At 37.9% G+C, this 254897-nt stretch overlaps 1 protein-coding gene and 3 pseudogenes across 6 annotated transcripts; 3 read left to right on the top strand and 1 right to left on the bottom strand.

The window, feature by feature from the left end:
- Positions 1-36384: 36384 nt before the first annotated feature.
- On the top strand, positions 36385-37854 carry LOC150022015 (non-POU domain-containing octamer-binding protein pseudogene; annotated as a pseudogene).
- Positions 37855-59820: 21966 nt separating this feature from the next.
- EPC2 (enhancer of polycomb 2) lies at positions 59821-252003 on the bottom strand. Of its 6 annotated transcripts, none has more exons than XM_090279606.1 (15): positions 251901-252003; positions 223180-223316; positions 133382-133541; positions 98682-98827; positions 90038-90244; positions 81873-82021; positions 80942-81074; positions 78568-78759; positions 75225-75314; positions 73860-74005; positions 73411-73754; positions 65547-65683; positions 63663-63822; positions 62023-62356; positions 59821-61083 (listed from the first exon to the last, which is right to left on the bottom strand). In XM_090279606.1, exons 3-15 carry the CDS (start codon positions 133479-133481, stop codon positions 61011-61013), a joined length of 2211 nt encoding a protein of 736 aa, XP_090135732.1. In that variant the 5' UTR covers positions 133482-133541; positions 223180-223316; positions 251901-252003; the 3' UTR covers positions 59821-61010. The 6 variants fall into 6 exon arrangements, with proteins under 6 accessions (XP_090135732.1, XP_090135733.1, XP_090135731.1 ...); XM_090279607.1 differs by having other exon boundaries at positions 251905-252003; XM_090279605.1 differs by having other exon boundaries at positions 251909-252003.
- Positions 109404-109989, top strand: LOC150022014 (large ribosomal subunit protein eL20 pseudogene; annotated as a pseudogene).
- On the top strand, positions 117069-117221 carry LOC150022013 (small nuclear ribonucleoprotein G pseudogene; annotated as a pseudogene).
- Positions 252004-254897: the final 2894 nt, after the last annotated feature.

The following is a 254897-nucleotide window of genomic DNA, read 5'->3' as shown; positions in this document are numbered from 1 at the left end:
TTATGCATGATTTATTAGTTCATTCAACAATGTGGATTTTTAGTCCCACAAATGAATCCCCAGGATCCACATGAAATGAATCATTTGCTTCAGGGAATGATCTGGTCCCACTGCCCTGACCTGTGCTCATGGTTAAATTAACAGGTGTGGCGTGCTCTTCCACGACAGCACCTGCTCCACTCCTCTCCTTCTTGACCTCATAAAATCTCTCCAAGCAGAAACTTACAGTCATCGAAGGGCAGTAATGAACTGAGGAATGTCCCCACTAGCACAGGGTAAGGGCATCAAGCACTTCAGCCAGTGACACCTATGTGGCCCCTATGGCTTCATTGTGGAGAGGAAAGAGAAAATGGAGAATTATCTGGATCATTCATGCAACAATGAACAGTCTCACTTTGACTTGCTTGAGCCTGCTAGAAATCAAGGCCAGAGCACGTGAATTACCCACTACTCCAATTTTCTCTCCTTGGTGATCAGAATCATTTTCTGAGCACTCTGCTTCTCTCTCTTCAGCCCACTCCTGGAGAGAGTTTCTGTCACAGTCTCAACTGCTGGTAAAAAGTGTAAATTGATGCAATTATCTGGATTGTTCAAGGAAAAAAAGCCTCAGAAATTCTTCTGCCTGAGTGATCTAGGTAATTGCTTCCATTTTCACATCAGCTCCTGTCTTCAGCAGTCGCTGGGATAGCCATTGAACTCCAGTACTGGGTCCGCAGGTCCCGTGTGGATTTAATCATTTCTGATTGCTTGGGCCCAGTTCCATTTCTGCAAGTACAAAAAATAACTGACTCTAGTGAAGATTAAAACCCAAGCGAACAGATGAAATGTTTTTAAAGATGTGGAAAAATCCCTTTAAAACTTGCAAAAATAATCTATTGCCATGAGATAGAAAATCTGGATGTTCTTTAAAATGTATCTCCTAAATTCAATATGCCCAAATAACCCAGCCCAGTGGGGAAAAGGCAAAGACCATCATTCCCCTGTAACATGATATTACCTGATCTGACAGAGAGCCTTTCCTAGGAGAGCTGACCCAGGCACTGACATTCACTTTACTGGATTAGACCTTTAGTAGTAATGCAGAAAAATATTCAGGCTCTAGATGAATAAGATGGAGAACCACTGAGTCTAAGGAGGGAGAGGAGAGGAGAAGGAAAAGAAACTCTTAGTCCTGGGGGTGTGGAGGGAGCATGGGAATGCGCACTGGCACCCGCAGGGTAGCGTGTGTACCTGGCACCAGGTCTGGGTGGGAGCTGAAGTGCAGAAGGTGACAGGCACAGAGGCCCCTCCCCTTCTCAGGGTTGACTCAGCACAATCCCAGTGTGACCTGGATGTCAGTGCTTCCCTCATCTTCCAGCAACTGCGTCTAAATCCATTCAGGCCCCACTGGGAGACAGAATTCAACACAATAATAATACGTAATCTACTCCAGGATAATACTAAGAAGTGATGTAAAGTTAACCAAAAATGTACCAGGAATCACAGTGGACTACTTAAAAATCATGTCTTAGAATAGACTTCCTGTCTTCAAAGTCCCACATCCATCATGCAGCCACAGAAGGTCCCTTTCCCTCCCAACACCCCACGTCCTCCCCTCCAGGTCCTGACTTCCCCTGCACTCTTTGTCCCTGATGTAGACCCAATCCGTGGTGTCCCAGCCCTGTCCCAGGGTCACAGCCCTGGACTCACCACTGTGCTCAGCAAAACACAGGAGGCTCCTCTAGTAATGCAGCTTCATCCTCCTCAGACACTATGAGAAAGTAGGATAAGTAGAAATATATTTTCTATTACCCACATGGAGAAATATAGCTGCATCCTCAGCAAATCAATTTCTTGTAAATATGTTAAATAAATAAAGACACTGAGACTCCCAAGGTTGATGTGTTTTTCTATAGAGATTTTCCTTTACTTTTCAAAGCAGCAAATGAGATGAGGTTTTCTTCAACAGAGGTCAAAGAAAAGTACCCAAAGACTAGAAACCTTTTTTTTTTTCAACAATTGTGTTAGTTATTAATTTCTGTGTAACAAATTACCCAACACTGAGTGGCTTACAACATCGGTTATTTTACCGTGGGTCAGGAATCCAGGCAGCCCAGCCCCTCTCTCTCTCATGCAGCCAGTGCTGCTGCTGTGCCAGGGCTCACCTGGGGAAGGATCCCCTTTCAAGCTCACGCATGTAGCTGTTGTCAAGATTCCATTTCTCATTGGTTGTTGGTGAGAGGCTAATCTCAGTTCCTTGTCACATGGGCCTCACAAGGGCCATAGGCATTATTAGAACAAGAGAGAGACAGAAAATGGTACAGAAATCCTAGCCTTTTACAGCTTCATCTCATCCAATCAGTTTTGCCATGCTCCGTTGATTAGAAGCAAGTCATTAAGTCTAGCACACATTCAAAAGGATGGGATTGCATTTGGGTATAAACGTCTGGAGGCAAGGATCACCGGGGGCCATCTTAGAAGGCTGTTGGTCACAACAACTAGCAAATGAATAATTGCCATTTACTAGTCACTTTTACACTGAAATAGGGCAGAGAGTAGAGTCAAGGAGTACAACTTTGGACACTGTCCTTCTCTCAGAGAGCTTCTGTCTCACTGGGAGACAAGATATACAGAGATTATAAGAGAAATAATAGCCAAGCTAAGAAAAAAATAAAAGCTAAGACAGCAACCATCAAAGGAAAAAAGTGACATATTAAACTTCACAAAAATCTACTATACATCAAAAATCATACACAATAATAAAATAAAAGAATCAGCTAAGGAAGGTTTTTGTATCATATATGGCAGAGTAGATATCTTTAATAAAGAATTCTTACAAATCAACATGACAGCTGTAAATTCACAGTAGAAAAACTAGCCAAGAACATAAAAACTCAAACACAAAAGAATTACAAATTATTCTTAAATAAATGAAAAACTCTTCAGCCTCATTCATAACCAAAGAGACACCTATTAAATTGGCAAAGATTACAAAAAGTAATATCTCCCAGTATTGTAACGTATACTAGGAAGACAGGCATCTCTTATCCTACTGATAATAGTGTAAATTTGTATAATTTTCCTGGAAGGGCAGCATAAATCAAATCCTGAAAATGGTACAGGTACAGACATCCTGCTGAAAGTGGCAGAGGTACTAGGCACACAAGTACATCTATCTTCTGGGGGGAAAAAAAGTGCAAAGTTGTATGGAGACATCTGGGAACTAAAATGTCAAACCATTGAGAGCCTGGGACAACAGGTCACAGTGTCTAGGTGACATTCAACTGACACTGGGAAGTCCCTGGAAGTTTTTAAGTAAGGGAGTAATGAATTGGAAGAAGAGTTCTCAGCCCAGTTAGAAACACCAATGAATGAGCTATTGGGTCGACCAAAAGGTTTGTTAGTTTGTTTTTGTTTTGTTTTTTTTTCCCATAAGAAGCCTCTAGTAGAGTTTAGTTGTCTTTAACTTCATTTGAAACAATTTTGTTAGATTGTATTGTGACAGCTGTCATATTAGCACACATTAAAAAAAAACATCAAAATTGGTGAATTTTTTGTAGTCATTGTAATACTGAAGATGGAAGAAAATATGTAAATTTTCTGGCATATTATGCTTTATCATTTCAAGAAAGGTAAAAATGCAACTGAAACGCAAAAAGGAAGATTTGTGCAGTGTATGGAGAAGGTGCTGTGATTCATCAAAGGTGTAAAAAATTGGTCTGGGAAGTTTCATGCTCGAGATTTCTCGCTAGATAATACTCCACAGTCGGGTAGACCAGTTGAAGTAAATAGTGATCAAATCAAGACATTAAGAATAATCAATGTTATACCACACAGAAGATGCTGACGTACTCAAAATATCCAAATCAATGAAGTTATTGGTGAAAATGAAAAATGTGTCCATTTCCTTTTGCGAGGACAGAGTAATTAAATTGCAAAAAATTAACTGGATAAGACTCTCTTAACTAACCCAGAAAAGAGATGAATTTGTTGTAGTACTTAAGGAGCCCAGCCCTGTTGGTACTAGTGAAGATTGCAGTCTCTGGTAGTATGAGCAGGGCCACAGCTTGAACTGATTTGGTAAATGATTCTGCAGCCCTGTTTGAAGGACTTCTTACTCCCATGACACATATATGAGCAACATTCAGCCTTTAGTTCTAATCAATGAAAACTAACTGTTTATGTTTCTTTGTCTGCTTTTACTGGCAATCACCTGGCTATCTCAGCAAAACATTAGCACCATCCTTAAAACTTAAACTCTAGGGTCCACTTTACTTTATTTAGTCCATACTATAAGCACTCAGGGATGTATGTGTGTGTGTGTGTGTGTGTGTGGTATAATATATAAATATATTACATATACATACATATACACACATATACATATATTATATATCATATATATGATCTATATATGATAGATCTTCTAGTGCTTCAAAAAATTTATTTATTTCACAGGTGGAGATATATATATATATATATATATATATATATATATATATATATATATATGATGTTGAACAAACCACTCCAAAATGCAGTGGCCATTTACTATTTCTTGCCAGCCTATGGGTCTCTGGGTAGTCCTGCTGAACTAGGCCAGGCTCATTGGCCCCAGCTAGGCTCTCTCGTATTTCAGGGGATCAGCTGATTGTCAGCTGGTTCTAAGATGGTCTTCACTCTTCTCCATGGGACTCTTGAGTCCCTCCAGGCGGCTAGCCCAGGCCTGTTCTTATCACAATGTAAAGGTGTGAAAATGAGCAAGCCCAACTGTTCAAGAGATTAAGTGAAAACGTGCATGTCCTTTTCAAGCCTCCACTTGCCAGTCCTTGACTAACATTGGTCAAATCAAGCCACTTGGCTGAGACAGGAGACAAAGTGAGAGTGGACTGTAATGTTATGCAGCAAAAGCTGCAAAGGACTGAACTGTCTTCCCCTCAAATTCATGTGTTGAAGTTTTAACCCCCACTGTGGCTGGTGTCTGGTCTGGAGTTGGGGTCTTTAGAAGTAATTAAGGTTAAATGAGGTGATAAATGTGGGGCTCTAATCGAACAACTTGTGCATTATAAGAAGAGGAAGAGATCCCTGTCTCTTTCTCCAGCACATGAGGACACAGTCAGAAGGCAGGAATATGCAGGCAAGGAGAGAGCTCTCATCAGAATCTGACCTTATTGGCACCTTGATCATGGACTTCCCAGCCTCTGGAACTCTGAGAAATACATTTCTGTTGTTTAAGCCTCCCAGTCTGTGGCACTTTGTTGTGGAAGCCCAAGCTAAGGCAGGTGTTGACACATGGAGGCCAGTTACTACTGCAAGAAAGGAGGGTGGGAGAAGCAGGAAAGCTAGAAGGAAGGGAAGGAGGAAGGGAGAGGAGTTTATCTATTTTTTAAAATGCATATAGTAGAAAAAGTGAATAAACTCCATTCTCCCTCATCTGAAAGTGAATTTGTGCTTTGTGACTACCTGCAGTTGCTGTTGGTGAGTGGAAGGCAGTCAGAGGTGAAGAGGATTGGGACCAGGGAGACAGAAGGAGACTAGGACCTGCTCGCTTTATTCCAAAAACAAATAGAAATGGTTTGGGAATTTCTCCATGCTCGGGATGAAACCAATTGTTGTGTGAAAGGTTCTGGCTCTGCCTGGAGGACTTTCAGCATAGCTTACTCCCTATCTTCAAATTTCAGGCAAGCTTTAGGAATAGACTAAAAAAAAAAAAAAAAAAATGCAGACTTGTGATTCATTTCCTTCCTCTTACCACCTTTTAGATGACCAGACATGTTTTCAATAGATACTAACATCTGTCACCAGCAGTCAGAACATTAGATTTCAAGTAGGATGTATAATACTTATTTTATTGCTCACCCACATCACTAAGTCCAGTGAAGTCTTTGTCTTAAATATCTTTCCTCTGTATCCTTTTTAAAAAATGTCTTTAACATCATTCTGGACCAAGCCTTGTGACATCACACTTAAGTTACTGCAGTAGCTTCTTAACTGCTCGCTCTGCCCCTATGTAGTGATTTTATGTTTTCCTTCCAACAGGCCCTGTAAAACTTAATTCTATTTTTATCATTCCATAGACAATAGCCAGTGTGGTAAGGCAACAAACAGAAATGGGAGGCGTAGCTGTAGAAAAAAAGTAGAAACAAAATCATCCATAATTGCAGAAACGGTGATTACCATCCCTTAATTCACAAGCTTTAGCTAAATAGCTAATAGACTTCAATAAAGTGACCAGATGAAAAGTGAATACATGAAATCACCTGTTTTTCTGTCCAGCAGAAGCATTCAGCCTCATCAGGGAGATGAAATGCCATGAACAAGAGCTCGGGATTTCATGTAGAGGTGGAGAGAAATTGACCCTTCCTGTAAGCAGACAGTAAGAAGGGTAAGGGCCCAGGTTCTGGAGTTGGACTGCATGGATTTTAATCCCAATTCCACTTTTTCATTCTTGAGTGACTGGGCGAGCTACCTAACCTCTCTGTGCCTCAGTTCCTCATCTGTAAAATGGGGATGACAATAGTACTCCCTTAAAGGTATAGGTGGATTAATGAGATTATACACGGGAAGTGTTAGAGCAGTGCCTGGCATGGAATAAGCACTATAGAGGGTTTGCTATTATTATTTATATATTTTATTATTATTAACTCTCAGTTACCCTTTGTCACTTGCCCTAAAAATTTGCCTTAAACTTTGAGTCTCACAAATTCTTCCATGGAAACAATTCCATTATCGCCTAATCTATATTCTTTGATTAATATAGGGGTTTAGTGCAAGTCCAAGACCCAAACACTGTGCTAGCTTTTCCATTGTTATTGATCCCTCCTTAGTTAAGGACATTTTCTCCAAAAGCAACCAAAATCTGCAGAGATACAGCTCAACATTAGGCAAAGACAACATTTTTACCATCTTAAATTCTAAAAATGGTTAGTTCTTAGTTCCTTTGAACTTGTCTCCAGCACCTTCATTTGGAAGATCTTTGCTTTAATTTTTTTCCAAAGATTTTATTTATTTATTTTTAGAGAGACGGGAAGGGATGGAGAAAGAAAGGGAGAGAAACATCCATTGGTTGCCTCTCAAACACCCCAAATGGAGGGGCCTGGCCCACAACCCAGGCATGTGCCCTTACTGGGAATCTAAAAGGATGGCTTTTTCGTTCGCAGGATGGTGCTCAATTCACTGAGCCACACCCGCCAGGGATGCTTTGCTTTTGCATTACTAAAATTTCTACTGCAGGTAATTCTAAGAATAACAACAACAACAACAAAGCCTCTAAAAAAACAGCTTATAAATAACAAGAGCTATTTATTTTTATCCTCTTAATTATCAAGGTTTCAAAAATATTTGGACTCAGGTCTCAGCTTGGGCATGCCAGGTACGAATGCCCAGTATACCTTCATATTCCAAAGGTTTAAGGTAATGTAATGGATGTAGTTGGATAGTTTTGCCATTGGAATCTAAAGATGATAAGGGACTGAAAGTATCTGTTACCTGGAAGCAGCAAAGCGGGCAGCAGGGACTCCAGGCTAAAGAGGAGAAAGATAGATTACCTAGGGTTATGTTACACTTTTTATTTATTTCCCTTTTGTTACCCCAAGCTTTCAAGAAGTTGTTAGGAAAAATCTTCTAGCCTGTTCTCAGCTGTGCCAAATGGAATTAAGGGAAGAGTTTTTTGTTGTATGTTCTCATACTTGGGCTGAATCCCCAAAAGTGAAGCCGGGGTTCCTGAGGCCAGACTGGAGGCGAGAGGAGCAATTAGTGAGAGGTCCCCAGGAGAGGAGTGAATCTCAGAGCAGGAGTGAAAGCCTTCAGGTCCATCCAGCACTGTCACTTGGTGATTCCTCCTCCATCACCAGCCTTGGAGAATCTGAGCTAGATTTTATTAGACTAGCCATCCAGCTCCTTTCAGTATAAACACAAATAGGATTAATACAAATGGGGATGTTATTTCATATGTCACTGCCACAGGGAGTTAGAAGAAAGTGTTACAAACACTCAAAGGCAAGAGAAGCCATTTCCAGCTATCAAAAGGTCATGCAAGACTTCCTAGGAGAGATGACATTTGAGAAAGAAAAAAAAAAAGACAGCTTAAACCCATAAGGATTTATAATCTTTGTAAGAAGGTAATTCAGGAGGTGACAAAAGACCCAGCATTCAAAGCAAACGCGTTTTCTGTTTCTAGTCTGCCATTCTCACTGCATGGCTTCTGGCCTCAAGATTGCCTCATTGTCCAAGACAACTGCTAGCACACCAGCCATCAGGACCATATTCTAGGCCACAAGAAAGGTAAAGGATCACAGTCCTGACTAAAGAGTTCTCTTTATGTAACTTTAAGATGCAGACGGTGCTTCCACTAGCAATGCATTGACCAGAACTCATTCACCAACTGCACCTAGCTGCTATAGTCTTTGAGCTGGGTATGTTGCTACCCAAAATAACATGAGGGCTCTGTGCCTGAGGAAGAAGGGGAACACAGATATTAACTCTCAACCAATGGTCCCTGGCACAGGAGTTTTGAAAGTTTTTAAACAAAGTAATGATATCAATTAAAACGCCCCACAGAAAACTACCTGATCAGGGGTATAAAATGGACTGGACCTGAGTTCCACTTCCAAGATGGTAGCATGAGGAGCTCTGCAATCCATCTACCAGTAAGACAAGTAAAGCTAGTGAACACTATTTTAAAAACAAACATTTGAAGTCCCTGGAAAATCTCCTAAGGGCATACAACAAATGAAGGAATATTTATGGAAGAAAACCTATAGGATAACAACAGCGAGCATCTGTGGCATTTGACTTATGACCCACTCCCTCCCTCTCCCTACCCCATCTCTGCTTGTTGGAAGCTCTACTCCAATCAGGTCTGATCAAGAAAACAGGGCTCCCTCTCCCCTCACCTTTCAATCAGTTGTTACTATATCTCACTAAGAGAGGCAGACCACCAGCATTTCTCATCCCCTCCATCTCCAAGTTAAAGAGGCTAAATTTCTGATGAGCTCTCTTCTTCTATCCAGCCTAATCCACAGGGTAGAGGTTATATCCCAGACATGACAAACCAGGAACATTGAGGCCTCAATTACCCTCATTTAAGCTTGTCTACTTGTAAAGTAGAAGCAAGCCAAGAAGATCAGAGGCTACTATACCAATCCATGCTCAGAGCAGTGGCTCAGGGGTTTTTCCCAAGGGAAGAGGCAGCCCATAAAAAAAGAAAGCTCCAAAGCGCTCTCTCTCTCTCTCTCTCTCTCTCTCTCTCTCTCTCTCTCTCTCTCTCTCTCTCTCTGTTTTAAAAGGAACTGGCTCTATTTGAAACAGAGTGTGTAATACTTCAAGCCTAAGATGTTCTAGAAAAAAAGAGGCCCTTTTAATTAAGAGTAATAAGCTAAACCACAGGTTAGCTAGTTCATCAGGGAGGACTAAAGAAAGGGACTGTTGAAACGAGCCCTTCTGGAGTCAGATCAAACCTCAAAGACTGGCTAAAAGACTAGCCCTGGCCAGATTTTGGGAAGATGGGGAGCACAGAAATCTGTCTCCCAACCAGGACAACAATTGCACTGGCAGAGGTTGTCTGATACCGTTATTTTGGAACTCTCGAGTCTATTGAAGGTCTGTGACTTTCAGGAGAAGACTTGATGGTAAATTACATTTAATTTCACTCAACTTCATCTCTTAGCACAGTAGCAGCTATTTATCACCCTAAAGGCAGGCTCTTGCATACAGCTCTCAGGGGCTAGGGTGGACAAACAGGATCCTGTTCTTCAAATATCAGGAATCTGTGTTCTGAACACTGATAGCTGCTTCTGATCACAGAGGTGCAGAAAAAGAGGACATGACCACTGTTGCATCTCCCCCCATTGTTGCAAGCAGCCTACCTCCAGCTGACATGACTTCCAGGTGATTTAAAGGACCACTGCTTTTCTTCCCCCTTCATTTTTCTCTTTTTCCCTTTTTTTTTTTTTTTTTTTTTTGAGCCAGACATTGAAGACTAGAACATTTTAAAACAAAGTCATATTCAGGGAATGTTAGAAAGTCATGGCACATGCCCAGAGAAAAGCATAGGCTCAGAAACTGAAAAGACCTTAAGTTTACACCTCAGTCTGATCTTTAACACAGAAATGGCCTACAACAATCACAAAAACAAAAACAAAACTTAGAAAACTCTGGGGAAGGGAAAGAATCTGATCTCCAGACTTACTACCGTATATATTATTGGATTCAAATGTCCGTTTTTCATTAACAACAACAAAAATCACAGTACATACAAAGAAATAAAGTATGGTCCATTCAAAGGGAAAATATAAACCAATAGAAACTGTCCCTTACAAGAATCTGATGGCATATCTACTTTAAAAAATCCTTTAAAACAATTACCATAGCCCAGTGGAGGTTACAGCTCACCTGAGAAATACAAACAAACTCTTTTCATAAATATTGCTGCAAATATCAGGTGCATATGCGTTTGTACGTGACTAATGTTCTGCCATAACGTTCAAGCTAGTTATGACCTTGAACCTATGCACCTGAAACATGTAACAATATTTAAGAAAACAGTTTGTTTGTATCCCTCAGATCAGCCACAACCTCCTCAGAGTTAAAGATGCTCAAAGAACCAAAGGAAAATGTGAAGAAAGTTAAGAAAACAATGTATGAGCAAAATAAAAATATCCGTTAAAAGATATAAAACCTAGCCCTGGCCAGTGTGACTCAGATGGTTGAAGCATCATCCCACACACCAAACGGTCACAGGTTCAATTTCCAGTCCAGACACATTCCTAAGTCACTGGTTTGGTCACTGGTCGGGGCATATTCAAGAGGCAACCAATTGATGTTTCTCTCTAACATCGATGTTTCTCTCTCTCTCTCTCCCTCCCTCCCTTCCCCTCTCTCTAAAAACAAGCATGTCCTGAGATGAAGATAACAAATAAATTAAATGAAATAAAATAGATACAAAACCTGAAAAAGAAACCAAAAGAGATTCTGTCGTTGAAAAGTATAATAATTGAAGTAAAAAATTAACCAGAGGAATTCAAAGATAGATTAGAGCAAGCAGAAAAAAGACTAAGAAAACTTGAAGATAAGAAAATAGAAATTATTGAGAAACAGAAAGAAAAATAATTGAAGAAAATGAACAGAGCCTAAGGGACATGTGGGGCACCTTCAAGCTGACCAACATACATTGTGGAAATTCCAGAATGAGAAGAGCATGTACAGGGTAAAGAGAATATCTGAAGAAATAATGGCTGAAAACTCCCAAATCTAATAAAAGGCATGAATATAAACAACCACGGAGCTCAATGAACTCCAAGTAGTAGGAAGTGAAAAGGAATCACTGAGACACATTATAATCAAACTGTCAAAGATAAAGACAGAGTTTTGAGAGCAGCAAGAGAGAAGTGATTTGTCACATACAAGGGATCCTCAATAAGACTACCAATAGATATCTTAATAGAAACTTTGGAGGCCAGAAGGCAGTCGGTGGATTTATTCTAGGAAGAAAAAAAAAACAAAACTCAACAAAAGTCCTATATCTAGCAAAGCTGTCCTTCAAAAACTGAGACAGAAATCAGCTATTTCCAGGTAAACAAAAGCTGGTGAAGTTCATTGCCAATAGATCTGCCCTGCTAGAAGTTTTAAAGGCAGTCCTGTAGGTTCCAGTAAAAGGACACTAAATGGGAACTTGAAGCTATATAAAATAAATAAAGATGTCAGTAAAAGTAAATACATGGGCAATTATAAAAGTTAGCATTATGGTAACAGTGGTGTATAACTCCACATTTTGTTTTCCACGTGATTTAAGAGACTAATACATTCTATTTTATTTTTAAATTATATTTTATTGATTAAGCTCTTGCAGTTGTACCAATTTTCCCCCTTTTCTTTCTCCACCCAGTACCTCCATTCCCTCCAGCAACCCCCCCACCCTTAGTTCAATCCATGAGTCACTTATAGTTCTTTGGCTACTCTATTTCCTATACTGCTCTTAACATCCCTCTGTCTTTCTGTACTACCAATTTGTACTTCTTAATCCCTGCACCTTTTACCCCATTTCCCCCTTTCTCCTCCCAAGTGATAATGCTCTAAATGATCTCCATATCTATGATTCTGTTTCTATTCTGCTTGTTTTCTTAGTTTGTTTTTTAGACTCAATTGTTGATAGTTGTGAATTTATTGCCATTTTAATGTTCATAGTTTTGATCTTCTTTTTCTTAAATAAGTCCCTTTAATATTCATATAATAATGGCTTGGTGATGATGAACTCCTTTAGCTTTACCTTGTCTGGGAAGTATCCTACTTTATCTGTCCTTCCATTCTAAATTTTAGCTTTGCTGTATAGAGTAACCTAAGTTGTAGGTCTTTGTTTTTCATCACTTTGAATACTTCTTGCCAGTCCTTTCCAGTCTGCAAAATTTCTTTTGAGAAATCAGCTGACAGTCTTACGGGAAATTCTTTGTATGTAACTATCTGCTTTTTTCTTGCTGCTTTTGAGATTCTTGCATTATCCTTAACCTTTGGCATTTTAATTATGATGTGCCTTGGTGAAGATTTCTTCCATCCATCTTGTTTGGGACTATCTGTGCTTCCTGAACTTATATATCTATTTCCTTCTGCAAATTAGGAAAGTTTTCTTTCATTATTTTTTCAAATAAGTTTTCCATTTCTTCTTCTTCCTCTTCTCCTTTGACACCCCTATGATTCGAATGTTTGTACATTTGAAGTTGTCCCAGAGGTTCCTTAGCCTGTCCTTGTTTTGGAGGGGTTCTGTTTTCTTCTTGCTGTTTTGATTGAATATTGTTGTTTTTTTTTCCTTATGTTCCCAGTCATTGATTTGGTTCTCTGCTTCATCCACTCCACTGTTGATTCCTTGTAGATTTTCTTATTTCATTTAGTGTAACCTTCATTTCTGCCTGTTTTTTTTTTTTTTAAGCTTTTGAAGTACCCAATGATTTCCTTGAGCATCCTAATAACCAGTTTCTGAATTCTGCATCTTTTAGGTTGCTTATCTCCCTTTTGTTTAATTCTTTCTCTAGAGTTGTATTCTGTTCTTTCATATGGGCTATCTTTCTTTATATTCTCATGGTGGCAGCCTCTCTGTGTTTATTTCTATGTATTAGGTAGAGCTGCTTTGACTCCCTGTCTTAATAGCATGGCCTAGTGTAGAAAAGTGGTCATAAATTGGATAGGGCAGAGCCTTAGGTAATTGCAAGGGTGGGGCAATCCACATGAACCAGGTTGATGGAGTCTCAGATATAATGTCCCACTTTGTGGTTCTGTGTGGGGAGGACTCAGGAAAGGGTCAATGGATGCTGCCTGGCCTTTGGAGATTTGTCCAGGAGGAAGCTGTCCCGCAACACTCACCCTGATGCCAGACACTTCAGTTTCTACCCATATGCCACTAGTGCCATTCAAGCTGCTTCCCCGGTGCTGGAGCCCAGAGAGAGTGAGTCTGCCTAAGTCCTGAGTTCATTGCAAGCCCTTTAAGAAGAGATACTTAAGAATCCTGTAGTTTCTTTCACCACCCTCATTCCCCACTGGTTTTTGCAGCCAGAAATTATGGGGACTTATCTTTCTGGCACTGGAACCTTGGGCTGCGTTGTATGGGATTCCTTGCTCCCAAGTTACCTTTCTTGATTTTTATCCACTACATGTGGGGGTGCGACCTACCGTTCTGCATCTCCACATCTCTGTGCCTTTGCCTCTCCTACCCACCTATATGAATATGACTTCTTTAATTCCTTGGTTGTCAGACTTCCATACAGCTTGATTTTCTGATGATTCTGGGTGACAGTTGTTTTGTAGTTCAGTTGTAATTTTTGCTGTGGTTGTGCGAGAAGTCAAGCCATGTTTACCTACACTTCCATGTTTGAGACTAATATATTTTAAATAACAATTATTAGTCTAAAATTTAGTATTATAACTTTGGTTTGTAACTCCAAATTTTGTTTTCCACATAAATTGTGAGACTAATACACCTTTTAAAAATTATTAGTTTAAGTTTTGAACACACAATATATAGAGATTGTAACTTTTAACATCTACTACTGAGGAGATGAGGACAGAGCTATTAAAGGAGCAGAGATTTTTGTATGTTATTGAAGTTAAGCTGGTAAAAATTCAAATTACAGTGTTATAATTTTAGGACGCTAAACATTATCCCAATGGTAACCACAAAGAAAATAGCTAAAGAATATACACAAAGAAAAAAAAAAGAATACATACAAAAGGAAATTTTTAAAGATTTAAATATTTTACTATAAAATAACTAGACATGAAAGAAGACATTAATACAGGAAATGAAGAACAAAAAGTTACAAAGCATATAGAAAACAAATAGCAAAATGATAGCTCTAAGTTCCTCTTTATCAGTACTTACTTTAAATGTAATTTAAATCTCTGTCAAAAAACAGAGATTAAAGAATGGATTTTAAAAATATTATTCAACTATATGCTGTCTACAAGAAACTTACTTTGGGTCCAAGAGTATACTACATTGAAAGTGAAATGATGGAAAAGTATATTCCATGCAAACGATAACCAAAAGAGAGCAGGGACAGCTATACAAATATTGGAAAATTATACTTAAAAAAATTTTTTTTATTGATTAGAGAGAGAGAGGGGAAGGGAGAGAGAGAGAGGGAGAGTGTAACACTGATGTGAGAAACATCGGTCAGTTGCCTCAACTTGATGGGGGACTAAATCCACAACCCAGGCATGTGCTATGACTGGGAATCAAACCCATGACCTTTTGGTTTGGAGGATGATTCCCAAACAACTGAGCTACACTGGCCAAGCAGAAAAGATATACTTTAAGCCAGAGGAGGTTACAAGAGACAAAGAAGAATATTATACAGGGTGGGGCAAAAATAGGTTTATAGTTGTGAGTATGGAAAATAATACAATAATCAATAAATATTAATACAAGAATAAACTTTGTGCTTTGCATATTGACAACTCTAAACTTACGTTTGCCCTACCCTGTATAGAATTAAAAGTTTCAATATGACAGGAAGATATAAAAATTATAAACATTTATATACATAATAACAGACCAGCAAAATATATGAAACAAAAATGGACAGACTTAAAGAAAGAAAGAAATAGCTCTCTAATAATAATTTGAGACTTTAATACCCCACTCTCAGGAATGGATAGAACAACCAGACATAAGGTAAGTATAGAAATAGAGGACTTAACACCATAAGCCAACTAAATCTAAGAGACATACATAGAACACTAACCAACAACAGCAGACACATTCTTCTCTGGTGCTCATGGAACATCTTCTAGGATAGACCACATGTTAGGACATAAATTAAGTCTCAACAGATTTTAAAAGATAGCTATCATACATAGCACCTTCTCTAACTTTAAAGGGATAATATTAGGAATCAGTAATGCAAGAAAACTGGAAAATTCATGAACTTAGAGAAGCTGAAAAACCAGTGAATCAAGAAATAAATCAGTTCCGGCCAAGATGGAGGCCTAGACAGACATGTTGCATCTCCCTCCACAACTAAGAAGCAATACAACTACCTCAAAACTAGAGATAGCTAGAAGTTCCAGAAAACCGAGCTGCATGGAAGTCCAACAAAGATATAAAGAAGAAATACTCATCCAGACAGGTAGGAGGGGTGGAGCTGGGGCGGAGAGGATGTGGTGTGGTGGTGGCAGCAGCAGGCTACTGGAAAGCTCAATCACACATTTTAAAAAGTTGAGACATCTGGGGAGCACTCACAGCACCAGACCAGACCACGCAGTTCAAGGTCCCAGTGCCGGGGAAAATAAAGCCTCATTGCTTCTGACTGTGCAAACCAGTGGGGGTTGGAGCAGAGGAAGAGACTGCCGGTCTCTCAGCAGAGTCCACTTGTTTAAAGGGCCCCCACAGTCCTAGAATGTCTGCAGACCCACCCACTCTGGGAATGACAGCCAGGGCAACAACTAGAGAGGCACCAGTTCCATACAAAGAGGAAGAAGTGTCTGGAAAAGGGGAGAGTGCTGAGCAAGCAACATTGTTCCCTCTCAGATCCCTCCCCCCCATACAGCACCACAACATGGTGAAACAGGTTGCCCTCTACCGATAAGAAAACCTAAGGCTCCACCCCTTACAATGTAACAGGAATGGCAGCTCTACCTGAGACACAGAGACAAACAAATACAGAAGCCTGTCAAGATGAGGAGACAGAGAAGTATGGCCCAAAAGAGGGAATGGATCAAAGTTCCAGTGGGAGAACTAAGCGATGAGGAGATAGCCAACCTAACAAATGAGGAGATAGCTAACCTAACAAACAGAGTTCAAAACACTGGTGACAAAGATGCTCTCAGGCTTGACAGATATGCATTAGTAGGACAAACGCATAAGGGAAGAAGTGAAGGCTATGCTAAATGAAACAAAGGAAAATCCACACAAAACCAATGGTGTAATGAAGAAAACCGGGGTTCAAATCAATGATTTGGAACATAAGGAGGAAAAAAGAAGTCAAGCAGTACAGAATGAGGGAACAAGAATTGAAAAAAATGAGGAGAGGCTTAGGAACCTCTGGGGCAACTTTAAACATACCAACATCCAAATCATAGGGGTGCCAGAAGAAGAGAAAGAGCAAGAAATTTAAAACTTAAGTGAAAAAATCATGAAGGAAAACTTTCCATATTTGGCAAAGGAAATAGACATACAAGTCCAGGAAGCACAGAGAGTCCCAAACAAGCTAGACCCAAAAAGAACCACACCAAGACACATCATAATTAAAATGCCAAAGATTCAAGATAAAGGGAGAATCTTAAAAGCAGCAAGAGAAAAGCAGAGAATTACCTACAAAGGGGTACCTATAAGACTGTCAGCTGATTTCTCAAAAGAAACTTTGCAGACAAGAAGGGACTGGCAAGAAGTATTCAAGGTGATGAAAAGCAAGGACTTACAACCAAGATTACTCTATCCAGCAAAGCTATCATTTAGAATGGAAGGGCAGGTCAAATGCTTCCCAGACAAGGTAAAGCTAAAGGAGTTTATCATCACCAAGACATTATTATATGAAATGCCAAAGGGACTTACTTAAGAACAAGAAGATCAAAATTATGAACATTAAAATGATAACAAACTCACAACTATCAACAACTGAATCTAAAAAAATAACAAAATCCAACTAAGCAAACCAGAATAGGAACAGAATAATAGGTATGTGGATCATTTGGAGGATTATCAGCTGGGAGGGGGAAGGGAGAGAAATGGGGAAATGGTGTAGGGATTAAGAAGCATAATTGGTAAATACAAAATAGATAGGGGGAAGTTAAGAATAATATAGGAAAGGGTGAAGCCAAAGAATGTATATGCACAACCCATGGACATGAACTAAAGGGGGTGGGATTGCTGGAGGGAATAGGGAGCAAATGGGGGGTTAGAGGGGAGCAAAGAGGAAAAAATTGGAACTACTGTAACACCATAATCAATAAAATATACTTTAAAAAAAAGAAAGAAATCACAGGGAAATTTAGGAAATACTTTGACATGAATGCAATGAAGAAACAACATACCAAAACTTATGGGATGCAGCCAAAGCAGTGGTTACAGGGAAATTTATATCTGTAAATGCATATATTTAAAGAGAATAAACATCTTAAATCAACAACCTAACCTTCAACCTTAAAACACCTTAAGAAAAAAGAAGAGAAATTAAACTCAAAGATAGCAGAAAGAAGAAAATAATAAAGATTAGAGCAGATGGAAACAAAATAAAGAATAGAAAAACAATAGAGAGAATCAATGAAACCAATAGTTGGCTCTTCACAAAGATCAACGAAATTCACAGTCTTTAATTATACTGACCAAGAAAAATAAAGAGGAGGTTCAAATTACTAAAATCAGAAATGAAATAGGGGACATTATTATTGACCTTACAGAAGTAAAAAGAAAATAAGGGAATACTATGAATAACTGGATGCCTACAAATTAGATAAATAAAATAAAATACTTCCTATGCAAACATACTAAACTGACCCAAGAAAAAATTTGAAAAAAAATCTGTGGTGTATCCACACAATAAAATATTATTCTGCAATTATAAGAACTGAATGATTTTATGTTTTTAATTATAAGAAATGAATTTAGTGATAAATGTACATGATGTTAAGTAAAACAAGTCAGTCACAAAGGACCACATGTTGTATGATTTCATTTATATAAAACGCCCAAAATAGTCAAACCTATAGAGACAGAAAGTAGATGAGTAGTTGCCTAGGGCTGGGGAGGGAATGAGAAATTTGGGAGGTGAAGGCTAAGGGGTATGCGATTTCTTTTTGGGATAATAAAAATTCTCTGAAATTGGTTGTCATGATGGTTACACAACTTTGTGAATACATTAAAAGCCATTAAACTGTATATTTTTAACAGATAAGATGTATGGTATGTGAATTATATTTCAAGAGAGCTGTTTCTTTAAAACATTATGGGATGGGTAGAATCTGAAGGTGGGGGAGCTATTGAAATGGTCCAGATAAGAGACTGAACACCTGAACTGCAGAGAAGAATGAAGATGGAAATCTAGAGGAGGGAACAGATGCTGGTCCTGGGGTACTAGAAGGTGAACTACTGCATACTAGTGATGACAGAATTAAAAAATCCATCTCTGGCAGCATTTTAAAAGTCAAAAAGCTACAAGACACTTGGAGGCTGCTTCCAAAAAAAAAGAGTCTTGTTGGGAATATAAGAAAATGTCAAGGAGCCACACACACACAAACCATACATTTAAAATAATTCAGTACATGGCAAGTGGAAAGATACTGGGAAAAAGTGGGGACGATGTGCCTTATGAAGAAAGGACATGATGGCCCTGGTGAAGAAAACATCAAAGAGCACCAGCTGGGGCACACGTTCATTAATTCATTCACCAAATATTGATTGAGCATCGCCATGATCCATGCCTTGAGGCTATAGCATTGCTTAAGCCTCCGCCCTCATGATGCATCATATAGTGATGAGTGCTATGGAGAAAATGAAGCTGGTTAAGAAAACAAATTCAAGTGATGGTATAAATGAAACAGATGACCCTGAGGAGGTGGCACTTGAAGAGTTGAGACTTGAATGATGCAGTGACAATGGAAAGGGAGAACACCTCGTCACAGAGGCTGTTTGAGGCCTGAAGGACTTGGAGATTTTGAGGGAAAGTAAGTAAGCTAGGTGCAGAGCAAGAGCAGGCCAAGAGCCGCAGCAAAGGGAGTCGTAGGGGTCAGTGGGGGCTACGTCCCTTCCTAGGGTCACAGGCCGTGGTAACAAGTATTCAGTGGGAGTGCTGAGTTTATTTTATATGTAATGGGAAGCCACAGAAGGTTTAAACACACGAGTGACATGATCTGATTTGTATTATAAAAAGATGTGTGGAAATGAGGGGTATTAGTTATGTGTGGAAGCAGGGTGTATGAGTTGAATTGTGTCCTCCCCAAAAGATGTATAGAAGTCCTAACCCCCTGTACTAATGTGTGTGACTTTTATTTAAAAAAGGACCTTTGAGGTTATGATGAGGTCCCTGCTGTCCTTAGAAAAAGAAATTTGTACATGTTACATGGAGAGAATGCTGTGGGAATGTACAGGGGCAGCGGAGGGAAGACGGCCATGGGCTCGTGGAAGCAGGGACTGGTATTACGCTGCCCGTCCACAATCCATGGCTGGGGCCTTCAGAAGCTGGAACTGGCAGAGAAGGATCCTCCCCTAGAGCCTTCAGAAGGAGCATGACTGACGCCCTGATTTCGGACTTGTAGACGCCAGTGCTGTGAGAGCGTGCATTTGTGTTTCAGCAGCCTGGCAAATGAATACGCAGGGAAACCAGTCGGGTGGTCATTGCAGAGGCCTGACAGAGGGAAACAGGCCCTTGGACAGGGATGGGTGAGAGAGGATCTGATCCCTGATATGCACATATTTTAGAAGCAGAGCTGACAGGAACTGGCCGCAAAGAGAGGAACTGGTTGGCCAGAGGAGCACTTTTCAAGGATTCCAAGACCAGTAAGTGTTTAGAATTCCTCAATGGTTCTGGAAGCTGGGGATAAACTCAAGTTAGGGGCTGCCGAGGGCGCAAGTGCTTTGCCTCTGTTTCTGTGAAGCAACTTTAAGAAATTGGTCAGACTACATTTAGACCAAAGTGATGAACTAGTCTTGCATTTATCACTGAGTCTTGAAGACAACTCAGGAGTCACACTGGAAAGCAGTTGGCCAGGGAGTAAGAGGGTGTTTGAGGGGCCTCCCGGGGTGCAGGGGTGACAGACAGTGAGGGTCGCCTGCAGGAGTACCACAGTTTACTCACCTGAAGGCCACCCTGGCCACAATGGGGGTGTTTAATTTGAAGAAGCTCCAAGCAGATGTTACTTCTCTGTAGCAGCCAAATGTAATCAAAGCCAACACCCATGCACCAAGATTGCTGGGAGGCCTGAGATATTAATAGATTTTGTGCACATGCTCAGTGACAGTGGTGGTGGTGTAAGTGTGGAGGGGTTTCTGGGAAGGAGGACCAGGCAGAGCCTTTCAATTGTTGGAAAGTTTCTACATACCAACATTTTACAACCCATTTTACAAACATGATCTCATTTATTCCACCACAGGATACTGATGGGGAGAGATCTGTACAAGGACTGAGACCTCAACAAGAGGGGTAAACTACCACCCACAAGGAATGCAGTATTGCCCCCATTTAACTGATGAGTAAACTGAGGCTCAGAGAAGTTTAGAAATGTGTCCAAGGCTGCACAGTAGCAGCGCTGGACTTCAAACTCAGGGCTATTTGACAGAAAGCCTTGGCTGTTTCCATTTTATTGTGCAATGTGATCTTTCTTGTTACTCAAAGTGCAGCCCATGGACCTGCAGTATCAGCATCACCTGGGAGCTTGTCCATACTGCAGACTCTAAGGTCCCACTCAGACCTACTGAGCCAGAACCTGCATTTTAACATGATCCCCAGGGGAGTCAATTGCATGTTAGAGTATGAGAAGCTTTTAAAAGACCTTTGACAAGTGTCCACTCAAGAGTCCAATTGCCTTGCTTTACCAACGAGGAAACTGAGGGTCAGAGAGGATGAGCAAGTTGCCCAATGTTCCTGACTCGACGCTTCTAACAACAGTGAGGACCATCCCTGAGGAACCTGGTCAACATGCTTCTGTGGCCAGAAAAGGCAGTCACAGGCTGGAGCTGTCAACCAAGCACGACACTGAAACTAAAGGGAAGACACTGTCCCATCTCACACAGGACAGTACGAGGGCAGCTGCAGCATCCCACTTCCTCACCTAGACCTGGCCTAGGCTCCCTGGTAAGAGTTATACTGACTCCTCCCCATCCCAACTGTGGGCCCCTCAAGGGCAGGGATATTCTTACATCTTTCTTTGCATCTTAAATACCTGCATATATGCTGTGCACACAGTAGGTGCTCAAGCCACATTTGCTGATGTCACTGATGTGCCCAAGGAATGAGGCTCCTACAAGACGTGGTGAACTGTACATAAAGCCTGCAGAGTTGCCTGGGGGCAAGTCCCCCAGGCTTCACTCTCTCCTTCACCTTCCTTCAGTATTTATTTACAAAGTATTAAACTGCTTCAGCAACTCTTGGACTTTTCCAAATTCTTTAACAGGAATGCTAGCAAGTGTGCCAGTACTTTACTCCCTTAGTACTTTACTCTCTTGCATTAATCCCATTTTCTTTTCAATACCATTATTACTGCTGAAACTGCCAAGGCACTTTGGCTCTGTGCTCTAATGGACATTGGGCAGCTGAGCCCTAGGGGATCAGCAAAAATCCTTTCTGGACACAGCTGGACATCAGTGGCCAGCCTCATTCATCCCCTAACCTCGGGCTCTGCTTCCGCCTGTGGCTGGCACCTATCCACTATCTCCTTGCAAACTCTGCCCACCTCCAGACCACAGACAGCATGACCAGCAGACAGTGAACTACCCAGGAGGAGTTCCCACCTCAGTGGCATCTCTGTGGAGTGAAGGCCAGACCATGATGACCAAGGAGATGATGAAGCCAAGAAGACCAAAAGGCCTGTAGAGACACAGGCCCAGCCACCCTCTCCTCTGCTTGAGTCAAGAATGTCCCCAGTTTCTACCTCTGGCTGCAGGCATGTGATGGCCAGCCCATCATGCACCTGCAGGAAGGGAGCCACGATGATGGGCCTTTGCTCTCCACCTGTGTGTCCAGCCCCATTTCTTGTTGCTACTTTTATTGGCTGTCTCTAGAGTGCTCTAGATTCTGACTCCAGATAACTCCACTCATTTTTGACCCAACACAGGAAACTTGACTGAGCTGCAGGAGGGTCAGCAAGGCTCTTTTCATTTTATTCTTAAGACAGATGCACAGAGATGGTCCATGATCTCTAGGGATTTGAGACCTAAAATAGATGAATGAAGGCCAGCTGGATAAAAACCATTAGACCTAGGTTGAGTGGCTAATGCGGTCTGACACCACAGACAGGTCAGCGAGTCTGCGGGGGGACAATGTGAACCAGTCCCCGGGCCATTGACAAGTGAGGCCATGTGAGCCCCACATACAACCTGACATGGGTGAAGGAAAGCTATGAGCTCCTCTTGACCATAAATTTGGCATGCCACCCCACCCCCCAGTCCAGGCAAACTTCACAGCATGGGTGGGAATATCAGCAATGGCTCACTTGCTAGGAGACAGAACTGGCTGAGGAGGAGTGGGTGGAAAGGAGCACTTTAGGACATGGGCCTGTCATGATGAGGCTCAGAGGGATGTGGGAAAGGGAAACAAATGAACCAGGAGGGGTTAGCCAAGTAAGAAATGATGGGCTGGGGCACTGGGCCAGGACAAAGTGCATTAAGATGAGAGTATTGAATAGAATGCATAAGTCATGAGCAAGACACAGCCAAAACAGAGGACAGAGAAGCATAATGGTTAAAAGATACAAAATGAATTAAAGACACCGCCTGAGTGACCATCTTGGCTTTAAAATCTTAGCTGTGTCACCTTGGTTATGTTAATTCACTTCTCTGAGCCTCACTTCCCTCATCTGTAAATTAGGAATGATGCTGACATCTGTCCCACATACTTTCAATGCCTGGTCACATTCTGCACCTGCCTCTGCTTTCAGCCACAACTGATGTGGAAGGCTCTCTGGGGGCTCACTCTCCTGCTAACAGCTTTGCAGCTGAGGCGCTCCTCAGCCTGTAGGCCTAAATCTCTGTGCCTCAGGCCCTCCTCTGAAGAAGCAGGATCTCTGCTATAGAAGTTCAGGGAAGTCAATATCCCCATCAGCACCCTCAGCCAAAGGCAGATGATAGCCAGTGAGCAGTGCCTAGCTGGAGGACCATTAGACTTCCCCACTTGGGACAGAAGATCTGGGTGGGGAGTGTTCTGTGTGCTCCTTGGTGATCCTGGGGAATCAAGCCTCTCTTGCCTCTAGCAGCAATCTCCATAACATTATACGGGTGACTTTCCCTCCTTCTCTCCCTCACCTTCCCTGCCTTCTCCCTCCTACTTCCTGTGATGACTTTCCCATAAACAAGCTCCAACAGCATCATTGTCTCAGGCTCTGCATTTTGGGAAGTCCAAACTGAGACAAATACCTTCCTCATAAGGTGCCATAAGACAATAGGAGAGAATCCATGTAAAGCTCTTGGAAGAGAAAACAAAAGAGCCCAAGTAGTGAGAATGAAAAAAGCAGCTCCTGACTCCTGTGACCTGGTCTGACCCTCAGGGCTGGCCTCAGTGTTGCCAGAAGCTCTTCCGATGGTCACAGCTAGGGCATGTTGTTCTCCTGATGAACAGAAATTATCTCACAGGACACCCACATCAGGACGTGAAGGATCCCACGGGACGCCCACATCAGGCTGTGAAGGATCCCATGGGACACTCACGTGGGGATGTAAAGGATCTCACAGAACACTAATGTCAAACACTGCCACTATGCTACTATTATAAAGTGAGACAAAAACAAGGTCACTGTGCAACCCACAAAATACCAAACACTTTCTCTGTACCTCCCTCTCTCTTCCTCCCTACCCAAAATGAATGACGTACTGCTTTAGAATTATAGCTTTCTCTTCACTCTGCTCTGCCCTCTCTAGGTAAGATTTATTGACTTCCTTGTACTTGCAGTCACAGAATTGCCCCACTTCCTGACAGCACCCAATTCAGAGCAAAGCCTTGACACTCCCCCAAATAACCCAAAGTCCGCATCCTATCCCAGGTTCTTTCTCACCCTCTTCCTATGACACCCCTGCCAGCAGAGATGTGCCTGAAGCATAGGAAGGAAAGAAAGGCCAAGACAGGTCCTCCCTCATCCCAGACTGGCTAACTAGCAAGCATATCTCGGCACCTTTTGTGTGGAGTGCTAAGCACCTCAGGGTTGGTGCTGAGTGCAGACAGACCAATCCAAAGACGCAGTCCCCACCCTGGAGGATTTTGTGACATCATGGAGAAGAGAACAAACACTTGCAGGAAATAGCTAAGGCCTGTGCTGGTATTTAAGAGACAGTTTCCCACCCCTACAGGCCTGTTGCTCTCATGTGTCTTTACCAGGCCCGGGAAGCCACAGAGCCTTTGTAACTACAGCAGACTTTAATGAAATGTTTATTTACTTTATCTTGTTTTTTAAAAAGGCACTAAAGTCTACTAATAAAAATTTTTAAGAATCTCTTTTGGGAATCTCTCCTGAACATTTTGTAGGATGTAAAATTCCTCTGGTGATGAAGTGTAAGTAAGTAAGTCATATTAGTTCATACCCTTGAGATGCTGCAGTAAGAGTGGCCCTTCACCTCCATGGTCTGCCTCTCAAAGAGCCATATTCCCAGTCTAATCATGAGAACAGCATCAAACAAGCCCAAAGAGAGTGACATTTTACAAAATACTTGATCAATATTCCTCAAAACTGTCCAGGTCAACACAAATAAGGAAAGTCCAAGAAACTGTCCCAGCCAAGGAGAGTCTAAAGAAATCTGATGACTAAGTGTCATGCAGTATCCTAGCTTGGATCTTGAAACAGAAAAACGACATTAGGTAAAAATTAGGGAAATCTGAGTAAAGTAAGGGCTTTAGTTAATAATAATGTATCAAATACTGGTTCATGAATTGTGACGAATACACCATAGTAGTGTGTTACCAACAGGGGACATACGAACACTGCACTATTTTTGCAACTTTTCTGTAAATCTAAAACTATTATAAAATTAAGTTATTACAACAATACTAACAAAGCGATAAACCTTGAGTATTACATGTTCCATGTACTATTTCCCTAGAGGTGCATACTATTTGGGTTAGTCCTTCCTACCATATAAAAATATTGGAGTGTGCAGGTGTTGTGTGCGTGCGTATGTTTGAAGGGGCGATTCTTACACTTGGATTACTTGGATTTTTTTTAAAAAGTCAGCCTAGCCATTGTAATGGTTTCACAACTGTGTACATGTCAAAATGTACCAAGTTGTACACTTTGAACATGTTCAGTTTACTGTTGTCCATTATACCTTAGTAAAGCTTAAAAAAATTAGTCCAAGATACATTTTGATGCCAAAACAAGTAAACTAAATTACTTATAACCTCAGAATGTTTTTTGAAGGAAAAATCAAATAAATGAACAAACAAACAAACCTTAGTATCTCATGGACCTTTCCCATGAAAACCAAATTAGCCATCTAAGAGTGTGAGCCTCAAACTCCAAATTAGAAGTTTCAGTAAATCCCCATAATCTTAATGTTCAACCATTGGAAGAATGGTCAAGAGTGAGAAAAATTTGAATTCTCTGTGTCACTGAGAACCTGAGATTGGTGATAAAGAAGTGCCGGAGGGAGGGAATCATGTCTCTGTTTCCCAAAGCACTGGCTTCGCCTCCACAGCCTAGCCAGCCTCTGACTTTGCCTGAAAGTTCTAAAGGGGTGCTCTTCCATTGGGAGTTCCTGGGGCTGGGTGGTGGGTGGCCTTCCCCTGACCTTGTCCGGAGGCTTCCGGACCCTCCCTGTCTACTGGCTTTATTTAAAATCTCTCGTCTTTGAGCTGTTGTCATTCAGCTCTGTCACCTCTTCCTTCCTTGACTGTCACCATCTACAACCCTCCTGCACATTTACCGAGGGCCTGGACATTCAGTTCAGCATTGTAATAATAATGAAAATGAGAATACAAATGATACAGTTAATGGGCACTAACCACGTTGCTGAGCAGTACACAAATGACCATATATGGAACATATGTGTTATTGTTACTAAACAGCAGTTGGGGTCCTGCTACCTGCTGGCACCCTCCATGCAAAATTCCAGAGGTAAAGATTTGGTGATAAAGGAGTCTTTATTCAAAAGCAGTCATTTAAGCCTGTAAGTCACAGCTTTACTCACTTAAGCCTATCAATGAAGGCTAAAGTCTAACACTTGGGTTCTCCTATCATTCCTCCTGTTAGTTTTTAGTTATTTTATTTCTACAGGGTTAGTTTACAAACTAAAACAACGTATGATACAAAAGCTATACAATTTTGGCAGAATGGCAGGCTTCTTCCTCAGAGGTCCTCTTCTCTAAAATACCAAAAAAGGAATAACTCTGCTGCCCTCTGCCAGGCCACCCCACCCCTAGGCTGCACTCAGAGTTCATTCCTATACAAAATACCATCCTTCGGGAAAAGCAGGAAGCTGCATCATCATTATCCAGGCATCCTTGAGAAAGAGAGGGAGCCTGAGAGCTAGAGCCAGAGCCAGAGCCAGGTCTGGAGCCAGAAAAGCTCGTGAGCCAAAGAGTTAGACCTCTTTTTATTCCCATTGGCTCTGGAGGCATTCAGCTTCTCAGCCAATCCCGTCCCAGACTGCTTTCCATTGCCTTGTCAAACTCCTCCTACCACCCCTCCTACTTCCCCCCAGTGAGCTTACTCAGATCTCTCAGTATCATTATCCTTACAAAACCCATTATGTGGGCACCATCATTGTCTTTGTTTCAGAGATGGTGAAATGGAAGCTTAGCACCATTATGCTGGCGGTTTTTGTGTTCTATCGGTGATTTCTACATCATGTTAATCTGTTCCACTCGAATACTTTCATTCTGCTCCACTTCAGCAGTCCCCTCCTTGACCTTATCCTGGAACGTGTCATCGCTTCTGATCGCTCCAATTCTCATTTATTTGTGTGTGCAATAAATATCTGCTGAACACCTACAAAGTTCCAGGCTAGGGTAGGAGATGGCAAGGGCCACAAAGGACAGAGGGTCTGGGGATTCTCCTCTCCACCTGTGACAATAGCCTGTCATCCAGCCACCTTTGCTGCTCCTCCATTCCCACTAAGCCCTCTCCTCATCCTCACCCTCCAACCCCAAAGACTCAGTTTCTCCAAGTGTAACCCCTGATCTATGTGGACTCACCTGGGGTAGAGGTAAAAAGGTGATACATGGGCCTTGCCCCAGAAACTTGAGCTAGAAATTCAAGGCCAACTAGTCCTAGGTGTGGCTAAAACTTCTCATCTCTTTTTAATAGTTTAATAAAGTTCCATAAACTAATATATTTACATTAAAAATTCAAATGATATCAAGTAAATAAAATAAGATAAAAGTCAGCCTTTATTCCCATTGAAATCATGCTCAGCGTAAACTGTGTGGGCTTCCCTTTTGTCTTTTTTCTATTTTTTGCATGTGCAAACACACAGAGTCTTCTTTACACAAATAATCATTTGAAATGAACTAAGCACAAGAAAGCTATCTCACCAAGTTGTTCTTTTATTTCTCTCTGCCTTTTACAGAATTTTCAAGGATCCGCTATCTTTTCCCTCCCTTAATTATTTGAAAATTATACATTTTATTTCTTTTTATCTCATATTTTATTTATCTTATATTTCTGTTTATGTTATATTTTGACAGGCATATGTAAGCATATTTTTTCCTGTTGACGTTGAGAATTAACCAACATCCGTAACATCTATACTCAAACAAGGTAGTACTGTTATCAAAACTTTTTCCCATACCCCCTTTCAAAAACGTTTATTATGGAGAATTTCTAATATAGACAAGAGTAGGCCAAATGGTAGAATGAATTCCTCTGTACGCCTCATCAGCTTAAACATGAGGAGTATGTACAGCTAATGGTCAATCTTATTTCACCTATTTACCCCCTACTTACTCCTCCCATATTATGTTGCCGTATATCTCACATACCATATTATCTCATCGGTAAACTTTTCAATATCTATCTCAAAAAGTATAAGGACTCCTTTTTTATATATAACTGTAATATCAATATGACACCTAAAGTAGATATCAAATATCTCATAGATATCCAGAATTCCAATTGTCTCATAAATGTCATTATTTTCCTTTCTACAGCTTGTTTGAGTTGGAATCCAAATAAAGTCTATAGTTTAAACATTGCAGTCGATCGATGTGTTTACCATCTCCTCGAAAAGATTTTTTTTAGCATTTAAAATTTTATTTATTTATTTATTTTTAGAGAAAGGAGAAGGGAGGGGGAAAGAGAGGGAGAGAAACAGCGATGTGAGAGAGAAACATCAATTGGTTGCCTCTTGCACACACCCGACCAGGGACCAAACCCACAACCCAGGCATGTGCCCTGACTGGAACTGGTGACCTTTCACTTTGTGGGACAATGCCCAACCCACTGAGCCATACCAGTCAGGGCTACAATCTCTTTTAATCTATAAATTGCCCTCCATTGTTTTCTTACAATTAATGTGTTGGAAAAAACAGATTTTCCTATAGTTTTCCAATTCTGGATTTTGCTGATGACATTCTGTGGGTGTTGTTTAACAAGTTCTTCCTTTTTCTGTATGGGTAATTAAATCTATAGGCTTGATCATATTCAGGCTAGATATTTTTGGTAAGAATGCTTGTTAGGTGGTAGTATATGCTTCCCTCAGGAGGTACATAATTGCGTGGTTGTTTGTCTTTTTGTCATGTTAATAGCTAACAATGCTCTCAGATCCAAAATTATGATATTCAAGGTCCACTATTCTTTATTTACTTATTAGCCGAAATACTTCTATAAAAGTAAACTTCTTGTCTTTGCTTTACCTGGTGCTACAGTGAGTAGAGAGAAGCAAGATAAAAGCATAGTTCTTTCCTTTTATTTACACTTTTCAAAATAATGACTTGGTTTCCCAGCATCTTCCAATGGTGACCAATTAGATTTACTTTTGTTTTCATTGCTGATAATTTACGTATATTAAAATGCACAGGTTTAATCACACAAGTTGATGGGTTTTGACAAATGCACATCTCATGTATCTATCACTCAAACAAGAAATAGAACATTTCCATCCCAAAGAAAGTTTCTCATGCCTCTTTCTAGGCAATCCCAACCCCCCACCCAGACATTACCACTGATTTGTTTTCTGTCACCATAGATTAGATTTGTTTGGTTCAGATTTCATATAAATGGAATCAAACAGAATAAACTCTTCAGTGCCGGGCTTCTTTTTCCACAACATAATGATTTTGAAATTGATCTAAATTGTATCAATAGTTCATTCTTTTTTAAGGCTGAGTAGCACACCACAATTTGTTAATCCTTTCACCAGTTGGTAGACATTTGGGCTGTTTCCAGTGTTTGCCCATAAATGAAGCAACTGTAAACATAAGTCTTTCTGGAGACATATGTTTTCATTCCTTCTGGGTTTGAATTGGAGTTGTGTTGTAAGTATATGCTTAACTTTAGGAAAAACTACCAAACAGATGTACAAAGTGACTGTACCATTTTACATGCCTACCCACGATGTCCCAATTGCTCCACATCCTCACCAACACTTGGTATTATCATCTATAATCTCTGCTATTGCAATGGTACAATCTCTCACTGCAATTTTAATCTGCCCTTCCCTACTGATTTAATGATGTTGAATATTTTCATGCATTTATTGGTTGATCTTGTATCTCCTTTTGTGAAGTGTCTGTCAAGTCTTTTGATCATTTGTTATTGGGTTGTTTATCTTTTTATCACTGATTTGTAGAAAATTTTCCTATATTCTGGGTCTCCCCTATTGGGTATATGTATTATGAATATTTTCTCCTAATCAATGGCTTGCCATTTCATTTGCTTAGATTTTGTTTTTAATTGTATTTCTCACCTCATTTCTACACTCCAGGATCTTTCGTCAATTGCTAACTCAAGCTCAAAATAGAATACACTGTTTATTAAGCACTTCACCCCGCTGGGCTCTCCATATCTACGGACTTCCCCTACTACCCACCACAGTTCTGGGAGGCAAAGAACATCCATGACATTGAATCACTGGGGAAACTGAAGTTGAACAGCCTTCCAATATCCCCAAGCCAGGAAGTAAGTGCCAGGGAGGCATTAAAGCTATGATATCCAGTGCTGGCTGCACATTTGAGGTAATGGGTGGAGGTGATACAAATGCCCCAGGCCCAGACTCGGGGATTTTGATGTATTGGTCTAGGGTTTTTAAAATGCTTCCCAAGTGATTCTACTTTTCAGAATCTCTGACTCAAAATGTGCTCTGTATTTCCTGCTGCTGCTGAAGATTGCCCTGCCCACCAGTGCAGAAAGAGTTAAATGACAGGCTCATGGGGGAGCCATCTCTCTGCTTCATTTACAGGCTGTGCAAAGAGAATGCATGTCTGGCTGAGGCAGTTTTTGCTGTGCAGACTGCAGATGATTTGGGTTTTAATTTAAGGAGCTCTTCAAAATCTGCTCTCTCCTCCACCCCCTTCTTCCCAGGAGGCAGCATATTCAGACATCAGTGCACAAAACCAGGTCCAATCTGGAAGTCTGCAGCAGTCTGGGGAACCATCCAAGGTGTCCTTGCAGACAGGCAGTCACAACTCGGAAATGATGATTGCATAGGGGTTTCAATGTGGCATGCAAATCGACAATGTTCAACTGGCTGTCATTTAATGTGGCTTCCCCCCTCTCCAAGGAAAGCTGGTATCTAGTGGGGGAGGGGCCCTCATTTTCTTCTCAGAATTCCACTGATGTGCTGTGGCTTTCAGAGCTGAGCTGGGATTCCTGAAAAGCCAACACCTTTACCAACTGGGAAAGGAGACAGAGACAGGGAGTAATAGGTTTCTCTAAAATAAGACCCTTCTTGATTTTTCTCCCTGATATACTTAGAGCTCATAGCAACCTGCCCAGAAAATCCTTATTTATTCTGGAACTAGAGCCCGGTGTCACTCAGTCAAGGGTAAGAGAGAGGAGAAATTTAAGGTAATTCTTCCGTGGAATTTTGGAAATTACCATCATAACCTGGTTGTCAAAAACACACAGTGTGCAAAGCAATATTTGCTATCTGCTCCTGGCCAATAAGCTTTCACAGCGAGAACATCTCAGACTTGCTAAGGGAAACAAAATGACTCACACCAGGACAGACTCTTTCCCCAGAAAGCTCGGGTGCCATGCTTTACAAAACAAGGATGCCTGAGTTTCAGGAGTGGAGACTAGGGTTACAGCCTCCTCAGGTGGTGACTGATGCCCGAAGCATGACATCTAGAGCAGCTGTCTTCAAAGTGTGGTCCCATGGCCCACGGCATTGGCATTCACAGGTCCCCTCTCAGACCTACTGAGTCAGAAACTCTGGGGATAGGGCCCAGTGAGCTGCATTTAACAAGCCCTCCAGTGATTCTGATGCACCTTGAAGTCTGAGAACCATTCACTAGCCTAGGCTCTTGAGAATCATTCTTGGAAAACTTGAGCCCTCCTGCATTACAGGCAGGAGGCAGGTGTGTGTGTGTTGGGGGTGGGGGAGGGGCGGTTCCTGCTTCAGGCTGCTTTGTTAACTTTCTCCATAGTAGAATGCAGAGTGGGATTGGATGAGTGGGGGTGAGAACAGCCAGAAGCGTAAGTGGAGCAGCGCGGAGGAGGCAGAGAAGCAGCTTTTCCACCGTCACAGGCAGCTGGGGCCATTTTGCTGCAGATGTTCCCTGCGGAAGGAGGATGACTTCCAGTGCAATAACAAAGCAGCTATGTGAGTGGGATCCTGCCCTCTATTTGAGGGGCACAAGATCTGCAAACATATTCAGGATGGGGTGGAATTAGGGACACAGGACAGTGGGTGGGTGGACCTTGGAAACAGCAGTCTCTTCAACCCATAGAAACAAGGGCCCCCTGTAGCCCACTCAGGGCATTCTGGACACACCCTAATTGGTTGCTGTCTATAACCTGCACACCTGTCTGTGGAAACAGGAGCCTAACCAAATAGGAGTGTCAAGCTCAGGACAAAGAAGAGACAAGAAGAAGGATGCCAGGGTTGGGAGGGGGAGAAAGTTAGTGAAAGAAAAGATGAGCCCCAGAACAGAGTGCTTGAAGGGTACCTGGGATTTATTTTAATTAGGTGTTGTATGATATGCAGGCATGAACATGACTGTCGTGAAGAATGAATTGTTTAATATTACATGTATACTCACAGTTTCCTAGGGGTGGGAGACAGGCTGTGCCAGGCAGGGAGGCCACACCCAGAAGCCCTGGAGCACAGGAGGCTGAGAGAGTGAGGAGAAAATGTGGACAAGAGCCTTTATGATGGTTTCCATGAGAAGGAACAGAAGAGGCAGGCTTGGAACTGGCTAGTTTGAATCATTTTGGCAGGCTCTGGGGCACAGGGTTGTCCCTAGTTGGCTAATTGTTGCGAGCACATGTTTCACAATATAGTCTTTCCTATAAGTCAGCTGGGCAACTGCTCAGCTAGCTGCCTACAGAACAACCCAGCACCAAGGAATAGGCAAGAGTCACACAAAATAACTGCTATTCACTCAGCTTTTATTAAATGCAGGTTCACTCAAGGTGGAACATCAACATACATTAATATCCCACTCACACTAATAATCTCAAAGGAGTATAACACACACACACAGCAATCAATGGGGGATAACAAACCTGAGTCCCAGGGTATCAGCCAACAGGTCAGGGAGACAGCGTGGTAGGCAAGAGAGAGCCATCAGTGTCATGCAAGGAAGAGCCGCTCTCACAGGTCAGTGAGGGTACAATCTTGATACAGCGGAACAGAGCCTCTCACGGCTAATGCCAAGGGAGATCATCGTGGTGTGGAGCAGCACTCTGGTGTGTGGATCTCAGCTGTCTCAGGAGTGGTCTCAAGCCTCAGTTATACCCTTAGAGGTGGTGTACTGTAACCCTCTGGGTCTCTTGATAAGTGTCTTGGCACCCCTGATAGTGAGTGGGGAATTTCCCCAGGAGCCTGTCTATGAGTGGTCCCACTCTTCAGACATGGCTGTTCTCATCACATGTGTGCAGATATCTTAGGTGTGCCTCCTTGCCAGGTGTGTCTAGCATGACTTAGGTAGTTTCTTTCTTGAACCAAAGTGTCATGGCTGACTGGTAGCAATCTTGGTTAACATTTGTGACACCATCTTGTTTTATATACTTTATCCTATCTTGCCATTTTATTGGTCCTGCTCTCCACGCTGGTTCCTGGCCCTGGGATCACTATGGCAGGGAGATAGTGACCCCGAGTGTGAGAGCCCTATAGAGGAGACAGTGGGAAGTGGGTTCTGCATTGGTCATCTTGTATATGAAAGGCACACTTGCAGCAAGATGTTTGTTATCTCTAGGAACTGGGAAGGGCAGTCCCTCCAGGGTTAGAGCATCATAATATGGAAAATAAAAACATTGCTAATACACAGGGATAACAAAGTAAGATCCAGAAAGTTGACATACTTAATCAAACCTACCATTTTGTTCCTAATCATTTATGCCTGCATTGTCTGGGCCAGTAGTCCCTAGGTACATGTGGCTATTGAGCACTTGAAATGGGGCCAGTGTGACTGAGGAACTGAATTTTATTTGTATTTAGTTTTTATTAATTAAATATTAAAAACTGAAGCAGTGTAAAATAGTCTTCCATTAAGTGAATTTAGTAGGAGTATAAAACATCTAATTACATTAATATTGATTTCATGTTGAAATTAAAATGTTTAAGATATATTGAGTTAAATAAAATATACTATTAAAATTAATCCAGCCTGTGTCTTTTACATTTCTAAATGTGGATACTAGGACATTTTAATGTACAGATATGGCTTGCATTATGTTTTTATTGGACGTTGTTAGCCTATACACTTGTCAGTGATTGGTAGCAAAATCCTAAAACAACAATAAAATAGTGGTTGGTTTACCCTGAGAGATGGGTGCTAACAAAGCAAAAACAGTGCATGCCTTCCTTCTTGCCAGGGTTTGCATATGCTCTTTAAGATCTAGGAGAAAGTGGTAGGGTAGGCAGGATGTAGGCATGGTTAAAAAAAAATTCATGCTCAAGCAGTTTCTTGAGAGAGAGAGAAAGAAAGAGAGAGAGAGAGAGAGAGAGGGAGGGAGGGAGGGAGAGAGAGAGAGAGAGAGAGAGAGAGAGAGAGAGAGAGAGAGAGAGAGAGAGAGAAATCTATCTTAGTTCTCGCAGCCCAGCAATGGCTGTATGGCCTAGAAGCAATCCGCACTTCTTGACTGCCACAGTCCATGAGGGCTGCCAAAGCCTGCCTGAGACCCCCAGATCCCTTTCCTTGCCCCAGACTAACCACTGCCTGGAGAGACAAGAAACAGCAAAGAATGGCAAGTGAAGGGACCAGGTTGAGGATTTCAAATGGCTTAGTGCCCATCGTGCTGAGTGCCCACTACCAAGCAGCCCTCTACCCTGGGTGTTCTTATTTGGCTGCCAACCCTGGGAAGTGTGCATGACTCACAGACATCCTCAAGGTTAGACTTTGGGGCTTTTTGGTTATAAATAAGTACAAGAGGTTTCTCAGCACTGGATCCAAGAGCCCTGGCGCTGTGTCAGCAGCAAGGAAACATCTCAACTAATTGGGAGGGGGTCGGGGGTGTGTGTGGAAGAAGTTGGGGGAGTAAGGGGCAAAGGCTTCCTGAGTCAAGGACAAAAGCAAAGCTTCTCCCAGGCTCACTGATAGGAACCCTGCTGGTCTGAGCAGGGCCAGAGTGAGGGCCATGCATGAAAAGGTGACCTGGCAGAGTTCCAGAGGACAAAGTACCAGAGCCAGAAGCCCTCTGCACCCACACACTTTTGACAGGAGGTGAGGAGCACTGGCCTCCATACAAATGTCCTCTGAAATTTTGGGTCACATCTTCTAGTGAGTTGGGGGTGGGATTCCTTAATGGAGGCCTCTCTAAGATGGAAAAGAGAACTCCAAGTGTCCAGAAAAGGACTGTCTTGAAAAAGGGGCCAACTTTCTCTTTCCCATTGGCAGAAGTAATCCAATCCAATCCAACAAGCTATATGTGCCAGGTGCTGGTGTACAGTATGGACAGCTTAGAGGTAGTTGAGGTCACTGTGTAATTAATTAAAGTAGAAGTGTTGTGACAGGGAAGCAAAGAGAAAGTAGCCTCTTCTGAGAAGGCTGTCAGAGAAGGCCTCCTCTAAAAATATATACACAAAAATACGTGACAAAGGAATCAAAATGGTATACTGCAGAAGTCAAACTCAAAAGAAAGCAGCAATGGACAAAATGGAGGGTGAGACTGTATGACATACAGAGAACAAAGAGAAAAATGGCAGACATTAGATCTTCCTTTTTAGTGATTATTTTAAATGTGAGTGGATTAAGCTCTCCCATCAAAAGGCAGATATTGGGGAAACTGATTAATAACAATCCAACTATATGCTATCTATAAAAGACTCATTTTAGATCCAAATACACAAATCGGTTGAAAGTGAAAGGAAAAAATACTTGTCAGCAAATGCTCGCCAAAAGAATGCTGGCTTGCCTATAACAGAAATATGAGAAAAATGTTAGGTAATATCAGGAAAAATAGACTTTACATCAAAAACTGTTACAAGAAACAAAGAAGGATTTATACTAAGAGGGTCAACTCATTAAAAAGTACACTATTATAAACATAAACATACCAAACAAGAGAGCTCCCAAATATATAAAGCAAATATTGACAGAATTGATGGAGGAAATAGACAGTTTAATGATAATAGTTGGAGATTTCAATGCCCCACTTTCAATAATAGATAGAACACCTAGATAGAGATTAAAAGGGGAATAGAGGACTTTAACACACTATAAATCAACTAGACTAACAGACATGTATAGACCACTCTTCCCTCAAAAGCAGAAATACACATTTTTCCCCAAATGCACATGGAACAGTCACCAGGATCGACCATATGTTAAGCCACAAAACAAATTCGGATAAATTTTAAAACACTGAAATTATAGAAAATGTCTTTGCTGACTAAACTTCAAGAAAACTAGAAATCAATAACAGAAAGGAAACTGGAAAATCAACAAATATGTAGAAATTAAACAACATACTTTTGAATAATCAATGGGTCAAAGAAATCACAAAGTGATCTAGAAAATATTTTGAGATTAATGAATACAAAAATATGATACATCAGAACTTATGGTGTAGCAAAAGCAGTACTCAGAGGGAAATTTATAACAGTAAATGCCTATGTTAAGAAAGAATAAAGATCTCGACTCTGAGAAGAGAACAGTCGGTAGAGGGGTTCAAAAATTCAGAGCAATAACACCTTTAACTTGGAGAAGCAAAACCATGCTCCAAGGAAGCATCATCAGCATCACCACCAGCAGCACCACCAGCCGCAACAGCCACAGCAGCCCCAGCAGCCCCAAAGGCAGCAGCCGCCGCCGCCACCAATCCCTGCAAACGGGCAGCAAGCCAGCAGCCCAAATGAAGGCTTGACTATTGACCTGAAGAATTTTAGAAAACCAGGAGAGAAGACCTTCACCCAGCATAGCCGGCTTTTTGTGGGCAACCTGCTTCCTGACATCATGGAGGAGGAAATGAGGAAACTATTTGAGAAATATGGGAAGGCGGGCGAAGTCTTCATTCATAAGGATAAGGGCTTTGGCTTTATCCGCTTGGAAACAAGAACCCTAGCGGAGATTGCTAAAGGGGAGCTGGACAACATGCCATCCCGCGGAAAGCAGCTGCATGTGCGCCTTGCCTGCCATACTGCATCCCTTACCGTTAGAAACCTTCCTCAGTATGTGTCCAACGAACTGCTGGAGGGAGCCTTTTCTGTGTTCGGCCAGGTGGAGAGGGCCGTAGTCATAGTGGATGATCGAGGAAGGCCCTCAGGAAAAGGGGATGTTGAATTCTCAGGGAAGCCAGCTGCTCGGAAAGCTCTGGACAGATGCAGTGAAGGCTCCTTCCTGCTAACTACTTTTCCTCGGCCTGTGACTGTGGAGCCTATGGACCAGTTAGATGATGAAGAGGGACTTCCAGAGAAGCCGGTTATAAAAAACCAGCAGTTTCACAAGGGGCGGGAGCAGCCACCGGGATTTGCACAGCCTGGCTCCTTTGGTATGAGTATGCCATGCGCTGGAAGGCACTCATTGAGATGGAGAAACAGCAGCAGGACCAAGTGGACCGCAACATCAAGAAAGCTCGCGAGAAGCTGGAGATGGAGATGGAGGCTGCTCGCCATGAGCACCAGGTCATGCTCATGAGGCAGGATTTGATGAGGCGTCAGGAAGAACTTCGGAGGATGGAAGAGCTGCACAACCAAGAAGTGCAAAAACGAAAGCAGCTGGAGCTCAGGCAGGAGGAGGAGCGCAGGCGCCATGAGGAAGAGATGCAGCGACAGCAGGAAGAAATGATGTGGCGACAGCAGGAAAGATTCAAGGGAACCTTCCCTGATGCGAGAGAGCAGGAGATATGGATGGGCCAGATGGCTATGGGAGGTGCTATGGGCATAAACAACAGAGGTGCCATGCCCCCTGCTTCTGTGCCTGCTGGCACCCCAGCTCCTCCAGGACCTGCCACTATGATGCCAGATGGAACCTTGGGATTGACCCCACCAACTACCGAACACTTCAGCCAGGCTGCTGCAATGGAAGGAATAGGGGCAATTGGTGGAACCCCGCCTGCATGCAACCGTGCAGCTCCTGGAGCTGAATTTGCTCCCAACAAACGTCGCCGATACTAATAAAATTGCATTGTCTAGTTTTCCAAAACCCTTAAAAGAAGGACCCTTTTTGGACTAGCCAGAATTCTATCCTGGAAGAGTGTTAGGGATTCTTCCCAATAGTTAGGTCTTCCCTGCCTGTACTACTCTAGGGAGTATGCTGGAGCCAGAGGGCAAGGGAGGGGCGATATTTAACTAAGGAGTTTTGTGTGAAATATCGTTTAATCATACCTGTGTGGTGCATTCCTGAAGTTTCATGTGATTATTGAGGGCCTGGGAGGGAGGGAACAATGACAAAGTGGATCCAGTTAGAGCCCCCATTAATCTTGATCATTCCATTCGTTGTTTATCCTGTTCTATTTGCTTTCTCATTCTTAAATCCCCCAACCCCAAAAACACTGCCACAAGTACCACAAAAACCACAAACATCCCCCCGATGACCTTAGGCTCATCACTCCATTCACTCCCAGGTGGGAATTCAGGCAAAAGTCTGAAGAGGCCACAGATAACATACATACGGTTCTGTTATATCCCATATATTATCCCTTCATGTCCTAAGGAAGACATTTTCTCTTAGAGATTTTCATTTTAGTATATCTTTTAAGATCTTCTGTTAACTTGCCTCCATCTTCTTCTTGGGTAAGGGCAACCCAGGAATGGCTCTTCTGTGTCTGATGTTGCTGTTCACAGCTTGATAGGCCTAGTACAGTCTTGGGAAGAGGGTTGCTGTACAATGAATGTCAGACAGTAGCTCTTAGCCTTGCCTATCCTAGGTAGTAACGCTGTGCTTTTTTTTTTTAATTGGTGTACCATGTTTGATTCGTCCTTGATACCTCTGGAGTTTTCCTGGAAAAATGGAGCAGCATCAAGTTATTAAAATACATTTTAAGCCTTTAAAAAAGAAAAGAAAGAAAGAATAAAGATCTTAAATCAGTAACCTAACTTTACATCTTAAGGAAATACAGAAAGAAGATCAAACTAAACCCAAAGCTAGCAAGGGTAGGGAATAAAGATGTAAATAGAGATAAATGAAATGCAGGCTAGAAAAATGATAGAATCATTGAAACCAAAAGTTGATTCTTTAAAAATATCAACAAAATTGAAAAATTTTTAGCTAGGCTGACAAAGAATAAAAGAAAGAAGACACACACAAAAAAAACTAGTAAATTATAAGAGTCTTAAAATTCAACATAAAAAGGCAAACAACTCACTGTAAAAAAATGAATAAAGGACTTGAATAGACATTTCAGATATACAAATTGCCAAAAAACACATGAAAGCATACTCAATTTCATTAGTCATTAGGGAAATGCAAATCAAAACGAGATATCACTTCACAAATACTAGAATGGCTATAATTAAAAAAAGAAAAATAATAAGTGTCAGCAGGAATTTAGAGAAATTGGAAAGCTTGTCTATTGCTGGTATGAATGTGTAATGTTTCAGCTGCTGTGAAAAATAGTTTTGTGCTTCTTTGAAAAGTGAAATACAGAGTTATCATGTGGCCCAGCAGTTTTACTCTTAGTTACATACTCAAAAACATTGAAAATAGGTAATTAATTAATACACGTACACACATATTCACAGCAGCATTATTCATAGTAACCTGAAGTGGGAAAAACCCAAAACAAACACCCCAATGAGTGAACAGATAAAGAAATTGTGGTATATACATACAATGCAATATTATGCAGCCATAAAAAAATAATAAAGTACTAGTATATATACCACAATATAAATAAACCTTAAAAATATTATAGTAAGTGAAATAAGCCAAACACAAAAGGTCATATATATAGAATACCTGGAATAGTTAAACCCATAGAGACAGAGAACAGACTGATGGTTGCAAGAGGTTGGAGGGAGAAGGAAATTGTAACTGTTTAATGGCTATGGGATTTCCTTTCAGGGTGTTGAAATATTTTTGAACTAGATAGAGGTGGTAGTTGCACAACACTGAATTGTATAGTAAATATCACTGAACTGTTCACATTAAAATAGGTGATTTTATGTTATGTGAATGTTATCTCAAAAAAAGTCTGCCTGTAAAATTCAAACATTAAAAAAGAAAAGGTTCTGCCTTAATATGAGATGGCATTTAGACCAAAAATCACCAAACAAGACAAAGGAGAGTATTCTGAATTAGATGATTTAAACTTGACATTGAAAAATAAAATAGTGCTGTGGCTCAGTGGATTGAGCGTCGGCCTGCGAACCAAGTGTCACTGGTTAGATTCCCAGTCAGGGCACATGACTAGATTGCACATCAGGTCTCCAGTTGGGGGCGCGAGTGAGAGGCAACCACAGAGTGATGTTTCTCTCCCTCTCTTTCTCCTTTCCCCTCTCTCTAAAAATAAATAAATAAACAAACAAATAAATGAAAATAAATAAATAATTTTTAAAAAAATAAAAATAAAATAGAAAAAAAAAGGCAGAATAACTGAAAAAAGAAGAGCAATGATGGGAGACTATCTTTCTGATGTTTAAAATACTATAGCCCTAGGTGGTATGGCTCAGTGGGTTGGGTGTCACTCTGCAAACTGAAGGGTCGCTGGATCGGTCTCTGGTCAGGGCAGACACCTGGGTTGCAGGTCAGGCCTCCGGATGGGGGAGTGCAAGAGGCAACCAATCGATGTTTCTCTCGCACATTGATGTTTCTCGCACATCTCCTTCTCTTTCGCCCTCCCTTCCCCTCTCTCTAAAAATTAATTATTAAAAAAAAACAAAATACTATAAAACCCAAGAATTAGGACATAAGTAGATAACACCAATAGAACAGGAAAAAAGAAACAGAAATAGACCCAAATATATATAAGAATTTGAAATATGATAAATGCAAGATATCAATGAAGAAAAAATGGACTTACTATATTAACAAAAGTTTAAAACAACTTTGGATAAAGATAAACTTGAACTTATATCTCATAATTTGCAGGATAAACTGCAAATGGATCAATGTTTAAATATAAAAAATGAAATGATACAAGTCTTAGAAGATAACAAGGGGATAAACTCTTTATAACTTGGACTGAGAAAAGCCTTTGTAACCATGACTCAATAACCAAAGACACTAAAAATCGATGTATTTGCCTACACAAAAATTTTCAAAAACTTGTGTGATAAAAACATATTAAGCAGTCATAAGACATATAGTTGCAACTCTTATCACAGAGAAAGTGCTAATTTTTCTCTTTTATAACGTGTTTCTAGAAATTAAGGATCAATAATACAGCTTAAAAAATTGGTGAAGGAACATAAAAGTGGCCTGTATGTTTATGAAAAGATAGATGCTCAATCTTTTTCATTATGATTCTAAATTAAACCTACACTAAAATAACATTTTCACCTCTCAGACTTACAACAATGCCAAAGTTTACAAACACACTATTGGTGAGGCTGGATGGGTATTGACCCCCAAATATTACTAGTGAGAGTGCAAAATCCCACACCCTCCAGAGCTCTGTTAAAACCTACTGCAATTGCAAATAGCCTGTAACTCATATTCCCATTGGGGAATTGATTCACAGATGAAGTGACACATGTGTCACCTGTTCATAAAGCTTGTGCTGGCAAACCATGGGCTACTGGCCAAATCTGGCCTGCTACTGGTTTCTTATATAGCCTGTAAGCTCAGAATAAGTTTTACATTTTTAAGTGGTTGAAAACATCCAAATAAAAATAATTTTTTATGACACACAGAAATTATATAAAATTTATATTTCAGCATCCATACAGTTTTAAATTTCATCAATACAAGTTTTTGTGGAAATTTTTCTCTTGTGTTAAATGAGTATTGACATTTATATCTTAATTTTTCTGTTGGATCAAAAATCCTAAAATATGTATTTGCTATCTGGCCCTTTACAGAAAAAGTTTGTCATTGCTTACGTTACAGCAGTATTTACAGAAACAAGACTGGAAATAACTCAAATGTTTGGCAAAATGAACATAATAATCAATGGTATATTTTTCAAATAGAATTCTATGCAGCTATAAAATAATTCTCATTGCAATGATAAAAAAAGATTTTTCAGATATCCTTTTAAATAAAAAAGGTACAAAATAAAGTACATAGTTTTCTCCATTTTGTGTAAGAAAGAAGAAAATAAGAGTATGAGCAGAGGACGTGAACACTTTTCCCAAGAAGACATGCAATTGGCCAACAGATATATGAAAAGATGCCTAACTTCGCTAGCTATTAGGGGAATGCAAATGAAAACCACAATAAGGTACAACCTCACACCAGTCAGAATGGCCATCATCAACAAATCAACAAACAACAAGTGCTGGCGAGGATGTGGAGAAAAAAGAGCCCTCATTCACTGCTGGTGGGAATGTAAACAGGTACAGCCACTATGGAAAGCAGTACGGACAGTTCTCAAAAAATTAAGCATAAGGTACCATATGACTCAGCAATCCTTTTTATGGGTGTCTTCCTGAAAGAATTGAAAATATTTATTTGTAAAGACATATGTACCCCTATGTTCATTGCAGCATTATTCATGGTGGCCAAGACATGGAAACAATCCAAGTTTCTTTCAACAGATGATTGGCCAAAAAGAAGATGTGGTACATACATACAATGGAATACTACTACTCAGCCATAAGAGAAGATGAAATACTGCCATTCACAACAATATGATGGACTTTGAGAATATCATTCTAAGCAAAATAAGTCAGACAGAAAAGAACAAGAATCATATGGTTTCACTTATATGTGAGATATAAAGCAGAAAACAACAAATGAGCAAACAAAAATATTATTGACACAGACAACAATGCAACATAGAGATGATGCATTATAATATTGTACACTTGAAGCATATAATATTAAAAACCAATGACACCAATAAATTTAATATAATAAAAAAGAATGAGTGCGTTGTGGGTTTTTTGCATATATTTGCATTTAGAAACACTATAAGGACAAACCAGAAACTAATAAATATGGAAATATGACTATCTGTAGAGGTGGACAGGGACAGCCATGGGAGACCTCTTATGCAATGCTTTAATTGCTCAATGCCTGCACCTAAAAACACTACTTGGTATATGATAGGTCTCCAATGAATATTTATTGAGTGAATGAATGAATGAATGAATATGACATATTCTGTCTGGGATTAAAGTGTAGAGCTTGGACCAATGGGTAGAAATTAGATGAGACTGTAGTTCAGCATCAGGAAAATCTGATAAAGCAGTTAAAGCAGGAATAGACTGCATTAGGAGGTGGGAGATCCCGAAGGATCAGTTGTTAGTACATTGATTTCTAAACCTGAGTATATAGAAGTTGTTTTTGGCAGGGGGTGAGGCAGGTTTAAAAGCAGATTCTTAGTACTCACTTTATTTTATTTTTAAATTTTAATTTTTTATTGTTTATACTATTATAGTTGTTCCTGCTTTTCCTTTCCCCACCTCCACCCAATTCCATTCTCTCCAGCAATCAACCCCCTTAGTTCAGGTCCATGGGTCATGCCTATATATTCTTTGGCTTCACATTTTCTGTACTATTCTTAACATTCCCCTGTCTATTTTGTACCTACCAATTTATGCTTCTTAAATCCTGAACCTTTTCCCCCATTTTCCCCCTTTCCCCTCCCAGCTCATAACCCTCCCAAGTGATCTCCATATCTATGATTCTGTTTCTGTTCTGGTTGTTTGCTTAGTTTGTTTTTTTAGATTCAGTTTTTGATAATTGCAAATTTGTTGCCATTTTAATGTTCATAGTTTTGATTTTTTTTTCTCAAATAAGTCCCTTTAACATTTCATGTAATAACAGCTTGGTAGTGATGAACTCCTTTAGCTTTACCTTGTCTGGGAAGCACTTTTTCTGCCCTTCCATTCTAAATGATAGCTTTGCTGGATAGAGTAATCTTGGTTGTATGTCCTTGCTTTTCATCACTTTGAATACTTCTTGCCAGTCCCTTCTTGCCTGCAAAGTGTTTTTTGAGAAATCAGCTGACAGTCTTATGGGAACTCCTTTGTAGGTAGTACTTCTTTTATCTTGCTTCTTTTAAGATTCTCTTTATCTTTAACCTTTGGCATTTTAATTATGATGTGTCTTGGTGTGGTCCTCTTTGGTTCTAGCTTGTTTGGGACTTTCTGTGCTTCCTGGACTTGTGTATCTATTATATTTCCTTCATCAAACTGTTGAAGTTTTCTTTCAATATTCTTTCAAATAAATTTTGATTTCTTGCTCTTCCTCTTCTCCTCTGGCACCCTTATGATTCAGATGTTGGAATGTTTGGAGATGTCCTAGGGGCTTCTTATTCTATCCTCATTTTTTTGTATTCTTTTTTCTTCTTGCTGTTCTGACTGAATGTCTTTTTCTTCCTTATGTTCCAAATCACTGATATGATTCTGTTTCATCCCCTCCACTGTTGGTTCCCTGTAGATTTTTCTTTATTTCACTTAATGTAACCTTCACTTTTGCCTGTGTCTTTTTTTGCTATCGTCATCCTTAATGAATTCTTTGAGCATCCTGATAACCAGTTTTTGAACTCAGCATCTGATAGGTTGGTTATCTCCATTTTGTTTCTTTTTCTGGAGTTTTGTTCTGTTCTTTCATTTGGACCATATTTCTTTGCCTCCTCAATTTGGCAGCCTCCTTGTATTTGTTTCTGTGTATTAGGTAGAGCTGCTTTGACTCCCTAGAATGACCTAGCATAACCTAGAAGAGCAGACTTATAAATTGTGTGGGGTGGAGCCTTACGTGATCGCCAAGGTGAGGCAACTTATTTCACCACTTTGTGGCTCTGTGTGGGGGAGGGCTCAGAGAGGAGGCAATGAGGCTGCTTGGCTTCTGGAGGTTTGCCCAGGAGGAAGCTGTTTCCAGCACTTTCCTTGTTTCCAGTCACTTTACTTTCTCCCTGTACCCTACTTGTGCCTTTCCAGCTGTTGCCCTAGTGCTAATTCCAGAGCGGGTGGGTCTGCATAAGTCCTAAGTTCATGTGGGCTCTCAAAGAGGAGTCTCTTAATAATCTGGCAATCTCTTCCACTGCCCCAAACCCCACTGGTCTTTAAAGCTTGAAGTTGTGGGAATTTATGTTCCTGGCACTGGAATAATGGGCTTCTGGGTGGCCTGGTTTGGGGCTGGGATCCTAGCTCCCAAGGTATCCCTCCCGATTTTCATCCACTGCATATGAATGTGGGGCTGCTCATTTTGCTGTCTGTCTGTGCCACTCCTATGGCTCTCTACCTTTCCATAGTGCTCCACCTCTCTCCATGTCTCTGCCCCTCCTACCTGTCTGGATGAATGCGGCTTCTTTGCATCCTTGGTTGTTGGACTACCTACCATACAGCTTGATTTTCTGACAGTTCTGGGTAATATTTGTTTTGTAGTCTGGTGCTAATTTTTTCTGTAGTTGTGTGAAGAGGCAAAGCATGTTTACCTACACCACCATGTTGACTTTCATTTCCTTCATTACTGTTTTTTACACTTGGGTCCGCTCTTCCTCTCTCTCTCTCTTTTTTTTTTTTATTTTATGAATCTGGTTAGTTTCATCAATCTTGTTATCTTTTCCAAGAACCAGCTCCTGATTTCATTGACCTTTTTTTTTTTTTTTTTTGGTCTCTCTTTCATTGATTTCCACTCTGATCTTATTTCCTTCATTCTACTTGCCCCAGGTTTTGTTTGTTGTTTTTCTGGTCCTTTTAGGTGTAATGTTTGTTTGTTTATTTGAGATTTTTCTTGTTTGTTGAGGTATGCCTATAGTGCTATGAACTTTCCTCTCAGGACTGCTTTTGCAGTGTCCCATAGGTTTTGTATTTTTGTGTGTTCATTTTCATTTGTTTCCAGGTATTTTTTGATCTCCTCCTTGATCTCATTGGTTCTCATTGGTTACCTATTCATTATTTCAAAACATGCTATTTAACCTCCAAGTATTTGAATGTTTTTGAGCCTTTTTATTGCAGTTGATTTCTAATTTCATGGCATTGTGATCTGAGAAAAGATTTGATATGATTTCAATTTTCTTGAATTTTAAGACTTGTTTTGTGACCTTACTTGTGGTCTGTCTTTAAGAATGATGCATCTGCTTCTTTGGGTTGAAATATTCTGTATAATATCAGTTAAATCCATTTGATCTAGTGTGTCATTTAATGTCACTCTATCCTTGTTGATTTTTTTGTCTGGAAGATCTGTCCATTGTTGACAGTAGTGTGCTAAAATCTCCTGTTATGACAGTATTGTTGTGGATATCTTCCTTAACCTTGCAGAGGTCATCACTGATTTGAGAGATACAAGCAAACTCTTATCTTAATATTGTTACATATACTGGGTGCATAGGTTCAAGGTCATGACTAGTTGCATGTTAGCACATGACTAACAAAAATTGAAAGAAATTCTAATAAAAAAAAAAATAAAGATGTATTAGGTGCTATGCATCCAAAGCGAGTCACATAGCAAACTATTTTTGCAAGTGTTGTGAGAAGTATTTATGCCTTGAGCATAGCAGTATTGTTTGCAATGACTGTTACAAATATTTTCCAAAGCCAGCTATTGAAGATTCTGATTAATTGATGTTAGAGGCTTTTTTTTTTTGCTTGTATATTTTTAGCAATATTCATGTTTCCATTATTTGAAAAGAAAAAAATTTCTTTGTTTTATATTTTTTGTTTAATAGTTTCTAGATTGTAACTGAAAATAAAGTAAAAATCGTGTATTTTATTATATAAATATAATAAATGTAAATTTGCAGTGTCTTTACTATTTTTTCACATTTCAGCACATGCTAGTAATGAATTTATCTCTTGGATACATGTGACCTATGCTGTAATTTTTTTGATTGTGACCTCCACAGGATTAAAGTCCACCATGATTTTTAAAAATATCTTTAGCTACTCCTGTATTGGGTGCAGATATGTTTACAAGGGTTATATCCTCTTGTTGGATTGATCCTTTTAGTATTATGTAGTATTATGGTCTTTGTTTGAAGTCTATTTTGTCAGATTTAAGTATTGCTACACCACCTTTTTTTTGTTTCCACTTGCATGGAATATTTTTCTCCATCCCTTGACTCTCAGCCTGTGGAAATCTTTCGTTATGAGGTGGGTCTCTTGTAGACAGTATATATATATGGGCCATGCTTTTTTATCCTCTTGGCTACTCTGTCTCTTTTGATTGGAGCATTTAATCCATTTACATTTACGGTTTTTATTGTACCTATGTTTTTCTATTATTTCCTCTTCTTAAAGGAGATCTTTTAACATTTCTTGATTTCTTGCAGTGTTAGTTTGGTGGTAATGAACTCCTTTAACTTTTCTTTGTCTGGGAAGCTCTTTAGTTGGCCTTCAATTTTTTTAAAAAAAGATTTTACTTATTTATTTTTAGAAAGAGGGGAAGGGAGGGAGAAAGAGAGGGAGAGAAACCTCAATGAGCGAGAGAAACGTCCATCAGTTGTCTCTCGCGTGCCCCCAACTGGGGACCTGGCCTGCAACCCAGGCAGGTGCCCTGACCAGGAATTGAACCAGCAACCTTTTGGTTCACAGAGCAGCACTAAATTTACTGAGCTGCACCAGCCACAGCTATTTGGTCTTCAACTTTAAATGATAGCCTTGCTGGGTAGAACAATCTAGGCTGCATGTTCTTAGCTTTCATCATTCTGAAAATTTCCTGCCAATCTATTTTGGCTTGTAGTATTTCTGTTGAGAAGTCAGCTGAAATTCTAATGGGGGATCCCTTGTATGTAATTGACTGTGTCTCTCTTGCTGCCTTTAAAATTCTCTGTCTTTAAACTTTGCCATTTTAATTATGACGTGTCTTGCTGTGGATCTCTTTGGGTTCATCTTGATTGGGACTCTCTGAACTTCCTGAACTTGTGTGACTTTTTCCTTCACCAGGTTAGGCAAGCTTCCCACCATTATCTCTTCCGATAGGTTCTCTGTCACTCTCTCACATTCATCTTCTTTTGGCACGTCTATGATGTGGATGTTGATAGGCTTGATGTTGTCCCAAAGGTCCCTTAGACTTTCCTCATTTCTCTCGAGTCTCTTTTTTTTTTTTTCCTCATTAGATGGCTACTGTTATCTTGTCCTCTAATTTGCTGATTTGATCTTCTGCTTCATCTAACCTACTGTTGTTTCCTTCAAGAGATTTCTTCATTTCAGATATTGTAATCTTCATTTTTTCCTGGTTCTTATTTATGGTTTCTATATCCTTTTTAATGCTTACTAATTCTTTAAGTTCTCACTGAGATCATCCATTCTTCCCCTACGGTCTTTGAGCATCCTAATAACCATTACACAGGGGAACAATTTTTAACATAATTCCCATTGAATTCAATTTTTCAGCTGTTTTAAAATTACATAGGCATGCTGATTTCAAAACTGCAATTAGTTTTCTACTATCACGTTGTTTTTTTCTATACAGCTTATCTTAATGCGACCACTCTAGAGTGGATCAAGCCTGGATTGAGGGAAGCACTTGTGCTCTCCTATTGGCTGAAAGCAAACCTCCCTCAAGTGGGGAGGGGGAGGGGATAACTTTGGAGACCAGCGACAGGTTCATACTTGTCTAGGCTATTCAGTTACACATGAAACAGTGTGGTGAGAGGTTGTGTGTCACTCTATACAGTGAATCGTATTCTGAAGTGTAGTCTGAATTCTTGTCTGTATACAAAGAGTTAGCAGAATTTATTTTTTTATTTACATACGTACTTATTTCCTTTCCTTCAGGTCATGTCTGCCTCTGCTATTTCTCATCGTAAGTGCCTAAACAACCCTGATTTGTTTTGTTATATCTGTGGCAGTTTCACCATTCCCAGTCAAAGGACAACATCAGTGCATTTGTCAGGCAAGCCTATTTTGTATATTTTAAAGTAAAACTTGGTAATCAAGATAAGTCTTGGGCCCCTCACAAGGTGTGCAAGCAGTGTGTCAAGAGTTTACAGGTGTGGACGAAGGGAACATGTGAAATTGCCATTTGGTATACCTATGGTTTGGTGAGAGCCCAGAGATCATTCTCATAACTGTTACTTTTGTAAGGTGAAAATGTCAGGATATAACAAGAAAAATGTAAAATACAGTATCCTAGTCCACCATCAGCTATACACCTGGTGCCTCATTCAGCTGAAATCCCAGTGCCAGTTTTCATTGAACTACCCTCTTTTGAGAAACAGGAGTATGGTGAAGAACTACGTGAAAGCAACAATGAAGATTTTGAAATTGAAGATGACTCAGTTTGTAAGGGATTTGATCAGTGTGAGTTGAATGATTTGGCATGAGATTTGGGACTATCCAAAAAGGCTTCAGAACTCCTAGCATCAAGACTGCATGAGAAAAACTTGCTTGAAAAAGGATCGAAGGTATCCTACTTTTGATCAAGAGAAAGTGCATTTCTGCAGTGCTTTCGAAGTGATGGTGGTTGTGTGTATTGCCATGACATACATGGTTTAATGGAGGAATTGGGAATTCCAATCTAGAACGCAACTGAATGGCAACTGTTCATCAATAGCTCGAAGCAGAGCTTGAACTGTGTCCTCCTCCACAATGGCAATTTATTTGGTGCAGTCCCAATTGGACATTCAGTCTGCTTTCGTGAAGAATATAAAGACGTAAAGAGTCACAGATCTGTTGCAATATCACAAGCACAATTAGATCATCTGTGTTGACTTTTAAATGGTCTACTTCCTTCTCAGTCAGCAACACCGATACACCAAGTATCCCTGTTTTCTGTGTATGTGGGACAGCAGAACTTGTGAGAAGCATTGGGTGGAGTCGAATTGGCCTCCAAGATCTGACCTTAAACCTGGTGATTTAAACATTCTACATGAGCCACTTGTTGACAGAAAGAACATTATATTCCCACCTCTGCACATAAAACTGGACCTCATGAAGCAATTTGTTAAAGCTTTGCCAACTGAAGGAGACTGTTTCAAGTATCTCATTTTGGCATTTCCTAGCCTGTTGTTTGAAAAGATAAAATACCTTAATATGTATGTTTGGTAGCAGAACTTTACTACTTGTACACAATTTAGCCTTTATGTGAATAAAATAACTCTAAACAGTATATTCAGTGAATTTTTTCTTTATTTTCCTTTGTATGTACATTTTGTATGATTTTGGGAACAAAGGGAGGGTATCCTGTACCTTAAAAAGTTGAGGTGGTAAAGAAAAACTGGGGTCATTTTTGGATTCAGATGCCAAAAGTTAGTCAAAAACGAGTCTCAGATCCAACTCAATGAAAATTGTGTTCCCCAATGTTAAATTCTGCATCTGGTTTTTGTGTTGCTTCCATTTCATCTATATCTTTTAACTCTTCCTGTGGGGATTTCTGTTTTTTAGCTTGCATTTTTTTTTTTTTTTGTCACCCCATTTGATCTCTGTCAGGTAGGTGTGCTATGTCTCTGGAACCTGCTTTGATTGTTTTATGATAAAGATGTCTTGGTGGGGTCAGTTGCACAATCCTTGAGAATACCTGAACTCTGTGGTCCAGGAATGTTTCTTGTGGGTTCTGTGTTCCCCTTGTTGTAGCTGTGTCTTAAATGCTGGTGGCTCTTTAGTGGGTAGTTGTCCCTTCAGGCTAGGTGACTGTAAGAGTAAACCTTGATCTCCGAGTGTGAGATTCTGTGTAGTTGCTGCCCTGTGATGTGGCACTGCTCCCAGCAGGGTCTGGAGCCTGCAGGAATTCCCCTTTGGGTGTACTGATTGTGTGTGTGGCTACTTGGTTTGAGGTTTGGTGTGGGCTGAAGCTCACCATTGGGTTTTGTTCGTCCTGGGTCCAGTTGGATGAGCTGTCAGATGTGTGTGTAATCGGCCCTAGGCTATCTCTCTGTAGCTACTGTGCTGTTCACTGCTTGTGTCTGTGTCTACTGTTGCTGCGTGTGCATATGAGGGGCCAATCTGTGTAGAAGAGTCAGCTTCTTTCTGGTTGGAGCTGGTGGCAGCCGCATGTAAGAGCTGAGGCTGAGGTCTGCCTCCACCTTTCAGCCCCTTTGCCCCTGCCTGAGGTCTTCCTCCTAGGGATCATTTTAGAAATTAGTCTCTGAGAGGCCAGAAGTATATGGGTTTTTTTTTTTTCTTTTGTTGTTGTTTGTTTTTTTTTAAGGTTCTCAAGAAATCCTGATGTAATCAGCCTCCCGCCTTTCATTTACTTATTTATTCAGGAACTATTTACTGAGCTCTATTTACATTCCAGGCTGCGGTAGAAGGTAATGAGGACAAAGCCAGGAATAAGACAGGTATTGTTCTAGCTCTTAATGAAACTGGAAGTCAAGGAGGAGAAATGGGCAACAAGGGAGTAAATGAACAGATACACAGATAATTTCAGGTAGAAATATATGCTATGATGAAAGAAAAACATCCCATCTGGCATATGCAGGAGTTGGAACCTAGATACTGGTCAGCTGATCTGTCCCCATCCTCCCCACAGGTAAATGTGCATGCTTTATTTCCCACAGGGCCGAGACTTAAATTTTATATCCCTGACAGTGCCCAAGGGTGTCTTAAACAAAGCAAGTGGTCAACAGTTGCATAAAATGATAAATTCAGATACTCTGAAAAATTAGTAAATAAAAGTCAAAAGAAGACATTTTTTTCAAATTTCCATGTGATCTATCTCTGTAGAATTTTAAAGCATTATTAGCAGGAGCTCACTACTCCAGTAATTTACCACTTTTCAGTGAAACTCTTAGTTTGCAAGATATATCTAATTTATATGTTTGCAAATAAGTATCTTTAATCCAATGAAATTAGGCTGAATTAGTGTATATGCAAAATTTCTGCAAACTTGGCTTGCAATAAACATTTTTGTTTAATTTAATGAATTTCTACTTACATATAATAATCTTAAATACTACCCTAAATGCAAATGGACATTAAAAATATAAATTTCAAGGCATGCAGTCTTTAATGATCCCTAAACCCATGCAATATGTATAACAAACTCTCTAAATGTTAATTAGTAACATGGCCATAGATACTTTCAAACTTAGAACTTAAAACTAAGAGCTAAAAACCACTTAACACAAGCATTTGTTGGACCAAAGTCATGAATGTTAAGAAATCACACAGGAATTGGCAGCCTTTTTGGGTTAATCCCAGGTCAGGCACCATCTAGCTCTTTGTGTCTGGACAAGCTGCTTCATTTCTCTGGGTCCTAGTTCCTTCCTATGTGAAATGAGAGAGTTAGAGGAGATCATCAGTAGGGCCCCTTTTTAGTTATAAAAAGTCTATGCAACCTATTCCCAAGACAGAACAGGAAAAAGCAAGGCCTTTGAGAAAAGAGTCGTTACTCATTCACAAACACGGACACAAATTTCACCAGCAGTGATGGAGGTTGGGGAGAACAGCACTTTATAAAGCATCCAAGACAGAGTGGTTTACAGATGAATAAATCAATCCCATGTCAAACCGCATGGGGAAGAGAACTGGTGTGAAACATCAACAAGTGGGTAAAAATGTTATTTGTATTTTTGGGCAAACATCTGCTGTGGCTTTAGTGTGAGCAAGCATCCTCTCTCCAAAACAGCTTAAGTGGAAAGCTTTGCTAAAACACTACATTCCTGATAAGGGTGTTGAAATCTTATTTTTTTGACAGAAATATACCCAGAAAGCATAATGCATAAGGAAATATTGATTAGTCACAAACCTGAGATATAAATCTTACAGCAATCATTAATGAAGAAATTTTTCTAGCTCACATCACAATGACAGAACCAGGAGCTAGACAATCTGCTCCCAGATTTTCTTGTACTTGAGCACAACTGCTAATTCTGTATAAATGTAAGCAGAAAAATAGCTTTTACGGATCTTAAAACAAAGCCTATTTTCTGCCACTATCTGCCTACAACCATCTGCTAGACTATGGCTTAAATAAGATTATAGCGACCTCCTAAAGAAAGTTCCACAAGGAAAACAAGTTTCTGAAGCTATAGGTCAATCGTTTTAAGCATGAATTATTTTAGATTTTAGGTTTAAGTCTGTTTGGTTAATAAGTCCAAGAGAAATAAAAATATGTTTAGTGATCACCATGTTTTGGTTTAAATTAACAATAGATAATAAAGAGAAAAATATAAAAAGGAAATCCCTTGACTCTGTTTGATAGCACTAATTGTCATTTGTTTGCTTATTTATTCAACCAGTATTTCAGCAATTACCATGTGCCAGGGCCTGTGCTGAGCGCAGGAGATATAACAGAAAACAATTCCCTGCCACCACGAGGCTCATGAAGTGCCTAGTAAACAATTAACATTATTCCCTTCGTATCACTGACAGGTAAGGGGCGGGAACAGAGGACAACAGAAGAGGAAGGCCAGAGAACAAACCCCTCTCTGGAGAAGGGACCCTCAAGGCCTGAAAGATGAGGTGCTAATAGAGAGCAGTGTTCTAGGTAGGAGAGATGTCCACGTACAAAGGCACTGAGGCAGGAAATCATGTGTTACAGTCAGGACCCAGATCCCCCAGTGGGGCTCCAGTGTGGTGAGGCGAGGAAGTAACAGGCCATGAGTTTGGAGAGGAAGGCAGAGCAAGACAGAAGGTCTTACAGTCATGGTAGGAACTGGGATTTTAAGTGTAATGGGGAAGCGATGGGAGACGTTTTAGGAGACAATTGAGATAGCCCAACTTTTAAGGGCTATTTGCTACCCTGTGAATTGATTGGAAATGGGCAGGAATGGCAGTGGGGAGAAGCATTGTGTGGCTGGTTCAGTGTGAGAGATGGCCGTGGTCTGGACAAGATGGTGGTAGTCTGTACAAGGGGAAAAACTGATGGACCCAGCATGTATTTTAGAGCTCATGTCACACAATCTGTTCATGGATTGTGACAGGGTGGAGGCAGCGGTGAGGAAAGGGAAGGATCAAGATGACTCTTGGGTGCATGCGGTGCCGTATCTGAGACTGAGGCAAGGGGTGGTGGGATGAAGAGGTGGTGGTAACAGACTTGGAAGTGCAGAGGCAAGACTGTTTGCACGTGGTTAAGTATGACCATGCCTGTGAGGCTTTCAAGAGTTGGTGTCAACAAAGCACTGGATGTGGGAGAATGAAATTCAGAGCAGATTTGAGACAGAATATAAATTTTGAAAGCACAGGATGAAGGCAGTATTTCAAATCTATGGCAGGGAAGAGTACCGAGAGGCAAAGACGCCTCGGAAAGAGAAGCCGCCAACGTGCTGTGTAAATGTTAGGCAAGTAAAATTTTCCTAAAACAGCTTAAGGACATAACTTTGTTCTTGTGGTCAAACGCCACAGTAATAAATATACAACTGGAAAGGCTGTACTGATAGCCGTGGTCTAGAGAACCTCAAAGCCTCTAAAACTGGAGATGAATGAACATTTGAAAATAGGGTGATGAGGCCACCGGGGGAACAGTTTTGTCTCTGAGCATGCTGATGTTCTGTGGGTGATTTGGGAACTAAGATTGCTTGAAATGGGAAGGTGTGAGGTATATTTACAAATTGCTGTAGAGAATTTAAATAGCCAAAATTTTAATCCACGGGGAACTGCAAGACAATTTTTTTTAAAGCACATGATCTCAAAATCTTAGATGATGAGGGAAAAACATTAGGAATTCATCCTAATAAGCACCATTTCTAGTGGCCATGGAGCCTGCTCAGTGAGAGGCATTTTCTGTATTCCTTTGGAGCTAAAAAGACTCGGGGAAATAATTCAGCCCTCCTTATTTTACAGCTAAGGAAATAAATTCTGAACTTTTCAGTACAGTTACCTGTCTACTGTCACAACCAGTAAACAGAAAGATTAGACTAGTCATTCGCAAGCTTAGCTGCATTCAACAAACACCATCTGGTGAGCTTACAAAAACACAATCAACCAACCATAGAAGCAAACAAAGAACTCGTTCGTTGGCAGCCGTCCGTCTCGAGAGACGATGGTGTAGCTTCTTAAGAGTCTATCTGCACCGCCGAGAATGGTTGTGCAGTCCGACTCGGGAGTGACATGGTATCTGTCTCCTCCCGTGTTGAATCGACATCTTGTGATGATGCTGAAGTGTCCTCTCCAGTGAAGCTGAAGCTACAGAGCCTGGGCAGGGTGATATGGAGGGTCTGCTGTTGCCCATGCAGCAGACGCCCCCTCTCTTCGCAGCTGAAGGATCCAAGGGAAAGACGGAGTCAATACAGCTTGGCTTCAGGTGCGCCGCAGGAGTTGCCGGTGTTGACTACAACGTCAAACCGCCTTAGGGACTCCGGCTCCGGATTTTCTGTCGGGGTTTACTCCCTTAGCCTTTCCCCTGAAAAGGTATGCCGCAAGGCAGCGGAGGTTTTTTGGAATCAGAGTTTTCCTTGAACTAATACAAACAAAACAAAATACTGGTACCCTGACTCACTTTTGGAGATTCAATCAGCCTGGGATGAGACCCACACATCCGTACTTTTACAGGCTCTCCTCGATGTTTCTGAGGGCTAGAAGTACTGGATAGGACCTCAGTTTGAGACTTCAGAGCCCCCTCATCACTCCACTTTTCACCTCATTGCTAAACCCTCATTCCTTGTGTTTCCCTGCCAACCAAAACCACTCAATTCTGTCTACTTGCGCTCCATCTCTGCATAATTCTTCCAAAATGAGAAAACTCCCTGGACTGCCAGCTCCTCCTCAATTGCTGCCCTGTCTCTTCTTTGGTGCCCCCACCTGCCCCCCTTTCCCTAGGCCACACAGATGCTGATGTTCTGCTGTTCACATTTTTTTCAGTTTTTCTCTAGCTGATCTTACCCCCTCATTTCCACAAGGCTTTAGTGCTGATGATGTGCAAGCTTATCTCCAGACTGGACCTCACCTCTTGCATAATGTCTAGGACTGTGGAAGTTATGATTCACAAGTAGCACAATGTTTGTACTACAGAGTATCTTAAATCATTTATCAGGGAAGACCAGTGAGTGGTAGTGGAATGGAGTTAATCCAATTATTGAGACATGGCAGACACACCCTGGAGTGGCCCTATAATTCCTGTCTTAGTATCTACACTTTGGGTCCCTTGGAGCCTGGGTAAGACCTGTGACTTGTTTCTAATAGAACAGGGCAAAAGTGAAAGGATTTTACAGATGTCATTAAGATCCCTAATCAGTTAGTCAACTGGACTGAGTTAATGAGAGCAGATCAGGCTGTGTGGGCCTGACCTAATCGGATGGCCCCTTTAAGAGGCCCAGGCCTTCCCTGAACAGACTTCACACAGCATAAACTCTCTTCCATTGCTAGTTTTGAAGCAGCAAATTGCTATGAATTCTACAGCCACAAGCAAGAGAATTCTGTCTACAACCCTCAGGTTTAGAAGTAACTGCTTCCTTCTTGAGCCTCCAGATGAAAACACAGAGCTGCTGCCACCTTTATTTCAGTCTTGTGCTAGACTCCAAACTCACCTTATGTGTTGTTTGTAACAATTTATTACTCAGCAGCAGATAACTAATGTTTTATGGGAAAAGCTGAAATCCCGCATCCTGGCTTTCCCTAACACGGGTGCACTTACACTGATCAAAATCTCCTCACGGCAGCAAACAGAGCACATGAGACAGGCATTAGCAAGAGAAGGAGCTGTGTGTGCCCATGGCCTTCAGTGGCCCTGGGGCTGAGCAGAGGAAGAACAGTGTTTGTCTATACACTAATGACAGGTTTTCAACACTGGCAAATGGAAAATGTCACTGCTTTAGACTGCGCCATCGATCAAATCAAGTTTGCATATAGAAGGTGAAATAATTTTCTTTTTGTGATTGGAGTTGGTCTATTGTTCTAGCAGTGAAAATTAACTGCAGAATCCTAGGCTTTCCTAGCGTAACAGGTGTTTATTCTCAAGCGGGATCAATGTTCTGAGATATTTTATCGTCTCTTGACCTGCAGTGTTACTCTGATCGGTCAGCCAATGAAGGAGGGGTTTTGTTCAAATATGCAATGATATGAGAAGAGAGACTTCATAACAAAATGTCCTTAAGGACAGACAGAACCCTTAATCTTGACATGGCCTAAGAGATCCTATTTCAATATAGCCTAAGCCTAAAATTCTACATCAAATAAATCAGTTGGAGAAATATGTGGCTTAGTGTTTCCTTCCTCTTCCCTCTCAAGCTTTGCAGTAAGCCACAGCCAAAAAGGTTAAGCCTGTGTTTGAAAAAAGACAGTTCCCTTCAGACAGGAAGACATGGTAGGAAAGTCTGATTTGTTATTGATCCTTTTGAATGGTGTTAGTAAGTCAGTGGATATTAAACTCACCAATAGCAGAGGCGGTAATGTTTTGGCAAGCAAGGGAGCAGATCAGGCAAAGGAGAGGAGACTGAGATTTGATTCCTGTAGCACCAGAGCTGGCAGAGATGTTTGAGGTTACCTAATTCTATCCGTTGTCCTATGATACAAATTCAGTGATATTAAGATGATAAAACAACCAGCCAATAAATAAAATGGCACAGAAGGTATGAAAACCCAGCTCAACAAACTGAGTCTACTGCCCCGTGTTGTCTGTCTTGTTTCCCCACTGACGCCTCCACTGAAAAATAGAATTCTTGTGCCCTTCTAAGACTTGTGGTCACTGAGGTTGGTTAAAATGATTAGTTCCACACAAGCTCAGCTGCCTTACACACAGCACGACTGTCCATACTCTGGTCAGCCTTGATGACATGAATGATTGAAGAAAAGCTCTAGATTGTTTCTCAGTCTTAGGTCCCACATCATTTACTTCCTTGTTAAGAAACCAGTAGCACATGGACCATATATAAACCTCCACCAAGCTTGTCCATGTGGTCTCCTTTCTGGAGTTTCAGGAAAGCTTGTTTATTTTAGATGGGGAAACCAGGTCCAGAAAGGGCAAAACTCAGCCAAGTCCTGGCCCAGACCCAGCTTCCAGCACCTAGCGCTGACTGAGAGCTTTAGCACTTATCGGCCAGGTCTGATAGAGGAGAATAAACTGATTATTTGGATTTGCTGGGCGAATGGTTAGAAACCGCAGCTGGATCTAATGCACTCAGCCTGGGAAGTAAAAAGCAAACATTAATTGCTTGGTGGACTACGAGTAGGGGAGGTTGGTTTCTAAGTGAAATTTAAAACTCTTACTACAGATGCTCCCAATAAGTGGACTGAAAAATACAGTACTTTTTTGAAGAGCAATTCTTTCACATTAAATATCAATATAGTGCTTTAAGTGTTGACTACCTGAGTTTAATTGCTGGCTTCATAACTTACCAACTACGTGACATAGGGCAAGTTATTTAACTTCTCTGAATTTCTTTTTCTTGATGTTTAAAATAAGAAAAATAAAAATACTTCACACAACTGTTAGGACTAAATGAAAAAGTTACTAGGAGAGAACTCTACATGTTCTGACACTAGCTATTAATGTTGTGGTTAATGGTGAAAACTTTTGTATTACAGGATAAAATAGTCACACTTACTTGAGATATCCTTAACCTTTTGAAATTTAATTTGCCAAGTCAGCTAAGGGACAAAACATTTCAGCCAAAACTAAATCAATAAAATTTGCTCAAAATATAGCATTATACTCAAATGTAGCAGTATATAATAGGGAGAAGTTTCTGAAATGTTAGTTCTCCTTACTAACCACCCCCCTCCAAAAAAAAACCTTGGTAATAAAACACATAGTTGCAAATACTGTATTCCCTATTTTAAAAGAAGAATGTGTGTATGGTGTGTACGTATTTTTTATATGTGCCCTCCAGATTCTTTAATTTTCCCTTGGTCTTTTGCAAAAGAAAGATACACAACACATTGTGAAATATTCTTAAGAGCTACCATCATAATAACTGGTCATGATGATCTTCGATTACTAGGAAAGGAAGGGTACTCACACTCTTTAGGAAGGCAGAAGACCCATTTATAAATATTTTTATCTATACTGAATTACAAGATATCCCAAGCACATGAGTTACGTCTTTGTTTAACACAAACTTACTACTCACTCCATCAAAAACCATTCTCCAAGGATTCTAAGAGCTTAACTGAACTACCAGTACCAACACTAGTTTCCTCAGAAAACCAAGAGAGAGCGCGGTATTGTCCAATGGAGGGCTCATGCAAAAATAAACTATTTTTCCAGTAAATATAGTGAAAATAAATATGTCACTTAAGTTTTTGAAAAGCACTGGAAAAATGTGTATACAAGTAACTGAAATGCCATCTGTGAAATAGTTACAACCACCAAAATAAGGAAGGCCTATTATTCTATTTTACTTCAAAGGAACACATAAATTGGTCATCAGTCTGATAAATCTGGAGTTGCCACATCTCCAGAAACTGTACAAACGAATAGTTCTTTTGCTTTACTTAAAATTATTTTTAACATGTATATCACATAAGGCGAATTCACTTCATGCTTTGCTTCAGTAAAATGGAAAAAAATGCTTTCTCCAAAATTGGCACTAAAGTTGTTTCAAGTTCTTAATAGCAGAGAGACACACCCAACTATGAGCAGAATGAACACAGTCATAATACATATCAAATCAAAATTATTTCCTTTATATCATCAGCAATGAGTAACTCCAGAGGTAGTATGGCAGAAATGAGCATGGATCCTATCAGGTCACAACCAATGAAGAAATTAAATTTATTGTTTTTCTCTGGTTTGCCCATAAATTGCTTCACACATTTAGGACCTGAATAAAAATCACTCCCAGCAGAAATCTTGGCCCATTAATTCAACTGACACATCAATTTACAACTTTTATAACTGCAGATATAAAAAATGTAAAGTATAAAATTATGTAAGTTTGAAATGGTTTTAATCATATTCATTAAAAATATTTACATTTCCCAGTACTTACTTGACAAAACGCCCTTGCAATATAATTCTACTCTGAACTTCTATTTATAAAATGAGACTCATTTATGAGATTTCAATGAATGTTATACTGCAAATTACTTACATTCTGTAAAATATTTCAAGAACTTTTCATATCAAAGGTAGTTTACATTGGATTATCTGAAACCCAATAGTGCCCACAGATGAGCTTCTTATAATTCTTTTCATTAATGCTTGGCAAGCACTGTGAAAATGAAAAGTGCTATTAAGTGCTATCATCTCCTTAAATTTTTACTTATATTGTGTGCACATTGTGAAATAAACACATATGCAGCATGTCCATGTTTTGATATGTATTTTTTATTTCCCTGCAGTTTTCACTTATCAAGAACAAGTAACAGGGAAAGTTGTCTGAACTAGTGCATAAACAAACATTCTGAAACACCACTACACGTATCTAATTTACAAGAACCGTATAAAAAAAGTCACTAAAACACTACACTATGAAGGTGTCCAACGCTTACAGTCAGACTTTTTCCAACCCGTTACTTGCCTTGTAGCCACAGGAAAACTCTCCAAAATTGAGAAGACAATCTTGTCACAACCCTCCCCCCTCCCAACACCTGGGATGGCTCGATATCTAGACTTCCAATAATTATTGCAATGATATAATGCAATACATACCTGGTAAAATAGCCTCTATGTGGTGTTACAGTTTTAAAGCCAGTTAAAATATGCAGTCTTCAGATAAAATGTAATCCTTGAAAAATTTTCATATCTGCACAGTTTAAATGTGCTAGATGCATAATTTTTCCTAGTCCGTTTTTCCTGTGTAATTATTTTTTATAAACTGGTATTATAAATAGAAATATACATTCAAAATATATGGAAAAGTGAGTCACTACATTAAATTTGCATGTATCGATCCATCCCTTTCCCCTGCACAGTAATAGAAAATACTATTTTGCCTTGAACTTCATATTTGACAGTGAAATGCCACTAAAGTATTTACCAAAAAGTCCATCTAGTCAAATTGTGAAACAAAATGAACCAAGTGAAAACTTTACAGTTCCTTTAGAAAAAAATTACAAGAATTTCATTTCCTAGCTATGAATCTTTAACTTTTTAGACACAAAGTTGGATTTATTTTTACAAGATACAAAATGTAAACATGGCAAAATAAATAGTTAAAACAAGTGATGCAGGATCCCATTTCATGCTCATGATCCCATTAAAGAATTATTTTTTAAAATCCATTCAGTTGCAAATTCAAGTGCAAAAGCATGATGATGAATATCTACTATTCAAGTAACAGAAATAATATTGATGATACAAATAAACTATTTTACAAGGTAGTGATTTTCCCAATTTTACAAAATATACATCATATATCGATTACACATCCGATATACTGCAGTCCATTTAGGTCCATTGTTAGTCTCTGTGATCCACAGAGTGTTGCCTTTTGCATTCAGCTGGAATATGAATGACTGCACACCACCAGCACAGGTCAAAGCCACATGTTTTAGGTTATGTCACTTCCATAGCTACTGTTGTCTCTGCTATTCCATTTAAACCCAATCTTTCTGGTTCATGGTTCTCTCTATAATAAGGCAAAGAGTAAAATAAACATTAACACTCTATAGTATTTACAGATATGTTTTTATGCACTATAAATATGTACTTCCCAAGAACATTTCCCATTTTTACAATTTCTATATAGGAATGAGAAAAAGTTTCCTTCAGCTAAGAAATCCTATTAATTCCTAATTACTTGATTATAACTATTTACTTAGGAAAGAAGGTAACTTAACATAGTATTTCAGTGTAAGTCAGTGATAAATTACTTATTCAACGTATAACATAGGATAATCCAAGATTTTTACAATAGATGGAGCTTATGATGCTCAAAAAGAAGAATCATTAGGGGCACAATATTATTTAACTTATTTTCAACAACAGTTTAAATTTCCAGGTTTAAGGTGATGTAGTTATTAAAACCATGCAAGGTACGTATTTTTTCTGTTCTCATGTATTAGTTTCATAGAAAGAAATATTAAAAGTATTCAGAAATAAATTATCCTAGATTTAGTTAATTCCAGAATATTCTCAATATTATATATACATAGAGTAGTTTCTCTTGGTGTTTAATGTTGAAGAAAACAAAAATTTTGATTTGAAAATTAAAGCTCTGACATGGAAGCTAATAATAACAACTCTAATCTTCCAGACTGTCTAAACTACAAAAAAGTAATGAAAGAATAACTGAAGCTTCTAAAATAGACTCTTTGATATATTTTTTTGGCTTGATGGTTCCCACTTTGATGTGGTTTTCTGTTTGTGTTTTTACAGTTCTGGTTGGCATTAAACACCTCAAACAAATAATCTTAAGTCACGAGCTTCACACTAAGCATATATTCAACATCTGTTGAAATGCAAGTCATCAACAGACAAACAAAGCAGTAAAACAAAGCCTTTTTCCTCCCACAGGATAGCCAGCAGAGAGAATAATGCTTGAAACAAACAACACACACCCACACACCTTGCTATGCTGCTGATGGCACTGCTAGGAGTAACCTTTGGCACTCTGTCCATACTGGCAGCAACTGTGGCAAGTTTTAAGGCTGTTGGCGATGGTGCTGAAGTCCGTGTATTGATATGCACATTGACTGGAGAAACAACACTGACGTTATTGAGGTGCACTGCATTTGTCAGGCAAGAATTGTTCATGGGAAGTGTTGGAGGACTGCTTGTGCACAATGCTGGGATTAAGTGGTTTGTAGTGGTGTGGCCAACTGTCCTTACGAGTTGTACAGCTGATATCCCTGGGCTGGATGATAAAGCCATATTGGTGGAATACAATGTTTTAGAGGTTCCTGGAAGAGAAAAAAAATCCTTCAGTTCATGTCATGAGATATTAAACTCTTAAAAAATACCATATGATTTCACTCATATGCAAAATCTAATTAACGAAATAAAGTGATGAACAAAATAGAAATAAGAGGCATGGAAATGTGGAGCAGACTGACAGCTGTCAGATGAGAGGTGTGATGGGGGAACTGGATGAAAGAAGGTAAAGGAGGGATAAGCCAAAGAACATACATGCATAACCCACAGACAACAGTGTGGTGACGGCCAGAGGGAAGGGGTAGGAGCGAGGGGGGAGAGCTGGATGGAGGTGGGCAAAGCAGGAAACAATGGGGACATCTGTAATAGGGTAAACAATAAAAATAGAGGAAAGAATAAAAGCAAGCATCTAAAGATCACACAGCTAAAAATGCATGTTTAACAGTGTACAGCATTTAGCAAGTACTTAATAAATTTTCATTGTTTAATCAATATGAAAAATGCAAACGTTTGTATTCTAATTAAATGCCAAATTAAGTTTCCACATAATAGCCTCTCCAAAGACAGCTTCTGCTCAGTAAGTACAGCATACTCACCTGCTACAGCCCCAAAGACAAAGACACCCTCTTTCTACTGGTCTACATAAAAGGGCTTTACAAAGTACTCTGCTGCCTTCACACTTGGAAACTCTGTAACAGGACAGAGAGGACCATTCTAGATGCTGAGAGCAGGTGAAAACGATAGTTTGATTTCTATTAGAATTTATCCATGTAAGAACATCAGTAAAGAGGGGCAATCAGGATTGTTGATACATGTAAAAGCAAGTGGAAAATCTTAAGGTCTGAGCAGTAGTTGAAGGATGTCAGGAGCAAGTCTTTGAGGACTCAGGGTAGTAAGAAGCAGACAGCGTTTTACAGCAATGCTATACTTGAAGAGACGGGGTCAGAGAGAGCAGGCCCATGAGTAGGTAAGAATGGGGAGATAAACCCGATTTCAAACTTATTGACAATCCTGTATTATATTTCGCCTTCTTATCAATGTATAGATAACTCAGTGGTGATGGTTAGTGATTAGCTTGATGCATTTCCTAAAATGTGGATTAAAACTAGGCAGGGTGGAGAGTCACACAGGTAGGTACACAGAGGGTGTGAAAGGAAATAGAACCTGGGCTCTCTGTGAATTTAGAACACATCCAGCTATTCCACCACTTGTTAGCCACAGAAATTCTGAAGACTGACTTCTTGTACATTTCCCCCTTGGATTTAAAAACAAAAACCATACTTTAAATCAGTGAGTTACAGCTCTGAACTAGTAACACATGAACCACAGGCTTACCTGAAGGCTGGACAACACCGTTTATGTTGTTGTGACCAGTATTCTGTTCCTTGGCCACCTCACTGCGACTTGGAACAGGTGCACTGACCACTGCAGATGCAGCAAAGTGGGCACTGGCTGAGTCAAGTGTTTTAGACATACAGTCAGAGGTGCTTGAGCCCTGTAAAATGAACAAAATTAAACTCAAGTTTTAGATGCGATTCCATGAACATACTAAGAATTGGGCAAACTCAAGAGGCTGTTGACTTTTTCATATGGAATAGTTATAAGTGTTTAGATTAAGAAATCTCGGATTCCACAGACTATTTTTGGCATATGAAGCAGGGAAGTGACTAAAAACTGGGAAGCAACTATTTCTAAGAAAGAACCAGGGAAATAAAAAGCCAAACCTTTAATACTGTATAATTTTTCCCAGTAAATGTTTATGAATGCCTTTAAAAATACTTGACAATCTTGATACTAAGGAGCAAAATAAAAATCACAGATGCCTAACAGTCATTTTTGTCACAATGTAAAAAACATGTCTTGGCCTAATCTTGCAGTAGGCTGAAAATACTTTGGACCGGTTACCCAAGAAACTCAGAAAAAGCAAATAAAAGGCAAGTTTAATGGCATTTACTCTTGTTTCTGTTTAAAATTGGTAGCTACCACTACCAGCCAACACCCCTAGAATGTGGGCCGCCGCAGCCCAAGTCCACCAGGGTGTTCCAGGAGTGTTGAGGGTCCTGGGTCATAGAGATTTCCATGTTGCTGGATTTAGGATCTCCAAGGGCACTGTGCTGACCCTATAAGGATAAACTGAACTGCTGTGTCAGGTGCTGGCCTGAGATACAACACACTGAGTTAATCTGAGTTATTATTTTAGAATTACTTTTAGAATTATGAAGCAACAAAATTTAAGACTTAAAATACTAGGTTTATTTTTTTCACATGGCTCAAATTTGAAATAAACTTTTCAATCACCATTTTGTTTTTAGAGGCTTAAACAACAGAAATTTATCCTTACACAGTTCTGGAGGACAATGGAGGACAAAAGTCCAAAATGAGTCTTACAGGGCTCACCCGAAGGTACTGAAAGCTTTCTCTTCTGACAATTACAGTTTTATAAGGTATTTTAATTCTTATCCATAAGGTCCTCATTTAATTGTCCTTATGGAAAATCTCATCTGGTGGCATTTTTTTCTTCAGGAAAATATGATTCGAGGTGGCAAGGGGCTATGTTTAGAGTTGCTGAACAATTCAAGAGAATTACCTTTCGGCTCGGGCACACCCACATGGAACTAGGGGGTTAGTAAAGTTAAATCCTTGAAAAAAAAAAACTGGAGGGACAGTAGGGGCGGAGGATAATGGATCTTTTTAAAAAATCCTCATCCAAGGGCATGCTTACTGATTTTAGAGAGAAAGGTAGGGAAGGAGAGAGAGAGAGAGGGAGAGAAAACATCGATGTGAGAGAAGAACATTGATTGGCTGCCGCTCAAACACACCCTGATTGGGGACTGAACCTGCAACCTGGGCATGCGCCCTGACTGGGAATCAAACCTGCAACCCTTCAGTCCATACGACAACGCTCCCACCAACTGAGCCACACTGGCCAGGGTGGGGATAATGGTTCTAACACTATATAATTACTTCTATAAATTCTCAATAACCATTCAAAACATTTTTTCCTAAATTAAAAATACCAATTTGGCTTTAGTGCTCCCCTCATAAAATATAAAGTAGCCATTTAAAATTATATAAATTAACTAAAAAGACACTGAATTTTTTCAAAATCAAGAGTGGCAATACCAAGATTATCTTCTCTGACTTGACTAAAACTAGACAAAACTACATAAATTTTGAGAGAAAGGAAGAGAAATAAGCATGATTAAAAGGCAAGTGTACCTGTGCTTTTGGATGTGTCTGCTGTGAGGAATGCTGAGATTGCTGTTTCTGCTGAAGCTGAGCAAGTTGCTGCCTTTGCATTTGAACTAACTGCTGTTGATGTGTCTGAAACTGCTCTTCTGTGATACCCCCTGTTACTGATAAAGGACATTCATTTCAGAAATAAGTATGTTTTAAAGTATTTTTAACAACACAAGTAAAAATACAACATAAAATTGTTCCACAATTAAGATGAAAAGCAGTTGAAAATCACAATACATATCATCAACAAAGAACCCAATAAAATGACAACTTTTTCAGCAAGTGGCTTATGCTAATATCCACAATTTTATGCTAAAAAAAGTTCCTATATGTGGTTTTTACTTTACAACATAGTTCTAATATGAGAAATCGACCATTAATTCATACTCAGTATCTTTGCAATCACTCTCAACTGTCTACATGGTAGTAATTGTGTAATGAGAAAAACTTAGACTTATAACTACAAATAACAATGAGACTAAGTTATAGCTTAATAAGAAAACAGGACCATCTGCAAAAATGTAAATAATCCTTGACTGCTGGTTTTCATCTATGACACTAAAGTGAAAATACCTTTATTCTGATTACAAAACAGTGTGCAAGACAAAGATGTTTACCTAACATAACCATAAACCATAATTCAAGCTAATATATTAAATGCCTAAAATAAGTCTGATCTATAAAACTATGGGCTAGAAATCAGAGGTGTTCAGAAAATTAAAGATACAATGTATCCTCAGATATAACAGATTATGCTGCAACCAACTGAATTAAAAGTAATTTCAAATAAAAGCAAGACATCTAAAACTTTTGTTCAATAGGAAACATTTTTCTCAAAGAAATGTAAACAGACTTCCATATTTAAGTAGATCACTGATAAAAGATTTAGAGGACACAAGGCTATATCCATAGAAGTTAGTATGTTATTAGTCAAGAAATATTAAATCACATCAGAATACATGTACTGCTAGAGTAATTTTGCTCTGTTTTTCTTTATTGCTCTCCTCTCTCCCAGCTATTTCACTCAATCAACAAGTATTTGCTCTCTACTGTGATGCAGAGTGCTGCATTAACAGTTAAGACTACAGGGAAAAATAAATTATGAAGAGGGCCCATGTTATAAAGTCCTACGGGGTAGCTGGGGAGCAAAGATAGATATAAAAAAATACCACTTAATAAGTCCAACTTTAAATGCAATAGAGAAATCTAATCGATATGACCTAAAGAAGTTCAGCTAAGAGATATACCCTTAACCCAGCTTACTTAACTAGCCCCTAAAGTATTCTGTTTAGTAGACCAACCAATCAGAAAAAAAAAAAATTGTTTTTTAAAGATTTTATTTATTTTTAAAGGGGGAAGGGAGGAAGAAAGTGAGGGTCAGAAATATCAATGTGCAAGAGAAACACTGATTGGTTGCCTCTTGCACACTCCCAACCAGGGACCTGGCTCGCAACCCAGGCATGTGCCCTGACCAGGAATCAACTAGCGACCTTTCAGTTTGTGGGACGATGCCCAACCCACTGAACCAACCAGTCAGGGCAAGAAAATTTAAAAAATATTTTTGATGGTAAATTAGATATAACAAGTTACACATAGTATAGTCTGTTTTCTATGAAAAGGAAGTTAGCCATCAGAAACGGACAAAGCTTTAGATATGCCTGCATTTCTGTTCAACGACAATTTACATTATCATTAAAATTAGAAAATGAGGGGAAAACAGTTCTTACATAGATAGCAATTTTATTTTTAGAAGATTAAAAATCCTGGGACTATGATTGTGCTCACTTTTAAAATTTTAATATTACCTGTATTTTTGAAGTACACATTAATTATGTTACTGAATTACCAACAAAATCAAATGTCTTTCTTTGCAAATGGTAAATTCACTGCAAGTGTTCTATTTTAAATGAAAAAAATAATTTTAATTCTAAATTTACAATCTTCAAAATCAAATGAATATGTGAAGTATTCATGAACTTCCAGCTGTTTGAAAACCTTGGGAAAGATTAAAAATAATTTATTAGATACAAAGGCAGGAAGAATAATTACCCCCCACCCCAAATCTGTTTAAGTTCTATGTGTATAAGAAATATATAAATTAAAAAAAAAAGCCTTGGAATCTAGTGTTAACATGGTCCACTCCCTCAAATTCAGCATTATGTTTGTCCAGAGCTAAGGTTTATGTTGTAGTAATAAGGTGAGAGTCACAGTGGTTAACTTTTAAGTGAAGAATAAACCAAACAAAGAGAATATACTTTTAGTGGCTGTTTTACAGTTGAAAGAGAAATGAGGATAATGAGTATTTTTTCTTTTTCCAAAATCTTTTCAGACAATTCAGAATACTAATTTAGAACAAAGGATGTACTAAATTAGTAGAAAAAATAAAGTGCACTTTTCTAATTAAAAAATTACTTTTGGTTGATAGTCCATGGCTAGTAAATGTTGTCAACTGTAGGTATTCTACTTGTTTTTATGAACAAAAGATCATTTATGTACACAAAAAAGGAATGCTAATAAAATTACCTGGTTTGGGGGAATATGTTATACTTATGGCTGTCTTGTTGAGACTATTAACTTGCTCAGGAACCACATCTTTCCCCCCCAGAAAACCCCAAAAACCAAAAATGAACAAAAAATGTATCCTCAACCAAGGATCAATTCAATTATTCAAATTAATAGGCAGTATTTTCTAACCTTTTTAAACTTAAACTGACTCTGATAAGAAAAATCTCATTCCTGGTGCCATTCCTGGTTGAAAATCTGATATAAACTTAATTATACAATATAGATAGGCTTTTAAAAGATTATTCTTTTTTCCTCTTCTCCTTCACCTCAACTTAGCATTTTTAGCCTTTCTTGTTACCTAGCATTTCCTTTACTATAGGGTGTTTATGCTTTAAACATCTGGAAGTTCCTCATCAGAATTTTCTAGAGAATCATGTAGTATTATTTCAACTCTTTTGACAAAAATAACAACTAGTACCACGACACAGAATTGGCATATAAAATATCCGTTGTTAACTAACTCGCTTTCGTTTTGTTAGGGTGAGTGGAGAGTGGTAAGAAATGCACGGCTTCAATGGCACAGACAGTACTGAATTACCATTCTCGGGGCTGACTTCCTGGCTGGTGAAGGATGATAATTTTAAAGCACCTTTCCCACTAATTATTTTTCCTTTCAAAAATTACTGAAATACTTCCAGAAGATATTTATTTCTTACAATGACTTTGAGTCATCAAGAAGCAAGCATTAAAACACATCAGAAAAAGATCGTAGTTAGAGCGTGAAGAAATCTGGGGACGAGATAAAGGGCAGGGGCCCAGCTTTGGGTGGGTGGCGGCGGCACAGAGCAGAAATGGGAATGGACAAAAGAGAAACCTTGGCTGCTTCTGTTGCTTAGGACCAACCCAAGTTCTTTGAATTAGTTGCTCTTAAATTGCTAGCTTAAAAGTGAAATTCACTCTAGTCATAAATTACCCCACCCCACCCAAATCCTATCATTTTAAAAGTAACCATAAATCTGAATGTTTTGTGACAGTGGCAATATTTCATTATTCTGGACAGATGGGAAGTGTTCCTTTCCCTTAGTAAAATGTTGTGCAAATCACCCTGAGTAACACATTCTAATAGAAATGCATATTACGGAATTTTCCCTTAAATGTAAATTTGTCATTCTGTAAATTAGTAACATACTAACATTTCTAAATATTTTGTGTATATAACCAATAGTCTGTTCTTCACTAAAGCCCCTAAACTTTCAAAGTTATCTTCTTTCTATATGGCTCATTATCTATCTTTGATTTATCAGTATGCTTTAATTCTCAGATGAATCCAGGTACTTTTTCTTAGCCACTAGTCACAATCCTTGGAATGTTGACTGTTTTCAAAGGTTCTAGGCACTCCTTATTTCATTTTTCACCTTTCAGGCATGTGGTGGTCTGCTAGGCTGACCACTTATCACCTTTCCCTCCCAATAGTAATTCATTAAAAACATATCCTAGGCATTGTCAGTAGATTATACACTGGTATAATAATTCTAAAGCCCTAGATCACTTTTTTTTTTTTTTTTTTTTTTTTAAACATGGGTCCATAGAGGTATTCTTGAGTATGTGTGAAATCTCTACAAGTATTAGCTAACTTTGGATTGCTGTTTCATTGGTAAACTAAAAAGAAAAATCTAATAGAAAAACATTCTAAGCTTCTGGATGACTTTGCAATATGATTCAGTGTTTATGCCTGCCTCTGTAAAATAATCTTTTAGCTCTTAATGCAGTATTTCTCAAAGTGGGCTAAGATGATGCATTATTGGGAAACCATTAATTTTAACACTAGTTTAGAGCAAGTTTTCATAGTTTAATGAAGAACAAGAACATTTAATGTGGTAGTAAAAATGATCTAAAAGTCAACATGAATATATTATCCAGCATTTCTTCATCAACCAGATAGGTCTTAGAAGTTTTAATATATGCTTTATTGAAGGAATGCTGATTACATGCAATTTTTATAAAGACAGATCGGGGGTCTGTACTGGGGAAGGGGGAAAGGGAATTCCTATTTTAAACCTGCCCGGTTAAAGTTCATATAAACCACTGGAGCTACTCTGAGGATAAATCTTCCAATCCTTGGAAGCTGACAAATCCTGTCCTGGACTATACACATCCTTTAATGTAATTCTCACAGCTGAAGGCAAACTAACAGACTGTAAAACTAAGGGGATAGGGAGGGTGGAGATGGGAAGAGAGGTGAGGGTGAGGGTGAGAGGGTGAGGGGGATGGGGAATAAGAAACAAATAAGATGTGATGATAAAGAAAGGAACTAAAGTGTCACTTAAACTTCTGACACTTAAGCTCAATAGTTAAAAAAGAAATTTAGTAGTTATTTCCTGTAACAGTCAAACTAAAATCTTTTATTCCTGAAGTCTGAATCCATCTCACCTTTGGAAGTCACCTTAACTCAAAAAATAAACCATGAGTACTATAGTTGTTAAAACATAGTTCTACCTATCCTAAAACTTTTATCCTTGCAAATGTATTATGGTGATTTAAGAAAGGGAAGAGAAACTGAAAAAATTAAAAATCAGGAATTTCTCTTGTAAAATTGTCCAAAATGTTGATGATTTTACTGATTTTTAATAGTAAGACATTCGAAGTTGGTCAAAAAGGCTGCTGGTATCTACTATTCAGTATACTAACACAAATGAGAAAAAAAAAGTTGATTTGCAACCATGTGCTTGTTAAAACCAAAATTAAGTGTAAATTAATCCAGCCCTTCAAATCTAAAGAAGCAAAGCTACTTTTAGATATGAAATATATTTTCTTGAGTTTTGAATTTAAGGACATTTCAAAAGAACAGTTAAATAATAATGCACTTTCAAATGACTAAAAACTTATCTATTTATATAAAGATGTAATATTTGCCATGTAGTGTAAGCTCCTTGAAGGTAAGGATTATTGTCTTGTAAAACTCTGCAACTATTAAATACTTAATATAGTGCTTTGCATATAAGAGAGCCTAAAAAATTATGTATTTATGATTTTATCTTTTATTTGCTGGGTTCCCCAGCTGTGAAACAGAAAATTCAGTACTTATAATTTTGTCTAGCTCAGTGATACTCTGCCAGATAAAAATAAGGCCTTGTGTCAATCTTAGTACTCTAAAAGACACACATGTTCTCAAGACCAAGGCAACTAAGAATAAACAGAAGGCAAAAGTGTTAAAAGTCACATAGATTAAAAAAAAAAAAAATACAAGAGTATTCAATCCTTTTGTATATATCCATCACATATTAAAATACAACTTTCTAAAACCATCTACATCCTTTGCTTTAGGCAGATGAAAGAATTTCTACCAATATTTATTGAACTGTAAGTGAATCCACTTAAAATGATCTAACCAGATCTGAGAAAACTATGTAATGAATATAACTAGTACAAATAAACACTTAAAATTGCCATGGCTTTTGATTATTTATAAAAATGCTGCGAAAACACTTGCTTCCTTAGGCATTTATATACCTGTGCTTATATTTTGAAATGAAAGAAATTTGTTAAAAAAAAAAAACAAAAAAACCCTTGTGGCTTCAATGACTTCAGGACCACACTTAGCAGAGAAGAAAAAGTTCAAACAAAATCCTTTACTCTAGTAACAAATAATTATATGTTTGCAAAACTTGATTAAAAAATATTGATTCTAATGTAGCTGAGTTGTTGCTGAAGCCCTGAAATTTTTAAAGGAAAGAAAGAATTGGTACGTTGTTGAGAGTACTAAAAAACATAAGACAGAAAAACTTATATAGACCAAGAATATTTTTTTTCTCTGATGATAGGGGAAAGGCAAAACAAACAAACAAACCCCTGTTGTCTATAATGTTATGATTTTTTAAATGTTTGTAATTTAAGTTCCTTGAAAAGTGCATATTTTATTATATTTCAAATGCTTTTTAATGCTAATTTATTTTGGTTTGGTATACACTAGTAGAGTAGAAACTCTTTCTACGGTAAAAACCAATTAGAAATGCCTATACTGATGTTTCCAAACTCCTTTTTGGTAAAAATTATTTTGAGTAATTTTGGGGACAGGAATTTCTATTCAGTTTAATAATTTGAACAATGTCTTGGAGGTGGCTAAAAAAAGATCTGACCTAATATTCATCAACTTCCTACTATCTTTAGATTTCTTAGAATCTTGCCACCTCAAAATCAAACTAGGTAATTTATTTATTTTAGCTTCAAAGGCTCATTAAACATCAGACTCATGAACTTTATAAAAATGGGATGCCTTTTTTCTTTCCTAAGTTCATTTAGAAGAAAATTAACCAACTTAAAGAAGTGATATGCCCAATTTCCAATCTTAAAAACAAATCCATTTTCCCATTACAACCTTTAAATAGATAAATGTCTAGGTCATGTTTGAAAATAAGCAGTTCAGAAACTAAAAGACTGAACATTATTGAGACCAAATTTCAAGCTAAAATGATTTAAAATCACTTTAAAGAAGTTTAACATAATTTTGCATACTAAAATGTACCATCTAGGAAATAATTTAGGAATAAGATACATATTGCAGGAAGAAGAGATACCAACAGTATAAGTCAAGTCACATCTAGTTTTGCCTCTGGATACCATGCATTATTTGCAATGCATACATTTTAAAGATATTCACAAATTATACATACTTGCATACATGTGATTAAAGAGAAGCGATCCACAGAAGGAAACAAATCAAAATTACGTTTTAGATTCTGTAGAAATTATACATTATTTACAATGTATGTGTCATAAAAATATTAAATTTATTTAAGTACAATTTCTCTTAAAATAAAGAACAACTTTCCAATCTCAATTTGAGGTATGTTATCAGATAAAAATTATAACTATTCGTAGAAAGCCTCTTAAAATATCATTTTTCAGAAGGAAACTTTCAGTGGTACTCTTGAATAGCAATGCCTATTTTTAAACAAAGTTTATAGTTAAAAATAAAAATTTTCTTTAATCAAAGTAGACAGTATTGTACAATGATGGTCTGGTTGCAGCTTGTAACCTCTTTGCCCATATGGATCCCTATGCATTCTGCTTACATATTCACCACAGTAGGCACACACATTGAAAATATACGTTGTTAGTTTTATAGTTCTCAGGACATTTCGGTTAAAATGCGAACCACAATCATTTGGTTTAGTTTCGTAGGCTGGAAAAAAAATGTAGTAGGTTAAGGTAAAATTGCTGTCCTCAGTGGGATTATGAAAATAAACCTTCAAAATTTACCCTGTGAGTTTATGAGTAGATAATAAAAATTAAAAAGAAAAGAACAGCAGAATATACCTTCAATGAAGTGACAGCTTACCTGATATGCCATTCTTGCTGGTGTTCAATAAAGCTACAGATGCTGCAGAAACTCTTTTATTGTTCACAGTCTGCCCTGGTTTTCTTGAGGTACATTCTTCACTATCACTGTCCTGTACATTTAGTAGCCTTGGCTGGAAACACTGTAGTCGACATGATCTGATATTGCTTAATATTTCAGAAAGGGACAGTCTATTTTCACAATGTTTACTGGAAGGATTGGTCCGAGAGAAATTAGAAGAAAAGTCTATAGTCTGGGAAGAGCTTGAAAAACCATTCAGCATCTCAGGGTCTATCTGTTTCAGGACTGGGTCATGTTCTGTGGATATTCGGTCCATTATGACCCTGAAAAGCAATATAAAACCAAATATTATCTGAAAGAACTTAACATTTTCCTATACCTTTCTTTCCAGCTTGGTAACAAAATCCAGGTCAAAATAACTAGTTTACCTTCCACCTCTGCCAATTCGTCTCCTTGCAAATCCTATACACCTTCTTGGGACTGTGAGTGTTGTGAGGCAATGCCTAGATCTCAACTTATCTAAATCTGCCAGTTCTGAATTCTCAAGCGAATGGTTAACTTGGTCCAAACGAGGCTGCAAAGGAAGAAAAATATTAAAACACATGGAGTAAATCTGAAGAAAAGCTAAATCACGATTAAAAATTAAAGTAACTACAACATTAGTAGAACAATTAAAATTTAGCTAGAAACTGTAAAATTGGAGTTTAAATAATATCAACCAGGTAAAATTTTATAAACTTGAATAGAAAATTCACTCACCTAACTCAAGCTGAATTTAGTTTATAAAAATAAACACATTTAGGGTATATTATATATTGAAAAGAAACACATATTTTAAGAATAACTTGGCTTTTAATATTTATGTAAAAAAGCAAATATAGTGAAGTTAGTAATTTATAAGCTTCCTATTAAAATAAATCAGAGGAAATTTTTTTCTGGACCAAAAATTGCACTTTAAGCATGCATGGGTCAAGTTGACGCTTCCTCTTGGCTTTTAAGAACATAAGAGTCCATTTCTTTGCCTTCTCATTCCCTTTACAATTCTGCTTTTCTATGTTTTACCACTTTTGCCCTTTTCATAATAATTTTCCGCTTCTATCATCAGCATAACTTGTAAACAATTCCTTACTTCTCCTACATTAAATACTAAAACACACCCTGAAAAAGTTATATGTTTACCATAATGCAACAAGACAAATGGTGTCCACAGCCATATTTTATATATGTGAACATCATCCTTGTAACTCTAGTTATACCTTATCTGAAAACCCAAACATGTGGGAGTGAGGGTCATTCTTTGATATTATGCTGCACCAGAACTTGACTTTACAGCACAAAGTAATTTCTAAGTGTGTCAAAAAGTTATGCATATAATGACTAGGTAAAATACTGCCATGAGAAGTTTAAAAATGATTCTTTCATTTTTGATACTTACTGGATATGTGTGCACAAGATGGGCTTGCTTAACAGTAAATTTCAGTCATCAAAGGATCAATTAGAGATTCTGGGCTTACCTAACTCTAGCAATGACACTGAGTAATTTTTATAAATGCTGAGCCCAAAGTGAGACTAGATTTCTAAAATATGAGTCATCAAATTCCAAGTGAAGGATTCTGATAAATCCTTTGAAAGAACTCAGTACCTTTGAGCATCTTTTACTGGTATCTGCACAGGGAATATTAAATTAAAAATGCTGATGGATTTCCCATTTTTAGATCAAGACTAAGTCACCTTGACAAAAGTTACCTGTTAATTCCAGTTCACAAAAACACCACAAAAAATAAAGTTCTTACAGCATAATACTGGCATCCTGCTCGCCTCCTGAAAGCACAGGGACCATCAGGATCATTATCTTCTTCAGGTTCTGATACTGGGGATGGTACCTGAAAAGTGAGGAATGAGACATTCCATTTAGGAGTTATCAAAAGTCACTAAATAAATCTTTGTAATGGTCTAGAATTAGAATCTGATGATAAACAGTAAATCATGCCTATATTATATACAGTAGGCAGTGAACTCCCCAAAACATTTAAAGAGTAGCAAAAATTTTCTATGGTTAGAACATATTTCTTTTTAATGGATCAGGTAAGTTCATATGGTATTGCTTAAATGCTTCTGAACATGTAAGCACTATAGACTTAAAAAGAATTAGTACAGTTTTTATATGTCTCACTTATATTCTGTAAATAATATATGTGGCCATAAATACTTTATGATAATTATGCTTTACCTATATAGGTAGGTGTATTTTTATCCAATAGCTTTGTCCCTTGGTAATAAAGGCAAAAGCTAGGAAATAAAAAAAAAAAAGCTTATAAATAGCCCCCACACCAAAGCATAAAGGACATAGAGTTTAAGCAAAGGGGCGTCCCTTATCTCCCCACTCATCTTTTAAAAATCACTTTTTAAACTTAGCAAATAAGAAGCAGAATATTAGAAGAGGAAAGAAGACTTGCCAAAAGGTAGGCACACTGGTTGCAGAGAAGTGATAAACTCACCAAAAGAATAAATTAAGACTTGTCACATGCTGAAAAGCATTCTGCCTGGGACCTAGTGATATCAGGTCAAATCCCTATATAATCTGAGTGGACCCCCTAGGGCAGCACCAATGCATTACGGCACACTTTATAAATGTCATCCAAAACTGATTATGTGATATATAAATATACTCTGATATGGCAGGGAAATAATGTGGTTTGGGTAAATTTCTACCCGTAATGGTTAAAAATTTAAAAAAAAATAGTTTTGTACTTAAGTTTCAGTTGTCTCGCAATTTCACTTTGGAGTACATCTCTTTTCCTGACAATGCTGGCTCATACGTATGTACTTGCAAATTTCTGAACCTCACAAATCCCTCTCTTCCTATTTTGAGAGGAAAAAATGTTTTCTCTACGTTATTTCCAAACTGTGGTAATTACCACTGAGCAGGGCCATCCAGGGGAGAAAAGCATTTGTTTGAGGTTCCAATGTACCCCCACCAGCCCTACGGGGGAGACACAGAAACAGTCAACGAGGGCTGACTCTTCACAGGGAACCCAAGCCCCAAACCTAGAACTGGAAAGGAAATCCCAAATGTGAATTTTACACTTTGGTTCCTTTGCAAATCATCTCCCTCTTCTAAAATATACGTAGGAAGTATCACAAAGTCTTAGAAATTCTTTGCTAAAGTATACCACCCCTTCTTCCCAACCACCATTCCCTAGGAGTGAATTTCAGGATTTAGTCTGAGATAGAGGAGGAGAGAGCCATTTTAGGAAAACCAGAAACGAGATCAAGAAGAGAGAGCGTTTTCAGTTCTGTTCTGCTGCAAACCAGTTGGATAAGTCTGGTTAAAATGTTTGTTCTCTTACGGCTTCCTTTTTCCTTGCTCGTTGGACAAAGAAGCAGCATGTGATTATTTTATTGATGTTTTTTTAAAAGAGCCATATTCTAAATAGCCACTTCACTGAATAATGTCCAACTATAGGTAAATACTTTAGCAACACAGGGACACCATCATAAAAATTAATGACAGTTGTCAATGACCTAGTACAAGGACTCAGAGGAACCTGAAAGTTTCAAAATGCAATTTTCATGTGGTGATGAGAGCTGTAGACTATATGAATAAACGTAAGAATTTAGAAGAGAAATGAAGATACCTTAATGCATGAGGAATATATGACTAGTACAGTATTCTGAGTGTGCCCTACTATCAGGGTGGAGAGACTGATTCTAGCAATAAGAAAAAAGTTTATTCAGGTCATAGTATCCCAGTATATCATTCTTAAAGGAAATGTATAGTAAAACAATATAGGGTCTCATTAGTATCACCAATATAAGGCTATTATATATGTATCGGTCTACCATGTCATATCCTGAATTAAAATTCTTCAATAATTTCCCAATATGTATAACGTAGATAGAGATCACTTGCTAGTACTTGAGGCATCATTTCATTCATCGTTTCTTCCTTTAATTATTTTATGCTCTAGCAATGCCAAATCGCTAGCAGTTCTCTCTAATATCCTGTTTTTTCTGCCTAGAGCCTTTCCCTACACTTTTTTATCTGGAAAACTACTATTTGTTAGGACATTATTTCCCTTATTCTTTCAAAATGGTCACTTAATTAATGTTTCATGGATATTCAAAACCCTGCCTATGTCTAACTGGATGATCCTCTAAGTACTTTTAAAGAGCATACAAAATTAAACACATCTTTGTGCACTGGTTACAATGCACATGAATGCAAAAATATTATCTGGGTAAAAAAATCAATCAGTGACAAAAGAGTAAAAATAAATTATCTACACATTTTATATAAATTCTAGATTTTATATAGTTACAATAAAGGGTTTTGTAAGCAGTCTTGCTTCCAAACATATTTGTGATGCTGGTTTTTAGAAAATGTTTTCTTTTAAAGAAAATAAGTCAGAATGTTAAAATATGATAAAGCTTATTTGTTATAGTAGTCTCTTTAGGTTTATACCACATAGAAAAATGAATAAAAAAGAGGATATTGCCAGACCAGGTGCTAAATAATTAAAAATAACCCTTTAATACATAAAATAAAGGTTGTTTCAAAACAGAACTTATGAAAGTAAAATTAAGATTTTATTACTAACAATTTTCTATAAAACTGTCATAGTATAAACCAAAGAATTATCTTCACAAGTTAAAATCTGAACCAGTTCTTCTAAGTCTTGCTTATAATCAAATAATTATTGCCAAACAAATTAGCAATATTAGCGTTAAAGTTGTAAAATACAATGCTGGTAGAATATGGTAGAAAGGGAATTACTCTTGGTGAATATTTACAATTATGTATTAGATGTCTTAAAACATAAATAATCTTTGGTTCAGTCATTCCATTTCTAATAATCTATTTTAAATACAGGGAAAAGACAAAGACGTTCATTTTTATAAAAGGAAAACTGAAAACTACCCAAATTCTCCATAACAGAATAAATTCTATCCTACTAATAGAAAATAACAAAAAATAAAAACCATTTCAGTGGCTAGATAATTTGGAAAATGTTTATGTACACCATTAGATAAAGAAAACAAGAATCAAAACTCTAAGATGTCAATTATGTTTTAAAATATAGCAATATAAAAGACTAGAAGGAAATGTTCTCAAAATAGTTTTAAAACAAGCACCTGTGGAAATTCATCTTCATCTGAGCTGTGAAAGTCATATTGCTTAATGTCACTCTTATTGATCACAGGCAATGTCTCAGGAGTGGGTTGCTGAGATGTTATCAAAGCCTCTGCTTTAGGCTTCTTTGGGTACTTCTTCTTTTGACGAACCACATCAGAAGCCTCTTCTTTCAAAGACAAATGATGAGGGTGCTGTTTACATGACGATTTTATCCCCAAAGGAAGAAATAAAAATCATTTTAGAAATCATGAAAAACTATACTGCTCTTTGAAAAACATACATTTTTACCCAGGAGGTAATTTTATTTAGTTTTTATAATGCAAAACTTTTAAGTTTTAAAATGTTTTATATTCTATAAGTTATGATAAAAAACAATTATGGTATTATATTAAATCTGCTTTATATATAATTATAATACTTATTAGTGATTTTTAAAAATTGCTCTATTATTATGCAATCCAGCATTTAAAAAGCATTTAAATTCAATTTTAATTTTAAATCTTCTGTATTAATGATGAAAATTAATGACTTCGTATTTTTTAAATAACTTGAATTAATTATAAATTCATTTCTACTCTTATTTCCGATTTTAAAAATAATGTCAATTGTATTTTGAGGAAAAAAAGCTTATTAACTAGAACAAAACCTTACTTTTTAAGTGTGTATAATTATTAACTCAAATGAACAATGACCAAACTGTTTTCAAGTACCCCAGAGTTGTGTCGGTACTTCAGAGACTGGCAAAAAGACTGGCTGATGGGGTGGGTTTCCAGCCCCTCCTCACCGCACCTCTCCTCAACAGAGCAACTCTGTTTCTGTTTCAACATGTTGGCATTCCTTTTATAAAAAGGACCTACCACTTTTAAAAGTTTGAAAGTGACTTGTTTTAAGCACCAAAGTACAAGCAGTATGAAAAGTATAAAATTATTTAGGAAGTTATATATTTTTCCATGTAGCCCAGATTTTTGTTAAAACTACTTTAGGGTCAAAATGGTAAACACAATGAAAATGTTGCTTAAATGCCAAATTATTTACTGAGATATAACTGTTTCATACAATGAGTATAGTTAAAATGCCAAAAAGAAAACCTCAAATTTTTAGAAACTACCTATATTTTAATGTGGGATGTGTGACAAAGTAAATATAGTTAACCATGTGTATAATATGGTAGAACAACAATGGATGCAACAATATTTCTAAAAGTAGGGTTTAAATAGGCCGAGTGTTTATTCTTAGACATGATCTAAAATAAGAATCAATATCTAAAAAAGGCTAATTCTGTCAGTAATTTTGGGTTGACATTTTCATATTCTATGCCTACCAATCACATATCTTAGAAAAGCACTGATTTATATAAAATGGATTTTTAAAATGACTTAGAAAGTGACATTTATTGCATTGATAATATTGTGGCTATAGAGGCAAGAGTCATTTAAAGAGAATCAGGTAGGTGGGCTAGATGCCTGTGATTAATAAGAAAGAACTCTGGTGTTTGAACTGACATAAGTTGAGTAAAGGAGGAGCTTTCCTGCTCCACCTTCTTCCTTGACCTTTAAGAATGAACCCAGGAAAAATGAGGATTGTGTACATTTTTAAAAGATGAATTTTCCACAAACACCCTAAGCCATTTTTATATCTCGCTACACAGTAAAGTTCTATTGTCTTCTATTGTCTAACGCTTCGTTAGAACCTGCTTATTTAAATCTAAGCTCATAAAATGAAAGGTCTTATTAACTTTTATATATCTACTGAATAATTAATGTACCAAGTGAATACTGAATAAATATAATTGAATTCTTTAATTAATGTGCCAAGTGAATACTGAATAAATATAATTCTTTAGTCTTAAGAAACTAAAGCAATCACTGTGTCTGAATCATTATTAGGAAGAACTTTGTAATCTAGAAGTTAGAGGGCTTTTTCAAATCACTAAGAGTAGCTAGCAAAGGATAACTGCTGGTTCTGGCAATGACGACGACAAGAATAACTTTCAATAGTCTCAATGAAGAAAGCTTTTATTTTTTATTTTGATGCCTCTTAGTACAATGCAGGATTTGTTAAGGTTAGTGGTAATAACTGAACTTTAACTTTATTCTTTATGGAAGCAGCATGCACATTGTCTTTGGTGTTAGACCTGGGCTCAAACCTTGAATCTGCCACTTAATCGCTATTTGATTTAGAAGTCACAAAGAAGTAAAATCTATCTCAAAGGACTGAGTATATGTATGTAAAATTCCCAGCAAAATGTTGGCAAATAATAAGAACTAAATACATATTAATTACTTTCTTCTTTAACCCAACTCTAATAAGACAACTTCAGAAACCAATAATGTGAGATCAGTATTACCATACATGATACCAGGAGATATTCACCTTAGTTTTACATTCTTGGACTTTGTGATGATTTCCATTATGAAGAGTTGTTGGAGTGGCATATAACTCTTTTTCTGACCGATTGATTTTCACTTCATTAAGGATTTCACCACCATAGTCTCCCAAATGATATCTTGAAAAGGTAACGAAATGTAAAAAAAGTTGCACAGTTTAAAATTAAAGAAGAAAAGTCAATGACACCTCAATTAATTGGAACACAACTAATCAAACAATCAAAAGTTAAATTATTCTAAAGAGAAAACCTGCAGGAATAAAGAAGCTCATAACTGAGATTTAGTAAACAAACCAAACCAAACCAAAAATACCCCACAATCTCTACGGGACACAGAATATGAATTTCTCATGTATTTTATATTTTGAAGCACTGGGAAATGATGTTTAGAATGCTAACTTCAGGAACCACATAAAATTCTGTTAGGTTTAGTACAGTCTAATTATGCAAAAAAATGACTATTAGAGAACATATTTTCAAAATATATTGAAACAAAAAGTTTTCTACCTAGTCAGAAAATAAAATCAATTAAACATTCATTATCCTCAAATTTTGATTAATAGGAACTTTAATACAGAGAACTGGACAAAATGATCTCTAGGTTCGTTTCTAAATACAATTCAACAATTCTGCCAAAAACAACAAAAAAAATTAAGTGTGCTAGAGGATCTATGCTACACACAAAAATATTCCCCAAATCTGCACTCCAAATTATAAAAATCTGATTAAAAAAAATATACCACAATTCTTCAAATAGTGTAGATTTTGTTAGAGAATCAGTTTCAATTGTTTTAAATTTAACACACACACACACACACACACACACACACACACACACACCTCTCTCTCTCATTTGGTTATATTTTGCCCATCATTTGGCTAAAAGTTGCCACTCCTATGTAAATGTAGCAATGTTACCTTTTTTCCACAACTTCTAAGGTTAAGTGCAATAATTCTCGTTTTGTTTTCTCTCTTCTCTTAATCATTTCCAAAATTGTTATGGCTCTACTAAACTCTCGTCTCAGTTTCAACATCTTTTCATAAGAGGCTTCATCATTTTTACGATTCTATTGAAAATAATGACAATTTAAGAAGAATAAATAATTACTCCATTATCCACATACCCAGCTTCATTCAATAAAGTCTTACTGGACCCAAATTCATTGTATAAAAGCAAAATGTTAAAAAAGTTAAATGTAAAAATGTTAAAAATCATATACAACAACTATGTAAAACAGCCTATTTAACTCTGAAAATATAAGTAAATACCTCTCAATAAATATTCACGAAAAATGTTGTCAGCTGTTGAAAAGATGGAATGACACAGAAGGGATAATTCCAATGTAACCAAATTTTTAAAAGTCTGCCTGAAACAAAACATTGTCCATTCATATTTTAGCAAGGTATTTCCCAATGACAGAGAGAAACAGTTCTGTCAAAACAGTTACCTAAAAATAGCCAAAATGGTTCTCAATCCATCCATCCAGCTCTGCAATTGGGGACTGGAAGGTTGAATATACTAGGTGAACATGCACACTGACAAGCAAAGCTTCACTTCAGAAACTCAGATATTAATCTGAAAGTAGGATATAAAGCAACTCAAAGAATGAGATTATCATGATTCAGTGTAATAATACCTCACTGCAGAGTAGAAAAGCAAGTTTGTCAAAATTTGAGTTTCAGAGTATTGTTTTTACTCTGAATTGTAGAAGGTACTTAAACTGACTTAGAGTGACAGTCCTGTTTAATAAACGGGGAAGGTTCAGTGGTAATTAGCACCATCAACTTGCATACAAAAATTACTGTTAATATAAAATATTTTGTTTAATCAAACAGCCACAGAGTACTTACTTTATATTAGGCAAGGTGCTATTTGTTTAAAAATAGACCATTACCACTCCTCATTCTACATGTCCAGATAGATTGCACACTTAAGCAATCTCTCCATCCTTAAGTTAATAATGGAGTATGACATTAAAAGAACCTGAAGAAAGCCAGGTTTCATACTGGAGTATGATTATAAAAGAAAAAATAAAACAGGAGAAAAATTCAAAGTTTTACTCCTTTTTTTCTTTTGTGTATAGTTTCTTGAATTTGAAAATTAATCAGCACCTACAAAACATCACCTAAGTCCCATTAAGGTACCACATATCAAATATTAAGAAGCCTTGTAAAAGATGGAGGCGTAGACAGACACGCTGGCTGGGTCTCCCTTCACAACTAAGAAGGAACACAACTACCTCAAAACTAGAAACAACCAGAAGTTCCAGAAAATCAAACTGCATGGAAGTCCAGCACACAAGGATATAAAGAAGAAATACTCATCCAGACAAGTAGGAGTGGGGGAGAGGACCAGGTGTGGTGGCGAGCACAGTCACAAGTTTTAAAAAGTGAGAAGGGACAACTGGGGAGCGTTCCCAGCTCCTCACCGGACTTAGCAGCTCAAGGTCCCAGCACCGGGGGAAAAACAAGCCTCATTGCTTCTGACTGTGCGGACCAGTGGGGCTTGGGGTGGAGGCAGAAACTGCCGGTCTCTCAGCAGAGTCCACTTGTTTAAAGGGCCCCCACGGTCCTAGAATGTCCGCAGACCCACCCACTCTGGGAACAACAGCCAGGGCAGCAGCTAGAGGGGCGCCAGTCCGGTGCGGAAGTGGGAGAAGTGCCTGGAAAAGGGGTGAGTGCTGGGTAGGTGGCATTGTTCCTTCTCAGACCCTTCCCCCACATACAGCGCCACAACGTGGTGAAACAGGTCGCACTGTACTGACGAATCCCTAAGGCTTCGCCCCTTACAACGTAACAGGAGTGACAGCTCTACCTGGGACGCGGAGGCAAACAAACACAGGAGCCTGTCAAAATGAGGAGACAGAAGTATGGCCCAAAAGGGGGAACGGATCAAGGTCCAGTGGAAAAACAAAGCGACGAGGAGATAGCCAACCTCACAGATGAGGAGATAAGATAGCCAACCTAACAGACACAGAATTCAAAACACTGGTGATAAAGATGATCACAGGCTTGACAGATATGCTTGAGTACGGCAAACGCCTAAGTGAAGGCTATGCTAAGTGAAATGAAGGAAAATCCACACAAAACCAATGGTGAAGGGAAGGAAAGGAAGAAAAAAATAGTCAACTAGTGCAGAATGAAGAAGCAAGAATTGAAAAAAATGAGGAAAACTTCCCAAATTTTGCGAAGGACATGGACATACAGGTCCAGGAAGCACGGAGGGTCCCGGGTGAGCTGGACCCAGAGGGGACCACACCAGGACACATCATGACTGAGATGTCAAAGGTGAAAGATAAAGACAGAGTCCTGGGGGCAGCAAGAGAGAGGCGGAGAGTTGCCTACAGGGGGGTGGGGGGTGCCTATAGGATGATCAGCTGATTTCTTAGAGGACACTTTGAAGGCAGGAAGGGACTAGCAAGCAGTATTCAATGTGATGAAAGGCAACCTGCAACCAGGATTACTCTATCCAGCAAAGCTATCATTTGGAATGGAAGGGCAGATGAAGTGCTTCCCAAACAAGGTAAAGCTAAAGGAGTTCATCATCACCAAGCCATGATTATATGAAATGTCAAAGGGACTTACTTAAGAAAAAGATCAAAACTATAAACACTAAAATGACAACAAACTCACAACTATCAACAACTGAATCTAAAAATAAAAGCAAAGTCCAATGAAGCAAACCAGAATAGGAACAGAATCATAGGTATGGGGATCATTTGGAGGGTTATCAGCTGGGAGTGGGGAGGGGGAGAAGTGGGGAAATGGTGCAGGGACTAAGAAGCATAATTGGTTGGTACAAAATAGGGGGATGTTAAGAATAATATAAGAAAGGATGAAGCCAAAGAACTTATATGCACGACCCATGGACATGAACTAAGGGGGGTGGGATTGCTGGAGGGAAAGGGGATACTGGGCAGAGGGGAGCAAAGGGGAAAAAACTGGAACTACTGTAACAACATAATCAATAAAATATCTTAAATAAATAAAAAATAATTTTAAAAAACCACCTCGTATTAGTTAGTCATCCTTTTATATCTTAATCTCTTTTCCCTTCATTACTATGTGACAAAAGGCAAAACCTAAAGCATAATTTGAAGCAATTTTTTTTTTTTTGTAGACGGGCAGCAAAAGCAGTCTCCAATTGAAAAAAAATTAACGTTACCAACAGCAAATATTAAAATGTCCACTCTGTGCAGGATATAGCACATGTCCCTGTCCTCAGAAAGCTTAAAGTTGTATATGAATAAGAGACATACAGATTCAAAATATAAATAATAATACAAGGCTACAAGCTACCTGAACAGTATTGAAAAGAGCACCAGAACCTTCATTCAGATTGCCTCCCTCTTCACTAGAGGCTCCTCGTCTTGGGCTACATGCTTCTGTCCTGTCCTACTCATTCACTTCCTGCTCTCTTTAGGCCCAAATAACCACCCTGTTCTAATTTTTTCTTTCCCCAGCCCAGTCCTTTATTTTTAAATTTTATTATGAATAATTTCAGATCTATAAAAAAAAAAAATTACACAGTGTAAAGATTTTCCATATATCTTCATCCAGATTCCCCAAATGTTAATATTTTATACTTGCTTTCTTTCTTTCCCTTGTGCACAGTGTAGGGCAAAAGTAGGTTTACAGTTGTTCATATGGAAAATAATAGATAATAAAAAACTTTTGCATACTTATAACTATAAACCTACTTTTGCCCCATCCTGTAAATATACACATACATGCACATGTTATGTATTTATGTACATGCATATTGTTATGGACTATATGTTTGTGTCTCCTGAAACTTCCAATGTTGAAATTCTAACCTCCCAGTGGATCCTTAGGGATGGATTAGTGCTCTCTTGCCCCTTCTACCACATGAGGGCACAGCAAGATGATCATTCATGAACCAAAAAGATGGCCCTCACCAGACACCAAATCTGTTGGTTTGGTCAGTGATGAGAACTCAAAAAAAAAAAAAAAAAAAAAAAAAAAAAAATCTGTTGGTACCTAGACCTTGGACTTCCTAGCCTCTGAAACTGTGAGAAACAAATGTTGTTCAAGCCATCCCGCCACCCAGTCTATTATATTTTTATTACAGCAACCCAAATGAACTAAGACATATATACACATATTACATAAACATATATAAACTATTTTAAAAATCTTGAGAAAAATTTAAGATATAATGCTCTTTTATCCCTAAACATGTTGATGTATACGTATTCTCTAAAAACAATATTCTTATATAACTATAGTAAATTATCAAAATCAGGAAATTGACATGATATAATCCTATTACCTAAGTTACAACTGCTACTATAAAGAGCATTAAGTGGGACAACAGTAATTTTTATTATTAAAAATGATTAAAATACAATAAATTCTTTTTTCCTTCTGGGATGTGATTCAGGATTAAAACTGCATTTAGTTGTTATGCCTCTTTAATCTCCCATACTTTGAAATAAGTCTCTGATTTTCTATGGCGATCATGACTTTGATATTTTGAAGACTAGAGGCCACTTATTTTTATAGAATATTCCTCAATCTGGGTTTCTTTGATGCTTTTCCACAATTAAATTTGGGTTATATATTTTTAGTAGGACCAAAGTAATGTTACACCCTTCTCTCGCCATATCACAAGTTAAATGATACCCATTTGTCCCATTAGTGCTGATGTTAACTTTGATCACTTGATCAAGATGATGTCTGCCAGGTTTCTCTATTCAAATTACTGTTTCCTTTTTTAATTAAAAAGTATCTTGTACAAGAACTTTGTGTGTTGTTTTTCATAAAATTTTCCCCACTTGTTTTGTATCCATTGATTCTAACTCTTGCCTGAAACATTATTACTGTGTTGGTGACCAAATGGTGATTATCAAACTGCATCATTTAGCTGACATCTATAAGTTGGAGTTCTATTATAAAGAAAAGTGTACCTCTCTCTCATCTGTCTGTCTTTGTATCAATCATCCATCCATCCATCCATTTATATCAGTAGGAACTCATGGGTCACTTATACTCTACGGGTTATCCATTACTCCTATTTAGACACTCAAACTTTCCCAGATTTGCTCAGTGGAGACCTCCTTCAAGCTGGCTCCTAGAGCCTTCTGACATGGCTCCAACATGCTTCAATCTTCAATTACATTCTTATTTCCTGGTATAGCAGAATGTTCCAAGCTTGTTTATACTTTCCCAGTGCCAGTCAATCATTTTTCTAAGGAGCCCTAGTTCCTTTTTATGAAAATTGGTATTTAAAATCACCATCTATATGCAAAGCATGCTCACTGATACTGAGTCATTGTTTCTAGACCCTTTCAGAGGGAAATATGTATATGTGTGTGTTTATGTGTGTGCGTGTGTATATATGTATATCTCTATACGTACATCTATGTATATGTAGCTCTATATTGCGGTTCACTTATTGCAGCCTCACTATCGCGGGATTTTTTAAATATTATATTTAATTATTTATTGCGGATTTTTCACTACATTGTGGGATTTTGCGGTACTGTTAAAGTTGTTAAAAGTTATGCAGGTTTAAGAGTGTAGAATATGTTTAAGAACATAAGTAGTGTTTATAAAAGTGTGGAAAAGGTTAATAAGGGACTGGGAACTGTTTCTAAGTGTGTGGGAAGGGTTTATAAAGCCTTAAAATATATATAAATACTAAAATAAATGTAAGGCTCCTACTTTGCGGATCTTCACCTATTGCGGGGGGGGGGGGGGGGGGCGCGGTTCTAGAATGTAGTACCCATGATAAGTGAGGGAATACTGTACACACACACATGCGCGCGTGCACAAATCTATATCTATGTCTAACTATATCAATATATTAAAATCCATGAGTTCCTACATGCTTTTAAGATGACTCTATTCCCTGTATTCAAACCCACTCATTCCCTTTACCTTTTCTTACAGGTGTCTCTGCTCAGGCCTAATTCCTTTCTGCTTATTCCAGTAATGTACAGTTCTGACGTGCTGCCAAATCTCGAGGGAAATGGTTCTCAAACTATTGCACTTTAGAATTAACTAGATCTTTTTGTAACCAAGGATAATTCACAGGTGATTGTTATGTGCAGCCAGACTGAGAGTCACTATCATGAGTTTTCTCTCCTGTTTGTCTTGCTTCTTCTGGGCCACAGAGAGGGAGGAGAGAAGGTACAGGAGCTAACAGCTGTATCTCTGGAGTTAAACATATTAAACATATATGCTGATTCAAAACTACCCAATTAGTGTATTCAGACTTGCTGGTGCCTTAAGATTATCTAATTTAAGAAAGTTCTAAAGTATTTAAGCACTTCCAAATTAAATATTAGTTTGGTGAATTAAAATTAAATTCAAAATATTTCAGAAGTCCCTTACTTTGTCTTTGCATCATCTATACAAGTGTTTTTAATTTTGTGGAAATAGAAAAGGAAGCACAGAATCTTTATTAGCTGTATTCATTTTTGCATATCCCAATGCCTGCCCATCCCCTAAACACCCCGGGGGTTGACTGAGTTCCCAACTTTCTCATTTTGGAACACATAAACATTTCTAACCGGCAACAGCGTGTGTGAAGGGGACTAGTCTTTGGTCTCACAACTGAAAACAGAGAGGAATAAAAATACTGGAGAAGAAAATATACCACCCTGCAGAGGAAGATGAAAATAACAGGTAAGAGAAGGGGTAGGAATCAAGAGTGTCAGGAAAAAGCTGGACTAGTTAGTTATTACACAACGGTGAAGCTTCTGAACACAGGGGTCCATTACTAGCAATTCTCAATGTGCACTGGTTAGAAAACAGTGATTTAACCTACCGAAGAATAAAATAATTTAAACATTTAGAATCTTGTTTAGATGTCCATAAACATTTCTAATTTTAAATACTTTATACCCACTCACTAAAAATCAACCAACAGTATGTTTCCTTCAAAAGACATTGCTAAAAGTCTATATTTTTCAATGTATCTTAAATTAATTTCTTTTAAAAAGCAATTGGCAGTTCCAGTTTTTTAATTATTCAGATAACCTTTCCTTCCTCATGTCCAATGGTCTATAGTTATAAAGTTTTACTGTATTTACAAACTTATCACACTCTAGTCATTTCTAAGACACTGTATCTTTATAAAATATCTTAGATTTCCTTAGCTAAGAACTAAAACGCTAAATTGAAAACTCAGCCACAATTAGGGAATGTCATCTATACTTGGAAAATTTTAGAAAGAGTTACATAAACTCTGATTGTTAACCACTAGGAGAGTTTCTCCTAAAATATACTATCCCTGACAGCTGTTATGCTTCCCAGCTGTTATATTAACAGCTGTCAAGGACAAGCTTTCAATGTTAGAACAGGAATCCACAGAAAATGTTTTGCCTCCAATTATAATTCCTCATGGTTTTTACATTTATACGTTCCTATTTTACAATGGTAGAGAATGTGTTAGCATATGTGGGGTTTACTGTTAATTACAAGAAATGGAAGGCAGTGAATATGTACTACTCAGAAATAATGCTTTCTTCTGTACTATATCATTCCATGGCATGAGACCTTTTTCTCTTAAAATCCTGGCTCACACTGCTTCTGAAAGCTAGATGGGGACAAGTTTATCAATTTGAAGTCTGACACAACTGACAATTCATAGATTCCTCCGTGTTACTTTTGACTATTGGCAGTACATGACCCTATAGTAGCTAAAGGCAGTAAAGTCCATTTTTATTTGCAAAGATTAGAATATTATTTCAAATGAACTGTAAGCTCTTAAGCTTCCCAAATACAGGATATGTATAGACTTTATAGTTTACTGAAGAAATCAAAACTTCCAAGGTACATGAAGATATATAATTCCTCATATCACTTCAACTGCAAGTCTAAAATGGTATGATCAGTAGATTTATAAAGCATGGAATCAGATAAAACTTGTATACAACTGGTCAATAGAAGCTACTAAACAGCGAGATTTCTAAAATAAAGCTCAACAATGTCATTAGTGCCCCTTTATGTTCAAAGGATTCAAAATTATTCAAGTTATCAGCAGAAAAAAAAAAAAAATACCAGTCTTAAAATACCTTTAAGCTATATTCAATTAAATCTAATTTGCACATTACCTTTCGAGTTTGCATTTTCTCTGTTCTCCTCCGGAAGGCAACATAAGGGTCGTTGTTAGTAGAGCCATCTCTTTTCTCTTGTTTTATCTGAGGAATGAGGGACGGCCCCCTGCAGTTTTTACGTTTTCTCACCCAGTAGTCATATACTGCTTTAATAAGGTAATCATCTTCGTTTAGCAGCAGTTTTGCTTCTTGAAGTGTTACAAGCTAAATAAAAACAAACAAACACAAACCTATGTAATATCAACAACAATGTTTGAAAAAGATTTTAAAAAGTTAAATTATACCTATGGAAAAAATGTGTAAGTCTAATAATTATGATAGCAGAAAACACAATTTAATTCAAGCAAACAAAAGATTTATTAAGAAGGCGCTTTATCTGAAAATTTATATTTGCCCTGAGAGGTAGTGAGTACCATCACTTAAAATATTGAAGAATCCTGGATGAATGATAGTTGGAAAGACTACAATAGATTTATGCCTCAGGTAAGTCTTGGACTAGAAGGCATCAGAGGTCCTTAAAAATTCTGATATTCTATGTATGATGTTACACATTTGAGGATCTACTAGTTTTCAATAGTCTCCTAACTCCTTTCTGTGTTTTTGTTTATCAGCAGAAACTAGAATATATAGGTTTCTTTTTATCTCTCTTCTAAATAAAAGATAAATACAGAGAGGGGCAAAAGTAGGTTTACAGTTGTTTGTATGGAAAATACAAGAATAAACTGTTTTGTGCACTCATAACTGTAAACCTACTTTTGCCTCACCCAGTACGCTCTAATTTATTGCAACCAAATATATAATGCCTGTTTTGAAATTGCCAAAGGAAAAACTTTTAGCATGTTTCCAGAAATTTCAACACTTACAAAATTTTGAATTTCTTGTTCCAAATACATGTAAAAGCAATTCCTCTATCCAAGCTGCTTATGTACTAGAGTCATTATTCTCAACACTCGTTCTGCTAATGACATTGTTAGGTCTGTTAAGTGACAGTGTCCTAGGATGGTTCCTCTAGGAGTTCTGATGTTGGTATCTGAGGGATCTACGCCTTATCAATGCAGCCAGTATAGTAAGAACATATTTCAAACTAACATTTGTAAAAATTTGCTGGGTCACATCTATTTCCTTGCTCCTTCTGGAAATCAAATAGGTCAATCAACTTTAGCAGAATGGATTTTGGGTTACATATATCCATTTACAGTAAACTTTAGAAAAAGTCATGGAGGAGTTTTAGGGCTGGAAAGCCTCAACGAAGTGATGTTACCTCAATTTTTTTTTTAACTTTTATCATTTTAGAGATTACGATTAATTTCAAAACAGGTTGAGATATCTTCTAAAAAATGTATCCCCAAAACTTGGAAATGAAGGGAAAAACTTTCTCACTCAAATTACAAAATCAACATATGAATTGATCTGTTGGGTTTATGAAGCCATCTGAAGAATTCATGATCCACCAAATAGATTTCTGATATTATTTGACTTATACTGGTTTAACTTCATGGAATACATGAAATGATTATTTGGACTTCCAGTCCTATGACAGTGATTATAATTTGGTTGCCAAGATAGTTTAGTTTGACCACAGAAAGAGAAAACATTGACTGTGGAAACTCAAGTTTCTAGCTCATGTAATAGCTATATTTAGTGCATTAAAATTATAAGTGGTCATTCTTCAGTTTATTCATGTCTCAGTGGGGTCAGCTTAACAGCAGAGAAATTTAGTCTTTAAAGTGGTGGGTCAGAGCCTGGAACATGATACCAACCAAAAGAATCAATATCGCCCAAAATCAACTTCCTTATTTTTTAAAAGAATTTATTTATTTTTAGGGAAAAGGGGAGGGGGGGAGAAAGAAATATTAATGTTAAGAGAGAAATATCGATTGGCTGCCTCTCCAATGCACCCCGACAGCAGACCGACCCCACAACCCAGGCATGTGCCCTGACTGGAATCCAATGGTGACCTTTCTTCCCCTTGCGGGACAATGCCCAACTGAGCCACGTTGGTCAGGGCTCCAAATATCAACTTTAAACGGACACTTTCCTACTGCTAGTTGAAGTTCTCTGGGATGGTGATATATGCCCCCAAAGTCTACAAGGACAGTGGCACAATAAGAATCAAGCTTTGTGGATCTAATAAAATTCCACCTCAACTAACAGCATCAGAGTATCACTAGCAGTTCTCATGTCCTCTGGGGACCAAGGGAAACAATGCTTTGAATTATGCCACACGTGTTTAGTTGTCTGGTCATTCTGATAAAATTTTAAAGCCTTTACTAATTAAAACTTAATCTAACCTTAAGAGTGGGGAGGAATGGATTCTCTCTGTCAACCTGTAGAGCAGTAGTGAGAGTTTCTTACATAACAATACTATCAAAATGACACTGCTTCCTATCCTCTTGCAGGGGGCATTAGGGAATTTAAACATTGCCTCAGATTTCCTTCTCTGGTGCTTCTTGCTCCTGCTAGAAACATTCTTCTGCCTGGTTGTTAAGCACCCTCTCTTTGTATCTTAGATCATAAAAATTCAATACGCAATTTACAGTTAAATATCCTGACATTTCTTTCCAGTGTAAACTGTATTTTCTTGCCTGTTTTTATGTTGTTACACAGCAAAATTTTACTTTATTGAATAATCTTTGTCTTAATCATTCTGTAAAAATTATCTGTAGCTATTCTAAGCCACTAGTATCACTGCAAGGCCCTGGCTGGTTTAGCTCAGTGGATTAGGCCCTGGCTGGTTTAGCTCAGTGGATTGAGCGTCGGCCTGCGAGCTAAGTGTCGCTGGTTCGATCTTCCAGTCAGGGTACATCAGAGAAGGAAAACTCTGACGCCAAAAAACCTCCGCTGCCTTGCGGCATACCTCTTCAGGGGAAAGGCTAAGGGAGTAAACCCCGACAGAAAATCCGGAGCCGGAGTCCCTAGGGCGGTTTGACGTTGTGGTCAACACCGGCAACTCCTGCGGCGCACCTGAAGCCAAGCTGTATTGACTCCGTCTTTCCCTTGGACCCTTCAGCTGCGAAGAGAGGGGGGGTCTGCTGCATGGGCAACAGCAGACCCTCCATATTACCCTGCCCAGGCTCTGTAGCTTCAGCGTCATCGCAAGATGTCGATTCAACACGGGGGGAAACAGATACCGTGTCACTCCCGAGTCGGACTGCACAGCCATTTTCGGCGGTGCAGATGGACTCTTGAGAAGCTACACCATCGTCTCTCGAGACGAACGGCTGCCGACGAGTATCACTGCAACACCATTATCAAGGTGACAGTATCAATTTGAGTGGGCAAGAAGTATTTGCAGATATAGTAGTCCCAAATTATGTCACATGATGAGAAACCTACAAAATTAGAATTCTACTACTTTTGAACCTCAGAAAGAGTTCTGTCACTTAGCTGTTTTTCAATAAGGATCATCTCCATGTGGCAGAGAGAGCTCATGTAGGGGTTAATTCACCCATTAGTTCTTGCAGCATACCTCTTCAGGGGAAAGGCTAAGGGAGTAAACCCCGACAGAAAATCCAGAGCCGGAGTCCCTAAGGCGGTTTGACGTTGTAGTCAACACCGGCAACTCCTGCGGCGCACCTGAAGCCAAGCTGTATTGACTCCGTCTTTCCCTTGGACCCTTCAGCTGCGAAGAGAGGGGGGGTCTGCTGCATGGGCAACAGCAGACCCTGCATATCACCATGCCCAGGCTCTATAGCTTCAGCTTCACTGGAGAGGACACTCCAGCGTCATCGCAAGATGTCGATTTAACACGGGAGGAGACAGATACCGTGTCACTCCCGAGTCGGACTGCACAGCCATTCTCGGCGGTGCAGATACTCTTAAGAAGCTACACCATCGTCTCTCGAGACGGACGGCTGCCGACGACGACGACTAGCAAGGAGTAGGAACCAAAGCAACTTTGAGTTGTTTAATTTACTTACTTTGGGGGCCTGGGGATTGGGAGATTAAAAATTATCCTACCATACGGCCTTTTCTTCGAGTCTGCTACCAGCTCCATGAGGAAAAGGATCATTTAGTTTGTTTATAAACAAAACTCATGACCTAGCAATTTCAACCAATACATTTTTAATATATAAATGAATAAATTACATATAAAATTAGTTTATATTATAAAATAGCCAACTAAGCAATAAGTAGTTAATAATCAATTACTAGCAGCCCACCATTGTTTTTTATTTATTGTTTTTTTATTACAGTTCTCCCATTTTTTTTCTCCCATGCTCCTCCCCACCCACCCAGCCCACCCCTTCTCCCACAGTCAATCCCCACCATGCTGTCCATGTCCATAGGTCATTTATACTAGTTTCTTGACTAGACTCTTCTCCTTTCCCCGCTTTCTCCCTCCTGGTCATTGTCAGTCTGCACCTTGTTTACATCCACCACTGTGTTGTAGTTTGTGAGGAAGATAAGTGAAAAAATTTTAAGATAAATCCACTACCTAAGGAAACTTAAAATATGGCGCACACACACACAAAGGTAAAGTAAGACAAATATAAATTAGACAGTTAAGAAAACAATTTAAGAACTTTGAAACTGAGTGCAGTAAGATGCAGGACAGAGTCACAAGAACACTATCTGGGAGTACCTGCAGTGGTGGCTTAAGAGTTAAGAATAAATTCACAGGACAGACACTGAAGAAAATAGCAACAAATGAGATGTAGAGGAGCAATGGAAGAGGAGATGAAGACAACAAGATTAGGAAATGTGGAGGGCAACAGCACCCAATACTGTGGGATACTAAGGAGGATACAGGCTGAAAAGAGGCCCTTGGATGACAATAAGGTCACTCACTGGTGGACCTTATGCAATTTCTATTAACTGAAATGGATTGTGGTGGCTAATCTTTTGAAAATTTAACTGTGACAGAAAAAGAAGACATATGGTGGTAAGAAAGACAGGGTCAATCACAGGAACCCTTAGCACATTTTGGGGCAATGAGAAAAAGATTGCAGAAATGAGAGAAGAGACAATTGAAAACGAAGCATTCAAGGAATATGAAGGTACACAAGGAAGTTAGAATTAGAAACTTAAGGACTAAAGGAAAGGTATAAAAAACACATGATTTTGAGTTTTGCGAGTCACCAGAGAGACAAGAAACACAGCACAGCATCATCTGGAGGTGAGAGTTAAGTTTTGGAAAGGTTAAAGGTAAGAGGTCTATGGAACATCTAAGTGGAAATGCCAACAGGCAGCATGAATAGAGATAAAAGAAAATCCTGAAACCTGAAAAAGATGTCAAGACTAAAGGTATATGTATTGTTATACCCACAAAAAAAGCTTGTTGAGGTGGTACCACCCCAAAATACATAGGTTAAGAATACCGAGGAGAGAACTTAAAAAAACCCTGATGTTTTCAGAGGTTGAATAAAAAGAAGCTGGCAAAAGAAAATTAGAAGGAACAATCACAGAAAATAATAAGAAAAACCAAAAGGGAATGATTTGTATTCTAAAAATCAAAGATAATGACAGTCAAGAAATAAGAAGAGATAAAATTATACAAAAGGAGAGGGACAAAAAATAATCACAGCATTTACCAACAGGAGCTTTCACTGATGACATCATACTAACCTCTACAGAGTGATGCGGGCAAAAGCTCTGCCCCAGTTTATCTTTTATATCCTTCTTTACTAACCTAGTAAGTACTGGTTTAATAAAAAACCTGATTCCTTGCCCTTGAATCTGGTACTATATCTCAAAAATCTGAACTGTGACTAATTGTTTTAATAAAATCATACCATTATAAAAAAATAACAAAAACAAAAATAAATTTTAGCTAACAGTACCTTATATAGCACTTAATATGGGCCTGACAGTGTTCAAAGTGCTTTACACACAGTAAATTATCACAACCACCCTAACTGGCTGGTAGCACTTTATCTCTACCATTTTTACATTCTAAAATCTGTGGAAAATTTTACTGTATTTAACTTATATCACACAGTACAAAAAATAATAATAATAATAATAAAATAAAACAAACCAGTTGGTTTGTACCTAAACTGAGACCATGATAATGATTAGTAAATCAGAGAAGTTATAGCCATTCATGACATAATGACACAGATTATTTTGTAAGTATAACTGATTCACTTAAAATAGTCCTGAAAATAAAATTTTCTTCATTCTCTTCATACAGTGTTTTTATTACCGAAAATAGCAATAAGTCAAAGTATGGTACACCCTTTGAGTGCCAATGTCACTGTGAGCAACACTGACAAATTTTCCCAAAAGTGCCAGCATCGCTCCCAGCGACTCTTTTTTCGATGGCTATAAATGTTAAGTAACAATGGAATAATTTGTATTCTATGTTTTGTTCTCTTTTTTTGGTACTTCAGGTTATATATTGATATAACTTTTTCTCATGTTAATCCAAATTTCAAATTACACATGGTACTCAAAGGGTTAAAAAAATCCATTGTGTATCAAATTCAATGACAGATGATGTGGAGCTCTAAATCATGGAGCTCACTAAAACTTAATGTATATAAAATGATGCTGTATTTGTAAATTCACATAGTGACAGTCAATGATCTGCTTTAGTGCACAGACTAACAACAAATAATAAAATCAGGTTATCTGATACAATCAGAAGACATTTTAGAGGAAGAAAGGTTTCAAAAATGTTGAGCAGATATACTGAATTTCTAAGTTAAACACAAGTTTTTGAAAGTTCAAGGTCAAGGAACAGAATCATAGATATGGATGGAGATCACTTGGAAGGGTTATCAGCTGGGAGGGAGAAGGGGGAGAATAGGGAAATGGTGCAGGGAATAAGAAGCTTAATTGGTAGGAACAAAATAAAAGGATGTTAAGAATAATATAGGAAATGGAGAAGCCAAAGAATGAACTTACATGCACCATCCATGGACATGAAGTAAGGGAGGCAGGATTGTTAGAGGGAACAGGGGTGCCAGGCGGAGAGGGGGCAAAGGGGCAAACACTAGGACAACTGCAATAACCTAATCAATAAACTATACTTAAAAAAAAAGACAAACTGAAACTATATCTGATGACTGATCAAAATCCTAGAAAAACTGTGAGCATTAACTATAACGAAAATCAATTTGATAGTTAAAACAAATCTCGAATTAAAAAGACAAAACAGACATTTTCTCAAGAGCCAATTAAGTTGAATTTTTACAAAATCCAGTTTTCAATGTACCTCTTTGGATAGTACTCAAGATAATACTTTACATCAGAATGGGGATTAAAATTGGTTGAAATGCTAAATACGCAGCAAAACAACTTTAAATGCAAAAACTTAGAAATATTCTGAGAGCTGGTAATGCCTCTGGAATTCAAAGGACTTAAGTTGGGAGGTGAGGACAATTAATAGTTTTGCATGGGTCAAATAGTGAAAAGTTTTGACAGTTTATTTTTTGAAGTTTATGTATGTAACTTCTTACTACATTAATAACTTAGCACATTAATATATCACACAGGCATATCAACCATTATTTTTAAAGATAGTTTATTTTTAAAATTTAACTGTAATATCCACACATGTTCATTACAGTAAATTTGGAAACAGAAAAACAATAAAAATCACAAAAATTACCAATAATTCTATCACTTAAATATAACCATTGCTGGTATTTTGTTGGACTGTCTTGTTCTTTTATTCTATGCACAAATATACATGTAAAGGCTTTAAATAAACCTCAGTTTTCCACTTAAATAATTCTGTATTCTGCCCTGGCTGGATTCGCAATCAGGGCACATGACTAGGTTGCACTTCAGGTCCCCAGCTGGGGGCGTGAGTGAGAGGCAACTACACAGTGATGTTTCTCTCTTTCTCTCTCTCTCTCTCTCTCTCTCTCTCTCTCGCCTTTCCCCTCTCTGTACAAATAACTAACTATATAAATAAATAATTACTTAAAAAATAATTCTGTATTGTTTTTGAAATCTAACATAAAATGAGCAATTGCCAGTGGCATTAGATCTGATTCAAAATAATTATTTAAAATGGCTATATGATATTCCACCATAAAGAAAACTTGTAAGTTATTCTGAACATCACTGTTTAAAAATCTTTGATATTTTCACGATTTTTCTTAAGAATAATTCCTAGAGGTAGGATTACTAAATCAAAAGATATAAACATTTTATATCTGACATGTGTTGTCTAACTGCTTTCCAGAGAGGTCATACCATTTTAAATTCTCTATACTGTATATAGGCTGTTTTACTAAGGATTACTTTGTGAATAATATTTTCTCCACTTAAAATTTTAAGTAATATTTAATAAGTAAAATACATTTAAAATAATTAAAGTACCTTAATATAAATGAATAACTGAGCAACATTTGGTATGAGCTACCTGCCTTAGAGACCCAACCAAGCAAATTTAGTTACTGAAGCACCAAAAAGAGCCCTATGAAAAGGATCAAGAAGATATTATAATATGGTAACTAGTATTACTTAAATATACAAACAATAAAAAACAGTACTCTTCATATTCCCATTCAAAGAAATTATGTTTAAGTATTCAGTTCAAGAAATATTGTAAATAAAAATTCTAGGATGCCAGGAAAACAAATACAAAAGTCAGTACAATATATTTAGGCCTAAAGAATATGTAAAATAAAGCTACTAATTGGATTAACTATAAGACAAAAGACATTTTTACAATGTACAGTACCTGATTAGAACTGGCTTTTTCAAGTCTGTCAATCATAATTTCAAATTGCAAAGGCTTAATTTCCATCTTTCTGTTAAGTCTATTTAATAAGGTCTCATCTTCTGAATCCATATCATAATCTGGTTGTTCGTTGTCTAGATTGAAGGCTAGGAAAAAAAAGAAAAAGTTTTCAAACTCAGGAGAAAATATATTTATATAGTGTTTATATTAGACTACAGAATGTTTTTATAACTATAATGCATTTACCAAAGAGGAGCTCATGAGCAGACATCTAAAAATTGGTTTCAGAAACAAAGGGAACAATGGAACAAATAAAATTTTAATTCATACATAAAGTTTAATAAAAGTAGTAAGGAAATTTATTTTTGAAAAGTTCACAAATGTATGCTAAAATATAAAATAGCAATTAAAAAAGATACATCTTTATCAACATAATAATTTGGTAGCATAATGAAAAGCTATGAAACAAAATTACTCAAATACAAAATATAATGGAAATGGCATTTCAAATCATTAAGAATAAAAACAGATTATTTAAAAAAGGAGGGCAGCCCTAGCCAGTGTGGCTTAGTTGGTTGGAGCATTGTCTGTAAACCAAAAGATCGCAGGTTCTATCTATGCTTAAGTTACAGGTTCTGTCCCCGGTAGGGGCACAAATGATCCGCAACCAAGCAACTGACATTTCTTTCTCACATTGATGTTTCTCTCCCTGCCAACCCTGTTCTCTAAAATTAATAAGCATGTCCCCAGGTGAGGAAAAGAAACAAAGAAACAAATAACAGGGGAGGAATGGTATGACAGACTAAAGTCAGACAAGTTATCTTAAAAAAATTTGTTTGATTCCTACCACACTCTTAATAGCAATAAATGATATATTCAAACAATTTTATAGTTAAAAAAACGCATAAAAATATTAGAAGAACATGCAATGGAAAATGTTGTGTGGGCAGGTACAAGCTCAAAAACCATAAAACTGATTAAATAAATGCAAATACAATAACCATAGTATATTTTACTTATCAGATAAACTAAGATCTAAAACTTGATGATAAACTACTTTGCAAAAAATGGGGAAGGAGGCCTTCTCAAACACCATGAGAAGATAATTATAAACTGATATTTAGTATTTAGTTCCTATTTCTAGAATTTGATAACTTACACAGAAACAAAGACATATAAACAAGAGTACCAGATGTGACACTGTAAGAAGTAAAAAATATAAAACAAGCAATGAATTAGAGAAATAAGTGATGGTCTGTACACAAACTGAAGCCCTGACAATAAATGACAATGGTGTATATATACTTATATGAAATGAAACCAATCTTCACAAATATTAAGTGAAAAAAGGTAAGGTACAGAATAGAGTACAGTAGTCCCTCTCTATATCGCAGTTCACTTATTGCAGCCTCACTGTATCGCAGGTTTAAAAAAAATATTATAATTATCGCATATTTTTCACTATATTGTGAGATTTTGCGGTACTGTATATGTATGTTGTTAATGTTATGTAGGTTTAAGAGTGTAGAATATGTTTGAGAACGTAAGTAGTGTTTATAAAAGTGTGGAAAAGGTTAATAAGGGAGTGGGAAAGGTTAATAAGGGACTGGGAATGGTTTATAAGTGTTTGGGAAGAGTTTATAAAGCCTTAAATATATATATATATAAGTACTAAAATAAATGTATGGTTCATACTTCGTGGATTTTCACCTATCTCGGGGAAGGGGGTCTTTAACATAATACCCGCGATAAGTGAGGGAATACTGTATATAGTGCACTAGGTTATGTTTTTAAAAGGGTACGGAGTGTGAGTCTCTGTGTGTATATATATATAAATGCACAGAATATTTTAAAAGGACACTAGTAATACTTCTTCACTTCTAGAAGTGGAGTGTTAAGTGCGAGTTCAAGGACAGTAGAGAGAATTTAAAATTTCTCTTTGTTCCTTTTATACTGTCCCCTTTATTTTAAATATAAAGCACTTTAAAATTTTAAAATAAAGGATTTTAAGTATGTATACATATTAATTTTGAAAATATAAAGGAAGAAAAGAACGAAAGTCCCACAAAGTATGTGTCGAAATCACATGTTAAGATTTAGCACGAGGCAATGAAAGAGATACCAATCACCAAGAGGCGGTTTATTTAAATGCTGCCTACATATCAGTGTATAAATAAGTATCTCATATTCATACTGTGTGAAATATCTAGCCTTTCTCAGATTCAGTATGACATACTCAAAGGTAGTTTATAACACAGTAATAGAAACAGATATGTATATTTATATAATTTTAGTAAAATCAGCCCCCAACTACAGGTAGTACTGGTGGACATAAAATATTTAAAGGGAAAAATAACTGATTATAAAGCAAATGACTATATCTCAAAAATCTGAACTATGACTAATTGTTTTAATAATATCATGCCACTATATAAAAACAACAAAAGCAAAAATAAATTTTAGCTAACACTTAGAACCTTACATAGCACTTAATAAGGGCCTGGCAGTGTTCAAAGTGCTTTACACACAGTAAATTATCACAACCACCCTAACTGGCTGGTAGCACTTTATCTCTACCATTTTTACATTCTAAAATCTGTGGAAAATTTTACTGTATTTAACTTATATCACATAGTACAAAAAAAAAATAATAATAATAAAATAAAACAAACCAGTTGGTTTGTACCTAAACTGAGACCATGATAATGATTAGTAAATCAGAGAAGTTATAGCCATTCATGACATAATGACACAGATTATTTTGTAAGTATAACTGATTCACTTAAAATAGTCCTGAAAATAAAATTTTCTTCATTCTCTTCATACAGTGTTTTTATTACTGAAAATAGCAATAAGTCAAAGTATGGTTCACCCTTTGAGTGCCAATGTCACTGTGAGCAACACTGACAAATTTTCCCAAAAGTGCCAGCATCGCTCCCAGCGACTCTTTTTTCGATGGCTATAAATGTTAAGTAACAATGGAATAATTTGTATTTTATGTTTTGTTCTCTTTTTTTGGTACTTCAGGTTATATATTGATATAACTTTTTCTCATGTTAATCCAAATTTCAAATTACACATGGTACTCAAAGGGTTAAAAAAATCCATTGTGTATCAAATTCAATGACAGATGATGTGGAGCTCTAAATCATGGAGCTCACTAAAACTTAATGTATATAAAATGATGCTGTATTTGTAAATTCACATAGTGACAGTCAATGATCTGCTTTAGTGCACAGACTAACAACAAATAATAAAATCAGGTTATCTGATACAATCAGAAGACATTTTAGAGGAAGAAAAGTTTCAAAAATGTTGAGCAGATATACTAAATTTCTAAGTTAAACACAAGTTTTTGCAAGTTTAAGGTCAAGGCTATATATGCAAATTATTCATGACCATCTTTTACACACCTACCTATCTTATTCACCTCTTGTTCCTCCACCTCCCACCTCTGGTTCTATGTTCTTATTCTATTCTTACAAAAGGCAATGCCCTAGCTTCTGAGGCAGGGGAAGGGACAAGGAAAGCTCAGAAATAGTAAGAAAAATTAATAGTGAGAATTGCTAGGTCTTTACAATATGTTAAATCAGAGCCAGGGTAAAGACTTGCACTAGCACTGTAAGTTAAGCTTTCTGTTATCACTTCTCTTTTTATTCAAAAACTTTACAAGAATTTGATTATACATTTGCGTATCCTATTGCTCTCATACACCGACATGATTTCATCTGTACCTCTCTTTATTACAGATTACACTGATTATCATCTCTGCCAGGCAAAAAAAACCCAAAATCTTTAAAAGCAGTGATACTTTAGTCACACTTGTATAATCCCTGCACAGCTCATAAAGGAAAAAAAGGGGATAATAAAAGCTGTTGGAACAGAAATTGCATTTCTTAAATATAAATGATTCTTTTATACAAGCAGAATGTATTCTGCAAGTTTTTTAATACCTCATTATTTGAAACACAGAGGCTTTTCCTATTAACAAATAATCTTACAAATATTGAGTTAGTTTCACAAGCCAGTCGACTGAACAAAACAAGTACCACAATCCCTTTTCTCTTCCCTCAAAAAAGAGGGGAAGGAGGCAGGAAGGACACCTTGAAAATTTCTTGATATAGTTGATCAACATAATCAAGGTATGAACAAGGTTATGAACAGTAAGGGCGTGTGTCTATGTGTATGTGTAGAAGGCTTCCTGTGATGCAGTTAACTGAGCAGTAAACAATTACAAAAGAAAAATGAGGGAACTAGAGTGTGCACGATCGCTATGAGAAGGAAGAAAGAAGTGGGAAGGAAAGTAGATCATAAAGTTCCACAGGGTGGCTACCTCTGTTCAGGGATATCTGCTTGCTTTCTAGCAGGGGGAGCAACTGCTTTTGTATAGTAGAAAGTGAGTATAACCTGCTGTTAGAATATATTAGGCATTTTCAAGTCAATTGGTTATAGTTTAGAGAATATAGAACACAGTGTTGGTCTAAAATTAGCTGGTAAAGCAAATATTCTAGTCAAAAGTAACAATCAAAGTTCCTTAGATCGCCTTTTTTTTTGGATTTACAGGTGGGGCAAAAAAGTAGGCTTACAGTTGTGAATACACAAAACAAAGTTTATCCTTTTATTGTTATTTATTAATCATTATGTTATTTTCCATATGAACAACTGTAAACCTACTGTTGCCCTACCCTGCATTCATATAAAAGTATGTAGCAGGCAGAGCTATCTAATGGGATAAAAACAGAGAGAATCTCGGAGAAGAAAAAAATATAAGAAAAATTTCCATAGTTAAAAAACATCAAGGAGTTTCCAGATTAAAAGGCATTTACCAACCATAGTACAAATGAGTATCAACCAATTCAATGTGGCACACGATCATGGGCAAGTTACTGCCTATGACTTCATAATTACTATTACTACATAATAGTATGCCTATTCTATGTTGTACGTTAAGAGGAAATCGTTGTTCCCCACATTTCCACTGAAATCTCCAGAAGGGAAAAGGATAGGAAGAATATTCTCAGCTTCTTTTCACCTTTTCACTCTCTCCTCAGCCAGGAAGGAGTGACTTAAACTGGTGAATTTGGGAGAAGAACCTAATCAGCTCAATACCTTCAAGTGCATAATCTCTCGTAGTTCTTTCTTCCTTTGGAGAGGCTGCATTCTAGTTGGCCCTCTGCTACGAGGCTGATTCTGCCTTTTATGGAGAGACCTGCTCTGTCAGTGACCAGCCAGTAGTGAGGTAAGTTTGTTTAATGCAAGGGTTAAATATCAGATTGTCTGTTGAGGCCATACATCTATGCCTTGTATTCCAACACCATTTTTATTACTAATATAGCCAAAGTTTTATATGTCTATACCTGTTTCTCCATTAGTTCCAAAGTAAAGAAAGAGAGAAATGTTGCTTATTGCTCTAAGCCTCAACATTACTGGCGACAAAACAACTATAAGTGCTTTATGCTTTTTTTTTTTTTACTCCAGGACATTCTATCTCTATACTTCAGTTTCTAGCACACTCATCATCCAGGGTTTATTTCACTCACCCTCTTCTCTCTGGTTATTTACACAGCTAGGATGCAAAAGCTCACACAGCCTAAGTATTCTCTAACACACTGAATGTAAGCCAAAGCCAGTGTTTTAAATTCAAGGCTTTGTAAAAACAAAACGAACACAGATAATTTCTCTACCTTAATTCTGTGAATTTAGAACTCTTTAAATAAAACTGCCTCTGTATTTATAAATGTTAATCACTGTGTCTAACTTTCTGGACCCTCTTATACCAAGTTTGATACCATGAGACATTCCATTCCACAGGGAACTGTACCACAGATGAGTTATTGACCCTCAAACTACAGGTGATCAGTGACCTATGAAATGCTCCTGGGTTTAAAGTATATGTCAGCCAGATTTCCTCTAACAGAAATGTGGCAATAAAGATGGTTTCTGGTTAAGCCAGAATGAACTCCTATTTGTCTTGAAATCTTAATAAAAGCAAAGCAAAGCAATCTTTTCTCCCAAATGTTGTTTATCCTCAGAAGGGATGGGAATGAGCAGATTAAAATTATCAATTGAATTTTCATACCAGCCAGCAAAGTACATGGATTAGCAGACAAGAATATACTGAAATATAAATGGTGAGGGGAGGACACAAGAAACAGGAAAACTCCCCTGCCAATCTAAATACTTACAGAGTTGAAACTAACAGTTTCAACTCACTCTCTAAAAGAGAAGAAGGTAGGGCACTTCTGGAAACAAGAAAACTGGATAAATATCTTTATATGAAAATTAGACTTTCCCCACATCTGGTGCACCTAGGCAACTACTTCTCCTTGCAAATGGTAGGAGACTGAAGGCTTAATCGGTAAAGGTTCATCTAAGAGCCGGTGAACTCTGGAGTAGAAGGCATGCTGAAGGAAAGTATATGGCTCCATACCAAAAATGATTAAGCAGAAGTCTACAGGCTGAACCATGAACTCTTACACCACTGCCACCCTACTTACTACCCCGTTAACACCCCCAATTCAGCTATAAAAATAGAAAGAGTCACACAAGAATGAGACTGGATTTTTTGGGGGGAAAACTGAACAATCCTCCCAAAACACCATTATATAAATGACCTTCTTCAAATGTAAAGTAATCCAAATATTTGAGGAAAAAAACAGCAAAACAAACAAACATAAAAAAATAAATAAACACTATGTAAGGGGAAGGAAAAAAAAAATCCTCACAGAGATAGTACTGCATCCATGAAAAAAGAATAGAAACAGGATTATATATATAATATATATATATATATATATATATTATATATATATATAAAACAACTTAGTGCGGTTCACTGTGGCTCAGAGGGTTGGAGAATGGACCTGCAACCAAAAGGTTGTTGTTTGGTTCTAGTCAGGGAAACTACCTAGGTTTGAGTTCAATCCCCAGTCTGGGCACATACAATTCCCAATCCAGGTGTGTACAAGAGGCAACTGATTGATATTTATCTCTCCCTTCCTTTCTCTCTAATAAAAGCAATGAAGAAATGTTCTAAGGTAATGATGAAAAAACAAAAACAAAAAACAAACAAAAAAACCCACTTAGACATAAAATAATTTAAATTTAAAACTATGAGTTCTGGTCAAGATGGAGGCATAGGTAAACATGGCTTGCCCCTTGGCACAACCACAACAAAATTACAAATAAACTATAGAACCACCATCACTCAGAACCATCAGAAATTGAGTTAAATGGAAGTCCAACAACTACAGGCTTAAAGAAACCATATCCCTCCAGACTGAAAGGAGGGGAGGAGACGTGGAAACGTGGAATGAGCTGGTCCCACACTCATATAGGGTGGATAAAAATTTGGGAGGGATATCTTGGGAGCGAGGAGTCCCAGCGCCACACCAGGCCTTCTCAGCCTAGGGGCTCAGTGCCAGAAAGATAAGTCCCCATAACTTCTGGCTGCAAAAACCAGCAGGGATTGAGTAGGTGGAATAAACTTCTGGAGACCCAAGCAGTTCCTTTCAAAGAACATGCACACAGACTTACTCAGACTCACTTGCTCTGAGCTCCAACACTGGGGTAGCAGCCTGAAGGGCACCAGTGGCACATGGAGAGGAACTGAAGTGTATGGCATCAAGGCGAGAGCTAGGGTACAGCTTTCTCTCAGACAGAAAGGTGGGCAGAGACCACTGTTTTTTTTTTTTGAACCCTCCCCCCTCAGAGTCACAGAACTGGCAGGTGGGTACTATATCTGAGACTCCATCAACCTGGCTAACACTGTTTGCCCCACTTTGGAGATCCCCTGAGGCTCTGCCCCAACCAACTCATGGGCACACCCAAGCTGTTAACAGTCACATTTCCATATGAATGACTGGTCTTGGCTCATGTTTCACAACTTCCTAAATTCTCTCAAACGAGCAACAACTAGTCTCAGCAAGGCCCTAGCCTCCATACCTCTTGCTAAGTGGCCCATGCCCAGCACCAGCAGCAGTCATCCTAGGTTCACCATTTGACTTCGCCTGGGAATCTCCAAGTCCAGCACAGGTAGCAACCATCCACAGACTGCTTTGTAGCTCATGCAGGGTGGCCCCAGGAAGAACATAAGTGGAGTATGACCTTGGCCTGCACCACCCAGGAAACCCCAGAGCCCACACACCCAGTGGACAGCTACAGACCATGCTGGAGCACCACCACCCTGCCCTTATACAGCTGATCCTCCATGGAGGGAAGAGGTTGGTGGTCAGTGGTCACAGTCAGTCCTTACAGCTGACTGGCCTGAGTAAATTCCTCCCATTGACCTGCCAACAGCAACCAAAGCTCAACTGTAAGAGGGGGGGTGTACTCAGCCCACACAAAGGGTATACCCCAAGTGCCCAGTTTGGGTGTCAGGGAAGGCTGTGTCACTGGACTCAACAGGAAACCTACTACATTAGACCACACTATCAAGACACAGAGTCAAAGCAGCTCTACATAATACCAAGAAACACAGAGGCTGCCAAAATGAGGGGGCAAAGAAACATGCCTCAAATGAAAACACAGATCAGAACTCCAGAAAAAGAACCAATCAAAATGGAGATAAGCAATCTCTCCGACGCAGAGTTCAAAACACTGGTTATAAGGATGCTCGAGGAACTTAGTGAGGATCTCAACAACATAAAACAGATCCAGTCAGGTATGATGGATACACTTAATTGGAATAAAGAACAATTTACAGGGAAACAACAGTAGAGTGGATGAACCCAAGAATCAAATCAATGATTTGGAACACAAGGAAGAAAAAAACAACCAATCAAAACAACAAGAAGAAAAAGAAATCCAAAAATACAAGAATGTGTAAGCAGCCTCTGGGACAACTTCAAGTGTTCCAATATTTGCATCACAGGGGTTCCAGAAGGAGAAGAGAAAGAGCAAGAAAATGGAAATATACTTGAAAAAAAGAGAGAAAACTTCCCTAATTTGGTGAAGGAAATAAGCATGCAAGTCCAGGAAGCACAGAGTCTCAAACAAGATGGATGCAAAGAGGCCCACTCCAAGACACATCATAATTAAAACGCCAAAAGTTAAAGATAAAGAGAAAATCTTAAAAGCAGCAACAGAAAAGCAGTTACCTACCTACAGGGGAGTTCCCATAAGGCTGTCAGCTGATTCCTTAAAAGGCACTTTGCAGACTAGAAGGGACTGGCAAGAAATATTCAAAGTGATGAAAAGCAATGATCTACAGCCAAGATTGCTTTACTCAGCAAAGCTATCATTTAGAATAGAAGGGCAGATAAAAAGCTTCCCCAACAAGAAAAAGCTAAAGGAGTTCATCATCACCAAACCATTATTGTAAGAAATGTTAAAGGGACTTACTTAACAAAAAGATCAAAACTATTAACAATGAAATGGCAATAAATACATATTAATCAACAATTGAATCTAAAACTAAACAAAATAAGAAGAACAGAGACAAAATCATGGATACAGAGAGCATTTTGATGGTTGCCAGATGGGAGGGGGCTTTGGGGAAATGGATGAAGAAGTGAGGGGATTAAGAAGTACAAATAGGTAGTTACAGGAACAGCCATGGGGATGTAAAGTACAGTATAGAAATGCAGTAGCTGAAGAAATCATATGCATGACTCATGGACATGAGCAAAGGTGTAGGGATTGCCTGAGGGAGTAGGGTGTGCTGGGTGGAGGGGAATAAAGGGGGGAAGAATGGGACAATTATAATAGCATAATCAATAAAATATAATTTAAAAAATAATAGCAAAAACAAAGAACAGATGGCTCAATAGCAACACTAAAAGTTAGATCACAACAGCACAATCAATATTCAAATGTACAAAGGATAAAGATGTTCAACCTAAAACATCCCACTCAGCTAAGCTGTCAAATCAAGTATGAGGCTAGAATAAAGTTAACTTCACACATGAATGGCCTCAAAAAATCCACCTTCCACACACTTATTCTTAGAAAACCACCAGAAGGTTGTGTTCCATTAGAATGGAGTAAATCCAAAAGGAAGAAAGCATGTAATCCAGGAAATGGGGAAACAAACACATGAGAGAAGCAAAGAAATTCCTAAAATAACAGATGACAACCAAGCAGTAAGTCTAGAAGCAACCAGTCCAGAATACGGCAGCAAAATAAATGGGTCCAGGGGGAAAAAAAAAATGTCCACAAAAGAAATAAAACTGACATTATTTGACTGTTTGAACATATTAAGAGACTTATACACTTCTGTGAGAGAATTTGTGGTGACTTAATCAAAGGTACATAGAAGAGGAAGCAGATACAGATTAGAAAGTTATCTCTTTTGAAAATAAAAACAAAGAATAAAGGACATATAATCATTGTTAAGCTGTTAATATTTGCAGAATAATAATACTGTTTCAGCTGTATTTGCAGAATGATAATATTGTATACATTTGATATTAATTTAATAGCATAACTCAAACCAAAATATGGTACAAAGAGTGTGCTGAGGAAAGAAGTTTAAACAATTAGAAATCGAATAGTTTAAAAAGATGTTTATATAAATCCACTATTTAGAAATGTCAAGATAAATACCAAAAGACACAAGTAAAGGATTTGAAATCAGTTGCCTCTAAGAATAGGAAGATTGCTCTTTTTAGGAAAGAAAAAAGAAAAATTTCAACTAAGCGTAATGATATACGCATTGCTTTGATTTTTAAAGAATGAAATTTTTAGCCTTTTTGGGGTGGTGGCAAACGCGCAGAGAACATTATGAGAGCCTCGGGCATGCTGTGGGAATGCAAGGTGGTGGGGCACTGCCTGCCCACCCCTAAGTGCCACACACCGCGCCTATACTGTGTGCGCATCTTTGCACCTAACCATGTTGCCAAGTCCTGCTTCTGGTACTTTGTCTCTCTACTGAAGAAGATGAAGATAAGATCTTCAAGGGAAATAGTCTACTTTGGGCAGGTGTTCGAAAAACCCTTCAGGTGAAGAATCTGGCTGCGCTGCCACTGCCTCAGTGGGACCCACTGCATGTACCAGGACATGCCTACCGCAGGGGCCCTCACCCATTGCTACCCTGACATGGGGCCCGGCATACCCACTTAAAATCCAGATCATAAAGGTGGAGGAGATGGCGGCCAGCAAGTGTCATGGACCCGCTGGCAAGCAGTTCCATGACTCCAAGATTAAGTTCTTGCTGCCCCACTGGGTCCTTCGTGGCCAACACAACCACGCTTCACCAACAAGATGCCCAAACCTTCTTTTAGATGCAGGGCCTCCCTATCCCCTAGTCTATCCAAATAAACTCCTTGGGAAAATTGGGGTGCTCGGAAAAAATAGATATAATTTTTAAAAATTTGAAAAGGAGAGACAATAAAAATGTTAAAGATGGGAGCAAAGAGGTGAAAAGATACCATTTACAATATGGCCCATGAAGCCCGAAGTTGTGAAGTAGTAGAAACTAGGAAGAAAAAAGTAAAAGAATTCCAGTTGCAGTTTACAGGCATTAATAGTCTTTAATCCCAACTTTTTTTGCTTTAGTTATATAAGTGATGACCAACCTGTCAATCAAAACTGCCTTTTTAAAACACTTTATCTCTTGCAAAAAATATCTCCATGAGGGTCAACAACGTTTATTTTAAGATTTTAAGTTTTAAGCAGAACTTTGTTGTTCCTTTGATTTTTTTGCAGCCCTAAAAATTTCCAGTTAGTTTTAAGTACTTAGTAAAACACTAGTTCAGTTGTTGCTTGAATGTGCTATAAAGTACAATTACTCATAACAATGCCTAAAACACTGATGCAATTCCTACTATCTCTAAATGTATGCTTTATATACATTTTCTCTAATCCTCAAAAAGTACTGAAAGGCATGGTACTTATATCTTCATTTTGCATAAACTGAAACTGAGATTTTATAGGTGTTTTAATTACTTTGTACCAGGTCACACAGAAGTTGAACTCAAGTCCGTTGGATTCAGAAGCCCATGCTATATCCCCTTTACTCCAACTTGCCTAAATGGAGTGCATTCCTAGCTTCTCCTAGTCCGTGGTTTCTTAATGTTTAATTTTTTTGTGGTACAGAAATTTAAAGTTTTAATATAATGAAATGTATCAATCTTCCACGATTTTTGCTCTTTGCCTTAAAAAAGCTTCATTTTTAGGTCATAAAGTTATCCTCACATTTTTTTCCTAAAAATGCTAACATTTTGTTTTTAATATTGGGTTGGCCAAAGAATTTGTTTTTTCCCATAAGATGGCTCTAGTACTGCTTAGTTGTCTTTAACTTCATTTGAAACAATTCTGTTTGACTGTATTGTGACAGCTGTCATATCAGTGTGCATTAAAAAAAACTTATCCAAATTGTTAATTTTTGTGTAGCCATTTTAATACTGAAGATGGAAGAAAATATACATTTTATACATATTATGCTTTATTATTTCAAGAAAGGTAAAAACGCAACTGAAAACAAAAACAAAAACAAAAAAAAAAAAGAGAAAGATTTGTGTAGTGTATGAAAAAGGTGCAGTGATGAACCGAATGTGTCAAGAGTGGTTTGCAAAGTTTCATGCTAGAGATTTCTCACTGGTCAATGCTCCATGGTTGGGTAGACCAGTTAAAGTTGACAGTGATCAAATTGACACTGAGAACAACCAACATTCTCCCATGCAGGAGATAGCCGGCATACTCAAAATATCCAAATCAATAAAATTATTGGTGAAAATGAAAAATGTGTCTTTTTGTTTTATGAAAAAAACTGTATGAAACTTTTGGCCAACCCAATATTTATTCCTTATTTTTATATTTTTTCATAGGGATAACCACTGTCCCAGCACTACATATCAAGTATTTCAATCCCTTCCCCACTGATCTGCAGTGACTCTTTGGTCATATATCAAATTTCCACATATGTGTGGACGGGTGTTTCTAGTGTCTCTTTTCCTTCATTAGTATACTTATTAATCTTTTAATAAAAAATCACTAATATCCTAAACCATAAAAATTTAAGAAATAGTTAACTCTAAGAGAAGGGAAGAAACAGTATGTGACACAAACACATAAGAAATAGCAACTAGACTTCTCTGATCATATCTTATTTTATAGCTAGGACACTCAGAACCATACGTTTTATATAATTATGAAACAAAATAAAATCTTGGAACAAAACCCCTAAGAATAAAAATTAAATGGACCAAATAAACTGTATTTTAATTTGGACTGTATTGGAAGTACTTTAAAATACAATGAAGTAACATTTCTGTTGGGAGCTACTTTGAGGACTAAAGGCAAAAACCAGTCAACCAACCAACAAACAAAAAACTTGAAATTATTTTCAGTAATTATATAGTTGGTGCAACTCTTAGCATTATTCTGAGACTACTGTGGTCTAAGGTGAGATAAAACATGGGAATATGTGGATGTTCTTGAGAACTAAAAGATGTGGGAAAAAGTTGTAAACGTGTAAGGTTAAAACCCTGTAGTCTTGAATTAGAAATATTAATATAAATTCATGATATATTTTATCTTTAAAAAATTTCAAGTACACATTTCTTAGTGAGGTCCACTAAAACATCTTAAGAGACAATGGCCAACCCAGCAGCAATGAACACCCTCAGTGCCCTGACTGTAGTTTCTAAATATGATTACTCACTAAAAGAAACATGAGCTCTCTGGAGAATAGACACTTTCAGATCTGAGGCAGGAAATATAGGTGTGGGGCAAGAGTAGGTTTGCAGTTGTGTGTGAAACAGAGTTTTTTCTTGTATTAGTAATTATTGTATTATTTATTTGTAGTACAACAATAAACCTATTATTGCCCGCCCCTATACAAGGTAAGCCAAGAACTTAGTTTTCTTGCTTTCTGGTATTGTAGAGTCATGTCAAGAAGATTCAGAAGTTAACCTGAATAATATTTTTTCCTAATGACCAAAAACAGTTGTGAATATGAATATCAGTGAGAATAATAATAAATAATATGGTGAACTGAAACATAATAAAAATGTATAAATCCATGATTCATAATAATTCTAAAATAAAACAAATAAACATCTTAGTCAACTTAAAGAGTACTAAGAACCCGTCTTCCATCAGGAAGCACATAATTTTTGGTTCTCTCTCCTTTTATTATGTTGGCAACCATTAATAATTATTGCCTTGATCCATTAGTTCATTAGGGGTTACAAAATAGTGACATTCTACCATTCCTTCTTGTTTTATTTTAGCCAGAATAGTTCTATAAAGAGAAACAGTCCCCTCTTCAAATACTATGAGATCCTAAGATACAGGTCATAACTGGGCATTCAAATAAATGCTCAGTTCCCAATTAAATGAGTTTTCAGAAACTGATTAACTAATTGTAACATATGGAAGTTTCCTGGATCCCAATTCAAAAAAATTCTAAGTTCTTTTGTATAGGCAAATTTCCCCATTTTCTGGATCCCAATTCAAAATAATCAAGTTTTAAAAAAAGGAAATAAAAGAGAGCAATCATATTTAAAAGACAGTTAAGAAATGTGCATACTATTTTATGCTATTTTAAAATGCTATTTTGCTTTTAAGGAGTGGTGTGAGACTGTGGTACTATGATTGTTTAAAAATTCCCAGATGAAATGATGTTGGATCGGCTATAAAATCATGGGGAATGGATGTACAGGAAAAATATTGGCAATGCTGAGTGATGAACACATGGAAATTCATCTTATTATTCTTTCTACTTGTGAATGCTGGAAATTTTTCTACAATAAATGATTTTTAAAATAAATAAATTCTTTCTAAAAAATCAGTAAAGAAAGGACAGAGAAAAATGAACCTAAATATAGAAAGAGGTAATTGACATAAAAATATGTTTAACCTCATGGTAATTGATTACAGACAACATTAAACCCGCAAATATCATTTCATATCCATCAGATTGGGAAAAATTATAGTTTGACAGTAAGAAGTCAAAAATATGAAAAAACAAGAACTCTCATACACTACTGGTACATCCATACTGTGGAATTATACCAGGCAATATATAATATTAAACTAATGATACATACAACACCGTGGTGGCATTCATTGCTCATTATTTGTAAGGGCCAAAATTAGGTAAGAACTACATGTCCAGCAATAAAACAGATAAACTGACATATTTACACATTATATTTATAAAATGAAAAATTATGTTCACACAAAAACATGCACATGAATGCCCATAGCAGTTTTACTCATAATAGACAAATATTGGAAACAACCCAAATGTCCTTCAACCAGTGAAGGGTTAAACAAACTGGTACATTCATGCCATGGAATTATATTAAGCAATACTTAATATCAAACTAATGATACATACAATAACTTGGATAACTCTCAGGGGAATTATGCTGAGTGAAAAAAACCCAATCCCAAAAGGTCTCATTGTTTTAGGTCCTTTTTATAACGTTCTTAGAATAACAAAATTAGAGGTGGAAGACAGATTAGTGGCTGTAAAACAAGGCCAATAAATGCATCTATCTCATAAGATTCTTGTTGGGGTTAAATTAAATAACTTGTGCATATCATACTGTCCAGGATAAAGTGCTCAATAAGGTAAGGTGCAATTACCACTCAACGTCACTCCATTAGTAGATTAAGACTAATCTGTAATGTAGCATAAGTGAAAGTAAAGTACAATATAATTTTATAGCTATTTTTAGTATTAATGCCCTTAATCATCAGGGCATACAGAAATCATGGTTTTTAGTTTAAATACTTTAGAGAAGCCCCAACTATGACTAACTGAAAACTATAATAGTATATGGTTGAAAAGGCACTTCCTTCTGTTTCTCTAAGGCTAAAACCTACCATGTAAGAGCCACAACATCTATTTTTCTGGCTGATTTCTTAAGACTGATTTGTAGCCAATGTGCTTTTAATTTATAAAACTTAAACTCGCAAATGGTTTGACAGAATCTGGAGAAACTTCTAAAAGTTTGCACCTACATGTACCACAGGAACAGTTTACAGAGTGAGTCACAAAATGCATGGTCTACCACTAACTCAAATTTATCAAGGGCTTACTTAATGCATCCAGGTGGAGAGCTAGCTACAGTAGATGAAGCCATGAATCCCTGTCCTGGAGGCTTTGTGGTCCCTCATTTTAAGTATAACAGTATTTATTTTTACTTGGAAACACCCTTGGATTGGATAAGAACTTTGTGATTTTCCTCAGAAAAACACATACCTTGTGGACACTGGGTTTAGAACATTATTTGTTCATCTTCCAACAAAGTGTTAGCCTACATCCTTTGAATTGCGTGACCATATCCAGTTTTAGGTTTTGTTTTTTGTCCCCCTATCCTCTGATTTAGAGGGGCAGTTTGGCTACATGTCACCCTTCTTTTGGTTACTTACAATAAAGAGCTTAACTTGAGTACATATTTCTGAATTTTAGGTTTTTTTTTTTTTGAAGGGGACTTGTGCCACTGCTGGATATTATGTGCTACTGATGAGAATAAACTAGTTTCCTTTCCAAAAGAACAAGCATTTTGAAAACAAATCTGGCAATAATAATCCCTCATGGTCTTTTTTTCCTTTCAGGTACTGCGCAGTATGGTTCCAGAAAAATAAATAAATGTCATTCTGCCATCAAAAACACAGTGATCAGATAATACACTATCAATATTCACAAACACCAATGGATCATGCACCTCACATACCAAGAGATCTGAAAACCTCACCATGAGGGAAATACCAGATATGTATACTGCTAACAGCTGAAGAAAGCTGTCTGATGAAAGGAACAGGAATGCAGCCTAGGGTATTTAGGTATGTCTGTTCAGAAAACATTAACATGAAGATTTGCCAAAGAACCTCTATTCACGCATCATCTTACAGATCTGCAATTTCAAAAACTTGCAGAGGAACAGGACAGCAGCTTACAGCAGTGGGGCTTAGCATTTCTTCCTTCCACCCAGCATACAGTAATGGGCATCCTTCCAGATGAGGGTCACATGTGCAGTCTATAACGCATCCAGTAATAAGCTGGTCTGCACCAATACCCTAATGAAGAACAGCACTGTGTTCACCAACAGCAAACAATACCTAGCAACGGTACAAGTGCCCCTAAATCACATGGAGCAGAGCTGACTCCTGAGGAAGAAATTTTAAACAAAAACAGTCAAAAAATTTCAAGAGAAATATGATTAAGAATAAAATTTCTGAAGGAGCTCCTCCTCCAGAGCAGGGAAAGCTTCTTGGGTGCATCACTTTAAGGTCTGGCCAGTTGTGATGCAGAACAAAGTGTAATTCCATCTAAGGAAGATCAAGGCCCACAGAGGCCGACCTCCTCCCTCCCATTTTAGTAGTCTATTAAAAAACGAACATCACAACTATCAACAACAGAACCTAAAAACAAAAAACAAAACAAAACTAAGCAAACCACCAGAACAGGAACGGAATCATAGGTATGGGGATTATTTGGAGAGTTATAAGCTGGGAGGGGGAAGGAGAAGAAATGGGGAAATGGTGCAGGGATTAAGAAGCATAATTGGTAGGTACAAAACAGACAGGGGGAAGTTAAGAATAATATGTGTATAGGAAAGGGTGAAGCCAAGGAACTTACATGCACGACCCATGAGCATGAACTAAGGGGGTGAAGGGGACTGCTAGAGGGAAGGGGGTACTGGGTGGAAGGGAGCAAAGGGAAAAGAAATTGGGACAACTGTAACAGCATAATCAATGAAATATACTTAAAATAACAAACAAAAAACCCTCCAAAAAAAAATAAAAACCCTCACAACAGTTAATATGATAAAAACTAATTGTTTAAAATTATAAAAAAATAAAATAAAATTATAATCAAAGTTTTTAACAAGAAAAGGCTGTCAAATTGAGCTTAAATATTTCCAGTGAAGGTGCCAACACATGCATTGTTTGACCCTTTTTTTAAAACCTTGAGTTAATATCTGTCAGATACTTTCTTCTCTCACACCTCTAACAAATAATTTACTTTGAAATTGAAAGTTTTCATGTAAAAATTCATTTATTCTCTCTGATTTGAAACAGCAACAAACTGTAAGCAAAATTGAAATTTAGAACTGTTTCAAAGTGGATAAAAATGATATGAACATGAGAATGGCAGGTCCTGATTTTAAATGTTTTTTTAATCATCAAAATTACTCCCTTTTTATAGAAACATTTTTTAGCTAAAGTTGCTTGTCTTCTAAACAGGAAGAAGAAAATAGAGAGGTCACAGACACCAAATGCAGTGGGAGTGGAGACAATATTTACTATACTTTCAGAGTTTTTTCCTTACAAGCTGCTTTTTTCTCTTAAGTTCAACATGTAATATAGAGGGTCTATAAGGCACTAGGTACTAACAACAGAAAGGATGCATGGGGGAATTCCATTCAAAGGTATCTTCGAGCTTGCTGAGTAGACACCATAAATAAGGCTCCAGAGTTAAAAAAAATTATGGACAAGAAGTTATTGTTGAAATTAAATGGTGGAAAACACTATCCGTCCCTATTGCGGGGATTTGATCCCTTTATGAATCTTGTGACAGATGAATGTGTGGAGATGGCCACTAGTGAGCAACAGAACAGTACTGGAATGGTGGTAATATGAGGAAATAATATCATCGAGTTAGAAGCCTTGGATGGAGTATAAAGAATGGCTGTGCTAATCTGAGAAATCAATTGCTTCCAAAGACCCTTCTCATAGCACCTGTTTTACTATAATATAAAAATCAGGTCGTGTACATTTTCACATTGAACTTTTGTAAAATAAATTTTTGTACTGATTAGAGAAGAAAAAAAGGATGCAAGGGGATGCCCAGAATAAATGCTCCCGAGACTTTAAAAAATTTTAATCTACATACAACTTGTCAAGAGGAAAACTAGAATAAACAAAGATATACTAGGAGATCCAAACTCCAATTAGCTTTACCAAATTTTAGTAGCTATCTCTAGTAAACATACGTAAAAATCTTAAAAATTAATAGTTCCTAAGGGCAGCTACAAACCAGAACCCAGATGTTCAATTAATCACATAATTCCCTTTTCCTCATGCTGGTGGAAAAACATCAGGTGTGGGGGAAAATTATGTAACTAAATATGATAACCGAAGCAATATGTAAAAGGTAAAAATCTAGCCCTGACTGATGTGGCTCAGTGGGTTGGGTGTTGTCCAGCAAAGCAAAAGGTTGCCAGTTAGATTCCCAGTCAGGGCATATGCCTGGGTTGCAGGCCAGGTCCCTGGCTAGGGGCATGTAAGAGGCAACTGATCAACATTTCTCTCCCTTTCCTTCTCTTGAAAAATAAATGAAAAAAAACAAAATTAAAGTAGAAACTCTCAGTGTCTTAAAACAAAACTTGGATAGTTTTTCTTTATTTTTTTCCGTATTCCTAGAATCTATTTTGAATTTTTCCTTTTTTTAAAAAAATTTCCCCTCTCTCCTCCTCCCTGTCAACTTTCTTTCTTCTAGTATACTACTACTGGGTCCATTAAGCAAGTTAAAATGGAGATCAAATATACCAGTTAATTTACATGTTAATAAAAATAATAAAAAGTTACAAAAACGCAGAACTGGGCACACTTTATTTTACAGATCAGAAAGCTAGGAAAGGTTACGAACCTGATGAGCTGAGCACAAGTTCCAGGGCTTTCACTCAGAGCTCAATACTTTTTCTATTACACCACACAGATGTTAATGTTAAATTAAATCCTAATCGTTATAGTCATAATGAAAAATTCTTTGAATATCAAAGGGAACAAACATATAGATAAATCAAAATATTGTTTTTGTTTGACTTTGGACTTAAATGTTCAAGCTTATAGATTACATTCAATAATCAAAGATAATAAAAAAATCTACAAATAAAAAAAATTTATCAGTTGACTAAAACGCATATAAAACAAGCTATTGTGAACCTAGTGCATCAGGCAAGGATTTGTTAAAAACAAATGTTAAAAATGAAAACCAATAAATAGTTTCCCACTTAGTTATTTCAAGTAAAGAAAATTTCTAAGATTTATCTAAGAATTATCATTGATAATTTTTTAACTGATTTTTTGAGACAGAGGGGAAAGGGAGAGGGAGGAAGAGAGGAAGAGAGTGGGAGGAAGGAAGGGAGAGAGGGGGGAGAGGCAGACAGACAGACAGAGAGTCAGACATTGATTTGTTATTCTACTTATTGATGCATTCCATTCATTGGTTGATCCCTGTATGTGTCCTGACTGAGGACTGAACTGGCAACCCCGGAGCATCCGGACAATGCTCCAACAAACTGAGCTACCTTCCAGAGCTCAGTGGCATTTTTTTTTTAAATGCAGAAAGAAACAAAATCCATCTTTATACTAAGCCTCTACTACTACTTCCATTAATCTCTATATTTCCTAAACATTTAACTTCTGGAAACTACATGCAATATCCAATCCCTTTAATGGAGGCAACAAAATAAGAACAGAGGCACAAGTGTACCTTGTTTGTAAAGGCTCTTCTGTGAAAATATTAACAATAGCACCTTCTAAAACTGCTGTTCACTTAAAAACTCGCTGGTCTATTTCATCTTCCTACTCTGTAATTCCTTTCTTATACAATAAAATTATGCTTATTAGTTTAATGAACCCACATTGACCTTACCTCAGGCACAACATGTATTAATAGACTCCCTTCTAACTTAGAATAGAAATCATTACTATAAGCCATAGAGAAAGTGGATGCCAGTGCATCACAGATAGAGCAGCAGGAGCGAAGACAGGGAATATGCTTAATTGCAAGAGATACAAATTGTTAATAATGAGACTGGAATGGAGGCTATATTATCGAAATTCACCTTTAAACCAAACAAAAATTCAGAACTACATGTCCACAGAAGTTGTATGCACATATATAAAAAATACATACTTTTAAAAACAGGAGTTGAAATCTAGGGATTTGACAGAGGCTCAGAAGTCCCTCCTTGACATGAGAGCATGATCACAGCCTTTAACTTAGTGCTTCTCAAACTTTAGCATTCACCACAATCACCTGTATGGCTTGTTAAAACAGATTACTGATCTTGATCACCAGTTTCTGACTCAGTAGCTGTGGAGAGGAGCTTGTGAATTTGTATTTCTAACAAGTTCCCAAGTCATATTGGACAATATTTTGAGAACCACTGATCTATACCCAAGTCTTTGCTCTTAAAAATATTATAAATTTTACTTATGCCTAATATGAAATACACCAACTGAACTTTCAAATTTTATAAATCTTTTTCTCAGGCTTCAAATAAATTTGAAAAATAGTACTAACAAGCAAGTGTATTTCAAAGGTCAGTAGCAACCCAAGCACCATCTCCCCTTTGCCTGGAGCTCTCCAAGGTTCTGATAGCCTCCAAACGTAGCAGTTCTCAATGATGAATCAAGAGATCATTTTAATGTTCAAAGTGAAGATCATGAATCTTGACTTTAATTCTCCAAGATCCTACAGTTATCAGACTTGGCCAGAGACTTCCTTTATACTACCTCTCCAATGCACTAATACAGAAAGTACAAAGGAGTCCAAGCCTACTTTCCACAAAATCACATAGTGGTCTAAGTCTCTCCACTGATTTAAAAAAGCTCCAGGTTTATACTATAATAGGGATTATTCTTAGTGATTTTGCTAACCAGCCAACAAACATTCCTCTTCCACTTTGAAAAATTAACATTTTATATAAATACCAAGTATTGCTGGCAAAAATTAGTAGCAATGATGACGACTACTGAAACCAGAGACTATGAGAATAGGAAAGTATGGGTTGGCCAAAAAGTTTTTTTTTCCCCCCTGTAAAATGGCTCTAGTAGCATTTAGTTGTCCTTAATTTCATTTGAAACACTTTTGTTTGATTGTATTGTGATAGCTGTCATATCAGCACACGTTTTTTAAAAAAATGAACAAAATTGGTGCATTTTTGTGTAGCCATTTTAATACTGAAGATGGAAGAAAATAAGTGACATTTCTGGCATATTACGCTTTATATTATTTAAAGAAAGGTAAAAACACAAATGAAAAACAAAAAAAAAAATAAAAAGACCTCTGCAGTGTATGGAAAAGGTTCTGTGTCTGATCACATGTGTCAAAAGTGGTTTATGAGGTTTTGTGCTGAAGATTTTTTTGTTGGCGATGCTTGATGGTCAGGTAGATCAGTTGAAGTTTATAGCGGTCAAATCGAGACATTAACTGAGAACAATCAACATTCTCCCATGTGGGAAATAGCTGACATACTCAAAATATCCAAATCAACAGATATTGGTGAAAATGAAAACTGTCTTTTATTTTACAAAAAAATAAACTACAGTAGTCCCTCTCTATATCACAGGTCACTTATTGCGGCCTTACCGGGATTTTAAAAAATATTTAATTATTTATTACGTACTTTTTCCCTATATTGTGGAGTTTTGTGGTACTGTATATGTATGTTGTTAAAGTTACATAGATTTAAGAATGTAGAATATGTTTAAGAACATAAGTAGTGTTTATAAAAGTGTGGAAAAGGTTAATAAGGGAGTGGGAAAGGTTTATGAGTGTGTGAGAAGGGTTTACAAAGCCTTAAAATATATATAAATACTAAAATAAATGTAAGGTTCCTACTTCGCGGATTTTCATCTATCGCATGGGGGGGATCTAGAATGTAATACCCGTGATAAGTGAGGGAATACTGTAAACTGTTGGTGGAAATCAAGTCTCTGGGTAGGGGCATTTCTTTATGCCCCCCCCCCCCCCCCGACCAGGTGTCCTGTGACTCAGATAAGCAAGCTGGACTTGCTAACGCCGGTAGCTGCAAGCTGTTCCAGGCCACTGAGCTATGGTATCCTGAGAATAAAGAGACTTTGCTGAGTACTCCATTACTCCCTGTCTTATCATCTTGTTTGAAGCTTAGCCTTAAGGACTTACAGTTTTGTTTTGTACTTAAAGTAGTTAATGTTTGAACCCTGGCATCCTATTTTCTCTTTATGCAATATGGTTTGTATCCTATAGTTGCCACCCTCAGATTTCAATAAAAGGACGATGCTTGCTCTGCTCAGTGCTGACTTGCCTGAGCGTGCAGCAGCCCCCCGTTCGTCCACATTCTGCCTGCTGGAATTACCTCAGCGTCCTTGGTCATCTCACATTTAATACAAGAGTAAATGGGCTTTTTAGCCAACCCAGTAAGATTCTCTGAATCTTTCTGGTAGAGTTTTTCATCATTAGAGAAGGGAGAGAGCCTACTTATATTAGACAGGACCTGAGGAATGCAATAGTGATTTAATATATATATATATATAGTAATTAATTTAGACTTTATTATTTCTTGTCATTAACAGTGCCAAGTGAAAAACAAGTGAAAGCAAGTATGTTGAATAAAATTTAAAAAAAAAAAAGCATATTTCAGCAGCTTACTCATTGAAGTTTTCTGTTATAGACATTGCTAATGCTAATTTCTTTTTAAATGTCTTATTGATTATGCTGTTACAGTTGTCCCAATTTCTTTTCCCTCTGCTCCCTTCCATCCAGTGGCCCCCTCCCTCCAGCTGCCCCCCCTTTAGTCCAAGTCCACTGGTTGTGCATATAGCTCTTCTCAACCTCTTCCTGTCTACTCCATTCCCTCCTACTACGCTTCTTAATTTCTGCACCAGCTCCCTCCCTTTCCCTCTTCCCCCTCCCTGCTGACCTCCCCCCAATATGTCCCCCATACCTATAATTCTTCTCCCACTCTCACTGCCTACTTAGTTTGCCTTTGTTTCGATTCCCTAGCTTCTGTTGTTGGTTGTTGTGATGAAGTTTTCATTTTAATGTTCACAGTTTTCATCCTCCTTCTTCTAAACCAGTCCCTTTAACATCTCATATAATAGTGATTTGGATCTAATGAACTCCTTCAGTTTTACTTTGTCCTGAAAGCACTTTCTCTGCCCTTCTATTCTGAATCACAGCTTCACTGGATAGAGTATTCGTGGCTGTAGGTTTTTGATTTTCATTACTTTGAATATTTCTTGCCAGTCCCTTCTTGCCTGCAGGGTCTCTTTTGAGAAATCTGCTGATAGTCTAATTGGGACCCCTTTGTACATGATTCTTTTCTTCTCTCTTGCTGCTTTTAAGATTCTCTCTTTATCTTTAATTTTTGACAATAAGATTATAATGTGTCTTGGAGTGGTTCTCCCTGGGTCCAGTTTTTCTGGAACACTCTGTGCTTCCTGGACCTATAAGTCTATTTCCTTCCCCAAGTTCGGGAAGTTCTGCTTCATTATTTTTTCACATAATTTTTTCAATTTCTAGTTCTTCTTTGCCCTCTGGCAATCCTATTATCCGAATGTTCGATCGCTTATAGCTGTCCTAGAGGTTTCTGATCTTCTCCTCACTTTCCTTACTTTTTGTTTCATCTTTCTGCACTGGTTGTCTGTTTGTTCCTTCCCTATGTTATGGTTCGTTAATTTGATCTTTGGATTTTATTTCCTCACCACTTGTCTCATATGTGTTTTCGTTTGTTTCAGTATGAGTAGCTTTCGTTCCTTCCCTGTCTTGTTCCAAATCTTGTTAATTCTGTAAGCCACCTTATCTATAGCTCTGAACTGAGCCTCTGAAAGGTTTTTTATTTGTTCCTCTGTCAGGTCTCTCATCTGCTGCCTGGTGAGCTGTGTCACCGGGATTTCAATCGTTGTCTGCTTCATTCTAACAGATTTGTGTTTAGCTTTTTCCTCTGGGCAGGCTATAGGGGGTGGAGCCCTGTGCACTCCTCACAGTCCAGCGAGTGGGAGCGATCAGCGACATTTTACGCTGCTCTGCAGCTCTTTGTGTGGGGGTGGGGGTCCAAGATGAATTCCTGCTGTTAACTCTTCTCTGAGAGACTGGGAGGCTCCTTCCCCACAGCCTCACCGTCCAAGGCAATGGGGGAGGTCTGCCTTCCCCAGCGTTGGAATCCCGAGCTGACGGGTCTCGACTGCAGCCGGGATTGCTCCCCTGGTGTTCCTCTCAGTCCCGCCACTATTCCCGCTGCTACCTTGGACAGCTTAGGCCGACCCTTCCATCCCAATTCTGATCTCGCCCCTCCTACCCGTTCAGACGAGCACCGCTGGTTTATAACTTCATACGTTGGGCTTCCATGTAGTTTTATTTTCTGGAATTTCTGGTTATCTTTTGTTTTGAGGTAGTTGTATTCCTTCTTAGTTGTAGAGGGAGACTGAGCGTGTCAGTCTAAGTCTCCATCTTGGCCGGAAGTCGCTAATGCTCTGTACATTTTTTTTAAAGTAAAGTGTGTAAAGATAATGATCCTTTCATTCTCCTTCTAATTATGCTTTTTCTTAGTCTTCTTCAGACTCTTTCTCCCTTACTTTCTAACAACTAAAGAGACAATTGGGGGAAAAAGAAGTTAACAGTTCAGGATAAAAATGCTAATGGCACCTAGACATAAGAAAAGACACTAAACCTCATACATAGTAAGAAATCCAAATTAGAACTATACTGAGAAAAATCAAGAGTAAAGTCTCAGTTTTAGTTAATAATAATGTACTAATATTGGTTTCTATTTTTGACACAGATGCCACAGTAATATAAAATGATAATAATAAAGAAGACTGAACTGGATGAGAGGTATACAGGAACTATTGCAACTTCTCTGGAAATCTAAAATTTTTTAAAAAAAGTTTTAGAAAATACTACACTGAAGTATATCATCTTCCACTTACTAGACTGGCTAAATAAATAAATAAATAAATATTTCAAAGCAGTCCTGTGACCTGGATCCAAGCACTCTTACATATTGCTAATGGAAGTGCAAAATGGTATGACCCCTAGAGAGGACAACTTGGCAATTTCTATAAGAGACAGATATAACTGCTCCTTTATGAAATACTGTTTGTTCGTAGTTACTCACTGAAGCACTATTTGTAATTATGAAAGACTGAAAACAATCCAAGTTTCCTTATATAAAAAATTGAATAACAAAAGGGCATACCCAAAGTACACTACCATGCAACAGTATAAAAAAGAATGAGGACATACACTACATCCAAATATAAGACAGTTTCCAAAGTATACTCTTACAAAATATAAAAACATGGTGCCAAAAAGTACATTAAATAGCACGCTAATTTTTGTGTAAGAGCAAGAATAAATATAAAAAGTCTTATTGCTTGAATTTGCGTAACAAAACCCTAAAAAATACACGAACTAATAAAAATGATCACTTATAAGGGGTGACTGGTGTGAAGGAAGGACAGGGATGAAGTTGTTTTTCTATACATTTTTTAAATTTTGAAATCGTCTGAATGCATTTTTTAAAAAGCATGTTACATTGTGAATCTAAAAATTTCATCTTTTAATATAATATTCAGGGTTAGTGATCCCTATGCATTATCTGTTCTCTTCAAAACAACCTATCTGACATTATAATTGCAGATCCTTCAGCAGTAAGATTCCTGAATTCCCAATATAACATCTTAGCCAACATTTCCTGCTTTAATATCTTTAATATCTAAAAATTCACCAGAGCTGTTGCCAGAAAGAGAAGTCAAAAATTATCAGTTACTACACACAATGTGAAATTCTTGCCTGAAGCTGGAATAAAATATTGATTTTTTAAAATATTATCAAAACTGGGCCCTCAACATAATAGGCCAACTAACACTAATGAATGAATGAACAAAATAGCTGCAATAAAATATTTTTCAATTCTTAAGACTATTGCCTTAAAAAATCTTACACTTCAGAACACAATATAAAACCTACTCAGATCATTCTGTCTTCACTGAGGTGAAGAAAAAATATTAAATGAGAGCCCTGGCCAGGTAGCTCAGTTGGTTGGAGCGTTGTCCCAATATGCCAAGGTTGCCAAGGTTGCAGGTTTAATACTCACTCAGGGCACATACAAGCAACCAATGAATGCATAAATAAGTGGAACAACAAATTGATGGTTTTCTGTTTCTCTCTCTTTCTCTCTCCCTCTTCCTCTATTAAAGAAGGAAGGAAGGAAGGAAGGAAGGAGGGAAAGAAAGAAAAGGAGAGAGAGAGAGAGAAAAGAAAAGAAAAGAAAAGAAAAGAAAAGAAAAGAAAAGAAAAGAAAAGAAAAGTAAAGAAAAGAAAAGAAAGGACTTTAAAAAAAATCCTTGCCCAAGAACATACTTACCGATTTAAGAGAGAGGGAATGGGAGAGCGAAAGAGGAAGAGAAACATCTATGTTAGAAACATCGATCAGTTGCCTCCCCTAGGCACCTCGACCGGAAACCGAATCTGCAACCTAAGCACGTGCCCTGACCAGAATCGAACCCTCAACCGTTCAGTCCATGGGACAAAGCTCCAAGCAAACAACACCGACAGGGCGCGACCTTTCTTAAAAAACGCTCTAATGATTCATAATGAATAAGCTATGACTTTAATCCTTGAAGAGCATATCCATAAAAAAACCATTTGGGAAACTCTCTGATACTGCCTTCAAAACAAAATTATAAATGACATAAGAAAAATCAGTCTAATATTTTATAGTATATAATTTCCTCTAAACCAAAAATAACATCTAAGCGATTGACCATACCTAGCTCTGAACGGTTTTCCAAAATTAAGTAAAGACTATTTTATCAAAAGGAAAATATTTATTACTATTGAGGACTATTAAAAAATAAACCATAAATATTCCAAAATAATTTAAAAATTTTTATTAACACCCAAGAATGAAAAAGACAAAACTACAGAGTTAAGTACTGTTATCAAGAATAGTCCCTCCAAAAAACATTAACAATCTGTTTCAATGAGAAGAAATTTAAGTTTTATATAACATATCAACTTCAAAAAGTGTACAGCCAACACAAAATTAAGAAGACAATGAGCCCTGGCTGGTGCGGTTCAGTTGATTGTAGCTTTTTCCTCTGCACTGAAAGGATGCAGGTTCAAGTCCTGGCAGGGCACACAGGGTGTGGGTTCGATCCCCATTGGGGTGTGTATGGGAGGCAGACAACCCGAGGTTTCTCTCTCCCTTTTCCCCCCCACCCCCCACGCACGTGCATGAGCTCTCTCCCTCTCCCTAAACAGGAAAGAAAAAAAAAAAAAAAAAACAGATAAAAAAAAAAAAAGGAAACAAAGTAGATATAGGACTTCCAGTTTCCAGGAAGATACAAAGAGCTTACAAGCTACCACTCTGCTTCAACAAGTAAATAGTTAAACTGAAAAATCAACAACTCTTATATCCATCAGAGAAGTGAGGTCCACAGCTGCCTCTAAAATTGCAGACAGCTGAAGGCAGAAATCACAACTTACCAGAGCGTACTAGCGCCAGGGTAGGAAAATGTGAACTGTAATCAAATTGCTGGAAGCTCAGTAGGGACAAGTGAAAACTGAGAAAAGCTCCAGGGGGCTCCCAGACATTGGGTGAGTGGGGTGGGAAGTGGCACACTTCTTTGAGTTTTTTCTCTGGAAGCTCTAACACATTCCTTGCAGTGACTATTGGAGAAAAATCCCACTTGCTTCAGACAGGAGGAAAAGGAACCATGTCAAATGTGCCAAACCATTTTGTTCTTAACAAAGTAGGCACTCAGGAGAAACTATTTTACCAGAGCCTAACCTTTTGAGCCTAACTGACTTGGGAAAAGGGGACTACCCAACTCCAATGCCCTCTAGCCATCCTGTCCCACCTAAGGTGAGGGAAACTGAAAAGCACTGGTCAAGTTCACAGCTCAGGGCCAGGGGCTAACCATACAACTGAAACCTGATAGTAAGGCCCTTCCACCTGGACCTTTCCACCTTATCATTGAAGTCCTATGTGTCTCACTATGCCATTGTCACTTTTCAACACAAAATTACAAGGCATAATAAGAGGCAAAAAACACAGATTGAAGAGGCTGAACAAGGATCAGAACCTGTTAGATACGGCAAGAATGTAGGAATTATCAGATCAGAAATTAAAAAATAAAACCTCTATGATTAATGTTAAAGACTTTAACAAAAAAAGCACAGAGATGGAAATTCTAAAAAGTAATAAAAAAGAAATGCTTGACAATATGACAACAGAAATTTCCAAAACTGAAAAAAGAAAAAGACTTTAAAACAAAAAAGAAATAAAGTTCCAAGAACTGTGGGACTACTATAAAAGGTGTAACATACATGTAATTGGATTTCTAAAAGGAAAAGATGAACAGAAAGGAATAGCTCCATCATCTGAAGCAATAATGACTGAAAATATCCCCCAAATTAATGTCAGACATCAAACCACTAATTCAGGAAGCTCAGACAACACCAGGCAAGAAAAATGCTCCAAAAAACTATACCTAGTCGTATCACAGTCAAGTTTCAGAAAACTATAAAGAAAAAAATATTGGAAGAGGCTAGAGTGGGGGGAACATCTCACCTATAGAGAGGAACAAAGATAAGAATTAGATCTAAGTTGCCTCAGAAACCATGTAAGCAAGCAGAGTGCGTAGTGAAATAATTAAGCATTGAGAGAAAAAAAAAAAACTCACTAACTTAAATTTTGTACCCAAGGAAATTATCCTTCAAAAGTGAAGAAGAAATAAAGACCTATTCAGGCAAACAAAAAATTAGAAACTCTGTTGCCAGTAGACCTCCTTTAGGAGAAATGTTGAAAGAAGTTCTTCAGAGAAAAGGAAATGATATAGGTTGGAAATTTAGATTTACTTAAAGAGCTCTCAATAATGATTAAGGTAAAATAAAAGCTTTTATTTTTCTTAATGTTAATTAATCTAACAACAATTTTATGCAAAATAATAGTAACAATGTATTTGATTATGACATAATGATACAAGGAACAAGCATGAGGAATCAGAAATATTTTGTTGTTATAAGGTACTTGCACTATCCAGGAAGTGACATAGTGTTATTTGGAAGTGACCTTGGATTATTTGTAAATGTATAGTGAAAACTCTTGGGCAACCACTAAAAAAAAATTTTAGGTGTAATTGATATGCTAAGCAAGGACAGAAAAATGAGCATATAAAATACTCAATTGAAACTAAGGCAACAAATAAAAAACAGTAACAAACATGGCAGATAGCAATCCAACTATACCAACAATTGCTTCAAACATCAATGGTCTAAATACAGCAATTAAAAGAAATGATAAGAATGAATAAAAGAATAAGACCCAATTCTTATCTACCAATAACCCCCCTTTAAATATAAAAACACATATAGATTAAAAGGATGGAGACAGATATACTCTGCTAACACTAATCAAAATAAAGTGGGAGCAGCTATATTAATTTCACACAGAGCTGAGTTCAGTGCAAGGCAAGTTATCAGGGATAAAAAAGGACATTATATAATGATGAAGGGTCAATACTTCATGGGGCTATAACACAAACACCTGCAAAGAAATAGTAAGCAGTTTTTTTGATATATTGGTCAGCTTTATCAGACTGAGTAAGAGCCAGCTTCAAGTATACTGAGGTATACAGTACAGTACACACACAAGACAGGCACATTCCCAGGGCTTAAGATATTGGCCACAGACACAAAACACAAAAGAGCAGAATTCCATTTCCTTTGCGAGAGTTGCTTTCACTGCCTAACAGATAGGAAGATAACCTATCCTTTCAGCCAAGAAACAGTGAGATGGCCTACTGATACGGGTTTGTAGGTGTAATGCAGTGAAGGGGAAGTAAAGCTTCCTATCAAAACAAGAAAAGTAGTCCTATTATCAAGAACCACCCAACTGAGTTAAAAACTAGACAGAAATTACTTCAGAATACTTATGGAACAATATCTCAAGTTACATCATGTTCTAAAATCCTGAGATATCTAATGTCAACTGTAAAATATTATTAAATGAAAGGTCATGGGAGGTCAAAATAAAGAATTTATTACAAGGTCAACAAAGTTGTTTCCTTAAGAAAAGTTTGGATCCTGAACTTAATGAAGTTCTTAAACTCCACAAGTAATTAAAGAATTGTAACATCTGTGTTGAGGAACCCAAAGTAAATTTGTTGTAACTATAAGTAAAACAAAGATAGCATTTTCCACGTGTGTCACACAACTGATCAGTGTGTAGTTAGCCTAAATGAGGAACAGTCTGAAAATCTTGGGTCATCAAAGACTATGTGCTTCCAATCTGGTAAGAATATAACAATGTGTTGTGATTAAGTAAGTTCCTCAAAATAAAATATGGGTGACTTTGAGAACTCGTACTAAAAGGGAGGGGAAGGAATGAGGATTCTCCCACATCCCTACCAAAACTGGAATATTCCACTCCCAACTCCTTGGCAGACACTTTTTGCCCTAAAATGAAATTGTTGGTGAGTAATAGAACTCACTTTTAATTTCTAACTTGGATCCACATAACAGGTATCTCAATTTCACTGTACACTCTAATAATTTTATTCTTCTATTTGACTGTGTATACAATTTTGAGTCCTACAAGACTGATGTCTGAAAAATGCCATGATGTGCATGCTTTTTATCTTCAAACATCCATTCACTCATTTATTTATTCAGCAAATAATTACATACTTAACCACATGCTAGGAACTATACTAGGAAGTGAAATTAAAAGAAAAATGTCCCCCTGCTCTCAATGAGCATTATGCCTATTGAGGCAACAAAGGGCAACAATCACAACGGAAAGTGGTCAATGCCACACTAAGTGTGTGCACATGACACAGGAGGACTGGAAGTGAACAGTGCCAACGACTTAAAGGGGTCAGGAAAAGGGTCCTAAAGGTAATCCTAGAGATGAGATGTGAAGAACAAGTTATGTCTTAAGTGGAGTAGAAAAGTAAAAGGGCTTTGTGAGGGCATAAGTCAGAGAGTTGCAAGGAGCTCATTATTGTAGCTGAAATTATGAAGAGTTACAGAAAGTGGAAGAAAAAAGTATACTGAGACTGCAAGGACTATGTAGTGAATGAGATGGAGCTTCTGTTCCTCAGGAACTTACAGTCAAGAGAAGGAAACAGAACCCCCAACAGTTCATTCCTTGTGGAAGAACACACAGGGAACCGTTGCTGGACAGGCACAAAGAGGGTCTTAAACATTATACAAATATACTAAAATTTTATTTTATAGGTATCAGAGAGTCTTGAAAAAATTCTAAATGGGTTAATAATTACAATAGTGGCAGTGTGGAAAATGGACTGGAAAGTGGACTGGAAGGCATGGAGACTAGAGCAGAGAGACCAATAAAGAGGTTTCTGAGCCCAGGCAAGCAATATGATGGGCCTGAACTAGGCCACTCTACTGTGGCTATTTTTCTAGTCAGGCCAATGGGCATTCTTTCAAATCTATCATTAAAAGAAGAAAAGGGGAGATCCAGAGCCACATGATCTGAATTCCTTGTATTTAAGGGTTTAGAAAGAAGTTATATTTAAAACTTTTTCAAAAGCATTCCTAGAAAAAATTTTTAATAACACAAGATTAAGTTTTGCTACAGATAACCTTAAAGTCAATAATAAGCATATAGGTAAGCATATTGAGGAACATCAATTTGAAAAAAAAGTAATACACACTGAAAATAAAAATAAGAGATTATGTAATATAAAAATGAGAAAGAAAAAATATAAACAGAAAGGCAGAATAAAATATTATATGTACAGTGTAAAATTATATAGTATGGTATGTAGTATATGCTGATAAGACTAAAACATAAAAAAGAAAGTTAAAATATTTATTTTTTTAATTCATTTTTACAGTAATAGAATAAAATGAAGTGAAAAAGAAAACAACCCCACAAGATTAATGTTTACTGTATCCAAGGGGCCTGACCCAGATAAGTTATACCTAATTTCCTGATTCTCGGTTTCTTAGAATGGCTTTTACAAACGGTCCTGTTGTCTAGTGATATATTAAAAAAAAAACAAAAAAAAAAAACATTGGCCTAAGAAATTGTTAAAGTTCCTATCGTGAACAGCTATCTCGTTCCTGATACACAGACAAGGCAAATTCAACAAGCTTTTTAAATGGACTCAAAATCAAAGAACATGGAGGAAACATACAACAAATAATTTTTGCATGTGTGTTTCTCTTGAATGCTTCAGAGAAATCTCTGGAAAATGGTTCTGATTCTGACACATAAGGGCCTTATGAAAGCCATTTAAAAACAATTTCATTAGTCAACAAATATGCCATTTATTGAGCATCTATAAGCCATGAACTACTCTAAAGACACAAACAGAAAATAAAGTCTTCTGTTCTCAAGGAACTCATACTCTAAAAAGGAGAGAAAGAATGGCTGCAAATAACTGCAATGATATATGATGAGTCCTCTAACAGAGGTATGTACAGATACTGAGATGAGCAAAGAAGAGAGGTAGAATGAGAAAAGTCAGGGTAAGCTTCATAAAGGAGTTAGGTCTTAAATGAGCTATAGGAAGGGAAAGAAGACTTAAATACTGAATAGGAAACACATGCAAGGAATTGTGAAATGTGAAACTAGACGAATGTGTTTAATTTTTAGTTAGTCCCTATGGTACAGAGTTAGGGAAAGAGCAACAGGAAATGAGGTTAACAGAGCAGTTAGGGAATAAATCACAAAGTACCTTGTATTCAAAATGGATAATCGGCTATTACCGAATTCTGTCAAATCTAAACTGCCATGAATTAATTACAAGACGCACCATAACTTTATGTACAGTAAGGAAAAAAACTGTATGCTGGAGTCTATTAAAAAGTTTGAGAGAACACTGCTCCATAAAGCTGCACTACCAAAGGGTAACAACTTCAGTGTAAGGTAAGGAAACAACTGGCTATGCAGAAAGGGAAAGCAAAGTACTTGATATTTCTCCACTTGCCGTTAGGTGGGGAAATCTGCCCCAGAGGATTAAACCAATTCTCTGAACTAAAGCTACCAATGGTCCAACAACAAACAAAACAAAACAAATTATTTTAAATAGACTCAGATCAGTAGTGTCCTCAGATGCCTGGCAGAAGCAAACGTAAATTCTCTTTAGAGAAACCAGAATTCAACCCAGGACAACAGCAATTTAAAATGCAATCTTGTTTTAAAGATAACAAATGAAAAAATGTGCATCTTAGAATCAATTAAAAAACATCTCAAAATCACAGTCTTATATTTGGATATATTACAGAATTACTTGGGAAACTTTAAAAAAATTCTTATTACCAAGCTGCATACCAAAGATTCTAACAGAGCCCTGGAGGTTCTATTTAACAAACTACCCAAAAGGTATGTGTGTTAAACACTATCAGACAAGACACTAGCACGTCTCTGTAGAATCAGCTAAAAACTGCTACTTGTAGACAATGAAGAACAGCAGTAGGATTTTTAAGCCAGACAGACATTGCAGGAAGACCACTCTGGCGCTAGTGGACTTTGTGTATAGACAGATGAGAAGGGTAAGGATAGGAGACAGGTGGGGGTGGGAGGGTAATAATATATTAGGAGATTAAATTTAAGGCAAGAGATGGTGATCATTTAAATAGCAACAATGGAAACCTAAGGAATTATCAAGGAGGCAGAATTAGAATTTTTTAAAAACTAGATGACGGTAGGACCTAATTCTAAAAACATTTCAGAACTCACACCTAACTGGCATTATAGCCATTAGGCGTTTAAAAATAAATCTTATTCAGGTTTGGTAATCCACCAACTTTTAGCTGTATAATAAAGTATAAGCACTATACAAAATCCTATACTATATACATATCAAATGTTCCAAATGCAACTAACACTCAAAATCTCCAAGTTCAAATATAAGCAAAGGGATTTTATTCTTTAAGGCTTTACATTTCTATTCATCAGTGATTATAAATTGAAAAATTAAAGTCTCTTTGGGCAAAAAGAGAAAGAATTTTAAATTACAAACAGAAAATAATGAATTAACAAACTTACGCTGAATATGAATGAACTGTTTTGGTTGTTTAAACTCTCCTTTGTACAAGCGATTGTAATAGTTGACGTTGCTCTCTGCCTCAGGAACTGGAATGACCATGCTCTCCTTTTTTTCTCTAAACACTTGCTGTGCTGAAATAGCTCGCTGTAAATGATGTTCCTGGAAAATGTAAAGTAGGCAACATAAGTTGTTTTAATAATGTTACTTCAATGCAAAATTATATTTTACTTTGTTTAATAATAGTAAAGTGCTTGAAGAACCAATTATAAATAGTTCCTTTGCCACAGACATACAGAAAACATTGCTATCGCTTTCCTTTAATACTTGTGTTCATACTGATGGCATCTTAGATGATTAGTTTTAACAAGTAGCATTTTAAAAAAGATTAAATATATATTCACAAACTAGAATTTAACATCTTAATGACAAGAAAATTGATCCCTTGTTTGCTAAACTGAGGTGTCTATGACCAACAACAAATTAAAAACACATATGCAAATGCAGGAAAGTAGTTTTTAATTGCAGGTTTAAAGTTTCTTCTGCATTATGTACTTGAAACTTCAACAGTACAAAATGCTGGGTAATTCAAAAGAAAGATGAAATGATGTGCAAGAGACAAAAGTTAAACAGAAAGTTCCTATAAAATACATTCAGATTCTAATAACTTTTTATTATCTCCAACACTTAATGCAAACTTTTTTCCCTTGACCCACTGTGGACCATTCCCAACAAACCAGCTTTATCCTGTGGAATGAAAATTAGGTTATGTTACTCTCCAAGAGATCCCCTTCATATTCAGATTAAAGGTTAAAAATCACTCAGCGAATAAAGCCTTGGCTGGGTAGCTCAGTTGGTTAGAGTGCTGTCCCATTATGCCAAGATTGTGGGTTCAACCTCGGGTTGGAGCACATACAAGAAACAACCAATAAATGCATAAATAAATGGAACAACAAATTGATGTCTCTCTCCCCCTCCCTCTCTCTAAGGTCAATCAATAAATTTTAAAAATTGTTTTAAAAAAATCACTCAATGACTTATAAGGCATTCTCTCTCACTCTCTTCCCATCCTTTATTGTAGCTATACTGCCTCTCCTGAATATGTTTTTAGAAGAAAAGAGCTGAAAGAATACAGAAAATAATACAACAAAATGCTGAATATTTAGGTGGCCCTTATTTTCTTCTCTGTGCCCTTTTATATTTACTGAATTTTCTGTAGGGTCCGCTCACCAGAAAGGTGTAACAATTGTATACGTGCCTAATAAGAGCACCTACATACATGATGAAAAGGAGGTTCTATGGAAAGTAACCTCACAAAGTGATCTGGTCATAAATTCCTAAGTAGGCAGGTAGGGTGGGTAGTGATGCCCCAGGCATATAACTTTTTAGTGATAGTTTTATCTTTGACTTAAGAAAGCCCTGTCCATTGTTTCTGTGCATGTAGGTTAACATGCCCCTTTCAGACCCCTCCTAAAGGGTGGCCAATCTTAACTATCCTGTAATCCAATCCTCACCTTGCTTGCTTCCACCTTCATGTAATCTTCCTCACATTCTCCCCTTAATTTCAAATGCATAAAAGAAGCTGCAAAGCTGTTATTCTCTGTAGCATTTGAGATCTTGGTCCCCTGCAGATGTCCTCAGTTTGGCTCAAATAAACTTATAAAAATTCTCTGTAGGTTTGGATGTTTCTTACATCAACACATACAAGGTGGACCAAAAGTAGGTTTCCAGTTGGGAGAGTATGCGAAACAGAGTTTATTCTTGTATTATAATTTATTAAATTATTGTATTATTTTCCATACAAACAACTGTAAACCTACTTTCGCCTCACTCTGTACTCAGGTAACTTTCTTCTATTCCTAGTTTGTTGAGTGTCCCCCCACCAAGAAAGAATGTTGAATTTTGTTAATGCCATTAATTGAAATGATCATGCGGTTTTTGGCCTTTCTTTCGCTAATTTTGAGTTTTGTTTCTTCTTTGTACTAGAGCTTCCCTCTAGTATTGCTTTTGCTGCAACCATTAAGTTTTGTTATGTTTTGTTTTTGTTTTCATTTGTCTTTTTTAATATTTTCTCAATTCCCTTGTGAATTATGTTCAATTTTCATATACAGGGATGGGCCAAAATGGGTTTACTGCTGTGAGTATGCAGAAGTTTATTTTTTTTCTAAAAATTTTTTAAAAATATTTTATTTATTAATTTTTAGAGAGAGGGGAATGGAGGGAGAAAGAGAGGGAGAAAAACATGGATCAGTTGCCTCTTGCACACCCCCAACTGGAGACCTGGCCTGCAACCCAGGCATGTGCCCTGACTGGGAATCTAACCAGCATCCTTTTGGTTCACAGGCCAACGCTTGCTCAGTCCACTGAGCTACACCAGCAAGGGCGAAACCATTTATTCTTGTATTATTTATTAATTATTGTATTTTCCATACAAACAAATGTAAACCTACTTCTGCCCATCCCTGGATAATGAAGTCCACATATGAAAAGCCCACAACTAACATATACAATGTTGAAAAACTAAAAGCTTTTCTTTGAAGATCAATAACAAGGCAAGGATGCTCGCTTTTACCACTTCTATTCAAAACAGTACTTTAAGTCCTAGAGAGAGCAATTACCAAGGAAAAAAAAGGCATCCAAATTGGAAAGGAAAAAAGTGAAATGATCTTTGTCCACAGATGACGTGATCTTTTATATAGAAAACCTTAAAAATTTCCAAAAAATCTGTTAGAATAAGTAATCAAATTCAACAAAGTTACAGGATAGGTAACACACAAAAACCGGCTGTTTCTATACACTAACAACGAACAATCTGTGAATTAGGAAAATAACCCCATTTACAACAGCACTGAAAAGAAAAAATAACATTCAGAAATAATTTAACCAAAGAGGTTAACAGTTATACATTAAAAACCACAAAACATTGCTGAAATTAAATAAGACATACATAAAAAGGGAAGACACCCTGTTTTCATAGATTGGAAGACTTAATTCTAAAAATAGAACTACCATATGATCCAGCAATACCATTTCTGGATATGTATACAAAAATATGAAAAAAGGATCTCAGAGAGATATTTGAACACCCATGTTCACTGCAGACAGTCACAATAGCCAAGTAGTAGAAGAAACCCAAGAGTTCATTGACAGATGAATGGATAAACAAAGTGTGGTACACTTGTATACATGTAATGGAATATTACTCAGCCTTAAAAAGAAAAGGAAATCCTGACACATGTTACAACATGGATAAACTTTGTGAACATTTTGCTAAGTGAAATAAGCCTGCCACAAAAAGACCAATTCTACATAATTTCATTTATGAGGTCTAAAGTACTCAAATAGAAAGTAGAATGTTGGTTCACAGGGGCTGGAGGGAGGAGGAAAAGGGAAGTTGTTGTGCGATGGATACAGAGTTTCAGTTTTCTAAAATGAAAACAGTGCTAGATATCTCCTGCATAACACTGCATATATGTGAGTTAACACTACTGTACTGTACACTTAAATATGGTTAAAATAGTAAATTTCAGGTTGTGTTTTTTATAAGGAAAAAAAACCTCACCAAGTACCTGGCAAAAGTAACCCAGAGCAACCTACTCTTGACATATATTTGAATAAAACTATTTCAAAAATAATTTTAAAAATCCTCACAGCCTCCAAACAACAGTAACGGTAATATTCATTATGAATTAATTATTATAACTTAAAAAGGACAAAATAATCAGACTACATTAGACTTCAGAAGCAACATATAATAAAAACATCAATGAAGTAGCATTTTTAGAAACCTCAGTGAATGGAAAATGTGAACCTATGATTTTACATCTAGCTAAGCTGTCCTTCAAGTACCAAGGATAAAGAAAAAACATAGAGAATTTTGTAGGAGACTTTTGAGGAATCTACTAGAATAGCACTGTTTAACAGAAACATAAGCCACAAATGTGAACCACATATTTAAAATACCTAGCAGACATACTTACAGAAGTAAAAATATAAAATTAATTTTAATAATATTTTATTTTAGCCAATACACATATTCAAGACATTATCATTTCAACATGTAATCAATATAAAAATGTATGGGGATATTTTACATTTTTTTCTCCTATACTGAGTCTACAAAATCCTGAGTCTACAAAATCTAGCATGTTTTTTACATGTATAGACATCTCAATTCAAAGTAGACATATTTCAAGTGCTCAAGAGCCACGAATGACTAGTGGCTACACACTGAATAGTATAGTACATCTTCATACCGGTTTCATTCAACCAAGAGAAGACTGGAGCCCTGTTCAATGTGTCAGTTGGTTGCGTGTTGTCCTACAAACCTAAATGTCCCAGGTTCAATTCCCAGTCAGGGTACATACCTGGATTGCAGGTTTGGTCCTGGTTGGGGAGCGTTGTGGCGTGTACAAAAAGGCAACTAATGGATGTTTCTCACATCAGTGTTTCTCTTCCTCTCTTTCTCCCTCCCTTTCCCTCTAAAAAAAACCCCCTCTCTCCTTTCCTCTCTCTCTAAAAGCAATGACAAAATGTCCTCAGGTGAGAAGGAAGGAAGGATGGGAGGAAAACAAGCAAAAATGTGTACACACACTAGACACACACCCCCCTCAAAGATGGTGAAAACTAATGTTCAAACATCTGCACACTCAAATGAAAATAATACAATGCTTAGTGAAATAAGCCATGTGGTGAAGGACAAATACCATTTGTTCTCAGCTAATATAGGAACCTAATGAACAAATCAAACAAACAAAACAGAACCAGAGGCACAGAAACAAGGAACAGACTGACAGTGACAAGGGGGCAAGGGGCTGGGGGATAAGGAGGGAAAGAGGAAGGGACTAGTCAAGGAACAGGTATAAATGACCCATGGACATGGACAACAGGGTGGGGACTGACTGTGCGAGAGGGGGGAGGTGGGTGGGGCAGGGGAGAGCAATAGGGGAAAAATGGGACAACTGTAATAGAACAACAATAAACAAAGAAAACACTGCAACTAAAATTGGGAAAATGAAAAAAACCCTTCTTAAATACCAAATACAATTATTTTAGAGGAAAGCAAAAAATAAAGAGAAACATAGCCAAAATAACAAAATTTAAAACACTATTAGAGTTGAGATCAAAATTTCAGTCATATCAATAAACATAAATGGACTTTACTCATCTATGAAGACAAATGTTTAACTTGTCTCATAACCCAAGAATCAACGATATGCTATATACAGCACACACACAGACAGTAGTTCAGGAAGAATAAAAGGCACAGATGAAAGTTTATCATGTAACAGAAGACAGTAAGAAAAACAAGTAGAACTTAGTATAAGACAAAACTGACCATATATTAGCTAAGAATTACACAGATAGGGTATTATAAATGGAGTGGAAGGTATAAGGAGGAAGTGAAAATTCTGAGCATAAATACCCTTTGTATAGTTTTGAATTTTAGAACCAAGTTAATGTTTCATGCACTCTAAAAATAATTAATATCGATGAGGATGTGGAGAACCCAAAATAGAATACAGAGAAACAAACAGAAACCTCACTTCTAGAAATGAGTCTTTATATACCTACCATGAAGGGGATGGGAAAGAAAGGAATTTAAATTCCTTTGGAAAATAATGATGTGAGGCTCATCTGTAAAACTTAGATGCGATATACTTTAAAGGACTGTTGTGATGATTATATAAGTTAATAATACATTCAGAATAGTTCATGGCACATTATAAGGGATAAAGTTCATTTTTATTAAACATAAAAAAGTACAACATTCAAAATACTGGAATTTTAAGATCAAAAGTAAAAAAACTTAGAAATTTGACAATTAAAAACCTTTTTCAACACTCATTCATAACAAAAATTTCCCAAAGAGCAAAAAAGAAACGTCCTCAAACTGATGAAGTGAAAGCAGCTATGGAAAACCTACATCTAACATCATACTTAATGGTTAAAGACTGAATGCTTTCTTCCTAAGATCAATAACAAAGCCAAGGAGGTCTGTTCTCACCACTTCTAGTCCACATTTTACCAGAAGTTCTAGCCAGTATAGTGAGGGAAGAAGAAGAAATAAAAGCATACAGAGTGTAGACTTCCGGCCAAGATGGAGGCTTAGACGGACATGCTCGGTCTCCCTCTACAACTAGAGAGGAATATAACTACTTCAAAACAAAAGATAATTAGAAATTCCAGAAAATAAAACTACACAGAAGCCCAACGTATAAAGTTATAAACCAGCGGCGCCCTTTGGGCAGGTGAGAAGAGCGAAAGTGGGCGGTGCTGTTTGCGGTCGCACCAGGGACAGCGGCAGGGAGAGCACTCTCAGCTGCAGTCTAACCCCGGCAGCTTGCGACCCCAACACTGGGAAAAGCAGCCACCACATCACCTCGAACGGTGGGGCACAGAGGGCGGGAGGACGGATCCCGGTCTCCTAGCGGAATAACTGCAGGAATCCATCTTGTACCCCCGCCCCCACACAAAGCGCCACAGCGCTGCGAAATAGGTTGCGGATTGCCGCTGGTCGCTGGGCAGTGACGACAAAGTGTGACAGGGCGGCGAGAAAGGTTGCTGGACCACCGCCAGTCGCTGGGTTGTGACGACAAAGGGCCACAGCTCGGAGAAAAAGGTTACGGATCGGCACCGGTCACTGGGTTGTGACGAGTACACAGGCACTGCCCCCTATAAACAGCCCAAGAAAACCAAATGCATCTGTCAAAATGAGGCAAACAACTACAGAAATCCCGGTGGCGCAGCTCACCAGGCAACAGATGAAGAACCTGACAGATGAACAAATAAGAAACCTGTCAGAGGCTCAGTTCAGGGCCATTGTTATCAGGTGGCTTACAGAATTAACAAAAGATCTGGAAAAAGATGAGAAAGAACTGAAAAACACTCATACTGAAAGGAACAAAACCGCATATGAGACAGATGGTGAGGAAATAAAATCCAGAGTTCAAATCAACAAACAAGAACATAGAGAAGAAACAAACAGTCAACCAGAGCAGAGAAAGGAAATGGGAAGCAAGGAAAAAGATGAGAGGATCAGAAACCTCTGGGACAGCTATAAGAGATCGAATATACGGATTATCGGATTGCCAGAGGGCGAAGAAGAAGAACTAGAAATTGAAAAATTAAGTGAAAATATAATAAAGCAGAACTTCCCAAACTTGGGGAAGGAAATAGACTTACAGGTCCAGGAAACACAGAGAATTCCAAAACAACTGGAGCCAGGGAGAACCACTCCAAGACACATTATAATCAAAATGTCAAAAGTTAAAGATAAAGAGAGAATCTTAAAGGCAGCAAGAAAGAAGAAAAGAATCATGTACAAAGGGGTCCCAATTAGACTATCAGCTGATTTCTCAAGGGAGACCCTGCAGGCAAGAAGGGACTGGCAAGAAATATTCAAAGTAATGAAAATCCAAAACCTACAACCACGAATACTTTATCCAGCGAAGCTGTCATTCAGAATAGAAGGGCAGAGAAAATGTTTCCATGACAAAATAAAACTGAAAGAGTTCATTAGATCCAAACCACTGTTATATGAGATGTTAAAAGGACTGGTTTAGAAGAAGGAGGATCAAAACTATGAACACTAAAATAAAAACTGCATCACAAGAAACAGCAACAGAAGCTAGGGAACTGAAACAAAGGCAAACTAAATAGGCAATGAGAGTGGAAAAAGAACTATAGGTATGGGGAGCATATTGGGGGGAGGTCAGCAGGGAAGGGGAAGGGGGAGAGGGAGGGAGATGGTATAGGAATTAAGAAACATCGTAGGAGGGAATGGAATAGACAGAGGTTGAGAAGAACTATATGTACAACCAATGGACATGGACTAAAAGGGGGGGACAAGGGGAGGGAGGGGGGCCACTGGGTGGAGGGGAGCAGAGGGAAGGGAAATTGGGAAAAATGTAACGCTGTAATCAATAAAACACATTAAAAAAAAAAAAAGCATACAGAGTGTAAACAAAGATGTAGAACTATTTGCATATCGGCAGAGCCGATAAAACTAAAAAGTAAATTTAACAAGATAGCAAGTTAATAATTCAAAATTCAGTTTTCACTCTGGCTGGTGCGTGGCTCAGTGGATTGAGTGCCAGCCTGCAAACGGAAAGGTTGCCAGTTTGATTCCCATTCAGGGCACATGCCTGGGTTGCGAGACAGCAACAGATTGAAGTATCTCTCACATATCGGTGTTTCTCTCCCTGTCTTTTACCCTCCCTTCCTCTCTCTCTAAAAATAAATAAAATCTTAAAAATTCAACTGTATTTCTATGCACCAACAACTGAAAATGGGGGGCGGGGGAAGCAATGTCATTTTACAACATCCTCAGAACTAAATACCTACAGTTTAACAAAGCATGTACCAAACTTGCACAGCAACATAAATGGAGAGATGAAATATATTCATGGGCTGGAAGGTTCAATAAGATTCAGAAAAAACCTTTCTCAGGTAAATTTTCCCCTAAATTGATATAGATCAGTGATTTTCAACCTTTTTTATTTCATAGTAAATATAAACTAATTACTAAAATTTTGTGGCACACCAGAAAATAGATTTTTTGCCGCTCTTACAAAAATTAGGTATAATTTTGATTCATTCACATTGGATGGCTATTGTATTGACTGATATCATTTTATAATTTGACAATCTAAGGGAAAAGAGGTCAATGTCCCTGACTAAATAGGTATTGCATGTTTTAAAAACGCTTGTGACACACCAGTGTGCACTGGTTGAAAATCACTGATCTAGCCCTGGCCATGTGGCTCAGTTGGCTGGAGCATCATTCTGTGCACTGGAAGGTGGCTGGCTCAATTTCCAGTCAAGAGTACATATCTACGTTGCCGGTTTGATCCCCAACTAGGGCATGTATAGAAGGCAACCAATCAATGTTTCACGCTCACATAGATGTTTCTCTCTCTCTTTCTCTCTCTCTCCCCCCATTCCTCTCTCTTTAAAGTCTATGGAAACATGTCTTCAGGTGAGGATTAAAAAAAAATCGTTCATCTAGATATTCATCATAACTCCCAATAGGCTTAAAAACAAAACAAAACTCAGAAACAGACTAGCTGATTCTAAAATTCATATGGGAAGGCAAAAGAAATAGCAAAAACAATCTTGAAAAAAAATAAATTTGAAGACCATACACAGTTCAACTGCAAGCTAAATTAATCAACAATAGTGTGCTACTGGCATGAGGACAAGCATATACAGCAATACGGATAAAAGGAGTCTAGAAACAGACCTACACACACACAGGTAATGAAGTTTAGACAAAGGTGCCAACAAATGGTATGGACATGAGCTGATAAAAAAAATGAGCCTAATGTTCCCACCTCATACAGCACACAAAATTAACTCAAAATAGATCACAGACTTAAACATAAAACCTAAACTTCTAAAACATCTACAAGAAAATATAGGAGAAAAATCTTAGTGACCCTGGATTTGGCAAAAATTTCTGAGGGCATAAAAAGCACAAATTATAAATGGAATAATTAATAAACAACTTCCTCAAAATTAAAAACCTATGCTTTTCAAAATATATTCTTAAGAAAATAAAAAGACAAGTCAGAATGGGGAAGAATATTCACAATATATATATGTGACACTGTATGCAGAATATAAGGTGGGGCAAAAGCAGGTTTACAGTTGTGAGTACATGAAAGCTTATTCTTGCATTATTATTTATTAATTATTGTATTATTTTCTATATGAACTGTATATAAAGAACTCATACATCAGTAAGAATACAACCCAATTTTTAAACAAAGTAGGCCAATAATTTAAACAAACACGTCACAAAAGATACAGGAATGATCAATAAACACTTTAAAAGATACTCAAAATCATTATATCAGGAAAATGCAAAATAAAACCTCAGAAAGTTTTGACTATACACCCACAAAATGACTAAAATTAAGAAAATGATCTTGAGGAATCACAATACCTGATATCAAACTATACTACAAAGCCACTGTAATCAAAACAGTATGGTACTGGCATAAGAACAGACATATAGACCAATGGAACAGAATAGAGTGCCCAGAAATAAACCCCAGTCTCTGTGGTCAACTAATATTTGACAAAGGGGGAAGGAACATCAAATGGAGTAAAAAGAGCCTCTTCAACAAAGGTGTCCGGAGAACTGGACAGGGACATGCAAAAAAATGAAACTAAGCCACCAACTTATACCATACAACAGGATAAAAGACTTAAATCTAAGCCGTGGCACCATAAAAGTCCTAGAGGAAAACTGGCAAGAAAATTTCAGATATCCCACATAGCAATATTTTCACCAACATATCTCCTAAGGCAAGGGAAATAAAGAAAAGGATAAACAAATGGGATTACATCAAACTAGAGTTTCTGCTCAACAAAAGAAAACATCAGCAAGATGAAAAGGGAACAAACCATATGGGAAAACATATTTGCCAATGATACTTCAGACAAAGGTTTGATCTCCAAAATATAGAAAGAACTTATACAACTCAACACCAAGAAGACAGACAACTCAATTAAAAAATGGGCAAAGGACCTGAACAAACATTTCTCCAAAGAGGACAGACATACTGACGGTCCACAGGCATATGAAAAAATGCTCAACATCACTAGCCATCAGAGAGATGCAAATAAAAACCACAATGAGATACCACTTCACACCGGTCAGAATGGCCATCATTAGCAAATCAACAAACAAGTGCTGGAGAGGATGCGGAGCAAAAGGAACCCTACTGCACTGTTGGTGGGAATGCAGACTGGTGCAGCCACTGGGGAAAACAGTATGGAATTCCCTCAAAAAGCTAAAAATGGAACTGCCTTTTGGACCACCGATTCCATTCCTAGGATTATACCCGAAGAATCGTGAAACCCCAATTCAAATGAACCTATGCACCTCTATGTTCACAGCAGCACTATTTACAATAGCCAAGTGCTGGAAACAACCTAAGTGCCCATCTGTAGTACATTTACACAATGGAATACTATGCAGCAGAAAGAAAGAACTCCTGCCATTTGCGAAAACATGGATGGAACTAGAGAATTATGCTCAGTGAAATAAGTCAGGCAACGAAAGGCAAATACCATATGATATCACCTAATACAGGAAACTAATTAACAACACAAACAAACAAGCAAAACTGAACCAGAGGCGTGGAAACAAGGAGCAGACTAATAGTTACCAGGGGGGAGGAGGGAGGGAGAGAAGGGGAGTAAGTAGGGGAAGGATCTAGTCAAAGAACTAGTATAAATAACCCATGGACATGGGCAACAAGGTGGAGACTGATTGTGGGAGAAGGGTGGGCGGGATGTGGGGAACAATGGGGGGAAAAGTGGGACAACTGTAATAGAAAAGCAATAAAAAAATGATGAGAAAAAAAAAATGATCTCACCAACTTTGGAGTGTTAAAGACAGCACCACTTAGGAAAACTGTTGTGCAGTTTCTTATAAAGCAAATAAATACATATTTATCACATGATCCAGCAATCCTACCGCTCCAGCAATACTACTGCTAAGTATGTATGTACACGAGAAGTGAAACGCATGTCTACAAACAACTTGCACATAAATGTTAATTGCAATTTTATTCACAATAGAAAATACCTGGAAGCAATACCAATGTACATCAGTAGGTGAACAGACTAACAAAGTGAATATATTTACTCAACATATATTTGGTTAAAGAAAAAAAATGAGGACAAACTACTAATCACACACACACTAGGATCTCAAAAATATACACTGAGCAACAACCAAACACAGGTGGACACATACTGTATGATTCTCTTTATATGAAGTTTGAGGACAAAATTAACCTATAGTGATTAAAATCAGATCCGTAGTTGCCTGAAATGAAGGTGGAGGCTATGACTGCGAAAGGTTAAAGGAACTTCCATAGGGAATGAAAATTCCTCGTTTGCGGTACTTGCTACAATGGCATATTTCTTTACTAAAACACAGAACCAGAGCTGGCTGGTGTGGCTCAGTGGACTTAATGCTGGTCTGCGAAGTGAACCAAGAAGTCGCCAGTTCAATTCCCAGTCAGGGCACATGCTTGGGTTGCAGGCCTGGTGGGGGTGTACAAGAGGCAACCGATCAATATTTTGCTCCCTTTTTTATTCCCTCCCTTCCCTTCTCTCTAAAAAATAAACAAAATCTTGAAATTTACTTGTAAGGTAAACAAATATTTAACCTAAACAGAACATGGTGTTGAGGCAATATTTACAATGCTGGTAAAACTGTGATGAGTAAAACAAACACTTGAAGAACAAGTGCTAGATAATGTGTTAAAGTGTAAATTGGCATGTTCTGGAGAACAGTTTGGTAGTACGTTTCTACGTCTTAAAAATCTAAGTTAATCTATTATTTAAACAATAATTATAATAAGTAAAACTGAAAACAACCTAATTAACTCCACCACTGGAATAACTGTAATGTAGTATATACATATGATAAACTTATACACTGCCATTTAAAACTTCAATATTTGGAAATGCTTATATATTAAGTAGAAAAAGCAGAAAACATCACATATTGTAGATAATCTCAAAGTGAATAAGGGAAATAAACAGATGACAGGTGATGGGATACTAAATGCAGATTTAAAAAGTAAAAAAAAAAAAAGGTTGAAAAGAACTGTGCTAAAGTATTAGGTAGTGAAATTATAGATGGTCTCTTTTTCTTCTCTACATTTTCTACAATTTACTCAGAATATGCACTACAGAAAGCAACCAGTGCCAATCTTAAAAACCACTTAAATTGATCTGGTATATCTTTCAGAATCAAAGAAAGAAAGAAATGAAGGAAGACAAAGAAAAAAGGATTCTAGATAAGTCCTTATCCTATTTAAAACTGCTTCTCTTCTAGTACTTTCTAAATCTGATTCTCGGCCTTGGCAATATATTAAAATTATCTGGCAGAACAAATATAAACCACACAGGAGATAAAAGAGGCAGCAGAAATCAGCTAAAAGGCTTTAGCATTTGACTTCCACTCCAACAAAGACAACATACGATAAAATATTATTTAGCTATAAAGGAAAATGTAGTACTGATGCATGCTACAAATGGATGAACTTTAAAAACATTACACTACGTAAAAGAAGGTCATGTATTATATGATTCTATTAATAGGAAACGTACAAAAACAGACAAACCCTTAGACAAAGAAGGTATGGGAGGAGGGCACACACACACAAAAAACAATTATCTTCTGGAGGGCGGGCCTCTTGTAGTACAGGCTTCCCCTGCTAGGTGAGTGTTCTAGGAACCCATCTGTATCAGTGCACCAGCTGGCGTTGTTGTGAGAGGGTGAATTCAACTTTGGTGATTTTTTTTGAAGACTCTTTCAGTGAGTTTGCCCATTTCATGATGGGTGATTTATGAGCGTACCTGCCCACAGTGCACTGAGTGTTCAGCAGTTTTTGACCAAAAACAGGATGAACCCTGTATCCCACTATCCCTAGTCACCCAATCTCACCCTGATTTTTTATTTCCCCAGATGAAAAAATTCCTCAAAGGGGAACGTTTTGCTGATGTGGAAGAGGTGAAACAAAAAACGGCAGAAGCACTAAAAGGCATAAAAATTGATGTGTTCAGAAACTGTTTTGAGCATGGGAAAAACATTTTGATAGATGTACTGCATCAAATGGAGAGTACTTTGAAGGTGACTGAACTTTAAACATATAAGAATAAATATGGAAGTTTTTATAAACAAATTCCAGTTTTGGGGGGGTCCCTCCTATTAGTGGTTGTTATATAGAGTGATAGGGTGCTGGGAAGAATAGGATAAAGATTAATGGGTATGGGGTTTCTTTTTAGGGTGATGAAAGTGTTCTGAAACAAGGCAGTTGTGACGTTGTAGAACACTGTGAATATACCAAAAACCACAAACTTACACACTTTCATATAACGAATTATATGTTATGTAAATGCTTCTTACCACAATAAAAATACTACAAAAAAAGAAAAAAAGATGAAGCAACCGGAAATGAATTCAGCCTTCCACATGGAGCAACAACAAAACAATATGACAAAAGAGTTGAAACAATGGTTTTCCAAACACTGGACATCAGGCAATAAAAGACAATGATACTTAAAAGAAGGAAAATAAAACCAGGCGAGCCCTGTGACAGCCTGGGCTTACTGCACTGAAACAGTTTCCATGCGGTGAAGCAAAAGAATGAACTGAGGCAGAGTGAGGAAGACTAAGGCACTTCAAGTTCTTAGGATAGCATACCAAAGAGGAAAATAACGACACTGAGAGAAGGAGCCCAGGAAATCTGCAGAGGGTTCCCTGGTGTATTCAACAGAGTACTTGTCAGCACATGTATGTGAAGAAACTACCTGACACTGGAGAAAACTACCCCAAAAGATTAAAGGGAACAGTGCCTGTCACTCATGGTCAGAAAGAGCACCTGTTCCTACCAGCCAGAATGGGAAAAAGGAAACATTATATACAGAGGAACAAAGATACAGATGACATAGCATTTCTCATCAGAAACAATGCAAAAAAAAAAACAAAAAAAATGGAATACCATTTTTAATGTGTACTAGAAGAAAAAACTGTCAACCTAAAATTCTATATCCAGAATATCTTTCCAAAGCAAAACAAAAACCAGAAATCTGCTGTACAATGTGCATATAATTAACAATATTGTAATGTACATTTATAAATTGTTAAAGAGGATAAATTTGTTATGTGCTTTACCACACACAAAAAAGGCGAAATAAAAATTCTTTAGATATGCAAAAGTATTCACCAGCAGACTGGCATTACAAGAAATCTTAATGGAAGCCTCTCAGTAAAAAGGAAAATGATACCAGATGGAAGTCTGCAATAAGACAAATGGATGAAAAGCAGTAGTGATAACTACAGGGGTAAATATTTACATATTATTTTGAAGTATTTGAAAAATTAGTTATTTAAATAAAAATAATAAGAATGTATTATTGGGCTTATTATATATGAAAAATGTATGAAAACAATAGCATAAGGACTGGGTAAGGAGAAATGGAAGTGCACTAATATAAGGTTCTTATACTGTACCTAAGTTGTATATCACTTGAAGGTAGACTGTAATAAAATAAAAATGTATATTATAATCCCCAAATTACTGGTTCTCAACTTTGGCACTACTAACATTCTGGACAAGAAATCTTTGCTGTGGGAGGCTGCCCTCTGCACTACAGGATGTTTAGCAGCATCCCTGACCTTTGTCCACAAGATGTCAGTAGCATCCCCCATATTGTGAAAATCAAAAATTTTTCAGACATTTCCAAGTGTCCTCCATGAAATAAGTCAGACCCCATTGAGAATCACATCACTAAAGTAACAAAACAAAGAATCATTGCTAATGAACTAAAATGAAATCATAGAAGGTACTCAATCCAAAAGACATAAAAAGAGGAAAAAATAAGACAACAAAGTGAAACTTAAGCATATCAATAGTAATAGAAGGAACCTAACCATATCAATTGTAAAAGAAGGGAATTTCCTCAACTTAATACAGATTATCTACAAAAAGCTACAACATCCTAGGTAATAGTGAGAAATGTGAAGCATTCCACTAATATCACTTACAAGGAAAGGATGTCCCCTCTCACTGCTCTGTTTCAACATTATAAGTTCTAGCTAATGCTAGATTTAAAAAAAGGGAAATAAAAGGTATACGAATTGGGAAAAAAGACATAAAATTGTCTGTGTTTGCAGATGACATGATCATCTATGTAGAAAATATGAAAGAACTGACAAAAAAAAAAAAAAAAAAAAAAAAAAACCCTGGAACTAATCAGTGATTTATAGGAAGGTTACAAGATTCAAGGTAATATACAAAAGTAAATCACTTTTCTATATACCAGTAATGAACAAGTGGAATTTGAAATTAAAAACAGTACCTTAAACATTAGCAACACCAAAGTAAAATATCTAGGTATAAATCTAACAAAATATTTTCAATATCTGAGAGAATATCATAAAATTCTGAAGAACAAAATCAATGAAGAACTAAATAAATGAAAAGATATTCCAATTCATGAATGGGAAGAATCAAAGCTGTCAAGATGTCAGTTCTTCCCAATTTGATCTACAGGGTGGGGTGAAAGTAGGTTTATAGTTGTATGTGAAACATAGCTTATTCTTGTATTATTATTTATTAATTATTGCATTATTTTCTATATAAACAACTGTATACCAGCAAGTTTTTTTTGTGGATATTGACAAGTTGATTCTAATGTTTACATGGAGAGATAAAAGACCTAGATTAGCCAACAGAATATTGGGAAAAAAGAAAAAAAGTTGGAGGACTGACACTACCTGACTTCAAGACTTATAAAAAGCTACAGTAATTAAGATAGTGTGGTATTGGGCAAAGAACAAATAGATCAATGGAACAGAATAGAGACCTCTCCAGACATAGACCCACATAAACACTCTCTTATAGAGGAGCAAAGGCAGTACAATAGAGCAACTTTTTTCAACAAATGATGCTTGACCTGGATAGTCACGTGCAAAAAAAAAAATTTCAACATAGACATTACAGCCTTCACAAAAATTAACACAAAATGAACGGATCACAGATCTAAATAAAAAATGCAAAACTATAAAACTGTAAGATAACAGGAGAAAACCTGATGACCTTGGGTGTAGCACTGACTTTATAGATACAATAGCAAAAGCACCATCCATGAAAGAAATAATTTATAAATTTGACTTCATAAAAATAAAAAATTTCTGCTCTGTGAAAGACAATGTCAAAAAACATGAGAACACAAGCCACAGAATTAGAAAAAATATCTGGTAAAGGACTGTTATCCAAAATATACAAAAACTCTTAAAACTCAACAATAAGAAAACAAACCACCTGATTAAAAAATGGGTCAGAGACCTCAGCAGATATCTCACCAAAGAAGATATGCAGATGAAAAGTAAGCTTAAGAAAAGATGCTCCATCACCAGAGCAACTGACTCCAAAGCAAAATATACATACTTTTCAAGTGCACATGGAACACTTTCTAGGAGACCACATGTTAGGATATAAAACAAGTCTCAATAAATTTAAGAAGACTGGAATTATATCAAGCATATTCTGACCATAATGGTATGAAATTAGCAATCAATCACTAGAAAAAAACTGAAAACCACACAAAGACATGGAAGATAAATAACATGTTACTAAACAATGAATGGGTTAACAATGAGACCAAGAAAGAAATCAAAAGGTACCTTGACACAAATGAAAATGAGGACATAACTAAAAATTTGTGGGACACAACGAAAGCAATCTTAAGAGGGAAATTCATAGCATTACAGGTCTGTCTCACGAAACAAGAAAAATCTAGCCTGTCTGTCCTAAAACTCCTTTTTCTCTTTTAAGGATATATGCCATTGTACAGCCCACGTAGATAATATAGAATCAGCTCATCTTCTAAAAGTCCTTTACCTAATCTGATCTTTTGCCAAACAAATTAATGTTTACAGATTCCAGGGACTGACCATGGACATATCTTTTTGAGACCATTTTGGGTCTGCTACAAAGGTTACTCAACCAACAAATGACAGAACTATAACTGAGTGGAATCTGGTATCTTGAAACCAAAGCCTGTGTTATTTTTCTTTCCAATCCTTCACTCCAGGGTATGCTTTCATTGATATTTTTTAGAGAGGAAGAAACTGAGAGGCAGAGAAAGAGAGAGAGAGAGAGACACTGATATGAAAGAGAAACATCAACTGGCTGCCTCCTGTACGCTCTGACTGGGGACTGAACCTGCAACTTATGTATGTGCCCTGACCGGGAATCAAACCCACAGTATTTTGGTGCATGGGACGATGTTCCAACCAAGTGAGTCACTAGGCTAGAGCAAAGCCTGTGTTCTTTGTAATAAATCTTAAACTATACCTTATCTCTGCTGTAGAATAAAATTGGAAAAATTTTTAAAAGAAACAAGAAAAATCTCAACTAACTTTATATTTAAAGGAACCTGAAAAAGAACAACAAAGCCCAAAGTGAATAGAAGAAAGGAAATAAAGATCAGAGCAGAAATAAGTGAAATAGAGTCTAAAAAAAGTACAAAAGGTCAATGAAAGCAAGAGCTGTTTCTTTGAAAAGTTAAAGAAGATTGACAAACCTTTAACCAGACTCATCAAGAAAAAGAGAATCCAAATAAATAAAATCAGAAAGAGGATAAGTAACAATTGACACCAAAGATCTATATAGGATTGTAAGAAAATATTATGAACAACTATATGCTGACAATATGGACAAAACGGATAAATTCCTAGAACATACTATCTTCCAAAACTGATTCAGGAAAACCAGAAGAATCTGAATAGACAGATTACAATTAGTGAAACTGAAGCAGTAATTAAAAAAAAAAAAAAAAAACACCCCAAAACAAAAGTCCTGGACCAGATGTCCTCACAGGTGAATTTTACCAAAAATTCACAGAACACCACTCCTTCTCGAACTATTCCAAAAAATTCAAGAGAAGGGAAGACTCCCAAGCTCATTTTACAAGGCCAGCATTATCTTAATTCCAAAATCAGATAAAGACACTACAAAGAAAGAAATTATAGACTAATATTCCTGATGAACATAGATGCTAAATTCCTCAACAAAATATTAGTAAACCAGATCCAGGGACACATTAAGAAGATCATACACCATGATCAAGTGGGACTTATTCCAGGGATGCAAGGTTGATACAGTATTTGCAAATCAATGAACGTGATACATCGCATAAACAAAGTGAAGAATAAAAACAACATGATTGTATCAACAGACACAGAAAAAATATTTGATAAAATCCAGCAGCCATTTATGATAAAAATTCTCAGCAAAGTGCGAATAGAATGAATTTACCTCAATGTAATAAAGGCCATATACAACAAACCCACAGTCAACATCATACATACTCACTCTATGGGCAAAAGCTACAAGGGTTTCCCTTAAGATGGGGAACAAGACAGGGATGTCAGCTTTCACCACTCTTACAGTACTGCAGGTCTCAGCCATCAGACAAGAAGAAATAAAAGGCATCCAAATTGAAAAGGAAGAAGTAAAACTGTCATTATTTGCAGATGACATAATACTGTATACAGAGAACCCTAAAGATGCCACTACAAAGCTACTAGAACTGATAAATGACTCTGGTAAAGTAGCAGGACACAAAATAAATATCCAGTGATTTTTATACACCAATATGAATTATCAGAAAGGGAAACTAAGAAAACCCCATTCACAATTGCTTCAAAAAGAATATACATTTAACTAAGATCATAAAAGACACGTACTCAGAAAATTATAAGATACTCAGGAAAGAAAATCAAAGAAGATACAAATAAGTGGCACCATATACCATGTTAATGGATAGAAAAATTTAACATCATTAAAATGCCCATACTACCCAAAGCAATCAATAGATCAATGCAACTCCTACCAAGATACCAATGGTGTTATTTCACAGAACCAGAACAACAAATATTCCAAAAATTTATATGGAACCATAAAAGACAGCAAATATCCACAACAATTTTAAGAAAGAACAGTTGGAGAAATCATGCTACCTGATATCAAAACTATACAAGACCATAGTAATCAAAACAGCATGGTAATGGCACAAAAACAGACACATAGATCAATGGAACAGAATAGTGAGCCCAGAAATAAACCCAAACCTTTCTAGTCAATTAATATTTGACAAATGAGGCAAAATATACAATGGGGTAAAGACGGTCTATTCAGTAAGCGGTGCTGGGAAAACTGGACAGATACATGCAAAAACATGAAACTAGAGCGCCTTCTTATACCATATGCAAGAATAAACTCAAAATGCATTAGACTTGATACCATAAAAATCCTAGAAGAAAACATAGGTAGTAAAATCTCACATTCCTTGTAGCAATATTTTTTCTGATAAATCACCTTGGGCAAGGGAAACAAAAGAAAAAATAAACAAATGGGACTATGTCAAGGTAAAAAGTTTTTGAACAGTAAAGGAAACTATTAAAACAAAGACAACCCACTGAATGGAAGAACATATTCACCAATGATACATCTGATAAGGGGTTAATATCCAAAATTTACAAAGAACTTATTGAACTCAACATCAAACAAAAACCCAATTTAAAAAAGGGCAAAGGACATGAATAGACACTTCTCCAAAGAGGATCTACAGATGGCTAACAGTATTATAAAAAGATGCTCAATGTCACTAATCATCAGGGACATGCAAATTAAAACCACACTGAGATATTATCACCTCATGCCCGTCTGATGGCTACCATCAATAAATGAACAAACAACAAGTGTTGTCAAGGATGTGGAGGAAACATAACTCTCATGCACTGGTGGTGGGAACACAGATTGGTGCAGCCCCTGGGGAAAGCAGTATGGAGGTACCTCAAAAAATTAAAAAATGGAACTGCCTTATGACCTACAGGTTCTAATTATGGGAATTTATCTGAAGAAACCCAAAACACTGATTTGAAAGAATATATGTACCCCTATGCTCATTGCAGCGTTATTTACAATAGCCAAGATTTGGATCAATGCAACTGCCCATCAGTAGATGATGAATGGATAAAAACGCTGTGGTACACTTACTTACACAATGTAATACTACTCAGCATAAAAAAAGAAGGAAATTTTACTCTTTGAGACAGAATGGATGGACCTGGAGAGCAGTATGCTAAGAAAAATAAGCCAGTCAGAAAAAGACAAGTAGTATCATATACTTTCACTTATATGTGGACTCTAATGAACAAATTAACTAACAAAGTGGTGACAGACTTATGGATACAGAGAACAGATTAGCAACTGTCCAGTGGGGAGTGTTACAGGGCTAGGAGAAAAAGGTGAAAGGATTAAGCAAAATCACAAACAAACAAACAAACCCCAAAACACAACCCATAAACACAGCAACAGTATGGTGATTACCAGAGAGAAAGGAGGGTAGACAAAGGTAGACGAGTGTATAGGGGGATAAACGGTGAAGGAAGGGATGGTGAACACATAATACAATATACAGGCGATGTATTATAGAATTGTGTGCCTGAAACCTATATAATTTATTATCCAGTGTTACCCCAATAAATTCAATAAAAGAAGAAAAAAAGAACTACTGGGAATAGGTTTTTATCCATAATTAAAGTTCCTATATTTGTGAATATAAAAAAAAAGATGCTCCACTTTGTATATCATCAGGGAAAACCAAATTAAAACTACATATCTATTAGAATGGCAAAACCAACAACATCAAAAGCTGATGATATGGAACAACAGGAACTAGTATTCATTATTGGTTTATAATGCAATATTTTACAACCAGTTTGGAAGACAGTTTGGAAGTCCTTCCTTACCAAACTAAACATGTTCTTACTATACAATCGGCAATTGTGCCCCCTTGATATTTACTCGAAGAGGCTAAAAACTTATGTCCACAAAAAAATCTGTCCATGAATGTTTACAGCAACCTTATTTATAATTGTTAAAATTTGGAAACAACCAACATTGCCCTTTAGATTCACTGGTACAACCAGACAATGGAATATGTTATTCAATGCTAAAAAGGAGTGAGCTCTCAAGCCATAAAATGAAATGGAAAAATCTTAAATGCATATTACAAAGTGAAAGAAGTCAATCTGAAAAAGCTACACATTGTATAATTCCAACTATATGACTTTCTCAAAAATGCAAAACGATGAAGACAGTAAAAATACCAGTGGTTGGGGGGGGGGGCAGAACAATAAATATGTAAAGCACTGAAATTTTTAGGGCAGTGAAAATACTCCATATACCATAATGATGGGTACATGTCATTATACATTTGTTCAAACCCACAGAATGTACGACACCAAGAATGAACTGTAATGTAAACCATGGACTTTGGGTGATCATGATTTGTCAATATAGGTTCATTGATTGTAACAAACATACTACTCTGGTAATGAATGTAACAAATATCCTACTCTGGCAATAGATGCTGATAGCAAGAAAGACTATTATGCATGGGGACAGGGGGTATAGACAAAATCTCTGTCCCTTCTCCTCTATTTTGCTGCCTAAGACTGCTCTTAAAAAGTAATTTTTTTAAAAAAGAATTCTTTTTTTAAAAATTATTTATTTGTTTGTTTATTTTATTTTTAGAGAGAAGGGAAAGGAGAAAGAGAGGGAGAAAAACATCACTGTGTGGTTGCCTCTCACTCGCGCCCCCAACTGGGGACCTGATGTGCAACCTAGTCATATGCCCTGACTGGGAATCGAACCAGCGACACTTGGCTCGCAGGCCCCTGTGAAAAGCAGTATGGAGATACCTCCACTGAGCCACAACAGCCAGTAAAAAGTAATTTTTATTTTAATAATTATATTATATGTAAAACGTTTAAACACCACAATTAAGAAACTGAGACTGTCAGACTATATATATTTTTAAAAGGCCCAATTATAACCTACCAATAATAAATGCACTTTAAATATAGACATAAGTAAAAAATAAAATAAAGAAAATGATATAGCATTCTAACACTACTCAAAGACACTTAATCTGACCACATTAACATACAAGATAGATTTCAGGTCAAAGAAAATCATCAGGGATTTAGAAGTTGATTTCACAGTGCCTAGAAGGGTCAATTAGTCGGGAAGATGTAACAATCCTACCTGTTTATGTACCAAACAATAGAGCTTCAATATACATAAAAACTAATGTAACTTCAAGGATAAATAGACACTACCTACAAATACAAAGATTCCACTACCATGTTCTCAATAGACAAAACAAATACACGGAAAATCAGCATAGATATAAGGCTCTAAAAACACTACCATCTAACTTGACCTGACCTTAGAGAATGCTCTACCCATCAAAGGCAGCATACACTTTCTTTTAATGTTTAAAGGGAACATTTACCATGACAAAATATATTCTGAACTACATTACAAGTCTTTAAAAATTTACAAGAATTCAAATCATACAAACTATGCTCTTATACTATAATGAGATCAACTTAGAAACATGACAGAAAGATCTCTGCGAAACCACTAAATATTTGGAAACTAAATAAGTATTTCTAAATAACCCCAGGAACAAAGAAGAAATTAAAAGGGAAATTAGAAAGTATCTTAAGCAGCTCTTTGAAATTTATAGCACTAAACACCTATATTAAATAAAATAGAAAAAAGGTCTCCAATCAACAACCTTTGCTTCCACCTTAAGGAACTAGAGGAAGAGCAAATTAAACCTAAAGTAGAAGAAAATAAATAATCAAGATCAAAGTGGAAATCAGTGAAACAGAATACAAAATCAGTAAAACTGATAACTAGCGAGATCAATGAGGAAAAAAAGACACAAATTACTACTGTCAGGAACAAGAGAGGAGAGAATATTATGAACACCTTCATACAAACAAACTCATCAATAAGATGAAAAGGACAAATTTTTTGAAAAAAGTGAAGTTCACAGAGGAAGAAATAGATAACCTGAATAACCTTATATCTATTAAAGAAATTGAAAGAAATTGAATTGTAGTTAAAAATCTTCATATACCTTCACTGGTGAATTCTACTAACTATTTAAAGAGAAAATACCAGCTCTACACAAATTTTTCCTAGACACTAAAGTGGAAGGAATACTTCCCAACTCGTTCTATAAAGCCAGCATTACTCTGATGCCAAAACCAGAAAAAGACATTACAAGAAAATGACAAATATTCCTTGTGAACATGGATGCAATCACTGTAAGCAAAAATTTATTTAGCAAATAGAATCCAACAATATAAAAAAAGGATTATACGTGACCAAATGGTCCAGGAATGCAGCACTAGTTTATATTCAAAATCAATGTAAGTTATCATATTAATAAATCAAAAAGAGAAGAACAGTTATGATCAACTCCATATACAAAACCCAACTACCATTCCAAAAATTCTTAGAAAACTAAAAACAGAAGGGAATTTCTTCAACCTGACAAAGAGCATCAACAACAACAAAAAAATCCACAACTAACATCCTACTTAAATGAAATGTTGAATATTTCTTCCTTAAAACTAGGAAGAAGATAAAGACAGCCACTCTCAACACTTCTATTCAATATCATATCGGGGGTCCTCGTCAGTGTAATCATCCGATGAGAGGAAGGCAAGCAGGCAGCAAGAGAGTGGGCATCCAGACTGGGAAAGGAAGAAGTAAAACTGCCTTTGTTCACAAACCTCCATGATCCTCTATGTAGGATATCTGATGGAATCTAAAAAAACAAAAACAAAATAACAAAAACACTAAACAAAAAAACCCCCCTAACACTAATAAAGCAAGTTTGGTAATATTGCAGGATACAAGGTTAATTATACAAAATCACCTGTATTCTTATGTACTAGTTACAAACACACTGAAGTTAAAAAATACAGACTAATAAAGACAAAGACCCCCCCTTCAATCTCATGTAATTTGAAGTATGTGTTAGTTCCTTTAAATATGTACTGTAACAACCCGCCAAACAGTCAACCTAAGAGTTGTATGACTCAGTTGCTAAGCAACCCTGAAATCTTACAAGCAGGAAGAGTTTGACCAGCAGTCTTCATCTGGGTGAGAGCAATGTCAGGCTTCTCAAGTCTATCAGAAGAATTTTATCTATGCGATCTATGTGCCTTGTATCTAAAACACCAGAATCTTTTTTCATTTAGCACATATATTTTCAAACACCTCATCCTTTTAATTACATGGGTTATTTCTTATCGAAAAATCCATGACAGATTTAACTTTTTAACCAACCATACCTTTCAGTCTTTCCATCACATAGTTGGCACTCGAGAGTTTAGACTATCCAATTCCTTCTAGATAATCAACATTTTAGGAGAAAAGCCCAAAACAATGGCTCTTTAACATTACTGTGCTTCAGAATTGCTTATACATCTCATTTCAAAACATTTCATGGGGTAGAACCAGACAATTCACATTTCTAACAAGTTCCAATGTGATAGTAAAGCTGTAAACTGGGGGACTACATTTAAAATTACCAATCTAAAGCAGTACTACTAAGATTGTGGTCCTCCGGAACTTTTAAAGCAATGCGACAAAGTAATATTATCTGTTAGAACTAATAATTTTCTACATCTTTCTTTTAACATTTCTAGTAATTCATTTTTATTATACTTGAGAAAAGTATGAGCAAGATATGGATTGTTTTTTTTTCAAACTGGTCTTTCACCACAAAATTTGAGAAAGATTAGCCTAAAGAACATGGTATCCATGTATTCTAAATACTGCCTTTGGAGTGTAAAGTTAAATTTTTCTCCCAAAGAGATACATTAACTTTAGCCAAAAATCAATACAAAAAAAGTCACCTTATTGAGGTTTCCTTTTTTCTTCCTGTAAAACTGTATTTAAAGACATTAATCAGTTAAACAGGTAAGTGCCCATTTGCAATAAATTCCTTTTAGAATTTAATAACAGGGTAAAGATTTTTCTCTTCTAAAAAACAGCTGTGTTAAAATTTTAAATAAATAAGAATTTAATTACCGATAGCTTCTCCTTCTTTCTTAACTGACTGTGGGAATGTAAAAAAGAAATGTGGGTGAGGGGGCTATAATGGCCTGAATAACTGATATTTTAAACAAAAATGTAAAAGTGAAAGCAATGTTATTGTGTAGAAATAACTTACCACAAGCATTAGTGTAAAATTCTAGAATACAAGGTCTGTCCAGCTGTGTAATATGAAAAATAGAGACATTTATTGAAGATGATACAAGACACACAACACAGTGTACATAGGACAGAGAGGCCTCAGTCCCTTTCAAAGTAGGCACCTTGGGATCTCACAGGATTCTCCCAATTGCCATCAGCCGCTGTCATACTTTCCTGAATCTCATCAATAGTCTGAAATCTCTTCGTTTTCAAAGGTGATTTTAGTTTTGGAAAGGACAGAAGTTGCAGGGCACGAAATCGGGGGGCGGGGGGGGTGGGCGGGCAAGTCACCTGGATGATTTGATGTTTTGCCAAAAAAGTCTGAACTAGGTATGATGTGTGAGTGGGTGCAGTGTCCTGATGAAGCTGCCAATCACTAGCTGCCCATAACTGTGGCCTTCTGAATCATCCCAATAATTTTCACAGAGAATCATTCAAGCTTAATGCAAAATTTGATGCAGATTTATTGCTCTACTCGCTCAGTCATTTTGAATGTGATGGCCACATAGTACACATGCTCACTTAATGGCATATACCACCTCCACTTGCTAGTACAATGAAGCCATCATTGTTCATGCATGGACATTCCAGACCACTCTCCTTGGCCACCAGGTTACATCGATGTCGCACAAACCGTTCTCATTATAGTAATAATGGCTGAATTTTTTCCGGACAGACATCATCTTTGATTTACAGATAAACTTCAGGAGAATTCAATTATAAGTTACATAACACTAACTTGTTTCACTTCATAAAGTAACAAATGTTTACTTTTTAATCTAATTATTGGGGTTTTTTGAAATCTTGTTTTAAATTGGGAAGTTAAAGGTTGATTACGGTTATAACCTTCAACATTAACACTAATTCGGGAAAGTGACAGTCAAATCAACGTAGCTTTATCTTAAATATTCACACAACAATGGAAATGAGCAATACAGAAAATGTAAAACAGTAAGCAAAATAAATTATTGATATTTGGCTTTAAAAGCATTATTTGATATTCAGTTAATTTATTGATTAACAAAATCATTTCTGAATTTACTTTGCATTCCTTGAATACTAAGAGTAAATAGATAACCCTTACAGGAATCTTCAAGATGCCTATATATGAAAATAACCAAGAATTAGGTCACTGGTTATAAAAACAACAATGAAGGCTAGCAAATGAATCATTCCCCAGATAATTATATAAAATTATACAAAAAGGAAAGGAGTATCTCTTACTCATAAAAAATAAAAAAACTGTGTCAGGCTACACTGGAAAAATGCTTGGGAAATAATTAATTCTAAAACTACCATATCTGAAATGGGAAATAGGCAAAAACTGCCATAAGTAAACCACTATGAAGTAATCATCTGAAGAAGGGCAGAACACTCAGAATCTATCAATATTATGTCAGAATTAAAAAAATAATACTCCATCTCCCAGTCCCATTTGAGGATTTTATATAAATGAGTCAAAGCCCTAAGGCATAGTAAAGCAAAATAGAAGAAAAAGAAAAACAAGAACTACTTCTAAACCAGAGCGTCTCAAATCCTAATGTGCATTTTGAACCAACCAAGGATCTTTCTAATTTTTTAAAATGCACATTTTGATTCATCAGGTGTAGGATGGGATCTGAAACTCAGCAATTTTAAACAGCTCCCAGATAATGCCAAATCCACAACACACTTTTACTAAGGTACTAAGCTATGTAAACATCTCATAAAAAGGTATTATTTTGGTAATAACTCTGAAAAAGTCTGACAGTTCTTTTTTAAGTGAAACCTTTTAAAATATACATTCCATATGATCAAGCCATTTCATCCCCAGGAATTTAACTTAAACAACTGAAAACAGATGTACAGACACGCATGTTCATAGTAGCTTACCTGTAATAACCAAAAATCAATCAACAGGAAAATGGATGAATTGTGGTACATCTATTAAAAGGAATACTACTTAGCAATAAAGAGGGATGTATTGTTGTTACATGTTATCATATGCATGAAGCTCAAAACAATTATGCTGAGTGAAAGAAGCCAGACCAAAAAAGAATTTATAGTGTGCCCTGGCTCAGTTGGTTGGAGCATCATCCTGAACACCAAAAATGTTTCTCTCTCTCTCCTCCTTCCTTCCCTCCCTAAAATCAATAAACATATCCTCAGGTAAGAATTAAAAAAATTTTTTTAAAGAATATATACTGTAATTCCATTTATATAAAAGTCTAGAAAATGCAAACCATTAATCTACATTAACAGAAAGTAAGACAATATTTGCCTAAAGAAGGTCAAGGGGCTTATAACGGGGTGGAGGAGATAAATATATTCATTATCTTAACTGCGGTAATGATTTCACAGGTGTATACAAATGTCAGCATTTACCAAATTACATATGTTATATAAGTAGATGTGCTTTATGTCAATTATGTATCAATTGATTAAAATCTATTTTAGGATGATAGCTTTCAAATACAAAATTTTGGCTAAAACAATGTCACTATAATATAGACAAATTCTAATTCTTTGAAAAGTCCATGTAATACTGTGACATTGTGATATGTAACAAGAAATGTATGTTTGGCCTTTGTCCCCTCTCCTGACCCAAACCTCCTAAAACACATGGACTTTTCTGTAGTAAGAGTGATAAAGGTACCTTGATATTCCTAACAAGTCCCTTTCATCTACACTAGAGTTTGTTAATGAGGTGACTTTTGGAAAGCACCTAAAGTTGGGGGCTAATTTCCAGGAGAACCAATCCTGTGATTAGAAGGGCTGGAACTTTCAGTCCCACCCCCTTGACCTCTGGGGAGGGAAGAGGAGCTGCAGAGTGCAGCTCAATCAATTACCAATGGCGAATGAGTTAATCAATCATGCCTATGTAATGAAGCCTCCATAAAAACCCCAAAAGGGCTAGGTTCCGAGAGCTTACAGTTTGGCGAACACAGGGAGGTGCTGGCAGAGTCCATGCTCTCTCCCCCATACACTGTGCTATGCCTTTCCCTCTTTCTGGCTGTCCCTGAGATATAACCTTTATAATAAACCAGTAATCTTAACAGGTAAAACGTTTCTCTGAGTTCTATGAGCTGCTTTAGCAAATTATTCAAACACAAGGAGGGAGCTGCTGAAACCTCCAATCTATAACCAGTCAGTCAGAAGCACAGGTGACAATCTGGACTTTTGATTGGCATCTGATGCTATTGCCAAGTATATTGTGTCAGAATTGAGCTGAATTGTGGGATAAGCTGCTGGCGCCAGAGAACTGCTTGGTGTATGTGTGTGCTGGTGTTGGTGGGGGACCATTGGAATAAATGTCAGAATCAGATCTCTACAACAGTATGCCTAGACTAAGAGCCTCCCTCTTTGGGGGGAGGTGACAGTGAAAACTGACTCATAAGGCCATTCAGGATCTTTCTTAATTCCAAGTAATCACTGAAAATATGTGCTGTAGAGTAGGTTAGAAAGCCAGTGGTGATCCAGTGAGAGACATAACATAAAACAATAAAGTCAAAGGATATAAAATTAACAGAAATTGATAGCTTTTTAAAATACAAGCAATAGCAAGTTTTAAGGTATTACTTCCTCATAAGGTATAAGAAAGAGATAACATTTATAACCAAACAGGTAAATTCCCAAGAATAACCTTAACCAAAAACGCACAAAACCAGTAAGAAATCCACGTAGGAAAGACACGGAAGTACACTTCAACAAATGAAGACATAAACCATGTTCTTGGATAGGAAGTCAACAGCACAAGAATGTCAATTTTCTACAGTCTAATTTATAAAGGTATGGTGAATCCCAATAAAAACACCAACTTTTTTTCTGGGGTTAGACAAAATAATTATAAAGTTCATATGGAAAAACAAACAAAAAACTATAGTAAGAAGAACTCTGGAAAAGAGGAATAAGAATGGAAAAAGTGCTTAACTCTACCAGAATGGTAAAAATAGAAAGATAAAATAATGAAATGATTGATTAAAATAGGAAATTTTTTGCACAATGGAACAAAACAGAAACTTAAGAAATAAGCACAAATGTGTAAGAGAATGCAAATTTGATGAAAGTGGCATCGTAAATCGGGGAGAAAAGATGTTTCTTTTAAACGGTGCTTGGCAACTGAATATCCATTTTGATGGGGGAAAAAAAGGATCTACAGAGCAGTGCACACTAAACAAAACAAAGAAGTTCCATAGAAAATCTGAGGTAATTAAGGATCTCAGAGAAGGGGAAAAACTCCTTCACGATGATTCTAAAAACCAGAGCTCTGACTGGGGTGGCTCAGTTAGTTGGTAGAAAGGTCGCTGTTTTGATTCCTGGTCAGGGCACACACCTGGGTTGTGGGCCGAACCCCGTTTGGGGCGAGTGCGAAAAGCAACCAATACATGTTTCTCTCACACGTGGATGTCTGTCTCCTTTTTCTCCTTTCCTTCCCCTCTCTCTAAAAGTAAATAAAGTCTTTAAAAAGAGAAGCACTTTCTAAGAAGTGAAAATTTTCTATTTTGTCCTTTTAATGTTCTATTTAGTGCCATGTTCTTTGCCTTTTTAAAAATGATTTCATTCTTGACGCCCTCCCCACCATCAAGTGTAGTGCTGGAGTGCAGATTGATGATCCTAATCATAAGGCTGTGATACGCTTTACAGAGAAAAAACGTTGTTAGATAAGCTTCATTCAGGCACGAGTTAGTGCTGGTGGCTGTAAGTTCAATGTCAAAGAATCAACAATATATATTATATAAAGGGTCTTTAAATAAAAAAATATATAAAAATAAGGTTATGTTATGCCTTCATTGGTTGATAAAAATATGCTGAGACCAGAGGCTCACAGGAACCTAAACCTGTATTTCCTCTAGGAGCAATGGTTCACTCACTATTCATGGCAACTCTATAGACTACAACTGCAAAAAATGAAAATCCACTGTATATTTCTGTGTCTGTGCTTGTGTGTCAATGTCTACTTTATTTTGGTTACACACACACACACACAAAATAGCAAAGTCAAAAATGTTTGAAAGCCAATGAATGAGAGCACAAGAAGAACCCTGCAAGGAGTGGTTAAATGGTGAGACACATGCTAATCATTTTCTTCCACCTAGAGTCAGAATCACCCCTAAATTGTGATTTGGTTGGTTAATATAGAGCAGTGGTTCTCAACTTTCCTAATGCCGCAACCCTTTAATACAGTTCCTCATTTTGTGGTGACCCCCAACCATAACTAAAGCATAGTGATTAATCACAGAAACAATACGTAATTATATATATGTTCTCCGATGGTCTTAGGCGACCCCTGTGAAAGGGTTGTTCGACCCCCAAAGGAGTTGCGACACACAGGTTGAGAACCACTGATCTAGAGTAAAGCCTACATGTGTACGTTAGAAAAGCACCCCAGACATTTTGATGTGTGGTCTAGATGAGAACCACTATTCCTTCTCCTAAACTGGTAGCTCTCAAAGTGGGGTTATTAGACAAGCAACACCAGGATCACCTGCAAACTTGTTAAAAGTGTAAAATCCTGGACCCCATCCGAGACCTATTAAATCCTACACTCTGGAAATGGTGGGCATTCGTCAGTGTTTTTAACAAGCCTTCTAGGTGATTCTGATGAATACCAAAGTTTGAGAATCACTGATCTAAATCTTTCGTGTTTGTTTTAGAGATATTTTAAAAGCCCTGATGAATTCTGCTAAGATGGCTGAGGCTGTTTCAAATAAAGCTGAAGGGTATCTGCTACTGTTACCCTACTGAAGCACCTATAATGTATAGAAAAACTTCTCTCAAGTAGTTTCTTTATGGAGAGTGGCCCCTGTGCTTTAAACCAAAGTAAGTAAAATCTGCACATTACTTGTATAATAATCAAGCAACCATCCTCCATAACAGAGTTTCTTTTCCTCAGAACTCCTTAAACAGTTACTGCTCTTCAAACAAGCATGCCTGTCCTAAAAGGTCAATCTACACCAGACCACAAAATTTCTTTCAACCCTCCAACAACTCTCCTGGGCATCACACACTTCCCAAAATGAAAAATAACAACATGTGTTTATTGAAAAAAAATACTTATGGCATTCTGGCACATGGACGTAACCTTAAAACTAATTTATAAAAAGTCGTCGTCGTCGTCGGCAGCCGTCCGTCTCGAGAGACGATGGTGTAGCTTCTTAAGAGTCTATCTGCACCGCCGAGAATGGCTGTGCAGTCCGACTCGAGAGTGACATGGTAGTATCTGTCTCCTCCCGTGTTGAATCGACATCTTGCGATGACGCTGAAGCTACAGAGCCTGGGCAGGGTAATATGGAGGGTCTGCTGTTGCCCATGCAGCAGACCCCCCCTCTCTTCGCAGCTGAAGGGTCCAAGGGAAAGACGGAGTCAATACAGCTTGGCTTCAGGTGCGCCGCAGGAGTTGCCGGTGTTGACTACAACGTCAAACCGCCTTAGGGACTCCGGCTCCGGATTTTCTGTCGGGGTTTACTCCCTTAGCCTTTCCCCTGAAGAGGTATGCCGCAAGGCAGCGGAGGTTTTTTGGAGTCAGAGTTTTCCTTCTCTGATGTACCCTGACTGGAAGATCGAACCAGCGACACTTAGCTCGCAGGCCGACGCTCAATCCACTGAGCTAAACCAGCCAGGGCTTTATAAAAAGTAATCCCATAGTATATTATACTCAATTAGCTATTACATAAATTCATATATACTCTTGTTCAAATCATGTTCCTTATGTCACAAATTTCCAAAATATCATTTTTATCTTCCACATTAAACCTCACAGGGAGTTAGCTGTGTACAACTCTTTTCTATGGGACTGGGAGATGCTTAAAGACAAGTAACACATTTTACCTCTTTCTGTGTCTGAAGTACACAGGAGGTATTCATCATTCAGTCAGCAAATATTTATTGAGCAGCTACCGTATCTCATTCACTGTACCAGATGATAGATACAAATGTAGTACAGACAGTCCCTGTGTTCACAGAGCTATTTACTGAATGAATAAACATCACAAAGAACTACCCTTAAAGTTTGAGAGTGTAATCTAGATGAAAGACCCAGTTTACCAATGTTATGCATGCTCTTCTGACCCAAGCTGCTATTTAAGGCCATATATGATTGTTAAGAGAAAATACAGAGACAAGTCACTTAATAGTTAATCAGACTTTAATGTTTTATGTATAAATAAATAAATAAAAATTTATATGAATAATGCAATGCTTACTGACAACCAAATTCCCATATGGAAATTATAGGTTTAAGGTTTGATATGCAAACTCCAAACAATTCATCAGAAAGCTACAATTTGCCAATTCTCAATTCCTCAGAGATTTTAAAGGGAAGAAATTTAAAATCAAAATTACCTGATATTATGACTATAGATTAACAAGTTAACTATAAGATCACACACATATCACCCACTTATAAAATGAATACATCAGGAGAAATATTTGCCCCTTTCAACAAGTAAAAAGCTTGTGTTTAGAAATTTTCTACGATATGTATACACACACACACATGCTACATGCTAACAACAGCTGCCTTTCAGTGTCTGGGGACATGGAGAAGGAAGGACCCTTAGTTTTTATGTATATCATTTTATGTTATTAAATTTTTATCTTTAATCATGTTGGTCTATTATTTTTCAGTTTAAAAAAGCTAGAACTGTTGAAATATCAGGGGGACCAATTTGTAAAGTATATGACTGTCTGATCACTATACTGTACACCTGACACTAATACAAAATAATATTGAATGTAAACTGTAACTGAATAAGAAAAAAAAGGCTAGAAAATGCCTTAAGACATAAAAATAACATTGCTTATAGCAGCATTTCTTTTTCATAATGATGGGAATAAAATCTGTAGCCTAACTATATATTTGGGACAAGATGACACAGAACTGGGTTGTCATTCGGGCCATGGAAATTCTCCTGAGGGGTTCTGAATCACAGATCATAGATCCCCAAAATATTTACAGAAAGACCTAAGGGATCTATGAACTTGGGTGAGAAAATAATCCTTTTTCTACTTTCACTAACTTCTAACATATTTAACATTTCCTTCAATTACTAATGTAGGCAGCAGACCACAGTAGTACTAGTGATTCTTAACAAATACATAAATTAAAATTGTTTTAATATTGATAAGTACATTTCAATATAATTGGTTTATTTCATTTGATTTTATGCATTCAGTAAGTCATTCTGAAGAGTTTCACCAGACAGCCAAAGGAGTTCAAGTCACAAAAAAAGGTTAAGAAGCCTTGGGTAATGGCTCTCAAAAGAAGTACTAGAGCCTGCACCTGGGAATTGAGGGAGGAAATATTTTGAGGTTATTCCAATTGGAATGCTACCAGAAATTAGTGGGCAGTAGATTGATAATAAACTTCCTGATACGCCAGCCCCAAACGACCAACTACAAACTGAATGTCAAAAACGTCCCAGTTCAGAATCATCTCAAGAATCAAATAAATGGCAGTTATTATCCTCTTCAGTATCATGCTTTCCAAAGTTTTCAAACTTGTGTTCATCCCAGAATTCACTGGTACAGTAGAATGTTTCTCTTCACTTGCTTCTCTAGTGTATACCACCCACTGAACAGATGTTTAGCACTAACAGGAATTTTCCCCCATGACCAACTAATCTAATTTTTTAAAAAATCACTTCTAAGAAACAAATATGATATTTAACTATCAATTATTCAGACTCAATTATTACTCGGAGGATTAGCTAAAGTTTAAGTCCTCTTGGCTGTTAATTTTCAAAGTCTTTAATTTTTTAAAGCAATTTGATTGTTAACTGCTCTGCCAGGAAACAGATGGAAGGAGGAAAAATCAAGTATCAATTTGCTAATGTCTGACAGATGTAAAAATACATTTAATTGGCAGGAGAAAAAATGTGAAAGTATACCCCAGAATAATGTATGGAGGTACTCTGTGTAATTTACTCTTCCATATTCCTTTACACTTATTATTCTGTAAAATTAAAAATTATCAGTAACAGCAGCTGCCATTAGAAAGCACTAAAGTCTTTACAAAAAAGTTAATCTTTAAAGTTATCTTTTGAGATATTTCTCATTAAACAGATGAAGAAATACTATTAAGTGACATAAACTAACTTATTTTGCCCCGAGGGAAAAGTGACAGAGGCCAGGATCAGAACCTAAGTCACAACTTCCAAGTTCCAACAACTTCATCAAATCAGTAGTACTAACCAAGGGTTCCTTGTCGACTGACTCCTCAACCAACAACATTATGTCCTTTGGGGGCAAAAAAAGCAGGGGGGCAGTAAAAAAGTTGGAAGAAAAGATATGAGATTATGAGTTACAAAGCTAGCAGACAAGACAGGCTGACTCTTCCACTCTGCATAGTAATACCATACCAGCTAACAAGAAAAAAGAAACCTAAAAGTATTATATAGAAATGGTGTTAAAAAGAACCTGGAAGTAACTGCCATCTTCTTTTAGCATAAATCCCACAAGAAATGGTCGTACATGATGAAATAGACAAATCTGAAGTTCTGTTCCATTTAAGTGTAGACAAAGCAAAAAAAAAAAGAAAAAGTCAAGGATCAGTTTTAAGGTAAGATCAAATAATCAAGATGGACTTTCAGCTATCTGCATTGGTCTCCTTTACTGGCTTATTTCTACATATTATCTTTTCTTCCTCAAGTGGTCCCCTATGCATCCGTTACTGTTTTTCTACCACAACTCTACTTAAAATGAAATAAAGATGAGTGCTGTATTTTTAGTATTTCAATGCTTTAAAGGTCACCCCGTCCAATTCTATTTCACAAATGAGGAAACTAAGGACCAATAAGGTTAAATAACTTCTTTGAGGTCATACAGAATTCATCCCCTTACTACTTTGAAAATTAGTAAGTATGAAGGGTTTGCTTTCTTTGAAAGGATTCAAATCTCATTTAAAAATGTAATACAAAAAATTCTTATCTCATTAAAACACCTTACAAATTTAAGATTTGTAAAAACACATCAAGTATACAAATTCACCTTGGGTCGAACCATGGATTAAAACAATATAACTCCATAACTTCTGATTACGATGTTATATACCCACCAAAAGAACTCTTAGGGCAGCTTGTTGGCTAAAGCCCCATTCTCAGGAGGGTAGCCCTTAACAGCACATGTACACTAACTTCCCCTGTTCCTTGACTGGGAGACTTAGAAGTAGACAGATACCTAAGGCAAGTCAAATCAATAACACCCTCTATCTCAGAAACCTGGAATTTTAAACTGGGGGGAAAAAATGATGATGATGATGATAGCTGATATTTATTGAATGCTTACTGCATGCCATGAACTGTCCCAAGCACACTATAATCCATCTTCCAACAATCCTAAGAGATTCTACAGATCTCATGCAGTTGCTTGAGGACTCAAACCCATACAGTCTGGCTCCAGAACACATGTACTTAACAATAACCTATACTACTTCTCAAAAGATCTAAGAACTGTTAGAATGATATGTTAGATGTCACTTGCTGTTGAAGGACCCATAGCTGCCCTGATTCTTGTCCTCCCCAAACTAAGGAAGTGTTTGTGAGACAACCTCCAGGAATGTTAAAGAAGGAAGATTTGGTTTTTGTTACTTGAAACCTAACAACCCCACCTGTCAAATATTTTTAGGCTTCATTTTTGGAGAACTGATACAGATGAAATCTAAACTACACCACAGATAGATCATTGCTTTGAATTTGTAAAAAAGAAATGTGTTTACAAAAGGCATTCACTACCAAGTTTCTTTCATAATATTCCCTGAAGCAAAACTTTTTTTTATGTTGGCAAAACTTTTATTTAATAAATTAAATTTTAATATAAAATATTAATAAAATATCTGAGATGCAGCTATTAATCCTGGGATTTATGTAGGGTTTTTCCCAGAGGCTGCAGCAGAGTTCTTGAGATGATGAGAAACTGAAGAGAACTGAAGAAATAATAACACATATGGGTACAGAAATTGCAAAGAGGGACTTAAAATTAGGCCTCTTGATACCTTCCTTCATTTATGTAAATGAGGCAAAACTTTTAACGACTCCTCCATGCCTATGGAATAATAAGTGATAGAACGGTAGAGATGTAATGAACTTTAGATATCATCTAGTTCTCAACACACTCATTTTACATATGAAGCAGTACAATGGTGAAATTAAGAGCCCTGGAGACAACCACTCTAGAGCCTGATTTCAAATAGCACCTCTACCATGTTCTAGTCTAGGTAGGGTGTCCTTGGACAAGATACTTAATTTCTAAAGTCTTAGGTTCTTCTTTGGGAGAAGAGATAATAGCACCCACCCATCCTAGCATATAATGAACTCTAAATCATTTACTGAGTTTTAACAGCCTGGCACATGCTCAACACACTAACACACACTCAATAAATGGTAGCTGAGATGGTGATGACCAACCTGAGGCTCAGAGAAGATAGGCAACTTTTCCAGATCATATGGCCACTTAACAACAGAACTAAAACTTAGAAAACAGATTTCACATTTCCATCTCAATTCTCTCTTCTACATCAACCTACAAACTTCTGGGCCTAATCAAAACTATCTATGCAATTCTACCCTTGTTTTCCAACCTAGTCTCTACTCTAACAATTTTATTCATTCAATTTGTTCTAAACAGTATCTAGTGCTGCAGACACAGCAGGAAACAAAGGAAAAGGAAGAAAAAAAGTAAAATCCATCTGTGTGTCGAAAGAGAAAAGAGAGAGGAGTAAATTAAACACTGAGACTGACACACTCAGAAATGAGAGGCTGCTATCCTTCTCCAGTTTCTATTAGTAAGGGAAGGAGAGACAAGGATAGATTAAAAGTCATACAACATGGGCCCTGGCTGGTGTGGCTCAGTGGATTGAGCACCAGAATGCGAAACAAAGGGTCACTGGTTTGATTCCCAGTCAGGGCACATGCCTGGGTTGCGGGCCAGGACCCCAGTCAGGGGCACGTGAAAGGCAACCACACACTGATGTTTCTCTCCCTCTTTTTCTTCCCTTCCCCTCTCTCAATCAATCAATCAATCAATCAATCAATAAAATCTTTAAAAAAGAAACATAACATGGAAGAATCTTCCTTTAGTCTACGTTAACATCCACAGAACTAGTTTTAAATATTCGTGCACTAAATATGTGCTTCAACATACACCACACAACCAAAAGCCCAAACTGGTAAATCTCTCTCCAAGGAACCTTCTCTATACATTCCAGTAAGTTTTCTCTTACTCCTCTTAACTACACTGGCATTTAACTTTTTCTAGTACTCTTTTAATGTCTGTCAGGCTGACTTAACCTAGTAGTTTTTGCTAATTTTCCAGATATGTTTTTGACCTCAATGATTCATTTAAGTGCCCTCAAGTGAAGATCTGTATCATATTCTTTTTTTCCCTAACAACACTTCTGCACACAGCTGTACACACACTGATATACAGACCCCTTTAAAGTTTCCCAATATCTTACTTAGGTAACACTTGGAACTTAGATGACATCTGGCTAGTGTTTGCTTTTGTTGAATGAATAAACACTTAATCTTTTTACAATATCAGCTACAAAACTGCATTTTATACCCTCTTTAGAACCACCCCCTCATTATAAAACATGAAATATACTGCATTAAAGCCAAAAATAACTTATGGTAAAAAGAGTGAATATATTTCTACTCTACTATTCAAAGTATCACTTAAAATATTAAGATAATGACAAAAACTAGACAACTAATACATGAGAGAAGAAATGGCAATTTAAATCAGTCATGGTCTTTGTCTTTTAAAATAAATGGAATTACATAGTTCACATTGGTTTTGGTTCATTCTAGTATGCGGAGATCTTACACAAATCTACATACACCTATGAGAGGGATAATTAACACAAGATAAAGACTAATACTACAACCATGCCTCTGTGTAAAATGTTCAAAGAGCCCTCTGACGTAGAGAGGAAAAAAAATCAGTATTGAGCTACACAAAGTACTCCAAAGTAAAAAACCAAAAAGAATCCCTAGAAGAATAACTTAAACCAAATTCTGCTAATGAATTACACACACACACACACACACACACACACACACACACACACACACAGTTTCACAAAAACATACCTCTTCATATAGAAAAAGAAACAGAAGCTATTCCAATGCTCAGCAAACATATGCTATGTGTGAGGCACAGTTCTAGGATCTGAAATATATTTAGGAACAAAACATGTAAAGATTCCTGGCCTTACAGAGATTACATTCTATTAGGAGAAAATCTAAATAATAAAATAGAGTAGTTTCCCACAAATTTATGATAGATATGGTTAGGATAACAAACACTCAGATGAACATAATGGTTCCAAATTAGGGAAAAGCAAAGTTAAAAGAATTACAAGAAAAAAAAGAGAGAAATTTGAAAAGCTAAAAGCAAAAGTTAAAGTGATGAAAAACTACACTTCTTAATAATTTACTATTTCAATAAAATCAGTATCATCTTTTATGGTTCCCACACTTACAAACAGTACATTATTTACAAAAACTATAATTAACCTAATAGTTCATAAGATAATTCGGGTTCTTTAAGAAGTCAATATGAAGCATAATGATTATGAGAATGGGCTTTTGTGACGTTAAAAGGGTCTGAATTCTACTCCTGCCAGATACTAGCAGTGAGACCCTTCAGTTTCTTCATCTATAAAATAGAAATAATAATTCTTCAAAGAGCCGTTACAAGGATTAAACAAAAACCAAAAACTAGATGGATTAACCAACAGATGGATAAATATACAGGGGGTAGGCAGAAGTTTGTGTACAGTCGTGAATACACAAAATATTTATTCTTGTATTACTATTTATTAATTATAATTATTGTATTATTTATTCATATTACAACTGTACACCTACTTTTGCTCACCCCTGCATAATAATATATAAATTCGCTGAGATACTTACTCAGTAGTAAAAAGGAATGGACTGATATATGCAATAAGGATGAATCCTTAATGCATTATGCTGAGCAAAAGAAGCCAGACGCAATAAAGTATGTATAGTTTCACTTAAATGAAACTCTAGAAAAAGCAAAACTAATCTATCATGAGAGAAAGGAAATAAGTGCTTGCTTACGACTATTGGTAGAGAGGGACTGACTTGCAAAGGAGCACGAGGGAACTTTTTGGGTATTTACAATGTTTCTATAGCTTGATTGTGGTGTTTTCAGTGCACACATTTACCATAATTCATCAAACTCTATGCATTAAATTGGTATTTTATTGTATGTAAATTATACCTCAAAAAATTTTAGAAAGGATCCAATAAAGTAATAATGTAAAGTTCTTGGCACAGCACCCGTTGCAAAGTATTCCAAAAATGATAGATATATTAAAAATAACTACTGTACCACTATACAAACTCATGGGGAAATGGCAGAACCGATCCCTCGGGTTGTTTATATTCTAAATAAGCATAAGTCAACAGTATTCGACCAAGACCAAGTGTAATACGGAGCACTACAGAGACCAAGTTATAGAAGATGCCAACTGGCAGATCTTAGGCAAAAAGCAATGAAAACAAGTAAAAGGAGTCTGCATGTCCAAAAGAGGAGAGAAAAATATAGTCAGTAATAATACAGTGCTATCAATGCCAAAGAACACCTAGATTTATTGCATTATTTACAAAATACCCAAGATAAGGAAGCAACCTAAGCATCCACCAACAGACAATTAAGTAAAGAAGATGTGATACACACATACACACACAATGAAATATTAGTCAGCCATAAAAAATGAGATTTGCAACAACCTGGACATATTGAGAGGGTATTATACTAAGGGAAATGAGTCAGGCATAAAAAGAAAAATACTACATAATTTCACTTACATGTGGAATCTAAAAAAACAAAATAAACAAACAAATGAAACAGAAACAGAAACAGACTCATACAGAGAACTGATGGGTGCCAGCAGGGAGGGGGTTGGGAGGCTGGATAGAAAAGGTGAAGGGATTAAGATGAACGAATTGGGTTACAAAACAGGCATAGGGATGTAAAGTACAGCATAGGGAATGTAGTCAGTAACGATGTAATAGCTGTACAGTGTCAGGTGGGCACTAGACATTATTGGGGGATCACTTAGTAAATTACTGTATCTAATCACTATGCTGTACATATGTAAATGTCTAATCACTATGCTGAAACTAATATACTACTTAATGTCAACTGTAATTAAAATTTTTAAATGAATTACAAAAAAAAAAAAACCTAGATTATCTCATCTATGTTTTATAAAAATATAACTCAAAACTGAGTCAATGACTACACAAAATGTAATGACAGTCGAATAACTACACAGACACAGTCCTTAATTTTATTCAGGGCAGGGGAGGTCTCAGAGGGATATGTCCATGAAGGCTTTAAAGTGAAGTCAAAGGATTCTGCCAACCAATCAGAAAAGGGGTCATGGTCATATTGTGGGCAGTTTAGAAATATCAAGCAACAATTATAAATCCATAAGCCAAGGTTTTTCTTGTATTTTTAAAAATATGTCTGTGATTTAACAATATAAAGGTAACTAATCAGAAACACATTGACAACTGAACTTGAATTGAAATACAACTCAAATGGAACAAGACATTTTTGAAATTTCTATTTTATTACTGCTTAGAAATGCTTATCAAGGCAGAACATTTTTAAAGAACAGAAATTCTGTTACATAATTTGAGCAGAACTGAATTGGTTGTCACTCATGAAAGCACAAGTCTTCTGATGTATATGTTAATTTTTTTTTTTTTAAAGAAAAAACTAGTACCCCATTCAGACATTCTGGGAAGCAAAACACTTTAGACTATATATAAATCTTAACTGTCAGTGTTGGTTTAGTTTTGTTTTAATTTTAAGAAACTCCACTGTAACATCAAAAAAGCAGAAGGGACAGGACAGAGTCAAGAAGTCCTGGGTTACAACTCTACTTCTATCAGAATTTGGATTTCTTCTTCCCTAATACTGGGTAGATGAAGCAGGCTTCTTTAAATAGTCCAACTTGAGCACTGATGCTCTAGATTGAAAATCACAAGTTTTACTGAAAAAGTTAATAGTTCAAAGTTTTGACAGGGTTAAGCATTTATCTTTGCTATAACATTAAAAATACCTAAACTTAAGTTTTCTTCCTAATTTCAAATAAAATGCCAACATATGTGGCAAACTAAGGACCTAACGTAGTAACTAAAGGTAATGATCACTGTTTTCGAAAAGTACTGATAACTATCTTCCGGGAGCTAACTGTTCATTCTACAAGTATCTAGATTCAAGTTTTTCCCTAACCAAAATAACAGGATACAGGTAGTTACACACAACACAGGATGGGGCAAAAGTAGGTTTACAGCTGTAAGCACACAAAACAGTTAATTCTTATATAATTACTTATTATTGTATTATATTCCAAACAACTGTAAACCCTGTACTGATACTTTAAGACTCATAAACCACCTTTATTTTGGGGTCAAAACCCATAAAATAACATTAACATGAATTTAATTTTGTGGACTCCAAAGTTGTGTTGTTTGAAGTTCAATTCAATTAATTCTTGTACATACTATAACTTTCTTAATTATGTTTCCCATGGAAAACTGAGCTAAGTTAGAAATAAATCTTATTCAAAAAACAAATGATTTTCACATATGACTTTGTTCTAAATTTTCAGCATAAATGTTGGGTTTTCCTCTTTACTTATAAGGAGTTGAGTGTTCATTCTGATAGTGCAGCCATATTTATATTCTACTGAAAGTGCAAAACTTTCAAGCAATCAAACACCAGAGCAATGTGATTAAATCACAGCACAAAATAGTAATACAGGATAATATAATGAGGTCAAAACTGGAGCAGCCAATCAAAGGCATAAAAGCATTTCCTGCAATATTAACAGTCAAATGAGAAAACCAATCACAGAAACCTCAAGCCTTCTGTTGACAGTCACAGAAGCAAGAGAACCAATCCTCGAACACCGAGCGTTGACAATAAGGCGGGACCGCAGGTTCATTGAAGAAATTCTTGACGGTGCAGTTACTATAAAGTTCGCATGCAAGTAACACCACTCCAGAGTCGTAAACACTGTCAAACCAGATGAAATTCAACCGTATGCAAAATTTAACCATCGGGAAGAAAAAGCAGCATTTTTGCCAAAATGCGCTGTATTGTCAAAAATGTGACTGTTAATTTAGATGCACTAGACCCTCAACTTCTAAAAGGCTCCCCGCTGACGACAATTCTCGGGGAGGCAGCATGGAGACAGCACACCTCCAGCAGCTCGTTGCTGAACATCCCTGGTTCCTTTCCAACGCTGCGCACTGAGCGGGCGCCGTCCGACCTAGGCAGGCAGAGCTGCCCAGCTCCGAGACACTGAGCTAGCGGGTCGGGGCTCTCTAACGCTACAACCCGCTGATGAGTCGCGGCCCCCACCCTCCCCCATCGCAGTGCCGCACTGTCTCATTCCGCTGCACCACCAAAGGCCGGGGAACGAGAATTACCGTGCTAGGAGGAAAATTTTTTATTAAACACTTTACTTTCTACAAGTTATTTCAAAGCGGACCCAAAGCAAAACTAAATTTAAAAGTAAAAAATAAACCTTTCCCAGCCAAAACATCCCTCACCCGTTAGTCAACCCAGTGTCGGGGGTTAAAATAAAAGGTAAACAGAGGCCCTACGCCAAGTGCGGCGAGAACATTCCCTGCGCCATTCCCAGCTACCGCTTACGGCAAGGCCCCCTTACGGCAGCGTAAGCGGAGCTGCGAACTAATCACAACACTCGGACGCAACAACATGGCGGCCGCGGGCGGGCGCTGCGCCGGTAGAGGGTTTACGCTACTCCGCCGGCGTAGCGTCTCATGCGTTGGAGCGGCAGCGGCGCCCTCCAGCGAGCGTAAAGCGCGCTGTGAATGGCGAGGCCCGACTGACAAAGGGGAGGGGGGAGGAGGGAAGGGGGGGTAATAAACACTCGAGTCCCTACCGATTCCTCCTCCTTCTCCATCCCGGTGGGCATCTGGGGCACGGCCCGGTTGATGGAGACGCAGTCGTTGAGATCAGGCATGTCCTTGCCGCGGTAGATAGGCAGCGGTTTGGCGGCGTCCAGCGCCCGCGCTCGGAAGGAGAGTTTACTCATTGTCTCCCCGCCTTACAGGAACAGCCCGGGCGGCGGCGGCGGGGCGGGTGGGGAGGGGGGGAGGACTCCCGCCGCCTCCTCCACCTCCTTCCTCAGTGCAGCGCGGCCGGCCCGCTCCTCCTCCTCCTCACTGCCCCCGGCCACAGCATGGGCGCCCACCCGCCCGAAAACAGCCCACTGCCGCCCGCGGCCGCTTCCACACACTAGATCCTCCGCTCGCCCGCCCGATCCGCTCCCTGCGCCATGGCCAACATGGCGGACATTACCACAGCGGCGGCGAGCGATCCCGGCAGCCCGCGCGAGAGCGCGCCCCCGCCGCGGGAACGCGCCTCGCCCTTTCCCTCCCTCCCTCCCTCCTTCCTCTCCCTTCCCCTCCCTCTTCTGTCCACCCACTCTCTCCGCGGCGCAGCCGGCCCGCGGGAGCGTGCTCAGCCTCGGGCGCCTCGGGGGCGAGGAAGCGGTGGCGGCCCTCTGCTCCGCGGTCCGCGCTCTCGCTGTGTGGCAGGTGCCAGGTGCGCAAGTTCACCCGCGCCCCCGAGCGTGCGCCTCTGCCTCCGCGGCCCCGACACCCTGCTCACTGGGCGCCCGGGAGGAAGGCGCCGGGCAAAACATCCGCGCTGAAATTCGCAAGGGTGCAGAAATCTGTGAGCGGGAAAGGAAGATCACAATCAGGGCTATCACAGCCACCACCGAACCTATACTTATAAAGCGCTTATCTCCAAGGTGCCCTGAGTGCCGGCTAATTTGCATCTTAAAATCCGCACATTCTCTGGAGGAGCGAAAAGTCCTTTCAGGCTACCCAGAGGGGAGCAGACTGCCAGGTCTCGTCCGCTGCTAAAACGCTCACGCAGTCCCTGCCTTCTTCCCCGCATCCTCACTTTAACCTGACCGAAAAGATCTCTCTGCGCTAAAGTGTCCTGCTGTTCCTCGCACTCTCGGGGAGGTCGCTCATGGCAGCAGTGAGGATTAACGTTTGAGGCTGCCAGATGCAACAAGTGCACTTGAACCTGTCACCCAAACTTTAGGATTACTTAGTGAGTGATAGATATTACTCGGATTTCAAAACTTAGTTTTTAAAATTAAAGTTTAATCAAAGCAGCAACACTTCCTAAGTGGCAGATATGTGTAAAATACTGGGTACTGTGGAAGACAAAAAAAGACGTTTGAGATCAAATTCCTGTCCTCATGGAGCTTTCACGTTCATGGGATGACAGGATGGGTGGAAATATCAGTAACAGTAAGAGACGTAAATAGTTGAACGGGGCAAATGAAAAGGTAAACGACAGAAAGAAAAAAAAAAAAGAAAGAAACCACAAGGCAGCAGAACGTGATTAATTACCAAATGAGTTGTACTGGCACTAACTGCCAGGAGAGTTCAGAGAAAGGAGACATGAACATTATGTTAGCCTGAACTGGTTAGCAAAAGTTCTGAAGAGGAGGAAAAATCGAGTTGACTCAAGCATACCAGCCATTGTTGACATCAACCTCGTTTAGCCAGCTTTCTTGGTTAGTCTTTAAGCATTATAGTTTTCTTACAAAATCCCTGGGAGGAGTGCAACACATTTTACCATTTTCTAATAATTGATAAATATTCTGCATAGTTCAGAGAAAAGGAGATGGTTTGCTGATGTCCAAAAGTGGAAAAATTGATTCCTACAGTCATTTGCTATTTTAAAAAAATTACTATCTCTTCCTCCATTTCCTCCTCATCCACTTCTTCCCCTCTCCTCTTTTTCTCCTCTTCTTCTTCCTGTCTCTCTCCACCTAACCCCTGGAAGGCAAAGTGGTGACGAGGGACTCCTGGCCGTGTCTAAATAGTCTAACCTGCTTGGTCCAGCCAGACTTCAAGCATTGTGTAGTTGGGGTTGAGTGGCTTCCATCCACTTTGTTTTTGGAAACAATACTGTGACTCACTTCTTGTAAGCAGCACCTTCCTCGAGCTCGTAGGCCTGTCCTGCTATGACATGCTACCCTCTGGAGCAGTTCCAGTTCTTTGCAAGGAAGCACAAGAGGGTGTTGGGAGGGGGTCAGCACTGTTCAAGCCTGTGGGTGGTTGAAGACATGAGTCATCCAGAACCTTTATCTGGGTGCCCAGTACTTCTCAGGTTCAGAAAGCAGAGCTTTCTTCTGTTCCCCATATTTATTGTTACTTTTTCTCAAGAAAGGAAATATTGAGTATTTGTAACATACCAGCCATTGTATATATAATTAATTGAGTTCCACTTAATTCTCATTATAACCCTATGCAGAAATATAATTTTACTAAAAAGGAAAATGAGGCTCAGATAATATGCCATGTTTCAACACTAACTCGCAGAACTGGGTTCAAAACCAGGTTTAGCTTGACTCCAAAACTCCTCTTTTTCTCAGCAGTGCCACCTTGCTCCCCAATGGCTAATAGAGTGCACAACCCACAACCTAAGGATGCAATATCTTCAATGAGAGCAGGAACAACATCTGCTCTGTGAATCACTATATCCCTACTTCTGTGTCTCACACATAGCAGAAACCTAATATATATTTGTTGCCTGATAGATAATATCCCCTCAAGAGACTCTTGATACTGACCCCACTTCATTTCAGCGTGGAGTTCAGAATACCTGACCTAGCCATTGCTGCCAATATTTGCTCTTATGGTCCACCCTGCTCTCCAACTTTTTATCTTCGTGCACAGAGATTTTAGAACCAATTAAAGCAATTCAAAGACACTTTTTAAAATCTGAAATTTTATGATATGAATGGGTTTTGCTATAGTAGTTGTTCTGTTGTTCTTTTATTTGACCATGTAACAGATTTCTTCTCCAAATCTCTATTTTCCTCTTGCCTTGTAGGCAATAATTATAGAGCTGGGAATAAAATAGATTGAGGCAGATAACAATACACTTTTCAAGTGAGACACAGACTGTGTTTCCTTGGCTTCCGATTCAGTGCCCAAACCAGAATGCCTCTGTTTCACATTTGAAAAATATATTTTATTTGTATACAAATAATCTTTTTCATAAAGTTTATTTCTGATCTATTTGTTGAATAGCCATATGCCTGTTAGTGCTAAACACAGAAAATATCTTTTCAACTTTTGAAGTAGATTCTGTTATAAAATATCTGTATCAAAACCTGTTTCAAATAATTTCACACCTTAATACTGTAGTCTGTTTTAATTTCCATGTACAATGCACGAGGACAGTCACTCTAAAGTCATTCCACTTCAAATATGCTCTGGACCAATTCAAAATGACATGCATTTATCCAAGCAAGTGTCATAAATAAACACCTAAGAATTAGAAATAGTTATACAGCCATATCAAAAACAAAATCACTGTCTAAATGTAGTCTAAATTAGAATAAAGGTCAAGTAATTGTAGGAATTGAGATTATATTCCAATTTCCATCTCCCCATACTACAATCAGGACAGGCAGCTTCCAAATAATGAACAAATTACTTTTTGAGAGGAAACATAAAATTAGTAAATACAGCTGCTAGTCAACTACTTCAGAGTTTTGTAAATGTCACCTTGGTTCTAATTGGCTGTTTCAGCAAACCCAATTGAAAGTTAATTGAGTTGGTATGTAAACTACATCCCCACCCCTCCCCCTGTGTTCCCAGGAATGAGCCCAGTACCAATAAAGGTTTGTTGTTTTCCATATGTATTCTGAATGTGGGGTCTGCATTCATTACAATCAACTGGAGTCAGCACCCTGGCTCCAGTCCCCTTTACTGAGGCAACTCTGAATCTGAGACATAGGGACAGAAACTGCCCTCAGAGATGACCTGCCAAACATCTCATTCCACCTTTGTATTTGCTACAGTGAGAAAACCAAATGCTGAACAGAAATTGTGGCTGTGGCTCAGTCTCTTGGCAGCATTGCTCCTCTCAGACCTGGTTGGAATCACAGGGTGCCACCTTGTGTATAAGCTGACAATTTACTTCCCAGTTCCACCAAGGATCCAGATAGACTAAAAAATAATCAGCCCCAAAGCTCTGTATTTTATTAAGCAAGGAAAAATAAGATGTAATTGAAGGAAACAGATTTGAAAGTACAGAGCTCCAGAGGGTCCACGACACTCAATTTTGAATTACAACTACATCCAGTCTCATTTATTGCTCCACCCTGACCAGAAAACACACCCAATGCCCCACACATGGAATAGATTGATGCCTCTCAAGCTTTTGGACTGGGAATACCAGAAATAAGTAAAACTCTGTGGCAGAGCTAATAAATCTGACTAGGACAATTATCTGTGTCCAGAGAGCAAGCGAGCTACGTAGATTTAATTTTAGGACTTCACATTTCTGAGAGGCACTGGGTTCCATCCAGGTGATGAATATGACCCTACTTATTTTAATAAAGTGCTGAGTTTGAAACAGAGAGACACGATTGTTGAAGCAAGGCCACAGAAGTTAAAATAGGATCCTTTCCAATCCAGCTACCTTGCCCTTGAGAAATTCCACACTTCTCTAAATTCAGCACAGCTGCCATTCAACTGAAGCCACTGTTACATTCATGAAACTGACCGGACCTTTCATATTATCAGCAGTAGGGAAGCAGAGTGGAGAGCATGGGGCTTTGGGTCCACAGGTGCACTTCTGTTGGCTCAGGTCTCCAGTAACATCTATTCCCCATTGCCTTTTCTGGCCTCCTCCATCAAGCATCTTTTCTCCTAAAGCATCTCTGAAAGGTAACTTGGAAAGTGGTTTTTCTCTCCCTGTGAAGGCAGTTTAGCCTCACTGTTGCACTAGCACATCTCAGACAACTGAAGCAGGCTCAGGGCTCTGAGCTCAAGCTCACCGGGTTCCGAAGTGTTAGCTGAGAGGAGTCCATTGTTAGAAACCTTGGTTGCTATTCTAAATGTTGCTCCCCTCATCAATTTTTAAAAAATCTTTCCCACCACCAAAGGACTAATGTTTATAAACACAGATTTGTGCATGGAATATGCAATTGGAATCCTGACTTAAAGAAAATCATTGAACTGATTTAGTAACAGCCACACCTTATTGATCTTATCTTTGTTGTTCCCAAGAACAAAATGGTCTGTTTCCTAAAAAAAGGTTCTGGTATTACCATATCGAGAGCCCTAAACAAAAGCTCCTGATATTAGCACCTTGAGAAGCCCTAAACTCAGGAGTGACTTGTCAAGGGACAGAAAGGAAATCACCTTTATGTCTCCAAATTAAAAGACAGATCTACTTGTCTTTTGTCACCCATTAAAGGTAATGCAGAGGAAGAGACAAAGCCACTGAAATAAAATACACCAACTCCCTAGATATTTACTGCCTCACACACACCCCTCACCTTGTTTCAAAAAGATTTTTTAGGTGACTTTTTATCTTTTTAAAAAACGGTTTTAGTTTTAGTTTTTAACATTCACCCAAGGATAAATTGTTTTATTGATTTTAGAAAGAGAGGAATGGGGATAGAGAGAGAGAGAGAAACATCAATGTGAGAGAGAAACATCGATAGGTTGCCTCCCACATGAGCCCCAGCCAGGCATAGAACACACAACCTAGGTGAGTGCCTCGAACCGGAATCGAATCCACAGTCTTTTGGTGTATGGGACGACATTCCAACCAACTGAGCCACCTGGCCAGGGGACATTTGAGGGTAGCTAAAATGTGATAGGTTAGCATTTGGGCTCTATATTTCCTAGTAACATGAAATTTCGTAGTCATGTGGAAATAGGAAATCTTGCGAGCTTCACAATGTCCATTAGATAAAATGATTGTTTAGGAGATTTACAATTGCTCCTGTTTCTGACTGGAATATCCAAAGGTTCATAAATAGAGCCACAAAGGTGGTATGACAGACATCTCAACAGTATCCTTACAATAGACAGAAAAGGAGCTTCCTAGGGCTGTTTCTTACAGTGACACTCTCTGTAATCTGATGGCATCATATGCAATCCAGCACAAACAAGTCTGCAAGGATTAGAATGGATCTGGATGTTTGAGGCTGTAAACTCCACCCCATGCAGACACAGGAGTGTGAATGGACTCCATGGTCTCTGATAAGTCCTCCTTGAATTGTGCTTTTCTCTCAACTGCCACCTACTAATGTGGCTAAGAGCTCAAATTTGTGCTCTAATTGTCTGAAGTGTGGCTCTTATAAGTGCCCAGTTAAGGGCAGACCTATATGCCTTAAATGACTGTGTTGCAGAGGAAAGAGTTAAAGTCCTTTTCTGGAAAAAAAGTTTAAAAAAGGACTAGTGCCTGAATAAAAAGATGTCCCTCCTGCTCTTGCAGTGGAGCTAAGGGTTTATCTACTGGCATGGCCTAGAGGTAATTTGGCCTTTCCGTAAACAAGATGCATATTGCTATCTCAGGTTAGATGACAAGTTTGGGGGGTGAGGGAAAGACAAAGGGTGTTTTTGAACACTGCATCCACATGAAGGTTGCCCTCCAGTTAGTGGCAATAGGTTCTGGCTCTGACTCTGTTTCCAGTGTTTATATTGTGCCTTGACTTAGCAGCCCCATCTCGAACTACTACTTGCTATAAAGAGCTTTATAGCCCAGCAGGCTGTGTCAGCGCTGGTTTTGAAGGAAACTGAACTTCAGTGTTTCCTCTTTTAAAGGAAAACATTAGCTCCTCCTACTCAAAAGCCATGAAGGGGACACTTTTATATCAAACCTCCCATCTTCCACACTTACCTACTCCAGCAGTCCCTCACTGCACTGGGCATTCTCCTCTAGGGCTGGTACACAGGCCCATGCCCACAGGTGACTCAGACCTGCCATTTTTGGATGACTTAACATAGACAAAGGGATTGTAGAGCAAATGTTGGTTCGAAGGCCAATTTTCCCCACCATATTGATGCCCTCTACAAAGTTTGGAGGCAGCTATAGGTTGGTCTGGAGCTCACTGCTTGAAGGCTCTACTGACTTAGTCCTTTCTTCTACTATTTCTCTAGTTCATAGAAATGAAATGGCCTAAATAGTATATTTCAACCATGTATGCAATAGCTCCAGCTGTTTAAAATGTGCCTGAGTGGCTAACCAAAGAAAACATATGAAACCTATTTTAGTCATAGAGACAAGTCTGGATGGAACATTCTATCAAAATATTCCCTCTAGTGAGGGAAATGAGATTGCAGGGAAAGGGAGAATGGTAGAGAGAAATTCTTACTTATCACTCCACAAATCCCTCTGTAAAGGTTAAATAGTAATAACAATAATTCTGGAGAGATAGTTTTAAAAACTCATTAAAAAATTGAAATCAGATAATGGAGCACACTTGGGATTTGAAGAGCGACAAAACTTGTCTCCATTGTGTACCATGACCCTTGTAACATTGTTTAACCTCTGTGACTCTGTGAAAAGGATAATAATGGGCCTATCTCATAGGCTCCTTCTGAGAACTGGGTTACCACGTTACAACTCAACTAATAGTGCCTGGCAAATAATATAGACCCAATCAACATTAATACTACTGCTTCTGTTTTCTTCCCTCTGCCTTTTTATTTATATGGCTTGAGATTATTAAAATTAGAACCATAGCACATATAAGATGAAACCATGAGTTTCTACTCTGGTTTATGGTTTATTTTAAATACTTCAACTTAGAACTAAACGGAACATCCCTCCTCCAGCCCCCCTCCCATATAACACCTCATTCCCTGACCCTGTTTGGCTCTCAGGCATGGAGTGGACTATTATTCAAATCATCACGGGCTTAGGGCCTTGTCAAATAGATGACATTAGATCCTTCATAATGAGAATATCTAATATTTATTAAGAATGGACACAGATACCCAAATACCTAATCACACTCTCTGAAAATTCCAATTTGTCTTTCATTTTCCGAAAATTCTCTTCAATGACCATGATAAGAAGAATCCATGAGCTTAAGACCCAGATTTTAGGGGATGGGTCCTGCCTTTCCTTCTTTCCTTCTTTTCTGTCACCCTCTCTTCCTCCCTTCCTTCCATTCTCTTCTTAATTTAGGAAATTCTAAAGCTAATTTTTAACATTTAAAATTTTTGTCTGAATAGCAACATGGTTAGCTCCTATTCAAAATCAGAAAGAGATGGGCCTCTTACCCATGAAAAATCCACCATAATCCATGAGCTAGCTTGTGTCTGAGTTTGCTTACCTGTAAAATACTGCTACCACATTCACAAATGAGATTGTAAAGGATATTAGTAGGAGTCCTAATATAACATACTGGTAGGCTTTCCAAAGGAAGTTACAAAAGATGTTTAAAAATAATGTTTGTCTGATTGTTTTCAACAAGTCTGTCAGAATATAGCCACCCTAAAGAGCCAGACATCCCTCAGAGTCAAACCTGGTGACTAAAGTGAGTGAGCCATTTAGGTTTTTCTTTTTTCCTGGTTAGAGATGAAGGAGGTAATGACTCCAGTTTGCTCACATGATTCGTAAATTATATCTGAAGGCCTTTCCAAAAGAGAGCTCTAAGAGTACAGTAAGATTGCCCAAATCTCCACTCTGAAGAATCACACTGATTTGGATGTGTGTATTATATATTGGCATGCTTATTAATCCAGGCCCATCACTTTCTGACCTTTTCTACACTTTATTATCTGTTGATATCATTTAGAGAAAAATATTGAAACATAAGACTTGGTTTACCAACCTTTCCTGACTCCTGAAAGATGAGAACTTTCTTCAGACAACAGTTTTGCCCAAAAAGAACAATAAACATCCTGCTCAACACTGTGTTCTCTGACAAGATATTTATTCTTTATCATTTTTACTAATGTATTAACAGCTCCAAAGGCATTCTATCTGAATAAAATACAGTACTCAAGCTTGCTTTTATTTGGTAATTTTAATGTAATCTTCATATAGATTTTATCACTTTTAGAATTACCTTATCCTAATTAGAAATAATTTGGTATTGTGAGAATTAGTAAGAAAAGAGGGAATAGCCCTCTTAATTCTAAGCCATATTTAGAATTAAGAATGACAATTTCATTTCCATTCTCAAACCAAGTATTTGTTTCCCACCCTAGCAGAGCTTGTTCTCAATAGTACAGCTAACATCCCAGAGTGACACAGTTATTGACTTCTCCTTTGCCCTTCGCCTGATTTATAGCAAGTTCCCAGGGTGGCTGTGCAATTACACACAATGTGATCACTATCACAGCAGGCTCAGCTAGATATGGATACACAACATGATCACTTACCCAGTAGGCACTGTTCAATATGGTTAGACAACATGATCACTACACAGCAGGCCGTTTTCAGTATGGATTCTTAATATGGCCATGACTAATACACCAGGCAACTTGCAGACAATGAACTGCAGTCACCATCCTGTGGGAACAGCTTGATGGGAACATGTCATGTAATACCTAACTCCTCATGTGCACTCAGGTATAGATACCCTACACAAGGTCGTTTATCATGGTGGGTTCTGCCATACAGAAATTTCACCACAGACACAGTGGGAATGTTTGGTCCTACAGATAACATGTGGTAGAACCTCCCAATGGGATTGCTAACATGCCAGCTCTATTCTGACTTAAGCCAAGTCAACAAACAAAACCTAATGGACATAAGATATGTGATATAGAAAACATCATAAAAAAAGGACCCACACAACCAGTGCTTCCGGCAAAAGAGGACACATTTGACATCATCTTGCTGTCCTATTATATAGCACATCCTTTTTTTTTTTTTTTTTTTTTTTTTTTTTTTTTTTTTTTTTTTTTTTTTTTCAGATTTAATGTGTTTTATTGATTAAAATATAGCACATCCTTTTGATGGAAGGTGCTATGATGTGTGTGAAAATACTCTGTGTAAAGTAACATTATCAACAGTTGTATAGAATAAAAAGGAAAGCTTTTTAGGCAAATAAATGGAATACTTCTTTTTTCAGCTTTAAATAAGCAAATGGATTTGCAAATTTGAAAGCAAAATAAAATCTGAAATCAAATTACAAAATGGAGTGTAATTATTTTATCAAGAAGATTTTTATTTATTTTTAAATGATGCTACTCCCATAGAGTCCAGTGTGGCTTATCTGGAATGTGGCCCAGAAATATACACTTAACAAATATGCCAGGTGATTCTGCACCAGACTGTTTTATATAGCTTTAGCCCATTGGTACTCTTTTTTTCATCATCTTTTCTTTTCTCTAATTTTCACCTTTCTCTTCCTCTCCATATGTCTCCCCCTTCCTTCTCTTCTTTCTTTTCTTGGTCCTATCTTCTTCTTCTCCTTTTTTTTCTCTAGGTATGGGCAGGGATGAGGAGTATAGTTGGAGGGTTCTGAGGAAAATAGAAGAAAGAAAATCCTGCCAATCTCATCATCCTCAAGGCATGTTTAAAAACAATATGAGGTCTCACTGTATTCCTTGTGCCCCTTTAATTGCAATATATATTTCATGTCACCTGATTTTCTACAACCATGGTTAAGAGTGGGAGGTCTTAAAAGGCAAGAGAAGATAGTCAGAGGTCTTGTATAAAGCCTGCAATTGTCCAAGTTTGGTTCCACCAACTAAAAGATGCTACAGTTGAAATACTTATAACATACCTGGGTTTGGAGCAAGTATTGTCTTAATTCCCACCAGTGGCTTTAGGACATAATGAGACTCTAGTATTCATGGTCATCCCCTTTCTCTGCCCTCTTTCCTGATTCTCCATCTAATTACTGGTAGTTTGGTTTTGTTTACTTCTGCTGTGGACTATTATATTGAACATGAGTGAAGTGATATAGTTTGAAGAACCCTAAGAGCCAGGAGGCCTATATCCACCTCTAGCCCTGGCATTAGCTAACCCTGTAATCTTGGGTAGGTCGTGCAACCTCTTCAGGTGGTTATCTGCAACGCTCATTTTGTTTCTAAAATTATATAAAACTTAAAAAGTCATATTACTTTCCTATAATGCTTCATGATAAGGTTTTAGCATCCAGAATAAGTGACTTCTTTATCCTTAAAAATAATTAAACTATTTTTTTCTAAGATATTATTATCTAGAGTCAGAATTAAATGGCTGCCAAATTTTAAATGGTTTTTGTTAGATAATAATCAAAGTTAGCCTGAATGGTGAAATGTAAACATATAAAAATCATAACATGTAAAAGAGGTTGATGTTTTAAATTAAACTACTAGCTTCTCAAATTCCATTACTATTAAGAAAATATTTTTCTATTTTTTTCAAAAATTTTTTATTGTTGTTCTATTACAGTTGTCCCATTTTTCCCCCATTGCTCTCCTCTGCCCTGCCCACCACCCCCAACCACAGTCAATCCCCACCCTGTTGTCCATGTCCATGGGTCATTCATACTAGTTTCTTGACTACACCCTTATAATAATTATCTTTTAAAGAAACTTCTGGAAATCTTTTTAAAAATTAAACAATTTAAATGGATTAAAACATTGGCCTTATTATTACCACAACCCATATTTAGATGCCCCTTGAATGAGGGAGAAGTATTTTTAATTTTTTTCTGAACCCTTAGGAAATAGATGAGACAATGATAAAGAATTAAGGCATATGGAGTTCTTGGGACAGAAAACCTTCCATCTTGAGCACAAAGTATCAACCTTTATGGTGATATTCCACAGAAAGAAGAAGAAACGAGGAGCTGCAAGGAAGGAGCAGGGAGAGAGGGAGAGAACTAACACTTATGAAACAATATCCACTTACCAGGCATTATACGAGGCTCTTTTAACTCATTTAATACATGACTACTGAATGCTTTCTATGCCCAACCTAAGAGCTGAGCATGGAAGCAAGAAAGGCATGTCCTTTGCCCAGTTTAATCCTATAGCAATCTCTAAAAGTCCTTATTATTGACTCGTGTTCTCTGCACTGCTGACTTTGCATTTTATTACAACTCAGAAAGTTTAAAATGTTTCCTTCCATCTCTCACAGGACATAAACATACCTTTCCTTTTCTACCCTGCACCTGCTATTGGTGATGAATTAAGTGCTATGGAGTAGACAGCTCCTCAGGTAGTACTCAATTAACTGAATTGATAAGAATATTAGCTTCCAGCTTTTACTATCTACCTGAACAGAGAAGTCAATCAGAAAAATTAACAGCCTGAAATTTCCTTGGATTTCATAGAGTTCTATATGTTTTTGTTTTGATTTTTAATTTTTTATTGTAATAAAATACACAATATATAAAATTTATCATCTTAACCATTTTTTAGTGTACAGCTCAGTATTGTTGAGTATATTCACATTGTAAAACTAATCTCCAGAACTTTTCATCTTACAAAACTGAAACTCTATATTCATTAACTCCACATGTCTCCTTCCGCACAGCCTGTGGCAACCACTATTCTACTTCTGTGTCTATGAATTTGACTACTTCAAGTATCTTATGTAATTAGAATCACAAACTATTTTTCTTTTTGTAAATGGGTTATTTCTCTTAGCATAATGTCCTCAAGGTTCATCCATGTTGTAACATGTGTCAGAATTTCCTTCCTTTTTAAGGCTGAGTAATATTCCATTATACGTTTATACCACATTTTGTTTATCCATTCATCCGTCAATAAACACTTGGGTTGCTTCCACCTCTAGGCTATTATGAATAATTTTGCTATGAACATAGGTGTGCAAATATCTTTTTGAGAACCTGCTTCCAATTCTTTTTAGTACATACCCAGAAGTAGAATTGGTAGATCATATGATAGTTCTATTTTTAATTTTTGTGAGGAAACTTCATACTTTTTCATAGCAGAAATGTACCATTTTACATTCCTATCAACAATGATCAAGGGTTTCAATTTATCCATATTCCCAACAACATTTTTTTTTAACAGTAGCCATCTTTATGGGTTTGATGTGATATCTCAATGTGGTTTGCACTTGATTTTTGGCCATTTGTATAGCTTCTTTGTAGAAATGTCTATTCAAATTCTTTGCCCATTTTTAAGTTGGGTTATTTGACTAAAAATAAGTAGTTTATTATATAGCTTTTTGTAATTTATATAGAATTTTCACAAAATTTACTATATTTACAAACCTTGTGGGGTTGGCAGAAGATATTTTGCCATTTGCTACAACAGAAAACCAAGGATGAGAGAAACTGAGTATGTTGGCCAAATAGTCATTAGAGGCAGGACCAGGACTGAAAGCTTTGTTGACTGTGGTCTAAATCTTTCCACTCTCCATGTTTCTCCTTCAGGTTCCTGATCCTGGAATGTATCCTATTCTTTCCTGTTTCATGCCTTTGCTCCTGAACTTACTGCTGCATTTCTACCTCTTCACATATTTTTCAAGGCTCAGATCATGTTTCGCCCTAAAGCTTTTTCTGACATGCTCCAAGCCCATCAGCTAGATGTAATCTTTCCACAGTTTCTTGCCCCATAGCATTTTTTTTTTTTTTGGTAGATTTTGCTTAAGATACAGATCACTTTCACTGTTGCACCATAGTTAGCTATGTACATGTCTTGTCTCTACCAGACAGTAGGTTCTGAGAGCTGGTGTTTTCTCATCTTTGAATCTTCATAGCACTTAGTAAAAGCCTTATTTAGTTAGTAGAAAGTAGAAAGCATAGTAGGCATTACTGAATATTTGAATGAATGAATGAAATGAAAAAGGCAAAAGTCCCAAGAATATGGTCTTTGGAAAAGAATCTGTTTCTAACATTTTCCTTTCTCCTCAGTCTACCCTGTTTATCCCATAGCTGAGAGCAGAAACGTACTCAAGAAAAGGTCAAAGATTTCTAGCCAGCATACCTTCTGTTTAATTTTTATGGAGGGTCCACCAAAGTTCTTACACAAAGTCAACCAGGTATAGAGCATGATACTTGGGTTTAATAATCACAAAAAGCTATACAAGGATAAGGAGCTTTTACTAGTAGATTGGGGCCCAATGATGGAAGGTCTTGAGCATCAGGCTAGGGGAGTTGCTTACACAACCTTCACCAGATGCTGAAGATCTTTCACAAGAGTTCCCATTGCTTCCCAGGTAAAGTTCAGTTACCTTTTTTACACAGTGTAATATAATCAAGTATAGGTTACACATCATAGCCCACATTATTAAATTAACTTGCTACAGGTTTAAATATTAAGCACAGACTTCCAATTTTTCCTGTTTTCCTCTTACAAGTTGACAGGTTTATCCTCTTGCCTGGACATTGGAGTTACCTTTTCAAATTTCTTGTTTTCACAACTGCCCACTCTCAGGCCCACACTTATAGACATTCTTTCCAGCTCCACTGTTTCCTGAAGAATTAAACTCAATTCTGATCTGGGGCCCAGAATCCACTACTCAGCTCAGATCGAAAGGAATTCCCACTTCGCATAGGTAAAAACAATTTAAATTAACTAAGGGTGAATATATAAGTGGTGGTGTCTCAAAGGATCTGCAGTAGCAGCTTAATACTCACTGACTCTATATTTCTGTTGGTTTTTATTTTATGCTTTACTTTTTGGTTGTTGTTAATAATGGATTATTTGTAAAATTAAAGCCATTCAAATTAAAGGTGAAATAAATTCCTTGTAGATGTGGTGGCTTCTTCATTTCTGTGGCCTACCCACTAATTGCTTTCAACTGTAGCACCATTTCTCCATGTTCAGACTCTTACTGGTCCCCTAACTTCAGTGGTCTCCTAACTAGACACTCTTGCCCAGTCTTGCCTTCTTTCCATCCAGCCTCCACAATGGTACCAGAGAGGTCATTCTGAACATGAAGGTCTGTTTGTACCTTTCTCTTGTTTCCTTAGCATGGCTGACTCCTCCCCATGATGTCACCCTCTGCCACTTCTCCCCAATTATCATTCCGCCCAGCCCCAATGTCCATGTCCTTTATGTCATACCACACACCCACTGCACTCCAAGCCACCACACTCTTTTATAGTTTGCTTTTTCACATGTTATTCCCTGGAGTTTCTACTCAGTATCCTCATATCCTACCTCCAAGTCTCATATCTATTAGTCCCTTCTCTGTGAAGACACCCTGGTAGGGATGCCCTTCCATCCTCCCATCTTGGGCATCATGGATTCAGGGCTTCTCTCAGCACTTCATGCAAAATTAACTCTGTGGGCATTATTCATATTGCATTACTACTGTTTGTTTGCTCATCTGTTGCCTCACTAGATCCTGAGCCTTTTTCTTTCCCAAGTCTGTATATCTAGGACAGTTGAGCCCAATAAATAGTTGTTAAATGAATGACTAACAAACTCACAGGCCTTGTCTTTATAAAGTACTCTACAAATCCTACTTCCCTTTCACCCCTTTTCTGATCTCCTGTTTAGTTCTTTAAAACCATAATTTCCATTTCAGCTAACCTAGGTCACCATGTGAGGACCCTGACAACAAATGTGCACTTTTAGGGAGTCATATTACCAGTCATGGTGAAGGGTCATTTTCTATCTTCAAGCAGAAAAATCCTCACATCCATTAACTGTATTTTACTCTCTTGCCTGAATCAAGCTTTCAATTACACATACACTTTGGAGAAAAAAATAATGGTTTTGTTGTATTCATTCCTACACAGAATTTTACCCAACGGAAGTAATGATAAAAAAGAAAAGTAGAGATGAGATCCCAACCAATTAAACTAAAAATTCAGTTCAATATTGAATGCCTTCTCTGTGTTGGGCTCAGTGTGAGTGAGGTACTTATATATGTTCTCTCTGGCTGGAATCATTTATCTAGTTCAGGTTTCTCAGCATTGGTACAATTGACACTTTGGGCCATATAATTTTTTGTTGTGGGGAATTTTCAGTGTTTTTTAGGTTTAGAAGGATCCCTTGCCTCTATCCACTGGATACCAGCAACCAATGCACCCCAGCTGAGACAACCAAAAGTGTTTCCAGGCATTGCCAAATGTCCCATGGGGGGCAAAATCATCCTGTTTTAGAATCACTGATGTCATTGATTTCTGCTCACTCTTTATATTTTAGCTAATGTGTCACCACCTCTTGGAAGCCTTTCTTATTCCCTCAGAGTGCATTAAATGTCCCATTATATGTTCTTATGACATCGTACATCATTCCTTTGGAGTATGTAACAAGTTTTGCAACTACATATTTATTACTATGCTTATTTGCTTATTATTTTTCTCCTAGTTTATAAGGTCCATGAAAATGGAAACTGGATCTATTTTTCCCACTGTTTTATGCCTTACCACAACACCTGGCGCATGTTAGGTACCCCATAAACAAATGATGTGTAAAAGAGAGGTTAGGTCGTGCAGAGAAATCAAAGATGTAATCTCTGCCCTCAGTAAGAGAATTCAAAAAAAAAAAAAAAATCAGAGAAAACATAGATGTGAACCATTGGCCAGAAGTATGTAAGAAGCAATGTAGTTCAAGGGGGATGGGAGGTTGTAAATAATGTCCCTTCTGTATAATTGAGAGACAGTGGAAAGCAGCTATAAGATTAGTGTAGTAAGAGAGTCTCTGATGATGGGATGAAGGAATGGGCACATACAGATATGGAGTCATCTGCAAGAATTGAGCTGTGGAGGCTAATGCCCATGGAGCTAAGGCTCACATAATGGAATATAGGGAAGACTTCACAATACCATGTTCAGATGACAGGACTCCACACACATGAAAAGTAGCAGCAGCAGCAGTTGTGGCCCTTAAGGGAAGCAGGGACAGACAGAAGCTAGAAGAGCATGAGTGGGCTCATTGGTTCCCAGCTCCTGGTATATTCTGTATTCATGGCTAAATTTGAAACAAATTCATCATTTTTTTCCTTTAATGAATGAATAATAGATTATTCTCCTTCATTAAGATGTAAAGAAAATACTAACTAAGCTATTTAGTTGTATCTATCTGCTGTCAATATAACCCTGGCTGGTTTGGCTCAGTGGATTGAGCGTCGGCCTGCGAGCTAAGTGTCGCTGGTTCGATCTTCCAGTCAGGGCACATCAGAGAAGGAAAACTCTGACTCCAAAAAACCTCCGCTGCCTTGCGGCATACCTCTTCAGGGGAAAGGCTAAGGGAGTAAACCCCGACAGAAAATCCGGAGCCGGAGTCCCTAAGGCGGTTTGACGTTGTAGTCAACACCGGCAACTCCTGCGGCGCACCCGAAGCCAAGCTGTATTGACTCCGTCTTTCCCTTGGACCCTTCAGCTGCGAAGAGAGGGGGTGTCTGCTGCATGGGCAACAGCAGACCCTCCATATCACCCTGCCCAGGCTCTGTAGCTTCAGCGTCATCGCACTTGATTCAACACGGGAGGAGACAGATACCGTGTCACTCCCGAGTCGGACTGCACAGCCATTCTCGGCGGTGCAGATAGACTCTTAAGAAGCTACACCATCGTCTCTCGAGACGGACGGCTGCCGACGACGACGATCTGCTGTCATCACCTTTTCCAAATAAGAGGTCTTAAATTGTTCTCATCTTTTCTTGCTCTAAACGTTTTGCTTTGACTTGTTGATTGTTTGTTTATTAGAAAGTTGTTAGAGTCAGGGTCTTGATAGGAAAAAGATGGACTTGATGAAGTTTTGTGTACAGGATCTGTTGGGAAACCACAAGGACAGTGCTATATCTGGGGTCTAATGGAGGCATTGTTAGCACCTCTAGACCTAAAGGGGTGAAGAAGTTACAGGAAGAGAAAAGGGAAGGGAAGGAAAGGGGGTATATAGAGAGGGCCACCTGCTGTGAGCTGTGGCCTCTGAAGAGGATGTATGTAGCCCACCTGTAGTGACTAGGCAGGGAGAGGCACAGAAAATGAATCAATACCCAACTTTGCTCTCATCTCCCCCTCCCCAATCTGCTGTTGCTCATCACTGGTAGCAATCAAGCAGGTAAGGTCACTGCTGATTCAGTCCACAAAAGTGAGCCTCTAGAGGCCCAGGACAGAGAGGAGAACAAAGCGAGGAGGACATGGAGGAACAACAGAAAATATATGAATGAATGTATCATTCATTACATACCATTTCCAGAGGGTGGACCATAACATTATTTCAGACCGTACATCAATGATTTGTAAAATAGCATTGTGTTACAAAATTTTAACTGGAGATACACACTTTCAATTGTGTATATACTTTGAAAGTAGCCATAAAATAGAAAAATCCTGCATGACTGTGTCAGAGACTTGATAATTTTCATAGTCATTGTAGTGGCTCAGAATTAAAACTAGGCTGGCACCAGCTTCCAAGCCCTCTGTTACACTCTTGAGCATGGCTGCATGAAAGAGACTGAATAAAACTTAACCTACCTCCTCTGTCTCTCCTCTTTAGGGGTATAAGGGAATCACACAACAGAGCCTTCTTAACTTTACCTACAAGGAAGTAGAAGCAGCAGAAGTGAAAAGAGCCATCATGGCCCTCTGAGGAAGCTTAGAGGAAGAAAGGGAGGATGGAGGGAAGGTGTTTGTGTGTGAGGGAGAGAGAGACAGAGAGAGCTGTTGGGATGACAGGGACCGTGGCAATACAAAGGTGGCTAAAAAGGAATGTTAGGATGTTTGCCTGTGTGTCATTTGATATTACATCTCTCCCTTTGGAATTTTCTGAGCGACTTAAGTAAAGATTTAAATTGCTTCCCAATTTTTTATTTGAAAGTGATGCTGTTCAGATAGAGATCCCAAGTCATCTCAGCTGTCTGTAGGCCACAGAAACAAAGAACAGATGGCCATCTGGAAAGAGGCCCTAGAGCCAGAAGGAAAACACGAAGAACATGGGGACTCAGAGATGCCAGCCTCAACATGAGGCCTAGGTGAACTCTCCCCTACTCTCACCATATTTTCCAGGAAAAGAGAGCATGTTCATTAGGGGCAGTATGACGCATGCATGGATGGAGAAAGTTCATCCTAGCTCATCATACTAATAGGTGCAAACATTTAAGAAATAGGTTGGCAGCTGCACTTAACTAGACAGACCCCCTTTCAGGATAATGAAGCTTACTAAGAATGATCCTAGTTGCTGTCTGAAACCAAACCTTGGCATCTGCCTGTCCCATCTCTTGAGTCTTGATCTGGGCTTGTTGCCCACGCTCCCATCTGTCCTGCTCACTGCTTGGCACTCCTTCCCATTCATAATTTCAGCTTTTACCTGTCTGTGCCTTTGATAAGCCCCTTCTATAAATTCTAGCCCTAGCACTCATGTGAATTAAGAGTTTTGATAGCTGCTTTTCTCAACAATATATTTCTCCCATCTTGTTTGGGACTCTTGACACTGTCTTGGATTGAAATACAAGGTCTGTCCAGAAGGTATCCAGTCATGTAATATGAAAAATAGAGATAGTTATTGAAGAAGATACAAGATATAAGAAACATTATACATAGCGCAATGATACCTTAGCCCCCTTCACAGTAGGCACCTTGGGACCTCACACAGTTCTCCCAATTGCCATCAGCTGCCCCATCATATTTTCCTGAGTCTCATCAATGGTCTGAAATCTCTCCCCTTTCAAAGGTGATTTTAGTTTGGGAAAAGCCAGAAGTTGCAGGGTGCCAAATCTGGGCAGTAGGGGATCTGAGTCACCTGTATGATTTGATGTTTTGTCACAAAACTCTGCATGAGACATGATGCATGAGCAGGTGCATTGTCATGATGAAACTGCCAATCACTAGATGCCTGTAGCTGCAGCCTTCTGAATCATCTGAATAGTTTCCTTAGAGGAATGTTCAGGCTTAATGCAAAATATGATACATATTCATTGCTCTACTCAGTCAGTCATTTTGAATGTAATGGTCACACAGTACACATGCTCACTCAACAGTGTCTACCACCCCCACTGACTAGTACAGTGAAATAATCACTATTCATGCATGTGCATTCCAGTCTATTCTCCTTGGCTGCCAGGTTACACTGATGTCTTGCAAACCATTCTGATTATATTAACAATGGCTGGACTTTTTCCGGACAGGACTCATATATACTATTTCTTCATCATAGCCAAGACAAGTTGGCGTTCTATACTAAACCAAGTTCATGACAATGTTCACAGGATACTACAGTCTGGCCCAGGTCAACTACCTCAATCCTTACAAATCAATATTACATAGCTAATATTTATTGCTTTTTTCCTATAAAGCTAGTACTTTGCATGAATTGTCTAATGTAATCCACAGAAAATACCTGTATGTAAGAGAATACTACATTTTCTATTTTATAGATGAAAAATGCCAAAACCTAGAAAGACTGAGTAACTTCTCTAAGGTCAGGCAGCTAGCAGGTGGTAAAGCTGGCAATGGAATCCAGCCAGTCAGATTTCTGAGCCTGTGTTCTATACCACTGTGCTACATGTGCCCAGAATGTCTCTAACCCTTTGGAAAGGGGATGATACATGATGTACACATAGCTGTGCCTTCCACTAAGTGACATCTTCCCTCATTCTGTATATGGTGAGCTCCTCCTCAAGTGTCAATTTACATATTTCTTCTTCATAGAGACCTCTCTGCTCATCAGTCTGAAGATGATCTCCCCCACTTATACTCTTTCAGGCATCCTGTTCTTCTTTATTTCATTTATTTTGCTCTGCAAGGGCTAGAACTGCGTCTGTTTAACTCAGCACTATATTCTCAACACTCAGCTCAGCAACTGACCCTTACTAGTCAATATCTTTTGAATAAAGGAGTAAATGAATAGACTTCTTTCTGGCACTCTTTTCACCCTAGAATCATCCAAAATTCCATCCATTACCTAAATTGTTGAGCTTGTGACAAACATTTTTTGCTCTGTGCTTACTGCTGAGAAAGCAAACATTCAGCCATTGAAGGTAGATTTGTATTTTCAGAGATGATAAAGTCTTGGTCAATTTTACAATAAGCAAGTTTGTCACAATTAACTAACTAACTTAACATTGGTTCAAAAATACCTTGTAATTATAAAGTAGTAAGACTGTGTATGTCCTATAGATGCTGCAGAAGACAGGTTCTAATGGCACCCACTGGCAGTGGTGCTAATTAATATACAGTCTATATGGAACAACTCAATTAGTTGCATACATTCTAGGATATGTGTTCAAGATAAGCTTAGTCCAATGTCCTCATACTTCTTGGACATAGGATGCGTTTATATTTTTTAAAATATTGAGACTCCCTGGAGGATTCAAGATGGTGAAGGAGTAAGTGGAAGCTACACTAACCTCCTCCCAGGATCAATATGGAATTACAACTAAATTGTAAACAAATCATCCTGAATAACCAATTGAACACAAGCTGGAGAGAAGCCTTATAACCAAGGTCAGACATAAGAAACCACTTCATCACGTGAGACTGTTAGGGAGTGTGGAGGAGGCATGAGAGGGCTGGATGGGCTCCCATGGGCAGCAGCTGACATTCTAGAGGAATATTTCAGCAGATGAATGGTTTCCCCTGAGAAGTGTGGGGTCTAAACCCCAAGCTGGGCACACCAGCCTATAGCACCTGAACCAAAAGCAACCCAGATAACATTCAGCTGTGAAAAGCAGTAGGGTTTCTGTTTGCCAGGGAGAAACAGCTAGAGACTCAGAGAACCTCTTAAAGGGCCAATGTACAAAATTTCATTTGCAGCCACTTACCCTGGGCTCAGGCAGAGGGAAGGCAGAGTGGACTAGAGATACCTGAGGAGAGTCTGGGGCTGGTGGCTCTGAGGAAAGAACTGAAGGATCAGCTGCCAGGATCCCTGTGCTGAGTCATTCCCCATAGTGCAAAAGCCGTTTTTCTCAAGCAGAGCACTCTTCCCTGAATGGCATCAGCCTGAGGGGAAGCAATAGTCCCACCCATAGGAATTATCCTGCCCACCCTGTGGAGCTCAAGCCAGGCTGCTGATTACAGCTTCAGGCCATATTATTGATTAACCCTTTGAGTGCCAACGTTGCTGTGAGCTATGCTCACAAATTTTCCCAAAATACTTCTTTCCATGGCTATAAATGTAAATAACAATGGAATAATTCATATTTTATGTTTTGTTCTCTTTTTTTGTACTTCGGGTTACATATTGATATAACTTTTTCTCATGTTGATCCAAATTTCAAATTTTTATGCTTGTTCAAATACTGACATATTAATTCTGTTATAATTTTTACTTACATTTTAAACGGTCCTTTTAATTTCATTTATCTTTGCAATAATCATTGAAACTCTATGCAATGTGCATGATAAGGAAGCTTTTGCTAATGGACATTTTCATTGCTTCACCGTATGGCATTAGCATTTTTTTCCAGTGTCTCAGCAGAGTAGGTTTATTGCTCTCGCAACAGAAAGGCGGAGAGTCCTTGAGACATTTGACCACCTCATATGGAGAGATAGGAACCTGAATATGGATATGATACAGAATGGGGGACCTTATACCATCTTACAATGAGTCAATCTTTCCAATGATGGGACATTGTTTACTGCAGAAATGTGAAGTGTTGCATAGGCTCTCAGGGTATCCCTCTAGTAGGTTGTAAACACAATGATGGTTAGTCTTTCTCTGCATCAGAGCAGATTTGGACGTCACCACTGCCTGACGGTGTTTGCAGTAAATGCGCACTTTCTTCTGCTTTGAATAAAAAGTATCAAAAGTTGGTATCCTCTGGGTAAAGCGATATTCTTATCATACTAGAGTGGATCATTCTTTTGTGCTGCAAGAGCAAGACTGCTTTCGAGAGTCGTAGATGAAGAAAAGGATTCAGTTGAACTTTAGCCAGGGAGTGATCTTATATGATTCTTACAGCCAGTATTCATTCATTTTGTGCCCGTGCTTTTTTATATTGGAAAGACATTTATAGAGAAACTGAAAATGAGTGCCCCAATGAAGAGAAAGGAAACTTCTCGTGAAGAAGAAATTTCTAAATCAATCAGTGATGAATCTAATGACAGCGATTTTTTGATAAGCGATCTTGAAAGCAGTGCATCTGACGATGAAGTAAGTGAAGATGAAACTGAACCATCTTCTTCTGAAAGTGATGCTAGTGAAAGATGTTGAGTTGAGAGGGACACAGATGGGCAGGACACAACACAACTGCAACATCAATTTGCAGAGTTTCCAGGTTTGAACCACGCCCCACCGACTGATTCTAAGCCAAGTGCTTATTTTTATCTCTTCTTCACTGAAGTGCTGCTGAAGCTGATGGTAACCAAAACCAACAGATATGCATAACAGTACCTTCAGTCACACAAAACCTTATCCCCTAATTCTAGAGTGAGTTCTTGGATACCAACAACAGTTGCAGAAATTAAAGCTTTTACAGCTTGTATACAGAACATGGCCATAATTTCTAAACCAAGCATGTACAGCTACTGGTCAAAAAAGAAATCTTTGTCAACTCCTTGGCTCCGGCACATGTTCTCTTGTAACCGATTTCGGTTATTGCTGAGGTTTTTTCACCTTGTAGACAATTCCAAAATCCCCACTCCTGATGATCCATCCTATGACCCATGTGCTAAATTTTAGCCAATAGTTGATCATGACAATCTTATCTTTTGGCACCACTATGCTCCCCACCAACAATTGAGCATTGATGAGAGTTTGGTTGGTAACAAAAGTCACAGTAGATTATTGCAGTACTTGCCAAATAAACACCATCATCACTGGGGAGTAAAATTTTGGATGATATGTGATGCAGTCTCAAATTACTGTCTTGTATTCTATGCTTACCTTGGAGCAAAAAGTAATACAGACAAAGGTGATGTGAAAAAACATGGTTTGGCCTATACTGTAGTAACTAAATTGCTTATCAGAGGAAATGATATGAATAAAGGTTATCATGTCTTTTGTGACAATTTTTTTAGTTCGATTCTCCTGGCTAGGTACCTCTACTCAGTAGGGACATACATTACAGAAACACTTTATAGGAATCAAAAATTTCTCCCTCACCAGATTCTACAAGAGTTCAACGTGGGAGAGGCAAGATTTGATAGAAATGCCTCCTGTTACTGTGTGGGTTTAGAGAAAAGAAATATCAAAGAAAGCAGGTATTGCTCCCTAGCTCTTATTCAGGTCCAACAGTGTCCAACATCGCATCAAAATGAAATATGACACCACTTTCCAAACCAGATATCATACTAGAATACAAGCAATACATGGGAGGCATAGACATGTCTGATATAATGCTTTACATGTATCTGAATGAAAGGAGAACACTAAAGTATTGGAAGAAGGTTATATTCAATGTATTATCTAGAATGCTGCTGAATGCATACATTCTTTATAAGGAAAATTTTTCAGGTGGGAATAAAAGCAATGTCTCGATGGAACTTCAACACCTCCATAATAGAAGAGCTTGCCAGAGAATGGAATGAGGTTAGAGACACTGTTAACAAATCCAGCAATGAAGAAAATCCACCAGGTCCCTCTCACATATATGGTGTAAAGACGCTTCCAGAAAGAAAGCTAAGATTGTGTAAGGAATGCTTAACACTGGAAAGAAAAAACAGGTTGAGAACTGTATGTATGAGATGTGACAAAGTGCTGCACTCAAGATGTGTCAACAGCCGCAAATGTTAATATATAAATATTTTACTATTATTGTATTGTTTTGAATTTCATTTTTGTTTATAAACTGTTTTTCACTGTTGATATCTATTGATACATGTCTCTAGTGTGAATGCTCTCTGTGTTCATTTTTTCATATGTTATGAAGTTTCCTTTTTTTCTAAAAATTTATGCAATACTTGGCATACTTCTTGCTTGTTATCCATGTTGCTATGTGTTTTTTCAAAGTATAATCATAGGTTTTATATTATGCCATATAATATACTTCAAAAGCCATATTGAAGGAAATAATTTATTTTTTCTAAAATAATTGTTATAATAAAATAATTTTATGCAATAATTGTTTTGCTAAATTGCATCAAAGAACACTGTTTACAAAAGAAGAGTGTATTTATTATATGTTGTGAAATTATCAGTAAATTATTATAAATAATAATGTTTTTATAGACTTTTTTCATAAACTCTGCTTGGCACTCAAAGGGTTAGCTTAACAACTAAGGCAGATCCTTAGAAGCTCTATGATATTTCAGCTGACCCTCCCCAGGACCTGATGCTGATAAAAGCTGGCCTTGGTGAGCAGCCTGGTTCTCTCTGTACTCAAACAGGCCCAGCAAGAGCAGCCACATGCTGCGGATCACTGATAGCTACAAACAAGTTGACCAAGGCCAGTCACAAGAAGCGTCTGACAAAGGCCTACACCAGAGTCTTTGCAGGTCTACTTAATACATAGAAACAAATACAAAGAAGCAGCCAAACTGGGAAGACAAAGAAACAGTCCCCAAATGAAAGAACAAGAGAATTCTCCAGAAGAAGAACTAGATGAAATGGAGGCAAGGAATCTATGAGATAGAGAATTTAGGGTAATGATTATATGGATACTCAACAGCACGAAAAAATACATAAAACCATAAAAAAAAAAATACCAGTCAGAAATAAAGAATGTAATATCTGAAAGAAATAATACACTGGAAGGAATAAGTGCTAGGTTAGATGAAGCACATGATTAAATCAGTAATTTGGAAGACAAGGTAGAAAAAATCACCCACGCAGAGCAGTAAAAAGAAAAAATAATTTTATAAGATGAGGAGAGTTTAAGACACATTTTGGACAACCTGAATTATAACAACATCTACATCACTGGAATACCAAAAGGAGAAGAGAGTGAGCAGGGAATTGAGAACCTATTTGAAAAAATAATGCCCCCAAAGTTCCCTAATCTGCTTAAGGAAAAAGACACACAAGTCCAGGAAGCTCAAAGAGTCCCAAACAAGTTGGACCCAAAGAGGCCTATACATCAAAATTAAAATGAAATGACAAAGCTTAAAGACAAGGAGAGAACCCTAAGAGCCGAGGAGAAAAGCAGGTAGTTACAAACAAGCAAGCACCAATTAGACTGTCATCTAATTTCTCAACAGAAACATTTCAGGCAAGAAGGGAACAATATGAAATATACAAGGTGATGAAAAGCAAGGACCTACAACCAAGGCTACTTTACTCAGCAAGGCTATCATTTAAAATCAAAGAAGAGATAAGGAGCTCTCCACACAAGAAAAAGCTAAAGGAGTTGTTAACATCCAACCAGTACTGCAACAAATGTTAAAGGGCTTGCTTTAAGAAGAAGAAAAAGAGAGAGGAAAAAAACAGAGGAAGATAGTCTAACAATAAAATGGCACTACATATGTATCTATCAATAATCAACTTAAATGTAAATGGCTTAAGTGCTCCAACCAATAGACATAAGGTAGCTGAATGGATAAGAAAACAAGACCCATATATTGCTGCCTCCAAGAGACACATCTCAGATTGAAAGATACACACAGACTAAAAGTAAAGGGATGAAAAAAAGATATTTCATGCACATGGAAAGGGAAATAAAATCTGAGTTTGCAGCACTTATATCTGACAAAATAGACCACAAAACCAAGGCTATAGTAAAAGACAAAGAAGGACACTACATAATGATAAAGGGAACAAACCAACAAGATGATATAAATCTAGTAAACATGTACACACCCAATATGGCAGCACCTATATATGTGAAGCAAATCTTGTTGAACATAAAGTGAGATTGACAGAAATACAGTCATAGTGAGGGATTTTAACATCCTATTGATTTTTTTTTTCCTTTTTTTTTTTTTTTTATTTTGGTTTTTCAATTACAGTTGTTCCCTTTTCCCCTAATTTCTCTCCCCCACCAACCCACCCCCTCTCCCGCAATCATATCCCTCCCCGTTGTCCATGTCCATGAGTCTTTTATATGGGTTCTTTGACTAATCCCTTCCCTTACTTATCCCCCTATTGATTTTAATGGATAGATCTTCCAGACAGGAAACCAACAAGGAGATAGTGGCTTTAAATGACACACCAGTTCAAATGGATTTAACTGATCCCTTCAGGGCATTTCACCACAAACCAGGAGAATACACATACTTTTCAAGTACACATGCAATGTTATGTAAGACAGACAACATATTGGGACACAAAATAAGTCTCAATAAATTTAAGAAGCTTGAAATCATATCAAGGATCTTCTCTGACCACAATGCTATGCAACTAGAAATCAATCACAATAACACTGAAAAACATGCAAAGATATGGAAGCTAAATAACATGTTATTAAGCAATAAATGTGTCAACAACAAGATCAAGGAAGAAATCAAAAGATACCTTGAAACAAATTAAAATAAGAACACAACAACCACAAATCTGTGGAATATTGGGAAAACAGTCCTAAGATGAAAATTTGTAGCATTACAGGACCATCTCAAGAAACAAGAAAAAGCTCAAATAGACAATCTAACTTTACATTTAAAGGAACTTGAAAAACAACAAGCAAAGAAGCCTAAAGTGAGTAGAAGAAGGAAATAATAAAGGTCAGAACAGAAATAAATGAAATAGAGTCTAAAAAAAAAAATAAAAAAAACAAAAGGTCAATGAATCCAAGATTTGGTTCTTTGAAAAGATAAACAAGATTGACAAACTTTTAACCAGACTCATCAAGCAAAAAGGAGAGAGGACCGAAATAAATAATATCAGAAATGAAAGAGAAGTAACAACTAAAAACAAAGAAATACAAAGAATTGTAAGAAAATACTATGAACAGCTATGTGCCAACAAACTGGACAATGTGGACAAAATGGATAACTCCCTAGAAACATACAATCTTCCAAAACTAAATCAGGAAATATCAGAGAATCTGAGTAGACAGATTGCATCTAGTGAAATTGAAGCAGTAAAGAAAAAACTCCCAACAAACAAAAGCCTTGGACTGGATGACTTCACAGGTGAATTTTCCCAAACATTCCAAGAGCCAACACCTCTACTTTTCAAACTGTTTCATAAAATTCAAGAGAAAGAAGGCCTCAAACTCATTTTATGAGGCCAGTAGTCTCCTAGTTCCAAAACCAGATAAAGACACTACAAAGGAATGAAATTATAGGCCAATACCCCTGATGAACATAGATACTAAAATCCTCAACAAAATCTTAGCACACCAAATACAGCAATGCATCAAAAAGATTATACACCACGATCAAGCGAGACTTATTCCAGCAATGCAAGGTTGGTACAACATTTGTAAACCCATAAATGTGATTTGACACATAAACAAAATGAAGGATAAAAACCACATGGTCATATCAATAGATGCAGAAAAAGTATTTGATACAACCCAGCACCCATTTATGATAAAAACTCTAAGCAAAATGGAAACAGAGGGAACACCCCTAAACATAATAAAGGCCGTATATGACAAACCCACTTCCAGAATCATACTCAATGGGCAAAAACTACAACCTTTACCTTGAATTCATTCAATTGGGAACATGACTGGGATGCTGGCTCTCATCTCTTTTGTTCAACATAGCAATCAGACAAGAAAGAAAGAAAGGAAATCAGACAGGAAAGAAGTAAAAGCCATCCAAATTGGAAAAGAAGAAGCAAAACTGTCATCATTTGCAGAGGACATGATACTGTATATAGAGAACCCCAAAGATTCCATCAAGAAACTATTAGACTGATAAATGAATTCAGCAAAGTAACAGGATACAAAATTAATATCCAGAAATCAGTTGCAGTTTTATAGGGCAATAATAAACGAACAAGAAGTGAAATTAAGAGAACAATTGCATTCACAATTACTACAAAAAGAATAAAATACCTAGGAAGAAACCTAATGAAGAATGTAAAAGACCTGTACTCAAAAATTATAAGACACTGAAGAAATAAGTTGAAGATACAAATAAGTGGAAGCACATATCGTATAAAGGATAGGAAGAATTTACATCATTAAAATGTTCATATTACCTGAAGCAATCTAGAGATTCAATGCAATTCATATCAAGATTCCAATGACATATTTCACAGAACTAGAACAAATATTTAAAAAATTTATATGGAACCACAAAAGGCCTGCATAGCAACAGCAATTCTGAGAAAGAAGAACAAAGTTGAAGGTATCACATTACCTAATATCAAACAATATTCTAAGGCCATAGTAATCAAAACAGCATAGACCCTGGCTGGTGTGGCTCAGTAAATTGAGCGCTGGCCTGTGAACCAAAGGGTCGCAGATCTGATTTCCAGTCAGGGCACATGTGGGGGTTGTGGGTGAGGTCCCCAATGGGGGTGTGTGAGAGGCAACTAACATTAATGTTTCTCACCCTCTTTTTTTCCCTCCCTTCTCCTCTCCCTAAAAATAAATAAAAACAAAAAACAAACAAACAAAGCACCCAGCATGGTACTGGCATAAAAACAGACACAAAGAACAATGGAACAGAATAAAGAGCCCAGAAATAAACCCATACCTTATAGTCAATTAATATATGACAGAATAAGCAAGCATATACAATGAGCTAAAGATAGTTTATTCAATAAATGGTATTGGGAAAATTGGACACAAATGCGTAGAAAAATGAAACTAGACCACTTTCCTTTTTAAAAAGATTTTTATTTATTTTTAGAGAGAGGGTAAGGGAGGGAAAAAGAGAGAGAGAGATACAGCAATGTGTGGTTGCCTTTCGCATACCCCCAATTGGGGAACTGGCCTGCAACCACATGTCTATGTGCCCTGACTGGGAATTGAAGTGGTGACCCTTTGGTTCACAGGCCAGCACTCAATTCACTGAGCCACACCAGCCTGGCTAGACTACCTTCTTACATCACCCGTAATAATACATTCAGAATGGATCAAAGACTTAAATGTTAGACATATAAACATAAAACTTATATAAGAAAACATAGGCAGCAAAATCTCGGACATTGCTTGTAGCAATATTTTATTGGATATATCTCCCCCAAGCAAGGGAAGTGAAAGAAAAAATAAATATATGGGACTACATCAAACTGAAAAGTTTTTGTAAAGCAAAGAAAATAATCAACAATATGAAAAGACAACCCACAAAATGGGAGAACATATTCACCGATACATCTGATAAAAGGTTAATATCCAAAATTTATAAAGAACTTGCAAAATTCAATTAAAAAAACAAACAAACAAGCCAATTAAAATATGGGCAAAAGACTTGAAAAGACACTTCTCCAAGGAGGACATACAGATGGCCAGTAGCCATATGAAAAGATGCGCAATGTCACTAATCATTAGAGAAATGCAAATTAAAAGCACAATGAAATATCATCTTACAGCTGTCAGCATGGCTATCATCAATAAATCAATAAACAATGAGTGCTGGTAAGAATGTGAAGAAAAAAGAATCCTTGTGCACTGTTGGTGGGATTGCAGATTGGTGCAGCTACTGTGAAAAGCAATATGGAGATACCTCGAAAAATAAAAAATGGATCTACCTTTGTCCCAGCTATCCCACTTCTGAGAATATATCCGAAGGAACCCAAAACACTAATTTGAAAGTACATAAGTACCCCTATGTTCACTGCAGTGTTATTTACAATCACCAAGATATGGAAGCAGCCCTAGTATCCATTAGTAGATGAGTCGTTAAAACAACTACGGGACACTTACACAATGGAATATTACTTGGCCATAAAAAGGAAGTAAATTTTACCATTTGTGATAGTATGGATGGACCCGGAGAACATTATGTGAAGTGGAATAAGCTAGTCAGAGAAAGATAAATACCATATGATTTCACTCATATGTGGAATCTAATGAACAAACTGAACTAACAAGGAAAATGGGGACAGACTCATAGATGAAGAGCAGGATGACAGCTAGGGTCAGAGGGAGGTTCAAGGGTGGAAGGATTGAGAAAAAAGGAAAAAAGGACTCATGGACATGGACAACAATGTGGTGATTACTGGGGGTGGGAGTATAAAGGGACTAAATAATAATTTAAAATATACAACAAAGATTAACTTTTAAAATATTGAGGATCCCCAAAGAGCTTTTGCACTAAGGACTATATCAATATTTACCATACTGAAATTAAATCTGAGAAATGTTAAAAGACATTTGCTTATTAAGTCACTTAAAAATAATATTTCTAGAGACTAGTACACGATCTGATGCCACCAGGGGCAGATCCAGGAAGTGAAGATCAATCTAAGAAGCAGCAACAGACAAGAAGAGTCACAAAAATGGGGAGACAGAGAAAAAAACCATCAAAAGGAAAGGAGGAATCCCCAGAAAGAGTGCTAAATGAAAAAGAAGGAAGCAAACTATCAGACATGGAATTCAAAAGATGGATTATAGGTAAGCTCAATGAACTCAGCGAGCTAAAGGAAAACTACAAAGAACTCTAGGGAAACTACAAGGAACTTACTGAGAAATACACCAGCATGAAAAAGGACATAGAAACTATCAATAAGAGCCAGGAGAAAATGAAAAATACAATTTCTGAATTGAAGAACAGAGTAGAAGGAATTAAAAGCAGGCTAGAGGAAGGAGAAGATCGGATCAGTGAGCTGGAGGACAATGTAGAAAAAAATTCCCAGACAGTGCAATGAAATAAAAAAAGACTGAAAAAGAATGAAGAAGTTTTAAGAGATCTTAAGGTCAACATGAAATGTAATAATATCCATATCATAGGAGTACCAGAAGGAGAAGAAGAGGAGCAAAGGATAGAATACCTCTTTGAAAAACTAATGACAGAAAACTTCCCTAACTTGATGAGAGAAAAAGTCACACAAGTCCAGGAAGCACAGAGGGTCCCAATGAAGATGAACCCCAACAGGCCCACTTCAAGACACATCATAGTTAAAATGGCAACATTCAAAGACAAAGAGAGAATCCTAAAAGCAGCAAGAGAGAAAGAGCTAATAACGTACAAGGGAGCTGCAATAAGTCTATCATCAGATTTCTCAACTGAAACACTACAAGCCAGAAGGGAATGGCAAAAAATATTCCAAGCAATGAAAAACAAAAGCCTACAACCAAGAATACTCTACCCAGCAAGGCTCTCATTCAAAATAGAAGGTGAAATAAGGAGTTTCCCAGACAAAAGAAGGCTAAAAGAATACATCTCCACCAAACCAGCATTGCAAGAGATGCTAAAGGGTCTGCATTAAGAAGATGAAGAAACAGAGAGAGACAGAGAGGAAAACATGTACAGAGGGGAAAAATGACAATGAATAGGTACCCATCAAAAACAACCTTAAATGTAAATGAATTAAATGCACCATTCAAAGACATAGGGTAGTTGAATAAATTAGAAAGCATGACCCACATGTATGCTGTCTACAAGAGACCCACTTTAGAACAAAAGATCTACACAGACTGAAAGTGAAGGGATGGAAAAAAATATTTCAAGCAAATGGACATGAAAAAAAAAAAGCTGGGGTAGCAATACTTACATCAGACAAAACAGATTTCACAGCAAAGGGCATAAAAAGAGAGAAAGAAGGACATTTCATAATACTTAAGGGAAAAATCGATCAAGAAGATATAACCCTTGTAAACATATATGCACCCAACTTAGGAGCACCCAAATATGTAAGGAAAATTTTGAAAGACTTCAGGAAGGATATAGACAGCAACACACTCACAGTAGGGGACTTTAACACCCCATTGTCAACAATGGACAGATCTTCAAAGCAAAGAAACACCAAGAATATTGAGGCATTGAACAACACTCTAGATAAAATGGATTTAGTTGATATATATAGAACTTTTCACACAAAGAAGCAAAATATACATTCTTTTCAAGTGCACATGAAACATTCTCAAAGGTAGACCACATGGTAAGACACAAAACAAGCCTCAACAAATTCAAGAAAATTGAAATTATATCAAGCATCTTCTCAGATCACAATGCCTTGAAACTGGAAATCAACCTCAACAAAAATACTTGAAAACATTCAAACTCATGGAGAATGAATAACATACTATTAAATAATGAATGGGTTAACAATGACATCAAGGAAGAAATAAAAAGTTTCTGGAAACAAATGAAAATGAAAACACAATAACCCCAAACCTATGGGACACAGCGAAAGCAGTCCTGAGAGGAAAGTTAGTAGCAATACAAGCCTACCTAAAAAGAATAGAAGAATCGCTAATAAAAATTCTAACACTACAGCTACAATAACTAGAGGAACAACAACAAACAAAGCCCAGAGCGAGTAGAAGGAAGGAAATCACCGAGATCAGAGCAGAATTAGTTGACATAGAGACTAAACAAACAATTCAAAAGATCAATAAAACCAGGATCTGGTTTTCTGAAAAGATAAAGAAAATTGATAAGCCTATAACCAGGCTCATAAAGAAAAAAAGAGAGAGGACCCAAATAAATAAAATCAGAAACTAAAGAGGAGTAATCACAATCGGTATCACAGAAATACAAAGGATTGTAAGAAATTACTACAAACAACTGTATCAAAAGAAATTTGACAACCTAGATGAAATGGACAAAGTTCTGGAAACATATACAGCATTCCCTCACTTATTTTGGGTATTATGTTCTACATCCCCCTGCGAAGTAGGAACCTTACATTTATTCTACACTCTTAAACCTATGTAACTTTAACAACATACGTATACAGTACTGCAAAATCCCACGATATAGCGAAAAATCCGTGATAAATAATTAAATATAATATTTTTTAAAATCCCGCGATACAGTGAGGCCTCAATAAGTGAACCGCAATATAGAGAGGGACTACTGTAATATTACAAAACTGAATCAAGAAGAAGCAGACAGCTTGAACAGACCTATAACAACTAGTGAAATTGAAGCAGTAATAAAAAAACTTCTGGCACACAAAAGCCCTAGACCGGATGACTTCACAGGTGAATTTTACAAAACATTTAGGAAAGAGCAAATTCCTATTTTTCTCAAACTATTTCAAAAAAATCCAAGAAGAAGGAAGATTCCAAAACTCGTTCTATGAAGCCAGTATTGCTCTAATTCTAAAACCAGGTCAAGACACAACAAAGAAAGAAAACTACAGGCCAATATCGCTGATGAACATAGATGCTAAAATCCTCAATAAAATATTGGCATACCGGATCTAGCAACACATTAAAAAGATCATACACCGCGATCAAGTGGGATTTATCCCAGGAATGCAAGGATAGTTTAATATTCACAAATCAATAAACGTAATACACCACATAAACAAAATGAAAGACAAAAACCACATGATCATAGCAATACATGCCGAAAAAAATTTGATAAAGTACAACACCCATTTATGATGAAAACACTCAGCACAATGGGAATAGGGGGAGCATACCTCAACATAATAAGGGCCATATATGGGAAACCTGAAGTCAACATCTTACTCAATTGGCAAAAACTGAAAGCATTCCCTCTGAGATCAGGAACAAGACAAGGATGTCCACTCTCTCTCCACTCCTATTCAAAATAGTGTTGGAAGTCCTAACCACAGCAATCAGACAAGAAAGAGAAATAAAAGGCATCCAAATTGGAAAAGAGGGAGTAAACTGTCATTATTTGCAGGTGACATGATAGTGTGTACATAGAAAACCCTACAGACTCCACAAAATTACTACTTAACCTAATAAGTGATTTTGGCAAAATAGCAGGGTACAAAGTCAATATTCAGAAATCGAAGACATTTCTGTACACCAACAATAACATATCAGAAATAGAAATTAGAAAAAAATCTCATTTATTATAGCAACAAGAAAAATAAAGTACCTAGGAATAAACTTAACCAAGGAGATAAAAGACCTGTACTCAGAAAACTACATAACACTGAAGAAAGAAATTAAGGAAGATACAAATAAATGGAAGCATATACCATGTTCATAGATGGGAAGAATTAACATCATTAAAATGTCCATACTACCTAAAGCAATTTATAGATTCAATGCAATTCCTATTAAAATGCCAATGACATATTTCACAGACCTAGAACAAATACTTCAAAAATTTATATGGAACCAAAAAAAAAAAAAAAAAAAAAAAAAAAGGACCCTGAATAGCCACAGCAATCTTGAGGAAGAAGAACACAGTAGGAGGAATCACAATACCTGATACCAAATTATATTATAAGGTCCTGGTAATCAAAACAGTCTAGTACTGGCATAAGAACAGACATATAGATCAATGGAATAGAATAGAGAGCCCAGAAATAAATCCAGATCTATATGGTCAACTAATATTTGACAAAGGGTGGAGAAACATAAAATGGAGTGAAAAGAGCCCCTTCAACAAACGGTGTTGGGAGAACTGGACAGGGACATGCAAAAAAAATGAAACTAGAACACCAACTTATACTATACACAAGAATAAACTCAAGATGGATGAAAGACTTAAATGTAAGCTGTGACATCATAAAAGTCCTAGAGGAAAACATAGGCAGGAAAATTTCAGAAATCCCATGCAGCAATATTTTCACTGATATATTTCCTAAGGCAAGGGAAATAAAGGAAAGGATAAACAAATGGGATAACATCAAACTAAAGAGTTTCTGCTCAGCTAAAGAAAACATCAGCAAGATGAAAAGGGAACCAACCATATGGGAAAACATATTTGCCAATGATACCTCAGACAAGGGATTTATCTCCAAAATATATAAAGAACTTATATGACTCAACACCAAGAAGACAGACAACCCAATTAAAAAATGGGCAAAGGATCTAAACAGACACCTCTCCACAGAAGACATACAGAGCGTCCATAGGCATATGAAAGAATGCTCAACATCACTAGTTATCAGAGAGATGCAAATAAAAATCTCAATGTGATACCACCTCACATGGGTCAGAATGGCCATCATCAACAAATCAACAAACAGCATGTGTTGGCGAGGATGTGGAGAAAAGGGAACCCTGGTGCACTGCTGGTGGGAATGCAGACTGGTGCAGTCACTATGGAAAGCAGTATGAAATTTCCTCAAAAAACTAAAAATGGAGCTGCCTTTTAAACCAGCAATTACGTTGCTAGGATTATATTCAAAGACTCCTGAAACACCAATTCAAAAGAACTTATGTGCCCCTATGTTCATAGCAGCACTATTTTCAATAGCCAAGTGCTGGAAACAGCCTAAGTGCCCATCCATAGATGAGTGGATCAGAAAACTGTGGTACATTTACACAATGGAGTACTATGTAGGAGAAAGAAAGAAGAAACTTCTACAATTTGCAACAACATGGATGGAACTAGAGAAAATTATGCTTAGTGAAATAAGCCAGGCAATTTAAGAAAAATACCATATGTTATCACCTGATACAGGAGACCAATGAGTAACACAAACAAATGAGCAAAATTGAACTAGAGGCATGTAAACAAGAAGCAGACTGACAGTGACAAGGGGGGAGGGGGGATTGAGAGAAAGGGGGTAAGAAGGGGAAGGGTCTAGTCAAAGAATATGTATAAATGACCCATGGACATAGACAACTGGGTGGGAACTGACTGTGGGAGAAGGGGTGGGCAGGGTGCAGGGAAACAATGGGATAAAAATGGGACAAATGTAATAGAAAAACAAACAAACAAAAATTTTTAGTGGGGGAAAAAGTGAAAGCAAAATAAATTAATAAATGAGCCAGCAAATTCCCCCTACCCCCTCAAAAAAAAAAAAAAAAAATCTTACATTTAGGAAAGTGAACAAAAGAAAATGTAAAGTGTGGAAACGCAATTTTAGGGAATTTAGAAGGACAAGGATTTTCCTTCACACTGTATATTTTCCTCCCTACCTGATCCCTCCAGAATTTGGCATTCTGAAGAAGTAAGTAATGACATAAGGTTCTTTGCATAAAACTTAAGACCAGTTGTTAATAGAGGTTTTGTTGACCATGACTTTGACTGGAATGTCATACCTAAAGGAGACATGCATGACCTCTGGTTGTTACCAAAAAGCCCTGAGGAACTGGGATTGACTTTTGAAGGTAATAAAAGCCCACGAGAAAAAAAGACCTGGTACCTTGGTTGGTTGTGCAGTTTATGGCAATCTTTCCAGGTAAGGAATGAAGGTTGCTTTCCTGAAAGATGGCTAGAAGGAACTTTAAGGCACAATGGAGAGCCTGAAGGACTTGGAAAAAATAGGTGTTTAGAGGTAAGGCTGAATGGCAGGTATGTGGCTCAGTTTCTGTGCCCTGAGGGCAGACTGAAAGTCACCCTAAAGTTTCCTTGTGTAAGTTCCAGCAAAGCAGACATAAAGATCATATGTGATCATTTGCTGCTCTTCTTGTATTTATGCAAATGAACAAGATAAATTAAAACTGGACTTAATGCAGTCCCTTTAATGAGAAGGAGGGTAATCTTAAGGAGAAAAATCACGATTCAAGGAAAATCACAATGCTTAGTGGTAGACTATAAAGTAGTGCAGCTAACTGTATTTAAAGTTTATTTTCATTTAAAGTTTGTTTTCATTTGAAAGTTAAACTACATCTGTGACATCATCAAAGATACTTAATTTATAGGCAAGAAGAATGTCAAATGCCTTGCAACTGCATGTCTTCCCAATAAGACAGTCTCGCAGATTTAGAGACTGGTTTGTCGGTTATGTTGCATAAATTAACATGTGTGTTCTGTTTTCATAGGGCAGAAGCCTATGATCTCATTACCTGAGTGATTGTCTGTACATACAGGCCTCGCTTAATCCTGTCTGCATCGCTGCCTCCTGAGACTCAACGGTTTGGCTGAACTAAGTGGCTGGGTTGGTGAAGTATGGGGTGGTCTGTGGGCTTCACTTTAAAACTGGTTTCTCTTTTCTATTTCTGCAAAATAACCATGAAGAAGCGGAAGTTTAGCTCACAATTCAAACAATTACATAAGTGTTTTCCTTTGAGATTCATGGAAGCTTTGGCACACGGAAGTGCTTTATGCATACTTCCCATCATGTCAGACAGAATATTTTAAGAAACACATAACTCAAGGGTGAAGGTGAAGTGAAATTAATAATTTTTACTACCTACTAAGGAAATTTTTTATTGTAATAGGTTTCTCTCCCTCTCTCTCTGCTCCCTCTCACTTTTCTCCCCCTCTTTCTTCCTCCTTTCCTTTCTTTCTTTCTTTCTTTCTTTCTTTCTTTCTTTCTTTCTTTCTTTCTTTCTTTCTTTCTTTCTTTCTTTCTTTCTTTCTTTCTCTTTTTTTCTTTCTGTGGCAATAAAGAATATAGTGACTACTGCCTGATGCTGCCATCTTGATTTGTGCAAAGGCACCACTGGCAGGTTTGCTGGCCATTGCTTTCACACCATCAGTGCAAATGTCAACACAGCAGCAAAGGCAAATAACATCTCAGTATTATAATGAAAATAGTTTCGACCCTTTAATCCCTTGAAAGGGTATTGAGTTTTGCCAACTCCAAGCAGCCAGCAGGCCACTCTTTGAGAACTGCTGTGTCAGTCCATCTGCTATAAAACTTTCCAAGAGCCTTATGCAAGGTTGTGTCATTATCTTTCTGTATAATGTGACCAGACAATGCACCTGTAAAAGCAGTGTAAGACTGAAACTGGAAAATGGCTCCAAATCCACCAGAGGAAAAAGAATGTGGGAGAAGACTCAGTTATAGACAAGAAGCAATTTTTGTTACAATGTGTTTAGATGTAAATACATTATAATGGTGCTGATTCTAAAATCTGCTTTTCTTTGCCTAGAATATGCTTCTAGAACAGTCTCAATGGTCATTCTATCTTGCTGGCTCCTTCTAATCCTAGGTCTCAGAGTATAGGAACTATGGGTTTGTTCTGAGGGGAAAGGCAATAGGAATTCAAGGAGGTAATGTCTTACTTCATAATCAAAATTGCCCTTTTGCCCAAAGTTGGTTGCTTCCTACCACTCTGGTTTGAGTTGTAACTTCTAGCCAATTTCTTTTCAACTTCCGTCTTTCTCCAGGGTGCTTATGGTTATGTTTAATGACTAATTAATGAATGCCTATGATGTGGGAGAGGATAACTTTTATTTTGGGTCACAGGCTTTATTTTATTTAATAAAAAATTGTAAGAATGTTGTAGCCTTAGAGCTGTTTTCTGCACGGAGCAATTGGGCTGTGTTCACAGTCAAGGAGTGGTGAATAGGGGAGCCCATCTGTTAAGTCCCTTTGTAATGTTGACCACCTGGGATGTTGTGTTTGCATGACTGGGTCTAGGGGACCGGACCTTGGAGAGGGGAAGTCTAGGTAGAATCTGGGTGAAGTGGAAGAAAGAGGAGGAGAGTAGGCCATATTTGTCACATCAATGCAGATTGACTGTTGTCAGGGAAAACAAAACTTTTTGTCCTTTTGGAATCTTCTCAGACTCTGAAAGGTGCAGACAGAGTTCTCCTGGACAGAACCGATTCCACCCCTGGGGAGCAGGCTTGCATCAGAACCTCATACTAGTACCAGGCCCATAAGCCAGAAACACTGAAAGAAGTTGCTGACTAGAAGGCCTAACCTTGAGACTGTGGAGGTAGAGCATTGGGTGTACATGGCAGTAAAATCCCAGAAATGGGTCAGCAGCTACTTCAGGTCCTTTTTCCTCTAGTGGGTGACATGGGCCTTGCCAGAGACCTCAACTGATGAATTGGAATTGAGAATTTTCCCAGAATTCTGTGTCAATAGCCAGGAAGGAAAAGATTATGAAATGTGAACCATGCAGGGGAAGGGGAAAGGGAGCCAGAAAGTTTTTCTTGTCATGAGGAAAGGCTCATTGGTTGGAGAATACTCAACCTGGGCCAAGACTGCTCATGGTAACAAAAACAATGGTTCCATACATTTTCAAAAACACTTTACCAATAGGGAGCATTTTCCCACTTCTCATTACCACAGTTGCACCTCACTACAACGAAATGATGCAGGCAAAGGGAAAAGTGAGTCTTGCGACTCACAGAAATGCTGGGGAATGTTTCTATAATAAGGAAATGCACAAGTTGTAAAAGCTGCCCATACATTGGAGCCACAAGGCTGTTCCCTGGTATAAAGGTAGAAATGAATGCCAATGTGAGTGCTTTCAGAAAAATTTCTTTTGATGTCACAAGAAATAAGGAGGACCTAACCTTTCTCACAAGTGTAAAACATTCACAATGAGAACAGAAGGTGTTCTGTTTTGGATGTTTCTGATGAAATCGTTTCATTTTCCTTTTCTTTTTTTCTTCTCTTCAAAACAAGAATAAAGGCATCCAGTGACTTTCAGTCTGCCCTAGTTTTTATTACTCCAAGGGCAATAAGAGTTGACAGTGCACATAATTCCAGTAATAAGAACTTGCTGGTACCCACATAAAAGTGCCAGTATCTGGAGCTTTCTTAGCCTTCAGCTCTCATGGGGCTCTTATTAGTACCTAGACTCAGAAGAAATGGGAAAAGACTCAGCTTCCTTGAGCCCTGGCTTCCCATCTGTGAAATGGTGATGAGAATATCTACTTCACAAGGTTTTATAAGTGCTAGATTAAAGGAGCAATCACACAGATAAATGTGTACAGTGTAATTGCATGGCACCTAAGTATAAACTTATTCAGTGGTGTGCTGGAGTTCATTTGCATGAGCTCACAAAAACTGGTTATTATATTTTCATGAACTTTGCTATATAGCTGCTAAACCATTAGTAGCTTGAAACTAACCATGGTAAGAGTGTTCACATCATTGGAAATCACTGAATTATAAATCAGGGTTCCTCCCGAGCCAGTGGATAAAGATTTACAAGCACATCACTATTACTCTTAGGAAATATTTTTTCTCTTGCTTTTTAATTTCCTATTTGATACTGTTGTAAGAAATGATATGAACTAAATGTTTGTTGGGTATAAATATCTTGAAAATGTAGTGAACTTTCTTTCCCCAGGGCAGAACCTCTGTTGGGTTAAAGCACCAATGCAACAATCGTGGGATTCCAGGCATCAGCAAGCTTAGTGGTTATAGCAGGCACTGTTGGCTGTCTCCCCAACACCCATTCTCCCACCCTTGCCTCTCTTGCCTCATCACAGAACTTAATTCCTTGATTTCAGGAAAGGTAGTCCCAATTCTAATTGGTAATCCCAGAGATGGATCACAATTGCTCTACTTATTCCTGGCAATGGGATTCTCCTTCATCAGTGACTGGTCTAGTGGTGGGCGTATAACTGAGCTCCAGCTTCCCTTCTCAGACTAAAAAAAAAATCTGGCCCTCATAAGAAGAAAGACTTTGGGTCCTTTTCTCTCCATTCACTTTCTTATGGGGATGTGATTGCATGTGACTGACCATGAGGCAACAGGCAGGCAGGAAAATAGGCAACTCCGTGAGGATGAATGAGGGAAAGAGTGGAGAGTGTCTATCTGTGTGTCAGCATCATTGAGCCACTGATCGAACCCTGAACCAGCCTCTTGCCAATAAGAATGATTTAAAGCACAATTATATGTTTTTTATTACTTGCAGCCAGAAGCATTCCTATCTAATACAGGAAGGGCAATATATTTCAAGGAAAGCTATCTTTTCAAAGTTCCCTCAATTATATTTTGTAGTTGATATCTACTTAAAAGTCCATCCTGCGTCGGCCTGCGAGCCAAGTGTCGCTGGTTCAATTCCCAGTCAGGGCACATGACTAGGTTGCACGTCAGGTCCCCAGTTGGGGGCGCGAGTGAGAAGCAACCACAAAGGAATGTTCCTCTCCCTCTCTTTCTCCTTTCCCCTCTCTCTAAAAATAAAACAAACAAACAAGCAAACAAACAAAGAAAGTCCATCCTGGCTCTAATCTCAAAGAGCACATGGCTTAGAACCAGAGGGGACTGTATTATGGTGAGGAGAATACAGGCATAGAATGGGGAAAGGAGATATTAATGGGTTTGGGAACGACCCCCAGAGCTGTGTGGATTTGTTCAGCTATTAGAATGAGTCAAGTATGGATGGACATCGCTCTAAAATCCTGAAAGAGATTCCTGCATATTGAGTCCCTGCATATTGTGCTTATGGGCCCAATATCATTAGGATCTTCTTAGGATTATTTTATCCTGAGTTATCGTGAATGCTTACCAGAAAGGATTTCTGGAAAATTCACTCACAGCTGCCAAATAAATGAAAGAGAAATTAAGGGAGTGGTGAAGATGGTGGTAGGGTTGTCTAGAAGCTTTATCTGTTACCCTTTCGAAAAAAATTTGAATATATCGTGTCATCATATATGTGAGAAAATAAGAACCCAAAGAAAATGAGGCTTTTCTAGCAGAGGAAATAGTGAACAAGCACGTGGTATACTGACTGGGTGTCAGAATCTGCTTATGACCCCCCACCCCCCAAAGATTTGCTGCCAAGTCAGTGGAAAGCTGGCAGCAAGGGATCAGGAAGGAGGACATTTGAAGAAACAGGCAATATAGGTCTTGTTCCTGGAAGCAGCCTGGAGATAGAGAAATCTCTGCTGGTCTAGATGTTCTCTGTGTGCTCCAGCCCGGGTTTTGTGAGACTTGAGATAGGAACATTGGGACAGGAAGTGTGATTCAGGAGGGTATGAGGCAACAGGCGGGCAGGAAAAGGCTTCATCTCCCCACCACCACGGTTCCGGCTCATCTCTTACTCTGCACTGCACAGTCTGTGATCCTGTGTGATGGCTTCTTCCCATACTCTAAAGCCTATGAGCCTCAGAGCATTCAGCTGCCAGGCTAGTGCCCAAGAGGGACAATGACGACAGTGAGAAGCCACATTCAGGGTCTTCAGCACTGGGAAATGGCAGAGAATGCTAGGAAGTCTGTGAATGGCATCTGAGGCTGTTCAGAGCTTATAAAGTCCTCCTTTCTCCTTTTGCTAAAAACTCCCATGGAAGTGAAAGGAACCTCTGTCTGGTTTATTTCAAAGGGGGGTTTGTAGAAAAAAAATATTCAACATTATCCAAGTAGCTCCTCACTGGATAATTTTCAGAGCTAAATATCTCAGCTGCTCCAAAACATTTCTTTTTCATATTAGTCAAAGAGACTGGTGATAGGGTCTGACATCAGATGCATTTTCCATTTATACATTCTGTTTCTTTTTCTTTAGGGAGATAGCCAATGCTTAAGCCTTTTCAGAAACTATTTTCAGGGAACAACTGCTCACTGATGAAGAGTTCATCAGAATAAAATCAACTTCAGGAAGCAGGGGAGTACTGCAAAGTGTTCTTATTCTTTGGGATCAATGAACTCCAAATCTCTTAAAGCTGTCACAACCTGTCCCGTAGGAAGGGAAGCAAAAATGTGCTAGAGGCCCTCTAGTGTCATGGCCTTTATTTGGGAACTGTGCTGTCTAAATTAGTATATGGCTACTCACTTCCCTCATATCCAGGTACGGTGTGTGTGTGTTTAAGCTAAAATCATGCTACAATTACATTATTCAAAATAAGACTATATGTAATTCCAGTGACAGAGACACACTCAAGTTAGCATTGAAAAATGTGTGTTGTAAGCAGTGCTTCTGCTGCTACTGCTGGTGGCTTTAAAAATCAGAAACCCAGGAAATCCAAATACCCTGCCACAGGGAGATAGGAATTGGAGTAGAGTTAAGGGAAAGGGAGAAGAGGAATTTGTCCAACTTGACATAGGAGCCATTTGTGCCTATTCAGCTCCTCTGTTGGTCTGTCGCCTTCAGCTCATTATTTCTGCTTTCTCAGAGTTTTTGCTTCCTCATCTTACTCATAGTTTCCATTTCCCCTTAACTTCTCTGGCCCTATGTAGATCCAACTGAACTGCCTGATTTCTCTCAGTGAACCCTTTCAGCCCCCGAGCTTGCTTCTCCTACCTCATTCACCAAGTGTTTACTCATTCCAGTTTCTGGGAGCCAATTTGACTGTCCAGTTTATGTTTTCCTATACCGCTGGCTATCCTGAGGATTGATTGCTCCTGGAATAGTGTCATGTGGTTCAAAACATGGCAGTCTTGGCAGTCTCTTGCTTAGGGGTGCTGGTTGGGGAAGTTCCTATTAACAGTGGTGAGTAGAGTGACTGGGACATCTATCTAACATGTGTCATATATATATAATGTGTGACTATAATATAAACTGTCATTAAAGGGTTTAAAATTTGATTTGTCCAACAGGATAAAGTTCACATATGTACATATGTGCATGTGTCTGTTTTATCTAGAATGAGAATTCAATGTTACCTTTTCATAGAGCCTTTCCTGACCATCCAATCTAAAGGAACAACTCCCCTTCACTTCCTTTATTGCCTCTCTCCACCCACCTCTGCTACTCAACTATAAGCTCCTGAGGGCAGGGACTTGGCTGATCTTATTTATCACTTTTTTCTTCAGCACCTGAGATAGTGACTGACAATAAGTATTTGTTAAATAAATGAATTCACAAATAGAGTCAACGATGAATGCATAATAGGAAAAATACTACCTAGTCTTTAGATCTCCAGCATTAGTGTCCACAAGAATCACTTGGTTCTTGTCTAAAATGCAGGACCTTTGCAGATATTCTGACTGAGCATTTCTGGAGTAGACCCCAGAATTCACCACTGTACACAGCCACTTTGAGTGGTTCTGATGTGAGTGGTGCACAGGCCACATTTGATAAACACTGCTGTAGTGGAACCAGTAAGACCATCAATGTGAAATTTCCCACCCAATCAAAAACAAACCTGAGGTTACAGGGGCCCAGCACTTGGAATATCGGAGCTTGCTCCCTTTGTCATCAAGGACTGTCATGATCTATATCCCATTAACTAGTTTGTTACCCTCAATTAGATTGTGGACTGCTTTTACCAGGAGAAAGAAAAATGGATGCTGGGGAAGCATCAACAACAGATAGCTGCTACAAATATCGTGACAAAATAGCATCACTCCCAAACTCCTTTGCATAGCGTTGAGGCATTTCATGACTTGATTCCTGATGACTCACCCAGCCACACCTGTCACAGCTAACCAATCTCATAAGCCACAGCAGACATGCTGACCTTCTGGCAGTTTCTGCTAGATGACCATGTCCTTTATCACCTCTGGGCAGTGGTGTGTTGGTAATTTAAAGGCCAAAAGTCCTGATAGGGAGTGTTTGCCAATTTCTGTCATGTAAGTACCCATCCTGTGACTCATTTCAGGCTATCAGGATGACATCAACAAATGCAGGGCTTGGAGGAGAGGCATTCAATCAGCTATCCCAATAGGTACTCACAGGTCCCAGCACACCCCTGCCTCTGGATCTTCACACATTCTGCTCTTTCTGCCAGAACTACCTTCCCCCAAGTTCTTCCATATTCCCCCACACAATTCCAGACTAATTTCTACAGAGCTTCAACCTGTGATCCAACTGTAGCCACGTTGCCTGCAAGCAGTGCTCCTTTACCTGTGTTGTCCTCTAGTAGAGATGCTCATGAACATCTCCATTCGAATGCAAGTTCAGGCATCTGCCACACATTGCACAGTACCTAGCATATAGCAGACATTTAAAAATGTTCATTGCATGCATGAATGAATGTACTCATTGTATGTCATTAAATCTCTTCATGTGAGCAGCTGTCAATTTGTACGAAGGCAGGCAGAACATATTTAGGGCATGCATCTTGGACATGATTTTCCAATGGTTGGGCTAGCGGGCTCATTCTCACTTCATTAAGAAGCTTATGCCCAAGAGGTAAAAAATTCAGTTGTTGGTCCCCAGTCTTGTATTTGCCTTACTGTCCATGAAGCCCGAGGGAGGTATTCATTAGTGAACAAGCACCTCACGCAGGGATGGAATATGTTTGTGGAGCTCAGTCCATTGCTTGTTTTTGTTTGTGAGGAAAGCTCTTCAGAGGGACAATAAGGACATCAGGATGGGGTGTGTGTGCAGTGGCCGGGGCAATGGTGGGAGGGAGATGGGCACCAGGAGCACTCAGGAGGAAAATTGGAGGCATACTGATGCATTCTCAACATATTTTCTGAACTTGGAGAGAGTGAACATTCTATATTCAAAGGACTTTAATATTGTACCCCTTTTCCGGGAAATCAAATACTTCTGACTCTCTGCAATAAAGAATACAAGGGCACCTCAAAGAAGGGTTGGTGGCTACTTGTATAGGAAGTATGAAATAAAGCTTTTCAGCCTCCTGGGTGCTACATGGAAGATACCTGTAATGACCATGTCCTTGTCTGCACCTTCGCCCCAAGCAGCAGTTAGGTTGGAGTGCATGCATGGGCACACGCTCGTGTACACAGCAATGCAGACAGGAAGTGAACAGCTGACAGTTACTCCCTGCTGCTTTATAATTATGTGCACTCTATTGAAAGCAATGAGATTTATTATTTCTTGGGCCTTATTATATTCATAATATCATGGTTCTTGGAAAGGATTTTTTCTTCCTTCTTTTTTCCTTCAGTGACCTCCTTACAGTACTCCCAACAGTTTCTAAAGCACCTTCACATAAGTGCAAACACCTCCAGAGCTCCACTGTTTACTAAACTTGCAGTTAGACAGAGGTAGAAAAATGGAGGCTTCTCTCTTTGTCTTTAATAACTTTATAGACAAAAAATGGGGTTCTTTACCTGGGTCTATGATCCCCAAGGGAGTCCAGTGATGGCCTTCAAGAGTCTTGCACATGCCTTGACACTGAATCCAAATCTCAGTCGTCAGGAGAGAGGGTCCTTTGCCTTCCTTGGGGTCTCCAAAAGTGTCCTGAAGCCTACAATAATAAGAGATGGGCATGTGACTTGATAGAATAAGGGTGCCATCAAGGTGTCAGGAAAGCACCATGGTCTCTCAACAACCCTGTGTGGAGCTTGGGGCTTGGAAGAAATGTTCTGAAGGAGAAAGCAGGTGGTCTTAGGCCTTGGTCAGGTAAGCTTTAGCCCTTTGAATGCCAATGTTGTTGTGAGTGACACTGACAAATTTTCCCAAAAGTGCCAGCATTGCTCCCAATTACTCTTTTTTTGATGACTATAAAAGTAAATAACAATGGGATAATTTGTATTTTATGTCTGTTCTCTTTCTTTGTACCTCAGGTTATATATATATATATATTTGTTTGTTTATTTGTTTATTATCTATTTATACAGAGAGGGGAAAGGAGAAAGAGAAGGAGAGAAACATCACTGTGTGGTTGCCCCTCACTTGCGCCCCCAACTGGGAACCTGACGTGCAACCTAGTCATGTGCCCTGACTGGGAATTAAACCAGCGACACTTGGTTCGCAGGCCGACACTTGGTTCGCAGGCCGACACTCAATCCACTGAGCCACAGCAGCCAGGGCTTTAGGTTATATATTGATATAACTTTTTCACTTGTTGATCCAAATTTCAAATCACGCATGACACTCAAAGGGTTAAATCCTGGCTCTGCCACGGAGCTCCTGGGAGACCTGGGTCAAGTTGTGCAACCTCTCTGACCTCAGGTCCTGCTGTGGGAGTTCAATGGGACAATATACAGGGTGTTTTAGAAGTTGGGCAACATAGTACAAACTTATTTTTAAACAGCAGAGCAGTTATATTTTTCTATACTGTGCTCAGTATGTGTTTTTTAAATCAATCTTCATGCATCTTTTCAGGTGAACTTCTAAATATAAAGCAATGAGTCCCATTTTTCATTTGAAAAAGTACAGTAAGTACTTATTTTCTCTGTTTCCAGACTTTCTTGGATGTTCTGTAGTATACTGGCATTTAGAAGAATTTTACCTGAAAATGTGTCTGGAGGTAGACAAAAAATAATATTGAGCATCTTATTTGAAAATGCAGTAGCACAGTGTTTAAAAATAGGTTTATTCTATGTTCCCGGGCTTTTCAGACACTCTGTATATACAGGTTGCTGAGGCACCATTTTATTCTATTTTTTCCCGTGGAAGAAGCAGAGGTATGTGCATCCCTAAGACATCAGCTAGCAGCACAGTGAGGGTCTCATAATTCCTGGTCTACACACTGTCAACTTTTCACCGCCAGTGTTGGAGTGCAAGCTGGCCACATGCACCCATCCTTCTGTCCCCCCTCCCTCTGGCTCTCTCAACTCAGTGGCATGGAGGTGTCTGGCAGCCCTCCTATATCCCTGACATGACCCCCCTGAGGTAGACTTGCCTAAAGGAGAAAGACTGCTGGTTAGCAAAGAGTTAGTTACATCTAGTCATATAAACATGATTTAAAAAAAATGATACTTAGAGAATAAGAAACCTGGAGGAGGCTTTGTCTTGCTCTCTCAGAGGGCCCTGCACTTTCCCTTTCTGGGACTTAGTACCAAGATGGCAATTGCCTGTGTCTGTCCCCTCCAGCTCCCATCCAGGACTCATGAGCACGTGGTGGGGCCCACTATATCGCATGTGTTCAACAATATTTTTCAAAGAAGAGCTTCTTAAAGAAATGTGAGGTCTTCCTGAAAATACCAGGAGATTATCACACGAGATTAGTGAGTTCCTTGAATGAGACATGTCTTGTTAGTAAAGCCAAGTACCTGAACTCCAGTTCCCCAGCTTCTTTTCTCTCATGAAGCTGTGTCATCAGCAATGTAAGACTCACAGGGAGCAAATAAGGATGCTTGTGTGCTAACACACTTTATCAATGCATCAGGGAGTGTCTGTGGTGCCACCTCAGAGTCCTACATCTGCTTCACAAGGTTTTCTCAGTGTGAGGGCACACCAAAGATGCTTTCGGGTTTCCAGACCCTGCAGGTCAAAGGATCAGCTAGAAGTTATTTGGGAAATACAGATTCCCAAATTGCGTTCCTGCAGATGCTGGCTCTGAAGGTCTGAAGTCAGGCCCAGATTCTGCTTTTAACAAATGCTGCCTGGGATTCAGTTCATCAGTCAGGTTTGGGGACTGGTTTCTGAGGGACCTGTAACTGCGTAGCCTTGGAAAGTTCTCTATGACTCATACTTCTAAAGCAGTGGTTGAATATGTGTAAGAATCACCCGCAGAGCTTTTGAAAAATGCAAACTTTACATCCAGTAGAAAGTGGCAGAAATGACAAAGACAGCAAATATTGGCAAAAAATAAAAAAAATTAAAAAAAAGGTGGGGGGAGGCAGCTGGAACTATCATTACATTTTAGAAAGAAAAGTAAAACTATGCTGGCCTTGTGAAAAACCGTTTGACATTTTCTCATAAGGTTAAACAAACACCTACTCTGTGATCAAACAATTCCTACTCCTAGGTCTTTATCCAACAGAAATGAGGGCATATGTTCACCTAAAGACTGGTGTACTAGTATTCATAGTTACTAAAAACTAGAAACAACTTCTGGTCGACACACTCTAAGGTGGCCCCCAATAACCCACAGTCTGTATAATCCCCTCTCTTTGAGTTTGGGTGAAATTTGTGGCTTGGCTTCTACTCAATATGGCAAAGGTGAGGAGATGTCACTCCCATGGTTATATTTTATGTAAGATTTCATTTTAGCAGACTGAAGAGGGAGACTCTCCTGCTGGCCTTGAAGGAGGAAAGAACTAAATTATGAACTGTCTACAGAGAGGGCAACGTGGCAGAAGCTCTAGCTACAGCTAGTAAGAAGCCAAGATCTTTAGTGTTACAACTGCAAGGATCTGGATTCTGCCTACAGCCATGGGAGCTTGGAAGAGGACCCTGCGCTCCAATCGGTAATGCAGTCTGACTGACACCACGGTTGCAGCTTTATGAGACTGAACACAGGATCCAGCTAAACCATGTCCAAGAGTACCAACCTGCAAATATCGTGAGACAATAAATGTGTGTTGTTTGAACTGCTGCGTTTGTTGTGATTTGTTATATTGCATAGAAAACAAATGCTCAAATCAAATGTCTATCAACAGGGGAATGTATAAACAAATTATATAAACACATTCCTACAATGTAATATTAGTTAATAAAAAAGACCTAATTATCAATACATGTTATATCATGCATAAACCTCAGAAACCTGCTGAATGAAAGATCCGGGTAGAAATGAGAAGTCATAGCTTCTAGGGGGCTGGGGTGATTGGAAAGGGGTCTAAGGAAATGTCCTAAAATGGTAGAAGTTTTGTTTGGGATGGCAGTTACATGGGGTGCATACATTTCTCAAATTCCATGGAATGATATATTTATATGTATTTAATTGTATGCAAATTACAATTAATACCTCTACCTCCTGGATTCTGATTCAGTGGGTCTAGAGCAGTAGGCTGTAGGATTCTTTTTTTAAAATTGATTTTAGAGAGCGAGAAAGGGAGGCAGACAGATAGATATTGATTTGTTGTCCCACTCATTTATGCATTCATTGGTTGCTTCATGTATGTGCCATGACTGGAGATTGTGAACTCACAACCTTGGTGTAGCGGGATGATGCTCTAACCAGCTGAGCTACCCAGCCAGGGCCGGATGTAGGATTCTTCAGTTTTAACAAGCTTCCCCAGACAATCCTAATATAGAATTCTTTGGACCACATGTAGGAGAACACTCCAGAGCAGTGGGTCATTTAAGGAAGAAGGATGGAGGAGTCAGGAACATATGGTTTCTTCTGACATAATCTAGCTTTCTCCCAAGGGACCTGTATTCTAATTAAAACAATGTCTTCATTCATTATTCAGTCAATGGGCAATTTCTATTAATTGAGTGTAAGAAATCATGAGACATAGCCATATTTTCCCAAAAAAGCAAAAAATTCAATGGAGGAAAAATGTGCCTATGTGCATGAAACTGGAAATTGTTGGATAGCAATACAAAGCCAACCACAGAATCACCCATTCTCTCTAGTTATCAAATCTAGTTTTTCTTGGTCACTTTCCAAAGTATTCCCAATAGCCACAATTCTCTCATGTCAATGTATCTTTAAAGTCACCTTTTAATGGACTGGTTAATCATTTTAATGATCATTCAGGTGTTGTTCCCCTGCTAGGTTTCCTCCACCTTTCCTATCTTAAGATTTTTCTTTTTCTCTCATTTTATTCATTTTTGTTCTAATTTGCCATCCATGCTGCTGGAAGATTTCAGGAGCTCCTGGTTGAGGATCATGGCAAAATTCAGTCCCATCTGCCTTCCCTAGTGTCTTGGCAAATCTCTTGGTACTGCACCTTGTTCCAGGAGACAAGAAATAAATTTTATTACAACAAGAATAAATGTCATCCCAGCTGGACAGATGAACTACAACATCTTAATTCCCAGATGCTGCCGCTTTTCACTGGGTTTACCTCACTGGGGGAAATTTCTGTTAATTACCTGAGCATCCAATTTTAATTCTAATTGAGTGTCACAATCTATAATGTTCATGCAGATTCATAATTCTGAAAACTTCCTGACAGTTTTCTACTTCATTCTTGATTTCAGGTCACTCTAAATGATGTTTTTCTATTATGGACAATTGCATGGTTGATGGTCCAGAAAATGTTTATCTTTGGTGATAAAGATGGAAAATTTCTCCTTTGTAATAGAAGAGTAAGATATTCTAAATCCGCAAAGGCTTTTCAAACATATTATTGTTACAACAATTTCCCATTTATCTAGAACTTAAGTTCACAGACCTAAAACACAACATAATACATTTAGAGAAAATTAACCAGGATGGAGAATGCACAGGGTATCTCTGATCCAAGGAAGTGAAGGCTCATGTGGGCTGTCTTCAAATACAGGATGGGCTGTCAGCATGGTTTCAAGAAGTGAAATTAGCCCTGGCTGGGTAGCTAAGTTGGTTAGAGCATTGTTCCTATACACTAAGGTTGAGGGTTTGATCCCTAGTCAGGGCACATACAAGAATCAATCAATGAATGCACAAATAGGTTCAACAACAAATTGATGTTTCTCTCTCTCTCTCTCATCCTTCCTCTATCTCTCTCTAAAGTCAACAAATAAAAAATTTTAAAAATAGGTCTATTGTTGGAAGAAATGGAGTGATAGATCTTTGTGCAATAAATAAGGTGATATTTCTTTACGATGAGAGCTGTTCAAAGATAGAATAAGCTTCTTGGGAAGGTTTATTCATTTTCTATGACAGCCATAAGAAATCACCACAAATTTAGCAGCTTAAAACAACACCCATTTATTATCCCATAGTTCTGCATATTTGACGTAACTTGTTACAGAGCAATAGAGAACTAATATACTTAGCTTTATCCTTAATGCCTCTTTATTCTCACATTCCACATCTAATTCATCAGAAAATCTTATTGGATTTATGTACTTACATCCAGAATCTGACCATCTTTTACCAGCCAGACCCATCATCTCTCCACTTCTACACCTGCACTACCTCAGTCTATTCTTAATGAAGCATCCCTGATCCTTGAAAGACTTCAGTCAGACCATGTCACTCCCCTGATCAAACCCTACAATTATTTCAACTTCACTTATATAAAAGCTAAATTCTAAAGTAACTCTATATGATGTTCCCTTCCCCACCCCCATCCACTGGGACCTCAACTACTATTCTACACCCACTCCTACATCTACTCCCTAACATTTCCACACTCACCTCTTTGTTTCTATTTAAATTTGCAACCCCCTCTGCCATCCTCATTTCTCCCCACATTCTTAGCACTTATCAGCATCTGACATATTGCTCAGGGCCAGACCATGTACACCTAGCCAAGACTCCTCTGACAGACAGTCTTACCCCAGAGTTCCCCAGTGAGTTGGCAAAGGACTCTTATATATGCATCATGGTCTGAATGTGTCCCCTGCCTGGTCTTGCCTCCCTTGCCTTTTATCTTTTATAAGCATTACACTCAATAATCTTTTGCACTGCTAATTCCCCCTCAGTACCTGCTTCCCAGAGACCAAAACTAATACTAGTACTGTAGGATCCACTCTAGCTATATTAACTCCTTTAAATGCATGACTGTTTTCCATTCTGGCTTTTACTCAACATGGGAATTAACTAAGATTCTTAAATCCTTACTCTTATTGGCAAAAGTCTCCTGGTTCTTAAACTTAAATCACGGCAAAATTTCTCCATTTTTCTCTTTTTGGAAAGAAAATAAAACTTTATGAGACTCTGCCCCCTTGGATTTTCTCAGTCTTTTCACTGCCACACTTCCTAAACGAGCTGTCTGCGTTTTCTCCCAGCACACCTGCGCCATGTACCCGGCAGCGTGACTTCCCACAGTCTAGGAAACTGCTTTCCTAAAACTCCTGCTGTAGCTGGAGCTTGCAACAACTCTCTGCTTGGAACTCTTGTCCCTGTTGGGTAGTGCCCACATCATCTCCTTTCCCTTCCTCCTCATTGATCTATTTCTTCTGGATATTCTTTGCTCTCTCAACCTCTGGTTTTCTATGTTCCCAAAGGCACAGTACCTGGCCCTCCTCCCTACTGTCTCTGCACACTTTCTTCTAAAGAACTTACTCATTCTCATGCTTTAGTTATCACTTGCAGGTATCTCATGATGTTGATCTCTGTCACTTCACTGTTTTATTACCACTTCAGAAGAGATGTCATGAAGGAGGGCTTGACATAGAGTCAAAAGCCATAAAGATAGACACTGATTAATTTGATGACCCAAAATTTAATATAACTGCATGGCTAAAAATCAGACAAAGACATGTGAAAACAACCAACAAACCAATCTACCATAGCAAAGTTAACAGATTAATCATAATCGAGCAAGAATATTTATAATTCATATAGCAAAGGACTAAATGTTTTACTAGACAGATGACTCTGACAAATCCATAAAATACCCAGTAAGAATAAAATGGGAAACAGATATGAATAGAAAATTTATAGGGATTAAAAAAAAGGCAAGTGGGTGCTGGGACAACTGGATATTTACATGCAAAAGAATGTATACAAATGTTAACTCAAGATAAATCAAAGTCTCAGTGTAAGAGCTAATACTATAAAACTCTTAGAAGAAAACGTAAGTATAAATCTGTGTGACCTTGTATTAGGCAGCTTTTTCCATATGATGTCAAAAGCACAGTAACCAAAGACAAAATAAAACTATTTTAAGATTAAAACTTTTGTTCATCAAAGGACACTACTAAGAAAGTGAAGGGACAAGTCACAGAATGGGAGGAAATATAGGCAGATTGTATATTTGATAAGGAACTATTATCCAGAATGTAGAAACAACACTTACAACTCAATTAAAAGTTAAACAATTAAAAAATGGGCAAAGCATTTGTTTTTGTTTATTCTTCTTTCTGTGTCTGTGAGTTTTGTTTTTGTTTTTTGGCTTAATCCCATCACCTTTTTACCCAGCACCCCAAACCCCCCTTCCCTCTGACAACTGTCAGTCTGTTCTTTGTATGCATATTTCTATTTTGTTTAGTTATTTATTTTGTTCATTGCATTCCACATATAAGTGAGGTCATATGGTATTTGTCTTTCTCTGATTGGCTTATTTCACTCAGCATGATACTCTCCAGGTCCATCCATCCTGTCTCAAAGGGTGAGATTTCCTCCTTTTTTACAGCTGAGTAGTATTCCATTGTATAAATGTACCACAGCCTTTGATCCACTCATCTACTATGGACTCTTGGGCTACTTTCAAACATTGGCTATTATAATTAATGTTGCAATGAACATAGGGGTGAATATATTCTTTTGAATTAATGTTTTGGGTTTCTTTGGATATATTTCCAGAGTGGAATAGCTGGGTCATAAGGCAGTTCAATTTTTAATTTTTTGAGGAAACTCCACACTGCACCAATCTGCATTCCCACCAACAGTGCACTAGGGTTCCCCTTTTTCTTCGTCCTTGCCAGCACTTGTTTGTTGATTTATTGATGATAGCCATTCTAACAGGTGTGAGGTGATATCTCACTGTGGTTTTAATTTGCATCTCTCTGAGTAGTGACATTGAGCATCTTTTATATGTCTATTGGCTACCTGTATGTTCTCTCTGGAGAAGTGTCTATTTAGGTCCTTTGTCCATTTTTTAATTAGATTGTTTTATTGTTTTTGGTGTTGAGTTTTGTAAGTTCTTTATAAATTTTGCATATTAACCCCTTGCCAGATGTCGTATTGGTGAATATGCATTTGAGAGGATAGTTCTTCAGAGAAGATGTGCAAATGGCCAATAAACACACGAAAAGCTGCTCCACCTCAGGAGTCATTAGGAAAATCCAAGTCAACACCACGATGAGATACCACTTCACATATACTAGGATTGTTATACTTTTTTGAAACAGGAAAATAACAAGTATTGGTAAAGATGGGTAGAATTGGGACCCTCATACATTGTTGATGGGAATGCAAATGGTATAGCCATTGTGGAAACAGTTTGGCAGGTCTTCAAAAATTAAACATAGAGTTACCAATGACCCTGCAATTCTGTTTTTAGGTATATGTATACTCAAGAGAATTGTAAACATGTATCTACACAAACACTTGTACACTAGCAACATTATTCATAATAGGCAAAAAGTGGAAACAACCCCAATGTTCATCACTTGATGAATGGATAAACAAAAGGTGGTCTACCCATACAATGAAATATTAATCAGCAATACAAATAAATGAAATACTGATACATGCTACAACATGGATGAATCTTGAAAATATTATGCTAAGTGGAAAAAGCCAATCACATAAGGCCACATATTACTTGATTTTATGTATAGGAAATGTCCAGAATAGGCAATGCCATAGGGACAAAGAGTAGATTAATGGCTGCCAGGACTGCAGGTGGGAGCTGGTATTGGTAGAGTGGAGGATGGAAAGTGGAGGGGGGATGGGAATGACTGCTAATGTGTATGGCGTTTCCTTTGGGTTGATGAAGTGTCTTGGAATTAGATAAAGGTAGTGGTTGTAGTTTAGTCTTGTGAATATACTAAAATCCACTGAATTGTATACTTTAAAATGGTGAATTTCTTGGTATGTGAGTTACACTTCAGTTTAAAAAATGAATAAAAGCAAGTGAGTAATAAACATGGGAGTAGATGATCAAACTAACTACTAATCTTTAATATTTAAATTAAAACTATCAGGATTCATTTTCCCATTAAAAAAAAAGTCTGTAGCATACATAGTGTTCCATGGTCTTAGAGAAACTCATATCCTCTTGGGGAAAAAGTAATCTTGCATATTGTGTTCATACTCTTTAAAAAAATATTCTCACTTCCGCCCTGGCTGCTGTGGCTCAGTGGATTGAGTGTCAGCCTGCAAGCCAAGTGTCGCTGGTTTAATTCCCAGGCAGGGCACATGACTCGGTTGCACGTGGAGTCCCCAGTTGGGGGTGCAAGTGAGAGGCAGCCACACAGTGATGTTTCTCTCCCTCTCTTTCTCCTTTCCCCTCTCTCTAAAAATAAATAAACAAACAAACAAACAAACAAACAAATAATTTTAAAAAATTCTCACTTCCAAGAGTTGATCTGGGCTTATATTTGCACATATATGTAAGAATAAATGCTTAAAGCTGTTAGCTGTAGCATTGTCATTAAGAGTAAAACATTGGAAACCATTTAATTGTTTAGCTATACTATACAGTGTTAAGCTACTGCTAAAACAGTAAGGTAGGTTTATATGGAAAGATGTCCATGATATAATGCAATGTTTAAAAAATTTATCACAAATGTATGTTGATAATAGCTATAATACTATCAAAGGTTTACATGATATACATTTATATACTTTATATAAATATAGGTATATTATATACAAAATACATCCCATTTTTCCCAAAAATGTATGTATGCATCATGCATGTACACCAATTTGTAAAATAAAGACTAGAGAAACACACTGAAATGTTAATAATGGTTGTTGGGCATGGGGGAAGATGAGATTTGGGGGAAATTTTACTTTCTGTCTATCATCATTATTTAAACTTTTAAAAATGAACACATTTCACCCTGACTGGTGTGGCACAGTTGGTTGGACATCATCCCGCAAAGCGAAAGATCTCTGGTTTGATTCCTAGTCAGGGCACATGCCTAGGTTGCAGGATTGGTCCCTGGTCAGCGTGTGTGTAAGAGGAAACTGATCAATGTTTCTCTCTCTCTCCCTTCCTCTCTCTCTAATAAATAAATAAAGATTTAAAAAATAAAATTGAAAATGTTTTAATCTTTTATGATCAGAAAAATGAATCACTTTATAAAAATCAGTAAATTTCTTGAAAGCTGAAAATGTGTACATTATACATATTTTGAAGTATTTTAAAGAGACCATTTTGGAGAATAAAATGAAATTTAAAAAAATCCAGCACCTAGGATATCCTGGATTTTTTTTTTGGTGGCAGGAGTTGTATTGCTTTATTTGTGTTTAATCATCAGTTAATGTTTTTCTCTCTCTCACACACACAGTTACAAAGTGTTTTTTATCCTTTTCTACCTAAAGAGAAAAGAGCTGGGACTTTGGTGGTAAAAGGCCTCTGCTAGTGGACCACCATCCTGCTACACAGAGGATGGCTATGCCTGTGAGGAGTGGTTAATTGCTAACATCACTGTGATTATCAATAACTTCACAGCAAACAAAGGACTTCTGCACATCCCACCTCATTGAACTGAGGGGCCTACTGCTATTCCATGTTCCTTCAGATCCGGTTTCTATTTCACTAGCCTCCGTGTCCCCAGGATCTATTCAGTCAATGAATACAATAGCTGTTTCTAAAATGAACTGAACTGAAATTGGGGAGAAAAAGAGACAGAAGGATCCCAATTATCCACATGTGTTAGAGGGAAATTAGGGGTTGAAGAGGAGAATGTTGAAAATAAGGATAACCCTGAAGCTGTTTGATAGGGTTTCTAATTTCCATCTTCCATATATCTCATCCCACCTTTAAAATCTAGAAAAGAAAGCGAGATAGGAAGTCCCAAGTAGAGTGACAAGAGGGAAATGGACAATGGGAAAAAAATAAAGGCAAGTTTTGTCTAGTCCTGTTGCCAGAAGCCAGTCCCAACTTCCGACCTGCAATGTGAAGTCTGCAAAGCTAAGCTTGATGAGATAAAGGCACCAGGCACTCTTTTGTCCTCCAATCACATGAACTTTTCGTTTTGTTTTTAAGCTAAGCACAGGTTGGTCTATCTCCCATTTTTAGCTGAGTTATACCAGAAGATTACTACCTGAAGTTGTCACACTTTTCAGACACCTCATGGCTGTAATGCATGGTCCAAAGTCTCCTTTGAAACTGTCAAACTCAAGGTTTCATGCTGTGATTTGCAGTTACTTCAAATCCTCTTATTGCTCTGAATTCTGCTCAGTTCAAATGAAATTCATTCTTCCTGCATCAAGAAAAAACATAAAGCCATCTGAATTTCCTGAAGCATCTGGTGTCAGGCAGGTTGAGGCAGGCTTACCTGTCATGCTACCCTCGACAGTTTTGTGATAGCATCTTTCTTTTGTCTTTATGTTATTTACTGGCAAATTCCAAATAACATCAGTGCTGGTGAATGCAAAACAGCCACCATGACTGCGCTGTTGCTGCGTCTCAGAGCACAAGCTTCGACTGATCTTGAGCAGAGGTTTTTAAACTGGAGGTTGCATGAACCATTGATGGGTTCAAAAAACAACTCAGTAGATCACGACAGCATTTAAAAAACAAAACCAAGCAGGATAAAATGGAAACAATCAGAATTATTGTTCATAGAAAATGTTAAGAACTGTTTCATGAAACTTAAGTTTGAGTTACACATGTGTATGTGTGTTTATATACGTCATAGCTTGTTATAAATGCCTTTCCATCAGTCACAGTCAAAAGAGATGGAAAACCGTTGATCTAGAGCAGAGGCTGGCAAACTATGGTTCGCAGGCCAAATCCTACATGCTGCCTATTGTCTCTATGGACCACAAGCGAAGAATGGCTTTTCATTTTTAAATATTTGGGAAAAAAATCAAAAGAAGAATATTTCATGATATGTAAAAATCATGTGAAATTCAAATTTTAGTGCCGATAAACTATTTGAAATGCAGCCTACCCATTTGTTCAAGTATCACCTGTGGCTGCCTTTGTAAGAATTGAGTATTTGCAACAGATATTTTATGACCCATAAAGTGTGTCTAGAGGACTAACTTTTTATGATGCCTTTTTTCAGGTCTGTGTATCTGTTCAGTTTGGTTTGTGGGAGAAATTGAGGGTGTTGTGGACACTGCTATTGATCTCAATTTCCCCTGGAGTCCCCTGTCCATGACTTCATGTGGCCCCCACCTGCAACTTTCTGCCCTTGGGCTTCTGGAGAGGCTTTGCCCTGCTGTGCAGGAGCTACAAGTGCATAGGGGTTTCAGCTGCTGCAGGCAGGCCCTTGGCCAAGATGCAGCGGTAAGAGAAGTTGATTCTCCTGCTTCAAGTTATGAGGACAAAACTCTGAAGGGTAACCTTTATTCCACAGGTAGGTGCTTTGATACAGTGACAAGACTGGTACAAAAACAGCCAGCAATGGAGCATGATCATGACAGAAAGGAAAAACAGACCAAAGATTTGGTGCCAAGAAGGGAGCCCAGCACAGCAGAACCCAGGCTGGTATTGGGGTGAGGGAAGTTCATAGCTGTAAAGCCTAAAACTACACATAGAGACTCTACATTAGGGAAGCGGACCTCTCAGTGGGATCAAGCACACGTTCTCTTCCTCTGGACTTGCCCAAATCACACCCTTGCTTGATTTCTCTCTCTCCTCCATCCTGTTTGCCCTTTCAGGTTTCCCAGAGCACTTTCTTAACATTCAGGGACACATGAATCTTAGTCTCACAGTCATTTTATGGAGAACCCAGCCTCAGGGAGAGGGCACTGGGGGTAGAGTTCATAAAAGGCAGCTCTTTTTTTACCAGACTCTGGCTTAGTGGGTACTACTGGTCTGTCTTTCTGCATGCTGTTGGTATTTTTCAGAAAGGGGAAAGATGGTTTTCTTATTGAAGATGGATTTGCAGTATGTTGTAATTTTAAAGAGCTCTGGAATGAGTCAAGAGAATTGGATTCTAATTCTAACTGATCCAGTGGGCAAGCTGTAATCTCTATGAGACTCATTTCTCCCACTTGAGAAAGAGTTAAGACTAGCCACATTTTAAGGTTTCCCCCAACTTTCTGAGTCTCCTTGTGAAGTGAGTGGTTAAAACCATCTTCTAGATACTGACTAATCCTGCTCGGGCTATGTACCCCACAGACGGCTGGGCTCCAAAATCCAGACTAGAGCACACCACCCATGCAACGGAGGCCCTAGACCCGTCATCCCAGGTGAGAGCCCAGTGTGGCAGAGCCCCACTAGGGGCCCAGGGCTCCCCCTACTGCAAACGCAGACATTAGCAACCAGTCAATGGCACTTAGATCTGCTTCCCTAATGTGGAGTCTCTATGTGTAGTTTTAGGCTTTACAGCTATGAACTCCCCTTCACCCCAATTTCAGCCTGGATTCTGCTGTGCTGGGCTTCCTACTTGGCATCGAATCTTTGGCCTGTTATTCTTTTCTATCGTGGTCATGCTCCAATGCTGGCCATTTTTGTACCAGTCCTGTCACTGTGTCAAAGCACCAACCTGTGACCCAGGAGCATCTCTGATAGACATGCGGGAAGAGAAAAAAACCCTAAAAAGGAAACGGGGAGAGTAATGTGGGGTGGTGAGAAGTATGTGCCTATAAGGTGATACCATTTTATTTTTATCTTGCTCATTATAAAATTTTTAAACAACACAAAAGGATATAAAGTATTTCTTTGATCAGGCCTAAGGACCCCTAGGGATTCTGGACATATTGTCTGAGACCTGTGAGTTCTTTACACAGAATTATTTATAATTGTATCTATTCATTTGAATAGCTATCTCAACAATTAAACAGGAAAAATTCCATCGTCCAGATTCCAGAAGATGACCACATTGAACTTAAAGGTGGACCCCAAATTTATCACATTTCTTTTTATTCATGTTTATAATCTTTGATAGTCAAATAATAAATTGACAGCATTTTTATCTTTTCACTTTTATTTTACAATAAAATCAGCTATATCACTTACTTTTTAGTTTATGTAAGTAATCATTATTTAAACATTCCAATAACACATCAAAGGGCAAGGAAGAAGTAAAACTTACTCAAAAATCTTACCACGCATGCCATGAACATTTTCACTAAACCTGCTTTCTGGGTTTTAACCATCCATGAGTTGGAAAGCATGTCAAACTGTCATAGTGTTGGCAGGTCCCAACTCAAAACGATAGCTCTCACCCTTATGTTGAAGTCTTTTCTTGTTAAGACAAAACTTCCCTTTGGCTGTGATAATTTGCACTTGAGTGACATTTTCAAATATGAAAGCTTAAAATTTTAAGATTATTTAATAGATTTCAAATTTAAGTTGACTTCCTAAAAATTAACGTAATTAAAATGAGTAATGGACTACTTTAATGAATAGGGGGCGATGAGGACAGAGCAGAAGCAGCTGTAACCTGGAGATGATGCATTTGGGGCATCTGAGGGCCACGGGGCATCATGCTGACAGTAGCTGCAACATTTCAGTTGCAGAAAATACAGAAACAATAAAAGAAGACTTGAATTATGGTTGTTTTCTAAATGATAGAAAAGTCTCATTTCCCATTTTTACAATTTTCTTTCCAAACTTATTTATGATCTCTGTGTTAAAACCGTATTTGTTTAACATCTGCAAAAAACAGAGCAGATTTGTATATTATTTTCTTGTTCTACCAAAAATTTAATACTTAAAAAAGTTACAATACTAATCTTACTATTAAGGAAATAAGACCAGTTTAGAGTTATCAAGTATCATATCATTAAAATTGGTCATTGTTTTAGTTAAATGTTGTCTCATTATCTAGATGTCAAACACAGACAAAGTTTTTCATTTTTTTTAAAGCATGAAGCAGTATAAAGAGCATTACCAAAGGTCAAATACAAAAAATTTTTAATATGGACTTGTACCTGAGATTTCATCTTTCCATCATTATAACTTCAACAGATATCTTATTTTAGGATAAAACTCAACAAGTTGAGCTTTTATTAGTTAGACTTTTATGGCATTTAATTTATAAATTGTCATTGGATTTATATTTATTTTAATGATGTAACTTTCTAGGACCCCTTAATTACTACAAAAAACACAGAGTATATTGATTTCTAATACTTGTACCTATTTAATTAAAAATTAGGATAAAAAAAATTTTAAGCCAGTGGTGAATAGCCAAAGAATTATTTTCCTTTAAAGGATCCATGTGTCATTTGAATTTGAGAACGTTAGGTGTAAGGCTAAAGAAAAAAGTTTGTTGTTCCTGTTGTAGGCTTTTAGAGATAGAGACAAAGAAAGAGAGAGAGACAGAGATGGAGACAAAGACAGAGATTCTTTTTATATCAGTAGGACCATCCTATATGTGCTGTTCTGTAACTCAAATTTTTACTTAATAATATGTCACATACCTCATTCTTTTTAATGGCAGAAAACATTCCATTGCAGGACTGATCAGCCAGTCCCATATTAGGATATTATTGTTGTTCCCAGATTTTGCATAAGGAACATTGAAATGAACATTGTTGTTCATTATGTAAATGTGTGTAGGGTAATTTTATAGAAGTGGAATTGCTGAGTCAAGGAAAACTTACTTTTTAATTTTTGATAAATATTGCTCATTTGCTTTCCAAAAAGGCTATATCAATTTTCTATTTCACCCACTGGGTGTGGAAGGTTTGCCACACTTATCAACAAGGACTATCATAGAATTCTTTAAGGTTTGGAAATCTGATGGCTGAAAAGTAAGGGTTGTGTGTAAACTGAGTTGATGGTATTGTATGTTTCAAGTGTATATAGATTCTGCTGTAATCATTGAAATACAAAAATCATTTCAAAGTGTTACTGCATTAATTTATCTATTTAGCATAATGCATTTTCTTAATCAACAGTTATTTAAACCACTAACATGCAGAAATGTATGATTTTGTTTCTTTCAAAAAAGGGTGTGCTGAGTAAAATACATTTGGAAGCCTGCAATAATTTGGGGCAACTGTCTGCATGAAAATACTTCCCAATATAATGCAAAGAAAATGACAGAGCAGGACGCGGGGTTGGGGCAGCACTGGCAGGTGCCCTTTCCCTTTGTCTGACACACATGCTACCCCAACTGCCCTTGGATTCAAAGAGGTCCCAAGGAGAGATGAGGTCCTTCTCTGAGAGGAGTTTTTTCTTAAACAGAAATAAAGGTAGCCTTTGTCTCTTTTGTTTCCAAGTCCCAGAGTTTTAAATTCCACTATTGTGGAATCAGCATAAGTAGAAAACATCTTTTAAAAAATTTTAAAAAGCAGCTCAGCCCATGTATCCAGATGACATAAGAGGCATGCGCAGTTTGTGCCACTGCACCTGAAGTCCTTTGGTGGCGGGGCACATACCCACTCTGTCCCTGTATCCTGCAGTGCCTGGCAGGATACCCAGCGGCACATGAATGAATGCGTGCTTGCAAGTCCCTTTGTTAATCTGCGCAGGGTGACACGCTTTCTAATCTTTCCAATCCTCACTGTCAGTTGGGTTTTAGCCTTTAGAAAGGTCCTTTTAGGATATGCTGGTAAATTGCTTTGATTTAGAATTTTGCTGGAATGGGTGACAAAATATTTTAAAACATGAGTACGAGTTTTCTCTGAAAACAGAACTATCTGACTTCTTAAAAATGAAGCCTCCTATTACAAGGGAAGAATATAACCTCCTACTTCGGTTCAGCTGATGCTATTTCAAAGAGAAATTTTACACCCCTGTTAGTGCTGTGGAGATTGGGTTAACCACAGTTATCATTTCTACTAGTTACCTTCATACAGAGAAGAAAGATTTGGTTAACAACTGCTACTAAGTGAATTGATTATATCAAACGCCACATTTCTGAGCACCTTGAAACTCCACAATTTAGGGGATAAAAAGAAAAAGCAGATTCATCATTAAAAGAAGTCTCTCTGAAATATTATCTGACCTCTCTTGCTTTATTTCCTTTAAAGTTTCTTAAAAACTGAGATATAATTATTCACATAGCTTAAAAGTCAACCTTTTAAAATCTTTTGTCTTTATTTTTATTGTTGACACTATTACATATAACAAAAATGCACCCCTTTAAATGTTCAATTCAGTAGTTTTTAGTATATTCACCCATCACCACTATCTAATTTCAGAATATTTTCATCATCCACAAAAGAAATCCCCTACCACCAGCCCCTGACAACAACTGATCTATCTTAATTTCCTTTTAATTTTAGTTAATAGTGCCTCTAGCCCTGGGGAAGCAGTGGCTGTCCTTAGCATCACAGGCCTTGAGAGAGTTCTGTTTCCCAAGCTGATTTTCTCTTTTGCCACCATCTGTAAATGCTATTGACCAAGCACAGAAACCCCAGGGAGTTTTATGTAGGGTAATTACACTCTGTCTTATAAAATAAAAAGTATCTGGGGTGACTAGGGAAGGACTGATGGAACACATGGAGTAGTGCCTTTGCTGATGCACAGAATTGATCATCATGAATGGCTGAAGATCATAATGTCTTGAAGAGATAAAATAGTAGGAAAAATTTTTAAAGAGTTAAAGGCATTTGCCATTGCAGAGTCCAAAATTGGGTTTTAAATTAATTAACATAATACAAAACTCTTGACTTTTGGCCAAGATGGAGGCGTAGGTAGACATGCTGCATGTTCCTCCACAACTAAGAAGACATACAACTACCTCAGAACTGGAGACAACCAGAAGTTCCAGAAAACTGAGCTGCATGGAAGTCCAACAAAGATATAAAGAAGAAACATTCATCCAGACAGGTAGGAAGGGTGAAGCCCAGGGGGAGAGAACATGGTGTGGAGGCAGTGGCCAGCTGGCAGAAAGCACAGTCACAAAATAAAAAAAGTAGGGAGGGACACCTGGGAGTGTTCCCAGCACCATACCAGACCGTGCAGCTCATAGTTCCAGCGCCAGGGAAAATAAAGCCTCATTGCTTTTGACTGTGAAAACCAGTAGGGGTTGGAGTGGAGGAAGAAACTGCCAGTCTCTCAGTAGAGTCCACTTGTTTAAAGGGCCCCCATGGTCCTAGAACATCCGCAGACCCACCCACCCTGGGAACCACAGTCAGAGCAACAGCTAGAGGGGTGCCAGTCCCATACAGGAAGTGGAAGAAGTACCTGAAAAAGGGGTGAGTGCTGAGCTAGCAGCATTGTTTCCTCTCAGACCCCTCCCCAAGAACACCACCATAACAGAGTGAAACCGGTTGCCTAATACTGACGAATACCTAAGGCTCCACCCCTTAGAATGTAACAGATATTACAGCTCTACCTAAGACACAGAAGCAAACACAGGAGCCTGTCAAGTTGAGGAGATAGAGATGTATGGCCCAAAAGAGGGAACAGATCAAAGTTCCAGTGGGAGAACTAAGCAATGAGAAGAGAGCCAACCTAACAGATGCAGTGTTCAGAACACTGGTGATAAAGATGCTCACAGAGTTGACAGATAAGCTTGAGTACGGCAAATGCAGAAGGGAAGAAATGAAGCCTAAGCTAAGTGAAATGAAGGAAAATCCACACAAAACCAATGGTGAAGGGGAGGAAACCAGGGCTCTAATCAGTGGTTCAGAACATCAGAAAAAAAGTCAACTAGTACAGAATGAAGAAACAAGAATTGTAAAAAATGAGGAGAAGCTTAGAAACCTCTGGGACAACTTTAAATGTGCCAACATCCAAATCATAGGGGGTGCCAGAAGGAGAAGAGGAGGAGGGAGAAATTGAAAACTGATTTGAAAAAATAATGACAAAAAACTTCCCAAATTTGACAAAGTAAATAGACATCCAAGTCCAAGAAGCACAGAGAGTCCCAAACAAGCTAGATCCCTAGACCCAAAGAGGACTGCACCAAGACACATCATAATTAAAATTCCAAAGGTTAAACATAAAGAGAAAATCTTAAAAGCAGTAAGAGAGAAGAAGTTACCTACAAAGGGGTTCCTATAAGACTATCACGTGATTTCTCAAAAGAAACTTTGCATGCCAGAAGGGACTGGCAAGAAGTATTCAAAGTGAAGAAAAGCAAGGACCTACAACCAAGATTACTCTATCCAGCAAAGCTATCATTTAGAATGGAAGGGCAGATAAAGTGCTCCCCAGACAAGGTAAAGCTAAAGGAGTTCATCATCACCAAACCATTATTATATGAAATGTTAAAGGGACTTATTTAAGAAAAAGATCAAAACTATGAACATTAAAATGACAACAAACTCACAACTATCAACAACAAAATCTAACAAATCTAAAACAACAAAAACAAACTAAGCAAACAACAAGAATAAGAACAGAAGGATTACATACGGGGATCATTTGGAGGATTATGAGCTGGGAGGACAAAGGGGGAGAAATGGTGCAGGGATTAGGAAGCATAATTGGTAGATACAAAATAGACAGGGGGAAGTTCAGAATAATATAGGAAAGAGTGAAGTCAAAGAACATATATGCATGACCTAAGGACATGAGCTAAGGGGATGGGATTGCTGGAGAGAAGGGGGATACTGGGCAGAGGGGAGCAAAGGGAAAAAATTGGGACAACTGTAACAGCATAATCAATAAAATATACTTTAAAAAAATGTCAATCTGTACCTGGCATTTCATCTGAAAATGGAGCGAGAAGGTTCAGGAAAGAGCTACAAAGGACGGCGTGAGAAAGGAAAGTAGCCCCGACATCCAGGAGCAGATGTGGTGCTTGCATTGACATCTTGTTCTCTTGTAGAATAGGAACAATTTCACAGAACACTGACATCAGACAAAGCTGTTCTATGACCACAATGGGTCAAAAGAAAGACCCAATCACTCTGTGATGTCTGAACATGGGCTAAATGTGAATGTTGCTCAAACCACAAAAATGAGCAAACATCCTCCTAACTTGGCTAATAGGAGTGAGTGCTGCTTCCTTACTAATCCCAGCTTTAGTTACCTCCATTTCTCTCACCTTCTGGATAAGATGCCAAATCATAGGATTACCTGTTTTCTGATAGCATTCAGTCCAATGCAAGGCCCTGATTCCTTACCCTTCCTCAAAGTAACACAAATCCAAATCCTATCATAAGTTTCTAACACCTCTTGCTGTGATATTCCAAAGTTCTCTCTCACTGAATTGAGTAACAGACCAAACTTGCTCATCTGCAGGTGTGCTTTTGTTTGTCTTCAGCTGGAGGACATTGACAAGGGAAATGGGTCATCTTCCATTAGGGTGATTTTAGATCATGCAAGGGCTCCTTCCTGAAACTATTTCACCTACATACCTGCCACAGGTAGTATCTGAAACTCCATCATGAGAATGCTATTCCTTTGGTTAAACACTTTAATGATTATAGAAGTAGACATGCTCTTAGAGAAGATGATGTCCTTTAAAACTCTAAGTCATAGATGTTTGACTTCGAGCACCCTACTTTTATATTTCACTTATTCTATAAATTTCCCCACATTCTAGCCCTTTGACATTGGACACATCCTATGACTCATGGCATCTTAAATTCTCTGGAATGGTGATACTGCTGAGCTTCAGTTTCCTTAAGTGTGAGCTCTAATGATGGGTGCATACTATTTCACAAAAATCTCAGTTATTGGCATACAACTCTCACAATTTTTGCTATATGCATGTGTCACAGTAATAATGTTCATATCATATGTCTTTATAGCAACTCACTTTTAAAATTTAAGTAAATATAATCGTATAATAATATCCATGACATTATGGGTATGATACACCAGCTATAGTTTTCCCCAAAATGTATTAAAATATGTACACTACTATAAAAAATTTATAAAAAGGTTGTTCATGTTCCAACTAAAATCATCTCACTTATCCCCTGGGGTGGCTGTGTCTAGCTTGGGCAACACTGAACTAGCTGGCCCCTAGGTGTCTTCCTGGCTCCTGTGTTTGGTGTTTTTATGGTTCTAAGAGGGGCAAAGTCTATTCCCAAAAGTTTGCAATCTAAGGGTCAAGACTGACATGAACAAATAGAAGAACATACAATCATACACATTTTTAAACACAAATATATAGCCAATTAGCCGTTTATATGGCTTTTAAGTAAAGATAATTGTGTCGGAGTCCCTGGAGCTTGAAGATTAATTATCTATGTTAGCAAAAAGCATCAGATCTCTTGATACTTGGAAACACATGTAAAGGATTTTAGGTATGATCTTGTTTCAAATATTTTGGGGAGGATTTTGTTTGGAAAATTAAAAAAAATAGATTTGTTTTGAGTAGTCTGAGAAAGCCTGTTAGAGGAGAAAAGATTTAACAAATTACATGAACTCTTCCCTTTATTACCACCAGTCAGAGGTCCTCTAAGCACTTGCTACTCAAAGTATGTTTGGTGGACATCAGCTTGGCCAGGGAGCTTGTCAGAAATGCAGGTTCTCAGATCCTAACTACAGCCCTGCTGAATTGGAATCTGCATTCTTCCTGATCTCAGGTGATTTGTATACATATTAAGTTGGAGAAGCACTGCTTTAAGCCACTCAAACCTGCCTTAGCCACTGCTTATTTAAAAATGATCCTGCCAGGACTTGTCTGGGTGGCTTATTTGGTTTGAGCTTTGACCCATACACTAAAAGGTTGCTGGTTTGATTCCTGATTGGAGAATGTACGAAAGGCAACTGATTGATGTTTCGCCCTCACATCAATGTTTCTTTCTCCACCTTCCTCTCTCTATAAAATCAATAAACATATCCTCGGGTGAGGATTAAAAAAAAGGTCCTGCCAGGACACATCCCAGGCCAAGTAGCAAGGAGACCAAAGGTCCCAGATAGATTAAATGCATTAGATTCATGTGTTTCCCCTCCACCATCTTTGAGGGACACCACATTACACAAAAGACTTAGGAAGGGAACATTTATTTTATTTAGGGGAAGAGTAAACATCAATTTATATTAAACTCAAAACCCTAAGCCATGACTTGTGGTTCTTCAGCTGACTGAGGCTAAGAGTAAGATTAAAACAGGATTCTCTGTCTTCTTTCTTCCGACTACCTCCACCATCTCGCTCCCCAGCTGTCCCTGGCCCAGAAACACATCTGGTCTCTATTGTGAAACTGTAAACCACAGTGTGAACACCTAAAGTGATAAAGATCCACATACAGGAAAATATTTATGGGTAAATTTATTCACAGGAAAAATAAAATGTCATTTTTTTTACACAGAGAAAGCACAGGCATATCTATGAGAAAACATTTTTCCTGGAAAGCATTAGCCTAGAGGACTCAATTGACCACAGAGCCCCTGTTCCTACCTTCCTTCCTTCATTTAGTCAATACTCAACAAATACTTATTGAATAAATGAAGAAAAACATTTTTCCTTGTGGGCAACAGCCTAGAACCCCTCCTTTCCTGCTCAGCCCCTCTAGAACTGTGGATTCTCGACAAAGGCCATTTGAGAGAATGCTTTCCGCCACCCTAACAATAGAATAAAATCCAAAGCATTTTAAAAATTCCCAGTGACTAAGTAGAAATCGAGGGAGCTAATCAGAAAACAAACAGCCAGTGGCTGCACACAATCATGGAGATTTCTGACTTTTAAAGTGAGCCACACTCCAATATTTGGATATAAAAGAAAATTGTGTTTTATTTTTAGCATATTCAGATTCTTTATTCCCAGGTTTCCATTCTGAACTCAAACTGTACCAGGCTCCAGTATTGCTGATATTTTATTTCTGTGTCATATTTTGTCAGCATATTCAAAATCTTCCCAACTAGCTTTTCAGCAGTTGCTGTGAGAATGATGATATGCTGTTGTGGGAATATCATTTCGTGTGATTGTAGGTAACAGTGGACTCTGATATATCCATAGGAATAAGAGTAAAGTCATTGATTTGAGTTAAAAGTCCGTCAATATGCACATTTTGACATGCATAATATCATTGTGCTTTACTTTTTCAAGTACTTTCTAGCAAGATCTGTAAGGAATAGCCAGTTATTATGCCCCCATTCTGTGCCAGGCACTCTGGTGGGAGCTTGGAAGGAATAAAGGCAGACAAAATATTAGGAGAAGATATATTACAGGTGACCTACCATGTGCCAGATATTGTTTTGGACTCTAAGTGTCTAAGGCAGAAATTCTAACGTAATGGTTCTCAATCCTGGCTGTGTAGTGGAATCACCTGGAGCCTTTAAAAATATATCCTAATGCCTGGATCCCATTTCCAGAAATTCTGATTCAATAGGTTGAAGTGGGGCTGGGAACATCAGGGTTTTTTTTTTTTTTTTTAAACTCCCTTGGTGATCTGCCTGTGTCTTTGAAATGTATATTACAGTATTGTATTAACATCATCCATATGTAAGCCAGAGTGTTAAATTTCTTGACATTTCAGGGTGAACAATGAAGAAAACATCTTTCTTTATGATTCTTGAGAACATGAGCCAGGTTTTGTCTTTCCAGTACCTATCACAATAAATATGTGTTAAAGATCTTAATGATGATGATTGCGAAGTTTCTTGAAGTCATACTCGCTACCTGTCCCATCTCAAGTGCTTAATACATTTTTATCAAATGAAAAATAAGCTTCAATTAATGAAGGGGTGGTGATGAAGTGACGTGGTATACTACATTACTTCCTCGAAAGAAGGAAGACATAGAAACTACGCCAACTCTACTGTTCCTGGCTCTGTGAGACTCTACAATTCATCTCCTCAGCAGCAAGTAATTAGCATGAGCTCTTTGCCACAGATGGACTGAAGAGCCCTGAGCCCATCTCTGTAGCAGCTGTGGAGGTCCATGGACCGTCCCCTGCTTTATCTGAGGCTCCTCACTGCCAGGGTCCAACTGTGATCAGGCAGGAAATCAGGTAGGGACATCAGACAGAGCATTAGCACCGTGGTAGAAGAATGAGTTCCATAGACTTTGGTAGCCAGTGAATGAATTCTGCTAGGAGAGTATCACCTTTATTTTTTTACTTGTAGTAAAACATTTGCCCTTTTACAAATTCTTCCCTCTCGGATATGACTATGGTGGGACTGAACTCTCAGGCATTGAATGAGATTCCTAAGATCAAGAGATATTATGCAGGTGTGCATGTGTCTATAGTTGTGTTTAAATGTCACCTTCTATGAAAAGAGTTCCTTTGAACAATTTGTGATGCCAGAATCTATGTAGCCTATCTTGCTATCTTGGTACATACTATACAACATATATTACATTGTATTCTTATTGTAGGAGCATCCCACTATGTTAAAATATTTTACTACAGAGATTTGGATACATCAGAAGTCAAATTGTTTCATGAAGCCTGCAACACTCTATAAGACATGTTCTGACACTGTCAGCCTCTTGGTGGATGTTAGTCTCTTCCCCAAATGCCAGTGTGATAAAGAACTCTCCGCTATTTGACATCAATGTATCTGGTGTGTGAGGCTCTCTGGAGGATATTCTAAGAGAAGGTCACATGCTGCAGCACCAGCCATTGCAAGTGTTGTTCCAGTGTCTCACCTGGGAAGATACCAGCTCAAACGGAAGCATCCACTGCTTCTTAGACATGCAAAAAGCAATCACTGGGGATACACACACGAACAGCAAGAAGTTTCTCATTCCTCAGAGTTTTGGGAGCCCTAAATACATACAGTTCTGTTCCACGATACCATCTGGAAATGAGGACATTGGCAGGAAGAGGGTGTCCACTTCTGTATGATGCCATAATTATAAGAGAAGAATTCTAAGAATAAATCAAACAACCTCTTTCCCATCTCTTGCCTCTTGGCTTGGTCCATTTCTCACTAATGCTCTTATCAAAACCTTCACTTTCTGTTCTGGATCATATTTAAAAATTTCTGATTTCTAGAATGAGGATGTAGGATGATATAAATACGTATGTATATTATATAACATAGAAAAAAATACATAGATCTAAATACCTCATTCTTTGAAGGTTACGTTTGTTATTATAGTTCATCCGATTTCACCTACATATTGCCTGCCTCTTTATCAACTCATCTTCTACCATATTTCTTTACTCCTTCCTCTTGTAATTTTGTAGTAGTCATTCTCTTTCTGTTCCAGAATCTCCAAAACTTTTAACTGCCCATTTATCAAACAACTCCCCCCTCCCCCATTGATATTTGACTGCCAGGGACTAGTTATGATAAAGAGAATCAGATGAAGTGCCAGCCGTATTGTCATCATTTTCCCAACTCCTTGGATTTTGCTTATAAAAGATTGAGTACATTGCTTATAGTTTGATTCCCCCCTGCCTTTCACATTCCTTCAGCTTCTCGGTTTCTTTACTAAAAGGAAATGATCACAAGTACCTAGGGAAGTATGTCTGAGAATTAGAGTTGGGCCCCAGGGGGGATGTAACAGCTTGCTAGAGCTGCTGTAACCAAATACCACAAAGTGGGTGGCTTAAACAACAGAAATTTATTCTCACTGTCTTGGAGGCTAGAAGTCTGAGATCAAGATTTGGTTTCTTTCTAAGGGCTGTGGAGATCTGTTTCATGGCTGTCTCCTAGTTTCTCACACTTTGCTGACAATCTTTGGTGTGCGGTGGCTTTGGAAGCATCACCTTTCACCCTCACCTGGCTTTCTCCCTGTGTGTCCTTTCTCTTAATTTCCCTTTTTGAAGGACACCAGTCTCACTGGATTAGAGCTCACACAAATGATGTCACTTTAACTTGATTACCTCTGTAAAAACCTTGTCACCGAATAAGGGTTACATTCTGAGGTACTGGGAATTAGGATTTCAAATTTGGGAAGGGGACACAATTCAACCCTTAACAGGGGGTTACTTTTTTCTGTTTCGTGTCTGGCTGGACTGGACTGTGCCATTCTTCCTCAATGGTAGCCGTGATGAGGGAAGGGCAGTTCTTCCCAGTTTCATTCGGCCTTTTGACTGCCTGACACTGGTCTCACTTGGTATCATTGTTCAAAGGAAACAGTCATTATGGGAGAGAGTGAGAATAGTGACTTGGTTTAAAGGAATCTGCTCATCATCCCTAGGGGAGAACAAAACCTCGCTCACACTCTGCACATCCTTGTTCCTCTCCCTCTTCATCCCTCCCTATTCCCCATTCCCGCTCTCAAGCTGTAACTACATCTGACATTTTCTTCTGACCCTCCTTAGAAGTCGCTCCAGTTCAAGTCACTACATGCTGCTTTGCACAAAGCCAGAGAAGCAGCTTATCTAGGTTTCTTTCTCAAATAGCAGAAATACTGAGCCTTCCTGCTGTGAACCCTTTGTCCCTCTCAGACATCATCACAAAGCCAATCACTGACCCAGAGACCAGCAATAGGTTTTTCTGGGAGTAGAGACGTCAGTGGGCTGAGCTGAAAATGCTACACCTGGAAGGAAAATGAGTTTAAATGAGATGCACAGTAAATGGCAGAATCTATGTAGCCACCCAGAAAATTCTGCTTGAAATTTTGGTTCATCTTCCCAACCAACCCATGGAGTTTCCTGTCAGCCTCCCTGTTAGGAGAAAGCATATACCTTAGCCATCTCAGGCCAAGAGGAACAAAGCTGAAAAGCCGAGTGGTGATTTACAGGGTTCTGTTTCTGTTTTTGTTTTCCCAGTGGGAAAGCAGGCACATTGTCTACAACTAAACCACTTATAACCCTTGTGTTCTCCTGATGCTCTGACATCAACAGAAATAAAAGGTACTTTTGCCTCAGGGAAACTTGTGAGCTGAATCAATACCGAGACTAGGAAAGCATATTGAAAATCATCCTCCAGTACATCTGGGTATTAGACCTTCTGGAAAGGTGATCACTGGGCGATTAGAAAGACTAAGAGAGGAAAGAGGGAAAGCACATTCTGAGATTTTAACAAACAGCATAACCTGGGTGTGGTAGAAAGGGCAACACTTTCCTCTTATCAACTCTGTGGCTTCACCTCTCTGAATGAAACTCAATGTTTGCTTTTTAAATTTTGCCAAATGGGGGAAAATAATTTCTGTCTCAAAGGTGACTATTAGGTGAGATGATACAGAATGACAATGTTTTTACCCCGATGGGTCATTTGGAGACAAATTCCCCTGTCCATTTCAACAGAAGTATCTCAACATTGTTTTTGATCCACAGGTAGGAAAGGAATGGACAGGAAAATTAGAGACAAAGTGAGACAAGGAAAGTAGCTGCCTGATGCTGCAGCATCTCTCTGTGCGGAACTTCCCTGTAGGGTGCCTCTTACCATGACGCATTTGGTTGGCCAAAGCAAGGTCAAGACTACCACGCTCTCCACCAGAGGCTGCGCTGGCCTTGTGATCCCAAACCAGACTCAGATACATCTCCCTGTACACACATGTTCGTGGATTGACAAGGAGACTTTACTTTTGTTCTGGCATAGAACGCGAGGAACAAAAGAAACTTCCTTTGATTTCTACAATTTACTCTATTGCTTCCCTCTCTCCTAATTACGTACTCTCTTTGAAATGTGCTGTAACTATTCCATGTATTGTCTTGTCTCAGCACAGGAATGAAGGGCAGGGAACAATCTTTTATTTCTCTTTTATGCACTGAAGCTCTACAACACTGAGCAGATAGTAGATGTTTAATAAATGCTTTATTAATTTCACTTCCATGTGGGTTATAACAGTCCTCTTGTGTTAGATCAATTCTCCCCTGAACACAACTAGCATAGCTGGATTTTTAGAAAGATCCATCTGTTTGAAGTCATCAGAGAGTTACCAAGGCAGGTAGAAATTAGGGACAGTGTCAGAGAAAGGAAATGTGTTGAGGTGAGACAAGGTTGGGGTCATGACTCCCCTCCAGGTATTTGCTGATTCATAAAAGGGATGGAGCTGAGATGCTGAGGATACAATCAGAAAGTGATAGCTAATCAATTATATTAATAAAGCTGGGGAAAGCACACATACTCATAATCAAATGTTCCCAGAACTCTGAGAAAGAAAAAAAAAGGTGACGGCTAAGAGAGAAACTGAGAAGCTGAGCAGTCTCACGGGGTTGAGGAAGTAGAAACTGAGCTGTGGGCTCACCAAGGAGAAGGGTCCTGGGTCAATAGCTCAGGCTCCCAGCCGTGATCACTAAGAGGTTGTATCTGGGAGTCAGGAAGAACCAGAAACAGCTCTGTGGCCAGCAAGGCTGGAATGCAACTTCACATCAGATCAATCCATTCTAACTGCCTTTCAGAAACAAAAGTAAATGTACTCTGGAGGAAGCAATATCATCCAGAAATTCTATAATTTTCTATGTAATTATTCAGTGATAGTTACCTTTATATGTCTCCCCTACCCTTACCTTTCAAATCTTCCTGGTGAGATGTGGAAAAGGCATGAAGAGTCAGAAACCCTGGCCTCTAGGTCTGTTTCCTTGTTTATAGGTTTATCTAGCTTTGAAATTCTGTTTCCATTTGTGGAATTAGACTCTGCCTCACCCTAACTGTGCTGTCTTCTGTGTTAACCACATCTTAGTCACCCCATTGGTGAAGGAGAAATTCCTGCCCTAGGGTTGTGGGAACAGCTGGACAAAGGACAACAACACGGACGTACACACACATACATACAGTCTTACATACTCACAGCCCAGGGAAGGGAGGCGTGGCATTGCAGGGAGGGCCACATGGGGTTGACGGTGGGAACAGAGTGAACGACCAGAGGCTGTAGGAGGCAGGCTTTATAGTAAGTACCAAGAGGGTGCAGTGACCCTGGTTTTCATGGACTGATATGATTGGCGTGTTGGAAATGTTCAGTGGACTGGAACCCGCTTCTCAGGGATAAGCAGGAACTGTGCCTGGTCCCTTTGATAAGGACTGTTGTTTGCCTATAGGACCTTATCTACAGGAGCAGGGTGGTATGGGGGAACTCTTTCAGTCAGGCCATTTGAGGCTCTCCCAATTTACCAGTTGTCAAGGCAGCACGTAATACTGAGCCTCATTTTAGGAGTTACACCACACCTCCCAATAGAGAAGGCCACCAGAGCCCATTTGCTACTCTCCTCAATTGTCCTGACTTCTTATTTATCTTTACATCTCATACTCCACATAGATAGTCTTACGGTTCTCACCAAAGTTTGGGGCCTTATCACCTCATATCTGTGGCAAAAACATCATGAAATAGGTTTCTGTGCTTCCATTTTGCCCCTGGTTGAATCTACTCTTGTCACAGCTGACATATTAATCATCACAAAATACCACTTTAACCACATTGCTTCCCAGTAGCTCCTCACAGCCCTTCAATAGCTCCCTAGTGAACTTGTAATTTGGCTTGCCCAGGTTGTGTGAAAGTGCAGTAGCGGCTAGCACAATGACGGGCCAAAGGAGCTAACTGTGATCTGCTGAGCTTTAAGAGCCAACACTCCAATTTCAGGATGAAAAATTAGATGTTTACTTCCATGCTGCTACTTTCTAAACAAGATCTAATAATAAAACTTAAAAAGTAAAGTCAATGCTGCTCTGGTCATATATGACTCAGTTGGTTGGAGTATCATCCCATACACCAAAAATGTTGTGGGTTCAATTCCTGGTCAGGGCACATACCTAGGATGCAGGCTCAATCCCTGGTCAGGGTGCATACGGGAGGCAACCAATCGGTGTTTCTCTCACATCTGTGTTTCTCTCTGTCTTTCTCTCTCTCTCTCTCTCTTCCCCTTCCTCTCTCTCTAAAAACAATGAAAAAAAAAAGTGTCCTCAGGTAAGGACAAAAATAAGTAAATATATACATATAGTAAAGTCAGTGCCAATTATCTTATTGACATTTTCTTTTCAATAAAATAGATAATGTTGCTTTTAAGAATGTGTTTCTTATTTATCTAAGTCAAAAAGAGCTGTTTTCATTTTGAATGATTAAAAATGGTGTGGTGTAACCATTTTCGTTTTTCCTGAATTGATCCTTTGCAAGAAAAGATTGAGAAGATAGGTCTACCATAAAGGCTTCTATTTTTCCCTGCTAACTCCCTGGATGCTCTATTACAGGGACTATGCAGGATCCTCATCACATAATTCCAGCACTCATCTGGCTGACTTTTTAAAAAATAGACTTTTATTTTTTAGAGCAGTTTTAGATTCACAGCAAAAACAAAAAGAAAGCGCAGGAAGTTCTCATATGTGCCCTGCCTCCACACATGCGCAACCGTCCTCAGTGTCAAGATCCCCACACCACAGTGGTACATTTGTAACAATTGATGAGCCTATGTTGACGCATCATTATCGTTAAATTCCATAGTTTACATTAGGATTGAGTCTAGGTGTTGTATGTTTTGTGGATTGGATAAGGGTAGAGTGACATATAGCCATTATTATAGTGTCGTACAGAGTAGTTTCACTGGGATGAAGATCCTCTGTGCTCTATTTATTTATTTTTTCCTCCTTGCCTAACCCCTGACAAACACTGATCTTTTTACTGTCTCCATAGGTTTGCCTTTTCCAGAATGACATTTAGTCAGAATCATACAATATGTACCCTTTTCAGTTTGGCTTCTTTTACTAAGTAATATGCATTTAAGTTTTATCCATGTCCTTCCATGGCTTAATAGCTCATTTCCTTTTAGCATTGAATAATATTTCACTGTCTGGATGTACTAGGTTTATGCATTCACCTACTGAAGGACATCAGGGTTGCTTCAAAGTTTTGGCAATTAAGACTAAAACTGCACCTGGCACACCTTTTGCCTTGTAAACAAACCTACCTGGATTGGCCAGGCCAAATGAGAACTGTTTTGGGAATCCCAGTTAACAGCAGCACCAGTAAGTACTGCTGTATGGGGGTTGCACTGAAGACACCTGCTAACTATACCTGTGCACAGAGCTGTGTTATATAAAATTCAGGTTTGGGCACTTTTCAGGGATACCAGTTTCCCCCAATAGAAATTACTCAGCCTCCACGAGCACTTATTGAGTATATTTAATATTCAGGTGAATGATGAGGTGACTGAGATGACTATCTGCCCACAGAAAGGCGTGAGAGCAGTGTAGAGAGCCCATTACTACCATAATGTCCATAACAATGAACATTTTTTGAACAAGTATTGATACAAATGTCAAGCGGTGTGTTATGGATTTCATTTAATCCACACTTGACCCAGCAAGGACATTTTACAAAACAGGGAATTGAGGCTCAGGCATCTTAAAGAGAAGCCCTCCCGGGCTGAACTGCAGAAACTTGAAATGCATTTAGGACAACCTGGACCTGCCCTGTATAGTGATGTTGTCCATAGGAACCTGCTCCTTGGACCCTAAATTCCCAGATTACATTAGAGAATCTGCTTTCCTTCTAAGCCAAGGGCAGGATCAAGGATGCATAGGAAAAACTCCTCCTTGGATTCCACATACACATACACACAAATCACAAAATGTGTAACAAATCTCTTGTCTAGCAAGGAATCTAGATGCCTACCTCACAAACTGTTTGGTCTTCTTGAGTTAGAGCAAGATGAAGACATCCATCCAGGAATGATTACCCACCTTATGAGAGGAAGGGAGGAGGGAAAGTCATTCTGAGCCTTTGAGACAGCAGACGCTGCTGCAGTGTTGGGCTGTACAGGACTATGAGTGCTCTGTGACAAGCCATTCAA

This window comes from Furipterus horrens, unplaced genomic scaffold, assembly GCF_987537825.1.
Source record: "Furipterus horrens unplaced genomic scaffold, mFurHor1.1.pri manual_scaffold_1, whole genome shotgun sequence".
Taxonomy (NCBI): Eukaryota; Metazoa; Chordata; class Mammalia; order Chiroptera; family Furipteridae; genus Furipterus; species Furipterus horrens.
This window is presented reverse-complemented; position numbering and strand designations above follow the sequence as displayed.

Coding starts and splice junctions, on each gene's coding strand:
- EPC2 (XM_090279602.1), bottom strand. CDS start 177,143: ATGAGTAAACTCTCCTTCCGAGCGCGGGCGCTGGACGCCGCCAAACCG. Junction 133,542..176,990: donor TGGAGAAGGAGGAGGAATCG/GTAGGGACTCGA, acceptor TACATTTTCCAG/GAACATCATTTACAGCGAGC. Junction 74,006..75,224: donor CAGGATGCCAGTATTATGCT/GTAAGAACTTTA, acceptor CTTCCTTTGCAG/CCTCGTTTGGACCAAGTTAA.